This window comes from Pteronotus mesoamericanus, unplaced genomic scaffold, assembly GCF_021234165.1.
Source record: "Pteronotus mesoamericanus isolate MK-2021 breed Mesoamerican mustached bat unplaced genomic scaffold, CSHL_Meso_final contig_317, whole genome shotgun sequence".
NCBI lineage: Eukaryota > Metazoa > Chordata > Mammalia > Chiroptera > Mormoopidae > Pteronotus > Pteronotus mesoamericanus.
This window is the reverse complement of record NW_026555133.1, coordinates 3,555,754-3,835,458: the sequence shown is the minus strand read 5'-3', so window position 1 is coordinate 3,835,458 and position 279,705 is coordinate 3,555,754. Positions and strand designations below refer to the sequence as shown.

Genomic DNA, 279,705 nt, shown 5'->3' with positions numbered 1-279,705 from the left:
CCAGCCAGGGAAGCCCGACATCAAGCGGGTTCAGTCACCATCGATGGCTTTGCCACTTGCTGCCCGTGAGGGTTGCCTGTCCCCTCTGAGCCTGCTTCCTTATCTGTGAAATGGGCCTGATAACGGGATTTCCCCTGGGGGGTGTGTCCTGACAACACTGAGTCCGGGGAACTCGAAGCCACTGTAGAGCTTAGGGTACAGCTCCTCTGCAGCCCCTGCCCTTGACCCCAACCCAGGCCCTGAAGGCAGGTGTCCCCAGGATTGGGATGGGTGGGCATCCCTTAGAGCTGGAGGTCTCCCTCAACCCTTAGCTGTTTGCAGGTAAAGAACGTGGAGCTCAGAGAGGAGACACGAGTGGCTCAAGCTCACCCTGGGCTGTACTGAAGGACGCAGCTCGAGGCAGGAAGCCTCTCTGGCCAGCCAGAGACCCAGGCTGAGTGTCCTCAGGGCTCCCTCTGAAGGTGGGAGGTGTCCTCAGAGTCCCCGCCTCCCCCAAGTCCAAGCTGCCCCACCCTGAAGGCTGATAAGAGTCTTCTTCCTGGCTGGCCTTTAGCCAGGAAATCACTCTGGTCAGGGAGCCAGGCCCGGGGCTGGGAACCCCAGTTTCCTGTCTGAGCAAAGCCACTTTCTGGATGGCGAGGGGCCGCACAGAAGGCGGGCCCATGGCCCCAGCACCTCAGGTCAGTCGGCCCTATCAGATCAGTCTCACTCCCACGGAGTTCCTGCTAATCTCAAGCTCAGTGGTCTGTCCGACGCCACCTTCAAGGAGACCAGTGAGAACCACATCCTGGACTTTTCTAACGAAAACTCCAGAGATGCTGGAAGCCAGCTCTGCAGTGGCCACATCCCCTTGGCCCAGTCCTGACCCCGGACAAAAGGGCCTGCGCTCTTCCCTGCTGACCCTGTTGGCACTTGGAATAGCAGGCCCCAGGGCATGAACTGCTTGTGATGGGGGCAGGGCGGACGCTGACACTGTCTGAGCCATCTCTGTGTCCCACTCCACTCACACATCCCCAGGGGCACACCACACTCGGGGGGCGGGGCAGCAGGTGCTAAGTGAGGGGGAGGGGATCGGGCGGGGAGGGGGAGCGGCTGGAGAGGGAGGGAAGAAGTCAGGCAGTTATTCTCCAATCTGTGTCTGTTTCTTTCATGCCGTTACTGTGACCTCCTCCTTCTCCTCCACCTCCTCCTCCTACTCCTCCAAGGATCCAGGCTTGCTGACGGGCAGATGGACCAAAGGACAGATGGCCTGCCCTGCCTGGCTAAATTTAGCAGCTCTGTGGAGGGTAGAGGGGACCAATGCCCTTCCTGGGGGCCAACCAGGCCCTCAAGGGGGTGGGCACAGGCTCGAGTGGGTCCCCTTCGCCCCTGAGACAGGCTTGCTTGGAGTACACGCATGGACTGCGGTTATCGCCTCGGTCCTGGCCCCGACACTCAGAAAACGGATTGGCAAGGAGGGCTGTCTCGTTTGGGGTTGTTATCGCATCCAAAACGGGCCCAACAGAAAAAGAAATGAAAGCAATTACTTTTCTCTGCCCAAGTGTCTTTTCAGCTGATAAAGTCAATGTCTCTTTTACTGGTTTTTCTTCTTCTTTTTTTTAATAAATGAATAAATTATTTGTTTGTTTGTTTATTTATTACCCTCACCCGAGGACCTTTTGCTCACTGCTTTTAGAAAGAGAAGAAGGGAGAGAGAAACATTGATTGATTTCCTTCATGCACGTGCCCAGACCAGGGATCATACACACCTGGACCTTTGATCAAACCTACAACACGCAAACCCACAAAGGTATGTGTCCCAACCAGAAACTGAATCCGTAAACTTTTGGCTATGGGATGATGCTCCCACCAGCTGAGCCCCACAGGCCAGAGCTCTTTCACTGGTTCTAAGCCATACCTTTCCATCTGAGGCCTATCCTTTCCTGCCCCTGCACCCAACTCCAGCATCCCAGGGACAGACCCCTGTGTGTATTCCTGGTGGTGTCGGGGGCAGAGGTGGCCAGGGCACGGGTGACGGTTTATAGGGACCAGAGTGCCTTCATGCTCAGGAGGTTTTTAAAAAACTGCCCTGTGAGGTATGTTCTAGAATCCTTATTTTACAGATAGGGAAACTGAGGCTCTGCAAGTTGAATGCCTTGCCCAAGGTCACCCGCAAGTAGCTCCATGTCTGCTGGTGGCCAGGAAGGAGGTTCCCCAAAGTCTGAGAGCTTGGCCCAGAGCCTACCCCAAGACTCCAGCACTTGGGACTGTCCAGACCAGCCTTATAAGCCCAAAGGCCGGGTGGCCAGTCTGGGCACTGGCCAGGCCTTGTAGGGAGGCAAGGCTGTGCTGCCAAACACTCGGCCCCAGGGCAGCCTCCCTCCCTGGCTAAATTTAGCGGTTCTGCAGGGGGTGGAGGGGCCTGCGCTGTCCTGGGGGCCAGGCCGGCCCTCAGCGGGGTCGGCACAGGCTCCAGTGGGTCTCCTTAGCCCCAGAGAGTTCCAAGGTCGCAGGGCCACAACTCTGCCCGCAGAGTTCAGCCTGATCCCCCGCACTACCTGGGCCTCCTTTGGTGTCCAAGGGAGTCACGGAATACCGCAGCCCCTCCGATGCTGGTGGGAACAGGCCCTGGGCCGGCCTAACAGGCACTGTCTCGGGGAGGCTGGGGGGAAGGCACCCGTGGTGTGGCTGCAGTGGGGGTCCCCCAGGTTGACTTCTCCCCCTGGCCCAGACTTTGTCCCGCTTCTCCGGTTTCTTTTTCCGCCTCCCAGGAGCCAGGACCTGCCGGAGCCTCCTCCTCCTGAGTGCCCAAGGCGGCACCCCCCCCCCCGCCCCGCTCCTCCCTTTGGGCTACTTCCTCGGAGTCTCCAGCCTGCTCCTACCCCCGGAGTGTGGGGAATTCCTCCTCCCTGCCCCTCCAACACTGCCACTGAGCACCCCTCGGGAGGCTGGTGTCCTCCCCACCTTCTGAGGATGCCGACCCCTCTGCACCCTGGTGGCAGCTGCGTTCCCCCGCCACCAGGAGCCTCCCTGTCACCTTTTTTTTCCCAGACTGTACTGAGGTATACCTTACATACAATTACAATGTGCGCATTTTAGACAGTTTGATGAGCTTTGACAAATGCACATCACCCCCTGCACGCCCCCCGCCATCTGCCACCGCGGAACGTTCCCTCCTGTCTCTCCGCTATCACTCTTCCTTCAGCCCCCAGCCCCTGGCGACCTGCGCTTCGTTGCTGCAGATTTGTTTTGCCTTTTCTAGAAGCTCATGGAGGTGGAATCGCACAGTATTTGCTCTTTGTGTCTGGCTTCTTTTACGCGGCACTGGGGATTTAAGCGCCGTCCGGGCTGCTGCATATATGGGCATGTTTCTTTTTATTGCCCAGAAGTACTGCACTGGGGGGCACACGCTGTTTGTCTGTCTGTCCACTGTTGATGGACATTTGGGCTGTTTCCAGCGTGGGGCTACGATGAACAAAGTTGCTATGGCGCCTGGGTTCAGGTCTTCTACGTCTGGACCAATGTCTTCCTGTTTCTGACCCTCCATGTCTCCCGACGCTTCCCCAGTTGGGTCCCTCCTACCCGTGAGGGGTAGAGCACAGGGGCGCGGGGAGCACAAAGTCCTGGCCCCCGGAGGGGTAGGGGGAGGCCAGGAGCATTTTGGCAGCTGCCGCCCCTGAGCCAGTGGGAAGCGTGCCGGGGCTTGCCCTGGAATTCCCTCCTGCCCCTGGCGCGCGGTGGTGAGGTGGGAAACCTCTGTTTACCTTGGCTGCTCCATCTTGGCCTGTCAGGCTCCATGCTGTGGGCTGGACAAGGCCAGGCTCAGGCAGGCCTGGCCATGGGCCCCAGCGGCGGCCAAGAGGGCTGGAGCCGTGGCTCCTATGAAAGCCCCCCAGGCTCAGCTTCGCTCCACGCCCTGCCTGTCCACCGTGACGCGTCCAGCCAGAGGGTGACTCGCAGGGGCCCTCGGGTCCTTGTCTGTAAGATGAGCTCTAACCCGTGCCTGGCCCACCTCATGGAGCTGGCTGAGGACCTTGGAGATGAGGGTAAAAAGGTTTTTGTGGTCTGGGAGGTCTTCTACATGGACCCTGTAGAAGGGAGAATCCTTCTGCCCCGCCCGGGCTCTGTGCACCAAATCCTGCCCCCGCCCCCCGCCCCAGGAGCACCTAAGGGGTGGGCCTTGTCTCCGGCCGTCACAGCTGGCTTCACAGATGTGTGACCAACGCGGTAGCGCGGGGCCCTGTACTCAGACAGACCTTACGCTCAGTTTAATGCTCTGCTGTCACTTATGAAATACTTCACTTTTGAACAAGGGGCTCCACATTTTCATTTTGCATTGAGCCCCACGCGGTACGTGAGCAGTCCTGCCTCTGGCCCTGTGGGCAGCACCTGCATCCCCTTCCCAGCGCAGCTGTGAAGATACAGAACCTTCACGAGTCTGCCCTCCAGAAGGTAACAAGGGGATGGGGGAACACGGCTGTTCCCTTCCCAGACACCCTCCTCCGGGGGGAGGGCCACCTGGGGGAGTCAGTTCGTCCCGAGCAGCCTGGCAAAGGCCCCCAGACGGTGGGAGCTGAGGGACGCCTTGGGGAGGTACATTTGAGCTGGGCTCAGAAGGGCAAGAAGTGGATGGCACCCCAGGGTTCGAGCAGAGGAACAAAGCGAACGAAAGCCTGGGGAGACGCAGAACCTACAGAACAGCCGAGGCCTGGGGGCCCCTCCACGCAGCACAAGGGGCCCCTGATATTCGGACACTAGGCCCAGCCCTGCCCCGGGCCAACGTCCGAACCCCTCTCGGCCTCAGTTTCCTCAGTGGTGACACATGGATTGTAATTTGTGCAATGGGCTTTCAACACGTGACAAACTGTCAAACGCTGTCCCTGGGAGGAGTAGGTAGTGGCACCTCTTCCATCCAGTGAGCTCAGGAAGTCGGTGCCCCACCTGTGCCTGATTGCAGAGGAAGACAAAGGCCCCTGGCTGGCGACACAGGGCTCCAGACCTCTGCTCAGGTGTCCTGGGTGGGGTGGGTATTGGCAGGGGCCCCGGGTGGACACTGAGCGGGCAGACGGCGGGGTCACTGTCCAGGAGCACAGACGTGGCTGGTCCTCCGGTGCCCCGGGCACTCAACCTTTATTTCTCTACCAGATTGCACGTCAGCAGGTGGGTACAGGGTCCTGCCCCCACCCCCTCCCGCTAAGGTCTCCTTTCCCCCCAGCAGGAAAGCAGAGAATGGCTGCTGGCACCAGGGGGCCCCCCAACCCTGCTTCTCCTGGCCCGTCCAGAGCCTGTGAGCAAGGGGAGGGGGAGGGGGAGGGCAAGGGGGCCACATAACCTGGAGCCCACATCTCTGCAAGGCAGGCCAGTTCTGGGGACAGGGACAGAAATGTGAGTCTTGATTTACATATAAAATAATCACTTTGTAGGAAGGGAGAGGACACACAGTCACTTACTGCTTTCTTCTACAACTAATTTTTGCCAAAGGGGCGAAAGCTGAATTAAAGGAACATTTCTGTCCATTAAAGATTTTTCCTATCATCTGACATGATCTACACGGACGTGTGCTCCTCCAGCCTAAAGGGAGGGAGAGGAGGTGCCCTTGCTTAACTGGCCATCCCGAGTGACATCGTTTCTGCTCACGGGCGTGTGCGGTTGGGGGCAAAAGGTGAGGCCCGGAGCGCAAGGACTCAGTCCCCCAGCGGTGCCGACCATGAGCGGGCCAAGCGCGGGGCTGGGGTGGAAGAGCACAGCTGCCAGGGACCGAGGATGTCTGGGGTTTCAGCTGCCGGGCACACGGAGGGCAAAGCGGGCCCCGGCTGGCAGGCCAGGCAGCACCGAGAGGGCATGCGCCGTTTGCTTACGACAGAGAGCCTGAGTCCAGGAGCGAGCCAAGCAGAGGCAGGCAGGCTGGCTGTCTCCCAGGAGAGGGGGTCCTGGCCTAGCCTCCTTCCCCCACTCCTGTCCCTCTCTCTGACCCTTCCAGTCCCTGCACATATAAACAGAAAGAGGCTTAAGCCCTCATGAGCCGACTTTGTGGAGGCAGAGTGGAGTGGGGGGCGGAGGGGGGGGTGTTGCCTCCCCTTGCTGTGCACAGCTGGGCCCAGATGTTCACCTTTCCACCCCAGCTGACCAGGTCCCAGGCCAGGCACTAAGCAAGAGGTCACAGCTGGAGTAAGTGACCTCCAGGAGTCCTCTTTCAGTACAGAGACGCTTGTCACCAAGGAAATGCCCGGTCTCCAAGCAAAGGGGAGTAGGCTCCGGAATGTGCTGGCGGATTTCGGGGTGCAGGGTTCTTCATCTCCGGATCGGCTCCCAGCTCTGGCTCCTGGGCAGGCCCCTCCCAGGCCAGAGGATCAGGGGCAAACTTCCCAGGAGAGTGTCAGAGACATGAAGTACAGAGACCCCAGGCAGATGGAAGAAGGGACAACGGCCTGGGGACGGGACTGGGGGTGGCTGTTCCAGCCTCGGGAGGGCTCGGCAAGCAAGCAGCCAGCGCGGTGGCAGGGCGGGGGCGGGGCGGATGCTTGGGCACCATCCCTGTGAGGTGCACGCTGGTGAGGACGCTCTGCTCCCAGCACTCACTTCCGGTCCTTTTCTTCTGGAACAAAACCCGGAGAATGTGTTAAGGTGTATGATGAGAGCACACGTCCAGGCTGGTTCCCCTGGCCTCTCCCCCGTCCGCGTCTCCCGTGGCAGCCCCGCCCTCCCGCAGCACCTCTCAGTCGCCTCCCAGCCCCCGCATCTCTGGGGCCACAGCCCTGCATGTCCCTCAAGCAGCCACCCGGGCACACTCCCCGGATGTCCCCCAGCCTCCTGCCCTCCACAAGGCCCACCAACCCCCCAGCCCACCCCCGTGCAGCAGCATCTCTTCTTGTTTTTAGTTCTAAGAAACACAGCCCCGCATCATGAAATCTAGACACCACGACATCCCTGACCCCCCTACCCCGCACACCCAGGCCTGCCGACTCCACTGCCTACATCTCTCCAGCTCATCTCTCTCGGCTGCTCCCAGGCCTCTAGGCCTCCCGGGCCTGCCCTCAGCCTCCTTCTGGCCTCGCCATCGCCCTCCTGGCCTGGGCGTCATGCTCCAGATCCGGCCCATCAAGCCCCTTTGATGGCCCCCCACCGCCCTCAGAATAAAGTGCAAACCTGCCTCGGATCCTGGACCCTCCCACGTCTGTCCCCACTCAGCCTCTCCAGGCCTCCCCGCCACGGCTCTCAGCCCAGTCCCCGGGCCTCTGCCTGACAGCGGCTCAGCCACACCTGGGGAGAGCCAGGGGGCGGGGCAAGAGGATCCCTCCAGCCCCTCGGGGTTGACCCAGGATGCACAATTCTCCCCAGGACACATCCCTCGTAAATCACGGGGAAGCCATGAGCATCAGGCCTCAGCAAAACTTCCCTAAAAGGCCACCAGCCTGGCTTGGGAACGTAACAGGGTCCCCTCTCTCACCCCTGCCCCGCCCTGCTTTAGGAGGCCCCAGGGACTGCAGCCGCACAGGGCAGAGCTGTCTGGGCTTCCAGAGACGGCAGGGCAGCACCTTTTAAAGCCAAACCTCCCTGGGACCGTGGTCAACACCTCAGGTTAATGGTGGACGTGGTGCTGGTGTTGCCTGGGACCAGCTCACCCTGGGCTGAGACTTGGCGTCTCCTCCCCTGGCCTGCTCGACGCGGCTCACCAGCCGCCCTGCCGTTGGTCTCATCCCACCCCATCCGTCCTCCGTGGTCGCCCCGGTCCTCCCACGCTTCCACCCTCTGTGGCTCCTACTGCCCAGAGGATCACATCCAAGGTCCTCACCTTGGTGTCTGAGGCCTTGCCTCACCTCTGGTCTCACCTCTCTACTCGGCACTCCAAGCTCCGGCCCCACGAGAGATGCCAAGCCGTGCTCACCCAGCCCCTCCTCACTAGGCTCCTCTCTCCCTCCTCAAACCCCATTTCTTCTAGAAACCACCCCAACCCCACCCCGGCCCTTCCAACCGGCCCTGTCTTGCTCGGGGCCACGCTCCCTCACTGGGGCCCAGAATCCTTCACTGCCCAACAGTCGGTGCTGGACAGTGCCCAAAACACAGAATGTCCCTATTGGCTGAGAGATTTTCTCACTTTTAAGTTTTTTCAAGAAAATGTGCTGAACCCCTTGGCAGTTGTGGCTGCTCGGGGAAGGCTTTTGAGGAAAAGAGAGAGGCTGCCCAAGCTAGGCTCAGCCCCAGGAGGCCTGGCTTCACAGGTGAGTCACTGTGTGGCCAAGGGGGCCGGGGGACTTCCTGGTAGGCCACCGCTGTGCTCCGCCCAGAGCTGGGGAAGCCCCGGCCTCTCCCATGGACGGGGTCTCAGGCTGCAGATCAGCTTCCCACCTTCACCTCCCCAGGAGTGTCCACAGAGAGTGGGCCAGAAGGAACAACGTAAGGGGCAGAATGCCTTGCCCAGCCGCCCCCCACCCCACCCGTGGGCCCCAAGAGGCCTTGCTCTCTGCTGAGCACCCACCCCCACCCTCTGCGCTCTCCCCCACCCCCCACATGCCAGGTCACCCTCTGGACAGACCTGTGGTGGGCCAGCTTCTCCAGAGGGAGGGAAGGACAACTTGTTTTGGCCTTTTGAATAAAATAAAATATTTGCAGCACCCAGGAGGGCTGGCCAGCGTGGGAGATGGGGGCCGGCTGAGTGCCTCGGCCCCCGCGGAATGACAGGCACAGCGTCTATTTATAGCCCTCCCGACACCCTCCCCTGGGGCCGGGGCACATTCCTGCTGGAGGTGGCTCTCGGGGGCCCAGCGGCCCAATGCGGGCCTCAGCCGTGCTGGGGCTAACCCAGGCTCCGCAGTGGCCTGCTCGAGGGGCTCCTTCCCTGGCTCCAGCTCCCTCTGCGTCCTCCCACTTGGGGCTGCTCTGGCAGCGAGGAGGGCAGCATCGCCCACTTCTGGGGCCCTCTGGCAGGAGCAGGCAGGTGGACGCATGCCCCAGGCTACACGCCGCCCCCACCCAACCCCCACCGTTCTGTTCTCCATTCCTGGGTGAAAGCAGACCTAGAGCTGTGACTTCAAAACCCGAGAACCCCCTTTCCCCACCCACAAGGTGACACCAGAAAGCGTGTTCTGGGGCCTGGGAGGTCAACGGCAGCCCACTCCGTGCCTGGGACGCGGCCCTGAGAATGCCGCGATGAAGACAGGCCAAGTCAGAGAAGGCAGAAGCCAGGTCCCAGGGAGGGCACCGTGAACCTGGCCGCGCAGGGGTGGTGGCAGTGCGGAGGGCGGGGCAGTGTGGCCCCGAGCGAGGGCCAGAGCTCCACCGGCTGCCCAGCAGGCCCTGGGCCCCCACCCTTGCAGACACCTCCAGCCACGGCCACCAGAGCCCCTTCATGTCCTCCACTGATGACTCAAGAGCACCCCCACATACAGATGGGGCGGCTGGCACTGGCACCGGCTCCGGCTCACTGCAGCCTGGCTGCAGAGGAGGGCAGGGCGGGAGGGGCTGGGCCCCCCACTCACCGTCTGCGTGGTTCCGGGACAGGAACTTGAGGGCCTCGTCAAGCAGGATGACAGGCAGCGAGATCTGGAGCACCACCACCCACTGGCGCCCACTCAGTGGGGTCACCTGGAAAATGAGCTGCGGGGGGAGGTTTGGTTAAAGGAAAGACTGTGCAGGGCCCTGCAATCCACCTGTTTCATCCACCCAGGCTGCAGCGGGCTCTCCAGAAGTACGTCCAAGATGCCCTTGGGGTCTTACCTCTAGGTCTTCATTCACCCGTGTTCTCTGCCTGAGACGCCCTCCCCAGCCCTCGCCCACAGGGCCAAGTCCCATCAGTCCTGTGGGGAAGTGGGAGGGACTCCGCACCCAGTGAGAGCGTAGTCTTTCCTCCTGCCCCAGCCTTGGGAGATCCCCCACCTCTTCTGTTCCCCACGCCTGGGGGCTCCTGCAGTGAGGACACGTCTGGACGATGGCGGCTGGCCAGGGTCCGAGCACAGCCCACGCAGTGACCATCTCAGACCTCCCCCTGCCCAGTCCTCCTGGGGTTCCCATTGCGAAGGGGCCCAGAAAGGCCCAGCCCCCAGCCCTGGGCTGCGTGTCAGGGCTCCGGCACCCCCGGAGCTGGAGAAGGGGAGCAGAGCCGGGCCCCGACTCACCGGCAGGGGCGGCACGAGCAGGATGAGGAAGTGCAGGGCCATGGACATGGTCACAGCTGCCAGCAGCCAGGGGTTCAGCCAGGGTGGCATCCGCAGCAGCGACTGGTTCTCGGAGACACTGCCAAGGGCACAGGGCGCTCACCTTGGGCCGGGGTGCAGACAGGCCCTGCTGCGGGCACCCACCCACCCACTGCGTGGGAGCGCCGAACCTCAGCATGTCCCTAGCTGGGCCTAAGGACTGGAGCGCGTCTGAGGGGTCAGTGCAGCGGGGAGGGGCGTGTCACTGCTGCCCGCTCAGCCTCCAGGGGCCTGGACCCCCTTTCTCTGTCCCTCAAACTCAATCCTGGCCCCTCTCTTTCTTCAGACCCAAATCATGGTCTCCTTTGTCCCCTGGATCCCAATTCTGGCCCCCACTGACTCTTAGAATTCTCTTCCAGACACCTCTGGCCCTCCGACCCCAATCCTGGGACCCCTGACCCTCAGACCCCAATCCGGGACCCACTGGCTCTCATACTGAAATTCTGGACACCTCTGACCCCAGTGCTGGGCCCCACCTGACCCCTACGTCCCTACTCTTAAGCCTCAGGCCCGCACAGCCTCACCTCCAGCTCCAGGCACCTCTGCCCACTCACCTGTTGAGGGCGTTGCACATTTCGATGGTCACCAGCACAGACAGGGCCATGGTTGTGGGGAAGCGCGACTCAAAAACCTCGCAGTCAATGCCGGCAAAGAGCGGGTTGTCCTCGGAGCACTTCAGGAAGTTCCTCTGCGGGACGGTGGTGGGGTCAGGTGGGGTCAGGGAGAACAGCGGTCAGGGGAGGCGCCGGCGTGCGGGAAGAAGGAAGCCTCACTCCCCCCCTGGCCCGCAGCTGAGGACTCAATACAACCAGTGAGCAAAGTGCTGCCCCGGGGTGGGTGGAGGGAGGGGTGCCCGCCCCGGATGGGGGCCGATGGCCAGCACTGTGCCGGCGAGGCGGGCAGGCTGTTCAGGGGCGGCAGTACCGTGGGACAGAGAGAGCAGCTGGCACTAGGCTGGGGAGGATGGCAGGGGCCCTAGGATCAGGGGGAGGGTCTGGGCTTTACCCTGAAGGTGCGCAGGGGTCCTGAGTACCCGAGATGCAGGAGTGGGGGTGGGGGCGTGATTCACTGAGAACACTGCATAAGGAAACACTTATGAAGACCAATCAGTAAAATTATGCTTGAATAGACTTCACCTTTGGTGGGTAGTAGATGAGGGCTACATGTGCCCTGCTCGCACTATTAAATTAGATTCCATTCATACCTCCCTCCGCGTATGCCCCGGAAACTGGGCTCTGCCACACCTGCCTTTGCTTCTGACACAAACTCGGGAATCGCCAGGCAGTCTTACTCTACAGCTTCCTCATAATCAGCAAGACGTTCTCAAGGTCGTCAATGAGGAAGTGGCCCTTGCCCTGCAGCCCCAGGGGAGCCTTCTTTCCACCCTGACACCTCGCTCACAGAGTCCACTGTGATAGACGCTGACCCAGGCCCGCGTGGGAACTTGGCCTGTTCTCTGCCGCACCACAGGATGAGTGTGAACATGCATGACTGTTACACAGCTCCACTGTCCCGGAACCTAAATTTGTTCTCTGGAGCCTCACCTGAACTCAAGAGATCTTTCAGGCTAAGGGTTTCGAAACTGGGGCCATGTGCTGTGAAAATAACTCTCAGAGAGAAACCTGTAGCGTGACTGGCTGTCAGCCCTCCGTTTTCCCACACTTGCAGAACCGCGGCTGAGGCGACACTATGAGCCAAAAAGGGCGGCTGGCCCTTTCTTTCCTCTTCTTTTTAGTGCAGGATGAAAAATTAGAAGACTATGGCTTGGCTGAATTTCTTATTTTAACAAAATGGTGGAGTCTTACTTAAATCAACAGTGGGGTTTTCTCCAAAAAGAGTGCTCCAGGATTTGGGACAAGAGTGTTTTTTGTTCGGTGCGGATCATAAACTTTGAACCCACCCAGTCGCCAAGGGGACCAAATGCTCCGGCCAGTTGGGCCCCGCCTCCCAGACTGGAGTGGCCTGTGCACACGCACACACACCTCCCACTTGGGCACGTGCACGCTCAGATCCTTACACATGTGCACAGGGAAGAAATGTGAACTGGATCATATTAAGACGTTTCGCTAGATCTCTTGCTCTTGCCATAAATACCCTGCCTGGTTCAGACCTTCTGGGTTTCATCAGTGAGCACCTGCCACACATGCACTATACCTAGGCCCTGGGTCACAGTGAGGCCTCCCAAACTGTGTATTAGAAGGTGCTCAAGGCTAGAAACCTGTCTTACGGGTTCACTGGGAGCCCCTGGGGAAGTGAGGGACTGCTTCTTTCGGTGAAGCCACTGCTCTGCCTCCTTCTTCCCTTTTTCTCCCTGGCTATTTCCCATTTACCTTCCCCCGCAAGGCCCCTCCGGAGTTCGTGAACATCAACACTTACGTACCGTATTCTACCATGTGTAATGCGCACCCGTGGTTTTGTGTGCATTATACATGGGATTATTATACCCATGGTATGTCATTCTTATACCCACGTATAATGTGCATCTTTATTTTTCCCTCAAAAATTTGGGCAAAAAGTGCACATTATACATGGCAAAATACAGGTAGCCCTTGCTATCTGCTATGTTGGTCTAAACACTTTGCAAGTATTGCCTCAGTTAATCCTCCTGACAGCTCTACTCGATAGGGATTAGTCTCCGTTTTACAGAGAAGGGGACCCACAGAGGGGCTAAATAGCCTGACCAAAGTCACATAACTAGTCTGTGTAGAGCTGTGTGTGAACCTGGGCTGGATCCGGGTTCCCTGCTCCATGCTCCAAACCACTCTGCGCCTTTTGGCAGCTTATTCCAGGAGCCACGGGGCTCTGGGCTCCCTTCCTAAAACTCCAAAGGCTAGAGCTGAAAGTTCTACCTTAGGTCTAACCCTCGACCAGCTCTGGGTCCACAGCCGCCTGCCTTTTCCCTGCTGAAGCACGTCTCCCCTTGCAACGTGACCACCCACTTCCAGGGCTCCCCTAGCCCCCGCCCCCGCCCGGGGGCTGCAGCCCCTCGCAGAGGCTCTGCCGGCTGGGTCATGGCCACAGACCTCGTGATCTGTGCCCAGCACACCACCAGTGCCCGGCAGCCGTTACTTGACCAAGTGGACAAATGAGAGACGGGGTGACCTGAGCACTGTTGGGAGGGCGGCGCCCAGCGGCCTGGGGATGGACGGGTGGGTGGTACGTGCCTGGCATGACACCGAGCTTGGGCGTCTGGCTTGGGTGAGATCAGGCAGTGAAACAGATGGGCACAGAGGAGAAAGACTGTCTCGGGGAAGGGCGAGCGATTGGATTTTGGACTTGGTGAGTGTAATGGATCTGTGGGGCATCCCAGAGGAGAGCGCCGGCCGGAAGTACTGGGCTGGGGTCAGAAGGTGGGGGAGGGGCGGGTCCTCGGAGATTTCGTATCAAGGATGAGCCATGAAGACAGGGCTGGAAGGAGGCAGCGCGAGATGGTCAGCAGAGCCCGATCTCCACGCTGCTGCTCCCACTGGCATGGAGTTGGCAGGGGTGCCTGAGGCGGGCCTGCGTGCTTGCCGGGCGCCAGGGCACTGGCTTCTGGGGCGACAGCTGGGCCCACGCCCTGCACTGCTGCCAGGAGGGAGAGCCTCACGTGCTGGGGGGCCGGAAGGCATCCCCGGACTGCCTCAACCCAGATGTGCGCACTGTCGGGCCGCCCAACTCTCAGGCTCACCGGGGAGGCAGCCAGCGATGGTGACCCGGCCCTCACTCTGCCCTTGGGCGGTCCCCTGACACTCCCAGGAATGGGGCAGGGGGTCAGGGTCCTGCCCTCCAGTTCTGTCTGTGAGAAAGTGGCAAAGGTGGGCACACTCAGAAGAACATCCTGCATCCCTGCAGCTGTCGGCTTTAAATGAGACACCCACGACCGGCTTTGCCGGAACCGCCGGGAAGGCTCTTGTAATGTAAGCCAAGGAGACACACTGCTTGCTCAGGTAGAGGGACAGACTGACAGACAGCAGCTGAGGGGTCTCCTTGCTCACTTCCAGAGCTGTGCCGATCTAAGACAGCCCTGTGGAGGGCACCTGTCAGCCAGGTGACTTCAAGAGGTCAGTGGGTTTGTTCCCTGAGAAACATGTGGGTTGGCAGGAGCCTGGCAGATTCCTGATTTCCTCCATTTGACCCTCTGCCGGAAGTTCAGTGTTTCGGGGTTCAATGTTTCGGGGTTCCTCAGTAAAACTTGTATCCCCTAGCTAAATGGCTGGGAAAGGAGGTAGCCCCCTGCCTGGCTCGGGGGCTGGGCTGTTCTCCAGGTGTCCCGTGGCTTCTGAGCTTGGCTCCTCAGGTGGTGAACATCTGTTTACGTGGATGGGGGTGGGGAGGGAGAGCCGTGGGCCAACCACGGGGCTCTGGGCCCCTTTCCCCTGAAATTCCACGTCGGCTGTGAGTTCTACCTCATAAATAACCCCACAGGGCTCCCTGGCCAGTCCATGCTCACCAGCTGGTAGAAGGTGATACGCGGTCCCTCGGCGTCATACAGGAACCACCAGGTGGCAGCAGCCACCGTGGCCAGGCCCACGTACACTGCAGGGAGGGCAAGAGGAAGCCGGCTACAGTGGACAGCTGTGGTCTCCTGGCATCCACTCCCCCTTCCTAATGAGTCCCTGAATTGCTGTTGGGAACCCCCCCCCCTTCCTCTCTAGGCCCATGTGCTTGTGCCCTGGTGGGGCCCTGACTGGCCATCAGCATGTCACACCTCTGGCCACAGTGACTGGCTAAGAGATAAGCAGGGGACTCAATTTGAGCCAAGGAGAACAGGCCTGAGACTTATCATACAGTGAGGGAGTAGTATGCTAATAGGCTCTTTCTTCTGTTCAATTTGGGGTTGTAATGGAGTAAGCAGGAGGGCTGGGGCTGCAACAGCCATTCTGCCTCCACAAGAGGCACCTGCCTGAGCAGGGAGCTGAGGCAGAGCCAAAATATGCCAGTGCTGCTGTCAGGCTTGGGTCCAGCCATGCCTGAGCCATGCTCTAGTCTTTTCAGTTGATAAGCCCACACTGCGTCTCTTGGCATGAGCCTGCCTGAGTCATACTGTCCGTAGTTTGCAAGACTGATACACGGTTTTAGGAAACTCCTGGAACCCCGCTGACAGCTGCCCTGGCCGCCTTCCCCCCACCACTTACCTCCAATAGCCAGATATCGAAAGAAGAGCCAGCCACTGATGAGGGCCTCACGAGGGTTGCGGGGCAGCTTCTCCATGATGTCCAGGTCTGGGGGGTTGAAGCCCAGGGCCGTGGCAGGCAGGCCATCCGTCACCAGGTTCACCCAGAGCAGCTGCACAGGGATCAGGGCTTCGGGCAGGCCCAGAATTGCCGTGAGGAAGATGCTGGAACCAGAGTCATAGGCTCCAGGCCCCGCCGGTGGAGGGTCCAGCCCCTGCTCTCCCCAGCAGCCCTGCCTCGCTCTGCTGGTTCTGGTGTGGGTGCATGAGCCAGAGGGGTGTGCGCACAGCGCTCCCTCACACTAGCCACCCATGTCCCCCCAGCCCCAGCTCCGGAGCCTGGACTTACCTGCTCTTTAGGCCTCTCCCATTTAGGACACAGTCCTCTCTAGGGCACACACATGTGGGTGGTGCACGCTCAAGCACATCTGTACTTGTCCACAGACATGAGCAAAAACTGTGCACAGGCCACACAATCCCACAAACACAGACAAGCACCTGTATGCTTGCCCAACGTGCAGAGATGCAGAATTTACGTGTCCAAGCAAACACATGCTCACCGTTCCCCACGGCCGCCCCTCACATGCGAGCCTAAGTGTGCATACAATTGGACACCTGCACAAATCCTCTGCTTGCTCTCATGCCCAAAGATGAACAGAACACATCTGCATGCACATGTGCGCACACACTTCTCACTCAGGCACACACACCATATATACATACAACTCTGTGCACACTACACGAACACACACTAACATGTTACTGCCCAAAGGTGGGACTAGTTCTCCCACCTTGTGTGACTCTGAAAGTGGGAAGGTTAGGGCTGGAGGGACAATAAGAGACTTTTTGGGCATTATTGGGGACTGAGGTACACCAGGTCCTCGAGAAAGACAAGGTATTCCTGTCCTGGCCCACCTGAGGTGGGACTCTGTAAGGCTCCAGCCAGGGCAAGTCGCATGTCCCTCCATCCCTGCAGTCATTCCCTGGTCTCAGAGGTGCAGGGCTGGTCCAGAGGGCTGGGGAGGGGGAACGCAGGGCCTCACCAGACGACCTCGCCGACATTTGAGGAGATGAGGTAGCGGATGAATTGCTTCATGTTGCTGTATATGGCCCGGCCTTCCTCCACCGCAGCCACAATGGAGGCGAAGTTGTCATCTGACAGTACCATCTCTGCTGCTGACTTGGCCACAGCTGTGCCAGAGCCCATGGCGATACCGATCTCTGCTTTCTTCAGGGCTGGGGCATCGTTCACCCCATCTCCAGTCTGCAGGCCAGGTTAGGTGGGTTCACACCTAAGAAAGCTCCTTTCTATCTCCCCAACCCGCCTCAACCTAGCCTATCCCCAAGCTTAGGGGATGTCCCGAAGGATGCAGACAGCTGGACAGAACAAACAGTGAGGTCAAGAGCTTAGCAACTGGGCTGGGCATGAGGCTGAAGGGAAGACAAAGGGCGTAGACAAGGACAAAGTTGGGGAGCAGATAAGAGAAGATGGTGAGGTGGGAATGGGTATGAGGTGGGTCAATGATGAGAGCGGGGATGAAATTTACTTTGGATGTAGAACTGAAGATAAAAATTGATATTAAGGACAAAGTTAAGGTCAAATTAGGGATGAGGTCAAGGACTTGGTAACTATTGCAGTGAAGGCAAAATTGGAGCAAAGGTGAAGGTCAGGGTCAAGACTAGGCTCAAGCTCAAGACTAAAAATTAGATTAAGATAGAGGTCAAATCAAAGTCAGAGGCCAAATCAAGGCTATGGTCCATATCAGGAATGGTGTCTTGGGCAAAGTTGGAGTTCAGTCAAAGTCTAGATTGGAATCCAGGTCAAAGGTGAGGTCAACATAAAGTGTTGAGTTAGCGGAATGAAGACCAATGTCAGGGGTCAGGTAATGGTCCAAGTTAAAACAAGAGTCCATATCAGGGTTAGCTAAAAGTAAAGAATCATATTAAAATGATTGAGGTGAAGGTTCAACATAAGATCAAAAACAAAGTTTCAAGTGACCAAGCCAAGGTGGATGCCCAGTTCATTATCCAGGTTCAGGCTGAGCCACAGGTCAGGATGAAAGTGAACGTAAAGGACTGGATTAGGCTGAAGGTCAAAATTAATAACAGAGGCCAGGTCAGGGGTGAGGTCTAGGTCAAAAGTGAGATCAGTGTTGACGAATAGGCCAGCAATTAAGAATGAGACAGAACATAAACTATTTTTTAAAAAAAGAATAAGACAGAACAAAAACAGCCCAAACCAAATGTCCATCCACAGGTGAATGAACAAACTGTGGCATACTCATACAATGGCCTGCTACCCAACAACTAAAAAAGCAATCATCTATTGATACCTGCAACAACACGGATAAATCTCATTAAGAAGCCAGACACAAAAGAGTATATACTGTATGGTTCCAGTCATTTGAAAATCTAGGACAAGCAAAACTATCTTTGGTGTAAAAAACCAGAACAGCGGCTACCTGTTGTGGGAGAGGGGCCAGCGGGGCAGGAGCATGAGGGAGATTCGTGGGTTGATGGTAATGCTCCCTATCTTGATAAAGGTTTGAATGACACAGGTGTGTCATTGGTCAGAACTCATCAAATGAATGGCATGCTTAAAATTTGTGCATTTCATTGCATGCAAGTTTTACCTTAAAAAGGGGGAAAAAAACCAGAACCACACACACTGCTCTGTAGAGCACACATTCTGAAGTGTGTGAGGGGGAGGTGTCCTGACGTCTGCAACTTCGAAATGCATTTGAGAAAAGATGAATTAAGGATGGACAGATGGATAGGTATATGATGAAACAATCACAACAAAATGTTATCTGTAGAATCTAGATGGTGGTTTTATAGGCACTCCCTATAAAATTATTCAATTTCTCTCTGTGTTTGAGATTTTTGGTAACACAATGTTGGAAAAATAAGAATGAAGCGGAGGTAGGGGTTCCCGCGTTGCTCTTTCCACGCCCCGTGGCAAGTGCTCGCCGACACCTCCCCACCCTACCGGCACCCATCTGTGGCCTCACCATGGCAGTGATCTCGTTAAAGGACTGTAGGTTCTCCACGATGCGGGACTTGTGTGCAGGTTCCACACGGGCAAAGCAGCGGGCCGTGCGACAGGCGTGGCGCTGCTGCTCGGGGCTGAGGTCATCGAATTCGCGGCCTGTGTAGGCCTTGCCCGCCACATCCTCCGTGTCCTTGAAGATGCCAAGCCGACGGCAGATGGCCACAGCCGTGCCTTTGTTGTCCCCTGTGATCATGACCACACGGATACCTGCCTTGCGGCAGCGTGTGATGCAGGCTGCCACCTCAGGCCTCGGAGGGTCCAACATGCCCACGCAGCCCACGAAAGTCAGTTCTGTCTGTCGGGAGGAGGCAGATGCAAGTGAGGCCTGGGCGCACTGTCAGCTGGCTGCCTGCCCAGCTGCTGCAGGAGGCACATGCTCCCAGCCCTGGGGCCCCACCCCGGCACCCACCTCGTACTGTACAAACTTGCTGCAGTCATCCAGCTGCATGTCTTCCTTCTTCGGGGGCGCGTCCCGGGTGGCCAGTGCCAGGCAGCGCAGCGTGTCCGAGCCTGAGCCCCAGTCCCGGATCTTGGCTAGGATCTGGTCCCTGGAGGTGGCGTTCAGGGGTACTGTGTGGCTCCCCACTCGGACTGAGCTGCAGCGTTCGATCACACTCTCGGGGGCTCCCTGCAGCATGAGGGCGGGGGGCAATTCTGTCAGTCAGGACTCCTCTCCTACCTCCCGTCCAATTGAGAAAATTGAGGACCAGATACGGGGAAAGGCCACCCAAGGGGACACACAGCAAGGCATGGACCAGATCCACTGTTTGAAAGCTCAGAGTGGTAACCAAGTGGGCCTCACTGAGAAAACCCAAAGGGAATGAGGGGGGCGGGTTGTCGTCACCCGGGGGTGGCACCCTCCCTCCACCAGCCTGTGCTGCGAAGACTGCTGCAGCATTTTAGGGGTGGGGTTGGAGGCGGCAGCCCCCCTGCATGTCCTGCCTGCCTGCCAGCCTGGTGCTACCGGGATCCCAGTTCTGTAGAGGGCTCAGCAGCAGGAAGCAGGAAATAGAGCCATGCTGAGGGGGAGAGGCGTGGCCCTGGGAGGGTGGTCTTGGGGGTTGCAGGCTCCTCAGTGACCTCGAGGTTCCACCTCGGCCCTCACCCCACACCTGGGCACAGCCTCTGCACGTTCCCTCAGTCCCTCCTCTCTTTCCCCAAAAGGCACTGCTGAGTTTTCAAAGCAGCCCCAGCTCCCCGTACAGGAGCCTTTCACTCCACTGCGGGGTGAAGTCCGGGCTGTGATTCCTATTTCAGGTTCCAAAGCAGCAACAGGAGGTGCTGTGGGCGGAGGTCTGGAAGGGCCAGTCCCTTCCCTCTCTGGGAAGGAACACAAAGCACCGAAGACAGCACCAATGGCTCAGCACCCCCCCATTGGAGGCAAAGGGCTTTTGGCACCTTCCAGCCTACCGCTGCTATTCGATGGGGAGACTGAGACTCACAGAGGAGCACAGGTGACCCCGAGATCATGCAGCGAGGCAGTGCCTCTCAGCCCAGAGCTGGGACCACGGCAAGGGGCAGCCTCAGCTCCTGTCCCTGGTTTCATCGCCACCAAGTCTGGATCCTGCTCCCAGTCCCACGGGCAGGCTGGCCACCCTCGTTCAGGATTCACTGCTCTCCCAGCGGGCCTTGGACTCCCACAGCTGCGGTCTCTGGCTCTTCAGAGGACTGGAGGCCAGGGAGCCCAGGGAGCCCAGGTGTGCAGGGGCCCCGGGCCAGACAGCCAGGTCCCACCTTCACAAACATCTTGCTACTGTGGGCCGCCAGGCCAGGGCGGGTCGGCGTGCAGTACACAGACATGGACTTCCGGTCTCGGGAGAACTCCAGGGTGAACTCCTTCCGCATCAGCTGACTGATGACCTGTGGGGCCCAGGCGGGTCAGGGTGGGGGGTGGCAGAGCCAGGGACTCACTGCTTTCTTCCTTGCCTCTCAGCCCCATAAGGAGCCTCTTGCTCCCTGTGGGATGGTGTCTCGCCTCCCCTAACCCTGGCATTTGAGGCCTCCATCTCCTTCTCCAGCCCCAGAAATGCCAAAAAGTTGCTGATTCCTGACCATGCAGTGCACTTCCCAACTCCAAATCTTTTCCTCCTAGCCAAGTATTAATGGGTCCGAGGTCCTTCCTTCTCCCAGAAGCCTCCCAAGATTTCATTCCCCTCTCTCCCTTCTCCAAGTGCCCCCAAGGGCCCAGGCATGTGACCCGGGCCTAAGCCCCCTACCCTGCTCACCTTGTTGCAGGCACCAGCTCGCTCCACCCGGGACAGGGCCTGCAGGTCAGTGTTGAACACGTTCATCTTCTCCACCAGGCAAGTCAGGGCCGTCTCCGTGGCCTCTCCCACCTTCTCATACACGCCCTTGGCCTGGTGGGGCCCAGGGTACAGGGAGTGAGGAGCAGGGTGGCGCCCAGAGGGGTTCCCAGCCTCGCCTCCCACTCACTCCCTGCCCCTGGAGCCCCCTCGGCCAGTTGCCTGCAGTCCCTTCTACACTAGGCCTGTGGGCCCTTCCCAGCTCGGCTAACCTGGGGTCTGGACGGTATCCGGCACTGACACGTGCCATCCGTTCCGACCCCCCTTCTCTGGACGCCAGTGGCCATGCGCCGTCCCTGCCCTCTGGCTCCTTCTCACTCTTTCCTGGCTCCTTCTCAGCCTCCTTCCCCAGACTCCGTCCTCCTCCTACACTCTGCTGTCTGGATCCTGCTCCTTCCCTCCCACCTTCTCTCCCTGGGGCTTCGGGGCCCCCTGCCGCCACCTCCTTTCCCGTGCTCACGACTGCTAGTGCCCAGCTGGCAGAGACCTCTCTGCTGAGCTCCAAGCCCACCCATCCAATTGCTGCCTGTTGGACTTTGTTTTCAGGGACCCTCAGGCCACCTCTCCTCTCCCTGTATTTGCCACTTCGGTGACAGGCCCCGCCAGAGAGCAACCAGGAGCTAGCCTGACCTCCACCCTCTTTTTCAACCAGTTACCAAGCCTCAGGATTTGGGTGCCTTAAATCTCTCTCCACCCTGTGCCTTCTCCCATCTTCCTGAGGCCCCAGCCAGCACCTCTCCGGCCTGGGTGACCACACTGGGCTCTCTGGCTCCAGTCTTGCCCTGCCTGCTCCATCCTGCACACAGGAGCCCGGCTGATACTTGTCAATGTAAATCTGACCACGGCACTCCCTTGTTTAAAGTCTTCAGTGGCTATCTGCTGGCCGCAGCTTGGCCTTGGGCCTGACCTGGCGTGGCCGCGTCCTTCCCCTCAGACAGGAGCATCCCGCTGCCTGCTCCGCTCCGCTGTGCCAGCCCCAGGGAAGAGCGCTCCCTGCTCAAATCCCACCAGGCCAGTATGAGCTGCTGGCCTTCTCTGGGCTGTAAACACTCTCTGCTTTAAACACCCTCCCTAGACCTGCCCCCCAAGGCACCCTGGACCTTCAGCCCCTTAAACTAGTCCCCCACAGTCCAAAAGCCCCAGGGCAGGGCTCCAAATTCAGTGGAGAAAGGGGGAGGGTGGAAATGGGGGAAAGGTGCAATGGGTAGGGGAGGGATGGGGTGGCGTACCCCCAATCCTGGAGGCTTCGAGACCCTGGAAGCAGGGTCTGTCCTGGGATCTTGGGTGCTAGGGAGATCATAAAAGGGAGTAGGGGCCCACCTCGTTGTAGTCCAGTGCGGAGTCGTTGCACAGGGCACAGATGGTCGCCAGCTCCACCAGCCCATCGAACTGCCCGCAGCACACCGGCTGCTCTCCCTGCAGCCTGAGGAGCCAGGCGGTCAGTACTAGGGCCTTGGCCCCGCCCCTGGGATGTGCCCAGACTTTAGGCCCCGCCCCCAGGAGGCCCGGCCAATTGACAACTCTCAGCGCTATCCCACGTAGCCCTACCCACCAAGAAATCCCGCCCTCTCGCGCCCCTTCGCCCAGCACTCACACTTGGCCCTCTGGGGCATAGGTAGTGCCGGTGACGGTGAACTCGTGCAATCGGCAGGCGCCAGCTTCTACCTCAGCTACCACGAACATCTGGGGATGGGGAGCACAGGGGCATGCTGAGGGGAGCCCTCACCTCCCTCTTTCCTGGGCAGCCAGTCTGAGTAAAGCCTGACCCCAGGTGGGCCTCCGGTGCCCCGCATTGGAGCCACCGGCCTTCCCTCCCACAGGGTTACGAAGGTGCAGTGTAAGAGTCCAGAGTCCAGGCTGAGGCGGGACCCCTCTGCTCTGCGCAGGTGTGTCCAGTTCGGACCTGTCTGTTTGCCCTAGACCGCTGAGGGGTTTATAGTAGACTCTTCAATGTTCTGGGGGCAGCTTTGAGCTTGACAGAGCCCTGAGCTGGGATGGCCTTGCCCATCTTGCAGTGTGGACCCTGGCTAAGCACCTGAGCCTGCTTCTCCACTGGTAACCTCGGAAGAAAGTGGGATCAGCATCCAGCTGCCACTCCTTTCCCTCCGAGAGGATGAGTTCCTGGCCTCCAAGGGAGGAAACCACACCCTATTCTGGGACGCAGACCTCTCGTGCTCAAAGGTGTGTGCAACAGTGAGCTCTCATCTGCAGGACCTGCTGTATCAGCCAGCTCCCACCTGTGACAGCACCCCACAGGTGGGGGCTCCTCCCTCCCAGAGCAGCCCATTTCCTGTCTGTCAGCCGGCTCTGCCAGGGAGACAGTTCTTACTTCCTGGAAACTGCCTCACTGCACATTCCCAAACCGATGGCCAGCCCAGCACCCAGCAGGTACTCGATAAATGTCCCTTCCTTCACACTCTCCTCCCTGCTCCCGGGGGCAGCCCTCCCCCCACACACCTGGAGAAGTCAGGCCAGCATGTAAGACCTTTACAGCTTCCATACACTGTGCTTTCAGTTGTTTCAATCAAGAGCCACTCTGTTCAACTGAAGCCCTACTAGGGATTTTAGCAGGTCAGGGGCCGCAAAGCAGCCGAGCTGCTGGTGCCCCTCCCCCGCGGCAGCCTTTGATGGGCTGATACAGAGCCTGGGGTTCCAAGGCCCAGTGGGCAGACTGTGGGAGCAGGGGTGGCACAGGAGCAATGGGCGGAGTCTCAGTGAATGGGAAATAAACAACCACCACCAACATCCCACCCACCTCCCTGCCCTTAGGCCTTCTGGAGTCTCAGCCAGAATCCCTGAAGCACGTGGGCAGCTGGCCCAGGATCTGGGATCGAGTACAGGGAATAAATAATTCCTGCCCTGGCTCTTCCCAGGTCACTGGAGCTGATGTATCTGATGACAGGCATTGGCCACAGAGAGTCATAGCAGAGCAGGGTAAAACCTGGGTCCAGGCCCAGCTTGGCTCAGATGCCAGAACGCTGTAGTCGAACCCTCTCCTGTATCCTTTATGGTTACCTGGCAGGGCTTACACACCCAAACTGCAGATCAGGAAACTGAGGTTCACAGATGGGCAATGACCTGCCAAGACCCTACAGTGACACACGGGTCCTAGTGACACATGGCCAGCCAGGCTTTGCTGCTCTGCCCCATGAAAACCGGAATCTGTTCCCTAACATGGGGCAGCCTACAGGTTCTCCCCGCCACCCTCAGCCAGAAAAGTGTTAGGAAGCAACCCAGAGAAGGTAGCCTGGCCTGCCGGGCATCACGCAGCAACCCCAGTGGAATCCCGCGCTGCCCATGGACACTCACCCGGCAGACAGACATCTGATTGGTGGTGAGCGTGCCCGTCTTGTCAGAGCAGATGACCGAGGTACAGCCCAGGGTCTCCACGGAAGGCAGACTCCGCACGATGGCGTTCTTGCGTGCCATGCGCCGCGTGCCCAGCGCCAGGCATGTAGTGATGACAGCGGGGAGGCCCTCAGGGATGGCGGCCACAGCCAGGGCCACGGCAATCTTGAAGTAGTACACAGCGCCTCGGAGCCAGGAGCCGCCATGTGCCGGGTCGGCAAAGTGGCCGATGTTGATGACCCACACGGCCACACAGATCACAGAGATGGCGCGGGACAGCTGCCGCCCAAACTCATCCAGTTTCTGCTGCAACGGTGTCCGCTCTGGCTCCACGGCCGCCATCTGGCTCCGGATCTTACCCAGCTCCGTGTGCAGGCCTGTGGCCACTGCCACTCCCACTGCCTTGCCCGATGCAATGTTGGTGCCCTGGCCGAGGGGAAGAGCTGTTTACCACCTGGGCAGGGGCCTGGACCTCTGGCTCCTTCTGGCCAGTGTAGGGCTCTTATCCCCCTACGTGGCTCTCTTCTCTCCTTGCCACATAGTGCTCCTGGACTTATGCAGCTATGTAGTATTGAGTTATTGCTGTCATCCCCGTGATAGTATCAGCTCTATGAAGGCAGAGACTTGGTTCAGCGCCATATCCCCAGTGCCTAGCACCGGGCCAATGTTGACAGGATAATCAACCAGCACAGCCTAGCACCAGCCCATCAGAACACAACCTATAAACACAGCGGCCATGCAGGAATGTGACTGACTGTAATCCCAGGTAAACCACCCGTAAATATTTACTAAAGAATCCAGAAAACTTGACCTTAAGTCCATCCATTCCCAAGGTCCCCATAAAGTCCTGGGCAGCCAGGGCTTTAAAGGCCAGTGTAAGGGCCGACTAACTTTGAGCCTCCCTGTCCTGTTCTGAAAAAACAGTCTAACCGGGGCCCAAGACGCAGCTGCCCCGGAGAGGCTAATAGCTCAGCACCCTTTCAGACAGGCGCACGGCGCTGAGGCTGGGGAGAGGGCGGGTGCCGGTGGCAGCCCAGCTCCCCTTCTGCCCCATCAGTGCAGCCCCCACCCCCACCTGCAGGCCCTTCAGCTAAGGATATGGCCCTGCAGTTCGCCAGAGCATCCTCCTTAAGAAGCCCCTTAGTGACAACTGCTGATTCCTGAACATGCCCCTTAGAGGCCCCTCACCACCCCAAGGTCCCTGAGGTCCTGCTGTCCTCAGGAAGAGCTCTGGGTGAATATCGTTTTCTCCATTTCTGTTCACTTCTGGGGAGGCTCTCTAGCCTGGTACAACTTGGTGCCCTGGGCCACTGCCCACTGACCTGAGCCATCCCTGCATGTGGCTTCCGTGCTCAGCTTCAGGCTGTTTCCGGGCAGCCTGTGAGCATTGCTAGTGAAGTCCCACTGAGGCCCCAGGGGCAGATCACTCCCTCTGGGCTGTTCCCATCACTCTCCCTGAAAACAGCCGGGGGAGCCTGGAGAAGTGACTTGACGGCTGGGTTTCCCATGGGAGAAACGGACAGCTCCTGCCATCCTTAACCTCTTTAGCAACCCTCTTCCCTCTAGGAGATTCTCCACTGAGTGACTGCAGACAAAGTGCACCCCACTCCAGATTAACACAGGATAAGCCTAGCAGGTGAGAGGAAAAGCTCTGGAGTCAGAATGTCTGAATTCACATCCCAGCTCTGCCATTCACTGGCTGTGTGACCTTGGGCTACTTACTTAACATCTCTGTGCCTGTTTCCTTGCTGGAAAATGCAGTTAGCAAGAGCACTTATTTAGAAGGTGCTGTGAGGATTAAATAAATTAGTACAGGCACAACCTTCAGTGAACAGAAGCTATTATTTTACTCTAATTTTTTATGTGTTGTTAATAATTAATGAGGTTCTTCTCTGTAGGGCTTTAATTGATTCATCTAAGGGTTATGCTTTTTATTATCATTGTCCAGGCCAAGGCCCAAGGACTTACAGAAAATAGCATGTTCTTCTTGTCCTGGTTCACAGCTCTGGGATCTGGGATGGCGTCTGTGTGCTTGGTCACGGACACTGATTCACCTGGTCATGGAATCAGAAATACGAAGCCCATGTGAAGACACCCCCCTCCCCAGATCAGCCCCCACCTGGCACAGCCCCCGGGCCTCACCTGTCAGGATGGACTGGTCCACTCTCAGTGTGGTGGACTTGATCTCAATGAGGCGGAGGTCAGCGGGCACTTTGTCTCCCACTGTGGAGAGAGGATGGCTTGGCTGAGTGTGGCTTTGGGCGCCACTCCCTGGGAAAGCCAGGAGGGCTCCTAGGAACCAAGGCTGAGGCTGGGAGGCAAGGCCCTAGGCTGTGATCCCTCAGGTGGACCCTGTCCCCTGGTCTATGGTCTCATCTGTCCAACAGGGTTTGGGCCAAAGAGCTTCGGAGAGATCTACATATACAGCCAGAAAGATGAGGGTACAGAGCGGGGTGTGCCTGACAGCGTCACACAATGGAAGAAAGAGGCCCCGTCGTACCCGCCACTTCTACGATGTCTCCAGGGACGATGTCCCGGGCGCGGATCCTCTGCACACCGGCTCGGTCGGAGCGGATCACCTTGCCCATCTCAGGCTCATACTCCTTCAGGGCCTCGATGGCACTCTCGGCGTTGCGTTCCTGTGAAACACGAGGCAGCTGCGGTCTGTCCCTGCTGCCCCGGCAGGCCACCCTCTTGGAGTGACACCCTGGGGCGTGGGATGGAAGCAGAAGGACCTGCAGAATTCTAGCACCAGGGGGAGGGCACACTCCGCAGCCCAGCCCCACCCCTGTGTCTCCCACCTGCCACACGCCCACGATTGCATTGGCCACCAGGATCAGCATGATGACCAAGGGCTCCACAAAGGCTGTCGTGGTCTCCTCGCCCTCCTCGAACCAGGCCAGGACCTGCCGGGATTAAAGCTGGTGAATGCGGGCTGTGCTGTGGGCTAGGGTCTGCTCGCCACGTCCTTCGTACCCCAGTCTCCTGTCTGCTCCCCTGCTTTGGGGAACAGCCCCTGGGCAGCCCTGGGCTGGAAGAGGGCTGCTCTGAGAGGCCCTTGGCTTAGGACAGCCAGCCTCTGCAGCTAGTACCGCCACAGCCCAAGTCCCATCGCCAGCTGTCAGCGATGCGGGCTGGTGGTACAGCTGACAGCTGCAGGCGTCACTGCCTGCCTAGCTGTGGTTTTCCAAGTGTGGTGCCCACGCCACCACCAGCGGCAGCGGCAGCACCTGGGGACTAGTTCAAAATGTAATTCTTAGGGTCCTTCCCAGATCCTCAGCAGTTCCCAAGCCCAGGTGACCCTGCTACACTTGAAGTCCGATGGCCAGAGAAACATGATTCCAGCCTGAGCCCAGGCCTGAAGGCAGGAGACCTGCTTCAAGTCTCGTTCCTGCCTCTTGGCCTAACCGGGTCCTTGTCACGACTGCCTCAGCATGCCCATCTGTACCAGCACCCTTTGGGCTTGGCCGTTTTAGGGCAGATCTGTTTCTCTGTAAGAGTCCTCAGTTTCCACAAGGACAGTGAGTGGCCAGGGGGCCAGGCACAGCTGGCTGGAGGGGAAGAGCCAGACCCACCGCGGGCCCCCGCCGTCCCTCCACTCCAAGTCACCGAGATGAGGCCTGTCCCCCAGGCCCTGCTGGGCACCGGGTGGGACCAGGAATCCTGTCCACCCTCAGCAGGGTCTCTGCTGCTCAGTCACCGATGACAACCACGGTCCCCCGACCACCACTCCACGCTGGCCCCCCAGCCCAGCGGGCCGAGCAGTGGGAATGGGCAAGAGCAGAGGGGCATGGCAGCCCCGAGGAGGCTGCACGAGACTAAGGCCCGAGTCTTCTCAGGGGCCCAGGGAGCCACAGGAGGGGCTCTCCGCCAGGGTGGTCCTGCTTCCTGGGGGCCTCTGCAACCCCTGGAGACTTGCAGTGGCACAACTGGGGGCGCTGTTGCCCTCCGGTGGCTGGAGGCCAGGGGTGCTGTAGTGCACAAGGCAGCCCTTAGACAAAGAGCCGTCTGGTCCAAAGTGTCAGTAGTGCCGAGTCTGAGAAGCTGCGCTAAAACAGGGCGGGGCAGGGTCAGACACACTGACAGCCAGGGTGGACAGATGGGAGTGGGGTCCAGTGCCGGGGAGGAGGGTTGACAAGGGAAGCTGACATCTGAGCAGGGCAGGGGCCCAGGGACGCCAACAGCTGAGAGGACAGCCCTGCGTCCAGGGCCTAGGGCCTGAGCACTGCCCCAGCCTGGCTTCCCCCTCCCACCCAGCTGCCTGATGCCGTGGGACCGGGGCCCTACTTACAAAGGAGACCAGGGCGGCCAGCAGCAGGATGCGCACCAGAAGGTCCTCGAACTGCTCCAACACCAGCTCCCACAGGGACTTGCCTGGAAATGGGAACGCGGGGTGAGGCCTGGGCCCCGGGCCAGCGGACTTGCCTTCATTCAGAGCTGGGGCAGCCTCAGAGACCACAGGCTGCCATTCAAAGAGGGAGAGCCCAAGGCCTTGCGAGGAGGCCCGGGTGGGCGGGCGATGCTTGGGGGCTCAGTGGGGCCTCACTCTGTCAGGGAGGGGGAGTCACAATGTGACAGTGAACGGCCCAAGGATGTCTCCCAGTGGCCTTGCCGCCCGCCCTGGCGCGTGCCTCACCTTCCTCGGTCGGGAGCTCTGCGGGATCCGGCAGCCACGGGCACCAATAGGAGACAAGAGACAATTGAGTTATGCAGTGGAGCCTTGGAGGACTCCCAGCAGCCCCTCCTGCGGTGCCCACCTGGACCCGCGATGGACTGGACATGCCCCACAGCTCTCCGAAGTCAGAGACTGGATGCTTTGCGCCCAGATGCTTCCACTCCCTCCACTGTGCCCCTCTCCCCTTCCCCCCTTCCCTAACCCCACTCTGGTTAGAAAAGTCTGGTGCGGCCTGGCCCACCTGAGGACAAGGCCAGAGCCAGGAGAGCGCTCCCAGACTCCCCAGCCTCGCCCCTCCCCATAGCACTGAGGGGAAACTGAGCAAACTGGATACGGGACCCCGAGGCCATGACACAAGCAGTAGCAGCCCTGCACGGCTCTTTCTCAGGTGGCGGCCCGGTCCTGTTCTGTGCCCCCATCCCCACCCCTTGGGTTTTGAACATCAGCTCGGGCTGTCCTGGATGCTTGGCTCTTTCAGGACCCCCAGGAAGAGGTCTGCAGCACGGCGAGCCCCCGGAGCCCCACCCCGCCCGGGTGCTGGCCAGGACACAGCCACGGCGGCCAGCGTCCCAGGCACGGAGGAGCCTTGCACAGCTCGGCTCCTGGAGGCCCAGCCTAACCAAGCCCGGCCTCCTCTTGTTCCTCCGGGGACGGACTCCAGGCCAGCGGCACTGGCATCCCTCAGGAGCTTGTTCAGACTCTGAGGCCCCACTCCAGGTGGGCTCTCTCCTCCTTCTCCTCCTCCTCCTTCTTGACACAGGTCCTTGCACTGTCCACCTGTTTTTGGCTTGAGTACCCGCCAATCATTTTTTCCCGTGGGGGCCCTCTCCCAGACCACCTGTTGGGAGGGTCTGGGGTCTGCACCTGGCCCCTGACCCATGGAGAGTGTCAAGCAGCCCACTGGACTGCAAGAATCCAAGCGGGAAACATATAACCTAAAAATACACTTTCTAGCATTTTCGCCAAAGTCCTATTTTAGGCAACGGCTGACATTTTCCGTGGAAAAAGTAATCTCCAGTGTCCTGCGTTGAGATTAAAATCAAACAGACTTTTTCCTTCTGATCTATTTAGCTGAAATGAACAGGAAAGGCGGGGGAAGGCCAGGCCTGGTTTCTGGGCCAGTTCTCCAGTGGAGTACGGTCTTCAGAGGCTGTCTCGGCCGTGCCCAGCCGTGGCACCGGGCAGCGCCGACCTCACGGTGCACAGCAGCCTGCTTCTGCCCGGACCTCTGCAGGCACCTGCACGGCTCCTGACCCCAGGGGGCTGATCTGTAAGTCTCACCTGCACCCCTCCTGCTGTCTCCCTCACCGCCCCAACTCTTGCAGGCACTTCGTGCCTAAGCCACCATATTCCTCGGGGCATTTTTTTCTGGGCAGGGGCAAGGCCTGGGGTTGGGGAGCATGTCATGGGGCAACATACCCGCTCTAGTCCCCCTCAAGCTGCCCCCTCCTTGCCTCTCAAGTTCTTCCTCTACCCTTCCATGTGGGTCTCCCCTCTTGCTCTCTGACCCACAAGCTGACCCAGGACCCACACTTTAGTGGTCATTAAGCTGCTCCCCAAATACAGCAGGTTCCCCAATAACATTTCATTCCATGTCCTTTCACTATAACGTTGATGTGATGCCACAGGAACTTGACTCGTTTTCTATCAGTGAGCCTAGGGTAAAATTGGTTTTATATACGTCGTTTGCCAGTGTCAAGAACCTATCGACATTAGGTGAGAACTGACAGTAGTTCTGATTCTCCCACCTTGTGGACACGTAACAGGAAGGCACGTCCCAATCCCCGTGTGCCTTGTGAAAAGAAGGGCCTGTGTTGGCTCCGGGCTGCCGCACAGAACCGCTGGTGTGAGGACGGACGTGCCCCACAGCGGCCACAGGCCACAGTAGCTGTTGAGGACTGGAAATGAGGCTAGTGGGAATGAGCAGCTAAATTTTAAATTGTACTTAATTGTCATTCATGTATATTTAAATAGCCACACGAGGCTAGTGGCTGCTGTGCTGGACAGTGCAGGTCAGGAGCTCTTTGTCTCTCTGCTCCAGAAACGGGCAACCTGTGAGAGGTGTCTGCCCTGTGAACCCGAGTCACATGGTGCGGGGGACGCAGAGCCCCCGACGGCCTGCCATGGACATACATGTACACAGAGGGAATGAAAAATGACTTCTATTGTTTTAAGCCATTGAGACTTGGGGGTTGTTACAGCAGCGTAGCCTAGCTGATCTTGACTGATACTCCTTTCTTCCCAAACCTGGCTTCTACCACAACGCTCCCCTTCCACCCCCCCCCCTCCCCGTCCTGGGGGCAGCTCAGCCAAACATGAGGTCACGCAGATAACCTGCCCATCCTGCAAAGGCACATTCATGTGCTCCTGTCCCACCCGAGCGGCTGGTCCTGTGGGGCTCTGAGCCTCATGTGGAAGATGAGGGGGGCCCACCCCACCCTGAGGGGCCGCTGTGAAGATTATCACTAACCTTAACCAGAGCCCCGCTGACTGAGCACCTCCTATGTACCAAGCAGAGTGCCAGGTGCTTCACCTCCACCATCCCCGAAGAGCATTGGGGGGCACTGTGCGCTAAGCACATGCGAAGGCGCTCCGTGACGAAGCGCAGCAGCCCTATCAGGGCTCCGTGTGCCGGGAGCCATGCTAACTCCCCGTGCATGGTGCTCCCTGGTGGCTCGCGAACAGCCTGAGGAGGAGGGCATTTTACAGGGGAGACGCCTGGAGCCCTGAGAGGCTGGGAGACCAGGTCCCGGTCACACAGCTGAGAAGTTGGACGAGACAAGAAGGGTTTAGCTCCGGCAGCCTAGCCCTCCAACTCCTGCTCAAGGCCTCCTGGACTGCGCTGCCTTCCCGCCCTGGTCCCCCGCCTCCCCCAGGCGAGACGCCCTGAAACACTCAGTGTCCCCTGTCCTGATTCTTGGGCTGGCTGCTCTCATCCCATCAGCTGGCTCACCCCCTCTTGTGGCCCCGGAGCCACCCGCCAGAACTATCCCTGTCCACGGGCCCTGCTGTCCTCACAGGTGGTTGGGGGTTGCTAGGCTCTGCTGGCTCAGCCCTGCTCTGCTTCAAACCCCAGTCCTGCCAGCACCCCAGACGGCCAATTCTCCTCCCACAGGACCGAGTCCAGGGCTATGGAGCGCCCTCCCAGCCCCTCCTCAGGCATCCCTGCAAGATGCTGGCTTCCCCTTGCTATCTGACGAGGCTGTGTGCGGGAGGGTCGAAGGGCCGGGCCAGGTCCCCTTGGAATGGTGGCACTGGGCCCACCTTGTTAAATGGGGAGAATGCCCCACCCTGCCCACCTCTTGGTGCCATCCGCTGGGCTACACAGGCAAAGACAGTGACAGGAGGTGCTGCTCCCTCCCAGGTCCCCGCTGGGCCAGCTCAGGGGCATAGCAGACCTCTGGACCCCTCACTAGGGGCCCCTCCCAGCCGGCCTCTGCTCTGGGTCACTGCTGCCAGACTGAGCCGGCCCATGCCCACAGATGCCTGATGCGGGGCTGGCCTGGGCGGGGCGTCTGGGAGTTAGCCTGTGGGTCCTGGAGCGCGCAAGACAATGTGATCAGAGAAGCTTCATGGCTTAGAGCAAAGAGTCTGGTCCAGAGGGCTTGAGTTCAAATCTTGTTCTATCTCTTGGTAGTTCTGTGACCCACCTCTGTGCAAAATGGGGATGATCAGAGTAACTACCTCATAAGGGCGGAGTGAAGATAGAATGGCATGCTATGCATGCAGCCCTTAGGATGTGCACAGCACACAGCACGTGCTCAATAAGCGTTAGCCATAATAGTAGTTACCGGAACGCAAGCTCCGTCACAGCAGGACTTTGTTAAGTGCGATGTCCCTAGCACCTGGAACCATTCGTAGGCGCTCAGTAAACACCTATAAATGGTCCTGGCTGGGTGGCTCAGTTGGTCAGAGTGTCAACCTTTGCACCAAAAGGTTGCGGGTTTGATTTCTGGTCAGAGCACATACCTAGGTTGTGGGCTTAATCCCCAGTTAGGGCGACTATGGGAGACAGCCTGATGGATCTTCCTCCCTCACATTGATGTCTCTCTCTCTCTCCCTCCCCCTCTTCCTCTCTCTCTAAAATCGATAAACACGTCCTCAGATGAGATGAACGAATGACCCTGTCTCTGCCCGACCTACAGACCTTCGGTGGCTCTCCCTGGCCTGCTGAATAAAGACCAGCCTTCACATGGCCTTCAAGGCCTTCCTGGATCTGCCCTCACCTGCCCTTCCAGAATCACCCCCGTATCTTAAATATGTGTCCTTCCATCTGCCAGCCAAGCAAGAAGCCTCACGACTGCCACCACCTCCCCTGGTTTTCCCCTCCAAGACTTGGCTGGGGCCATTCCTTCCGTGCAGGACACGCTTCCCCATCTCCTCATCTAAACCCCAGCCTCCCAGGAAGGCTTCCAGGGGAAAAGCCCCTCCCCTGATCACGGCCTGCTCTCACCAGTCCTCAGTCTGGAGGCTGCCCCTCCCGCCTGGGGCGCCTCCAGGGCAGCGAGGAGCTGAGTCACCCCTGCATCCACATGGAGCTCTGCAGAATTGTTTACTCGGTCGCCCACAGCCCAGAGCCCGGGAGAGGGTGGGTGGGGGCCGGGGCTGCCCCCAGGTTCCACCACCACCTGCTCCCCTAATTCCCCCTTCCTGACTCCTTCCTTCTCTCAACATTGGAAACTGGTGTTTCAGCTTCTAAATGTCAGTTCCAGCAGGGAGAGGCAAGTGCGCCAAGGTCTTCCTCAAAAGTAAATTTACAAAGCAATTAAATTGTCACTTGCAGACTAAGGAAGAGGCCCTAGCTGGGCAGCCCCGCCCAGCCCACCTGGCCCTGCCCGGGTCTCCAGGGCCCACCTAGAGTGGACAACCTGGCCCCGCGCTGTAGGGGGCCTTGGGAAGTGTGTAGGCTCCACAGGGCCCACAGCCTGCCTGGCTGATCTGGTACTAAAAAACCCCCTGTGAAGGCGTTGCTCAGCATCAGTGTGGCAGTGGCGCTGGGGGCAGACCTGGCCCGGCCTCAGGAAGCACCTGGTGCAAGGGGACTGGGTTCCGAGGACGCAGGCCTGATACTGTCCCTGTGGGAGAGGGTGCTAAGCTTGCCCAACAGGGGCGTGAAAACCAGAGTGAAGCCTGAAACGCCTGGCGCTTCCCAATCCCTGCAGACAAGCCATGCCCCTTCAGGTCCAAGAGTCCTGTCACATCTGCAAGGTCCTGAGGGCGGTCTCAGTGTCTCGCTTCTGCTCTACAAGGGACATGGAGGCCATGGAGGGGCAAGTCCGCCCGAGGCTGGCCACTCAGGTGCCTCTCCCTCCTCCTTCCCGCCTGGCCCCACTCCACTTGGCCTGGTTTCCGTGGGCTTCCCAAGAGTTCCAGTGGCCACGTGGGGCCTGCGCTAGGGGCAGGAGATAAGGCTGCAGCTGACACTGCTGGCAGGTATCTAAATCAGGACCATCCCTCCCACCTGCCAGCCCTGGGGCCGAACACCCATGGAACAAAAGGGCTACATGAGGCCCCAGAAGTTGGCTCCGGCCCTCATCACAGCCCCTCCGCCAGCGCCCCTGAAAAGAGACCACCCCAGCAGACCTCCCGGGAACTCTCCTGACTCCCCCGGTGACGGGGCATTCCAGGGCCTTTGGGTGTTGGCCCGCTCAGCAGGACATGCCCTACCCAGTCCTGTCTCCTGTCTTGGCTCATGTCCAGCAAAGGTGATGGGCCGCCCGTTCACGGACACAAGGAAATCAAATGGCTCCTAAATACATGAAAATATGCCCAGCCCGACTTGGAACCAGAGAAATGTAAAGTAAAACCATGAGAGGGCTCTCTTCCACCAGATTGGCACAGCTTAAAGTGTCCAACAAGGCACTGCCTTGGGGAGGTGGTGAGGAACAGGCAGGTCAGTGGGTGCAACTTTACAGAGAACAATGTAGCAACAGCTGTCAGAAGTGAACATACACATGCCCTTTGACCCAGCAATTCCACTTCTAGGAATTTATCTTTGGTGGTATTCACAAGTGTGTGGAAGGACATGGGGTCGAGGATATGCCTGGTAGCATGGGAGGCAATGGAGGCTGCGAACAGCCCGAGCACCCAGCAGAAGCCGGGGAGAAGGACTGCGGGGCCAGCCACAGGATGAGACCCTGAAAAGCTGCTAGGGAGCCCAAGGAAGCTCCCCATGGCACCGCCTCCAAGAGTGACTGTCACATGGGAAGCCATCACTCCTCTGTGTAGAAAAAGATCGCAGAGCATAGGTCCAGATGTGTGCATCCGCAGAATACCTTGGAAGGAGACATGAGACACAGGGGACACTGGGAGATCGTGGTTGGGGACAGGACTGGGAGACTTTACCGGAGATCTTTGTTCTCCTTGAATGTTGCCCTGTATGCACATTTTTAGTCAAAAAACAAATTTCAAGGGTGTAGAAGGCCCCCCTGCCCTGGGGAAGCTGAGTCCTGGGCACCCCTGTGGCCTACGGAGCTCACGAGAGGTGCTGGGCAAGGCGCCTCTGGCTCACAGCTCTGTCGGGGCCTCAGAGGACACATCTCTAGACCGGGGTTGGGACAGGTGGTGTTTTGTGTGTATGTGGCGGGTGGGGGGGGGGGTGCTCCTGGCTGGCTCACTCACTGGTGGCTCAGCTGAGGCCCCCACCCCCAGCTCTGGGGAGGGAAGGCAGGATCCTCAGCCCCTGCCTCCTTCTGGCAGAATTTGCAAACTTCAGGACTTAAGCAAATGACTTCCTTGTGGTTTCCAGCACCAACGACCTTGCAGGTGCATAGATTCCTGAGGCTGGGGTGGGGGGACACCAGTCCCTGGGGTGTTCCCCTCCACCTGCAGTCCCCGCCCACCGCACAACCCAGCTTCTGGCCGAAAGCCATGCCCAGCCTCTTCACTACAAAGAGGGATGATTTGGTGTACAGTAACACTCACCAACGACACTCTGACACGGGTCCTTATCGTAGCCTCACTTATGATGAAGAAACTGAGGCACAGAGAGGCAAAGTCTTGTCTAGGATCACACAGCTATGAAGACGCAGAGCTAGGCGCCCCCCGCCCCCAACCCCGTCAGCCCCAGCCTGGAGGCTGTGCTGGTGGAGGCTGCGGGACTCCACACCTCCCCCTCAGGCAGAGGGGCAGGGAAAGCATGAGGCTTCAGGAGCAGCTGGCTCCCCTCTCCTCTCCTGACTGTTTCCAGAGCGCTGGAATGCCTCCTGAGGAGAAGCCATCCATGACCCGAGAGAAGAGCCCGCCAGGGCTCCGCAGGGGCCGGGGACAAAGCTGGTGTAGCTCCTGCCTGGCCGACCCCAAGTGCGAGCACAGGTACCAACACCAGGGTCGCAGAGCCCGAAGAAACTGTGGCCCCCTTGTACAAACAGGGAAAGCAAGGCCCAGGGAGGGACAGGTGCCCAGCGACAGCTCTACCACTTGCTCTGTGACTTTGGGCAAGTTGTCTAACTTCTGAGTGCCTCAGTTATCTCCTCTGCAAAATGGGGGTGACAACAGTGGTTTTTCAGGAAGAAATAAGAGATGAAAAGTGCTAAGAACAGTGCCTGGCACATAGTAAGAGCTCAATGAACATTAGCTTTTATTATTACTCCTGTGAAAACACAGGGAGCCCAGGCTGGTGTGTTGCAGTGGACTGAGCGCTGGCCTACAAACCGAAAGGTCGCCAGTTTGATTCCCAGTTAGGGCACATGCCTGGGTTTTGGCCCAGGCTCCCAGTTAGGGGCATGCGAGAAGCAACCAATCAATCAAGATACTTTGATGTCCCCCTCCCTCTCTAAATCTCTCCCTTCCCCTCTTTCTAAAAATAAATTTAATATTTTTTAAAAGAAAAAAACAGAGAAACCAGGGGAGCCATCAATGGCCCCCAAATTTTCCAATGCATATACCCCTCCATACACATCCAGCTCTGCGGACCTACACCGCACCAACATCCTCATCCATCACCCCACGCGGATGCTCAGTGGCCAGGGCACCTCGCCCAGAGAGGAGCACGGGGAGAACTAGGGCCTCCCCCTTCCCCGTCAGCCCCGCTTCTGCTGGACCAACAAGGACATGGGGGCCAGAAGGGAGACGGGTGCTGGCCAGGGTCACATGGTACAGAATCTGTGTGATCCTGGAGGCAGAATCCAGGGCCGGGTCTCTAGTTTCCCTTGGGAATTGGGACGCCCAAGCCAGAGGCCACCGTGGCACAGAAGGGGCTGTGGGCGCCCCCAGACCTGCTGCACGGACCCCCACCTCCAACCCAGGGTTGGGGATAGGCCCTGCTGCCCTGCTGTCCCGCAAAGACGACGCCCTCCCTGCCAAGTCACTAATGGGGGAGATTAAATAATATTTATCTCCCGAGTTCCTCCCACAGCACAACTAAATATAGCAACTAATTTTTTTGAAAAAGGATTTCTGCTCCAGAAAGATAATATTTATGTAAGAGGTGGTTTTTATAAACCAATACAAAACCCAAAGCTCCCTTTCTGACAGCTTTTCCTAATTTTCAGCCAGTCCGGAGCCGTGGGACCTCAGGCCAGCACACCTTCCCCTCGGGCTGCTGGGAGCCCTGGCAGACGGGGGCCCCCAGTCTGCAAGGACGCAAGCACAGCTGCTCCTGGGGAATGGAGGGGACATTTCTATCTGGACTCCTCACACTCTGTAGGTGGCCAAAGGGGGTGAAACGTCCTGCCTGGAAGCCACTTGGGGAGGGGACCTCTGCACCTCCCACCCTCAAAGGCCCTCCAAATGGGCTAGGGACACACCGGGACAGTCCAAGGCACTGGCTGTGCCTTTTGGCAGATGGAGAATCCCACACTCCTTTAGAGATGAGTAGGAAGCGATCCTTCTCCCACCCAGACAGCAACAGCGTGGAGGCGCCCTCCCGCCCAGAGACGTGCAGGCACCGCTCCGGGTCACCCAGGAGTGAAAGGCCTCCCCAGGCAACTCCCTGACCGAGGCCTTGACTCTGCCACCCCCGCCCCCGGGGGTGGGGTCTCTCGCCTCGGCAGTTCAAAGCCCCCACCGGCCCCGACTCCCGCCAGCCACATCCGCCTCAGGCTGCAGAAAGAGGAAGACCTGGGGGTGGGGGTGGGGGCACCAAGGCTGCCAGCTGACAAGCTGCACCTTCTGGGCGTTTTATTGAGCCCTCGGGGGAGACCCTCGGGACAGCTGGGAGGCTGGGCCTCAGAGTCCTTGGCTGGTCCCTCGCCAGCCACCTCAGGGCGTGCACACCTGCACGCTGGGGCTCCGTCGCTGACCGCCGGTGGCGCGGGCTAAGGCTTGCAAGAGTGGATGGCGCCGGGCTGGAGGTGGGAAGCTTGGAAGGGCCGTACAGGTCCCTGGGGCTGGAGGGACGGGAACGGGGAGGGGGAGCCGGGGAGCCGGGCGTCCGGCCTCCGAACCCGGAACCCGCCCACCCCACCACCCGCCGCGAAGGTGGCCGCGCAGCCTCGCCAGGAGCCCCAAGAGCATCTGCCGAGGTTTCCGGAGCCCTTGCTTCCTGCCTGCCCGCGGGTGCCCGCGAACTGGGGGTGGGGGTGCCGCTCCGCGGCCGCGATGCAGGGGGCAGACGGAGACTGCGGTGCGCGCGGCCCCCGACGCCCCGGCCCGGCCCGCGCTCTCACCGTTGGGGCCGTAGCGCTCCCGCGCGCTGGTCACCTGCGCTGGGCTCAGGCCGCCCTCGGCAGTCACCGAGAAGTGGCGCAGCACGTCGGCGGCGGGGAGCAGGTGCGCCGCCTCCATGCCGCCCGCCCGGCCGTCTGCGCCGTCTAAGCCGCCTCTACGCGGGGCTACTGCGCGGGGTGCTGGGGGCTCGGGCCCGGGAGGGCGCCGCGCGAGGCCATGTCCGCGCTGGGACCTTCCCCGACGGCAGTGACAGCAGCGGCCAAGGCCTGCACCAGGATGCTGCGCTCCGGGCTCCCTCCCCGGGGCGGGGCGGCGCGGGGCCCGCCCCCGCACTCACAGCCTTTCCGGCCGCCCTCGGAGCCCGCCGCCCCGCCCCCGCAGCGCCCCGGGGCGCCCAGGCCGGGCCGCCCGCCCATTCTGCGGGAGAAGGGACTGAGGCCGCCAGCAGGGAGTGCGCCGAGCGTGGGGAAGGCAAGGGCTAGGGGCCCGGAACGGCCTTGGCCCCTGTCCACAGAGTTTCCGGCACCTCCAAGGGCCAAGAGCCGGACGGGCTTCGGAGCACGGGGTCTCTGACCGGCCTTTTGAATCCTGCGGGGTCCTGGGAGATTGCGAAGCGGAGTTGTCCGTAGAGGCGTTTGCTACCCCCAGCTCCATTTCTGCAGACCCTAAGTTTAGCGGGAACCCAGGAGGTCTATGAATAAATAAGCCTGTCTCCTCCGAAGGAGATAACTTGATGTTTTTTTTTCTTGATATTTGTGCTTGCTTCCTTTTTTTCGAAATGTCCAGTGATTAGTGCTTATTCCTCATACAAGCAGAACTTATAACAATGAACCAGTATATAAGAAAGTAAACCGTGCTACCTTAGACTCACACCCTCACCCCAGCAGGAAATGTCACTGCCGGGGTGGGGGTGGGGCTCCCTAGAGACTCCTGAGGGGTAGGGTGGAGGCCTCTGGCCAGGGTCCCCAGGGAGAGCCGCCCTGGCTCCCAGAGGGGAGGGCCGGAGGAGCCCTGGCCAGTGCTCCCTGAGCTGGAGCCACTTCAGGGGTGCCAGACACCGGCTGCAGTTCCGGGAAGCAAGCTGTGGGGAGCAGAGCCACTCACCCAGCACCATGGGGAGGGGCAAAGAGAACAGCCGGGTGGCACCCCCTCCAGCCAGTCTCACCCCACCGGCCATCTTACCTCCCACCAAGCTGGCCGCTTCTGTCCAGAGCTTCAGCCTCTGGGAGCCGCTGTGGCTGCACAGGGTCATAGATTCCAGGACTGGCCCCGCAGCCAGGTGTTCAAACCCCTAAGCCCACGGTGCCTCTGCAGCCAGAAAGCTTTCCAGACATGCAACTGCCCCCACACCCCTCTGACACACAGCAACCCCGGCTCCCAGCCTGGCCTCGGGTTGCCAAGCCTTACCCAGACCATGTGTACCCCCAGCGCTGTCCTCTTCCTTCCAGGGCAGGGCCGGGGTGCTCATCCTCTGGGTCCCCTTCGCTATGCCCGCTTGAGCACAGAGGCACTCAGCGGTGATCCTGTGGACCAAAGGATCCAGCCTTTCGCCACCTTGGATGGGTCATCCACCCTGACTCCCCGGGGCCTCAACGGGGTCTCGGCCCCCGCCTGTGGAGGTAGGGGAATGTTGGCTTTTTGACTGTGGCTCCTTCTAGCCTGACATTTTATTTTATTTTATTTTTTCAACATTTTAGCCTGACATTTTAGATCTCAAGTCCAACATCCCTGGCATTTCTCCCCCCCCTCCCCCCACCCTGTCCCTTTCTTCTCACACCACGGTAGTCCATAAAGACAGCCCCGTCTGTGTTCCTACACTGCCAGGGAAAACGTGAGCCAGGGCTAGGCGGGGACAGAGCCCTCATGCTCCCTACTAGAGCCCTGTCTCCCAGGAACATTCCAGCAGCGGGGAACCCCTATGGCCCTCCCCCACATGCACATCCCAGGGGACTGGCTCCCCTTTGCCAGCCTCAGGGACCGTAACCCTAAGCCTCTCCCATTCCACCCTACCCTCAGGTGTCAGGGCGTTTGCTAGAAGGTAGGGCCAGAGGCCTGCCTGTTTGCTCTGGCAGGCTAGCCTGTGTTCCCTTTCTCCAGCCCAGCCAGCCCAGCCCAGCCCACTCTGCCTCCAAACCACCGCAGGCAGGGCTGCCAGCCTCTGTTGCCCCCACCTGGCAGGTTTACACACCCATCAGCATGCCCCCCTGTTCGGCTGCCCCGTGATGACTTCCGGGCGTGCCTCCAGCTCCCACAGGATCACTCAGTCGTTTTACGCTCAAACTGCCTGTCCGGTTGCTGGTGCGCCCTCCGTTATGCCCTCTCTCTGTCCCTGGACAGACAGCTGGAGGCCAGGGGGACACGGTCACAGGCATGCTGTCCAAAAGACAGGTCTATGCTCCCTACCTCCCAGCTGCCATGTATAGAGAGCTCCAGGCTTGGCAATCTAACTCTCAGCGGAGAGTGTGAGCGCTGAGCCAGAGATTATATTGGGAGGGCCGTGGGTGCTGAGAGCAGAGTTAGAGCGCTGAGCTAACATCATCTGAAACACAGCAGTGGGAGAGCAGAGAGGAAAACCAAGTCCACGGGAAACAAGAAATTGAGACAAGATACCCTATGGTGTCAGAGAGAGAGACACACACACACAGGGACAGAGACGCCTAATGGCACCCAAGTTCCTCAAGGACCCCTGCTGTACTTGTGCCCTTGGCTCCCCCGGAGTCCTCAGAGCATGATTCTGTGCCTTTCCCGTGGACCTGCCTTTGCTACAGTTAGAACAGGTGTCCGCCTTTTGCAGCCAAAGGGTTGTGACTAGAGTCAGATAGACCTAGCTTTGACTCTGGGTCCAGCCTCTTACAGGCTGTGTGGCCTTGGCCAAGACATGTCACTCCTCTGAGCCTCCCCTTGCTCACCTGTAATTGTCAGTTAGGGGACGCCACCGACTGCAACAAAGCCACCCAAAAGTGTATAAGGAGCTGAGCATCATAGAGGTTGTCTGTCAGTCACAAAAAGTCCAAAGTGGGCGTTCTGCTTGGTGGGCTGGTGATACTGAGACCCACGCTCCTCCCGTTTTGTGGCTCTGCCCTCTACAGCACGCTTTCTAGGCCACCAGACTGATCCGCGTTGAGCCAGCGGTAGGACAGAGAGTGTGGAGGGTAGCAATAGGTGCATGAAGCGGTCTAGGAGGTTAGGACACCATGTCCTCTCAAATTCCAGGGATTAGAATTTAGTCACATGACCACATATAACTGCAAAGGAAGCTGGGAGATATAGTCTAGCTGTGCTGGAAAAGAAGAGGAACAGGCCTGGTGAACAGGGAGTATTAGGCCGGTGTTGATGGAGTGGATCACACAGTCAGCATCTGTCCTCTGTGCTTGGTTTTCGTTATGAGAATCTTCCCTGCTCCTCCCTCAGTCCTTATTGTTTGCAAAGAACTGGCCTCATCTCCTAGATGCAGGGGTGGGCCTACCCTTTCCTAGCCAATGAGGGGTCTACCGCTCCCAGCCATAGAGATTGATTGGTTCCAGATGAGCATGTGACCAGAAGTCAACCAATCAAAGTCATTGATTTGGATTTTGTTGTTGTTGTTGTTGTTGTTGTTGTTGTTGTTGTTGGACTATTGGAAAAATATTCTTATTCAACCCCTAAAGTGGTGGTGAAGTTTGTGTAATGTAAGCTTGGTGCTGCTGGAAGCCACCTTGCCACCATGCGGACAGAATTTGGCTGCCCATAAAGTTACCATCGAGGGAAGCCGAGGGATGGAGAAAGGCAGGTGTCGGACGGCATCTACCTGAACTAGGTCTCTCCCTGGTGTTTTCAGTTATGAGAGTCAGTAAATTCCCATTTTAGTTGGGCTTCTGCCATTTGAAAGTGAAACAGCTCTTAAAAAGCTGTTGTGGGAACTAACTGACGAATGTTGTTAAAGCAAAGTGTCTAAAAGTAGTATGTGATCAATAAATAATTTGTGGTGTTATTATTAGTATTTTGGGTATTGGGAGAGACCTGCTGTGGAGATTGAGCAGAAGCAGCCAGCAGAGGGGCTGGAGAATTTAGGAGGATGGAAGGAAGGTTTCCCAGGAATCCCCGCTCTGGGCCTTGTCCTCGAGCCCCGCTGGCTGCACTGGGGTCATGCGCCCGCACTTGGGCCTCAGGCTGACAACTGAGTTGAGCATTCACCATGCGCCAGGCCCTGTGCTCATGCGTCACCTCATGGACTCCCTCACAACAACGCTGGGAGAAGCGCTGTTATCCCCAGGCAGGGCTGGCTTCAGGGACGTGCAAACTGCACAGTCACGCAGGGCCCTGGGTTCAGAAGGGCTTGCACTCAGTTTAATATGCTGCTATCAATGTCTTGAAATTCTTTTTTTTTTTTAATCCTCATTCAAGGATCTGGTTATTGATTTTAAAGACAGGAGAAGGGAGAGAGAAAGAGTGGGAGAGAAACATCGATATGAGAGAGAAACATCAATCAGTTGCCTCCCCCATGCGCCCTAACCAGGGGACTGAACCCACAACCTAGATATGTGCCCTGACTGGAAATCGGACCCCTGGCCTTTTGTTTTATAAGACACGGTCCAACCGACTGAGCCGCAGCAACAAGTGCTGTCCTGAAATTCTTAATCATTTTCCCTTTGAACTTGGGCTTTGTAAGCAAAATCGATGGAGCATGTGTGTGAGCAAGGAGGACATGTGTACCACGCTGCCCTGTTCAAACAGGGCATTTGCAGTGCCCCCACGTGCCCAGAATTCTGGCAGACTCGGGCTGCGTGGGAATTCGGGGAGACTCAAACCGGGACTAAGGGACGCCTGTCAGGCCTGCGGCTGAGCGCGTGGCATGTGCCCTGAGGGCCCATGGCTTCCCTTTGAACCAGAACTTGCTTCAAATGCAGCAAGAAGACAGCCGTGTTCTAAGAAACACAGAGGACCGTGGAACCTCACCTCACCTTTCTCCCTCACGTCCCTTCCCCGCATTCACCGACCACTTACTCTAAACACGACGTCCCAAAAGGAAAGGGAAAGAGAGGGCAGCCCCGAGCTCCCTGTCCTCAGCCCTCCCTGACTGGCCAGTGAGCCCGTGGCAAAGGCCAAGGGTAGGGCGTGTGCATATCAAGAAGTGAAATAAAACAGTTGAGTGTTGTGCAGCTTTTCCACGGTTCCGCTCAAAACTAAACATACCTGTGTAACGAGCTATGAAATACGATTTGTGTAATTTTAGTGACTACACATGAGTGAAGTGCTCTTAATTTTGCATTTAAAAATTGCGTTTCACAAAATAAAGATGAGTGGTGAAATTCATGCCAATTTCAATTTTCAATTTTTCTTTACTTAGAAGGTTAAACAGCAAATTCAAAACAAAACAAAACAAATCAGAACACACCAGGACCAGTAAAGGGGAGACTGCACAAGAAAGGAAAAGCTCTGTATTTTAGTATCTTTAATGTCGATATTCCCCCTTTTTTTAGACAGGGGCCCACATTTTCATTTTTGTCCTGGGCCCTGCAAATTAGATAGCCAGCCCTGGTCTCACTTCGTAGAAGAAGAAAGGTTCTGAGAGGCCCCAAGAGCCAAAGCAACTTGTCCAACGGCACTCAGCTGGGATCCAGACCCCACTAGGCTGACTCCAGAGCCCAGGCTCCCAAGTACCCCAGCAGCCTGCCTGTCCGGGAGCCCCTCCCAAAGTGCAAGGGCAGTGGAGATTTGGCTGGGCAGAGAGTTCCACGTGGCCCCTCGCCCCTGCTCCCTGTCACCCTCTCTCTCAAGCTGGACCTTTCCTCCCTGACCTCCCTGCCTCCACTTTCCTCTGTGCATGAAGGTTGCCTGACAGAGCCAGCGCTTCCATTACTTGCCCTTCTGCTCTAGAACGTGCCTAAGCTCCCTATCAGCCGGATAAAGTTCGAGCTCTTCAATCCAGCACTCACAGCCATGGACCCACTGGCTCCTACTCATATGTGCACAAACTAGTCTCAAAATTCCCCAAACTGGCCTGTGCCCTCTGTTCATGTGGCTCCCCTGGCCCAGGCTACACTGCCAGCTCTTCTCCCTAGGATTCCTCCCCACTTGGAAACTCAGTTCCTCGGCTGCCCCAGCCCAGTGTGTTCTCACTCTTCCCTGCGCACTTTTGACTGGCTCTGAACGAAGTCCTATTGGTCAAAGCTACCTCTCCATTGCACACAAGGGGAAACTGACGCCCAGGGAGAGGGTGGGACTCAAACAGGGACAAAGGAGCCAGGGAGGCCGAGGCAGAGCTTCCACTCCAGCCGCGTAGCCCGTCCCAACGGCCAGGGCCAAGGCAGTCTCCTTCCGGCCAGGCCTCATGGCGGCTCCGCCCCCGGCCGGGGAAGGGGCTTACGCAATAGTTTGGGGGACAGGTGCTGGGCCAGAGTCTGGGAGGGCTGGAGGCAGGAGGACTGCGCTCTGACCCTGTTGTCACAGGTTGCTTCCTTGCTTCCTTCCTTCCCAAATATCTGTCAAGGACGCAGCCTGCTCCAGGCAAAGTGCCAGACCCTGGAGAGATGGGCCTTGTTCTCCCTGAGCCCACACCCAAGAAGGGGATCACTAACCCCAAATAACCCCCAGGAGGATCAGCCCACACGGTGGCCCGTGGGGCTCTGAGAGCGCGGCATGGCGGGGGCCGCGCTCACAGCCAGGGAGGTCGGGGGGAGCGCCAGGGGGAAGTACAGCTTTTGCTGAAATCTGAAGGAACAGAGGAGGGGAAGGTGCTGCGGGCCAAGGGAACAGCCTGTGCAAAGTCAGCTTGGCCTTGAGGTCTTGAAGGGGCCTGCTTGTCTCTGGGCCTCAGTTTCTGTCTCTCAGGTCAGTGCGGGCAGTGGGAGTGGCTGAGGCAGCCGCCATTCTTAGAGAAGACAGACAGGCTGGGGTTACCCTTTCTCCACATCACTTTGGTTTGTAAATGGATTTCACTCAAAATGCAAATGGCCCGGGAGACCTGGGAATCTCCCTTCCTCTTCCCCAGGGTCATAGGGGCCCACAGGGCAGGTGTCCCAGGCTCCCTAAGACCCCTCTCTTCATTGTCTTGGTCCCCACACCCACATACTTTGGCAGCTTCCCTCTGGAGGTGGGCAGGGAAGACAGGCTCCCAGCTGTTCAGAGTGGGAGACCCCAACCCCAAGTACTTTTATTTTGACACTTAGGGCTTGGGGAGCCCTGTGCAAGTCCCCAATGCACCCCCGCCAGTCTTCCGGGGCCTGGGGCCTCACCGGGCCCAAAGCCTCCGACAACCCTCTACCTCCAGCCTCTCCCTGTCCTCTAGGATGGGACCCCGCCCCCTCCCCTCCCCTCAGCCCTGCCCCTCAGGGGGCGTCCAGCATCCTGAGCCCACCATCTGTCCCTTCCACTGCCTGCCACCCTGTTGCCCCGGCAGCCACAGGAAGGCCGTAGCTCATGCTGTCTCCTCTGCGTGAGTGGTCCTCTGTCCCTCAGTGCTGTTCCCACGAGTCCTTAAGGCCCAGAAGCCACCCACACCCCTGAAGCCACCAGGGCCCCCGTCGCCCTCGTGACCCCGTCAAGCCCACAAGCCTTGGTGTTCACTGTCTGCAGACGCCTTTGAGGGCTGGCATCTGGCTGGACTCGCCTCGGCTCCCGGCTCCCGGGTGTGTCAGGGAGGGTGTATGAACGGCTGAGTTAAGGTGGGAGAGCTCCCAAGCCTCTCCCCGGGGAAGGAGCACCCTGCCCTCGAGGGCCTGGGGAAGTAGAGGCTGGCCGGTGGCGGGACAGAGCGGGCTGCAGGGCCCCTCCGCTGGCCCAGGACACCTGGACCATCGCATGCTGGCCTCCTTCCCTTGCATCCACCTCTACAGCACCGCCCCGCACAGGCCCGGCCGCTCGCTCCTCCGTTCCTTGAGGCAACTTCCTGTCCTTGCCCCCTTATCTCCCCGGCCAGGCTGAAGAGAGGAAGTTGTCCTCTCCCTCCCAATGGTGGACAGAGACCCCCCCCAGACCTCAGGAAGGGGGAAGCGTATCATGTGAGGGTGTGCCTGCTCCTTCCAGGCCTGCCTCCTCTTGCTCTTGCAACCAGATTCCACTTCCTAAAGCGGACGCGTTTCTCCTCTCCTGCTCAAGTGCCTTCCATGGCTCCCTGTGGTCTTCCCAATGAAGATCCGCTCTCCGCTTGCCAGCCTGAGCCGGTACCCCTCCCCCCCAGCACCTTAGACTCCAGTCGCTTTCACCTGTTTTCTCCATCCCTGCCTTTGCTCATGCTGTTCCCTGTACTTGCTCTTATCTTTCCCTGTCTAAACCCTCTCCACTCTTTAAAGCCAGGTTTAGATGCTGCCTTCTTCAAGAACTCCTTTTTGGCCCTTGTAACAGTGTGAAATGCTTGCTTTCCCTGACTCTGTCTTTGTTCCAGCCGGCACTGCTTCTGCGGCCTCCAGGCAGATGGCTCCCACTATAGGTGTGCCCATTATCAGATGCCTTCTGCTTGAGGCTTGAGCTTTTGGCAAAGATTCACAGGAGCCTCCAGACCCACTCAGATCAGCAAGGGACAACAGACTGGGGAACAAAGCGGTTTAGAGATTTCCGCCCCCTCCTCCCCTCTTCCTTGGGTCCCTGCTGGCGCCCAGCTATCACACACCTCTTGCCCCACCCATTCTCCCTTCCTTTGACATAAAAGAAGCCCAAATTCTGGGCTCTCTTAAAATGGATTTGAGGAAGCTTTAAGGCCCCGTCTTTGCAAGCAGGCACATTATTGATCAATAAAACTTTTTCTACTCCAGACTCTGGTGTTTTGAATATTGGCCTTTTGGAACATTGGGCGCACAAGCCTAGAATCAGTAACACCCTGAAAATGAGAGGCCCAGCAGCTGTGTGCTCCTCCACATTTGCCTGAATTCCTTGAATTCTTACTTGTAGCACCCAGGCCGCATCTCCCTCCAGGAGAGGAGCTGGATTTAAATCATGGGGGCAGGGCAGGCGGGGTGTGTGTGTGGCCAGGACAGGAACGTTACTGTAACATTGCCCTCCAGGTTGGGAATCTCCTGAGGAAGTACCTGTCCGCGGCCCTCATCACTACACCTCGGCGCCTGGCGCCTGGTCTGGCACCTACCAGGCTCTCAAAGATAGTGGTTAAATGAACACGGTTCTAGGCAATGCAGCGAAAGAAAAGGAAATGAGGTACAAATACTGGAAGGTGAGAGAATAGATGAGTGTAACCGCCCCCACGAACTGTGACGTTCCCACCTCGGGATGTCGGAGTCCACACTCACCCCCACCTCGCCCCCGCCCCCCCATCCCCGCACGGACAGGGGCCCAAAGGCCCAGCACAGGCTGGGGTCACACAGCAGGCGAGTCCCCTTCCAGCCCTGTGCTTCCTTGCCACAATGCCTGGCACAAAAGCATAGTCTTGCTGTTGGCCTATCAGCACCTTGGCCAATGAGGCGAGAGCCCACGCCTGGCAGGGAGGGGCTCTGTCCCAGCCCACGCCTGGCCAATCTGCCCGTAGGGCCTCTGCTGGTAGTGGGCTGTAAGGAGATAAAACACAAAATCCCTATTTGCCTTGTAAATTGTTACACTGGACCAGGCCTGTAAACCTCAGGCAGGACTTGAAAAGGAATTCCAGTCTGGGGCTTGCTTCCTGGTATGGGGAAAAGCCTTTGGTCTGGGGGCCCCTGAGGCTAAGGAAAGGATCGTCTTGGTCAGTCCCTCAGCCCGAAGAGCTGTGCCTGCCCCTTGTGTGTGAGAACAGGCGCCCCCAGTTCAGCCTCACCAGAGGGTGGCTGCAGGTCCAGGGCTGGGCTAGGGGGGCTGGTCCAGTCCTCAAGCGAGGCTGGGCTCTTCTGCGCCCGCCCCTAAGGGCCCAGCGTCTCTGGGTAGTGGGGGTGCCAGAGCTGGATCTGGAGCTCACAGGTCCCTGGCTGGAATATGTTCGCACCACCTACACAGGAGCAAAACCAGGATGAGGTGGCAGGAGACCCGGCCTGCCCTCGGCACTGGGGCCGGGAGAAGAGGGCAAATTCGGGTCTATTTGCGGGCCCCTTACTGCCTGTCCTTGTGGCATCCATGACAAACCTGGCTTGTTCCCGACACCCTCAGGGCCCGGCTGTCCTGAGTTTCCCTCCTCAGTGCCCTTTCGGGCCTCTCGTCAGCCGTGCCAGGTCTCCGCCCTGGTGTTCCCTGCGTGGCGGCCAGCCCAGCTCCCTGGGGATATCCTGTCATTGTGGCCCAGAGCCTAGGCGCTGCCTCTTTCCAGGTCAGCCCCAGTACTCTGGGTCCCTTCCTCGTCCCCAGGTGGGGCCGAGAGAGGTTAGGGAAATTGGCAAAGGTACCCAGGTCCCCGCTGTGGCAGAGCTGGGCGCTGTGCCCGAGACACCTGACGCCGGGGACACGGGCAGCCCCTGGGCAGACACACAGGCGGGGCTCTCCTCCCTGGTGCCTGCCCTCGGGGTGACCTTGGCTTGTCCTCTGCTTCTCTGGGCTCCCTTCCTGAAGCCCTGACTTTCGGCACACCGAGCGCAGGCCCCGCAGACCCAGACGTCCGTGTGACCTGCGAGCGAGTGTGGGCCCTCCCAGAGTGGCGGGGTGTGCCGGGCAGGCCCTGGGTGCCAGGGTGAGGCCCGGGGGGGGGGGGGGGCGGTGCTGCTTCAGCTGGTCTGTCTCCTGGCCTCCACCCCTGCTCCCCGCTGCGGGGACGCCCATATTTGCAAGTTGGGCTCCATTTGCCTCTAATCCCCTGGAGTCACGCCCACCTGGTTTGTGTATCCAAATCCTGGGGCTTTTATTCACAGATCCAGCCGCTAGGCTGGGGTGGGGGATGGTATCCTGAACGGGATCTGCCTTGGGTGCCTCACTGCCAGCTGCTCTGCGGGGGTAAAACACTAGCCAGCGAGGTCCCAGTGGCTGCTGGTGCCTGTGCCCGGTGCTCGGCGGAGCACGCCGTCTCGTCTTTACAGCAGCGTTTAGAGCAGACCTTCAGATGTCCTTATCTCCAGGGGCTGCACCGCGGGGAGGGGGGTAAGGGCCACACCCTCGGCACCTGAGAGAGCAGAGTTTTGAACCCAGGCCGCCTGGCCCCAGAGCCCAGGCTTTTGACCACTGTGCTATGGACAGAAAGAAGGGTATTCTATCACTCTTAGGGCCCCAGATCCCTAAGCAGTGCAAGGCTAAGACCCCAACTTGGCTCTGGCTTGAGGCTCCTGCTCGTGTCCACTAAGCTAAAAGGCCCGGTGAGAGCTCTGAGGATGGGCCAGGCCCCCCGGGCCCCCCAGATGCCCTCAGCACCCCCTTCAATATCCCTGAGATAGTAGTCACACTTGGCCGGGGAAAGAACTCCACCTGAGAAGTCCATGGGCTTTTGTTTTTAACCTGAACTGCTGCGTGACCTTGGACAAGTGACTTCACCTCTCCGAACCCCAGTTTTCTCAGCCATAAAATGGGAAACACAGTAGTCCCCATCCCACAGGTCCCCATGAGCGCTCAGCGACCTAGCACATGTGGAGTGGCCAGTGGGGACCTGCTGGGCCGCAGATGCCATTTTTTCTCGCATCCACTCCCAGGGACCCAGCCCAGTCCTGCCCTCTTGCCCCCCAGACACTGATCAGCCCATCTGCGACCTGACCAGGAAGCTGGCCAAGGGCAATACCCTCCCAGATCCTGGAGGCAAGAAGCCAACAGGCGGGAACAAAGGCCTTTCCATGGCTCCACAGTTAAGGAGGAACTGACACTCTCAGGCCCTCAGTCTTTCGCCTTCCTCTCCTTCCTCCAACTTTTCATCATGGTGGTATTTGCATTGGAATGCTTCCCAGGCTTTAGGGACCCAGCATGGGTAGGTGGAAGACAATACAAACAAAGAGAAAGGTGTATTTTTTAAAGGTGGTGTTGGCAAGCTTGCAGTCTTTGTTTCGAAACATATTATAAAGCAGCAAGTACCAAAACTGAATAAATTTGTGTTCAAATCAATGCAGCTGGCGTTCTGTCAACTGGGAGACACTGACGAAATCCGGAGGTGGAGAAGACATGGTCCCTTCCCCGAAGAGGCTCATAGCCTTGTGTGGGGACACCTGCGCGGCAGGTACCTAAGGGCATGTGGCAGTTAAGAGAACATTCTGAGACAGACCTAGGGTTAAACCGCTACTGGTCAACAGTTGTGTGATCTTGGGCAAGTTATTAAGGGGCTCTGAGTCTCAGCAGCATCATTTGTAAAATGGTTATAATAATGAGCCCCACCTCAGTGGACTGTTTTGAATTTAACTGAGAAAATACATGGCATTGTTAGGGGCCTATCCCCCAAAGGGGCCCCCTTTTGGCTAAAGGAGTCCTGACTTCGCTCTAGGTAGCAGAGCGCCCGGCCCCGCACGTGAACTGTGGCTAAGCCAATCACAGCACTGCCTGCCCTGTTTTCCAGTTCCACGGCTGCTGCGGACAGCAACGTGACCCGTGAACAGTTACGATAGTCGGAGCTACAGCAGCCATCTTGCGGCCATGTGGCACCCAGCTTGAGGATGTGAAGCCTGCATGCAGAGGATGGCCAACTGGAAGGAGGCTGGCGAGAGGAGACACTGTGGAGCTCCAGCACAGCCTGCGATTACCTGTATCCAGCCCTCTTGCCCTGAGAGATGATTTTAAAAACTTTCATTCAAAGCCACCCGGAGATGTGCTGACTGCTCCTTTCAGCTGAGTGCGCCCTGTGACACAGGCCCTTAGCACCGTGCTGACTTAGCACTCGGTAAGTGCTCAATAACACTCGGTAAGGCTGCGGCCTTACGGAGAAGTCACGGCACCTTTCACATTCATCCACCTGCATCACATAGACAGGCAGGGGAAGAGGAAGGAAGGGTGTAAGTGGCGTGGCGTCAATAGGTGAATCTGCTGTCCGTGAGCACCTCTCAGGACCTTGGGGTGTAAACATGGCCTTGGGCGTGGGCTCCACTGGTGAGCCCGAGGCTGCCCCGGGCCTGGCAGGAAAGCCAGTGGCCTGGAACCACGGACAGGTGAGGGCCTCTGGTCCCCACCCCTTCCTGGAGGGTTTCCAGGGTAATTTCACGCACCCGCGGGTTTTGCCTTGTGCTCTGACTTTGGGATGACGGCAGAAAAAAACCTGGGCGTGTGTTTGAATCAGACCTGCCAGAGTTACCCCAGCTGCCTGGGACAGCGGGGCCGAGGCCAGCGGACTAAGGGGCTGCCCCGCCCCCCAGTTTTCCAGGGAGAACAAAGAAAGGAAAAGGGAGAAACACAGCTCACTTAGAACCTCGGTGATTAATTACAGCCTTAATTTATGAACGAACTAACTCCGTTCCCTACAACAGGCCCTCCTGTGACTTCACGCAATGTCCCAGCCCAGAGTTGACACGGGCTCTGAGACAAAACAACATCTCCAGGGCTGGCTGAATTTTCCATGAAATGCCAGTGAAGGCAGGGAGAGTCTGGGGCCTTGATAAAGGGCGACGTCCAATCAGGAGGACTCCCTTTTAGGGTCCTGCCCGCCAAGACCTTCTAATTAGCTCTGGGTTGTAAATATTTCAAATTGGGTTCTTGGTTTTTTGTTGTTTTTTTCTTAACAGGAAGTGGTGTGGCGTGGAGGTTGAGTGCACAGGCTGATGAGTTGCTGTCTTGCGAGGCTGTGAGGAAGGAGGCGGTGGCTCTGTCCCTCACCCTGTAAATGACAAACAGTGGAACCTGGGGGTCTGACCTGGAAAAAGCCTCTTAGCTACCTCCCCCCTGAACCCCTGCCACAGAAGGGGCACAAAGCCCCCGGCGCCAGGGAGCTTCCTGGATGACACAGCTGGGCCGCGCCGAGGAGAGGAGTCGGAGTGCGGAGGAAGCGGGGGGGAGCCCGCGGCGGGAGGATAAACGAGGGCAGTGAAAACAGTGCCTGCTTGTGTGATGACATTTTCCGCCATAAATGCCGAGAGAACAGCTACAGAATGGGGACCACACGGGAGGGGAATGCCATTGGCAGCGGCCACACACTTGCTCACGTATGGCAATGTGGGGATCTGGCACCAGCTGGGCCGGTGCCCCAGTGCACACGCAGCAGGTTGTTGCTGGGGAGAGTAGGGTCGCTCCCGGCAACAAAATAAACATAAGTGCCTACAGCCTGAGGGTTTCCTTACAGGCCTCGGAGACTCGCAGAAATGAGATGTGAATAATAAAACACAGACCTGTGCCTTGTGATTCAGGTGCATTGCTAGGCCCTTGGATGTACTCATTGAACATGGTCTTGTCTTTCTAGAAAACAGCTTAGTCCTGTGCAGCGTGGTCTATGCCCTTTGATCTGATTGTTCTAAACTGAGAAAATGTGACCTCCCTTTGCCTCTTTCCCCACCCCCACCCTCAACCCCCCTCCTCCCAACTCTCCTACCCGCCAGCCCTCACCCCATCTGTTTGCTGCCCAGGGAGACATTCGAGCAATTGTATCAGCCCCAGTCCCAGGCTGAGTGTCTGTGTCCTCCTTTGGCCTCCTGGGCAGCATCTGGATCTTTCCCATGGCCCAGACAAATGTCAGCAGTAAATTTGCATCATGGAGCCCTGACGTCAGCTCCAAAGTTGACCAGTAAAGTGCTGGCCTGAGGCTAAGTCTGGACACCAGGGACCTGCCCGCCAGCCCAGCCCAAGGGCACAGCATGAGGAACCGCATGTCCAGTCAACCCCCAGCCAGCCCGACACAGGGGCCCTGGGCTGGGGCAGACCCTTGAAGCCTGGAAGCCAGCAGGTGTTCCTGCTGCCTCTCCAGTAAGATAGTCCATCACAAAAGCCAAAGAAGTCCCTGAGGTAGACATCCATGCCTGGGAACTCCTTGCCCTGCTTCCTCCGCTTTGGGGAGAAGGGCCCAGTCTGCCTCTGGAAGGGGAGACCCTTGCAGCCTGCAGGCTGGAGTGCGGCTTCTCAAGAACATGGCCTGGCTTGGACAGGCAGGTGGGGCGGCGGGTGGGGCGGGAGGGAGGGTGGGGTGGTGGAGGCAAGCTTCTGACAGCTGCTGAAGAAGGTACCTGGCCTCCCAGGGGCCAATTCCAGCTGAGGCCCTCATCGGGGGCAGGGGCACCCTTGCCCCAAGTTGGCAGGTACGCAGTGTGCCACCCAGGAGAGGTTAAACAAAGTCGCCCCCTGGGGACCTGGGGAGGCTGTGCAGGAAGGGAGGGCGCAGGGGAGCGGGGCGGATGGCCCACCGCCCAGCGCCTCGACTGCGTTGCTGGGGCTCCTTCAGCTGCAGCTGCAGGGCCGCCAGCTCAGGGCTCAGCCCAGCGTTCATTGGCTGCATGGGCTGGGGCAAGTCCCACCGATATTTGGCCCGACTTCTTTTTTGAAGCACCTCCTTCTCCAAGGGAACTAGGAGCACTTGTTGCAGAATGTTTGGACCCCGCCCTACCCGGGGACAGATGCACAGACATGTGATCAGACAGCTGGCCTGCACCCTCACATCCCCAGCTGCCTGCCCTTCCCCCTTCAAGCCTGGGCCAGGCGACGCCTGCCCCAATCTGCACCCGGACCGCACCTGCTGTGCAAATCCTGGCAGATCGCGGCCCCTCTCCGGGCCTGAGTTTCCCCTCTTGCACGGGGGCTGGGGGCTGAGGTGTATAGGTGCCATCAGGCAGGCCCGAAGGCTCTCTCTCGCTTCAGCTCCTGGCCTGTGGCATGTTCACACTGTTTTAGGCAGAAACTTTTTCACAAAGGAAACCTTCCACAGAGTCGGCAGCAGGCACGGGCATGGGGATGGGGAGGGAGGGGAAGAAGGCCACAGAGTGGGGGCGGAGCCTCCCTTGTTCCCTACAACCCCTGGGTTGACAGAGCCGCTCCCAGCTCCTGGGTCCTGTGCACTCCCCGCCCCTCCAACCTTGGTCACCCCGTCAGCACAGCAGGATGCCTCGCCCACCCTTTAAGTCTGACTCACTTCAGGGCCTCATGAAACCTCCCCCGCTGCACCTAGGACTCCTCCTGGGCTGGCCCCAGGCGGCTGTCCTGCCCAGGCGCCCGCCTCTCCCCCAGCCCTCACCCACCAGTACCTTTCCTGGTTTGCTGCCACCCCGTTGACCCGGCCTGCGTGGTCCCCTTGCCCTTCGTCTTAGCGAGGAGTGAGTGATGGAGGCCAGCTGGAAGCCGGCCACAGTCCTGGGACCTTCCAGAGAAAAGGAAAGGGGCATCCGGAAGGCCCCCATGGGCCAAGCAGAGTCCGAGCTGGATGTGGTAGACCATTCAGGTCTCTTTCGATTGCAAGGGACCCAAACCAATTTAAACAATGGACTGTAGCACTAAGGGAAAACGGACTCATTTCACTGAAAAGTCCAGGGGAAGCGATGGCTCCAGAAATGGCAATCAAGGCTTCTCAGATGATGTCTTCGGGAACACGTCTCTCTCCACCTCGTGGCGGTGAAACGGCTGCCAGCGCTCCACCTAACATCCCGCTTACACGCCCACCCCAGAGCAAGAAGACTCTCTTTCCCAACCGTTTCACCAAAACCCCCAGATTCGAGTCTTATGTTGGGCTCCCGCAGGACATGGGTCCTGTGCACACCCCTGAACCAATCCTTGCAAAGCTCTAGTTGTGCTATATGGAGTCACGTGCTCCACAGGTGGGGGGCTCAGGCAGGGGGGCGCGGTCAACACGAGGGCTGAGGGTGGGGGTGGTTCCCCCAAGGAGAGGCCACCACTGCAGCTGGAGGAAGGGACGCTGAGCGAGCAGGAACGTGGGCGCCACCCCCGCGGTGGGAGCAGGCCGGGCCAGGGGCCTCCTCTCTGGGGCACTCAGAGCGGCCCAGCTCTGTGTGAGCTGCTACGACCGTCCCGAGAGGAGGGCAGGGGGCTGCAGGCTGGGCTCGGGCTGCAGGGAGCCTCAGCAGAGCTGAGCCCTGGGGAGGAGGGCCCACAGCAAGGCATGGGCGCCAAGTGAGGAGGGCCGGCCGGCCGGGGCCTTGCCCAGCCTGTCTTCCCTGCCGGGAGGCTGGAAGACTCGGAGACTGTTGAGGGAAATGTTTCTGATCCTTATTCTTAGAAACAGGAAGTGGTAGCTTCCTGAGACCAAACCGACCTCATCCCCAAGCCCTGAGAGGACTCAGGGATCCAGCCATTTCCAAAGGCACGCGGCCGCGACTCCCGGGAGGGAGCGCAGTGAGGAAGGCCAGCGCTGCCCCTCTCCACTTCTGCTCTCAGAGCGAATCATCATCCACTTGCATAAAGGCACCCCCAACAGGCCCTTAATGAGGGAGGACAGGTGGTGTGTGACCAGCTTATTCATCCCACTGAACCTTCCTGATTCTAAGCCCTTCCCAATGTGAACGCGTCCCACGTGCTAACACTGCCCCTCCGTGCACGTGTCCTGTGTCTTTCAGGTGCTGACAGCTGCCTGGGGATGGTGAAGGGCTTTAACGGAACAGCACAAAGCAGTACTTGGAATTACACTCATTTCCACCTGGGTGTTCGTGGCTCCTTGCTCTGAGCATCCGTTGAGGTCAGGGTCTGGAAGATGAAGGTTGAGGGCTGTCCTCAAGGCCTCCTCCAAGTGACAGTTCAGAACGAAATTCCTGCTGTTGCTCTACCGGCTTCCCTGGCGGGGAGCGCAGGAGCAGAGCGGCGAGAGGCCTGGGGGCTGCCCTTGGCCCTGGCCCTGGCTCGCTGGGTGACCTTGGGGAACGCCTTGCGTTTCAGACCTCCTCAGGCCACCCCCTAGGCCCTCTGGAGCTGTGTTGGCAGGTTCCTGGCTCCAAGGTGAGTCTAGGCCAAGCCACAGCCTCCATGCTCTGGCCTCCTCCACCACCTCCACCCGGCGGTTCCCATGGCGGCGGCCCCAGTTCTCTGTTTACTCGGCTCCGTGTGTGTGTGATTTTTCCACAACCGGCCGCTGAGAACACAATGCCAGCTTCTCCCCAAGGAGGTGCTGCCAGGCCCACGCCCGTGGCCAGCAGCGGATGTGACTGCAGCCGGGAGGCAGACTCTGACACCTCAGGTGCAGGCATCTCGGGCTCCTGCGGCCCCTGGAGCCAGGCCTCGGCCTCCTCTCAAGGGTGCAGAAAGCCCAGGTCAGAATGGGTTTCCATCCCCAGAAACACAAGGGAAGCCCTCAGCACGTCACCTCCCCTCGGAGATGACTCCCAGGCAGTGAAATAAGTCACAGGCCAGCCTGGTGGCAGCTGAGAGACTCCAAGCACCGATGACTGAGAGGGGTCTGCCTTGGCCCGTCCCAGAGAGGCAGCCCCAGAGTCAAAGGGCCAGGGAGTCCCGGCAGCAAATGCTTCCTGCTGCAGCCGGCTGCGAGCCAAGCACACGGCCTGGCCTCGCTCAGGTCAAAGTGATAGCGTGGCCTTTGCCCTGGCCTCTTGTCCCCAGCCGGGGGCAGGCCCAGGTTAAAACACCAAGACACAAATCCTTCTCTTCATTGGGTTTTGTGCTCATATGTGTACACACCAGCACTGTAAGAAAATCTAAGTATGGAAATAATTAGGAAATGCATCGTTAAACATCTCGGGTACCTGCTCTGTGATTTTCCTGAGACAGAATATGAACTGCTACTTGGCATGTAGAATGTGCAGGGAATATTCTAGGCACTTTGCATGACTTGACTCACTTTATCGCCCCTGAGGTTCTCATCCTTTGACAGTTCATCCGGGGGCTCGGAGGCTCAGAAGCTCAGAGAGGGTAAGTGACTTGCCCAAGACCACATACAAAAATAAAATATTTTTAGAAGAAAATGAGTAAATCTTCATAACCTTGAATTGGACAATGGTTTCTTAGATATGATGGTAAGAGCAGAAACAACAAAAGAAAAAAATACATTGGATTTCACCAAAATTAAGAACATCTGTGCAGCAAAGAAACCTTTCGGAGACTGAAAGGACAGCCCACGGTAGGGAGAAAATATCTGCAAGTCGCATATCCAGTGAAGGCCTGGTGTCCAAAAGCCACAGGCCAAACAGGGTGCATCTCACTTTCACTCAGAACTTTTTGGAGCAAACATTTTTTTGATGCTAAGGCGTAATGGCAGAGGAATGAAAAATTTACACAAAATTTAAGCTACCACAGGAGACATGAAGAACTTGGGACCTGAAGTCAGGCATCTGGGGGAATGTGAGTTCAACTCCTCGCTCTTCTCTGAGGGAATTGTGTGGGAGCGTCTCCAAAACCTGCAGGGCTGCGTGGCTGGAAGGCCCCCGGAAGGCTGGCTAGCTGGGCAGGCTGGAGGGGAGAGCACGGGCGAGGCCGGCCGCAGGACGAAGCCTGGACCTTCCCGGGCTGCGGCTTTGGAGCCGCGCAGGCCGAGCCTCCCGGTCACCACCAGGTCTCGGGCCTAGCTCAGCACCTGGCTCCCAGTGCACTGAATTAGTTAGGTCTCTTTCGGTTGCAAAGTACAAAATCCCATCTCAGCGGGCTCCACTGTTAGGCAGGCTCATGCAGGGGCTGCAGAAAGGCCGCCAGCAGCTCCAGGCTGAGGGTCCCTTCTCCCGGTAACCCCAGTGGAGAGAGGACGTCTCTTTCTTCCTAGTGACCGCTCAAGTCCCGGGACAGAGCTTCCCCGGACTGACTTGCACCACTTGCCCCACCCTGGGCCAATCACTGTAACAAGGAAACAGAAGGCTCGGACTGGCTGGGCCTGGGGTCCAGGTCTACCGCGGGGTGAGCCATGGCGGCAGAAGACCTGTGGACGGCGGAGGGAGGAGGGCAGGCGGCGGGAGGAGGGCAGGCGGCGAGGGCCAAGGCTTGGCTGCAGCGCTCGCTTACACAGGGGCAGCGTTAGGGACACAGGCCTGGGAGCCTGGCTCAGCGGAGAGGGGGCTCGGGGCCTGACCCGGGCAGCAGGGCTGGTGTGCGGGGCTCAGTGGCCAGGGCAGCGTGGGGACACAGGCCCAGGGGGCTGTCCAGGGTTGGGGCTCAGTGAGGAAAGGGCAGCGGCTGTTTGTTCCAAACGCCCTGCGCCTCTCAGGCAACCTGGGAAAACACAATGGCCCGAGCAGGAAACCGGCGCCTCCTCCAGCCTGTGCCCTAGAAAGCCAAGCCCTGTGACAAATTCGAAAACAAAACTTGAAAAAGTGAACTCTCACAATAGAACATTAAAAAAAAACCCTTTATTTTCCTTTTTTATTATATAGTACTACACACTTATTGTAGAAAAAAAAATTTCAAAATACAGATAAGCAAAAAGATAAAATTTCCCATAACCTCATCACCCATGATGACCGATGTTAGTATTTTACTGCAAATTTTGTCCTACCTTTCCCTATAAGTAAAATATTTTTTTTCTTTTATAAATGGGACTGTTGACATTATTTGTAGCTTTTTTCACTTAATACATCATGAACATTTTTACATGTTAATAAATACGCACGTGCAATATTATTTAAAACACTGACATAGAATTTAATCTTATTTAGTAAAGTTTCTAACGTGGATGTTTTCAGGGTCTTCAGTGCCAGAAAGACACGTCTCAGCATGTTGGCCAAGTATTCTGAGGGTGAATTTCTAGAAGGGGCGCATTGGGTGCTCAGGGCTTGCCCCTTGAAAGCTCTAACCTTGTTGCTGAGGCCGCTGGGGACGGTGGCAGGGGAGACTGGGACTGGCTCTCTCCCGACACCACGACCCACCGCCTGCAGCTGTCCCCATTTTTCAAATCCTGGCTGCCAATCTAGTAGGTGAACATTTGCATCTTTTTTTTTTTTTGTATTCTTTGATTATTCCTGCAGGTGAACATCTGTCATTTGCTTATTGGTCATTTCGCATTTTTTCTTTTGGGAATCATCAGTTTCTGACTCTTGATCATTTTTCTATTGCTGTGTTGATCTACATGTTATTGATTTGTAAAGCCTCCTTATAGGTTACGGAAAATAACCCTTTGTTGTGTATGTTGTAGCTATTTTTCCAGTCTATCATTGATCGGCATGTCTACCTTTATATGTGTCACACTGTTTTCAAATTCTGTTGCTTTGTAGTAAGTTTTGAAATTGAGAGTGCGAGCTCTCCAGCATTGTTCTTTTTCAAGATTGTTTTGAAACAATCTTGGGTCCCTTGTAATTCCATATGAATTTTAGAATCAACCTGCCAGTTCTTCAGAGAAGCGAGGCTGGAATCTGATAGAGGTTGTACTAGATCAATTTGTGGAGTATTGACATCTCAACAGCAATGCATCTTACGATCTACAAACATGAGCTTTTTTCTATTGATTTAGATCTTCATTTCAACAATGTTTTGTGGTTTTCACACTATAAATTTTGCACTCCTTTTGTCAAATTTACTTCTAAGCATTTCATTCTCTTTGATGCTGTGGTTATTGGAATTGTTTTCTTAATTTCATTTTCATATTGTTCAATGCAAGTGTATAGAAATACGATCTTTTTTTTTATATATTGACCTTGTTTCCTGCAAACTTTTCTGAATTCATTTATTCCCTCTAAGAGTTATTTTTAGTACCAACCTTGGCTTTCTGTGATAAATTCCACTGGTCATAGTGTATAATTCTTTTGCTAGGATGTGGACTTAGTTTGCTACTGTTTTCTTTAGGATTTCTGCATCCATATTCATGAGTAATTGGCTTGTCATTTTCTTTGCTGGTGACGTCTTCCCTGGCCTTGGGATACCATACTATGTCAGTGTGATACCAGACTCCCAGAGGGTGCTGGGAAGTGTGTGCTCCCTCCTATTTTTGGAAGAGTTTGTGAAGAATTGGTACTAATTCTTCTTTCCACCAATTTTGGTGGAAATCCCCAGTGGAGCCATCTAGTCCTTGGCTTTTCTATGTGAGTAATGTTTTGATTACTACTAATTCAATCTGTTGTTATTAAGATTTTCCATTTCTCCTTGAGTCAGTATTGAAAGTTTGTACCTTTATACATATTTGTTCATTTTATCTAAGTTAGCTCACTTATTCTCATGCAGTTGTTTATAGTATTCCTTTATAATTATTTCTATTTCTGCAAGGTTAATAGTAATATTCCCTCTTTCATTTCTGATTCTAGCAATTTGGATCTTCTTTCTTTTTTATTTTCTTGGTCAATCCAACCAGAAGTTTATCAATTTTCTTGATCAGTGAACCATCAGTTTCAATTATTTACTCTATGTTTTTCTATTCTCTATTTCATTTGTTTCCACCCTAATCTTTATTCTGCTTTCTTTAGGCTTCATTTGCTGTTATCTTCTCATTGTCTTACAGTGGAAGGTTAGGTTATTGATTCGAGATCCTTCTTCTGTTAATGAAGGCATTTCCAGCTATAAAATTCCCTCTAAGTATTGCGTTAGCTGGTCTTTGGTTTTTTGTATCTTCATTTTACTTATTTAATTTCCTAATTTTCTTTGTTTTTGTTTTTTTTATTTGACCCACTGGTTATTTAGATTTAGTTTCCATATATCTGTGAATTTTCCAAATTTCTTTCAACAAAATAACAATTTATTTCTAATTTTATTTAACAATAGTTGGAGAACATGCTTTCTGTTATTTCTGTCCTTTTAAATTGACATTTGTTTTATGGTCTAGTATATGATCTGTGCTGGAGAATGTGCCCTATGCACGTGACAAAATGTACATTCTGCCAGTGTTGAGTGGAATGTTCTACAAATGTCTGATAGGTTAAGCTGATCGACAGTGTTGTTTAAGTCTTCAAATTCCTTGCTGATCTCTTCTGGCATTTTTCTACCCATTACTGAAAATGGAGTCTTAAAAGTCTTCAATTCTTATTGTTGAATTGTCTATTTCTTCCTCATTTCTGTCAGCTTTTGCTTTATGTATTTTGATTTTCTATTATTAAGTGCATATGTTTATACTTGTTATATCTTTCTGATGGATTGACCCTTTTATCATTAAAACATCCCTCTTTTTTTTTTTTTTTTGTTTTAAAGTCCTTTTTGTCTTCTAGTATAGCCACTCCAGTTTTCTTATGGTTGCTGTATGACATCTTTCTCAATCATTTACTTTCAATCTATTCATATTTTTAAATCTAAACTGTTTCTCCTATAACAGCATACAGCTGGACCTTGTTTTTACCCAGTTTGATAATCTCTCTTTTGATTGCATTGTTCGATCCATTTTCATTTAATGTTATTATTGATTTAGTTGGATTTATGTCTGCCAATTTACTTTTTGTTCCCATATGTCTCATGTCTTCTTTGTTCCTCTGTTGTCCTTCATTAATTTCTTTTACATTAAGTGAATATTTCTAATGCAACATTTAAATTTCTTTAATGATTTTTTTCACTATACAATGGGGAACCCAAAACCTAGAATTTATTTATAAAAAATTGTGTATTTATTCTTATATGTTTAAACTTAAGTCATCTTCAAAGTCCTCTCTATTTGATGCAATATACCTATTGAGACTTTTTTCCACTGCTCAAAACAGGTTTTGAATTGACTGATTTTGATGCCTTTTAGTGCTTCTGCTATTTTTTTGTTTCATTTCTTCCTCATCAGGAAAACATTTCCCTTGGAGGAATTTTTTTCATCTGGAGAAACAAACAAAAAAAAGTCGCTTGGGGCAAGATCAGGTAATTAGGGCGGGTGGGATATCGGGTTTTGGGTTTTTGGTCAAAAACTGCTAAACATTCAGTACGGTGTGGGCAGGTGTGCCTGTAAATCACCCAGCATGAAATGGGTAAATGCACTGAAAGAATCTTAAAAAAAAAAAAAAAAAAAAAAAAAAAATCACTGAAGCCAAACACAGCCTCTCACAACACCACCTGCTGGCACACTGATCCAGCTGATTTCCTAGAACACTCACCTAGCGGGGGGAGGCCTGTACTACAAGCCTTCCAGAAGATAATTCTGTTTTATGGGGGGATCCCTCTTGTAAATATTCTGCATTATTCCCTTAGTTGTTGTTCCGGGGCTTACTAGATCTATTTTAACTTAGAATCATTTTCAGATTTATACTAACTTTAATGTCAGTGAAAAATACAGAACTATTACTCCTGTATAACTGTTTTTACTTCCCCTCCTCTTTTGTGGCATTATTGTTATACATATTGCATCATAAATGTTACAAATCCAACAACAGATTGTTATAATTATTACTTTACATAATTTTATGACTTTTAAGGGAGCTGAGAGAAGAGAGCAAGTATATATCTTTAGCTTTTGTTATATTAATCTTTTATTTATAATTTCTTGTTCTATTCATTTGTTCCTGTGGACTTGAGTTACCATCTGGGGTCATTTCATTGACTTATTGATCTGATCTTCCAATAGTGGATATTTTGGTCTTTTTGGTTTTTTGCTCTTACAAACAAGCTGCAATAAACATTGTGATACACATTTGTGCACATATCCTAAAGTTTCTGCAGGATAAATTCTTAAATGTAAAATTGCAGGGTTAAAGGTAAATGCTTTAAGCATTTGGATAGATCCTGCCAAATTGTCCTCCACAATGTGTGAGAGACCAGAGTATGGTAGAATTTTCTAGTTTTTGCCAATCTCCTGGCTAAAACAATTGTTTTGATTTACATTTCAATTACAAGTGAGATTGCACATCTTTCCATGTGTTTATTAGCCAGTTTTATTTTTTTCCTCTGGAATTTAGACTGATGTAAAGTGTGAGGTAGGAATTAAACTTTGTTTTTCAAATTCAATTCAAAATGCTTAGATGCTTCCCCCGCTTTGCAATAGTTCTAACTTTTGTAGAGTCAAAGTTGTCCATTTCTCTTTTATGGCCTCCATCTTTGCTATCATGCTAATTGCCATTGATTGTCCCTGTTGGGCAAAGGTCTGTATGCCGAGCTCTCCAGGGCCCTCCCTTGGCCAGGGCCTCACTCAAGTCCCCATCGAGGCTCCCATTGTTTCAGGAGCAGCTCAGGGCCGGCCCCCTCAGCAGAAGACAGGAGACGAGATGGCCGTTTACAGGAATGATGGGGAACCCGCTGGCATTGTGAAGGTCTGAGACACACATTCATCCACTTTGCTTTTTATTTTTCCTAATTTATTATTTTATTTGTTAACTATTCATTCATTCCTTTTTGTTATCTTGATTATGCTTATTTTGCTTTTTGATTTCTAACTTCTTGACATAACATTTTAGTTTGTTTGCTTATTTATATTTAAAAAATGCCCTTATAGTTGTGATTGTCTTTGAATAAAACTTTGACCACCCCGCTACACACACCCACAAAATTTTTATATTTTTTTCACTGTCATTAATTTCAAAATAGTGTTTGTGGTTTGAACTTTATTTTTTTTTTTAAGATTTATTTATTTATTTATTTTCAGGAGATGGGAGGGAGAAAGAGGGAGAGAAACATCAGTGTACGAGAGGAACACCAGTTGGTTGCCTCATGCACGCCCCCCACTGGGGACCTGGCCACAGCCCAGGCCTGGGCCCTGCTTGGGGATGAACCAGCGACCTTCGGGTTCGCAGGCTGGTGCTCAATCCACTGAGCCACGCCGGTCGGGGCAGGACTTCTTTTGTCACCAAAGAATGACCTAGAATAATTCCCTTCTCTTATTCTAGTGGTTGGATGTCTAAGTCTTTTGTTAATAACATCTGGTTTTATGGTATATAATTTCTGCTTTAAATTGGTTATGAGATGTACTCAAGTAACCTAAATTTTACCATTTAAAAGGGAAACACAATTCAGTAGTTTTTAGTATATTTACCATGCTGTCCCACCATCCCCTACTATCTAGTTTCATAATATTTCCATTATAAAATTTCTGCTTTAAAAATATGTATTGAGCCCTCGCTGGTGTGGCTCCGTAGCCTGAGTGCTGGCCTGAGAACCGGAGCGCCGCTGGTTGAACTCCCATTGAGGGCACGTGCCTGGGTTGCAGGCCGGGTCCCCAGTTGGATGTGTGCAGGAGGCAACCGATTGATATATCAGTGTTTCTCTCCCTCTCCCTCCATTCCCTTCTCTCTAAAAATAAATAAATAAAATCTTTTAAAAATATTTATTGCAAACCCACTCACATTAACTCAGGTAAAAAGGGGGACCATCACAGAAATTAAGTGCAAGAGCAGTAGCTTGACTTTGAGGGCAAAAGAGCAGCAGGAAGCCACCCTGGGGCTGTGAGCCTTTACTGTGGCCCTCTCTTCTCATCTCCAATATCTGCCCTGGAGATGAGCTTCCTTTGCTTGAACATGGCTCAACATGACCAGTAGCTCCAACTTGACACAGTTCCTTAGATCCAGGGTTCAGCACAGTCTTGGTGTCCTAAAACCCAAAATTTCCAAAAGGACCTGATCGTGCCCTTGGGTCACGTGTTCACTCCTGGTTCAATCACCTGTGTGGCCATAAGGTATGGCTACTTTCTCACCCCTCCAGTTGGGCTGGGAATGAGGTCAGAATCCCTTAAAAAGATTAAATGGAAAGTGATGTAATGCCCCCCCCCCCATATCTAATACAATGACCTAAATAGGACCCAGTTTTAGGAATCTTCCACGGGCACTAACGTAGAGGGCCTTCTCCATGGGAACAAAGCATGCATAAACCCACACAAGCACAGATGCACACCCACACTTAGCAGCTCAGCGCTATTAGCTGCTGTAAGGCACTTGCACAGATAGCTGGTGGCTGGCTGTGCTGTGATTTAGCCTGCTGGGGCCCTGAAGTAAAGCTGGCTGGAAGGTGTCCCTGTATAGACTGGACATTCCCACTGCCCATCAGTGTGGGAAGAAGTGCACCTGGAGAGAGTGAGGACTGGGGACAGAGGCGGGTATAAGGTACTTCAGACGTGGGAAGGGCAATTCTTTCCCCTCCTGAATCCTGAAGGGCATACCTGTGCATGCGGGAGGGCACCTCCTCTCAACGGGCAGCCCCCGGGCTGGTGACAAGAGCCAGCCAGTCTGCTGCGGTAGACTCAGCTGCGACTCTTGCCCATTCCACTCTGACCATCTGTCAAGCTCTGACAAGCTGCCCAGCCCAGGCTTGGCTGCGCTTGGAGATTAAGAGAAAGGTCTGTCCACACCCGGCCTGCGGGAAAAGCAAGCCCCGGGCCCCAGGCCAGCATAAAATGGCCTCCAGGGAGGGGGCCCGCAGGGACAGGAGGCAGGCCTCAGAGGGTCAACTGCCCGCTTCTCAGGAAATTCTTCCTCCACAGCCAGTCTCAGAAAAGGGGAGCTTTGTCATTGAAGGCTTCCTTACAGCTCGGCTGTTCGTTTTTTTCAGACAACTTGCTGGTAATTGAGAAAGATGTTACTTCCTATTACTATTGAGTTTGCCCAATTCTCTAGACATTTCTAGCAATTTTTGCCTTATGTAACTTCTTGTGGGATTTGGTGTAGAATAGCGCTATTTTTAAATTGCAAATTACACTCTTTACCCACAGAAAGCATTGATACATAAAACAACTTTTGGTCTGGTTTCATTCTTTTTTGTCTTGAATTACATTGCCTGATACTAAATGACCCTGATTTTCTGCGTGCTTCTGCTCGATACACTTGTGCTCATTCTTTCCTGTTTAAGCTTTCTGTTTTTGAATTGGTAGTTTTGGGATGGTGCTCTCCACTCCTGTGTGGTCAGTTTCTGCACGCACGCACGGGTGAGCTGCCCCCACATTCCGGGGCCCCTTGCCCAGCAGGGTAGTCGAGTGGTTGAGCAGATGTGTTGATGTGACTCATGGCGGTGAGTGGGAATCTCCCAGGCGTACCTTCTGCCCAGTTGGCATGGATGTTGTGTTGCTCAGCAGTTCTGAGATGACAACCTGCGAATTCATGGGTCTCCCAAGTAGCTTTTTAAATGTTAAGTTAAATCATAGCTAGAAAACATCAGCAAACAACTTAGGGAAGCCTCCCATGAAGAGGCAGTGTGACGTTCTCCCCACTGGGGATCAGTGTGCTCCGCGGCCAGGATGGAAAGGGGAAGAGAACCATCATCTGGTTTTTCACTTTCACCTTCGTGAAAGCCCAACAGGGAAGCAGAGCAGGAGAATGGAGGGGCCGGTGGGATAGCGGGGGATGGCGATGGGGTAGGGGGAGAGACAGACTAACCTGGCATCAGGGCCCTCAGAATTGGGGGCCAGATGCAAGTCTTTGGCTTTTCAGTTTTGTGAGCCAATAAATTCTCTTTTAAAATTGTTAGATTTTGAGAGAGAGAAGAAGGGGGAGAGAAATAGAAACCGATTTGTTGTTCCACTCATTTATTCATTTATGCATTCATTTGTTGATTCTTCTATGTGCCCCAACTAGGGAGGGAACCTGCAATCTTGGAGTATCAGGATGACTCTCTAACCAGCTGAGCTACCAGTCATTAAGTTAGTTTGGAGTGGGTTGAACTTGCAACTGAAGAAGACCCAGGGAATCTGGAGCAGTTCCTCCAAAATGGGTGAGGAATCTCACTGAACATGAGCAAAGGTACATATGCAAGAATCCCTAGAAAGGAGAAGAATAAAGTATGTGAAGAAACATCAGTTTCCTCAAGGCCTGTAATCAGACAAGAAGTGTTTAAAGTCCTTTTCCAGATAATTTTTGATTCTGCAACAGAACTTAACATCTGGTTGTTTTGTAAAGTTAAGCTGCTATATGGACTTTGATCAATAAATTATAAATTGGTTTAAAAAAAGAAAGAAAAACTTGGTAATGGCTGCAGCTTAATGCTATCTGTGGCTCAACTGGATACTGTCAGAGGCCTTTTTGATTTATTTCAGGCATTTCTACATATTTACTTTTCCACATACTATTCATATTAATGTGATGAGACAGAACTATGACCTTTTTTTTCAACCTATTGGAGCCAAATTATTGCATAAATTTGGGTCAGAAATGCTTTCAGCTGTAAGAGACCACCCAACAAACATTCTCTCTCTCTCTCTCTCTCTCTCTCTCTCACACGCACGCACGCACGCACGCACAGCCCTCTACAGCCCCTGGAACCTGGCAGTTCTAGGGGTCATTCAGTGCTCAAACGATGTAATTAAGGAGTCAAGACCCCTTTCCTTCTGCTCCCATCATGCTCCCTCACCAGTCTGGGAACAACAGGGCCAGGGCAAACCCCTTCCCCGAAGCCACCCCTTGGGCTTCAGCCAGAAGTGGGACCATGGCAGGCGGCGCTGGGGAAGTGAGCACCCAGCAAGTGGAGATTGTTACGGAGAGGGATTTAAACCAGTCATGACTTTGCTCATGAGCTAGTAGGTCCTACCTTTCTTGAGATCCAAGTATCTCCAGTCACCACATGTAAAAATCTGGACCTGTTAGCAGGGAAGAAGGGGTTATAAAGGGCAGTCAGGGGAGAGACAGGGCCCACCACAGGCACACTGGGCCGTGTTGAGATTTGGCCTCAGTCTGAGAGCCTGGGTGTCTAACCAACCCCGGATGGTTTCTAGAAAGCGCCAACACCTAGCACATTGCTGATGTGCTGAATGAGTGAGCATGTGTGTGTAGTGGTGTCAGGTGTGGGGCTGGGCATCAGAACTGCGCTGGTCTGGCTCCTCCACCACTTCCTGTGCAATTCCAAGCTGACCTCTCAGAGCTTCCAGTTCTTCTCAGATGAGGAAGCTCAGCTAGTTGAAATGTTTCTCTTCTGTTGCTCGAGTTCAAAGTGCCTTTGACCTCTGCAACTTTCCATTGTTTGTTCGTGGGTCAGTCTCAGCAGCTAATCTTCAGCACCTCTGTTCCTGCTTTCTAGCCAAGCAAAGGCAGTCTGTCATACTGGAAGCGCAGGGCTCAGACAGAGCAAACACAGCTTGGTTCTCTAGGCCAACTTTTCAGAGTGGAGGCTGACTGTCGAGGAGGGGGGTGGGGACGCAGGCCGGGAGCTGGAAAGGATGAAAATGTCACCACCAGGTCCTAGAGGGAGACCTGGGGATTGCACAGGCCCGGGGAGCATCCAGCTCTGTTGAGCCTCATGCTCAACCCAGCTTTTTCTCTGGCCTCAGGGCCTCTGCCTGGGATTCCTCAGAGGGTAGTTTGGGGGCTTTAGGAGGGCATCACAGTTGGATGCTATCAGGCCGGAAAAAATGGGCCAGGAAGGTTAGTTAAGTCCAGACTCCATCAAAAAGTCTGTCTTCTTAATTTCTGACGCAGCCCTCAGCATCAGGAACGTGGCTGAGAAGAGGGCAGAGCAGCAAGTGGCCAACCAGAAACGGGAGCCAGGAAGATGTGCGAGGCCCAGGGGAAGGCAGATGCCAGCCCTGTATTTCGTGAGAAGTGAGGTCCAGCAGCAGATAAGGCCCGTCCCTGGAAGAGCAGCAGGCCCAGGGACTGGACCGCAGCCTTCCCCCTCCTGCTGGCTGCACACTGTGTCCTGTGTGCTACAAGAGGCAAAGCAAGGGCAGGGCGCTGTTGTGGGGATTGGCTGGGGAGAGCTGACTTGGGGGCCTCAGCAGCCTTGCAGAAGGGATGGCCGAGGCGAGCTTGCTGAAGGCCCAGGAAGCACGGGCGCGTCTCCTGCAGGGCCGCAGCCCAGGCTTAGTGTGGTGCGGTCCGGGGTGCAGCCCGGGACCTAGGGCCTTTCTGATTCCTTTAAAGCCTGAGGCCTTGAGGTGCTAGAAATTCCACCAGTTTGGGCTTGGCAGGAACTCTAAGTATAATCTTCACAAAAGGCAGGAGAGGAAGGAAAAAAAAAGGCGCACACGATTTTACTTTTTTATATAGAATTTGTACAATATATTTCTCTTCATTTGCATATTTTACCCACAACTTAACATTCTTTTTACAGGCTGAACTCAGCTGATATAATCAAAATTCATTCTTTCAACCAAATAGGAAAAATTCAAAATTGTAAACCCGTAAGAAATCAAATTAAAAACTATGATGAAAATAAGTCACTCCTCATTAGGAACAGTGTCTGTTTGTACATTATACATGATTTGGAACAGAAATTTCTTTATAGATTAGGCACATGTTTCCACAACACCTTTATTCCTGCCGGTTTTATCTAATCCCAGGCAGGCCTGCCTCCTAAGAAGGATCAAAGGGATGTCAGTCTTGACGGAAATCTGTTCTTTCAGATACTGCTGGTACCGGTCGGGGACCAGGAGTTGAGGGAGTCACCAGCCGCAGGAGGGCCAAGGGAGCAGGGGCCTGGCTCAGCAGCGCCACCCAGTGGCTAGCAGCAGAGGCAGGGTGAGAGCAGGGGTGCCAGGCCAGGCGGGCCCTGCCAGGAGAGCATAGCAGTTGCGTGTGAAGGGAAAACTTAGGCTTATTCTATGCAAGCTGAAGTACAGAGAGGCCAGAATAGCAAGGGTGGTATAGAGGGACGCTATGAGGAGTCTAGTGTTTATTTACAATTTGTCTTCCTGGTGGGAGGATGGGAAGCACAGCTGGTGGCAACTGCCACAAGAGATGTGACAGCTGCCTTGCCCCTCTGTCTCCACTCCACTGCGAGTCAGTCCGAGGCATGGAGGGTGTGGGTGGCATGGCGAGGTCAAGCAGTGAGTTGCACCATCTCCACGTCTATCTTCCAGTTTGTCACAGAGTCTGAGCCCGTGGTGGGATCTCTTGTTCTCTGTGATCTCCCTCCTCACTGTGAATCCTGCTTGGGTCTGGGTGGTATGGAATGTGGGGCATCTTCTGGAAGTGCGGACAGAGCAAAAGATGAGAAAGGGGTTTCTACCCAGCCGGCAGCACCTGACCGCTCACATCCTCCCACCACGGGAGACCAGGCCAGGCCCAGCCCAGGCCTCACTGAAGTCAGGGCGATGGGCCTCAGGTCTCCAGGCGTCAGACCTGCCCCGTTTGTTTCTGTCCCCTTTGAATTCTCCCTTCCACGTGCAGCTGGAGCATGGCTGAGGACCTAACTCTAGGGCTGCAGGTCACTCTATGCCTCGGCCTCCTCACCCAGAAGGCAAAGCGCTCCTGCAGCAAATGCCCCTGGGACCTGCAGTCATGGGCCTCTCAGCCCAGACACCTGCAGAGCCTGCAGAGGGGGCCTCAGCGGCCATGGCAGCCCCCACCTCCGGCGCCGGCCCAGCTGTGACGGGCCTTCCTGGTGTTTGGTCCGGTGCAGTGGGACGCGCTCAAGCCCAGACTCTCGCCCTTAAATGGCAGTAGCCTCAGGCATTCTTCACACTCAGGAGTCCCACGGAGGCTTGTAGACAGCCTGCACGCCAACCCCGCTTCACACTCCAGAGCGTGGCTTTGGAAAGAGGATAGTAATCAGCACTTCAGGGCAAGGCTACAACCATAAGAAGAAAAATGGAAGCGGCATCTATCAGAACTAGTGCAGTTATTGCTAGGTAAGCGACAGCCGAATAACCACGCTGAGTCCCGGAGGCGGACGTGATGAGTTACTGACCATGGAGCAGAAATAAAATCATCTTGTGTTTTCCTGTTTGTTTTACTTCTAAAATAAGATCTCCTCAGATTAACACTTCCAAGTCGTTTTAGGTACAGAAGTTAGAGATTCCGTAACTTCTGCTACTTTCACATCAGTCTGTCCCCCTGAATGACTGTTCCACTCGTCATTCCCTGAGGCCCTCTCCGGGGAGTCCGCATAGTTCTGTTCTAAAAACGTGAGGTGGAAACCGAAATATGTGAAAACAACAGGAAAAATCTTGGATGTGCTGGGAGCCAGCGCATGAGTGGACTGCATGAGCAAGTGGTTCCCACGGGCACTGTTCTCACCGAGGATGTCCCCGGGACGGCTGTGGCTAGGGAGCTGCAGCCCGGTCCTGTACTAAAAGCTGGGGGCCAGGTGGTGGTAGGCAGGCTTGCTCTCACTGGTTTCAGGTTGGATTAGCCAGTCCCAGGAAGCAAAAGCAAGAGAGGAGCTCCCGGGCCTTGCGCTGCTGCTGGAGGCCTTGCTGAGAAAGGTGCCTCTGTGCAGACTGGGCTTCACTTGAAGGGCAAGTGCAGGCAGTTCCAGCTCAACTGAGACAGAACCCTTTCCAGGGAGGCTGCTTCCAGGTCTCTGGGCAGCAGCTTCTGCCGGGACAGACCATGGAGAAAGCCAGTCTCTGAACAACCTCCTCAAGGGCCTCCTGCCCACCCTTTTTGAATAATTTTGCACTGCTTTGCTTATTCTCACATGCTACAGTATGTTCAGGTATCTAGCCTGTGACATGGGACGTTCTTGGAGACGTGGCTGCTTGGCATTCGGATAGGAGTGGAAGTGGGAGCTCACGGAGAGCCAGGCATTGACGTCACAGGAATTTTCCTGAAGGAGGTATCGCCTGTAAAAATCCCTGTGGTCAGATTAGCTGGTTCCATGCATGCCATACCAAGAGCTAACACTTGACATTCCAGAGGCAGGTTGCCTTGTTTGGGTAGTTGATGGCCAGGCTGATAGCAGCAATGTTCTGCAGAGCCTGTGGAGAGAGAAAGAGTCATTGCCAGTGTCAAGAACTGTTCCTTCCCTTGCTCGGTCCATGAAGTGCTGGCTGAACAAGACCCTCAGTTAAGTACTTGAGTGGGGCAGTGGCAAGGAAGACATGAATGAGATATTGTTCCCTTCACCTGGAGGACCACAATATGGAGCAAGAAACAAAAGCTACTAAGGCCACATGAGAACGTCAAACATAAGGTAGAACTTGTCACTGCCCTAAGAGAGTGGCAGGTGCAGTGCTGGGGGGCTCAGTGGCCCCAGGGACACTGCCTGTGGGATGTCTGGGAAAGTTCTTTAGGGAAAGGGAACAGCACAGAGATACAGAAGGGGAGAAACGAGCAGCCACTGCGGGGCACCCAGGAAGCAATGTTGGGAGTTTTCAAGTTAAGGGCAGCAGGAGTTGGGGGCTGGCCAGGAGAGGACAAGGTGGCAGGAAGGGGGAAGGCAGCACTGGCCCAGCAAAGCGGATGGGCTATGGGGAGGGTCAGAACGAGGGTGAGGAGACGGGACACAGGCACAGGCAAGAGGGAGGCGCCCACAGGGATACCCAAATGGTCAAATCTCAAAATTTCACTTTCTGTCACACAGCCAAAGGTGGTGGTGGCAGTGCTGGCAGGCATCAGTTGCAGGGGGAGTTTTTACTCTGCCGAGTGGTCTCAGGAGAACTCACACAGACACTTCTGTAATGGATGTGGGGACCCCTGCTTCCAGGTGGGCATCTGGCCCTTTCTGGCAGGAGGAAGGGCCCACTGAGAGAACTTGGCAGGAGCAGTGTGACGCTCCGGCTGCGCGTCTCAGCTGGATGCCCATGCAAGTGTGACCCTGGGCATCTCTCTCCTTTCTCTGACTTCAGGGCCCCCTCAGTCCCCTTTGGGGTTGGACCACATGCTCTGTGAGTCAAGGAGTCTGTGACCCTGAGATTCTCAAAATGGAGTCTGTGGCCTGCAGATTCCTGAATCTCTTTCAGGGGCTCTGCACAGCAAAAACTGTTTTCACAGTGATACTAAGATGTTATTTCGCTTTTTTCACTTTCACACCCTCACAAGTGCACTGTGGAGTTTCCCAGAGGCTAAAGTATGATAATGTACTGAGTGAGTACAGAGGCAGATGTGGGACCCCAGGCACTGAAGAGCTCTGCAAAAGGGGAACACAATGCCACCCTCTGATTTCCACAAAACGTGTGGCTCATGTTAACATGAGATGGGTTTATTACTTTTTAAAACACATTGGTAAACGTTTAAAATTTTTGTCTTCATTTCTAAATTTCAAATTTAATTTAATTTCCAGTGGTATATTTCAATATATACAATATAATGCACATAAACAAAAGCTTTTTGGGGTCCTCCATAATTAAAAGTATAAAGGGGTCCTGGGACCAAACAGCTGTCAGAAGAGGAGCTCTCCTACCAGGGAAGAAAGTTACATCCCAAAGTATCTGAAATCTGACTCTACGGAAATTTCAGGGATCGGCCAAATTGTAAATTTAAGGCATTGGTTGTTTTGGTTTAAAAGACACAAATTCTTGCTAGCGTCTTCTGACCCCACAGTTTAGCATGAATGACGCTGATAAATGGGGCGCGATTGCTCTCTCTGACACCAGAAGGAAGGGGTTGAACTGGAACGGAGCTCAGTGTAAACCCTGCGGGGGACGGGGTCTGTACTCATGCCACAAGCACAGAGGCTCTTTGTCCTGGCTAGGGTGTCGGGGACGGCCCGCCAGAGGCAGGCGGCCACAAATGGCCAGCTCCAAGGTGGGAGAGTACCTGTGCCGCACAGCGGAGGAGGTGGTCATCAGTGGTTAAGGCCAGCAGGTAATCCTGCAACAAGCCGAGCTCCTGTGGAGAGAGAGAGCAGGCAGCAGCTCTGACAGACCCCCACCTGGGAGACGCCCGCCCACAACCACAGAAGCCTCAAGTGGGTAATCAGTGTTCGCTCCATGGCATCGCCTCACTTAAGAGCCATGAAGGAGCTGGGCCAGGAGGAGCCCTTTCATCTCTCACATTCAATAAGTCTATTGTGCTGAGGGGAGGAAAAAGAAGAGGAAGAAGAAAGAACCCATCCGTTTTATTTTTCAAAGGTCCTTGTCGTCAAGGGCTGACCCAAGGCAGTTCTCCCCTTGGCCTCAGGCCTGGTAAAACAAGCAAGCCTGTGCGGCTAGGGCTGGGCGGCTGGGGCCTCAGACCGCAGGCCTCGTCTGCCTCCCTGTGCAGGACAGCCGAGGCCTGGGCCACACGCCCCCCCTCCGCCCCGGAGCTGGGGATGGGGCTGTGATCTGAGTCCTGGGGGGGGGTGGGGGTGTCAGCTGTGCGCTGGCCCAGAAACCCGGGGCAAGAGGCAGGGCAGGGCCCTCACCTGGGCGCGGTTCTCTGTGATGAAGAAGAGCTCGGTGAGGGCACGGTGCAGGGGGAGGAGGACGCCTGGCTGTGTCACATCTTCATACAGGCTGTACTCCATGTGGGCGAAGAGCTGCCACAGGGGCTTTAACAGCGAAAGGTCACAGAGGTCACTGTGGGAGGAGGACCATGTCAGACAGAGGCAGGCAGGCAGGGGAACTGCAGCTCTCACTCTCCCTGCCTCGCATCTAGTCAAGTTGTTACCAGATAGTCCCTCCCCCTCCCCCTAAAAATGAGCCAAAAATGTTCACCACTGGTAAATGAGGCAAGGGGCAGGACCTACACTTCAAAACAGGACTCCAAGGAAACAGGAGACCCTGAAGCACACCCATGTAAAACGCTAAAAATGGTTGTTATAAAGAACTTTCAGTGACAGTGGGAAAAACTCAAGATAAATATTAAGTGGAATTATATATACAAAATAAAATTTAAAAAATTAAAAATACTGCATACACAAAAAATTAAAATAACTGCATATACATTAAAAAACAACAGTAAATATTATTAAATATTAAAACAAAAATATTATCAGTAATTGTCCCTGTCAGTTTTCTAGGTTTTCTACAAAACTCATTGCTTTAATAATCAGAAAAACAAAAACAAAAACAAAAAATGATTTAAAAGACAATGACAACCATTACTATGATCTTAGGCTCATGAAACACAAGAGATATACTTGTAAGACTGCTCAAACCAGAAGCCTTTCCACGCCAAGAGCCCTTTCCAGTAGAGCCCTGCTCAGAGACTGTGGTGATTATTTTCCTTTTACTCAGAGAGAGGTTGTGCTTTAATTCCAGTTCAACATCCTTCAGAGGAGCAAAATTATGAAATATATAATATCCTTGGACTTACATGATTTTATATGATCTTAAATTTTGCTTTTTCTCTTTAATGTACGACTTTAAAAGAATTCTGTACAATTTAAGTGTAATGTTGGAGCTAATCACTTTCCTCCAGAGGAGTAAGTCTTCCCAATGTAAAGCAGTGGGAAAATCTGTCTTGATTTAAAGAGGCAGCTTTGGCTGAGTTTTCAGGAAAGCACTCGCAGCGTGAAGTAAAATGCACCTGCACGGCTCGGCTCTTGCTTGTGGCAGAACTCAGGCACTTCCACCTGCCATTCTTCCCCTGGCGGCTGCCTTCCCTCTCTGCCCCATTCAGTCTCAGGCCCTGGGACTGAGGGGGTATAGGAGCATCCCTAATAGGTGGCCAGCAAACTGCAAAAATGCACCCACAATGCAGCCAGCCAGGAAGGGCCCTCCAGTCTGAAGACAGCAGAGATGTGTATACATCACTCAACCAGATAGTTCTCTCGGGAAGCCACTCTCAGAAGAAGAGCACTAAGCAAACCTGCAGGCTCAGTGGCCCCTGATGTTTGCAAACGAGGACACGGTGGTAATGGCCATCACACCCAGATCTCCCTCCCTCCCTCCCCTCTGCCACCCTGTACACAGACGACTGCAGGTGCTGTCGCTTTCTCTTCCATGATTTGGAGAGTCCTTTATTTTTCAGATAACAGCTCCTATTACATGAGAAGACAATCTGTTACTTCGAACATCACCACTCCACTCTGACTAGCATTCTGTGTGTCTGTGTGCCTTAAAGATGCTAGAAAGGGGGAACCAAACTTCTGACAGGTAGCAGTCTGAACAAGGAGGGTAGGGACAAGATTTATGAACGACATGTGTGGGCACAATCACTAAAACCTTCCCTCTGAGATGAGGAATAAGATAATTGGGCCTTCAATCACCACTTGTAGTCAATGCTCTCTTGAAGGTCTGGCTAGTGCAAAAAGGCAGAAACAGTTTCTAAGGAGTGAGAGGAGGAAATAAAATTCATTATTTGCAGATAACATGATAATGTGCTGAATAACCTTCATCTACACTCACAGAATTAATAGAAAAAGGTCACTTGCTATTGTACAAGGGCAATACATGAAAATTAATTATATATCAGCAGAAATAATTAAAAATAAACTGTTTAAAATACCAACTACAATACTACCAAAAACATTAAATACTTAGGAATAAACGTAGCAAAATGTTGTGTGAGTCCTCTACAAAGAAAACTTTAGAGTTTTTTTGTTTTATTTTTAAACTATGGGGTGGGGTACACCATATTTTTATTACCAGTACTCAGTGGAAAAAAACAAAGCTTCAGATTGCTACTTCTGTTTTTTCTGTTTCTTAGTTCATCCACTTTTCTTCTGGGCAAGAACAGCTTTTTCTCCAATAAATAAACTTCTAGAATGCCCTACATTTTTTAAAGCAAAATTAAGTCCCTTCTTAAGTTTACTGACATTTTTCAAATTGGGATTTGAATTTTGTTTTAATTTTTATTTATTAACAGAACACGACTCTAAGTTTTCTTCCTATCAGTTCAGAATTATTTAGTTTCAGAGCGAGATGAGCAGCACTGTGTTCTCAAAGGGCGTATAGCCAAACCCTCTGCCAACCCCTGTCAGTTGGTCTCTCACGATCCTTACTGCCACAATGTCCCCACGGTCCAAAAAGTGGTCCTCAGCTGCAGACTCTTCCACTTTGTATGGAAGATTCCCCACGAACAATGATCATGTGTTTGGGCTCCATTTCTGTTCAATGCTTTAGTAGCAGATTTTTCATCCTTACATACAATATAAGCATTGATATTTTTCTGATCAGGATGAATTTTATGTTTTACTGCAGCCAACTTTTTGGACATAGTTCCCTCTGCTGGAATCACAGAACAGATTCTTTTGGTCTATACTCTTTAAAAAAAAGACTTGAGCTTCTTTTTATTACATATGACAGGCAAATTCCCCACAAACACAGCTCTCTCATTCTTTAACCTCTCTTCTTGATTGATTTGAATTTTCTTCCTTTGATTGACAGCTGGGTTATCTATATCATCAAGTAATTTTTTATCTGCTATTTTGACACCAGATTGAGAAATTTTCCTTTTCTGCCGTTGTTTCTGGTGAGTTTCTTCTTCTAAATCAGCACTTCCATTTTCTCCTTTGGCCAACTTTTTGTCTGCATCAGAAAGTTTCTTCTTCACTTTCACTTTTTTGCAGGTTCTCGCAAAAGTGGTCTTTGAGCCTGGGATGGACTTTCTTCCTCCTCATCTTGTTTCCTTTTTTTGGTGGTTCCAACAGGCACAGGCATGTAAGTGGGTTGAAGCTGAGGCTCCCTGAAGTGGCAGAGAGCTGCCCGCTGATGAGTGTCGCCTCCGGATTGGTGCCCACCAGAGGCCAAGTGTTGGCCACCTGTTCCACCACGTAGTTGGCTTTCAGAGGCTGCTGTCACTGGCCAGACTCTGCCCAGAGACTGACGCCAGAGGCTCGGCGACATTGCACTCTGCTCTCCTGTCCAAGACCAGGGACATATGCCATGCCGCTCGTGCTCCTTGTCCCTCCCCCCTACCCCACACCACTCTTCTCTTTCTCTCCCTTTGTCCTTCCCCTTTATGGCCATTCTCAGCCTGAGGCCTCTGGGCACTGCAGCATGAGAGTGAAAACTTTATAGTTTTATAATATTAATAACATTTATAAACATTACTAAGATCTAAGCAATAGAGGACTGTGGATTAGAGAATTCAGTGTTCTAAAGGCCTTGTTTCCTCTCTAATTGACCTGAAGTGTCAGTCAAAATTCTATCAAGTGAGAAGGGTGTGTGTGCATGCATGCATGTTGACTAAGAAATAAACTAATTAGAAACAAGGCCAGGATGCCCGCTCTTGCCAGTTCTATTCAACACAATACTGTAAGTCCTAGTCAAAGCAATTAGGTAAGAAAAGGATATAAAGGCAGCAAAATTGGAAGGAAAAAGTAAAATTGTCTCTGTTTGCAGATGGCATATTATATATAGAAAACCCTCAAGATTCCACCAAAAATTGTTAGAACTAATAAATTCAGTACAGTCACAAGATACAAAATCAATATGGAAAAAATCAGTTGTGTTTCAATACACTAACAATGAACTATCAGAAAGAAATTAATAAAACAATCCCATTTACAATATGATAAAAAAGAATAAAATACTTAGGAATAAAATTAACAAAGGAGGTGAAAGAGCTGAACGCTGAAAACTATAAAACACTGGTGAAAGAAATTGAAGACACAAATAAATGGAAAGACAATCTGTGTTCATGAATTAAAAGGATATTGTTTAAATGTTCATATTACTCAAAGCAAAATCTATCGATTCAAAATTTTAATGGCATTTTTCATAGAAATATAAAAAATAATTCTAAAATTCATATAGAACTACAAAAGAACCTGAGTAACCACAGAAATCTTAGGAAAGAACAAGGCTATAAGTATCACACTTCCTGATTTTAAACTATATTACAAAGCTATAGGAATCAAAACAGTATTATATCAGCATAAACATAGACATATATATCAATGGAACAGAACAGAGAACCCAGAAGTAAACCCATGCACATGTGGTCAATTAATTTTCAACAAAGATGCCAAGAATATGCAACAAGGAAAGGAAAGTCTCTTCAATCAATGGTACTGGAAAAACTAGATATCCACATACAAAAGAATGAAACTGGACCTTTATCTTACACCATACATAAAAATCAACTTGAAATGGATAGCAGACCTGAATGTAAGACCTGAAACTGCAAAACTCCTAGAAGAAAACATAGGGGTAAGCTCCTTGACGTTGGTCTTGTCAATGATTTTTGGAATTGATACCAAAAGCAAAAACAAAGTGGGTCTACATTAAACTAGAAAGCTTATTCACAGCAAAGGAAACCACCAACAAAATGAAAAGGCAACTTACTGAATGGGGGAAAATAGCTCCAAACCAAGTATCTGATCAGGAGTTGATATTCAAAACACAGGGTCTGGGACAAATAAAGTCCCTTTTTTATTATAAAATCATAAGCATGTAATTCTGTAACATATCACACTTAAGCACACCATATGACATTTTAGGTGAAATGTTCAAAATAAAACTATAAGTTATTACATCGATATTATTACCCTACCAACCAAATTCAAGCAGGCCTTACTTCTGCCGGACCCTGTATATAAGAAACACATACAACTCGATAACAAAAAAACAAACAAAACAAATTTAAAAATGGGCAACGTTATCCTGGTGGCAGCAGTTCTTTGTTGTAAGAATGTCCTCTTTTGAGACGCCTGCCTAATAGAAGCTGATTCTAAGTTAGTAAGATAAACTTATTCTACTTGTCTGTATCCTTTTTTATGTTTTTACTACGAAGACTCTAAAATAGTGAGTTAAGCACTTTTTATTTTCTGATTTTAGGCTCATTTTCTATTATATTTTAAATGGATCCCACAATAGTTAGCTCATAAAAGCCTTACATGTGAATTAAGGAGTCTGAATGTTCATCATTGGGATGTTTTGTATTAAGAGAACCTATGACCCCTGCTGCCTCTATGCCTGATGATCCTCTGATGATACAATATATAGACCTGGGGATAGCTGTTGGGCCTCAGTTCAGAGGATCTTCTAGAAAAGGGATGAACTGACTGCTCTAGTGACCTGGAAAGGTCAGAGGGAAGAAATATGTGGCTAGCATTTGTTTAACAGTAAAAGCTCTGTGGAGACCAAAAAAAGGGTACAGGATCTGAAAGACACTTTTCCAAAGAAGACATGCAAATGACAAACAGGTATATGAAAAAGTGCTCAACATCACTAATCATCAGGGAGATGTAAATCACAACCACAATGAGATATCACCTCAGGCTATTATGGGAAAAAAAAGAGATAACAAATGCTGGTAAGGATGTGGAGAAAAGAGTGAACTCTTGTACACTGTGAGGTGACAGATGTGTTAACTTGATGGTGGGAATCCTTTCATAATGTATACATGTATCAAATGATCATACTCTATACTTTAAATACATTAAAATTGTATTTGGAGGTTATACCTCAATAAATCTGGAAAAAAACTAATTCTAAAATTTATATGGGAATGTAGGGTTAAGAATAGTCAAGACCACTGAAGAAAGAAATTGAGGAAGATACGAATAAATGGAAGCATATACCCTGGTTCATGAACTGGAAGAATTAACATCATTAAAAAATCCATATGATCCAAAGCAATCTATAGATTCAATGCAATTCCTATTAAAATACCAATGGCCTATTTCGCAGCACTAGAACAAATACTTCAAAAATTTATATGGCACCAAAAAGACCCCAAATAGCCACAGCAATCTTGAGAAAGAAGAACAAAGTGGGAGGGGTCACAATACCTGATATCGAACTATACTACAAGGCCACTGTAATCAAAACAGTCTGGTACTGACATGAAAACAAGACACATAAACCAATGGAACAGAAGAAGAGAGCCCAGAAATAAACTTATGTCTATATGGTCAATTATTATTTGACAAAGGGGGCACGAACATACAAGGGAGTAACAATAGTCTCTTCAATAAATGGTGTTGGGAGAACTGGAATGGTACATGCAAAAAAATGAAACCAGACCACCAACTTACACCATATACCAGAAATAAAGGAAAAAATAAACAAATGGGACTACATCAAATTAAAATGCTTCTGCAGGGCTAAAGACATCATCATTAAAATGAAAAAGGAACCAACCATATGGGAGAATATATTTGCCAATGATACATCAGACAGGGGTTTAATCTCCAAAATATATAAAGAACTTGCATGACTTAACACCAGGAAAACAAACAATCCAATTAAAAAGTAGGCAAAGGACACCTGGGCTGGCGTGGCTCAGTGGATTGAGTGCCGGCCTGTGAACCAAAAGATCGCCAGTTTGATTCCCAGTCAGGGCACGTGCCTGTGTTGTGGGCTGGGTTCCCAGTGGGAGGCCACGTGAGAGGCAACCACACACTGATGTTTCTCCCCCAACTTTCTCCATCCCTTCCCCTCTGTCTAAAAATAAATAAAATCTTAAAAAAAAAAAAAAGGGCAGAGGACCTGAATAGACACTTCTCCAAGGAGGACATACAGATGGCCCCTAGACATATGAAAAAATGCTCAACATCACTAGCCATCAGAGAGATTCAAATTAAAACCACAATGCGATTTCACCTCACACCAGTAAGAACGTCCATCATTAATAAATCAACAAACAAGTGTTGTGAGGATGTGGAAAAAGGGGAACCCTAGTGCACTGCTGGTGGGAATGCAGACTGGTGCAGGCACTGTGGAAAACAGTATGGAATTTCCCCAAAAAGTAAAAATGGAACTGCCTTTTCACCCAGCAATTCCACTGCTGGGAATATGCCCTAAGAATCCTGAAACACCAATTCAAATATACTCATGCACTCACTCTGATGTTCACAGCAGCACTATTTATAATAGCTACGTGTAGGAAACAGCCTAAGTGTCCACCAGTAGATGAATGGATTAAAAAACTGTGGTACATCTACACAATGGAATACTATGTAGCAGAAAGAAAGAAGGAATTTCTATCCTTTGTGACAGCATGGATGGAAGTGGAGACTATTATGCTAAGTGAAATAAGCCAGTTGATGAAAGAAAAATACCATATGATCTCCTCTATAAAAGGAATCTAATGAACAAAATGATCTAATGGGCAAAACAGAATCAGAGACATGGAAACAGGGAACAGACTGACAGCTGCCAGAGGAAAGGGTGGGGAAGGGGAAATGGTGGAAAGAAGGGGAAGGGAGTAGTCAAAGAATGTGTATGAATGACCCATGGACATGGACAGCGGTATGGGGATGGACTGTGGGAGTGGGGGTAGGGAGGGATCGAGGAGGGGTAGGGAGGGATGGAGGAGGGCAAAGGGGGAAAAATTGGGACAACTGTAACAGAATAAACAAATATAAAAAAAAGTTGAAGAACTATGCTGAAGGATGTATACTGCTAGATTGGTTAATTGGTTATAAAGCTACAGGATTTAAGACAGTATGGTACTGGCAATAAGGATATTCAAAAAGGCCAATGGAACAAAAGAGACCAGACATAAACCCATGGCACACATGGATACCTACTTTGTGACAAAAATGGCACAGGAGTGTGATGAGGGAAAAGGTGGTCCTTATGTTCAAGTAGAGGCCCATGTAAGAAACAACTAATCTTGGCCCCTATACTTTGTATCATTTACTGAAATTCATTCCACATTGATTATAGTTCTATATGTGAAAGAAAAAACAATTAATCTTCTAAAAGACAACACAGGAAATATCTTCATGATCTCAATGTCAAGTAAGGCAAAAATGATCAAAAATGTCCTAAACAGGACAAGAGCGCTATCGTAGAGGAAATGATGGATAAACTGGAAGACATTAAAAGGCATCACTAAAAGAGTGAAAGGGCAGGCCACAAAGTTGGAGGAGATACTCGCAATACCAATATACAGCGAAAGACTCACATCCAGAGGCAACTTACCTGTGCGTGCAGCAACGCACAATCCTCAGAAGTAGATGAATGGCTTTTAATCGCTGATGACCGGTCTGGCGACAGGCCACGCCTACCAGCCATTCCCACATTTTGGCCAAGGGGAGGTGCGGCACAACTCTTTCTTCTGACAGCATTTGCTTCAAAATTTCAAATCCTGGGAAATCCCCACAAAACACAGATATTTTAATAAATAGAATATAACAATCGATCAGTTAAATTTTGCCTGAAATGAAAATGCAACATAGGGACATTATCATTTCCCCTTTTTTTTGCAGAAATGCCCTGGCAAATTCTAAGACAACAAGGGTCTTTTTTAGGTAGCTCTACTCTCTGGCCATTCAGATTTACAACTAGCCAACTACATAGCATATTCAAGAGTGACAAGTGTAGGATTTCTGAGACAAACTTGTGGAAGTCTTAGAGAAAAACACCTGCTTTGATCTGAGCAAAGATCAATGGCATGATGGCACTGACACCCACAGAGTGTCCCTGCAGAGAGACGGTGCAGGCAGAAAGAGAAGAGCACACACCTGTCTGGAATCGCCCCAGGTGTCCAGCCGTCACAGTGAACTTGTAGCCCCACTCAGTGTTGCTCATGTCAGAGGTGAAGCGGTAATACAGAGTGTCTCCTGGTCACACAAGAAATCAGAGACAGGTCAGGACACTGCAGTAACAGGGAATGGCAAGTGAGGTGTTTCTGATGAAATATAATAAACCTTGTTTAAGATCCTCCAATAATTTCCCTTTTCAGTTTTAGGTTGAAATACTGAATGTTAAGAATTGATATTAAAAAAAAAAAGAATTGATATAACCAAGCGTTATTTACTACCTGGAAGCTCAAAGTCTTTCCATTTCTGTTGAGACCCACTGAAGTTGTGTCGATCCTGCTGAAAGTCACTGCTGCTGGACATGGCTAATTCATCACAGCCTTCCTCTGTATTGCACTGAGAATCAAATTTGATTGAGAGGTAGATTGCACCAGGAATGTGAACTTTATCCTAGGGAGAGGAAATGAGAACACTTTTGTCAATACTGGTCAATTACTGAGGGCTTACCTCATGCCAAGTCCTGCAATTGAAACTGGGGACATAAGAACAAGTAAGTTACAGCCCTGCCTTCCAGGAGCTCTCAGTCTAGCTAGCTGGGACGGGGGCACACACGAGGCTGCAAACACAGTAGGGGCTGCAAACACAGTAGGAGCGACACTCGTGCAGACTGGTGCACGGCTGGCAGGCTTCACTTGGAGGAGGTGGGGAGGGCAGAAAAGGGTCCCAGTGAAGGAGTGTTTGGGTTGTGAAGAATGAAGAGGACAGGAGGGGCCTAACAGAAAGGAAGGAATAGCAGGACACAAGGCGAAGGGGGGGATGTGACTGTATGGGGGACACATTTCAGGCAAACAGAAGGGCTCTGGGAAGCCTGATGTGTTCAGGGAACAGCAAGGAGCTGGCCATGTCTTGGGTAAAGGGTGCACTTGGTGAGTACGAATGCTTGGGAGAGGGGATGGGGGGACCCCCGAGAGGCTGGCAGGAAGGGAAGTGAAAGCCTCGTGTGTTAAAATAAGGCATTTAGACTTTGGAGGGCAGGAGGAGCTCTGGAAAGGTTGTAAGCAGGAGAAATCCTTAGGTTTGTGCTGTGCGAGGATCTCTGACAGCTGGTGTGAAGCAAGGGCTGGGGCAAGGCCAGCAGTGAACTGTGAGGAAGCCAGAGAAGGGGAAGAGAGTCGGGTGCTGAGGAGAAGGCGGTCCCCTTGGAGGCAGGACTTGGTAGCTCCTTAGATGTGCCTTCAGGGGACTGGACCCAGGAACACAGGGAGAGAAGGGGCTTTGAAGGAAGAGAGTGGGGAGTTTCTGCAAAACAAAAGTTCAGCTGAGCAATAACAAAGTTCTATTGAAATACACGACTTTCTCTGTCATCCACCTCTCCTGCTACAGGGAGCTGGTCCGTTAGAAGGGTATGCCTGGCCAGCTCCAACATTTTGAAAAGGGCGAAAGAAATGCACATGGTATTATTAAGTCAGTGAGAATAACAGGCTATCCCACACCTGCCTCATCCAAACTCCTACCTCTCCCTGTCCAGGTATAAAGTTAAGGATGGAACAGATGAGGCTTTTCAGTTCTGAGTCATTAAACAAAGGGGTGGGAGTCTCCAAGGTGTGGCCAGGTCATCAGGAGGTACATAAAATGAGGGTTGAACGCAGAGCCGCAAGCAGACTCACTGCTAGAAGGCACAAGGATCCCCTCCAAGGAGCTTGCTGCAGGAAGAGTAAACTCTCCTCCAAGGCCAGGTGGCCTCGTGTTATCTATTAAAACAAGGTCAGGAGGACAGAAGACTTGATGGTACAGAATCTCAGGCTTCAGGGAGGCAGGCTGCAGCTCAGACTAAGGAAGCACTTTCTTGGCCAGGGCTGTCGGGAGGGGAAAGAGCTGCTGTGGGAGCTGAGGCGATCCTTGCAGCTCAGCAGTCCTGCAGGTCCTGCCAGCTTCATGCCCGGAGGCTAGGCGGGCCTGCTCAACCCTGGGTCATACCTCAAAGTTGGTGTTGTTGTTGTATGGGTGTTTCGACTCTCTCACTTGCACCTCCATTCCTGGCTCTTCCATGAACTGGCAGGCAGCCAGGGCCATGGTGCCCAGCATGTTCTCTTGGCAGCCCTGGAGTACCTTCTGCAGGATCTGGTAAGACACAAGGCAGGGAATGTCAAGGCCAGCCAGTGGCAGAGCCTTGGAGCTGCCCCATCAGGAAGGAGGGAGAGTCTATTTCAACCCAGGGCTCATCCAAAGGGACTGGCGTCATCCTGGACTCTGACTCCACCCCATCAAGCTGCCCCACCAGCTAACTCTCACTGGAAGGGGCTCGTGCTGTAAATCAGGACACGGCAGTGCTTTCAGAGCAATACCACTTGAAGGAGGTCTGAAAGAACCAACAGAACCAATCAGAGATGGCCCTGGCCCTGAAGAGGCCTGAACCTAGCAGAGGGATGGACATGCAGAGAAACAATTACAGCAAGATGGCACACAGGCGCAGAGTGAGGTGCAGAATTAGCAGCTCGGTGGGGCAAGAATGGGGGAAGGACACGTTCAAGACAGGGACTAGAAGGGGCAAAATTTCTCCCTTTTATGACTTCCACATGAGAAATATGGCTATAGAAAACATGCCAGCAACTCCAAGGCTGTGAGGCTTGGAAAGGATCTAGGGGACTTAGAAATGGGTGGTATTCTGACATAGGCAAATTAGGGATTACAGGATAAATTCACCCCCCTCATGTACTGCATATGTGTGTGAGAGGGAGGCGAGGGTAGCAAGGCCATAGGACAGAGATGAATAAGAAGGTAGCAAGTGTGACTCAAGATGTTTGCACACGGGAACTGAGAAGGTAGTGATAAAACTTCCTAGCTCAGTGTAAGACAGTGCCTGGGGCTCCTGAGTTCTAGGCCACTTTCTGCTTTGTGGATCCTTCAGTTCTACATGGCAGGAGGGTAGGAGATGCTCCTAGGCCTGTGAAGGACTGCTAACACAGCACTACTTTAATAGACCAAGTGAAGATTTGATTTAAAAAGAAAACAAAAAAAATGGCCTCCACCTGTCAAAATGGATCCTTAAAATGAGAGCACTGGACTCAGGAGAATGCACAGGCCCTGGTGAGCCCCACACCTGCCACCCAGAAGCTGGAAGCCTTGGAGAAGCCTCCCATTTTCATGTCTTCACCTCTGGGTCATAAGGTAACACAGGGGTAAGTGCTGGCAGAGTGTCTGACCTGGGGTAGACCATTCTAGAAATGATGGTTGAAAAGAGAAGACACAAATTGTCCTGGAAGGCATCCTGTAGTATGGGAACAGGCTATCAGTGTGGTAATGAACCCTGTCCCCTGGGCTTCACACTAAGTGAGATGTTAGGGGACACAGTAAGAGACAGGTTAACAAAGAGGTCAGACTTGTAGCCTTGACTGGTGTGGCTCAGTAGATTGGGGTGTTGTTCTGCAAGCCAAAAGGTCGCTGGTTTGATTCCTGGTTAGGGCATACACCTGGGTTGCGGACCAGGTTCCCAGTTCGGGGCATGCAAGAGGCAGCCTATTGAGGTTTCTCTCACACATTGATGTTTCCCTCTTTCTCTCTCCCTTCCCCTCTCTAAAAATAAATAAATAAAAATCTTTAAAAAAAAAAAAAGAAAGTTAGACTTGTAAGTGTGAAAACAAAAAGGGAAACTGCAAAAACACGTTTCATGGGCATTACTCCAAACACTGAACACCAAGTCTGTTCTAGGCTATGAGCTTAGCTCTAGACCAGTACTTGGGAGAGTCCAACAGTGACCTCCCCGGCCTGAGTTGCATTCACACCTGTCAGGGAGTTCTACGGCCACAAAGGGAAGCTCACTCCAGGAAATCACTTGCTAGGGGAGGCCTGTTCAAACACTTGGGGTCAGGGGTGGGGAGAGCATAGAGGAGTGAGTAGGGTTAGCGCCCAGCTTGGCCTACTTACGTACCTTTTCCCACCGATGTTTTTCTTCCAGCTGCATGAACATATCAAAAATGTAGGTCATATGGGCAGGGCCACTTAGCTCCAGGATGTCCTCACTCACTGGCACGTGCCCAGGCCATTCAGCGAGCAAAGATGCGAGCACGTGGCGAGCATACAGGATGGCTGTGGCCTCATTGACCCGGAAAAGGTAGTCCCGAACTGCCCTCTTGCTCTTGCAGTTCAGCTCCTTGTGCAGGAGGGCGGCGCTCTTGCTACGCCGCTGCTTGGCATAGCTCTGCTGCAGTTCACTCTCTGTACTGGAGATCAGCTTCTGGGTCACGGGGTTTGATTCAGGAGTGGCCTTGTCGCAGTGTGTGGGCCGGGACTGCAAACCCAAAGACCACCATTACAGAGCCTGCCTTCTCACAACTGGGGGTGGGAGTCAGGGACAGGCATGGTATTTCCAAGGCGGAGGCAACATACCAAGCACGGTAAGATAATCATGTCCGTATCCACGGCTTTGGCACTCTGCTCATCCAGTCTCAGACTCCTACTGGGCTGCCACTTCTGAGCCAGGTTCCGAATCCTTTCGTCCGTGGTGAGCTCATCGCCATCAAACCTGAAGAGAAGGAGCGCAAAGTTGGGTATGTATGTTATAGCAAGGCAAGAGTTTAGCCTGCAGTGAAACTTGTTAGAAATGTTGATCAGAATTATTTTCCTGTTACTTTGCAATTACATTATTACTTTCCATTATTTTGCGAATTAGATTCACAGTGTTCATTTATCCATGCATGCAGATGTGCACGTATGCCTTGTGGCAGAGAAGGCCAATTGTCCCTCAGGACCCATCCTGCCTTTCTTCTTGAACAAAGCTCCCTGAAATTTTAGCAAGATACAGAATCATCGAGCTAGAGACATGGACCCCAGCCCCCTTGAGGCTAGATGTAGCAATGCAGCTGGGTTCCTACCAGCAGGAGGCCAGTGAAGTAATGTGTGCCACCTCCCAAGCCCACCCTCGGTCAACTGCACCAAGGATGCGCTCCTTTTTCTACCTTCCCTGCTTCCTCTGGGCTGCAGCAGAGAGGTGGTGTGGCTCAGCCAACTTTGACTCCACAGATGAAAACAAAGGGTCAGAATGTGGAGCAAAGCTGCCCACTCACCCTGGACTGCTGCCAACCTCCGAACTGTCTGTGAGAGGAAAAACAAATCCTATCCTCCTTGACCCATGATACTTCAGTGTTTCTTAGTGACAGCAGCTAAGGTTATGCCCTAACTGATGTAACCCTGCTTCATCTCACAAAAGATTTGAGGCAAGGATTAGAAAGACATACAGAAAAACAAAAATATGAAATAAAAAATAAAAAATATTAAATTGGATATAAATTAGAATACGAAGTCGAACTAGGATATGGGGACAGAGGAGAAGATTAGTTGCAGATAGGTAAAGTTCTATACAAATTTAAGTGCTGGGCCTAAGAACTAACTCTGAACTTCCTGTCCAAGAGGAAGGAAATATTATTAATTTTATAATGATTCTTGAAGAAAACACATGAACATAATATGTAGTGGTGAAAAAATAAACAAACAAGGAAACACTTCTGACCAGAAAGTCCCGCTCTGCACTGTTTGCTCCCTGGACGACACACGAGAGAGACCTTGGGGTCTGTCTCCATTTCTGCACCCGTAATGAGTTTACTGTAAGAGGCAGGCTGCAAATGTAAAGTTTTTCTGAAGGAACATACAACACGATTCAAGATGATGCATGCGATGTAGCACAGTCAGCTTTCACATCACATTGTGAAGAACCAAAAACGAGCTCCACAACCTGCTTCTTGGCCTATCAGGAGTTTTTCTCCAGATTTTATTGGCAGGAGGTCAGTGTAGTCCTACCCTCGTGTCCTCACACTCACTGCACTTCAGCTGCATCTCAACTCCCTTACCTCTTCTGAACCTCCAGGAAGAACGAATCAGTCCTCTTCATCTGCAGTTCGTATATGGCCCGGAGAATGTGCAGAGGGGCATTGAGGGCATCGTGAGCCATCTGAAGGCCATGGGGAGGAAGTAGGAGAATGACAATTTAATGTGTTTTAACACGTTATTGATAATCTCAACTCAAAAGCAATAAAACAATTATTTTCTAAAGTTTCTACAGGTTATAATTTAGGAACATCATATGGGTACTTAAAGCATTAAAACTACAGGCCCTAAAATATGGGTTATAAAATCAGCATTACTATTATAAATTCAAAGGAAAATATAAAACACAGAAACATCAAAAGAAATATTTTATCAATAGAATGCAATGCTAATAGTCAATAATTATACACCACACTGTATTCATTGCTAGCTTCTCTATAGCTGCCTCACAGTCAAGTTTGACAACTGGCACATACATCTAAGCATACTGTATTTTCTTTTGATTTTTAAAAAGCTGTACTTGGATTTCTGACATCCATCCCACACTCTGTTTACTCTTCATCTAGTTAGACCCTTGAGCTCAAGCTCTCTCCCATTTTCACATCATTCTGAGAAAGAGTGGATTACCCAGGGAAAATAAGACAGCATGTCTGAGAAACGAGGAGGATGAACTATCATTTGGGGGTTTATGGATGGGCCTGGAAATTACGTACACAAATTTACATGTATATTTGAATATGTATTTTATAGGAAAAACGATGTAAAGCTTTTGGGTCCATGAACCAAAAAAGTTAAGAACTACTGTTGTGAGGGCCTTCCCATTCTTCTGGGCCCTTGCAGTACAATACAGATAGGGTCTTCACGGGGTGAATTCTCAGGACTGCAAGACCGAAGCATTTTCATGTGGAGGCTAAGACACAATACAAGCCAAAGAGAATCCATTCCTTAAAGTCCTTTCTCCATCCACATGATGACCTAAGGACATACCAAGAAACATATTCTGGTGGGCTCATCCAGGCTTTCGAGAGGGTCTAGCTTTTTCTGCTCTGTCTCACTTGGGCTGCTGGCTGCCTGTTCCACCTCCTCCTCTTGGTCCCCTCGCTCATCTGGCTCCAGGTCTCCGTGCTCGGCCAAAGTGTTGATCTCTTTTTTTGAAGAGTACAGCATGATGGACAAAATCTACACAGAAAGAAAATTAGGCAGGGCAGGAAAGTGAGGGCTTAAGTGAGTGAGAAGACTATACAGATTCTTAACCCTCAACGGGGAGGAAATATTTGACCTAACTTTTAAAAATATGTCAGATTCACATAAAAAAAGTAAAATTAGTGAAGTAACATGAAAACATGTTCAAATGCATATGATATGTGAAGGTGGATTATTATTTACAAAAAGAGCTATAAAAACATTCATAGTTCCTGACCCAGTAAAATATGTAAAAAGTTATATTTATGATATGGTCAATGCAGCATTACTAATGGCAAAAAACTAAAGACCACCCTTACATATCATGAGCAGCCATTAAAAACAGCAGTTATGAACACTAGCAACCTAGGAAAATGGCCAACATATAATCTCAATTTATTTGAATACCATGCTCATTATATAATCTCAATCAATCAATCAATCTATCACAGATACAGAGAAAAAAAAGAATAAGGAAATACACAAAATACTAATGGTAGCTGTTTTGGGGGTAAAGTTTAGTGTTTTTCTTTCTTTTCTATCTTTCAAATCTTCTGCAATGGGATTCTACTATTTGAATAATAAACAAGATTTAATTTAAAATATTTCCTGAGAACAAGAGCTCAAATGCTCCCCAGGTTATCCATTAATATGTTACAGCGCATTTTCCTAAAACCTAGCTAAAGCCTCTGTGGCAACCGCAAGCTGTTTCTCTAAGTTCAGGCCCCTGTGGCACTAAGAAAGGCCGGCCAACCACCCTCCACACAGTAGCAGCCCTTCCCGGACCTGAAGCTGGTACTTGGTGCAGAAACTCCACAGGGAACCAAAGTAATTCTATTAAGAACAATCTAAAGCCTACAGGGAATAGTAATAAAATGGGAATTATCAACTAACATCCTACAAAAATATACAAAAGTGAGGACAAATTTAGAAACTGATCTTAGCTCAAAGGAACTTTAAAGGGAAATAATTACTCAAGGGAACACTTTATTATCATGATACAATGTTTCCATATAAAATACTTCTCTTCCAATGTTCTTGGAACAAACATCAAATTCATTTTCCCTGACAGGAGAGGACAGGTGTCATATCCCTATTTCCAAAAGGGAAGACAAATACAAAACGCAGTTTTAACAACTGCGCAGAATGGGAGTGCACCGGGAAGCAGCAGCTGTAACTAACTGATGGTTCTAACTGCTATGCCAGTAAATCTGCACCAGTCAGCAGCAGGAGGAGCTCCCTTCATCCCTTACTTCCAGGTCCCGGAGGAGCCAAGTTTTACTGAAGCCTGTCCCTTTGCTGCACTTTTTCACCAGCAGCTTCAGCAGATCAGTCTGAAAGAAGGTAGCGTGCGTCTCTTCAAAATCATGAGCCTGCCAAACAGAAAAAGAATGATTTGCAACTGCCTCAGAACGAGGAAGAGAAGGGTCACTAGGGGGATGCAAGACTCCTTTAGAGCCTAGTCTCAACTGGTGGCCAAAGTTCACCCTTAAGCGAAGAGTCAGCAGGAAGGATACAACTCTGAATCTTAGCCATAACCTATGTCTGTTCACTCACTCCCCAATTCATTCACTCAACAAATATTTCTGAAGCCTAGTACATTCTATATGCTAAGTCCTACGCTAAGAACAGAGGTTTTATGTCCCTCTCCTGCTTGCTATCTTCTGAAAAACTTCCCACTTCTCTTTAAACTAAAATCCAAGTTCCTAGTCACGGCTGCCAAGTCCTACAGGTTCCCAGCTGGCTTCTGTGTTCTCATCTGCCTCTTTGGCACTACCCTGAATCCCTAGAGGTGCTCTCTCTTCTCTGACAACTGGGTCTGTTCCTGGAGTTTGCTAATCTCCCAGCATGCAACGCTCTGCCCAGACTCCTTATCTATCACCTCAAATTTCACCTTCTCAGAAAGGCTTTTTCTGACTCATGACAGTTTTCCTTGCAGGCTCTTTCTTGTCTCTCTTATCATTTAGACTGTAAGCTCTGTGAGGTCTGGGACCTTCTCTCTGGCTTAAAACTACATACGCAGTTCCAGCTGGCACGTAGTACTCAACAATATTTACAGATTGCAGGATTCAAGGACAGAAATAGTCTCTGCCCTCAGGGAGTTTATTCTCTCTTACCTAATAGTGCAAACAATTAAAACCATACCAAATTGGGAAAAATGCCATGGTATCAACAAAGAGTGGATATATAGTGTCAATCCTAAAACTACAAATTCTCAGGGCTGGGCCAGAGCTGGTATGTTATCCCCCAGTCTCCTGTGATGCTTGAGTCTTTCTGTGGCTTCCTTGGAAGTGCTGCCAAAGTCGAGGAACTCACCAACGTTTCAAATCAAATCCTTCTTTTATGGCTAGTTCTGTTGGGAAGACCACCCTAAAGCGATCCCTTTCTTCCCACCCATGCCCCTCAGAGAGCAGAAGAACCATGTTTCCCGGAAGTCAAGGCTTCTCAGCTCCACACCAATTACTGCCCAGCTCTTTAACGTATCTGCTTCTTCCCACCCAACTGACAAACCTATTGCCCAAAGATCCCACAGGATGCTAGCTCCTTTATTCTTCCCTTCATCTTATCCTATGATTAACCAGAAGGAGCTGTGGTTCAAAGGAAAGGAAGTGAGAAAACATTCAGTCCATTTTTCTTCTCATCTTCCAAGCTTATGTGCCATGAGGCAATAGTACCTGGTTCCATAAAAATAGTATTGAAAAACCACAGAAAACCAACTATCAGGAAAATTCTATTCCTTCTTTAAAGTTACCCTTGTGCAAGGCCCCAATCATTTCTAAAAATAATCAAAACCCTATGGTTAACTTCAAAATCAGATAGCATTTCCTCCTAGTTAATGCCCAGCAGATGTTAAAGCACAGCTAGATTTAGCAGCTGATAGAAGCAGCTCACCATTACCTTTAGTGTTTTATATAATCCTTTGAGGGCCAGGGACAGTACCCAAGTTGCTTCCACTGCCTCAGGACAATGGCTGTCCATGCTGGTTTGCAGAAGGTGACTAGCAATGAAGGCGAAGTGCTGGGAATATTGGCTCAGCTGGGCCTGAGAGTCACTGCATTCCTGTCCTCCTTTCTGGGCCAGCTGGTAGTCCTTCACTGAAGGGTGATGTCAGGCAGCAAAAGAAGGCACCAAAAGTAGAGTTAATGCCTCCTGCAGCTAAGTTTCTTTCCCAGTAATGTGTCTTACTAAAACAAGAACTGCAGCCCCCAAAACACAAATCTCCTGGCTTCAAACTTAGCTGTTATGTTTAAGGCCAGCTCTTCACCAAGCAACTGAAAAAGGAAACTCATATTTCTACTACAGTACATAAACAAGTTTTCTCCAAAAGAAGAAAAAGGTTCTTAAAGGAAGTTCTTAAATATAGTACACATGAGAGACTTCCACTTTGAAGCAAGGCTGAGTAAGAGGAATCGAATTTACTCTCCTTAAACAACCAGAACACTGAAAATACATGAAACAATCATTTGCAGCTGTTGGGCAACAGGTAGTATAGTACTATGGTCCCTGAGAGAAGGGACATAAACCAGGTGAGCCCTCAGATGGCTCTGGCTATGTGGAGATTATTTCCAGGCTGCAGAGCAGCAGAGACCAGAAGTCGCAATGAACTCAGGAGACAGAGGTCAGTATTCAAGGATATCAAGGCAGCTAGAATTTATGAGGCAGAATATCACAGAGAAGGGAGATGGGGTCAGGGGGAGAGAAAGGAAAGGAGGGAGAGAGAGGGGAAAAGAAAAAGAGAGAATATGAATGGGACATCTCTCCAGATATCTACAGAGGGTTCCTCATGAGTATTTGGCTGAGAACTGATCTGCACAACTGTGAGAGGAAACTAGATAGATTGGAAACAACCTAATTCTAAAAAAGAACTACCAAAAAGGAATAAACAGAACAATTCTTGGAACTTATGCAGAACTGGAATATTTTGCCTTCCCAACAGTGAGAGTGGAAGTAACCTATTAGGGGGCAAAAAACGTATTTGGTGACATAATGGTCGAAATTTTTCCAAATTGATGAAAACTATAAATCCACAGAGCCAGGAGCTCAATAAATCCCCGAGCTGAAGAAACATGAAGAAAATCATGCCAAGGCACACTATAATCAAAATGCTAACAACCAGTGATTAAGAGAAAAATCTTAAAAGCAATCAGAGGAAAAAAAATAAACATTATGAAGAGTAACAGAATGACAGCATACTTTGTGGCAGAAACTATGTGAGTCGTAAGAAAATAGATCAATATCTTTAAAGTTTTCAAAGAAAAACTGAGCATAGCATGTTTTACTTACTAAAATCATCTTTCAAAGGCGAAGTCAAAATAAATATTTCTTTGATTTGGTAGGACAAACCAAAACAAAGAATTTTTAACAGCAGACTTTCACTACAAGAAATGTTAAGGGAAATTTATCACGACAAAGTAAAATAATACCAGATGGAAATCTGAACCTACACAAAGAAATGAGAGCACCAGGAATAGTCAACATGTGGCTAAACATGAAACACTGTTTTCTAATTTTTAAATCTTTTAAAAAATGTTTGATTTTTTAAAACAAAAATAATTAATGTATTGGTAGGTTTATGTCATCTAGAAGTAAAGTTCATGACAATAACACAAAAGGTGGGGGGACAGAAACATAAAATCTGTTTCTTCACTATGTGAAGTGGTATAATATTATTTGAAGACAGACTATGATGCGTTAACAGTGTATATTATAAACCTTAATGCAACCACTAAGAAATTATTTGAAAGTAAACTATTGTAAATCCTAGAGCAACCACTAAAAAATAAAGAGTTGTAGTTCACAAGCCAACAGTAGGGATAAAATGAAATTTAAAATCCAAAAGATGGCAGAAGATGAGGAAAAAAGGCACAGAGAACAGATGAGACAAATAATTTAAAAAGCAAGAAGGTAGTAGAGTTCAACTCAACCATCTTGATAACTTTGAATGTAAACAGTCTAAACACCTCAATTAAAAGGTGGGGATTCTCAGACTGAATTAAAAATGAAGACCACAGTATGTGCTGTCTACAAGAAACCCACTTTAACTGCAGGCACAAGCAAGTTAAAGTGAAAGGATGGAAAAGATATACCATGCAAATGTTAGTATTAAAAAAAAGCCAGAAAGGCTACATAAATATTAAAATAGGTTTCAAAACAAGACATACTATCAGAGACAAAAAGGGACATTTCATAATGAAATGAGAAACAGACATACACATAATTAGTTGGAAACCTCTACACATTCCTCTTTCAATAATTGTTAGAATAGACAGAAAATCAGTAAGAACACAGAAGACTGGAACAACACTATTAATGGACTTGATCTAAAGGTAATCTAAAAGACACCCTACCCACAACACAGTATATGCATTCTCTTCAAGTGCACATGGAATCTTATTCAAAACAGACCACATCTGGACTATAAAACAAATAATAATCTTAATAGGACTGAAATCATGTTCAATGTATATTTTCTGATCAAAAGGGAATTATACTTAAAGTCAGTAACAGAAAGATACTTGGAATATAACCCAAATACTTGAAAATTAACAACAAACTTTTAAATAATCCACAGAACAAAGAAAAAGATCATACAATAAACAGAAAATATTCTGACCTGAATGAAAAAGATAATATAACATATCAAAAATTATGGATATGGCTAAAGCTAGAGGGAATTCATAGCATTAAAGTGTTTCAATTAACAAAAAAGAAAGGGCTCAAATCAGTGATTTAGACTTTCAACTTAAGAAACTAGATGCCCTTGCTGGTGTGGCTCAGCGGATTGAGTGTCAGCCTGCAAACCCAAGGGGTTGCCAGTTCGATTCCGAGTCAGGGCATACGCCTGCGTTGCGGGCCAGGTCCCCAGTGGAGGGCGTTCAAGAGACAACTACATACTGATGTTTCTCTCCCTCTCTTTCTCTTTCCATTTCCCTCTCTCTAATAAATAAAATCTTTAAAAAACAAAACAAAACAAAAAGAAACTAGAAAAAGAGCAAATGAAACTCAAAGCAAGAAGAAATAAGGAATTAATGATAAAGATAGAAATCACTGAAATAGAAAACAAATAAATAATAGAGAAAAATCAATAGAACCAAAAGCTGGTTCTTTGACAAGATCAAACAAGTTGGTAAATCTCTGCCTAGACAGTTTAGGAAACAAAAAAAGAGGAGACACAAATTATCAAAATCAGGAATGAGGGAAAACAGGTTGAGAGGAATTAAAAACCTACATTTTATAACCTAAATTTATTCCCTAAATATATGAAGAGATATACCATGCTCAAGAGTCAAAGACTTAATATTGTTAAGATGTCAGTTCTGCCCAAATGGATCAACAGCGTCAATGCAATGTCAATTAAAACCCCAGCATATTCTTTAACAGAAACTGACATCTGATTCTAAAACTTACACAGAAAGGTGAAGGAACTGGAGTAGCTAAAGCAATTCTGAAAAAGCGTGCAAAGTTGGAAAACCTGACTTCAAGACTACAATAATCAAGATAATGTGGTTTTCAAGTAAGGACAGATGTATAGATTAATGGAACATAAAATTCATAAATAGACACACACATATACAGGTCAATTAATTTTCAACAAAGGTGCCAAGATAATTTAATGGAGAAAGAATAGTCTGTTTAACAAATGAATAACCGGATATTCATATACAGAGGAGGAGGCGAGGGAAGGGGGGAGGAATAGGAGGAGGGGGGCTGGAGAAGGGGGAGCACCAGCTCTGGCTGGTTAGCTCAGTTGGTTAGAGCGTCGTCCAAATATACCAAGGTTGTGGGTTCAATCCCCAGGCAGGGCACATACAAGAATCAACCAATGAATGCATAAATAAGTGGAAAAACAAATCAATGTTTCTTTCTCTCTCCCCCTTCCTCTCTCTCTAAAACAAACAAACACAAAAACCCTTCACGTTTACCTCATACCATACACAAAAATAGCACTGACAGTGCCTAATGCTGAAGCTGGGTAAGAAAGCAGATTATTATTTCAGCAGAACTGAGCATATAATGGTTAGAAACTCCAGGCTGTTTGGGATTTGGCAAATTAAGTCAAAGGCATTTATGATGTACTTTCACTGTTCTATTGATGAAACAAAATGGAAAGTGACATGAGTATCAATACAATTATTCAGTTATTTTATACTCATGTAGCCACCTGACTCTATAATGTTTAAATTACCCATTAGAAAACAAATGACACTGACAAATGGAAAAAGTAAATGTTCAGAATGTTAACATCTGACCAACCCCAAAACAGAGAGGATATATACAAAATAACATAATGCAAAGGGCCTTCAAATTTATCCCAATTATCATTATTTCTGAGATGAGAAAAAAGCAGCTCAGGGGGCTGTAACCTGCTTTTTAATGAAATCACATGCAGAGGCAAGAATCCGGTATTGTCATTGATTTTAGAGTATGCAGAGATTAGACAACTTTCTTCCACTTTTAGAAGAAATAATTATGCTTCGGACCTGTTTTCCTTTTCCGGGTTTTAACATCAACGATCACAGCCCTGTTTTTCTCAGTAAAGTGCTTCAAGATGATTACATTATGTGGCTCATTGGCATTATCCATATAAACACAGCGGGTCCCCACACACAGAACCTAGAACATGAAAGAGAAAACAACTCAATGCCACACAGAAACAGGAAAGAGAACTAAATTAGACCCAAGCCCAGACCCTTTGGCTTGTGTTCCCGACTTCAGCAAGCACTCAAAGACTGGATTCCTCTCTTCTCTAAGTCCAAAGCCTGACAGGCCTGGCACAGGATTGGTTTAAGAGCTTGCTGGATGAAGAAGCCTTGATTTCTTCCCCTTTGTCCCAACCAGCTGAGAGACATGAACATTAGAAGTGAGATCAGGATGAATGTCAAAGTGAAAAACAACTGTACTTTGAAGTTACTCTTCAACTGTACTACAGTTACTGTTAATATATTACAGTTACTATTATTCAAAGCCAACTACTGGCTACCAAAATGAATCAAATGACTAAATTGTTGAAAATGCAAATTAAACAAACCATCCCATAATCCTGAAAATATATCAATGTTATACAAGCAACGGATATAACTGAGGGGAAAAAAGTTCCAAAGATGCATGCTATAGACTTCGGTGCGCGTGATGAAGCGGAAGAGGCAGCTAGGCCTTCAGGGTGATGTACCTGGGGGAAGCCGACCAGCACGAGCAGGGTAAAGATGTTGGTGTGTTTCAGCTGGAAAGGCAACTGTTTGATGCAGTGGTCTGTGAAGGCGGCAATGACATCACGCCACAACGGGGCACTGTTGAGTGACCTCAGGATCTCTGCCATGGAGCATGCCCAGTCCAAACCTACCCGGCTGGAAGGCAAGAGCTCCATTAGGTGGTGGTGTGCAGGCTCCAAAGGCAACTCAGCAAAGCTCATGACACTCCAAGACAGATTCAGAAGCACACCAAAGAGCCATTCATTAATTAGTTTAAAAACTACCAGAATGATGCTTTTCAAATAATGGCAAATAGAAAAAAAATCAAGACCTTATATATTCAGTCTACAGCTACATTTTTAAAAAGCTCTAGAAAAAGTTACACATGTGTGTGAGACTACATTTGCGATTGAAAAGAAGCTTGTTAAAAAATATATTTTTTGTTCTGTTGTTATTTTTATTTCATTTTTTGTTGTTGGAAGGAAATATATTAAAAAAGCATCAGATGCATAAATATGGGATAGGCCAGGGTGATTTTAATTTTTCATTTCTGTTTTACAAATTTGGTACTGTGACTGTTGTTTTTATAATGAAAACAAATCTATTTTCTTCAACTCCAAAGCCTATACTTACTGCTCTCAAGAAAAAACAAACCAGCGAGCTGAAACAACAGTGCCTAGACTAGACAGCTGTTTGAAGTGGGTTTGAAGCTCAGTTTAATGTCTGTTGACAGCATTGTTAATAAAACTAATTCTATTCTCACATAAGATTCTCAGACAACAGAACTGAAGCACGCTGAAATTAATCACCAGACCACTGACTTAAAGAAAAGAACACCAAGGCGGAGCAGAGTTGGGGTAGCTACCTGTCCAAACACACAGCTCCCAGGCTAAACAGCAGGTGGGTGGTCTTCCAGCCATCTGGCACAGCAGAATTGTCCCCTGAAGCAAATAGGTTGTGTTTGGCTGAGAGGACCTTGATGACTGCGGCATCTACCTCTGATGGTAAGAGGCGGATGATTAACTGGCCAAGAAGACCCAGGGTGAGGTGGTAGGTTTCATTCAGGTGGCCTGCGTTTGAGATGACAACCTGAAACATGAGTGGGAGGACGTGCTCCAGGTCTATCAGGGGAACTGTGGGATCCTGCTGAGAGGAAGAAAAACACTGTTTAATACAAAATCCACGTAAAATCACCAATTAAAGATTGCATACCCTTCATGTACAATTTACAACTGTCCTAGTGCCAAAGGAATTATGCAATGTCTTTCATAACTGGCTGGTATAAAATCAATTGTAAAAAAATTCTAATTTCTAATTTCTAACTCTACCCTCAGGGATACACAGATGACTGCTATTAACAGCTGGTTTCAGTATATGATTTATGAAAATGTTTTTTCTCTGCATCACACCACCCCTCTTTTAAAAAGAAAATGTCATTTGTCTCTTACCGACTTCAAAGGAGGTAACATGGCTGCTAATAATCCCAAAATCCTCTTCTGGGAACATTCAGCAAACACTTGCTCAGGGCTTGGAGAAACTGCCTTTTCCTTGATGGGCTTCTGAGATGATGCTCCTGAATTTTCAGCATCTGAGTTGTAAAATACCAAACTTTCAGATTTTGCCAGCTTCTACATATGTACAGAGGCAAGTAAACCACTGCACTGTCCCTGTGCTGCTACAGAGCCAAGTAGAGACTTTAAAAGCCTGTTGCTGAACACATCCTGCTGAAGGAGGCCTAACCTAATCACCATATTAAAGTAGGGCCTGCACACCCATCTCTCTCCCATCCCCTCTGGAACTCCTTTTAACACACCCTGCCATTGCTATTTATAGTGTATTGCCCATCTTTCCGTCTTCTTTTTTTTAGTGATGTATCGCAAGCACCTAGGAACATTTTTGGAGCATGACAGGTATGCAATCAATACTCGATGAATGAATACAGTTGTATCTGAACCAGGATGCTGATCCTCAGTGGAATCAGGCCAGAGTGGACTTTTGTGCCTCTGTCACAGAGCGGCACTCGGGGAAGATCGGGCCTCCCCAGGCTGTCCTGAGGAGGAGGCTGAGTGAGGCCCTCAGCCCACAGCACCCCCATCTCCCAGCTCACCAACCTGCCTACAAGACAACTCTGACCTGGCCGCTGCTAACCCCAGGCAGGCACCTGAGGCCTTCCACAGCAGAGCACCTCTCCACTTTCACCTTCTAGTGCTCCACTCCAGCCCTACACACCTTCTAAGGAGCTTCTCCCCTGTATTTGTTGGGGGATTTTTTACTCTGGGGCCTTTGCTCATGTTGTTCTTTTTGCCCTGAATGCCCTTCCCCACAGCAGATCTGAGCACTTTCAGGGTCCCCTGCAGCCCTTCCTTTAAAGACGATGTGAATACAACCTGTTCTAGTTAGATACCAGTCACTGTTAACACCAGTCACACCTCTCTTCTGAACAGAATCTCATTCCACCTCAAATCAGTTACCTGCACCTTTGCCTTAAACCCTCCCGAACTAAGCTTCACGAGGATAGGAGCTATGTGTCTGCCTGTCAGACTTGGTCCCTGTTTCATCTCCAAGGTCTAACAAAGCTCATGGCACATAGAAAGCACTCAGTAAATTAGGGAGGAAAGCAGTTAAAGTGAAAAGATGACTTCCAAAGCATTATCAGTACCATCTGATACAGAACTAAGAATCCATGCACCCTTGGTTTGCCAGCCAATTTAAAATTATGCAACCAATAGTTTGGATGAATATGTGTGCATTTTAATATGAAGGAGGTCAAGGGAATGATCAGGGAGGCTTTACCTGAAAGTCCTGTAGGTGTGCTAGCATGTGCAGGTGATTCTAAAATTTGAATCTGACATGAAGGATCCTTCATTGATGACACACTTTCATCTGCTTTATTTCTCTGCTTACTATCCAAAGGTATGACTTCCTTATGAACATCACTCTTTCCCTAAAAACAAAACGGTAAGTGTAAAAGAACTGTTTCATTCATTCATTCATTCATTCATTCATTTATTTTTATTTTTAAAAGATTTTATTTATTCATTTCTAGGAAGAAGGGAAGGGAGCAAGAAAGAGAAGGAGAGAACTTTCAATTAGTTGTCTCTTGCATGGCCCCCACCAGGGACCTGGCCCACAACCCAGGCATGTGCCCTGAACCAGTGACCCTTTGGTTCACAAGCCAGCACTCAACCCACTGAGCCACACCAGCCAGAACAAGAACTGTTTCTTATTACAAAAGTTTACTCATTACTATTAATATGACTCTTAAAATCATTAACCAATCAGTCTTCACAGACTAAAATACTTCTGACTTGCATTAGAAAATGTCTTTCATTTCTACTAATAAACCTATAAGACATTAATCACCACATGACATCCCAAAAAACATCTTCCACATGTCCCTCAGTCAGAACCTGCAGTCACATTATCAGGGGCTCTAGAAAAATCTCTAAGACGGTCTATTCAGCTTTCAGAAGCCAAGTAAAATAAGTTCTTCTCTTGGGAAAAAGAAAAAAAACAAAGGTGTGAATTTCCTTCTAGCACACTAAACAGACTTACACTTTTGAGAATTCCATTTTGGCAAAGAGGCTTTATTAAAGGGGCCCTCACAGGAGGTGCAAGGGTATTCTGGCTGAGGAGTCTGGCGGTGAGCTGCTTCGATTGGCAGGGACACAGACCTCAGCCTAAATTTCTTCAGGAGTCACTCAGCCTCACCCCAAAACCACCTGTACTGTCTGGGCCCTAGGGTTGCTTTTCCCTGCTGGAAAGCCGGTTACCCAGGTGGTCTTCTGTGCGTGGTGAACACGCCCCAGCTCCAGTAAGCCTGGGAAGGCCAGGATGCCCTGAGTCCAAAGCTGTAGTTTTGTATAGGACCAGAGCCTCACAAGAAGATCCCTGACATCTCCCAGTGGCGGCTGCTTATCATCTCCTCTCTGGATTCTGTATCCCTAAACATCAATCAACCTTACTCTCAATCCTTTCCTAAGAAAAAAGTGGTTATATGATTGTCCTAAGAGGGGACCAAGACTAGGAGTGCCACCTGCCTTGTTAAAAATGTCCCCTCTGAAAAGACCTCTGTAGCAGGGATGGCCGCGTGGTTAAGGCGCTGGACTTGAAAAGACCGCCAACATCATACCCTCTGTACCATGAGACCCTTTGTGAAAACAATATACTGGCTAATCATTTTACTCTTGAACTTCTTCCCTGTTGTCACAGGACTCCCCAGGGCTACTGCAATTGCATATAAGTGACACCCAAGAGAGTCTCATTACTGGCCTCAGGCCCTCATAGATAAAAATCCCCTGAGCGATGTGTCTGGTATTGGTTGGTTTCTTGGTTGTTTAAAACAAAAAATATTTCTAGTCACGGGAGGGAGAGTGGGAGGGCGGAAAGAAAAGAGGGAAGATACCCTGAACAGGGCCTGGAATTGGCTAGAAACACGTGGGAGTTTCAAAACCAGTGATTTGTACTCAGGGCCCTAATGGAATGCAGTCCTCAGGGCCACCGTAGTGGGGATATTCAGGGTCTATTGTGGGGAAAGTACTGGAAACTGTAGCTTTCCTAATTTTTTAAGATTTTATTTATTTATTCATTTATTCATTCATTCATTCATTCATTTATTTATTTATTTATTAGAGAGATGGGAAGCGGGGCAGAAAGAAGGAGAGAAACATTGATGGGTTGCCTTTCATATATGCCCCAACTGGGGACCAAACCTGTAACCTAGGCTGAACCAGTGACCTTTTGCTTTGCAGAATGATGCCCAACCAACTGAGTCACATGAGTCAGGGCTGGATACCCTGGATGGACCCAGATGCTGATGGGAAGGGGTTCCAAAGGGTGGGCATACCTCAGGAAGAAAACAATGCCCTGGGAACTCCTTAGAAAAAGGCTGATTCCAGTCTCTAGGCAGGGAAAGGTTAAGAGAAGCCTGTAACATCTTTTTGTATCAAAAATTAAGGAAGTGCTCAATAATGGAGACATCAAAAGGACACAAAAACCAGCTGGAGGGAGATTCCATTGGCCACATATGGGAAAATTTGAACATCAGAATAAATAATGAAAAATAATAGATTTTAATCCATTGAGTAAAAAGAATTCACCAAATCCACTCTGATAGAAATAATGAATAAGCACATAAATGGGGAGCACAGTGCTCACAGGTAGCATGTATGATGCTGGGAGCTTACAAGAAGATACAATTATTCCTAGGCTCAAAGGTGAAAACTGCTGATTCGTCCAATCTCTGCTGATACTGTACTCCCTGCCCCGCCATAATTTGTAGGTAGCTGAAATGCTGCCTGGAGAAGGAGTTTTATGGTCAAAAATGTTGACACCTAAGAGACAGGCCTGAAGATGATGTTACCTGTCTCATGCTGGCTCTGGGGCTGAATGACGTTAATAGAATTTTCAAGGTTTTGCCAGCCCTCTTTGCATTTGTCTTCCTCTAAATGACAATGGGTTCCAGGGAGCTATAACCACCAAGTGGGGGATCCTGAACTAGTTAACATGGCAGAGACAGAGGAATGAAATACGAGCAGCTCCTGGGGCAAAAGCAGGGGCACTGACAGCATCAACGTCAGCTTTGGAGGTAGCACCACAGGCTATATACTGTCCTCTCTCACAAAACAATCTTTAATGTCACTATCACAGGTGATGCCTGGATCCAAAAGGCCTCTCTTCCACTAATATTAATATATGGAACTACTGTGTCTACTTGGTAAATAGTAAGTGCTTAGTGTGAATTAGTTGTTAAAGTAGCTTCAGATAACAAAATTACAACTAAACTATACAAGTGCCATCATTCAGTACTGTCAGAAATTGAGCTGAATGAAAGTCCTACAACTGCAGAATTAAAGAAAAAACCACATCGAGACTGGTAGGAAGAAGAAGAGGCAGAACGGGCTGGTCCCACACCCACATGAGACAGATAAAAATCACGAGGAATCTCTCAGGAGCAAGGGGTCCCAGCCCCACATCAGCCCCCCAGCCCAGGGTTCCAGTGACAGGAAGGTAAGTCTCCATAACTTTTGGCTATAAAAACCAGCTGGGCTGAGGCTATGGAAAACAGAAACTTCTAGAGTCCAAGGCAGTTCCTCTTAAAAGGCCTGCACAAAGACTTACTCAGACTCATTCACTCTGAGCTCCAGCACAGGGGCAGCAGACTGAAAGGCATCAGAGACATATGAGGAGGAGTTAGGGGACAGCCAGGCCTCCCCCTACAGAACCACAGAGCCAGCAGAAGGGCACCATGTCTGAGACTTCATCAACTTGGCTCACATTGTTTGTCCCGCCCTGGTGATTCCCTGAAGCCCTGCTGTACCCAACTTTTGGGCACAGCCAAGCTGTTTCCAGAGTCTTTTCCACATGAATGGCTTATCTTGGCCTATCCTTCAGATTTTCCTAAATTCTCTCAAATATGCAGTACCTGGCTTCTGTGAGCCCTGTATCTCTTGCTAAGTTGCCCTAGGCCAGGCATTAGCAGAAGCTGGCCATGGTTCACAGCTTGGCCTTGTCTCAGCACCTCCAAGCCCAGCAGAAATAGGAGCCATCTGCAGACCACTTTGTAGTTTACGCCATGTGACCCTGGACAGAACATAGGCAGTGGCTGACCTTGCAGGTACCAATAGCAATCAAGGCTCAACTATCACAGGAGGATGTAGACAGCACACACAGTGGGCGTACCTTGAATATCCAGCTTGGGTGATAGTGGCCACAGGACCCTACAGGACACCTACTACATTAGACCACTTTACCAATACCAGGAGATGTAGCAGCGCTACCCAATACATAGAAACAAACACGGAGGGGGGGCCGCCAAAATTAGAATACAAAGAAACATGGCCCAAATGAAAGAACAGAACAAAACTCCAGAAAAAGAACTAAACAAAAAGGAGATGAGCAATCTACTAGATGCAGAGCTCAAAAAACTGGTTATAAGGACTCAGTGAACTTAGTGAAAACCTCAACAGCATAAAAAAGATCCAATCAGAAATGAAGTATATACTAATTGAAATAAAGAACAATTTACAGGGAATCAACAGTAGAGTGGATGAGAATCAAATCAGTAATTTGGAAAAGAAGGAAGGAAAAAACAACCAATCAGCTTCCGGCCAAGATGGAGGCATAGGTAAATACGTTTTGCTTCCTTGCACAACCAAAAGAAGGGAAACACCCAATTTAAAAACAAAAAAACCCCGAGAACTACCAGAAAGTTGAACTGTATGGAAGCCTGTCAACCAAGGAGTTAAAAAACATTCATCCAGACTAGAAGGGGGAGCAGAGACGGGCAGCAGGGGTGGAAAGGACATGCAGCAAGGTGGCAGCTGGTGGACCGGGTGGGCAAAGCAGCAGCTGGTGGACTGGGTGGTCCCACATTTGTGTGTGGATAAACCAGGAAGAACAACTGGGAGTGAGACAGACCACACAACCCAGGGTTCCAGAGCCAGGAAAAGAAAGTTTCAAAACCTCTGGCTGTAAAAACCTGGGGGATGTGGTGGCAGGAGAAACTGACAGTCTCACAGGAGAGTCTGCTGGAGGGGCCCAAGGGGTCCTAGAATGTACACAAGCCCACTCACCTGGTAATCAGCACCATAAGGGTGCAATTCACTTGTGGGAAGGAGAGGAAGTGACTGAAAGTGGGGTGAGAGCCAAGCAAGAGGCACTGTTCTCTCTCTGACCCCCTCCCCACATACGGTGCCACAGCACAGCAAAGTGGGTTGCCCTGCCCTGGCCTGGTGAATGCCTAAGGCTCCACCCCTCACTTACAATGTAACAGGTGCACCAAGACAAAGAAATATGGCCCAAATGAAAGAATAGATCAAAATTCCAGAGAAAGAACTAAGCAAGAGACAGTCAGCCTATCAGATGCAGAGTTCAAAACACATAATCAGGATGCTCACAGAAATGACTGAATTTGGATGCAAAATAAAGGAGGAAGTGAAGGCTATACAAAGTGAGATAAAGAAAAATATACAGGGAACCAACAGCAAAGGGAAGAAAATTGGGACTCAGATCAACAATTTAGAACAAAAGGAATAAAAACATTCAATCAGAACAGAATTAAGAAACAAGAATTCAAAAAAAAGAGGAGAGGTTTAGGAACTTCCAGAACAACTTTAAACGTTCCAACACCCGAATCATGAGGGTGCCAGAAGGAGAAAAGGGAGAGCAAGACATTAAAAACTTACTTGAAAAAATAATAAAGGAAAACTTCTTCAGTCTGGTGAAGGAAATAGACATACATGTCCAGGAAGTTCACAGAGTCCCAAAGAAGTTGGACCCAAAGAGGAACACACCAAGACACATCATAATTAAAATTACCCAAGATTAAAGATAAGGAGAGAATCTTAAAAGCTGCAAGAGAAAAAGAAGTTATGTACAAAGGAGTTCCTATAAGACTATCAGCGATTTCTCAAAACAAAATCTTACAGGCAAGAAGGGGCTGGAAAGAAGTATTCAAAGTCATGAAAAGCAAGGACCTACATCCAAGATTACTCTATCCAGCAAAACTATCATTTAGAATGGAAGGGCAGATAAAGTGCTTCCCAGATAAGGTGAAGTTAAAGGAGTTCATCATCACCAAGTCCACATTATATGAAATGTTAGAGGGACTTATCTAAGAAAAAGAAGATCAAAATTCTGACCAGTAAAAGGCAACAAACTCACAGCTATCAACAACTTGACTTAAAACAAAAACAAAAACAAACTAAGCAAACAACTACAACAGGAAAAGAATCATAGAAACGGAGATCATATGGAGGGTTATCAATGGGGAGTGGGAGTGGGGGAGAATGGGGGCAAAGGTACAGGGAATAAGAGGCATAATTGGTAGGTACAAAATAGACAGGGGGATGTTAAGAATAGTATAGCAAATGGAGAAGCAAAAGAACTTTATATGTATGACCCGTGGGTGTGAACTGAGGGGTTGGGGGGAATGCTGGAGGGAGGGGGTTGCAGGACAGAGGGGGATAAAGAGGAGAAAAAAATGGGACAACTGTAATAGTATAATCAATAAAATATACTTAAGAAACACCAACCAATCAGAACAGCAAAAAGAAAAAAGAATCCAAAAAAATGAAGATAGCGTAAGGAGCGTCTGGGACCATTTCAAGCACACTAACATTTGTATCCATGGGGTGCCAGAAGGAAAAGAGAGAGAGCAAGAAATTGGAAACCTATTTGAAAAAATGGCGACAAAAAAACTTCCCTAACTTGGCAAAATACATAGACATACAAGTCCAGGAAGCTCAGTGAGTCCCAAACAAGTTGAACCGAATGAGCAGAGCATTCGGTTCAACTTGCCCACAGCAAGACACATCATAATTAAAATGCCAAAGGTTAAATACAAAGAGAGACTCTTAAAAGTAGCAAGAGAAAAGCAGTTAGTTACCTACAAGGGTGCTCCCATAAGACTGATAGCTGATTTCACAAAAGAAACGTCGCAGGCTAGAAGGGATTGGCAAGAAATATTCAGAGTGATTAAAAGCAAGGACCTTCAACCAAGGTTAGTCGACCCAGAAAAGCTATTACTTAGAATCAAAGGACAGAAAAACAGCTTCCCAGGCAAGAAAAAGCTAAAAGAGTTCATCACCACCAAACCAGTATTATGCGAATGTGAAAGGGTCTTCTTTAAGAAGAAAAACAAGATCAGAATTTTGAACAATAAAATGACAATACACATCTATCAACAATTGAATCTACAAAAACAAAATAAACAAATAGGGGGGAAAATAGAGACAAATGTACTTGAACAACAACAATAAAAAAAAATTTAAAAATACAAGCAGAACAGAAAGAGAAGCATATATACAGATAACAGTTTTATGCTTGCCAGATGGGAGGGGGTTCAGGGGACGTGGATAAAACAGGTGAAGGGATTAAGAAGTACAAATTAGTAGTTATGGAATAGGCATGGGGGTGAAAAGTACAGCATAGGGAATAGAGTAGCCAAAGGACATATATGCATAACCCATGGACATGCACAATGGTGTGGGACTGTCTGAGGGAGTTGGAGGGGTTGCTGGGTGGAGGGGGTCAAAAGGGAAAAAATTGGGACAACTGTAATAGCATAAATAATAAACTATCACTAAAAAAAATAGGTTCATAAATGTAGTGTTCACCATGGGCCAGGAACTAATTTCTCTAGTACATAATCTTGTTCAATCCTTATAAAAAATCACCAGGAGGCAAGTAACAGGAATAGTTAGCACTGATAATGGAACTACTTGAACACTGTTTTAAGCATTTTGCATACATTAATTCAACGTGTGTAATGTAATATAAGTCCTCACAACAACCCTATGGAATAGTATTATCACCCTGTTTTACAGATAAGAAAAATGAAGCAAAGACACTGTGGTAATGTGCCCAAGGTCTGACAGAGCAGAGAGCTGAACTCAGGCTACCTGGGTCAAGTCTGTGCCCTTAACCTCTCTGCTCTGCTCCCCCATGTGAATGGCTCTGTCTGAGTAGTAAAGAATTATCACTTACATTGCAGTGCACAAAAGCACCCACATCTGACAGCTCCTCAGCACCCTGGGGAGCTTTCTTCTCTAGCTGCTCCTCTGACATCCGGGTGGGCAGAGTGATTGGTGGGGCCTGGTTTTCTGGAGTAGAGTTAGCATCTGGCAATACACCAAGAAGAGCTAGAGCTTTAAGACCTGCATGGGAAACAAACGAAAGAAGGTTAAAAGTTTTATAAAAAGGGTGATTTCCTGCAAATGTCATATATCACTTTGCTACTTTATGGAAAAAATGACTGGATTCTCTACAAATCAAGCCAAAGAGTACTCAATACAAAATCTCCCTGGCTATCAAATCTATTCGGCTCCTGATTTCAGACACCAAAAGTTTGGATAACAAAGGACACTTACACTTTATTAAGAACAGAAGGTAAAAGATACAATAGGACTGTCTATTTAGAAAATCATAAACATTAACATTTTATAGTAGCCCCACACAACCAGATTTCTAAATTCCCACTGGCAAATAGATACCAAAATAGCTCTGAAACACTGATACTGCCCATCTGCTACCTATTACAGGTCTGATTTCCTCAATGTTTACTAGCATGGGGAGTCCATTATTCTGAAAGGAATTTATTTATTTCGTAATTTTTTTATTGTTCAAATATATTTGTCTCCATTTTCCCGCCACCACTCTCAGAAGTTAAACATTCATGTTATTTTTCCCTTAGCACCCCTCACTAAAGACAAAATCATTTAGATATTCTATTAGTCAAACTATTTTAGTTATAAATAGCTCTCATCTAGAATATAGTTTAAAATACAGTTGTGTGGAAGTAGATTTGTACTCCAGGTTAAAAAAAAAAGGCTGAATTCCTTTGGCAAAGTTAAGTCTGATAGATTCAAATACTAAGTACATTATCCACAGACACCAAGACTCTTAATTATTAATTTATTTTACATCTTCATGTAAATATTTTAGAGAAACTAAATGCTACTTTGATGTCAACATTTCTCTCAAATGCATTTGGGAATTAAAGTTCCGTGCTAGGCTGAGCATCTCTTGTGGAGAACAGGATCTTGGAGCCTCTAAACTGAGCATAGCGTTTCACCTCGGCTGGGACTTTTCCTTCCCAAGCGGCTGAGGGTTGGTCTGGCTTGTGTACATGTGGAACGATTACCTTTTCCCTGGTGAGCCTTCATGAGGCAGTCCCCGACAAGCTGCAGGCACTGGCTCCGCAGGGTGATGGCGCTGCTGCGGGCCTGCGGATCTAGCTTTTCACCATCCACTTCCTCTGCACTGGCCAGGTGGGCACTATAGAGAGCCAGGGCGGCGAAGAGCAGCCAGGCATAGTTGTGGATGTAGGGCTGGATGAGCCTCTGTCGGTCGCTGATCCGGATAGTCACCATCGGGTGGGCCGTGATACTGTGGGTAGGCAAATGGCTGCAAAGACATTTTTAAGGCCTTACACACCTTTGTGAGCCTCCAAAAGGGAGAACAGGGCCCCAGCAGAGCACATGCATGGTCACAACTGAACAGTCATTACCTCAAAGGCTACAGTTATTGAAAATTGAAAGATAGGTAGGGGTCCTCACCCAGAAAAATTAACAAACACAAACACTGTACATATCATTTCAGGATTTCACAAGCCCTAGAGCCTGTCTATGAAAACTGGAAAAGGTAAGAATTCCTTATTCAGAAATTTTCAGGGTGTGATTGTAACATTTCGGTAATATGAGAAAATGCCCCTAGTTTTTAAAGATAGATATAAAGCATGTAGAAAAGAAATTATTTAAGGTCTGTAATTTGCTTGAAAATACTTTAACAAAGAAAAAAAAGGGAGGATTAGGTTAAGTACACATTTCAAAATCTTCCTAATTGTTCCAACTGGGTAATGTGTATTATGGGGATTCACTGTACTAGTTTCTTTACTTTTGGGTATGTTTGAAATTTTTTATAATGAAAGGTTTTTTTAATTACAAAAACTAGCAAAGGACTACATGAAGAAACAGTGACAGGGTTAGAGGCCATATGAGACATACCCATAGGAATATTTCTTTGCTGCATAGCATCCATAGCAAAGATCAAAGTCCTCGCACACATTGCAATTCATCCTCCGGCCTATGATCAAACCCTGACAGTGGTCACAGGTGAACTCCATGTTGACCATTTCATGGTCATCTCCGTGGCCCTCAGGCTTCACACCACCTGGGGGGAAAAGATCAGTGTGAGGTGGACTGGGCAAAGGGCTGCTTACAAACCTAAGCCAACCCCCAGAGCATGGCTGTTCCCAATTCATTGCTCAGGATATCAGGGGCCACAGGCATCTTCTGGAGACCAGGGCATTCTGCCCAGTGGCTCTGAGCGTATATATGAACAATATTCTCATTACAGAGCTTCCTGTCTCTGGGACCGTGGACTGACCTACTTTTCCAGCGCAACAGAGGTTGATCAAATAGATTACGAATTTCCATTATGACCACCATTAGGCAGAAACAAGTCTATGTGCCAATTTGTGAGCTATCTCCCATGCCCCCTCTTCTGATGAATATTAAGCACCTATTGTATACTTTTGGTAATAAGCATTGAGAAGTGGTCAAGTTTTTGCTCGTATGTTTTCATTCCAGAATTAAAGATGGAAACAGACTTCATAACCCCAGACCCAGTGAGTGAGAAAGTTTCTTAATCACAAAAGAAACTGACTGCTCTGGTCTCCTTCTTAATCTGAAAGTCCAGTGGTTCTCCAAACACTGTCACAGACTGCTTACCGCTCCTCCTGTCTGACCCACTTCTGTTCTTGCTGCCACAAACCTAGTCCAGGCCCTAACCCCCTTGTCACCACTGAGATTGACTTTCTAAGGGAAACTCAAACAAACAGAGCCACCAATAATCTGCTTAAAAAACCCTCCCTGCTGTCTACAGACTCATTCAAATTCTTTAGCCTAGTATCTCAGGGTCCCAGAGTCTGGGCCCCACCTGTCTCAATCCATCACTCAGCTGGACACTGGAGCGTGTCTATCTAAACACCCTACAGATGCTCACACCTCTGGCCCTGGACTTGCTCTGCTTTGGATGAAGATGCACTCTCTCCCATGTTTCCTTCACATCACCCAGTTCTAACTTTCTTCAAAGATCAGGTCACATCCAACCTCTTCCACAAGCCTTCCCTTAGTTGTAGCAGTGACTGCTACAACTTCTGAACTTTCCAGAATAATCTGTATTGCTCATCTATAACTCAGCATGCACATTATTGTACTAGAATAGTCACGTGTGGTCTCCTGCTATGACTATAAATGCCTCCAGGTCAGGGGCTGTATCTTTTACAACCGGACCACGTACACAAAGATCCCTCAACTGGTCACGACTATTGGTTTGCTTCACCTCAGCACCTAAAAGTCAAGAGTATTCAAGAATTTTTGAAGTTTACTTTGTGTGTGTGTTGTGTGTATTTTACTACTGCTAAATGTTACCTGATTCAGAGGAAAAAATAATTTCCTGGAAACAACTGAAAGTATATTCATTGGTCCTGAGTATTTATCAAGTACCTACATCCTACATGATGGAAGATGAAAACGTGTCAGGTAACAGAGCTCTGGAACTTATGATTCAGATGGGGAGATAAGGCTCATATTAGCCAGCAAGTCAGAGAATACTGCTGGGCAGTATTTTCATTTAGTATAATGAGAGTCTAAAAATTGACAAGATTGGAGAGAACAGAAATGGTTGTTACTTTTGCTATGGTATACTCAGACCGCAAAATTTACCCAGGAAGCAAGTTTTGCAGAGATCCATGTCACTGCACTGCAGGCACCTGTAGCGATGCCAGGGAGCAATCTCATCACAGCCATCACAAGAAATGTCCACGTTTAACAGGTCACAGTAGCGAGCAATAAACATGTGCATCTGTAAGGTGAAATAAACACAATTACCCAACAGACTTTATGATACGGCCACTGTTCATTAATCAACCCATCTTTTAATAGGCACTTAAAATACAGTGCTAGGTTCTCGGATTAGGAAATGAAAGAGCATAGTGTCTAGTCAGGAATTCCCTCAAGCAAACAGATGACACCATACAGTATAGTAAGGGCTTTGACAGGCAAATTTAGGAGGCTTAGAGAACACAGAAAAGGGACATCAATGGGTGCTGGGTTTTTCAAAGGAGAAAATTCCTCATTTGTGAACTAAGGGACAAACAGGCATTAGTTGTGTGGAGTTAAGGGTGAGGGTATGCCAGATAAAAGTAATACCAAGTTCTACAGGAGGCTAAAGGGAGCTGGACGGTGGCTCATGTAAGTGACACTCAGTATGCAGAATATAGTGGAAAGGGAGGATGACCAGATAAAGTCAGAAAGGTTAAACCACAAGGTCCCTCCAACGCTAGTCTAAGAAGTCACTGACAGTTTTTCAATGGAAGACTAATGTGCTCAGATTTGAGCATTCTAAAAGTTCGTCTGGTTATTAAGTGAAGATTGGATTGAAGGGGACAAGACTAGAGTCGGGGAAACTGACCATGACAGACACTGTTAAAGCAACGTCATGACAGGTGACAAGGGCTGGACTGAGCAGTAAGCTAGACTGCAGAAGATGGGCAGATTTGAGAGATATTAAAGAGGCAGAAGTAGGGTCCTTGGGGACTGACTGGATATGGGGGACAGTAAAAGGGAAAGGTCAAGAACAACATCCAGATTTCTGCCGTGGGTACTTGGTTGGACAAGGGTAGTGTTCATAGTTACAGGAAACACTGCAAAAGAAGCATTGTTTACTGGCACTTAAAAAGAAAAACTTTCCAGGGAGATAGTAAGGGCACTGTTTCATGAACAGTCTGTTCTACTAGAAAATACCTGGAGGCCACAACACAGTTTATCTTTATAGCTTGAAAAGGAAGTAAGAGAAATAAATCACTAAGTCACCCGACAGTAGTAAATCAAAGCGAATATGCCAAGTCACTCTAAAACTACTGAATAGCTCCCAGTAACATATTATCATACACAAGAGAAAAACTGTAAAGGCCAAGTTGGTGTGTTCCATCCAAGCACCACAGCAGTGCTATCTGAGCAAAGTAACTGGCACATAGTAGGCATGCAATACTAAGAAAATTAATGAATCTGAGGCTGCAGATGCCTAGCACAATGTGGTGGTGACAGATAAACACCTAATGGGGAGAGATGGACATGCCAGGCTACCTGAGCCTGGTGCTTTCACCCATCTGAATCATGTAACTCTGGTTCCATATACGTATGGCTGCTTTCACGATTGCCAGGCAGCCTTCTGACTGAAATGTGGCTTCCCATGTTTTGTCTACAGGAAACCAGGGCCTTCAGCAATTCTATTTCTCACTGCAAATTAATAAACTGGCGCCTAATATTACACTGCAGTCTCATGAACCAATTTTCTGTGAGCCTAGTTCTATGGCAGGGGGTCACTCTCTGTGTGTGATCAAGTCAGTATTCAGGGCCCCTCAGGTTAAAGACCATGATTGGTGACAGTGGACTCACTAAGGTACTGCCTGCCACCTGGGCCCCTCAGGAGAAAGCCTGCAGGCACTTCCCCAGGCAGACTCTCCTCTCCAGACTCCTAGCAAATCACTTTTGATTACTCTAGTTGAAATGTCTTACTTTCCTCTGCTTCTCTGGATCTTCCTGGGCTATTTTTTCATACCAGGCCTCAAACATGCCATCCTGACACTCATCCATCCATTCTGAATTCTGCTTGGCATCAGCAAGCTCATCTTCTTCACTCCATTGGCTGAAAGAAGGACATAAAGAGAGAAAAGCATGCCTCTCCCAACAATCCAGGAAAGTGCTGGTTAGTAGACTCTGTGTCCTATGGGTCTAAATTATGGGGTATTTTTAAACTTCTAGGGAGAAGAGATCAATTTCCTTTTTAAAAATCCCAGGATTTTCCAGATGTTTGATAAATATACAGTGGTACCTTGGTACTTGTTGTTAACCTGTTCCAGAACTTGTGATGAGGGCCAAAACTGACAAGTACTGAATGATGAAGCATTTTCTCTGACGGGGTGGCGTTGAGACTTGTACAAGTTCTAGCAAATGCAACAAGTCCCCTAGCAGGTACCAAGAGCTGAAACAATTTTTTTCTCATCAAAATATGATGATACAGGGTTTGACGAGTTCTGAAGCTGATGAGTACCGAGGTAAGACTGTATACCAATAAAAAGGGAGATGACATTTCCAGCGCAGACTACGATGGGTGAGGAACTAGAATTAAAAGGCTGTACCTACACGGCATAATAGTACTTGACAACCATTTGTGGTGAACCTACTATGTGCCAGGCACTGGAGCCAAATAAAGTGATTTTTTAAAAAAGTCTGATTTGGTCATGCTCAGCATACCCTGGTGGTATCAGCATGAGAAGGAAATCAGGAGACCCTGGGCCTTCAACTCTCCCACTAGCTGTTGCAAGACCTTGACACAGCACTCAGCCCTGGTCCTCAGTCTCCTCATTTCAGACAGAGTTTCATATAGACAACCCATGGGCTCCTCAGATGCAAAATTTTAAGTCTCCATTATTTCAGTTTACGGTTTGTTTTAGCAGCCAGAATTTTAAATATAAAATGATTTGCTTGACAGCAAGTGCAAAATAAATTACCAGTCAACAAATACACATTTGTTTATTCATGTGTTTCAACAAATTGACTTTAGGCTCGCTCACACTTGGCTCTGGGCCAGGTGCTACCAGGGACTGGGAGGCAAGGATATGGTCCCACCGCAAGGACTGTATCCCTAGGTGCAGATGAAACCTGAAGCAGCCAGCAGACTGACAGGTACACAACCCGCGTGCTCGTGCCTGTGTTCTGTGACCCCTCTCTCAGGTCACCGCCCTCTGACAGCAGAGCCATGGCAGAGGTTTGGTAAACAAAGAAACAGCTTTAATTCTCTTTTTCCCAGAATATCTCTTCTGAATGAAAACTGTTCTGGTGTTAACTCACTCATTTATTTCCTCCTAATTCTCTCCTCTTGTTTTTCTTTTCCTGTTCTCCTCTCACCTCTTTTCTATCCACATCAGTGGTTAATGGGTAACTTGACCCATTAAAAGCGGAAAGGAAAAAAAACCCTTCGCACACTATTTTTTTCTCATATTTTAAGTCCTTTAACATGCAAGAGGTTAAAGTGGCTAAAACCACATACAGATGTAACAAAAAATTATAGAAAAGGATTCTCCAATCTAAAGAGCTATACTAGGGTCTCCAAAAGTGCTAGAGGGATCGTCATCCTCCAAGTGTACAATACAATTGCCACCAACTAACTTATATACACTACCATGCACCAGACACTGGTTCAGACATTGGGAAATAGAACCCATTTATTCTTCCCAACAATCCTGTGAGGTAGGCACCATTAAAATTTCCTTCTCTAAAGATGAGAAAACTGAGGCAGAGTGAGGGTAAATAACTTGCCCAAGGTCATCCAGCGAGTATGTTGCAAAGCCCAGGATATTCCAGGGTCTAGCTCCAGAGTCCATGCTCTGAACCCCTTGGCTACGATCCCTGTATTTCATACTCTGCTCTCGGAACTGCAGAGTGCAGCACTGTGTTCTTACCTGATCACACTATCATGCACGCTTATATTTTCTTGTGACATTTTCATGAGGAGATCTGGTAACTGAATGTCAACAAAGAAGGTGAGATCACTGGATTCCCAGCCCATATCCAAAAGGTGAAGCAGGGCTGTCTGAATACAGGACAAGGCAGGCAGCAGGGACCTAAAGAGGCCATCAGGGCGAAATTATCAGAGCTGTACATCACCAACAGAGAAAACAGACACCAGGCAAGTCAGAGAGCTAGTTTAATTGGAAATGGAAAGCACAAGGGAACTCTAGATTGCTGGTTTGTGTTCTTTATAATCTCCTTTCAAGTTTCTCATACTCTATACAAACCCTCTTCAAAGAGCAGCTTAAAAAAAAAGAGTTGTGAAAGCATAGAGTAAGGTTTCTACCTTACCAGGACTACCACAGGGGACATCTGAAGGTAAAGGACTGAATAGTAAAAATTATCTCTCAATAAACAGCAAGAGTAGGGCCAGCCCCAACTTAGGTTATGCAACTGAGGTTATGCAACTTAGATGTAGAGGAGACCCATTTGATTTAAGGTTTATGTCTAAACCAGTTACTATGGAGAAGACTGGGGAGTGGCTTTATTATATGTTTTAAAACTGTACATAATATTTACATTAAAAACTAAAAATAACAAGTTACAAATTCTTAGATAAACCAAGACCCATGCCCTTTAAAAAACTGTACATGCCATATAGAAAAAAGAGCTTGGAGAAAATATACTAAGAAGTCAACATTAGCAATTAGTTCTAGATGGTAAGAGTGGGTTTTTTTCATTTTACTCTTTGTATTTTTCTACATTTTCAACACTTCTTTAAAAATAAAAAAAGTATAATTTTTTCTCTAGAAATTATAAAGTTATCCAGTACCTGTCATTTATGTTACTAAATCCTTTGATTGCTTTGACCAAAAAGAGAACAAATTGGTAGTAAGTATCTCGAATTTCTTTGTGTAGATCCGCACCACAGCCTTCCAAGTGTCCAAAATAACTAGAAATAGAAGAAATCACGGGTCACTTAATTGTCAGAACATCATTTACTTAATAATCATTATTTCTTACAGGAAAGAGAGCCAGGAAGAAGCAAGCTGAATGAAATGGCACAGAAACTTAAGCAAATACAAATACAATGACTTCAGAAAGTAACAGACAAAACAGCCTGGGTCGAGGGCTGCCCATAGGAGTATGGAAATACTATTAATCTTCTTTAGCTAATGTAAAACCCACCCTCCCCCCACTACCAGAGTGCCAGATACAGTGTTAAGTATTTTCCACAAATTACCTCCATGGAGTCGTGCCCATCCTTTCTGCCTCCCTTCGTTGATGACTTTTAGCACCAAGCTCACTGTCTTCACTACCTTGATCTTTGTCACCTTGGAGACTTTAATAGCCACGATGCCCCAGTCCCTGGATTCTCTGCGACCTTCTCCTCCAGTGATATTCTCCACCCGCTTGGCCACCCCAGCCTGATGGTCACTTCCTTGACCTTGTCACCACAGGAATGGCATTACCTCTGAAATCCTCACTTCAGAGCGTTCTACTCTGACCACAACCTCGTACCCTGCTCTCCTCCTACTGCTCCCACGGAGGCGATTTCAGTCCTGGGAGCCCCACCCCATAGCAACACTCCCTCTTGCTCGCTATCTGCTATTCCCAGCAAGCTTTCTCTCTGCTCTCAGCTTGGAGGCCATGGCCACCCACACCTCTGCAGTCACCGATGCCCTCGCTTTCTGCTCTGTCCACATAACTTGCCTAAGGAATCTTATACCAAGTCAAAACAGCTAAGTGTTGCTGGAAGAAACACCACACAGCCAAGCTGACCAGGATCACTTTAAATTCACAACCATAACTTTCAAATAAGCACTCAAATCATCAGGCAATCAGAATGGCTTTCTCCACTGTTATTACTACTTAAACCTTCCTACTTCTCCTTAAACTGCCACTACCTTCTCCTAAACCATTTTTAGCTGATGATTATTCTCATAGTTTGTTTGTTTGTTTTTTAAATAGAAGTCACCATACAGGAATTCCCCCATCTTTGTACCACCAAAGGTCCCAGCTAACTTCTTTCATGTCTGGCCACGCTGAGTTTCCTCCTGCTACCACAGATGGAGCCTCCCTGGCTCTGTCAAAGGCCGACTTCTGTACTTATGCAACTGCCACTACATTGATCCCTCTCTTCCTGCATCGCGTTTTCCTCATTACTGACTCATTCCCTCACGCACATTTCTTGAAAACCCTCAGTTGATCCCACATCCCTTCCAACTGCTGTCCTATTCCTCTGCTCCCCTTTAAGGCCAAATTTCTTGAAATAATGTCTATAATCTTTCTCTGCTTTTTATCACTCCCCCCCCATTCTCTTTAACCCAGTCCAAGTGGGTTTTCAGCCCCATGGCTTCACTAAGACTGTTACCAAATCCAGAGAGGAGAAAGGGAGGAAGAAAGAGAGGGAGAGAAACATTGAGGTGCAAGAGAAACAACTATCAGATGCTTCTTGCACACCCTCAACTGGGGACCTGGCCCCAACCCAGGCATGTGCTCTGACCAGGAATTGAATCAGTGACCTTTGGGTTCGCAGGCCAGCACTCAATCCACTGAGCCACACCAGCCAGGACTCAGAAAGTATTTATTGAGTGCATATTAGAACAACTTTGTGAGGTATTACTTAGATTAATATCATTCTGTAAATGAGCATTACATTTCTCTCACAGCTTCCAGAAGCCAAAGGATAAGTATAGGTATATGGGGTATATAATCCTCACTGTCTGGTAAAATAAAGCTGATAAACTCATCAGGACTTAATAATACCATATTCCTGGTATTTACTTACTAAAAGGATAAATAGAACACATTTTTTCTTAGGATGAGAGAATGAATTGAACAAAAACATAAATCTGCTTCTTACATGGAAATGACAGAATTATTAATTAGAGAAGACAAGGATTTCTTTAAAACAACCCCTGCTTGTTTTCCTTGCAGACTTGTAATTTGTACTTACTTGGTGAACTCTTTCTGGCATGTCAGAAGTTCCAACAGAAAAAGCATGTAAGGCGGATGGAAGCAATGAGGCTGCCCAAGGGATTCTGCACAATACTGAATTATCTTTAGGACTTCGAGGATGCTCTGGGCTTGGGCTTTTCTCAGGGAAAGAACCTTTACAACACTGGAAACAGAACTCAAGTCAGAAACACCCAGAAAACTCTTGAGCTGGGGCAGAAAGAAAACATACCCCCAACCCAAGTTCTGATACCATATTAATACAATGGAAACACTATTGTGAAATGTCAGAAATATCACTCAGGCAGGGTGTCACTATGAGCTTGCTACTTGTAGTTCTCACTCAGCACCATTACAAATCAGTTTGCACCAACTGTCCGTACATGCAAAAACCCATATAAAAACAATTAAAAAAGAACCTTGATATCTTTACTTCTCTGTAAAGACAACGCCTAAATTCTTAGGATAAGAAATTAAAACATGAAAAACTTCCAGAAATGTAGGCCCATTGACAAATAACACCAAATCCTACATTTCTCCTAGGGTTAAAATAAACTGTAAGTGGCAGCTACCAAAACAAATGTTCCTTTTTTTTTTTATTCTAGCAGTACCTTACTGAGATATAATTTATATACTGTATCGTGTACAAACCTTAAGTGAAAAAATACTTCTTGAAAAGAAGAAAAAAAATCACTATTTTTTTCTTAAACATTCTAAAACAAATCTTGACCTATCCTTCAAGTATTATTTGCTCATTTTTAACATGAGCTTTCAAGCCTTTGAGTAGACTAGGTACCTATGGCTTGAAAAAAGAAAGTGCTGGAAAGGTCACACCTGGCTCACCTCTCGTGGGAGAGTGACTGATCTTTAATAAAGTCCATGACGTCCTTTAGCACCGGGTATTTCTCTTTTACTGTGGGCACCGGTCTGGCCTCCTCCATTGATCGGAAGGAGAGTAGCCGGAGTCGCCCTCGGGTGAAGGGAGGCCGCCGAGTGGGAGTGGAAGGTGACGAGGGTTCTTCAGCTGTGGCAGAGGACACTTCTGTGGCAGGAGGGCCACTGCTGGGTGGCAACTTTGGCTGGACATCCAAGCCAGGACTCCCGTCTCCTGCAGCAGGGGGAGCTGCTTCTGTGGGAGATGCAGAGGCTTGGAAATGTTCCTCTACCACAGAGCTTGTCCTCTGGCGCCTGTCAAGTGGCTGCAGATGATCAGTTTCACCTGTAGTCACCGAATTGTCACAGCTTTCTTTTGAACTTATACCCATGGGCAAAAACTTTAGTAACAGAAGACTCTTCTGAATACATTCTTTCGCTAAATACAAAAAGCAAAAAAGATAATGGGAAAAAAGTCAAAATTAAACTGATGGCCTAGTTTTAGAGACAAAGTTATCTATATAAACTTATCTATTTAAACTCTATAGTTTAGGACAAGAAATGCCTCCATTCATACAGTGATATACATACCTACTGACAGAACAGAATTGAATTTTATCTCATTATATAAACCAAAATCTTCCCAGCACTATCTGCACACTTTAAGTTTTATTGTGGATATTTTCAAATATACACGTAGGGAGAATAGTAAAAAGATGCCTCCAGGTACTCCTCACCCAGCTTCACTAGCTATCGACGCAAGGCCAGCCCAGTTTTACCCACTCCCCACCGCTACGCAGGTTCCAGACATCCTATTACTTCAACCATAAAAACTTCAGTATATTCTCTAAAAAAATAAGTTTTAAAAGTAACATAACCATAATATCATTAAAAATTTAACAATAATTCCTTAATTTCACTGGATATTTAATGTTAGCACACTTTCAAAACGACAAGATGTCATTCCAAAAGCACCTGATGCCTCCTAAAAGAAGTAATTAGAAAGAAGAAAGAGAAATTCTCCACATTCTTGGAAGCTATCTTTAGTGCCTTGTCCCTCTCCCGAGGCCAACAGCCCCAGCTGAGCTAAGCTAGAGCGCGGCCTCTGGCTCTGCCCGTGACGGGATGGGAGGCCCAGCATGGCGGCTGGGCTCGCGCACTCACCCAGGCTCTCAGGGCTCGCCTCCGCTGCTTCCGGCCCGCGCTTTTCCTCAGTCTCGTTCCCCAGGCTCACCAGGGACTTCTGCTTCATCTCTAACTGGGGGAGGATTTGAGCCACATAATTAGGCTGTCCAGGCATGGCAGCAAGGGCTACATCAAAAGCACACAGTGCTGCAGTCACAGAGAACTTTGCGTTACTGCTCAGCTGATGAGGACAGAGGACTGACTTGCTTTTGTTACTCCTTGAGTAATCCAGGCTGTGATGCTGTCTAAAGCTGTGTCTGCAAAACTACTTTCTTCTCAAATACGCATTGTTTGGGAGGCGTTTATACCCATGACCCTATTATTTAAAAAATTCTAGAACACCGGCACTGGAAGGGCCCTTATCCAAGGCTAACCTGGGACAGATAAACAAGCAGAGGTCCAGGGAAGCGAAGGGTCTGGCAAGGTCCATACACCCAGCTTGCTGCAGAGGTTGGACCAAAATTGGACCTCTAGTCTACCCTGTATGAGGGCACCTCTAAGATATGCCTAGGCTGCCAGGCAGAGAACGGTGCCTCTAGTGCCAACACAGGCCATGGTCACAATGTGGACCGTAGTGCGGACAGTCCAGGCAGAAGGCCATGTGAGACTGATGAGAGGCTGAAGTCCTGGAGAGAAAGCTGGCATCTTGTCCGACTGTCAGCAGTCTGTCCTATGCTAAAACCAGAAGCATGATCTACAATGTGCCTTGGCAACTGCCAAATCTTTTTCACTTGAACTGTAATATGGTAACTGGCTTTATCAGGCACTCTTTTTCTTAAACTGCTACTACTACCTTGGTTTCTCGGTCAACACACTGTTCTGATTCTCCTACCATTCTGATGACAATACATTTTAGTTTCTTTTGAATGATCCTATTCATTTTGGCTCCCCTCTATCTATTCAGTATTTTAGGGCACCAAGTATGTTCCAATTATTGTGGATCCTGTCCAAGGCTATGTGTTCCTGGATAAACTCATACATTTAAAAAAAACTATTATCAATGATTTAAAGTTCTCCTTTCTCAACCTTGACATGTCTGTGAGATATCAGCCCATCAGGTTCTTTCACATTTACTTAATTCTCCAGCCATCTGTCTCAGAATATCTAGACGTCCTCATACTCAGTGTGTCCCGAAGTGAGCTTACTTGCCCAATCTCAGATCCAGGACCACCTTTCCTATTCTGGTCAGTGTTGCTACGATCCACCCAGTCACCCAACCCAGGGACATGGGAGCGGTCCTGAATTCCATCCTCCTGTTCACCACTCCTATCAATCACAAAGTCTAATTATTCTATCTTCTAAGTAGTAGAAGCCATCCTCATCTAATTATCACAATTACACAATTAGTCTCCTACTTTCAATCTCACTATCCATCCTCTACTAAGTTAAAGACTTTTCCTCCAGTTACTGTGCAATATTTAGAATGATTGTGAATATATAAAAAATAATACTGATATATAACTATTCATCTCTATGCCCAAGAAATAAAAACAATTCTCCTGGTTTTTGTGTTCATCATTTTCATGCTTTGTATAACTTTACTATATATTTATGTACATAACGTAGACTTGCTTTGTCCTTAAATTTTATCTAAGGAATACCATACCTCTGCAGCCATCCACAGCCTGCCATTTTCTGCTCATCGTCATGTTTGTGAGCACCATCCATGCTGATACATGCAGCTCTACTTCCTTTTCATTGTAGTAATTTATCATTATCACTTTACATTGTGATATGCTATTATATAGCAATATAATAGAAAATCTTTTTGTCCACGCTCCTACTTTGTTTCTCCAGTTTATTGCTGTCACAAACAATGCTAGAGAACCACTTTTCTAACATGCAGAAAGGCCTCTCCCCTGACTAGAACCGTCAGTGGTTGCCCAGTATCTGACGTAATGCTTTACCTCCTGGCCTTTGGGGTTACTAAGGATGTCAGGGGGGCTCAGCTGAACCCTGCTTACTCTGAACTTTCTCAATACTCACCAAATTATGGTTTCAAGGGTTCTAAATTACTTTATATCCATTCACATCACTAAACTTTAAGAAACGTTCCAAAAGTTATATTCTTGAGAGATGTACACCTTAATTCCATGACATCATGGTGGGGAAATTAAAAAAATATAAAAACTGCATGCAAAGGAAAATCTTACCATCCATATTCGAATCCCATCTGCCAAGGAATACACCTGTGCAAATTCCTCACTCATGGCTGTCTTGCCCCCACTGTTTACTGGGGAAAGGAGAGACAAAGAGATTACATTCAGTTAACACAATTCATTACTGTAACATTAAGCACACAGTAGCTTCTAAATCTAACCCACAGGAAAAGTCCCTTCCCTGACACTAGCACATTGGGGGTAGGTAAGAGAGGCTTGGGAGAAAAATTACCAATTAAGCCACAAATAGCGATAATAGGTTCTCTGTGTTACTCCAAACTAATTTTTCTCAAATGAACAACATCTGAAATAAACATACTATTAAAGAGAGTAAAATATTAAAAGAATATAAAGGATATAAAAATAGTAAAAGTAAAATAAAAAATACTAAAAGTGACAAAAAAATAATTGACATAAAAAGTTCATGGTATATATCAAGTAAAAACGTCTGGTTATATAACAGTATAAAAATTGTCATATTTAAAAAGAATATACATATTAAAAACATATATTAGGTGGGACAAAAGTAGGTTTATAGTTGTATGGAAAATAATACAATAAGAAATAAATAATAATACAAGAATAAACTGTTTTCATGTGCTCGCAACTGCAAACTTACTTTTGCCTCTACCCTGTATGCTTATATGTGTATGTGGATGTGTGTGTGCATATACACATATAAATATACCTAGATAAAAGGCTAGGTAGATATATAGAAACATATTAATAGAGGTATCCTCAAAGCGGTGAGATTATAGTTGATAATTATTTTAAGCCTTTCTGTATTTTGTAAGTTTCTACACGAATGGGTATTTTTATGATTAGAAAAATAACAAAAAAAGTTGTAGTTTGGTTTTTAGATGAAGAGGCGGAATGTGTGCACTAGAACAGTGTGAAGCTCTTGCTGAACCAATGTATAAAGCAATGAATATTGTCTGAATGTCTAGAATATGCTGGGCTCAATATCAGGCACTAGATATATAATGCTGAGAAAAACAGACATGGTCCCTGCCCTCAAGTAGCTTCTGGTCAAGTTGAAAATCTCCTCTTGTTCATTACTAATAAAAAAGGGTAACCAATTTTTAGACAAATAAGAGCTACACAAGGACCACTCTTTTAGTAGGTCAGTCTGAAAGAACACACTGACAGCCCTTAAAGGCAGGGATGAAAATAACTGAGACCACGTATGTCTTCTTCAAAGCAATGGTGGTAGGTATTCTTAGAACAACTTGTATTCAGCAAAATATTTCGAAATTATTTCTCATATTTAACTGTGATAGCTGAGCATGATTTGAAAAGGAGCTGTAGAACTCTCCCCCAGCTAGAAACTTTCTGTTTCTCAGCTTCTAACTCACAAATCTCTTATCCTCTACTGAAAGTTCCCACAGGTAACAAAGATTGTCCAGCTCCCTGATTAAATTATGAAACATACACTGAATTTTTTTTCAAAATCATAAAGGTCATGTTGTCCCAATTCCCCAGTTGTTTCCATAAATCACTCATGTCTCAATGTAATTTTATTTATTTGAGCAACTTCTTAAAGGAGACATTAACATATGAGGGAGTAATCAAGTTTGTTTTAGAAATCAGGAAATAAATTCTGCAATATGAGACCCAAAGAACTCAGCAATAAAGGTAGGAGTGATAATAAATTCCATATTAATTTCAATAATAATAATAATAATAAGAGCAACAGTCAATAACCTACTCTAATGGAAGGAGGCACTTGTTCCTGCTGATTTCATCTGCACGGTGGAAAGAACACATACCCTGCCAAAATGCTCGGGAAAACCCACGCCTCATCTTTAGGTAGGGTTTGAAATGTGTGGCCCCTGAACCGTTATGAATGGAGAGAGAGACTCTCCCTCCTGTGGGTCCTGTTAGGCTGCAGGCTACACACACAGTAAATGCAGAAACGGTATCACTGGTGGAAAGAAAACGGTGGGGCAGGCTATCAACAAAGGATGATGCCGAGCAGGGGTGATGCTAGAAAGAAGCTGCAAGTCTAAAGATAAGAACTAATACCAACATTTTCCTCCTTAGTTATGGGCACATTCCAATTACCTAAACAATTTTTTTAATTCAAATTTCTGAGAATGTTACAGCTAATCAAATCTAAACTTCTACCGATAAAGATACTAAGGAGCAGAAAGGTTGTCCAATTAACCTGAAGCTGCACAAGTTCTAGCTTTTGAGCTGTTATTACGGCCCAAGTTAAGCTTTCCTTCCATTAAGCTTCTTGGTAGTTTTCCATTAGAATTTTGGATAAGACAAATTGTCTGCTAATCAGGAAACTCAAGGCTACTTGCCATATACTCCAGGCTGCTAACTGTAAATGGGTCATGAATCTTTTGACTGGCAAAGTAGACCTAACAAGAGCTATAATTGTAGAAATATATTTATATTTCAAAATATTTTATTCACTTAAGATAGGCTTTCTTAAAACTTAGCATTTGGACTTCAGATGAAAAATATTCCCTGTAATATAAGTTACCATATTTTTGCAGCTTCTCATATAAATCTGGAGTGCGATACACCAGAGCGGCAAAGGTGGCGTTCACAGCTTGATCAATAGTGGAACCAGCAACTATATCTGTCTTTGGGGCCTGTTTTCTACATGCCTGTATGAATCCTTTGAAAAGTTCTGAATATGGCCCACAGAAGCTCTGAGCAGGATCTGACTGTGCAAAATCAAGAAGAAAATGGTGGCAGGGATCATCAGGGATGTTCTTAACCTGGGAACAACAACAACAAACCATTATGTTTAAGACATTCTTTCAAAAAATAAAGTTTACTGAACACCTAATAGGCCAAGAGTAAGTATAAAACACAGTGCATACTCTCAAAATTTAAATCTATTTTAGGGAGACCAGACAGTTATATGGGTTAAAAAAAGGTAAACATAAACAAAACATTAAAAGCATTAAAACTAGTACTACCATAAAGCAAAATATTATGAAGTGCCAAATGCCTAGAAGGGGATACCCAGTGCTGAGAATTTTTTTTTAAAGATTTTATTTATTTATTTTTAGAGAGAGTGAAGGGAGGGAGAAAGAGAGGGAGAGAAACATCAATGTGCGAGAGATACATCGATTGGTTGCCTCTCGCACGCCCCCAGTTGGGGACCTGGCCTGCAACCCAGGCACGTGCCCTGACTGGGAATCTAACCGGCAATCTTTTGGTTCACAGGCCAGCACTCAATCCACTGAGCCACACCAGCCAGGGCAGTGCCAAGAATTCACAGGCGTGAGTTCCTGGTGAGTTAAAGTCATTCAGAAAAGCCTTGTGGAGGATGTGGGCCTTGGACTGGACATGAAGACTGGGCAGGCTTGGCCCTGAGGAGCATAAACATGAGCAGAAGTTAAGAGTCAGCGGGGAGACTGACCTGGCCTGAAGTCTCAGCTGGGGGTGGTGGGAACTAGAGTCAGATAGGTAAGGTGAAAGGAGACTGCAGAGAGCCTTGACTGTCACACTGAGGAGTTTAGACTTCACCCTGTGGGCAATGGGAGCCATTAATGGTGCTTGGCAATGGAATGACAAGATAATGCAGTATTTAAAAAAAAACTTGGTAGGTACCAATGTAACAATGCAAGTGCAAGATGAGGGTCTGGATAAAGATGGAGACAGAGGGAATGAAAAGAGAAGAACATCACAAGGAAAAATCCATAGGGCTTGCAGCTGACTGGATAGAAAGGTGAGAACAAGGTGGAATAAAGGTGATGCTAGGGAGCAGTGGCTCAGTGCCTAGGAGGACAATAATGACAATAAAAGAAGCGAGCTGTTTGAGGTGGGGGGCATCCTGGTTTTACACTTCTGAGTTAAAAGGGAGTCAGAACACTAAAATGAAATACCTAAAAGAGATGAAGGTACATGACGAGTCTGGGAAAAGAACCAGAGTTGTATACTGACATTTAGGAACTACTCACACAGATGTGACAGCGGAAAAGAGAAGAGAGGATGAAGTCTTGTGGGTTGTGAGGAAAGAGAGAAAGCCTGAATTAAGCCTACTCTTTAGAGAAGGAGAAATAAGAAAGGTCAATAAATGAGGCTGATGCAGCAGTTAGATGTAAGAGAAGAGAGTTGACTAAAAAAAGAAGAGATGGTCCAAAGGAACCAAATTTAACAGAAAGGTAAAGGAGAGGAAGGGTCCCTGGATTCAGCAACTAAACTGAATAACTTGGGAGTGCAGGGAGGAGGGAAGGAGGAAGGAAAAGTAGTAAAGCAGAGACAGAGGGAAGGAAAGATGTAAAAGAAAACAGCAGACAAACTTGTTTAGTGTTTTAAATATTATAAGCCTAAATAACGTGCTACCATTCCATGAAGAACAAAAAGTACAGCATAAATCATTTACTCTAAAGCTTGATTGAGGACTAAAAATAGACTTAACTCATTTGTTTAATAACTCCATCAAGAGAGATTTACTGAGCAACTATTATATTTCACTGAAGAGTCATTCCTTCAATATTTTTGAACACCCATTATGCAACGGACCCTGTGGTACACAGTGGGGACACTAAATGAATGAGAGACAGTTTCTGCCCTCAAGGAACTAACAGATTAGGGGGGTGATTAGATATAAACACAAACATTTATAACTTTAAATGATAAATATTAGTAAACATTTTCTATTCCAAATAGAAAGACAACAGAAGAGTAAATACCTCCTTACTATCCTGTTCTGGATCAGTGGGCCAGCTTGCTTCTAATCCCAACTCTGGACATATCTGATGCCTGAAGACAGGTTTCCACAAGGGGGAGTTTAGGACTAACGCCATTTTTGCCTGAGGTACTGCCATGTTGCTTCCTAACTCTGGAAAGAGAAGAAGGCTTATGAGAGGTTTTTTTTTTTTTTCCTTAATATATTAAGAACCTTAGAATTGAAGAAGAAAAGATTTTAAAAAATTGGGCATTATTAAGACTTGGAGGGATTCCCCTACATCTACCAGAATGTAATTGTGAACTTTATGAACACATACCCCAGATGAACCCAAACCATAAGGAAGTCCTGAAATGCTGCCATCCTGTGGAACAGCTTCAGTTACAAGGTGCCTCTGAAATGACTAATCTGTATAGTAAGCTGAAAAATACAATGCAAGCCACCTCTAGGGTATAACAGAAGACTATTTAGGAATGTTAAATGATGAAGAAATATTCATAGTTTGTAAATTTAAATTTGTAAAAAATAATCAAATACCCATCATTTGTGTGTTTATGACTAGACATAGAAAAAAGACTAGGTGAAAATAAATTAAAATGTTGATAATAGTTATCTCTGGTTGTTAGGATCAAGAATGGCTTTTCCCCATCATGCAATTTTTCTATGATATTTTACTTTTATAATCAGAAAAACTCAAGAAATGATATATACATAAAATACTCTAGAAAGTTTTATTCTATATAATGCTTGTTTCTTGGATGAATTTCATAACTAACTTAAAGAAATCACCTTAAGACAAAATCCACATTCACATATTTATAAACTATCCACATAAAGGAAATAAAATTAACTTAGTCTATATTTCTACCTTCTTGTTGGAGTATACCAATATTCACTTACAAAAAGAAGGATGAAATTTTGCTAAAAACCAGCTCCCTCCCCAACTTGTCCTGCCCACAGTGGACATGGACACTTTATTCTGGTCACATGGACATTTTATTCTGGTTTGGTTTAAAGGAAACTGAAAGGGAATTTTATCAATACCTTTGCTTCTCCATTATGTAGAGACAACTTAACAAGAGAGAGTACCATGTTGGTCTTCAATGAGGCTGTAGCAAGAAGGGAAGGGACAGTATGTGGACTTACGATGCACTGACTTGAGTGCCATGCACTGGGAAGCGAGGCGTCCCATCAGTCGGGAAACAAGAAGTTGTAAATCCAACCCCCAAGACACGGCAACATCAGGCAGGCCATAAGCAGTAACAGTGAATTTGTAGCCCCACTCATTGTTACTGCTGTCAGAATGAAAGAGAAATTGTAGCCGAGGACCAGCCTTAAAGGTCACTTTCTAAAAACAAACAAAAAAAATCATGCGGTCAAACAGATTTGAAAAAGCAGCATTTCAGTAAAAAATAAGCATGTTCTTCATGACTCAAGAAATCTAAATTTAAATTCAGGTTATAGTCTCACCATTGTATCTTATCACCCTCACCAAAGTTACTAAAGGAGAAATGGACAACGCGGGTGGCTGAGACAGAAATTCACAATCACACCTCATGAAGAAGCAAAGTTGGCAGAAAACTGCTGGTCAGTTTTCTAAACCTCGATGCCCATCTGTCCACTACCTGCTTAGCCAGAGCTCACACTCACCTTTGCTCCCACCCAACACCACTGAGAGCAGAGGGAAGGTCAACAGTCTGAAGCAGCCCTGACCTCCCAGCGCCAGAGATCATGCAGACCTCACTGCAAGGTGGGCTCCTGGCTTTTACTACCATGGTCTGGGCCTCCTGCACCCTCTGGCCCTTTTTTGTTGCTCTAAGCAATGTGATATAAACTGGGGTCAGCAAACTTCCTATGAAGAACCAGGTAGTAAATGATTAGACTTTCTGGGCCATACATCTCTGTTGAGACTACTCAAGTCTGCAACTGTAGTACCAAAACAGCTGTAGATGATACATACAAACACTGGGTCTGGCTGTGTTTAAAAAACAAAAAGCCCAAAAAACTGTATTTACAAAACAGGTGACAGCTTGTAGTTTGCTGAACTCTGATATAAACCCTTTCTTTTACAAGTGCATAATATAAATGCTTCTCTTCAAAGACCATACATCTATTACCCTATGAGGGATGCCAAAAGGATGCAGCAGTAGGCATTTTATCTCTTTCTGAAAACATCACTCACCTTGGGCCATTTATCAGTGCCAACTTTTGTGTCATACCGTGTTTTCCCACCTCTAGCATCGGTAAATTCCAGATAATCATACCTGTGAAAGCATAATCTCTATCACTTTCCTTCTCTCATTTTTGGTCTGATATTGCTTAGGAAAGAAGAACATATGAGTCTTACCTTTTTTCAGTTTCACATCTCTCATCAAATTCCACCTCAAAATAGGTTGCCCCTGGGCTAACAAAGACAGAGACCTCATGGCAATTATTTTCGTAGTTGTGGGCAGACTCCTTAGTCCATGTATGTAACACCACTGGCTGTTCCTGTTGCCAAGTCTCGACATCCAGCTATAAAAACAAGAGTCAAGAAAGAAAGATTTACATCACTTTATAACCAGCCACATGCGGCAGACTGTATTTCTGTACCAGTGATCTAGACGGATAGCCCTAGATATCCTTACACAGATCATCATCGTACAGACTAAAAATATACCTGACATTCCCATCTATGTATATACATCATAATACACTTATCATTCAGCAGAGTAGACATGTGGTTTTTACTGCACTATAGTGACTCTGTGATTAGTTTTTATTTTCTAATTATTACAAATCACTACTAGCATGAATTTGCAGTGGAAAAAACACTGAGTTAGGAATTTAAAGACTTTAAAGTCCTATTTGGGACTTTGGCAAATCTCAGTCCATCAACTCTCTTTCCTCCCTTTTTTGAATTTTTAAGTCTGCCTTTTTACCTTTAAAATAGGCTTTTTAATATATGCCCTTTCTACTCCCACAGAGTTATTGCGAGACTTAAACAAGATAGTGAAAAACCTTTGTATTCTGTAAATTTAAGTGAGAGAGAACATCTTTTAAATACCAACCCTTCTAGCCCTGGCTGGTGTGGCTCAGTGGATTGAGCGCCATACTGCAAACCAAAAGGTTGCCAGTTCAATTCCTGGTCAGGGAACATGCCCGGGTTGTGGGCCAGGTCCCCAGATGGTTGGGGTTACTTAGGGCCATGTGAGAGACAACCAAGAAATGTATCTCTCACACATCAATGTTTCCTTCTCTTTCTCCCTCCCTTCCCAACTCTCTCTCTCAAAAAAAAAAAAAAAAAAAGCCAACCCAACTCTTCCAATTTGCCTTATAACATAACATTTTTCACTTCTGGATTTCAAACTGGTTATTCACTTACATGGTTTTTATATAGCTTTATGTGCTATAAAATGATGAAATCAATCCATGCATAGGCTCCTCCGTGTTCCCTTTCTAACAATGACCATGCCAAATCAACTCAGGCTGCCATTTATCCTTGTTGGCAAAACCATTGATAAAATAGAGGGGGTCTTCCAGATGCAATTTATCTGTGTAAATCTGTCCTCGTGGTATGGTTCATTAAATACAGTCACACTGTTCCTAAGAGCGGATACACAGTAGGTTCAAGTGCCAACTCAAGTTACCTTATTCGGTCCTCCCTCAGGGTCACTGCAGAGTCTCTTCAACAACTCTGTTAGTGTACTGAACTCTCTCAGGAGTGTGCAGTGGGAAATGTCTAAAGTGCAGAAGTCCAGCAGAAAGATTACCTAGAGGAAGATGAAAAAGCACTTAGCGTCCACCTCAGACTCTGCCTGGGGGTGCAGGTCACCTACCCCCTCCTGCCCTTTACAAATGGCTGCCACTTTGTCTTACCAGTTGACGAGCTGCCATTGAAAACACCGAATTACATAGTTTTTCTACTATGGTTTTTCCACTATACTGTGACAAAAGGGATTCCAAAATCACTCTCATGCTTGCCAGAAACTGTTCCACATCTACCAAAACATAGAAAAATAATATTTTACATGGTAGAGAGACCTGGTCATCATCAAGGGCAAGTATCATAGAAGCTGTGAAAGAAATTCCACATCAGAAAGACCATGAGGCCATGAGGTGTTGTATAAATGCTTTCCTCTGGGTGGGAAAAACAGTGCATATCTCAGGAAAAGATTACTTTTAAAGCAATTTATTCTGTTTTATTTTTTGTTTTTGCTTCTCTTCAAAGGGGTGAAGATAACACGTTCGTAAGTGAAGTTCCATGGCTGATCGAATCGTTGCTAGTGTCCCTCGGTTTCTAATGGGCCCAGCATTAGGTGTACCATGTGATGAGACAGCTTTAGGTGGCGGGCTCAACAGTGTAAGCATTTTTGTCACAGCTGCTGAGACCAAGTTTGATGGAACTAAATCTTCCACATACGATTCTCAGACCCTGCTGAGTTATGTATAGTTAATTTTCTGTAGATTTATGGGAAATGAATCTGAGTATTTTCAGAAATCAGCAAAGATCACAGCAGGGCTCATACACCTTAGATGTTAAAAGTTTAAGACTTTCCTTTCTGGATGACTTGCTTAAAACCAGGATGACAGACTACTAAATAGCATGACATTCATCTAGAAGTGCTGTGTGATTGCAAAGGCAAAATTTAGGCTATGAAATGACCCAACCCTACAATAAAAATGAACAAACAAACAAAACTTAGGCATACTACCACACTCAAGAAACTTTGGGCAAAAAATATGCTACAGAATTCTACTTTAAGAACAAAAAACAACCCAAAGACAAATCTGATTTGTATCAAGAAAATGAGTAGTACTAAAAAGTGAGAACATACAGAGTCAAAACCCAAACACCTATCTGTTTTCATGGATTTTGTAATGAAACTCACACTTTTCAAGAAGGTCAATGGCAAGAGCTTTGGCTCCAGGGTCCGTGCTCTTCAGCTGCAGGTAGCACCAGGAGAGAAGGCTGCCTTGCACAGACCAGAACAGGGAGAAGAGCACAGAGCCAACTTCGGCCTGCGCCCTGCTGAGCATCAACAGTTCACACTACAAGGGGGGAGACAAAGAGAAAGTGTTTACAACAAGGCCATTCACAGAACACAGCCAAGGGCATTTTTTTAAATATTGCAGCTGTCACTGACAAAAAAAATTCTAGGGAAATGGGGAATGGTCACAAAAGTGCTTTTAACCCAGAAGTGACCAAGAAAGAAGTATTATGAAACCTCCTCTTTTGCCCTCAGCTTTTCAGAGCCTTTACAAATGGTTTTTGCTCCATAAGGTTTCTTCTGCCTCTCAGGAGCCTTACCCGACCAATTATCTTTATTCCCTTTCACATCTTTAGATTTCTTTTCTCTCTGACTCCTTCCGTTGAGTCTTCAGTCAAATCTCTCCCACCTTATAAAGCAATTCTTATTTCCTTTCGGCTTTCTAATCATCTTCTTTATTCTCCAGAGTTTCTCTGAAGAATCATCTGACCTCCAGGAATAAACTCTTGCACATAAGAACTACAGGAGATATTCATATTGTAACTGCTATATAATTGCCCCAAAATGGAAACAACCTAACTATCCCTCCAAAGTACAAGAGATAAATTAATTGTGGCATAGTCATAAAGGAAACATTGTGTATATGCATCCACCTGGATGCATCTCAAAAACGCTGCTGAGTGAAGAAAACATGTCACAGAAGTGTCCTCTCACTTATTTACAAAAGTTGGCTGATTAAGAGCCAAGGCAGGCTGAGAAACCTTTGTGTCCACATGTAATGGCCACAGGAACACTTATACTGTAAATGAAGGCTAACGGGGAAGGCACAGTGACTGCTCCTAAAAGCAAAAGGCCAAGAAAACAGGGAGCGGCCACCAGTTACCTCTCGAGCAGCAACAGACAGGAGAGTCCTCATGACTGCCAGTACCTCGCTGATGCTCATGTCAGCCAGGTCGCCTTTCTCTGGTAAAAGGAGGAGGCCGCCTGGATCCTTATCACTGAAAGAACACAAATTAGTCATGACACCTTGTTTCAGAAAGTGGATTTACATGCTACTTTATCTTAAAAGATTGCAAAAAAGAACCTAGCAAGACTTCAGTGTCAGTTCAAAGGCATATGGGGAATTTGGGTCAGGAAAAAAGCCATGGTCCCAGCTGGGTGTGGGCCACTGCCTGTCCACATGTCCTTATGTTAGCCCATAAATCCTCAAGGCCTTCGAAGAGATTCCAAGGAATAAATCTGATGAATAAATCGCTTTGATTACTGATAAGAAATATACCTAACCTCATGACTGCCTACTTGACAATCTGGGCTAATCATTCCCTATGTCTTCAAATGTTCTTCACATGATAGCCCCAGCCTCTTTCATCACCCTTGACACTCGATCAGAACACATTTTATATAGAGCCCTCTAAGTACAGCATCCATACCAAGCAGTGTGGCTTGCAGACAGTAAGTAGCTCAAGCTGTTCATGCTCTCCCTCCTTCAAGAATCTATAGCTTCAATGATGCATGTCACTTGCAAGCCAATGAGCAGTGAGAGCATGCAAAGCTCCCCAAGTCATCCCTTCCTGGCACACTTCTTTTGCTAAGCTAGTGTCCTGCAGTTGGGTTTTAATGCATTTGGGTTTTTAGACTTCTGTACAGGGCTTCAGTTTTTGTCTTCAAAGATTACTTAGAAACTGAAGTATTCAAGAGATCCTCAATGGGTTCAACTCTAAATTGTCTTACAATGACCAGGACTTGGATTAAGCTCTGGGCAAGACTGTTCTTTTACTACTTTAGTCACTCTTATGACAAGTGGTATCTCACTCCAGAAACTTGGCTGAGATAGCAGAGTGTCTGGTTACTCCAAAAGCACATGAAAGGAAGGGATAGCTAAAGAAAACAACTTTGCGAAGATTTGAAATATTGGACAACTGAAAAGAATTACAAACTTACCTAAAATACGTGCACAGTGAGCGGAAAGTGAGCTGTAGGGACTGCTTGTGTTCCTGCTCAGTGACATTTTTCTAGAAAACAAGAAACTGCGTGTTCAGAAAATCTACTCCATGACATTCCAATGACCTACAACAACATGAGATGCCACTGCCCACTGTTCCCAAGCATGAGGAAAGCTGGGGCTCTGCAGACCACCTCGCGGTGCCCTACTAAGGCCTGGCCTAGTGTTAGAGAGAGCAGAACCACCTGTCTAAACAGAAGAGGCAGGTTTACTTTGGTTTACTGCTAAAGTTAACACCAAGTTTTCCTGCAGGAAAGCTGGATGTAAATGTTTACAAAGATGAGATCCAAAAGATGTATAGTACTTTTCATCACTGGGCATGCCATTGCAAGAGGAAAGAATGGGGACAGGGTGCATTTCTTGTGAACTTTGTTTGTTTTTAGACAGGATCTAAGTTTTCTTTATATAAGCCAGAATGGCGTATGGTGACAGTTATAGAAATCATACCTCCTGATGGGGCTACTGGGCTACAGTAGGAGCATTTTTTCTTAATTCAATTATTGCACTGAACTCCTACTGCTATGTGAGAAATGGAGGGACATTTAAGACCCAGGACCCCAACTGGCACAAGAAGGTGGGAGAGATAAGCTATGGTCACAAATGACAGCAGTGCTGTTTAATTTATCAGAAAGAGGAGGGAAATACAACCCTTAACACTGCTGTTGGAGGGACAGGCAAAGGGAAAGTGCCAGGGCTGTTCTGCTAATAGACAGCAAAGTCAGTCACTCAGGAGGTCCTATGGACTGTAACTTTCTCTGTAGGACACATGTCAGCAAAAACATTATTTGCTTAGTTACCTGGTAAATGCTTCCAGCAAGGACAGCTCTGCCCACCATCCAGTGAGTCAGGTCAGGGATGCTGTCAAAGGTTATAACTTAAAATTGAAAGCCGGTCTCTCAAGCTGATATGCAAATTTTGCAGACAGCCGAATAAAACTAAAGATCCTTCCTCCTTTCTGAAGCCGGTCTCAATCACTTAGCCTCAACATAATTCTCATCTAAGTGCCTACTGCATACAGGATTAGTTTTTCCTTGTGGCAGGTGTTCCTAGATTGGAGACCTTTGGCATTGGAAACCACATTTTATGCTTCTTTTGTTACGCCCTATATTTCTACAGGCTTTTATGTATCCCACAGAGCATTTTTATTACATCTGTTAATTAGCTGTTGCATATAGAAATGCCTTTTCAAAATGCTGTATCTAATTTTCTTCATCAAACTCTTAGTAGTAATTTTATTAGGTGCTTGTCTACACAAGCAATAAAAAAATAATCTATAACCATATCATTTAATAAATAATTATTATTTGTTTTATTTTTTTCCATTGTTATTTTGAAAATTTCTTTTCCCGGCTCTACAGCTCGAGTTAGGCATTCTGATACATCGTTTTTATCAGGGACAGGACCCACACTTGTAAGGTAAGTAAGTACCATCATGGTGAAGAGATGGTTCCGCTGGGTCTGTCGGTCAGGAAAGAAGATGGCAGCCCCGCTGAGAAGGGTGTTCCTGACTTCTTGTTTCAGCATTTCCCTGGGCACAGAGTCTTCATCCACCCTATCCACCACTGAAAAAAATGAACACTCGGATACTCCATCTATTCACTTTGTGTGTGGATATATACAAATATGTATGTAATATATATAATTGGCCTATAAATTCATTATAGGCGATGCATATATATATCTGTATATAAACTATAGACTACAGATATCTATAGATATATCTATATATAAATCTGTGTTAACTAGCCTATAAACTCATTATTCTCCATTTTGTAGTTAATACCAGAGAACAGAAATATTTCTGTATAGGCTAGGCAGTGTAAGAAAATAATTTCTTGTCTATTTGTTTTCATTTAACTAAAATGAAGACCGTAAATACCAGTTTTCATTTAATTACTTCCCTGTTCTTTTGAGACACAACTTGGCAAAGACTTAAAAACAACTTCAGATGGTCACGTGTCTTATTTTCAATTTATCATTATAATAACTCCCCTTCACTCTATCAAACTCATCCCAGTGTCTTAGTTGAAGTAAAGACTGAATTGTGTGATAATAATTTCTCGCAATGTAACACAACTGTATATCAGAAACCAGGAGGAAGTTACTGATGAAGGAATAAATAATGAACTCAAAATAATGATTCAAAAGGGGATCAAAGGAAACATCATTTCCCCAAGAAGCGAGCCCTTTTCTGGGCTCTAATGATCACAGGACCCCTGTTCTCCACAACATGAGGCCCTGCAGGTGACGAGCACAGGAGCAGATGAAAGAGAAGCCCCAATCCCTACCGTCACATAAGTGTGTATAGAGCTCCTTGGCAGCCTCCACCCCTCTAGGGCTCTGGCGTGGAGCCTTTGCATCCTCCGAGGCAGCCAGGGAGTCTCTCTGCAGCACCGAGAAGCAGCTCTGGAGGAGCTGCAAGAGTAGGGTTTGGGCAGAGATGCATTCTTCTCTAGGGCTACAGAAAGACAAAGAACATCAGAGAGCAAAGAGACAAGCTCCTCTTACCCTCCAAAGCCAAACAATCTACAAAGGACTCTCTTCTTTAGGCATCAAACTCGGTGAGAAGAATGCCAACCCAGAGGAATAAAGGTGGAATGGAAAAGACACTGTGCTAGGTAGAGTCTGCAAACACAGACCCCATCTGACTCTGCCCATGGTGAGGCAAGGAAATGCATTTCTGATTCTATTTCTTCGTCTGTACAATGAGGGTACTGCTATAACACTTGACCTGCTTAGCCCACAAGGTTGTAATGATAATCAAATGAGAAAATGTTTGTTAAAAAACACTGCCCAAATAAATTGTTTTTCAGAAATGTGAAATTTCTATAAAATATTAGTTTTTTGTTATTTCTACATCATGTGTTATTTTCCATAATAACCAAATCTTTCAAATCAGAATAACAAACTAGTGGGAAGTAAGAAAAAACTTAGAAGATGCCCTGCTGGTGTGGCTCAGTGGATTGGGTGCCGGCCTGTGAACCAAAGGGTCGCCAGTTCGATTCCCAGTCCAGGGCACATGCCTGTGTTGCAGGTTAGGTCCCCAGCAGGGGGTGCGCAAGACACCACCACACATTGATGTTTTTCTCTTTCTCCCTCCCCTTCTCTAAAATTAAATATATAAAATCTTAAAAAAAAAAAAACTTAGAAGAAAAAAAATTGTCCATTAAGAATAGCAAAATTCAGTGTCTTCAGTTTGTGTTTACATGATTATCACCTTATAACAAATTCTGACTTACTTTTGCTTTAATTTACTGTAAAAATTCCAGAAGATCTGCAAATCAAGACCTGCGAAGTCCAGAAAAGATCTGTATTTTAAGCCACTCTCCTTCTGCTGCACCTAAAAAATTATAAACCAGAAAAAATAAAATTAAAATTGGACTTAGAGAAATACTATAATGGCTCATTTACTTCTCAGTGTGAAAGAATGAAGTAGCTATGTGGATAAAAATCCCATATAGTGGATGCTTACTCTTAACTACTAAAAAGCCTGTGAACAATTATTTTTGGTGTGAAACTTTCTAAAATATGTACATGTGTATGTAGTATGTGTGTGTACATATGTATGTGGGCATACATATACACATCACACACACACACACCCCCACACCCCCGTGGAGGCTCCCTGACTTCACAGACACCACACCTAAGACATGAGTCTCTGCTCAATGATGATTAGTGTCCAGGACTACCTTACAGTATGTTGACCCTTCCCTGAGTGTAAGCTAAAAGACCAATTCTGCTGTAAATGCTCCTGCTATTTCTAAGCATCTCCCTTTCATTTACTATTTTCTGCTGTGGTAAGAGAGCTTGAAAAGCCAAGACCAAACAAACCATACAGAGTTCAGTTAGCAGCCTCCGAATGTGCCCTGAAGCAGAATAAAGGTCAAGAGCAGACGCTGCTGAACGCCACACGAGAGGCCATCACTGATTCCTGAGATAAACCAGGTTCTCTGTGGTGACGGCTGCAAGAATCTCCCCTAGAGTGAGTTGTCACTGTGTTTTTATTAATGACTGTAGAAGTCAGCATCAAAAACACAAATGATTTCTAATTCTGACTTTTAGTAAACAAATATTTTGGTACTTTTAGTAAACAAATAGAATTTACCTACACTTCAAGAATAATAGTTCTTAAAGACGACACAAATCCCATAAACTTGCTTCAACTCCCTACTCTACCACTGGCAAGCATAACTGAGGATCTTTAAGGTCTGTCTTTGGGTCTATTCCAGGAACCCTCACAGTGATGGCCATGTGCCACTGAGTCTTTTGTGACTGATGCCCTCAATGCCCAACATGTCACTCCCTCTGGCCTTCCAATATCATCATGGCATGATGCCTGCCCTACTCATTTATACTGCATAGATCCAGCAGGGCCAGGTTTCACTGGCTGGTGTTCATTTCCCTGAACACTGTCATTTACTCTCCCAGAGGAGTGAGGTCTCACAACTGATGACACACTACCAGGTCGTGGGCAAGCTGCTGGATGAACTGAAGGGTCCTAAGGAGCAGTGTGGCCCCACAGACACTCTCCTCCACGTCCTTTCTGCAGTGAGCACAGGTGACACTCAGTTCTGCTTCTGTTCTCGCAGGCCGAAGGTACCCACTGATGTTCAAGCCTTGGACTCCCAAACGCTCTGCGGACTCCTGACGGGTGCAGAGGAACTTCACCATCAAATACTAGAAAGTAGAAGAGAGATTTAAGACGAAGGACTCAAAAGCCCTGGATACCGATGGAAGGGAGATAAAGGCCTTCCTGGGAAGGTCTCCTATGACTGGAACAATTTATGAGGGACCAGTATGCTAGCACTGGGGACACAAATATAAGCCCAGCATTTATAACAAACAAAAAAGACAATATGAATGACGAATGAAGTCTCGTTTGGGGGAAGATCACAGCAAGAGAAATGACACTCTCTCTGCAAGGCAAAAACAGGATTAAGACAGAACGAATAAGACAGGAAGATATTTGCTCTGTGGCACAGTCATTTTGACAGAAATCAGATATATGACAAAAACAGTCACGAATGTCCTAAGGAATCATCTCCAAGTCTCCACCTGATATATGCAATCCATGTGCAGGGAGCCCAGGACACAGCTTTGTCTGCTCAAAGCTAAAGTTATTTTCAAAACCCAACCTCCATGCGATCTGCTTCTTACAGTGAATCCACTACTCAACTGCATAAATATTTACTGAGCATCTACTATGTAAAAAAACCCAAAGATAGATCTTGTTTCTCTATTTAAGCTTCTAAGATTTACATCTGTGGGTAAATTAAGTAGCCCGGTTACTTCATAGCTATGAAAACATACCTCTCTTGGATTCATGCCTGTGTACTTGTCGTTCTCTCAGTCTGAGATGCCTTCTCTACACATCTTAGCCTGGCTAAAGATGATGGCTTAATCAATTTTCAATACTTGGCATCATACCACCTTTCCTGGGAAACCTTCCTTAGTGAACTCCAGACTAGGTTAGATACTTTTCTTTTGGGCTGCAAGAGCCCCCTACATATCCCTTTACCACAGCCTATATCACAGTGTCATACACATTTGTGTCTCCCACGAGACTATGAACTCCAGGGTCAAAATCACATCTGATTTGCCTCAAGGGTTCCAGTGCTGGCACACAATAACCACCCGATAAATATTTACAGCATAAAAAGACAGGACTGGGCCAGTACAGGACGGCTGCAACTCAATAATGCTTACTTTGGCAACTCTGCACTGCTGCAGCTTGACCTCTGTTTCATCCCACTCTTCTTCCAGCTCAAACCAGCCAACAGGATCATCCTCTCCAAGGTCATCAGATGAGCAACTGATCCTGTAAACACAAAGGTAATCACAAACATTTTCCTATTCCTAAATGTCTCCTAAACATTTCCTGTTCCTAAGAGTCCAACAAATAAGGTACCATCTAAGTGGCATTTAACTTTTGTATATATATGGCCTGTTAATTAACATATGAGGTAGTTTATGGTAATTTCCTCCCCATTTCTTAGCTGCCTTATCTGTGAAACTGGATCAGCTCCAAACATAATCTGAGAACTAAAGAGAAAGGTTGCTTCTCTAGATAACTGGTTTATCTGAAGAATGAGACATGAAGTCAAGGGATCTTAGATGAGTTACTCAGGGGTAGGGTACAATGCAACAGCTGGTGTGTGTTTCTGGAATGACCCAAAGAAGAGGCAGGTTCAGTATTGTTTCCCTGGCTAATGTATGTGTGACCAGCCTGAGGTTTGGGCTATTTGCAACAACTGAAGAGTAAAAGCTGGGGAGCTTTCAGATCCGGGAGCTCCAAAATCGAAAAATTTCAGCCTTTAGAAGCCTGAGTATTTTTTCCTCCTCCTTAAGAAGTCCTTCCAGCCCTGGCTGGTGCGGCTCAGTGCCAGCCTGTGAACTGAAAGGTCATCAGTTCAATTCCCAGTCAGGGCACACGCCTGGATTGTGGGCCAGGTCCCCAGCTGGGGGTATGTGAGAGGCAACAGATATCCCTCGCACACTGATGTTTCTTCCCCTCTCTTTCTCCCTCCCTTCCCTCTCTCTAAAAATAAATAAAATCTTAAAAAAAAGAAAAAAAGAGTCCTCTTTAAAAAAAATAAAAATTGAATACTTAAATGGTATCCAATTTTCAGCAATTAAATAACTCAGAGAAGAGGTAGTCTTTTCAGAAATTAAATAACTCAGAGAAAAGGCAGTCTTTTCAAGTAAGAGTCCTAAAACGATATTATTTACTCTGTGACACAGCTAACAAGCTAGCATCATGTGAGTATTCTGTATGAATAAGAAAAGCAAACTCTTGGATTTATAGAAAGAAGAGGAAAAGGACAAAGGACTCAGAGTAGGTTCTGCAACAGAGAGAGAAAAATGTTCTCTTCTTAACATAAGTCTTTCTGAGCATAAACTTTAGCACAAAATAGTCAACCCTAAAACCAATGGGACAGCTGGTATTCTGTTTTAGTCCTAAATCCTGCCAATGAGTTTCATCAGTATTATGTGTCTGAGGATTTTTTAATTTACTCTGGGACACATCAAGGAAATTTCTGAGGTACAGAAAGCTGGCAGGGTGTCAAAGAGGAGAGAGAAGCAACCTTGATCGCTACACCACATAGAAGGCAACATGGAGAAAAGAAAGCTGGGTATTAGTACTGTTAAGTGTGCACAGCAACCAAGCAGCTAGTCCTGGGGTATGCTGACTGACCACCGTCTGAAGAGAGGGACAGAAAAAAAGACAGAAAGACAGAGGCATGTACACTAACATTTTGATTTTCAAACTGGAAAGGCACTGATAATATGTAGGCCAGCCAAATCAGGATTCCAGAGTAGTTCAGGCTGAAACCAGAGGTAGAATCAGCAAGGGAATGGCAAACAGGCCTACATTAAGGTTAAAAAAATCATCCTATATAAAATGTGAAAGATCTTGTTTGACAGCAGGTTAAGGAAAAAGACCTATTTTAATATGTCCCACAAGAAGGACATAGCTGCTTAAAAGCAACTGTAATCTCTAGTTATTATTTTTAAAGCATCTTTAAAAAAAAAAAAAAGAGACATATATGTGTGATTGGAAGGCGATTTGATCAGAGGGCTGAATAAGGACCCCTGAGCTGATACTGAACTGCAGTGAATCCCCCGTCATTAAGAGTGTTGCTGAGGGGTTGAATGGCCACTTGTCAGGGATGCCACCAAAGGAAATACAGCACAGAGAGGGAGTTTTTCCAGATCCTCGCTATTCAAAGTATGGTCTGTAGATGTGGAGCATCTCAGTCACCAGGGAGCTTGTCAGAAATGAAAGTCTCAGGCCCCACCCAGAACTACTGAATCAGAAGCCACATTTTAACACAATCCTTGGTGATTCATCAGTACATCAAAGCTTAGTAGCGCAGTACTGGATGGCAGTTAAAGGCTTCTGTTAACTCCAGCACCTTATTACCTATGTTATATAGTAGCAAAAACAGCAAGTCTGGGGTTTAGCTCTATGAATTTTAACTTGCTAAAAGTAACAAGGGGGGAACACTGCCCAATATCCTCTGCAACCAAATCCGACAAGTCCCCTCCTGGACTTTATCTTACTGATTCCTGCGTAACATTCCGCACCATTGCCCACTCCCTGCTTCTTTCAACTTGGCTTCTTGATGACACATTCCTGGCTTTCCTGCTGCTCCTCTGGCTGTTTTTCTGTCTCCTTCTCTCTGTTGCCCCTTAAATGCTGATGCCTCTCAGCATGTTGACCTACAGTTGCTCCTCTTCCTAGCCCACACACTCTTCCAGAATGATCTCTTCTAATTCACTTTAAATGATCATTTAAATGTCTCATATCTGTACTTTCAGTGCAAATATCTCTTCCAGGCTCCTAACCTGTTTATCCAAGTAGCTATCTCAAAGGCTTCCTAGAATCTCAAATTCAACAGGACCAAAACTCAGCTCACCATCTTCCCCAGGGTGTCTTCTGTCTCACAGAAAAACACTGCCAATGTTCCCATCTTCCCAAGCCAGGGCCCCAGCACCCACTGACACCTAAGCTTTCTTCCCTCACCTGCTCTACGGTCAGTAACATAACAGGCCCTGCTGACTCTACTTCTAGTTGTTTCTTAAATCAGTCCACATCTCTCCATCTCTCCATAACTGCTCCTGCTGCTCTAGTTGAGATCACCCATCCCTCTGGCCTCCAAGGTGACAGTGGCAGCCTCCTCCATTTCATCCTGCCTCCACGCTTGCAGTCCCCCAATCCATGCTACACACAGCGTGATCCAGAGCAGTGCTTCTGAAACACACATCTGATCTAGTTCTTACAACTCCTCAACAACACACTCCATCCACTCCCTGGCCCCACCTCTCCCACTGCTTTAGGGATAAAAGCTCAAACCCTGAAAGAGAGACTAAATGACCTTTAATGACCTGGCCTCTTCCTAGCTCTCCAGCTTCATCTCTCACCACTCTCCACCTCACAGTATATACCTCAGCAATATGGGACCCATTGGTCCTTGAATGTGCCATATTTCACATTTGCGTTCTCACATCTACAGTCTTGACTCTTCTCTTTGCTCAGGACATTCTCCTTCCACTTCTTCAAGTGGCTAATTAATTCTATCTTATCCTTTAGTTTTTGCCATAAATACCACTTACTTCAGGAAGCATTCCCTAATCAGGTCAGGTGCTCAGCTATGTGCTCCCAGAACACCCTACCTTCTCCTAACTAGTATTCCTAACACTGTGATACTACTAGTTTTATCCTCTCTTTCTGTGCTAAACAGGAAGCTCCACAGAGCAGCGACTGTGCCAATTTGCTCATTACAGTATCTTCAGTGCCTAGCAACAGGCCTAGCACATAGTAAGTACGTAACAACTATTTTCAGTAAAAGCATGAATAGAAAGAGGGAAGTTGGGGTATGGGTAAATTTGGCTAGGTAAGAATGAAGACCTCAGGCTGCTCACAATTCAGGCGTGTATCATTTATTACCCAGACATCTTAAAAATGCATGTGCCCTCCCTCACAGGAGGGATCGAATGAACAAATTAAAATACACCTCTTCACATGTGCTCATGTGCACATGTTCACAGAAGCAATGAATGCTCATGGCCATTGAGGGTGGGTTAGTGGCACTTTTTCTATAAACACAGGAAAGCATATTTCACCAATAAGAGAACGTATACAATCTTATTAACTACAAAGATTTTTCTGTTCCTTACCTGCTTTTTACAAATTGCCTGAATTCCTGAAACTTCCATTTGTCGTATTTTTCAAACCTTTTGAAGTGTTCTTCTGCATGAAATTTATCAGAAGATGAATTATAGGCAAATACCAACCCACACTGGGCACCAATGCCTCCACGTCGAACCTGGAAACAGAGACCCAGATAAAGTACCGCAGAAGTGCAAAGTTCTGTGGCTGTTTTGTTTTGAAATAATGTGGTTAAATTCAAATAGCTTAAAGCAAAATCAAACCAATGAAATGATCTTTCAAATATATTAAGTCCTGGGAGATCCAAGATGGCAGCAAAGTAGGTGGAAGTTACCTCCTCCCAGAAACAAATTGGAATTATAAATAAATTCTAGAAAAATCAACCTAAATAACCACCTGAAGACTGGCTGAAGAGAAGTCTTATAACCAAAGATTCACAGAAGAAGCCACATTGAGACCAGCAGGCAGGGCTGAGACTCAAAAAGGTTTGGCCCCACACCTACACATGGCGACTGAGAATCCAGAGGGATATCTCAGGTGCAAAGATCCCCGCCTTGAGGGCCAAGGGCTCTCAGCCCCACACTGGGCACTCCAGCCCAGAGCACCGGAGCCAGGGAGAGGTGCCCACATGATAATTGGCTGTGAAAATCAGGAGGGATTCTGTCCATCAGGGAGAGACAGGAGTCTGCCTAGAAACCCAGGGGCCCTGTTACAGGGCCAATGCACAAAAATCTCATTCTCGGGCACTCACCTTGGGCTCCAGCGAAGGGACAATAGCTCAGAGAAAACTGGAGTCATTCAGGGAGAGGGGCTTGTGTGGCTTTGGGGAGAGGGCTAGAGGGACAGCCACGACTGTTCCTGTGCTGAGTCCTTCTCCCACACTACCCACAGACACCATCTTTCCTGGGTCAAGCACTCCCCTCCACAGGGTATTGGCCTGGGGAGATCCACCGGCCTGGCCCTGCAAGGAATCAGCTAGCTTTGAGCAGGTCCAGGAAGACTCAGGGCATGTCGGGGATGCACAGGGAAAGACTGAGACGCATGGCTCTGGGGAGAGGTCTATTCCCCATCCATGTCCACACCCACCATGGGAGATCTACTAGCTCCCACCTTCCAACTCCCTACAGCCCCTACCCTGCCAAGCTCCCCACCCTGCTGAGGAATTAGCTAGCTGCAGGCAGTCTGGGCCACTGCAGTCTTTCAGAGGGCGTCAGACACAAAGAGGGAGAGGCTGGGTGGTGTGGCTCTCAGGCAAGGGCCATTTTTTCCTCCACGTACCCTGACCTGGGGCCACTGTTCTTGTGCGGTCCTCCCTCCACAAGGCCAAATCTTAATCTGTTTAGCCTGATAAACTCTACTGGTCTTGCCCTGACGGCTCCCTGAGACCCTGCCTTACCACAAAGGCCCCCAGCCCCCAGGCAGGTAGCGGCTGGCCTTGAGGCACTCTGAGACTTTTGCTGGGTGGCTACAGAATCAGCGCCGGTGCCAAGTTTGAATCTGTATCAACCTGGACATCACTTCCCTCTTCCTGGAGTCTTGAACCTGCCTTATAGCACTCGCTTATACGGAGGCTCTTTCAGTGGCTGAGCCTAACAGGCAGTCAGCAGATGGAAGCCAAATCTGGGAGTGCCTTGGGCCTTGTGCTGACCTGCCCCAGGCTCAGTACTGGTGGAAGCTGGCCTCCATATGTGGCTTGCCCCCTCCCATATGCACTCAGGCCGAGTAGAGGTAGCTACAAACCACAGTTGGCTTTATAGCTCCTAACAGGTAGCTCAGGGCCAGTCACAGATAGCATCTGACATTGACCTACAATGGAATCCCTCTCGAGAGGCCCCGGAACCAACACACCCAGTGGCTGGCTTCAGACTACAACAGAGCATTACCCAATTAGCTCCATAAGCGGCATGCCCAGAGGGAGATCTCAGCAGACACCACACCTCGCTGGGATGAATTCCACTGCACAGAAGCTTGTACACTATGGTTGAGGTCAATCTTCACAGTCAACCAGCCTGAGGGTCAACCCCATCCACAGATGGGCCAACAGCAATCAAGACTCAACTACAACAGGGGGGCTCACATAAACCACAGAGGGGACATTCGGAGAGCACCGAGCTTAGGTGATCAACCAGACTGCCAATGAAAACCCAGTGAAACGAACCTCTAAACTGTAACCCTATTTTTAAAAACAGGAGTAACATTGCTTAAAGAAGGCAGCATGAGAGTTACCATAATTCTGATCTGTGTAACTTGGAAGGCAGATTCAGTTGCTGTAGAAAAAATAGTACTTGCTCTGGTTTTTCCAGTCTCTGTAAGAAAACCTGCAAAAAGGAAAAACTAAGTTAGAATGACTGACTCATTTGTTTTAATTCTAAGAACTAAGATTAACAAAAACAAACCATATCCTTTGGGACAGGTGATAACTAGTTGAACTGGTAATTTCATGGAAATTAGAAAAGGATTTCTCCTCTGGACAGATCCAACCCCACTGACGAACCCCTAGGTAACAGACCACTGGCCAGGTACAACTTCCTCAGGGCACAATCATCTCAGCCGTGTAGGCAGTGCTGCTCTGAGGTAACAATATAGAAACAAAAACATTTACAAAAATTGTGCCTTTAATTCAGAGACAAAAGACTGTACATTCAATCATCTTTCAGAGCCATTCCTAAAACCATGACTGATGTTTAGACTTGGCTGACAACGGCAAGCAGGTTTAGCAGCTGAAAGAGGGATTAGGCAGCTTTTAGAAAACTCTGTCAGGAAGATGGTGAAAGACTTTGAAATGAAAAGAAAGGACTGCTGGGTGTTCTGTGTAGCACACTCTTGGGTTATCGCCACCTTTCACTGTCTCTGGGCTATTTTACAACTCTATAAACTGTAGACTAATGACAGTAATGCAAATGATTCTTGTCTAGAAAAATAAAACTTGTGTTCTATGGAAATGCAGCTGATTATTCTTTATGAGCACTGACCAATTTTGTATGTATATGTAGATTCTTGTCAGTATTCTTATTGGTCTATGTGTATTTTATGAATTCTCCTTTGAATTGTTTGTAACATCTTACTGGTTCCCTCACCAATTAATGACATAAACAAAAAGTTTGACGTGTTAATTTTACATGTGTCACAGTTTACCCTTTTTGTTGCTAATTATCCTTTAATAATTCATAAAATGTCTGTTGCTGGACCCAAAGCTGCTTTTCTCTTTCAAATGTCCATAAATGATACAACTTACACATTTGCTAAGGTCAACACTAACCAACCATTCTTCTAGGACCATGAATTGCTCTCAACCATTCTCTTTTATCAAGATGAAAAGACTAAAACCAGTTTCATGCTTCTTATTTCATTACACTGAGCTCAATAAAGAAAAATTTGTAAAGTTGAATCTCCATAAAATAATAAACAAAATTTGTTATCAACACCAAGAAAATTAAGTCCAAAGAAACCTTACTAATTCACAGAGAGAAGCTATTATATGATCTAGTTCTATCAAAGAGTAATTCTGCAGACACTTTTAAGAAACCACAGAGCCAGAAAAATCACACTAATTCCAATAAACAATAACACTAAAAACTACATCACTTATTAAACTCTCCCTTTCCCAGGAGTCTAGATGCCTGTATCTAACCAGATCTATTGTAAAGGCTGAGATACTGCCTAGGATTTAACTAATCAGCACTTTCAAATAGTCTCAAAATAGCCAAAACAACATAAACTTTAAGACAAAAGAATCCAACTCTTTTTAAATAACATTGTCACCAAATACACTTTTAAGCACTTTTAAGGCAAAATAAATAAATAAAGCTTAAGAAGTAAACAAATAAAACCTTTGTCCTCCCTTTTTTTTGGTAAAAAACCAACTCATATGTCTAATTGTGATATTGTAAAGCTACATTTGTTTTGACACCATGCCTGCAGGTGCCCAAATGATTCTCTTAAAATGCCAGGGGAAAATAAAATCATAGATTTAAAGAATTTAATAAATCTACACCTTCAGTTATATTGGCAGCACCCTGTATCCCTTTAAAGCACCAGGCCAGTGGCCGTGGCCCACAAGAGAATTAACCTTCTGAGTATCGATGCTCGGTTCCCTGGCACTCTGGGCAGCAAGTGGCACTTGTCTGGGACTGATACTTCCCACACTTGGAGAATTTATCAGTGAAAACACTCCCTCCCCTGCTTCCTCAAGGGGGAGAAATAAGTCACTCCTCAAAATCCAACAGTTCTGTCTGTGAGGACCGTCCCCTGCCCCTCCTGTGTCCTCAGGCTCAGTTTTTGTAGTAGAGCAAGAAAGACCAAAATCTACTCTGAGTTACAAGACACAGAGAGTGATGGCTGTGGAGAGAGTGGCCGGGAGAAACGGAATCTCCTCCCCAACACCCATACACAAAACAAAAATAAAAGCTCCGCCCTACCTGGTGCGGTTCAGTGGATTGAATGCTGGCCTGCCAACTAAAGGGTCACTGTTTCGATTTCCAGTGTAGGGCACATGCTTGGGTTGTAGGCCAGGTCCCCAGTAGGGGGCGCACGAGATGCAACCACACATTGATGTTTCTCTCCCTCTCTTTCTCCCTCCCTTTCCTTCTCTAAAAATAAATAAATAAAAGCTCCACAAACTACTACTAGTTCATAAATTCTACACATCCCTGGAGGAGAGGTACACAGATAAGACATAGGGAGAATAACACAATATTCAAATCAGACCAGGAATAGTCCTTTAAGACTCAGAATAATGTTAAAAATCCATACAGTGATTTTTAAGACAATGAAAATACTCTGTATAGTCTACGGCCATACCACCCTGAACACGCCTGATCTCGTCTGAAAATACTCTGTATGATGTTATAATGATGACTACCTGTCATTATAAATTCGTTCAAACCCACAGAATGTATAACACCAAGAGTGAACCCTAAGGACTTTGGGTGATTTTGACATGTCAAAAGATGTTCATCCTTGGGAAAAAAAAGAAGTACCATTCTGGTTAGTGATATGGATAACTGGGGAGACTATGCATGTGTGGGGGCCGATGGTCATGGGAAATCTCTATCTTCCTCCAATTTTGTTGTAGACCTGAAACTGCTGTAAAAAAAATAAAATCCTTACCAAAAAAAAAAGACAGATGGAGACAAGAAGATTCAAAATGATTATAAAAGTAAAAAGTATGTATATAAAATAAAACAAAAGAGAGGCTTTTTAGTGGCTAATGATGACGACAGTATAAAAAATTTCATATACTGGTTTCAGGAAGATTCTGCCTTACATGCTCCCAAGACAAAAATCCCCAAAGCTTCTGAGAGGATAGGAAAAATGCAGAGAGTCTTTGGCAGAGTGGTCTTGCCTTTCCTGGATGGAGGAGGGGGAAAGGGCAGAGTTGGCACTGCCTCTTCCCAGCCCTACTCTGGGTACAGGTAGCTGAGTGGCCTGTGCTGACCTTCAGTATGGCAGGAAATGGATGCAGTAAAGATAATGTATTTGCAGAGGCTGAGCTGCTCAGAAAGGACTTTGAGAAGACAGTCTATTGCAAGAGTCTATTGCCTAAGACGACAACCAAGTAGAGGAGGTGAAATGTGGAAAAGCACGTTTTCTTAGAGGTCTTCATTGGTTCTAAGAATGGATACAAGAAAAAGGACAGAGAAGAGGGACCTCTGAGAATGCAAGGGGTCTGTATAGCTGTGAGGAGGGCTAAGGGGAAACCAAATTCAAAGCAGTAAAGTCAGTTCCTGTCAGTGTTTCATAATTGCAGGGACAGTCCACTTCCTTTCCTGAATTGGCAACATTCAAAGCAGAACATGGAATAGAATGGGGACATATGTAGCCGACTAACTGCCTGGCCAATGAGATGGACAAGGAAGAGACTCACAAACATCCCCCTGAATGAGAAAAAGAACCTACCACAAAGTTGAAAAGTATATCAATGATTATCACGTTGACATTAGGGAAGGAATGAGGCTTCTTTCTACATATTTCAAATGCCAGATTGGCCATATTGAAAAATACTCTTTTTAAATTATATTTTCAGCTCTAGAGTGCGCTGATCCACTTATTTAAGAAACTTAACATTTCTTAATACCTTAAGACAACAAAATAGAAAGACAATCTGAACTTTAAAGAGGTGACTTCTTATATTCCAAGAGGAAAAGTCCTTGCTTTTCAAAACTCAAGGCTCTCAAGTATTTCTGTTACAGGTGATGGGTTACAATGCTGTAATAAAGAAACCATACAAATGGTTCAGGGACCACCGCCAACTCTAGGAAAACCTGAAGTGACGACTGCACATCCTGAAAATTTCAGACCAATGTGTGATTTCACACAGTCGTCTAGAGGGCTCACGGTGGCCCTTTTCATTCACTGGAAACAGAGAGATCCACCACTCACCATCTCTTGTCCACGGTTCAGCAAGGAGGTTTTCGGGTCCTGACTTCTCTTCTTTTCCTTTGACATCACAAGCCTGCAGAGTCAACTGGAGAGGTTTACCTGATCAAAGAAAAGAGAGAGAGCACGTTAAGCTAGCGCTACAAAAGAAATGAAAGCCAGCGTGCACATCAGAGGAAATGGCGTGCCAGTGGCCATCCGGATTGCTGACTAAAAATTTACCCATTTACAGGTTAAAACAGAAAAGTAATATTCGACAAAAGCTGACAGCATCTCTTGTGCTTTCCTGAAAGACAAAGTACATCTTATTTCCCTAAGTGATTTAAAAAAGTCTCTAGAACAACCGCTAATCAGAAACAAAGTACAATGTGAGAAAGAGATTAATACCACAGATTCAACACATTTGGAGGTGGGAAACATTCCCAACATACTGTTTTGGAGCCAATAATTTTTACTGTAATTACATTTAAATATATAAATAATGTTTAGGGGTTTGGGCCTTGTTTCTTTAAAACACCTCCAGGTAAATTTTGAAATTTTAAGAATTGAAAAATCAACTTTTGCTATAATGATTAGAAAACTTTTCTTTTTTCCTTTGTTTTAATAATATAATGAATACCTACTAACCTCTAACCCAACCCAGAACTAGTTACCAATAACCAACATATCCCAATTACTCCTCCCTATCCCATGCTCCCTGCCCAAATAAATTCTTATCCAAACTGAAAACTTTTCTGGAGAGTATTTTCCAGGCACTATACATCGCTCCCATCCAACCATACATGCAAGGGGTCTCCCACCTCTTCAAAAAATGACCTTTCCAAATTTAGGGGGGAAACCGAATTTATAAGACAACAGTTGTCTAACTTTAAAATTTGAATAAAATAAATTAATTGATATTAAGGCAAAGGTACAAATATCATGGCAGAAATATCACAGCAGTACCTCTACTACTGAAGAGGATAGGATCCAATACTGTACTTTGTGACTGAAACTTTAGCCCTAGAGGCTGAATGGCAAATAAGGTGTTTCTCACATGCCGACTGTAGTCATGTGGGAGCACCTGTACAGGCTCCCATGTTGAGAAGGATTAGAAGGCCCATCCTGGGCAAACAGGAAGTGCTAGGATGGACTGCCCAGGATGGGGGAGCAGTGGCAGACATGCATGTACATCCATACATGTCCTCCAATCAGCTGTCACAGGGATGCTCCCTAAGACAAGGATCCTGTGCACTGTGTCAGAGCTTGTTCCCTCCCTCTGCCACATGAGAGGTATTCCAATTTCCCAGCCTTCTTGGTCTATACAACGAGACACTCCTGTACTTCACCAAAGATGGCTGTGACCAAAAGGCCACCAAGCCAAAATGATTAGGCCTGTAAATCCTGGAAGTACATCCTAGAGGACACTCAGGTCCTCTTCCCCTGATGTTGCCATAAATGAACCAACATCCATCCCCCTGCTCCCTGCCAACCACAGTGAAAGAGGATATGTGTATCCAATTATTACGGTATAACTCTAACAACCCAGTCCACAGTCTAGCCAAAAAGATAAGAAGATGCCATAAAGTCCCACATGGACAATGGTTTGATAATCTGTCCATCATGCCTAGGTCACTTACCATATTTAAGGAGTAGATTCTGCCTGACCGATGCCATGGATGAGAGGAGGGATGAGGCATCATAGTGTGTGTCCAGGTGGTCTGTGACAGTACACAGGGAGCTCAGCACTTTAGCAACACTTCCTCTTGCTAGTGCAAAAGCCAGAAGAGTCAGCTCCACATCTGGAGTAGAACAGCAGCTATAACCAAAGAGCAAAACTTCACTTCTTAACAACATGAGAAAATACAGGTAGCTCAAATCCCATGTAATTGATCACCCTAAGTAAAACTGACCTGCCATGTGCTTTTGATGTTTACCAGAAACACTTTTTCAAAATCCTTAAGATAAACTAAGAAAAACTAAATCAACCCAGAGTATCAGGTAATTAAATCCTCATTTCTGTAACCTTAATCTGTAAGTATTAAATAACAATAATAATATCAATTTTAACAAGTCAAACTTTACAAACCAAAAATAAATAAGCAGCTGAAATAAGCTTCTGCTATTAAGAAGGCTTCGGTAATGATTTGGCTTGGCCAGAGAGTTAAGGATTTATTCCTTCAAGCACCAAAAACATATTTTAGCCTTGATCAGTGTGGCTTGGTTGGTTGGATGTAGTCCCACAAAGCGAAAGGTTATTGATTCAATTCCTGGTCAGGGCACATGCGTGGTTTGTGCGTTTGGTCTGCAGTAGGGCACATGAGTAGCAACTGACCAACGTATCTCTCTCATATCAATGTCTCTCACCTTCTCTTTCTCCCTCCCTTCCCTTCTCTCTAAAAATAAATAAATAAAATCTTTTTTTAAAAAACGTATTTTAGGTCTGCTCCATATAACACTTCTCTGCCTTTTAAAAACACATTACAATGGAACTTTTAAAACTATCTAGGTGGCCCAGGGCCTGGTTTTTACTCTAATATAGTAATAAGCTCAGGGTTCACTGAGACAGAGCTAAGTGTCCCTGTACTAAGTGACTGCTGCTATCAAGGTGCCCTTTCCCAATTTTATAGACAATCAGGCTTGTCAGATCTGTGCACAGAGGTAAGCATGTTCTGAGTAATGCCATGGGCTGGGGATATACATGAACTGAGATGTTTTGTATTTTGGACTTTGAGACATTGGTTCTGAGTCAGAGGACTACTCCCTGCTCACCCCCAATTCTTAAGGTCAAGTGATACTGCTAGATAATGAAGTTTACAGGAGTGACCTATTATTTCACTTTCTCCTCAGTAACCAAAAATGAACCATTTTTACTGGTGCTTTTTAAAAGATTACACATATACCCATTTAAAAAAAGAATTACCAAGCATATATGGCCTCTATCCCCCACATACCCCATCTCATGAACCTTGATTTTACCTAGTTATCCTTATGAGGAAGCTGTCTACTTCTTCCAGAACGTTGGGAGACAGGAAAGTTGAACCATCCGTGGATCCGGGTGAGAGGGAGAGTGGAGGCATGTGCTGTAGTGCCTTTCTAGAAGTGTAAAATGTAAGATCAGGGCAAACCCAGGCAAAACATAAATTTAATAATATATTAGACAAAAAATAAACCATTGGAGGTTTGTCTTGATCAATCCCTTATACGCAAACAGAACATGATACACAACATAAACCACCCCTTTTTCCCCAGCAGTCATGGTGCTAGGTCATTAATAAGGTTTCTTTCTACACATACAATACCAATACTTCACTGCTACTGAAGCTGGCTGTTTTGTCTTATATGTTACTACTGGGTCTTTTTGCCCTAACAGTTTTTTAAAAGTAAATTTTCAAGGGTGCTCTACATTTAAAAATAAATTAGTTTAGTAGCCTTGAAAAGATTTCACTCATTAGTGAAAAAGAGCCCTCTTTGGACCCTGGAGTCCAAAGACCTAGATTCAGAATGATCTATCACTGCCTGGTCATGTACTCAGGGAAAGTCACAATATCCTCATCTATAAACAGGGATCATTTTTACAGGCACATTTCACAGTATAAGTCAGTACATAATATACAGTATCTGGAAGTGCTTTATCCAATACAGAATGCTATATAAATGTGAGCGACTGTCTCCCAAAGGATAAGAAACAGGAACGGAATATGCGATTGCCTCACAAAAGAGTTGAAGCAATAAACAGGAAACCACAGGGCACCTGGGGCTGAGCAGTTTACTAAGTCTCCACAATCAAAGGTCAAAGGCTGCCCAGTGATACCCCTAATGGGTCAGAGGAGAATGAGTGCACCTGGATGTAACTGGAGAGCAGAGAGAGTGACTTACTGAGTATTGCGCAGCACTGTCTGGACAAAGGCAGGGTTAGTCTCCATGGAAGCCGTCACCAGTGATGTCAGCAGAGACCAATACCATATAGCAGAGGCATCTGAGACTGAGACCCCAGACTTCTTGACTTTCTGAAAGCCAACAGCCCTCAGACCGTGGATCCTAGTGTCACATCCGTCACTAAGACAACGCTTTATGTTAATCTGGACATCTGTCAAGCACAAACAACAAATTCAGTACTGGATTAACTCCTTCAGTTGAGCAAAGCTAGGCTCCCAACTAAAAAAAAAAAAAAAAAAAAATAGAGCAAAATAGTAATTCACATTTTAAAAAGAAAATTCTGAAGATATACCTTAACACCAGAAATAAATGATGTGTGCAATGGAGCTAGTATATAATACATTTGTAAAAAAAAGCATGGACCAATCTATCATAAGAATAATGTATAAATACATGTATTTATGTAATACATGTAATGTAATGTAATAATGTAAATTTTTACATCACAAAGCTTCTTAGGAATTTATGAATCTTAAATTTAACCAAAGAGCATTTGAAAAATTCTTATTAAATACATAGTAAAAAATATTATAGAATTTTCCCTAGGGTTCTGAAATTTGGATTTAGTTATAAAACAGTAGCTAGGTAAGAGGAAGTGTAAGAATTTCTTTTTAATAATCAAGTCCCAATAGATGACATAAATGTGGCTCATTTTTAACAGCTATCATAATTTCTTATTTGGGTTGGAGAGGAGAATGTGAGCCATTAAAAAGGACACAACTTAGAGAAAAGACCATCACAGCGTAAGACAGGAAGTTTCTACTCCACAAGCTTAACTGTTTCTTTGCCTAGGGGTGAGACACAAAGACTCTACCTCCCTAGGCCTCAGTTCCTTGAGCAAAGTAAGAACACTTCTTTTGGCCCAGGAAAGCATTAGAAGAAATGAGACAAAACATGAAGCATTCCGGTTCCCTGAATGAAATAAGCCTGGAAAGAAATCACAGAATTGTGATTATTTCCAAAATGCTATGTGTGAAGCAAGGTTATAATAGTATAAAAATGGAAACAACCTAAATGTCCAAGAATAAAAGGGCTGGTTAAAATTAAGGCATATTCTTACAACACTAAATAAAGGTGTGCATGAATATATATGACAACATGTTAAGAAATTACAAAAGAGCATGTACAGAATATCACTGTTTTTGTTAAAAGATATGTAGAGAGAGACATAAATATAGATACACAACCCTATTTTTTATTTTTAAAAAATGTGCGTAGGTGTGTGTAAGCATACATACACCTATGCACACATAAATACACAAATACAAGAAAAGGTCTGGAAGGAGCCACACCAATGAATTCACAGTGACAACAGTGAGATTTTGAGTATTTTTGTTTATATTTTTCTAATTTTTGAGTAAGAAAACAAGAATAACATTTTTTATTTTAAAAGGCTATACTGCTTTTCTGTAACTTTTAAGAACACTGAACACATGAAATAATTTCATGTGCATCATTGGAAGCAAATCAAATCTCCAAAGAAAAACAAACAGCTTCTCCACCTCAGAGGTCTTCCTGCTAAAAGATTCTTTCCTTCCTCCCTCCCAGTCCCCTTAGTTAGAAGGGCATGATGCTTCTTGGTTGACTCACAGAGCTGAGTGATGTTAGCATTTTCCAGCAGTGTCACGTAGCCGGTGACATTGCTGGGAATGTGCACATCACGGACTTCCTGAAGATCGCTGGCATTCCTCCCCACTGCTACTGTCACCTGCTGCGGCATGTAGCTCTGGTCAGCGGCAGCCACTGCAATGGACAGGTGCCTAAGCACAACATCTGGCTTCATTTTTAAACTGGAAAAAATGGAGAACAGAAACTACAAATGTTTATATAAGTCGAGAACTTGCAGCTTCCCCAAGACTCATCTTTAAGACCTTATATTTGACATTCCCAAAGACTGATTTTCATAAAACCAATTAACTTAAAACGCTACTAGTTTCATGGTCCTTACGACTTTCCCAAGTCTCTAAAATTCATTTCTATTCAAGATTAATCTTATATTTCCTTTTAAGCAATTAGTACAGACAGAAAAGTACAATATGAACATTCTAACAAAATTATTTCACCTGGTAAGAATCCAATTCTCAACTGCATCCAAAGAACTAAGTATATTTCCTCATCTATAAATTAGATGGCTGAAGGTTATCTCCTCTATGAGAAGACATGACAATGATTTCTATTTTCATCAACTAAAATTAGCCCATTCTCTGACGGGATAGATGAAAATTTAGATAGCAGCTTCAGAACTTCTAGAAATGTCACGGTTTACTGTTATCAATTCCATTCCAGGATTCCGGTCCACCCCATTCCCTCTTCTTCTAAATTAGCCAACATAGTTGATACAGATTTTTTTAAATGTACAGAAAGGATCTTAAGAAGTGAAATCACATCTGTTACAAGAAAAGTATTTGCCCCTTGTGATACTAATTTGCCTGAGCAACTAGTGAAAAAGGCCTGAAATCAGTATCATAAAATATTAGTCAAAAGCTATTTTCTCCCTTAAAATACCAAGAAATTGTCCATGTTTGTGACTACATGAACCAAGTTACATGATAATTTGATTCCTTTTACTTGGTTCTTAAAACACCTTCACAGGGAGTCACAATAAGAAAAACACAAGGCAGTTAAGTAGAAAATATTAATATTTTAAAAATTTTTTTAAATAATTTTTTAGCACATTGATGGGATAACAGAAAGGAGGTGATTTTCCTCAACTTTCACTCAAAAACTGGTATCATACCACCCACCGAATCCAGTGTGAGCGGGCACTGCCATCTGACTGCCAGTAGGATGATGTTTCTCCATTTGTCATCTTGTCAATGTCTGCAGGGTTGGAGGACGTTTCTATATGAGCATAGCACTTTGCTACCGACTTGAGTTTATCCATCTCTGGGCTTCTAGTTAGATCTCCAGGGCTTTCTGCAAGGAAAATCAGATTTTATCCTATGACATCTCTTTCATAAAGGGAAAAAAGGGGGGTCATTTAAAACATCCATCCTCTTTCCCCAGCTGCCAGTGAGGTGCTTGGCCCTTCCAAGGAAGCTAACACTGAGTTGCGGGGAGACCTTCTCACTTCATCCAGTGCTCACCCGGCACTCACTCGCCCAGCACTGGCTGACACCATGGCCTCCCTCTCAGGGCCTGCCTGCATCTACTCAGCCCTCATCCTGCATCATGATTAGGTGATAGTGACGGGGATAAGACCAACGCCTTCAGGAAGCACCCGCTGTAAATGGTGAGCCTTTCCAGCCAGGCTTGTTTGCAAAGGCTCTGGCCACGGTCAACATCGGGAGCCTGTCTGCAGGTGGGACCTGCCCCAGCAGCTGGTGCTCTCCAGCAGGAGGCCCAGCCCCTGCAGCGCTGCCAGAGAAAGTGGAGGCGATGGAAGAAGAACCTGAGGAGTCTGGTGATGACATAAGCTGTGGTCTTTTTGATTAAACCTCTTTTGTAACACATTCAATAAAATGCTGAACTCTTAAAAAAAATGTACCTACCAAAAGTATGCTTGGTACTTGGCCCTAGAGGAAAATAAGTTTTTTAAACTCTTCTTCCAAAGAACCCACATAAAGCAGAAATTGGCCAAGGACTGCTCCATGAGCTCATTATAGGACAGTACTTAAATCACTGATATATTTGCAAAACCATGCCAAGAAAATGGTGTTTTATACCTTAATTTACATTTCTTTAATTACGAGTGAAACTTGAGAAGCCACTTCATTTTTGGAGTATGAACTGGTCCTACCCTTATGTTTTCTACTGGGTCATAAGTCTTATTTTATATATTTTACATACATTATATAACATATATACACACACACACATAATAGGTAATATTTACTGAGTGTTAACTGTAAACTAGGCATTTTCCCATACACGTTCTAGGTATTAATTCATTTTGGAGATGAGGAAAGTAAAGCACAGAAAGTTAGGTAATTGCCCAAGGTCAGTGTTAGTAAAAAAATGAGTCTGTCATAGTATGTCACAAATTATATGAGGTCTGTCTGGAAAAAGTCCAGCCATTGTTAATATAACGAGAATGGTTTGCATGACATTGATGCAATCTGGCAGCCAAGGAGAGTGGACTGGAATACTGGAATGCGGGTGCATGAACAATAACAACTTCACTGTACTAGTCAGTGGGGGCGGTAGACACCACTGAGTGAGCAAGTATACTGTGTAGCCATTATATTCAAAATAAGCAAGTAGAACAACAGATTTTGCGTTAAGCTTGAACATTCCTTTGTGGAAACTATTCAGATGATTCAGAAGGCCGCAGCTATGGGCAACTGGTGATTAGCAGCTTCATCACAACAATGTGCCTGCTTATGCATCACGTCTCGTGCAGGGTTTTTTTGTGAAACATCAAATCGCCCTGGTGATTCAGGCCCCGCTACAGCCCAGATTTGGCGCCCTGCGACTTCTGCTTTTTCCCAAAACTAAAATCATCTTTGAAAGAGAAGAGATTTCAGACTGTCAATAAGATTCATGAAAATACGATGGGGCAACTGATGGCGACTGGGAGAACTGTGTGAGGTCCTAAGGTGTCTACTTTGAAGGGGACTGAGGCATAATTGTCCTACATACAATGTTCCTTAAATCTTGTATCTTCTTCAATGAATGTCTCTATTTTTTATAGTATATGGCTAGATACCTTCTGGACAAGCCATGTATTTTTGTTCCCTAGAATGTCATTTGTTTTCATTCTGCTTATGGTATTTTTTGCTATACAGAACTTTAAATAGTCTAATTTATTAATCTTTTCTTTTGTAGTTTCTGAGTTTCCTGTATTGCTTAGAAACATTTTTCCATGTCAGGGTTTTTATAAAGTGGAACTGTTTCTTTCTAATACTCTTAAAGTTTTCTTTTTGGTTGAATTTTTTGATTATCTGAAATTTATTTTAATGAATAAAATGGGTTAAGAATCTAGTTTTGTTTTGTTTTTTTTCCTCCAGTGGCTAACCAGTTGTCCAAACCCCAAGCATTACCAATTCATCTTGCCATTTGATCTGTAATACTAACTACATCTGGTACTACATTCCTACATGCACTGGACTCTACTAAGTTCTACAGACCTGTTGATTCACATCATCAACTTTTGTTGCCATAACTAAGTGAATCTGTAGTGGCTTCCCTCAATTTATTCAACTACTCACAGAATACCAATTATGTGGCAGGCACAGTTCCAGGTGCTAAGGTTAACGAAATGAACCAGACAGACAAAAATGCAAGTAAACAATAATGCTACAACTTCAGATAGTAAGTGCCATTTAAATCATTATACCTGCAAAGGTGATAGTGACCAGAGATGGGAAATGGGGGCATTAGTTAATTAAAGAGAATAATGAGGAAAGGCCTCCCTGAAGTCACATCTGAGCAGAACCCTGAATGAGAGAAACAAGTATGTTAAAAAGGAAGAAAAAAGGGAAGGAGGGAAGGAAGGAAGGGAGGGAGGAAGGGAGGGGAAAGGGGAGGAGAGGGGAGAGAAGGGGAGGGAATAAGTAGGGAAGAGAGAAGGAAGAAAGAATGAGGGAGCAGGTCACATTCTTATGTGACAAACAGTCACTATTACATTTTAAGAAAAGAAGGCAGTGAGGAGTGGTTCATCCCATTACTAAATACTACTTTCAAAAGAAATGCTGATGGAGCATTTTCAGGACATCCCCTCACACACGTACCCTTTTCTTTTTGTACCAGCTCTTCCAGAGACTCCTTCAGAACAGCAGCCCTCATGGCGCACATGTTGTTGCAGTGGTCCAGCGTGGGGTAGGGGATAGCCGTGCTGGAGAGCCGATTACGGTGCAGGAAGCGCAGAATCATTGACGCGTGAGCACCTCGGCCCTCCTTGGACTCCGAAAATATGTCTATGAAACCTAAGCAGACAAAATCCATTTTTGGTATTTTCGGGAACCCACCACAATAGTTTCCACATCCTCTTCCTGGTGGCCTAGCTGAACTGGCTGAATGAAAAGCAGCCATTAAGAATCTTCATTGGTATTTGCAGCTTTAATCATTTCAAAATCTAAACAAGTTTTTAAGAAATGAGCTAGGAATAACTCAATTTTAAAATTAATTTCATTTGAATTTAATAGAATTTTAGAAGACTTAGAACAATAATTGTTTCAATCCAAACTTCAAAAACTTATAAGCACTTAAATACTAACTAGAAGTTTTTAAAGATTTTTGCTTATAGAATATGGGCTAGCAGTAGTTAATCGCATTTGAGAGCAAAAGCATAGCTTTTATACTAAAGAAGACAATGATAATAATACAACCACCACCCTGGCCACAATTTCCAATGGCATTTTCTAGTTTAACAGGTACTTCCACACACTGGGTCCTTGCAGTGAGGGGGGGGGGGGCGGGGAGGGAAGGCACTGAAGGGACTGGTAGCCTTGTTGTGCAACAGAGGAAAATGAGGATCTGGTGACACACTAAGACAACAAAAGTGGGGCAGGACTGAGAACACCCCTCTGCAGTGCCTCCAAGTGCTCCTTCCGCCATTCCAGTTCTTTGTTTCCACTGTGACCCCCCTAAACTCTGTGCCATCTGTCCTTCCCTCTGGCCACTGTCCAGGCTCTGACCCCAACACCTCCTGTCCATACACCTACCCAGATTTTCTAAGTGGCTCCCCTTGCCACCCTTTTTCTGACATTAATCCAAGTAATCTTACAAAAACACAAAATAGACAATATCCGCGTGTTTTAAATCTGTTTATGGTTCCCCATAACCTACAATAACATGCCTTGAGCTGAGGTGCCCAGAAGAGTGTTAGGGTGAACTGAAGAGAAGATTAACATGGCAGCTTTTCCTGGAGCTCAGATGCCATTGTAGATCTGGAGGAATTTTTCTTTCTTTCTTTCTTTCTTTTTTTTTTACTTTCTAATGAAATGTAATATACATAACAAAAAGTACATATATTAGAATTATATCACTTGATGAACTTTTACCAACTGAACACACCCATGTACACAGCACACAAGAGCAAAATCCAGAAATCTGTAGGAGAAATTGCTTTTAAGTGTAAATAAAGATATATTAGAGCTGATAAAACTTTACATTCATTTTTAAGACAGAACATGGGGCTGAGGAGAAATCTTGCCCTTGAAGCAGCCCAGCTTGGTTATGCCCCCTAGACAAACCTGGAAGACACTGGTCTGACCTCCCAAGACCCAGCGGCCTCTGCCATCCCTAACCCTCCTTTTAGTGTTTCTTTCCTTAGCAGACTCCCACAGCAGTGCCCAAACCTCACACGGCTGATGCTGCACCGACCTGCTCAGAACCTGTGGGAGGGCACACACTGATTCTGGCAATGGGAAAAACTTTTTCATATGTTGAAACAAGCAATGAATTCGGTAAAGGTGCTGTCTTTCTTTTAAACACTAAGCACTGATACAATGAGATACAAAAGGAACAAGTTTCAGTCTGGGTTAGAAAGAGGGACCAGGAAATTGAAATCTCATCTAGGAAAGGTGAGTTCAGCTTACTAAAGTCTGTCCTAAGACTGTGATGAAACAATAACTTTCACTTGGGTGTTGACAGAACATTGTGAGTAGAAAGTCCTAAATCATGACCCTGCTATGAAAGCGCTTTGGGATCTGGACCCGAAATTTTTCTAACCTCGTCTCCCCCTTCCCCCACAGTCACCCAGAGCAACAGTGCACTACGTATTATCTGTTGGCGGATTCCCTGGTCTCCCTGCTTTCCTCTCCTCCCAAAACATCTCTTTGAAGTGTCCAAATAAAGTTCCTGATGCTGCCACAAGCTAGCAATGCAAAAGTGGGAATATCATGTAAATGCCAAAATATAAGGTAGCTAAACATAACTCAAAGCATAATTTTAACTGTCATGAGAGTAGGAAAAAGTTGCATGTACAAACTACCTAGATAATGCTTTAGAAACATGATAAAATACAACCTCCAAATACACCAGAGAGGTCAAAGGCAATCAGATTTACAATTAGGGATCTATCGCACCTGCCTCTTCTGCTGCCCTAGCTTGGCTCTACACTAGGTATCATCACAACAAGTACACAAACAGGAAAAATTTTTAAACAAGATAGAGATTAAAAGGATGGTGTGCAACGTTTTTTTTTATTCCTTTCAAATTTGTTTTCTCACTGGAAAAAAGGAGATAATTTTATTACAATGATTTTGTCTTCTGAGCACCCAAAAGAACCATATAAAAACACAGGCATGCCCTGGCTGGTGTGGCTCAGTGGACTGAGTGCCGGCCTGTCAACCAAAAACACAGGCCAAGTTTTTCCATATGTACAATATAGAAAAAGTATCACTTAATTTCAAGCTATTTTTATTCTTACTTAAAGTTCAGAGTGAAAGCTTTCTTTAAAAAAACCCCAGAACACTGAATGCCTACCATGTGCCAAAAAATATGCTAGATGTGAGGACACGGCAGAAGTAAAAGGTCCCTGCCCTCATGGGGCTCACAGTATAAAAGTAAAGACAGACATTTAACAAATAAGTAAGTAGCTCATTATAATGCTAATACATTGCAAAAAAGAAATGCAGGATGCTAAGAGAACACACAGTAGAGGCCACGAAAGGATTCTTGCGAGAGTGAAATAAAGAGATCCATTAAGAAAGGTAATCTCGTGACAAATTTCATAAAAATGGTAGAACAGCTCAACCGTCAATGTAGTGGGGGACAAAAGAGATGGCTACACTGAACACTAATTCAGATCATGTGTCTTATGAAGCACCTTTATTTCATGGTGCCCCACAAGCTTGCCTAATTACAACGGTAGTATAGCGAAGTTCATTTTGGCTCAAAGAGAGGGCCCTCTAGCTTGTGCACTCAGATGAGGGCCTTACCTGGAACGAGAGAACAGGCTTGCAGTTGTCTGATGATGTGGCTCAGCTCCCCCTGAAGATTAGCCCCGCTGGAATTCTTGAGGGCCTCCAACATGCTCTCTGCATCAACGGTACCATCGCCTTCGGCATCAAACTGGGCAAAGGCCTACAAAAAAAGAGATGCAAAAACACAAAGTATATTCCAAATTTTGAAAAAAAAAAATATATATATATATTTTTAACAATTTTAAGACCAGTAACTGCTGTTGTGGTGGGAAGATTCCATATATATCATTCAAAGAACAAATAAATTCAGAATAGTAACTCCCTGTGCTTTGTGAAATGTATGTATATAAGTATTACTATATGTATATACAATTTTATCATCTCATCTCTCTTTCAAGAGAGTAGTCTCCCTTCCCCCAAATAATTTCAGAAGAAAGCAACCAATGCAAAATTTTTCAATTGGTTACTAAGTGCCAAATACAAAGGTAGAATTAGAAATAACTGGCTTAGAGTGACACCTCAGCTTTAGATGGGCTTTTCCTTTTAAACACTCTTCTCACATGAGAGCTAATGATTTGCCTACTTCACAACCCTGTTTTCACTGACCTTTAACCATAATCTAACTTGCTCCCTACATATGTTAGGGTCACCTGGGGAACTGGGTACAGCACGGGATTCAGTTTGAATTCTGCTCTGTCACTTACTGGCTATGTGACTTTATACATATTTCTTTACCTCTTTAAGCCTCAGCTTCTTGATCTGAAAGATGGAGCAAACCCTATCCAACTCGCAGGCTGCGGCCCGGATTAAGGAGCAGGTGAACAGAGCCGCTGAGGGGAGCCCAGCAGCTGTGCAGGCACTGCCCGCCTCCTTCCCGACCTGCAGCGCCACCCCCTCCATTGCACCAGCCCATTCCCTCTCACGTCAGGGAAGGCTTCCCTCACTCAGCAACTTCCCCTCTCCCCAGATCTCAAATCCTCCCTCATCAGTGGTTTCTTTCCTTCTGCTGATACACTCACTCACCAACATCCCTCACTAGGAAACACTTTAGGAGTCTTCTACCCTCTTTTCTAAGTAATCCTCTCTCTTCCTTAAAACCCCCGCTCCTTTTTCTTATTTTCCTCCTTCAAGAAACATAGAAATGTCCCACTGAGGTTTCATGACTGATACAAATAGCCCTATTTCTATCATAGACCTCTGAACAATGCACTGTTTAACAGGAACATAGACAACCCCTTGTGTTTGAGTCCCAAAACTAAGGACATAAATGCAGGATGGGGTGGACAAAGGTTGGAAGCAACATGTGAACAATGATCTCAGTATTTTTTGCCTCTACTCAAGGTGACAAGATAATCCAAAAAGTTAATAGGGTCAAAGGCTATACTAATCAGGTGTAACGTTCTTAAGGAGAGAAGATAATCTTCTCTGATTATACCCAGTCAAAGAGGCTGAGTTTAGTTCGGAAGTGACACACCAAAAGGAAATGAAATAGAGCAGAGGAAAAAGACCACCATGGGGAGGCTAGGAACTGGCCTGTGAGGAGCAGCTGAAGGACCACGGAATCTTCAGAGTGGAGGAAACACGGCTGGGAGTAACAGAGTCCTTCTCTTCAACTATCTGCTGAGCTGCCATAGGAAGGAGCAGTTAAAATTAAGGTCACTAGCTAGAGGTCAGAGGGAAAGCTCATCATAAAGATGAACTTGTATGCTGTCAGTAGGGTAAAAGATGGTTAGGAGGCTCTAGGAAGGAATGTCTACTCCATCCCTTAAGGCTTCAGAACAACAGCTGAACAACCAGCCATCAGGAGTGTTTGAAGAAGTCAAATTGAACAAATTCATTTACATCTACTCTCTCCTGAAGTCCCACTAAGACAATATCATAAAGCAATTATTAAAGAACACGCACAAAGAATAGAGGATGATGCACTAGCAACAAAATTTTGGAAGCTGGGGAGCAGATGGATGAGTAGTACTGAGTTGGCTGACTCAAAAAAATGGAATCCTAAACCGGACTGGCCAAAGTTAGGAAACAAGCTGATTTACCCTGCAGGACTCCAAAAGCCTTAGGAGTTGGTAGCAATAAGGACTGCTGAAAGTTCGGGTATTAGCATAAAGTCTATTTTAAAAAGCAGTTAGAACTGACTGGACAAATGATGATCTTAAGGAACTGACAGGGTTTTCTTTTTGAAGGGAAATGGGTGATAGTGATATTGTGTGTATTTTCTTTAAAACGTTCTTTTTTAAAAAAGATATATAATTAAATATTTATGAATGAAATGAGGTATTTGTGAATGAAAAGATTTGTTTCAAAATAACTTGTAGGAGAAAGTAGGTAGTGTTTAGATTAAACTGGCCTTTTTATTGGTAACTTTAGAAACTGGCTAATAGGCATGTGGGAATTCATTCTACTCATTTCTATTTTCTTATGTTTAAAAATTTCCACTAAAGAAAAAAAAAAAAACAGGATTCCCAAATCTTCTTCCCAATCTTGGCAGAAGCTGGGAGGAGGGGCACTGGGGCGCTGGGGCAGGGCTTGTTTCTGGAGGGAGTCGCACGGAGGGTCTCCGGATTAGGAAATACTGGGCACAGCTGAAGCTGTGAATACTACATGGAAAATAGGGGCATTGATGTTTACATGCTAAATATTTAGAATCAACCTTCCCCTAGGGCTCCCCGAATGCTGGCAGCCCGTCTCCTATCCGCCAGGCAAGAGAATCGGAAGAGTCTTCTCTGGCACCTGAGAAGCCCAAGGAACAGACCTACAGATGCTGGCCCTGGGGAGCTTCCAGTGAAGGGGCCCAGCCAATTCATCTCACAGTGATGTTCACTGGTCACAAGCCAGACGTGTAGAGCATTCACCTTTTTAGTTCCCCATTCTTTTTTCCAGTTGTCAAGTAGATTTTCCACACTGTCTCCCATGACCTTGACATACCTGAAGAGTTAGAGCCCAGTGGTTTTGTAGAGCATTTCTCAGCTTGGTTTGTGTGATGCTTCCTCATGGTTACATTCAGGTTATGCACTCCTAGCAGGTATACCACATAGGTGACACTGAGATCTTCTCAGTACACAGTATCAGGAGGTGATTAGTTCCATTACTATTGTAGTTACCTTTAATGACTTGGCTAAGATAGTTGTTTGCCAGGTTTCTGCACTTTAAAATGACTATTTTGGGGTGGGGAGGACAGGAGGCAGAGCTCCAGTGAGCTTCCCTCAAGGCCCTGTTCCTAACAGGCCACTGACCACACCAGTTCGCAGTCTGGGGTTGGGGACCCGTTTTAGTATATTCAGAGTTGTGTAGCCACCACTACCACCAAAAAAAATTAAAAAAGAATGTGCCCTGGCTGGTGTGGTTCAGTGGACTGAGTGATGCCCTGCGAACTGTAAGGTCCTGGTTTGATTCCCATTCAGGGCATATGCTTGGGTTGGGGGCCAGGTCCCCAGCGGGGGGTGTGCGAGAGGCAACCAATCCATGTATCTCTCCCACAGTGATGTCTCTCTCTCTTTCTCCCTCCCTTCGCCTCTCTCTAAAAAGGAAATAAATAAAATCTTTTTAAAAAAAGATATTGCAACTGAAAGAACAGAATACTATTATTAAAAACAGACTACTCAGAAAATTTTTATAAGCTCTTGAATATTAAAAATATCACGGCAAAGTGAAAATATCAATAGATTTTGGAGGATAATTCTTATTAGGCTGGAAGATAAAGTTTACTAAAGTGTCCTCTAAAAGTAGAGCAAAAAGACAAAATATTGAAAAACGGGAAACCCTGAAACAAGATCAATCAGGAGACCAGTCCAGGAGGCCCAACACCCAAATGTGAGTTCCAGAGAAAGGGAACACAGACAACAGAGGGAAGAACATCACAATCATGATTCAAGATAATCCCCCACACCGAGGGACACGAGTTCTAAGACTGAAGAGGCTGAATACACTACAATATGGATAAAAGCACATCATAATGAAATTTCATAGTACTGAGCAGAAAGAGAAGTTCCTACTTTGAGGGAGAAGACAGTTTCCATGTAAGAGGCTAAGAATCTGAATGGGACTGACCCAGCAGTCCCACTGGCAGCCAGAAGGCAATGGGATCAGTGCCTTCGACTTTCTGGGGGACTCTCCCAACCCAGAAGTCATACTCAGCCGATACCATTACTGTGAAAGAGGAGAATAAAGATGTTCCTATACATGCAACGTTCTTTAAAAAAAAAAAATGAACGACTTAACACTCCCTTACTCAGAAAGCGACTAAGGAGATAGCCACCAGAGTGAAGAACTATGCCAAGAAAGAGTAACAACGGGCTCCGACCAAGAGAAAATAAACCCCCAGATGATGGAGCCTCCACCACGACGCCTGCACTGCAGATCTAGAGACTACGAGGCTTAGAATGAAGCGGGTCAGAAGGCTCCGGGAAGCAAACTTCGAGAAGATGAGCTGAGAGAATACCCATGTAATTGGACATGTTACATGTTCGAGTAAGAAGAGATTTAGACAACTGGCAGAAAATCTGGGATTAAGTTAATGATAAAAGACCAAAAAATTGAGCAAAAGTACTTATTCAATAGTCAACTCCAGAGAAAATAAAAAGATGTATAATAAAGGAAAAGTAATCATGGAATACTATACTGCCCAGCCATGAATAAAACTGACATAATCACTATAAGGTAAATATCAAGAATGATCTAAAATAATTGAAACAAGTTTACTGGGAGGACAGGAGATGTGCAGGTCCACGGACAAGGACAGGAAGGTGAAAGACAACTGAAGTCTTATATTCTACAGTGGGAATAAAATGGAGAAAGCCTAAAACTGAAAATTCATAAAGAAGTAATATAAACACAGTTAAACTTAGAGGAAATCTGGTCAGATTTACTGCTTACTCTGAGACCTGGCACAAGATTCTTGGCCTCTCTAAATTTCAACTCCTCTTCTTCCCAACCTTTCTTCATAGCTTATTGTGAGGATCCAAAGGTTTCACAAAGAAGATCATGCCTCATAAACTGCAAAGGATTCTTATTACAATCCAGACAGAAAGCCATCACTGATCCACCCTGCAGAGAAGAGAGAAAAGTGGGCTGGCTTCATTGCAGATTTCCACCCATTTGCCTTGGTCTGAGAGCAGAATGAGACAGGACACGGGTTATTCCTTCAGAACTTTAACCACTACTGGGATCAAGAGTACAGTACATAGATGAGAATGTGCCAAAATCATCACAAACCAGAACTGTGCACTCAGGCCAGGGGAATGCAAGGCACCAGGCTTATATGTAAAGGCCGCATGCTGGTTCAACTTTGGAGAAACATGCTCCATCAGAAGTCCAAAGATCTGGATCTAGTCCCAGTTCTGCCACTTACTGACTGAGAGAATCACTATTTACGGCCTCAGTTTACTCATCTGTAACAGTCTCACCTTCCATGTATTAGTGAAGTAGTGCAAGGGTTCTCACATAGAAGATGGAGTAAACAATCCCAGGGTAAGACAAAAGTGGGGAAAAATAACACTACTAACAACAACATTTATTGAGCACTAAACACGTGTCAGACACTGTTCTAGGTGCTTCATGTGAACCAATTTATAATCTTCACACCAACTATGTAAGGTAGATACTATGCTCACTTAATAGGTGAGATAACTGAAACACAGAATGGTCTTGGCTTGAGGATGGAACTAGAATTTGCCCACAATCAGGCTGAGTCCAGGATCCAATTCTCAAGCTCATTCTAAAGGACAGTGGAATAGGTAGACTTACAAAACAGCAAACTTGCTGATACAATTAACAGATTAATTACACATGTGTCCAGGATGTTATAGAAGGGAATCCCTTTATGGGGGAAGAGAGGGGGACAGCTTACATGCAACCATTACTAAGGTCTTGGCCAACTCAGACTCTAGACTAGGTGCCAAAGGAGTTATCATTCCCCTAACTTGCCCTGCTCTCGCTCACCTCAATATATGTGCACATGCTGTACCTTTCAAATGGAATAACCCTTTCTTCCTTTGCCTGGCAAATTCTTCCAGCCTCTCAAGCCTTGGTTTGGTGAAGCCTTGCCCAAACTCCATGCTACTATTAAATGCTTCTCTGTGGTCCTTGAAAGTGGAAAGGGCTTAGCATAGATGGAGCAAAGGACTGAAGGGAAGAGAAAGAGAACACAAGACAAACTCCCCAATATATGGGAAACTGTGAATGGAGCTGGCTGCCTAAAGAACATTAGGAAGTAAGAGTGGAAAGACCTAAATATTAGACTAACATTTGACACTGGAGTTTCTAAAGCCAGACAGGACATGATGAAGTGGCATTTTAGAAATCAGGAAAAGGCAAAATAGAGATATGACTTTTCCTCCATACCTTTCTTGGATCATGAATTTCTCTAAAAAGAAGCCAATACCATCATTCCCCGTGCTTCTCCTCTGCCCTGACAGCAAAGCACTCCAGAACAAAATAACCTCCAGTTCACCTGGGACCTTTCTCTTCTAAACTGCCTCATCACCGTTAATGGCCATCATCACTTTTTGAAAACTTCCAGTGTGCTGGAGTAATACAGGCTGGCTGGTGGCTATGGGGCCTCACAGCCTAGTTGCAAAATAAGACCAGACAGTGTGGTCTAAGTGCTAAGTGACCTGTACAGAACAGGAAACAAAACCTCAAGGAGGGTGGCTGGAAACACCACTATACAGAAGCCATCTGAACCAAGCCACAGGAAAGGCTTGGTCCTGGCCAGGTGATAGTATCAAGACAGGGAATCTTGAAGAACTGAGAAAAGCAAGGTCCACGCATAGGACAAGGAAGGCATCCCACAAGCTAAGGCTCAGGGCTCATGCAGGGGGACAGAGGTAGAGGAGGTCAGACAGGGAGACAGGCCAGCTTGTGGCTCCTGCTTATCCAGAGGATCCCTCAGGCAGTTGGGGGCCCCTGCGGGGTCTGAGCAGAGGGTAAGCAATACTGGCAGCCTGCTTCATCTTAATGGTGCAAACACACGTCTCTCACACTCTGTGTCTCCAAGGGGTAGAGAATTAGAACGGTATAATTCCATTTGCATGATTCTTAGGCTCAGAGCCACTTTAAATTAGTTGATTAATACTTCCAACATGCTATTTCTCTCCAAATTTCCTCTAAACCCAGTAGTGACTAAGAGCCTTTTAAAGTTTTCACTAAAATTATATTTAACTGTTCCTGCCAACATCAAGAAATATCTTATTACTGAAAGGTTACAGATTGACACTAAAATACAATGATGGAGAATGAAGACTTCACCCCAGTGAACCTGTTAAATCAAACTGCAGGCACTGTAGGGGTACACACTTACTAAGTGTTGGCTATAGGCCAGGACTGTGCTAAGACAATAAATAAATGAATATAAACAGTCCTTCCCTCAGGATTTACAAGCCAATGAATTTCACAAAGTAGGCACCAAATCTAATTTTGCAAATTAATAAGACCTATTCATATTAAATTTCCACCTTAAAATCATCTGCTATCAGCCCGTGTTCAGCACTTTTTCTGCCCTAGACTCTACGTGATTTTCTGGAAACATATCATATTAAGAGCACAAATACCTAATCTCTTATCTCTGATGTCAAATAAGAATTTAATTTTAACTATTTCTCTTCTACATATGAGTCAATTAAATATTGCTTCCTGAGAGCAAACCAGAGTCCTCCATGGACCACACCCACCATAAGAAAAGGTGTGTTGTACTATAAAATGATAACATTTCAGACTTTGGTCCATGAACAACTCCAAGAACTTCTTTAGGACACCACCTCAAGCAATTATGGTCACAAAAACGTGAAAGTAAGACAGCTGGGTGGACACAGAGAGCAACACAAATTAGGAGGTCAAAGAACCAACATGCAAAACTTGGAAATGCTTAGCATTATAATAATAAAGGATGTACACCGATTATAACCTGCTCTATGGTGCTAGCTTTCATAAAGTGAATGAAGGGAAGCTTACATGTGGGATTAACTAAGACAGAGAAATGTGTCCTCAATCAAGTGAAAGGACAGATTTACGTTATTTTTCTACACTCACCAGAGGACCTGCTTATTGATTTTAGAAGAGAAGAAAAGATAGATGGAGAGAAATATCAACATGAGAGGGAAACTTCAATTGGTTGCCTTTCCGTACATGCCCTGACCTGGGACCAACCTGCAACCTAGGCATGTGCTCTGACTGGGAATCAAACCCGCTTCCTTTCAGTTTACAGGACAATGCTCCAACCAAGCCACACTGGTCAGAGTATGAACAGATTTATTTTTAAAACACAGAATCAAATGCACGGCTAATATTTATTTTTTATATTACTAACATAATTATCCCTTACTTATACACAGGACGACCACTGTACGATGATCCCAATCATTAGGTTTTTAAACCTTGGCTAAGTCTTCACTTTATGAGAACCACTCTCTTCAAACAACTAGTGATAACCAGTGAGAGGCACCAAATTAGGTAACAACTCAAGCCCCAACTCTCCCCACCCTAAATCTTTCATAATAGTCTCCTAACTGATCTGCTAACTACTCTGACCCTTCTCTCCACCTGGTTTTCCCACAAGGCAACCACAACCATCATGGCACTTTATTTAAAACTTCACTGTTCCAAACTCCTATTTAATACCAGATGCAAAGAACTCCCACAATCTGGTCCCTGCCTAGTTCTCTAACCTTGTTCTCCTACAGCAGCATTCCATGATCTAGCCATATGAGTAAAAGACTGCTAATTATAACCCAATATCTGTTTTCTCCCTCAGTATTTAAACCCTGATTTTTAGCTGAATGTGGGCATGGAATAGGATTTTCCCCAGCCTCCCTTGCAGCTATGTAACTGGATTTGGGCCAAGGGGATATGAGCCATGCCCTTAAGAGAGGAGGCATGCAGAGCCTTTTCCTTCCCTCTCCCTTTTCCTGCTCGTTGGAATGTGGGAAGTAACAGCTGAAGGAGTCACTTGGATTGAAAGTGCCCATGGAGGATGACAGCACAACAAGGTGAATAGAGCCAGGCCCCTGATATCTGTGAAATCTGCCATACCAACCCTGGACTGCCTACCTAGGCTTTTACATAGGAAGCTCCTTTATTGTTTAAACCACTGTTGCATTTTCTGTCCCTTGGAACAGTTTTGTCTCACCCTAATATATCATACCATTCTTCCAGTTCTCCATTTTCTGGACTTTGGACTCACGCTTGTCTCTGAAACACTGCTAACAACTTCTGCTCCTTGTCTGCTTTCATCCTTCAAATCTGAGCTGAAATGTTACTCTCACAGGTAAGTCTTCCTTGACTCCCTAGATGAGGTTAAGTACTCTTCCCGTTTTCTGTCTTCTTATACTTTCTCTTAGATGATAATCAGTAATTGGTGGGTTGCTGTCAGTCTCTTAAAATACCACATACTCTTTAAGAGGAAGTATCTGCTTTGTCCACTGTCAAGTGTTTGGCACTCAGTATATGCCAATAAATATTTGCTCAATGAACAAATGAATAATGTCATAGCCCTGGCATGATTTCTGGACCATACCTTGAGAACTTCTTGGCCTTACATTACATGACCCCTGTAAACTTCACCTCTAGCTCCATTCCTGTCAGACACTCCCACAATGTAAACACCGTTTCTCTACATTCTCTTTTGGATAGTTCTGAAAAGTGCCAACTCCTTCAACAGATCCACACAGTTTTCTTGCATTGCTTCATTTTCTCATAATATACCTAGGAGCAGAATGGAAGTATTATGGGTATTCCTGGAATTTAAAAAAGCATGGAACAGCAAACTTGAGAAGGAAGAACAAAGTTATAGGTGTCATGCTACCTGATGTCAAACTACATACACAAGGCTACAGTAATCAAAACAGCATGGTACTGGCACAAAAACAGACACATAGATCAATGGAACAGAGTAAAGAGCACAGAAATAAACCTACACCTATATGGTCAATTAACTTTTGACAAAGGAGGCAAGAGCTTACAATGGGATAAAGACAGTCTACTCAATAAATGGTATTGGGAAAATTGGGCAGATACATGCAAAAAATGAAACTAGACCACCTTCTTACACAATATACAAGAATAAACTCAAAATGGATTAAAGACTTAAATATAAGGCTCAAAACTTTAAAATAAAACTCCTAGATGAAAACATAGGGAATAAAATCTCTGACATTCCTCTTAGCAATTTTTCTAATGTATCTCCTTGGACAAGGGAAACAAAAGGAAAAAAATAAACAAACAGGGCTATATAAAATTAAGCAAAGGAAAGGAAACCACAGCAAAGGAAACCAACAACAAAATGAAAAGCCAACCTACTAAGTGGGAGAAGATACATCCATAGGGGTTAATATCCAAAAGTTATAGTGCTCATACAACTCAACACCAAAAAATAAATAATAATAAAGAATCCAATTAAAAAACAGGCAGAGGACCTGAATAGACACTTCTCCAAAGAGGACATACAGATGGCCAATAGATATATGAAAAGATGCTCAACGTTACTAATCAGAGAAATGTAAGTTAAAACCACAATGAAATATCACCTCACAGCTGTCAGAAGAGCTATTATAAATAAATCATCAAATAACAAGTGTTGGTGAGGGTGTGGAGAAAATGGAACCCTCATGCACTGTTGGTGGGAATGCAGACTGGTGCAGCCACTATAGAAAACAGTATGGAGTTTCCTCAAAAAATTAAAAATGGAACTGCCTTATGACTCAGCAATTGCACTTCTGGGTATACATCTGAAGAAACCCCAAACAGTAATTCTAAAGAATATATGCACTCCTACATTCATTGCAGCATTACTGATAATAGCCCAGATCTGGAAACAGCTCAAGTGCCCATCCACAGACTACGGATAAAAAAAGCTGTAGTCCATATATACAATGGAATATTACTTTGTCATAAAAAAGAGTGAAATCTTATCATTTGCGATACCATGGATGGACCTGAAGGGTATTAAGCTAAGTGAAATAAGTCAGACAAAGAAAGACAAATACCACATCATTTTACTTATATGTGAAATCTAAAGAACAAAATAAATGATCAAACGAAACTGAAACAGACTCATAGACGGAACAAGCTGATGGCTGTCAGCAGGGAGGGGGTTTGGGAGACTGTTGAAAAAGATGAAGGGGCCCTGGCTGGTGGTGCTCAGTGGACTGAGTGCCAGCCTGCGAACAAAAATGTCACCAGTTCTATTCCCAGTCAGGGCAATGGGTTGCAGGTAAGACGCCCAGCTGGGGGTGAGCAAGAGGTAACTGACTGATGTATCTCTCACACCTTGATGTTTCTCTCCCTCTCCTTCTCCCTCCCTTCTCCTCTAAAAGTAAATAAATAAAATGTTAAAAAAAAAAAAAAAGACAAAGGGATTAAGAAGTACAAATTGGTAGTAGCCTAGGGAATATAGTCAGTAAGATTGTAGTAACTACATATGGTGTCAGGTGAGTACCTGAAATGTCAGAGAGAACATTTGTAAAGTATATGACTGTCTAACCACTATGCTGTACACCTGAAACTAATACAAAATATTATTGAATATAAACTGTAATTGAAAAATTTTAAAAATGGAGGCCCTTCACTAATATGACCAACATTTTCAAGAGTTGAGACGCCTTACAGGTCTTTTTTAAAGGAAAATGTAAGAAACATATAAAGTACATTATCTGAATTATGGATATGTACAGGAAAACATTCTTAAAATATTTTACAACCCTCTGGTTTTAAAGTCTACAAGTAGTTTACTGTAATGCCATGAAAAAGTTTACTGCTTTCTGTATTAATCTTTCATTGACACTGAAGTGTCTTCATGGCTTACTTATTTTTAAAAATTAAGCACCTTTTTGTTGTAATACTGGAGAGTTAAATAAATAGGATCATAAGAAAGAGGCAGTGGAGATAAGACAAGCAAAAACTCAAGAGATCTGAGTTTTGCCAATGATTTACTGGGTGACCTTGGATTAGTTCTCTTTTAACTCTAAAATGAAGTGTTCAGGACAGATAATTCCTTAGATCCCTTTCAAGGAAAATATTTTGTTGCCATATCGACAGGCTGTTAATGATTTAATAGAGATGATGTTGGTAATTATGCCAAAAACTGTATAATACCAAGTATTCATAGGAAACCTGGTATTCGCCTCTAAGTTTTAGATTCTGTGGAGGTTTAAATTAGTCTAAAATGTGGTTCTTCAAAGATCTCAACACAAATGTATATTGGGAAATGCTAGTTTTCGCCTGAGGAGAGTGGCTTTTAGAATGTGTTTTTTCAGTAGATGTTATTCTCCTCCCACGTTTGTTAGGTGCTCACACTGGATTCAGTAGGTGCTCCGTAAAACGCCACTGGCCAATAAAGCAGAATGGTTTTCACTGCCGCTCCCTTGATCACTACATCTCCTTTCCCTTAAACTGTTCTGGAACCTGATAAGAAAGCTCCAGAGAGCAGTTGACCCGGCGTCTGGCAGCTGCACAATTTTCTGAACTACAACAAAATGCAAAGACATCTGGTCTTGTTCAGTTCTTCAGAGCAAGGACGGCCTAGTCTAGGCTTTCCACATTTCCAATAAAGGCTAAAGAAATTTGTAGCCGTCTCCAGTCATGAACAGGCTGGAAGCACCCCATATGAGTTCCGGCACCCCCGGCTTCCCTTCTCGCACCCTGCAGAATTCTCTAGGCCACTCCAAAGTCACCGCCCACCACTCGCGCCCTTGGGGGCGACCGCCCTGCCCCCGTCCCGCAATCGCCAACCAGCCCTAACCTCCTCGAACTGCTCGCCGGAGCAGCCGGCGCCGCGAGCCTCCAGCAGTTCCCGGAACTGCTCCAGGGTGACGGACTCTTCGCCGCGGCCCAGCCGCTCTTCCAGCCAGCGTAACAGCGCGCCGTGATGCCTGGACACCAGAGACTCGCAGGGCGGCGAGGGCCGCAGCGCGGCCGCCGCCTCTCGCAGCCGAGCCGGCTCCAGCAACGCCGGGGCCGGCGGCAGCGCCGGCGCGGCAGGGCCCGGGCCGGGGGTCAGGCGGGAGTCCGCGGCCCAGTCCTGGTGCGGACCCCAGCTCTCGCCCCCGGCGGCTGCCGCTTCGTCTTCACTGCTGTGACTCGGAGCGTTCCCCATGGGGTCTCCGTCTCGGGCGCCCCGGCTTTGCCACTGCCGCCGCCGCCGCCTCCCCGCCTCGACCTGTCAACCTCAGACAGTACCCGGCGGGCGGGGACGGGGAGGGTACGGCGGCGGCGGCTTCCGACTTCCTCGCCGTCAAGCGAGGACTGCTGTCGTTAAGGCGCCGTCAAGCGGACTCTATCCGCTGTCGTGAGATAGTGAGCTGAGGACAGCCTCTGCACAGGGTGGAACTCCGAGTTAGGAGAAGGGGCTGCTGTCATGTCATCTGCGTCCTCCCGCTGCCTCCTCCGCCACCATCTTTGTTCGGGGCGGACAACCTGCAAGCCAAGGAGGCATTTCGCTGCTCAGTTCTTGAGTATCCTTCCACGTTCACTAGCTGTACTGAAAAAGTACGAGAAAGAGTCGGAGCCCGGGAGTGAGCTTTACCCAGGCTTTTTCCTTCTAGTCTTTTCAGTGACAAGCGGACAAGGTAGAGCGTAGCGACAGCGACGTCGCTGCCAGCGTCTCAGCCATCTTAGTTGTGGGCGGAGAGGCGGCAACCTCGGCAGCGCGGAGGGCGTGCGGCAGTCTAAATGCTGCGGCTCGGTGGGCGCGGGCTCCTACTGGGCCTGGCCACAGCGGCGGCCGCGGTGGTGGCAGCGCGGCTGATGGGCTGGTGGAGCCCCCGCACTGGCTTTCGCCTTTTCATACCCGAGGAGCTGGCCCGCTACCGCGGCGGCCCTGGGGACCCAGGCCTCTACTTGGCATTGCTGGGCCGCGTCTACGATGTGTCCTCTGGACGGAGGCATTACGAGCCTGGGGCTCACTATAGCGGCTTCGCAGGTATTAGCGAGGCGGCTCACGCCCTTTCCTGCTCCGACGCGGGCGCGTAGCCGCCACCGCGGCGTTTTTCCATTTATTCATCTGCTTTTTTTTTTCTCACATTCATCAGAGCAGCATGGGGGCCGGGCGCAGCTGCATGATCCTTCTAGTCTCTGAGTCGGCGTGACTATAGCCAACAGTTACTGGCCTCTTTTCTCCCTGTCGTTTCCCATCAGTCTTCCCGATTTACCGTGGAGAAACGCGTGACCTGCCTCTTGTTAGTTACCCACTACCCAGCGGCTGAAGACCCCGGAGGGATACCTGCTTTGTGCCACACAGAGTGGCTCTCAGGGCACAGAGACGATTGAGCTCCAACCCATTATGCCCGGATCCAAATTTTCTCCCCACCGAATTTCCCCCTAAAGATAGTACTTTTGGTTTGAGTAGTTCTTGCTTCCAGTACAGCTGCACATATCTGCCTTTCTTTAAAAAGATTATGAGGTTAGAGCGCAAGGAAGGAGTCTGGCCACCTTTACAATCCTTCATTAGGTTAGGCCTCAAAGAGCACTTGTCAGATTAAGCTTATTCTGCTGACCCTGTTTTACAGCTGAGGGGATTAAAAGATGTAATTTGCCTAAAGCCCTCACAACTAATTACTAACAGGACTTGGGCTAAAACCACCATCTTATTACCTTTAGAGATGTTTTCTTACCAGTCCAGAGGAATGACCATCTCCCAGATTAAAAGAAAAAAATAGCAGAGTAAATTAAGGCCAGGGACTAGGTCGATATTAAATAAGCATTTCCCAGTTGTCATTCATTATCTTAGGGAAATTGGGAAGCCACCTCTGGTACTTAAATACAAGTCACTACCCTGCCTTTAGGGAGAACTTGGTAAATAGAAGCATAGACAGAAAGAAAGCGATTAAGTTTAGTTGGTGTTGTCAACTGAAAACAATTTACCAGAGAAGGGATTTACCTAGGGCTACACAGTGAGTTAGAAGTGGAGCTGGGACTGGAATGAAGGATTTTATTTTACCTGCCGGAAGAGGGCACTTTTTGGTGCACTATCCTGCCCTGTCCTGATGCAGCTGTCATGGTCAGATCCACAGTGTGAGCATAAAACCCTCCATTCCTGGGGTGACATTTCTTTTGCAATGGGCTCTACTGTCTACTGAGTTCCTTTGTGCCCGTTATTCATTCAACATCCACTTCATTCAATGTGGACATTTTGGATTTGTGATGTCTGAGAGACATGTAAATGATGCTAAGCAGACAATTGGATATAGAGGTCTGGAGCTCAAGAAAAGTCTTAGGAAGGATACACATTTGGCAGTTTTTGGTGTAGAAGTGGTATTTGAAACCCTGGGAGTGGATGAGATTGTGGCGTGGAGGGTGTGGCTGGGTTAGAGGAGGTGGACAATAAATGAACTCTGAGAATGGTGGAAAACGAGCTGGAGAGGTAGGAAAACCAAGAGTGTAGTGGCACAGAAGGCAAGCTAAATGGTCAGCTGTGTTAAATGTTGCTGAAAGTAAATGAAAGAATGTGATAAATGCCAAAATGTGTGTCCAAGATCCACAAGCATCCATGGCAGAGGAGGTGGGATTATATTTGCTTGGGGTGAAGAGTGGGGTTTTCAGCTGTTTCTCAGAAAATAGATTCTCGAGTTGGTACAGTGTCAGTGATTTATAAGTTGACCTACTGGCAACACCTCTCCTGCAGGCCGAGACGCATCCAGAGCGTTTGTGACTGGGGACTACTCTGCAGCAGGCCTTGTGGATGATGTATCTGACTTGTCATTTTCTGAGATGCTGACACTTCAAAATTGGCTGTCGTTCTATGAGAAGAATTATGAATTTGTTGGTAGGTATTCCACAAGTCATTTCCAAAGATTTCACTTAGTTTTCTTGCAAGTTTTTAAGGGGCTAAAATTCTTTGGGACTCTGGACTCAAGGTTAAAATCTGAAATATACCCAATGGATTTTTCACCTTAACCTCTGGCTGTTAGTGTGACAGTGAGTCCCAGAAGGAAGTGGCTGGGGCACCTGTTTCCCTCTCTCTCAAACTTGGGAGGGTTGCCTGCCCATTTGCTTTGACCCCTCCTGCCCCAAAGCTGGGGTCTGGCGGCCCCACCGTGCGCCAGCAGCTCCAGGAGGGCAGCTTCCTTGTCTCCAGTGTTCCAGGCCTCTGGCTTCAGCACAGAGGCAGGAAGGCTTGAAGCCTCAGTTTGTGTACAGTTTTGGCAAATATCCTTTTTATTTTGTCCTCTAAGGAGACAAACATTAGCTTGTGTCCATCCTGAATGAATTGTGTCCCAGGGGGAAGGTATGCTAAACAGCAGTTGTTAAAGCCAGTTGTGTAGAGCAGGGATCTCCAACCTCCAGGCCTGACCGCTGTCAGGCCTGGCCTGCTGGGGACCAGGCTGCACAGCAGGGGGTGAGCCTGAATGTAATGTGCTCGAATCATCCCCAAACCGTTCCCACTCCCCTTGCCCCTCCCCCCATCCATGGAAAAACTGTCTTCCATGAAACCAGTCCCTGTTGCCATAAAGCTTGGGGACTGCTGGTGTGGGGCACTGCACTTGCTACTTAATGGTGAGATATGCGGGGACTGACCTTTTAAATGGGAAGGCAACTAAGTGTCCCGAAGGAATGTCAGAAGAACTGGGATGGCTGGAGCCCTTCTTGCCCGCCTCCTGCAGGCCCCACTGGAGCCCCACTGGGACGCAGCCGGCCTCCTGGGGAACACCCGTGCCCTTTCCCCTTTGGAACGGGCCTGCACTGGAAGGGTTCTTTCCCTGCCCCTGATGTCTCTGAGTGACTGCTTCTGTCATTACTACGTGGGCCGCCTTTTCTGAGAGCCTTGCCATTTTCACTGTCGCCTCTGCTCTCTCCACGGCTACCTGGCCACGGCTGTTTTCATAACATCTCAAGTTCTGTTTTCATCCCCCACCTCCTCCCACCCACCGCCGTCGGCCTTTGTCAACCCAGCCTGTAGCGCCCCCTGCTTTGTCTTCCCCAAGTCTGCCCGGTTCATTCCCGAGACCACAATCAGGTCTGCCATTGAAGGGACCGCCCTCTACCCATCTGCCTTTCAGAAGGTTTGGTTCTCCCTTTTCCCCATGAGGTTGGCAAACCAAGGCTGAAGCATTACTGGGTTAATAAGGAAAAGAAACCCCAACACAAAAGAGGAAGAATGGAGTCCTTTGAGTGGGCAAAGCTGCCAGACCAAACACGCCATACTGGTGTTTGGGGAACAAACTGATGTGTTTGATGAGATAAGTGAACTAGTCTTGAACTGTTGTTTGAACAATGTAATGAGTGTGGGGGAAGGAAGGATCACATTGTTGGAAATGCTTCAGAAGGATTTTAGTTAAAGTAGGGATATACCTGAATATCTACTATGGATAAGCTATGGTTCTGGTCCTTGGAGGGACCAGGGAGGAGCTGAGTGCAGTTCCTGCCCTCTCTTGGCTCACTCTATAGGAGGGGGGCTGTGTCGGGCGCTTTCATGGCACCAGGAACCCCCAGGACACGTCAGAGGATGAAGGTGTGTTTTCTTGGTGCACAGTGCAGACCACCAAAAATCCATCCAGGCAGCCACATGGCCAGGCCTCAAGGGAAAGTGAGGAGATGTCTTTTGTTGTTTTCCGGGTGTAGCATTGGCTTGGAGACCCAGCCAGTGGTGACCGCCCTTCTCATGACACAGGCGCTACAACTCGGTGGCCTCTACTACTGCTGCCCTCTCTTTGGGTCTCATGTCTGAAAGCCACCGCAACAGCCTCGTCGCCATGCATACAGAGACCCTCTGTAAGAGAAATTCTTGTGCCAGGCCAACCTAGACTGCGGGCCTTGATCCCTTCCTTTATTACAACCATTTAAAACGTGAATGCTTTACACTGAGCTTTTTTGAGTGCTTGGGCCTCATGGTAGGGAAAGATGAAAATAAGTAAACAGATCAGACAAAATCAAATAGGGCTGTGAATAAAATAAAACTAATAGAGTGCATGTTTTAGGGGGATGGCGCCTTTAGAGAAGTTGGTCAGAGCAGTAGGTCCCTTGGAGGAGGTGACGGTTAAGCTGAGACCTGGAAGGTGAGCAGGAGCCAGCCATCCTGAGATCTAGAGAAGAGTATTTCAGCTGAGGGGACAGTAGTACCTGAGGTGGGGAGCGCGGAGGTGACATGATTTTCTTGTTTTCAAATGATACCCAGCTGCTTTGTGGAGAAAGAACTGTGGGAAGGGATGAGCCGAAGGCAACACCCGTTGGGAGGCCGTTGTAATCCACAGTTTGGATTAGGGTAGTAGCAGTAGAAAGGGAAAAGGATCGGTGTTTTTTAAAGGTTGGACTCACAAGGCTTGCTAATGGATTAGACACAAATAAATGGAAGCATACATTTGGATGTGGCGGAGGAGGAGGCATCAGAGAGATCCAAGGCTCCTAATCCAAATAACGAAAGCCAGAAGTGACATAAATACAAATGGAAAAGTCTGGAGAGGGAGATGACCTTCAGAGGACAAAGTGGATCTTGGGTGCATTGAATGTCAGTGCTGCTGGAATCTAAGTGAGTTCTCGGGGATTGAAAAGGTTGGACAGGCGCAGCTGGGGCAGGTATACACTGCCAGCTCCTCCTACCTTGTCAGAGCTTCTAGAAGTGCTTCTGCTGCTTCTCCTGCCCTGTGACAGGTGCTGTATGTGAAGGCCACTTACCCTCAGAACTTAGAGACAGAAGTTGCTGCACTTAAGGAGAACTGAGCCCTTCCTGGCTTTGGCCTGAAGGCTCTCTGACCGCTTGCTGGCTGTTGCCACAGCTTAGTCCTTTACAAATTCCAGCAGGGATTTTATCTCAATCCAGTTTCCACTTAATGCCTCCACTGAAAGGCTGAGCAAGAAGAGAATGGTGGAGGGGAGAACATGCGCTGGGGGCCAGGCCCACTTAGTAGGTCCATGGACTCCTCCCTTTCTCCCTCCCGTGAACGTGGGAACAATGACCACTGTCTCACAGGGTTGTTTTGAGGATTAACAAGATATTCGTGAAGTTCTAGCATAGCACCTGACACTGAGTAAATGCTCAATAAGTGATTTATTTATAGTTAGCAAAGACAAAATAATTTAGTGTTGGGAAGAATTGAGCCACAAAAATGTTAAACAGTAAGCTGTTATTTGTCAAACATCTATGGGGGCACCGTGTGCCTCCAGCACTGTGGAGCGCTGAAAAATGAATCGCACACGGCTCCACTCTCAGGGAACGGATGTCTGGAAGTGAGAGTTTATAATTTCCTCACCAGAAGACTGCAACTACAAAAGGGATGCTTCTGTGTGCAGTCTTGTCAGATGTTGAGAGATACCGGGACAGAAGGTGCCTCAGTCTCTCCAATGTGAGTTCTGAGAAGCACGCACCCAGCAGGCTACTTAGAGCCCTGAAAGCAGAAACCCTGGAACTTGAGCTTTACCACAACCGCTTGAGAAGCTAAGCCTCTCCTTGGTGCCTCCCTCCCACTGTTGCTGACAGTCAGCTTTCCTGTCACCACAGGAAGGGTGATAGGAAGGTTCTACAGAGAGGATGGGCTGCCCACCCCGGAACTGACCCGGGTAGAAGCCATGATCACCGAAGGCTTGGAAGCAAACAAGCAGGGACTGAAAGAGAAGCAGAAGTTTCCACCCTGCAACGCGGAGTGGAGCTCAGCAAGGGGCAGCCCTCTCTGGTGTTCCCAGAACAGGTAAGTGGGCCTCCTGCCGCTGCTCTCCACCTCGCCACCCAACTGCTAGGTCACCCTGTTCTCAGGGGAGCCCTAAGTTGATTGTTAACACAGGGGAGCTTTTTCAAACATGTGCTTTGGGGCAGTGATTCTCAACTTTGGCTACGTGTTAGAATCGTGTGGGCAATTTAAAAATATCACTGATAGTGGGACCTCACTCCAGGCAACTGCATGAGAATATTAGGGGTGAGATCTGGGTGCCTTTTTTTTCCCTTCCCCAAAGACCCTCCTGAAGAAGCCCTGGCTGGGGAAGGTGAAGGCACAAGTACTGTTTTCTTGCTTGCTGTGGGGGGTCCATTCAGGTTCATTCACTCGAGGGCCTCAGTTTCCTGTGTGTCAGTGCAGATCATCCCTGCATGTTGGAGGCACGGAGGTGGCCATGGCCACTTGTGGTGATGCCCTGAGGTGCCGTCTTAAAAACCCTGCAAATTCTGAGTAATTGCGGGAAGTACAGGCTAGTTGGAGAAGCCCTCCCCTGTAAGAAGGAATTGAGGTGAGCCAGATTAGAATAGATGCCACAGCAATCATTCCAGGTTCGTTTGGGGAAGCTGGAGAAAAAACGTTCTGCTTTAGTCATCAGGCCAGCCTGGGTTCAAATACAGTTCAGATCCCTCCGATCTCCTTTAGCTCTGGCAGGGTAAGCAGGAAGGTAGAAACTGGACAGACCCCTCAGCCTCAAGGGCCTCAATTGATGCTCCCATGTGGTGCATCAATTCCAAGAATTCCCTTTTCCTTTTGCAAGGCTTTTGAGTCCATGGGAGACTGAACTCAGGTCCCTGCGCCCAGGACAGGAAGTCACTCAGGCTGTTGTTGGACCAGGTGATGTCAGGAACTGCACCTGTGCGCGGGGCAGGAAAGGCCCTCTCACAGAAGCCTGGCCGTCAGGCCTTGTGTTGTGCCTGAATTGTCCGCCCCTGCCCCGCTGCCGAAGACCCTGAGACCAAGACAGAGCCCAGTGCTAGGACGGAGCGGGGAAGGGAGGAGAGAGTCGGAGCCCTACGCTGCTTTCGAGAAGCTCACAGGCCAGTGGGGGAAAGCGTTTTGCTGGTGTTACCACCGTGCAGAGCGCACTGCCTCCCAGGCAGGCACAGGGCAGGGGCCGGGAGCAGGGGAGGCGGGAGGAAGTTAGGAGACAGCACTGAGGTTCAGGGGCTGAGCACAGCAGACTGCCACCTCTGGAAGACATCAAGATGGCAAGTGGAATGACCTCTACTTTCCACCAGGCTCTGCTCCCTGCTTCCTCCTCTCCCCTTCCCAGACCGACTCACAAGTTCATGCTTCTAAGAAGTCCCCCCCGTCCCGCCCTTTTCTTTCATCTTCAGTGGAGGTGTGAGCAGAGACTGGAGTGGCGTCCCCAGGAAGCTGTATAAGCCAGGTGCCAAGGAGCCCCACTGTGTGTGTGTGAGAACAACTGGCCCCCCTAGTGACCAGGCGCCAGACAGTCCTGCACACAGGAATCGTGGGGACTTGGATCACCCCAACTTGGAGGAATACACAGGCTGCCCACCTCTGTCCATGACATGCTCCTTCCCACTCTAAGCTGGTGCCCTTGACTCGTGGGCCCTAGGATGGCTGCTGACATCAAACAAGAGGGTCTGGAGGGACTCTGGCCTCTGCAGATGTGACCCATGACTCCTCACCATGGGCTTGCCCTTCTGGTGAGCAAGGCGAGTTTGGCAGCCTGCCTAGTGCTGGTCAGCCCGTTTTTGCCCCTGTTCCCCTAGACCTACTTGCCATCCTCCTTCAGAGCCCTCAGATATGAATGGGCACAGGTGTGACCAACCCTAAACTAACTGGACAGACAAGCAAAGGGTTCTGAGCTCCAGGAGCGTCCTTCCCACGGACTCCCTGGCTGCCCACATCAGCCACTGGCCCCGTGAGTGGCACTGGCAAAAGGGACCGCATCATCCCCCTACAGCTCAGAAGCAAGACGATACAGCCAGAAGACGAGGGAAACAAAGAAAGAAAAACAGCAACAACATAACTGTCTTCCAGGTTGCTCACTGGCTATACTTGTTACCCCTGACTTTTATAACCTTTCTTATATGTGAGACTCTTCCCTTAGGCAAACTTGAATTATAACCAAAAGCTGCATTGAGTTGATGTGAGCTGGGCCAGTACAGTGAGAGGTGACAATGAAAGAGAATGGACTGTTTCTGGGAATTGGAAGTTTTTGCTGATACGGATGCAGCAAATCCAGATGCCTCTTCAATTTAAAGCAAGGAGATTGTTTCTTTTTTAAACACTTAAAATGAGGTGTGGTGTGTTTTCAAAGGGAAAATTTTGCATTTTTGGCAAAAGGTCATTTTAGAGCTCTTACAACGTAACTGGTCCGTGCACCAGCAGGGTTGGGGGCAAGGCTGCAGACGCCGATGCGGACAGCCTCCACTTCGCTGGCCGGGCTGCAGCTTCTCCAGCGGGTGGTGTCCAAGGGCACCTGCCGTCTCATAGCCACTGCCTTGTAGATTCTTAACTGGTTAAGCAGACGGGGCAGGGAGCGTTTCTGCTTCACAGATGAGGAAACGAAGCCAGGGCTTGACAGGCTCCTGGTCTCTCCTCATCTGCGCCTCACCTCAACTTCTTTCCCAGTCCCTCAACCCTTATTTTATACAGTTTCTATTCTTTCCCCCCCACCCCCCGCCTTTATCATTAATCTCAGTAAATAACTTTCCACGTCCCCCGAGCAGAAAATGGAGGCCACCTCCCCTCCATGGCCGTCTCATGGGTCACCGCCCTCGTAGCCACAGCTGCCCCTGGTACCGGACTCGGCCCTCGGCCCCTTGGGCCACCCCAGATCCTCCTCACCTGCCCTTCCTGTACCTTTAGCCTCTCCCTGGCCCCTGGCTCACCCCCCCCCCTTCATAAATAAAACACTCCCTCAGTAACACCACATTCTTCTGTGGCACCTATCTATCCCTGTCACAGATGAGCTTTTTGAAAAAGTGGGATGTACTCCCTACCCTTGCTCCCCAGCCCCCCTCGCCTGGCTCCTGCCTTGCCCTGCTCAGCAGCACACATTCTGCATTGGTGAACCCCGGGGCCATATTTCCTTGAAAGCCTTCTCCACAAACCCCCCTGCCACTGGACTTCTCAGTCCTACCTCAGCTACGATGTGTCCAGGGGAGGCGCTCCATAGGCACCTCAGCTCCACAGTTCTGGCACTCGGTCTCTGTCTTCTCCCTCAGGATTCTGAGGCCCCCCTAATGATGGCTCCACGTGCGCCATCTGCCACACCAGCATCCTGGTGACAGACCACCCCTCCTTGCTCTCCTGCTCCCTCCTCCCGCCCCACCTGCAAGTCCCGGCCCCTGCCGCCTCAGCTCTCCCGAACCAACCGCACTCCCTGCCCCCAGTCCACCCTCCGTGCTGTGAGCCATCCTTCTGGATGACCAGGGCAGTTCCTCACCTAAGCCCTTTCTGTGGCTCCCCGTAGCTGTAAGGATCAAGTGCTGACTCCCCAGCAGCGTGGCACACAAGGCTCATGGGCGGTCTGTCCCCTCTTGGCCTCTCTCCCTCCCCCCGCCTGCACCTCACTGCGTTATGCCTCCGTCCAGGCTGTCCCTCCTACCTGCCATGATAGCTCTTCCTCTGCCCAATTTGTCCACCTCTTACCTCTTGAAAACTCGGCCCCATCCACACCACTTGGGAGCCTTCATTAACCACTGGCCCACCAGTTGGATTTATTTTTTAAAGATTTTATTTTTAGAGAGAGGGAAAGGGAGGAAGAAAGAAACATCGATGTGAGAGAAACATCAATTGGTTGCCTCCCGTACGCGTCCTGACCAGGAACCTAACCTGCAACCCAGGCATGTGCTCTGACTAGGAATCAAATGGCAACCTTTCGCTTTGCAGGGTGACACCCAACCAACCCAGCCCTACTGGTCAGGGCCCACCAGTTGGATTTGGATGCACCCTCCCCTAGGTTCCCATAACAGTGTCCATGTGTTCACTCCTCAAATAACATCAGTGTTCTGTAACCCAGGGCTTCCTATCAGCTCTCACACTGGACTGCAGACTGAGAACAGAGGTCAAGGGCGTCTCGGTTTTGCACCGCTCTAGCCGCAAGTACCTAGAGTGCACAGTACGTGTGCAGTTAGCTCTTGTTCTGGAGATGAGGCAGCCAATCTCCAAGAACACAGTAAGGGCCCACAGCAGTGGAGCTGAGCCTGGAACTCAAGGTTCCTGTCCTGATTCACTGCCATTTTCACTCCTCCATAGCTCGGTATGTCTCTGCCCTCCCTAGAGTAGGGGTAAACAGAAAGGAGGGCTCAGATGAGGGCCTTGTTCTTCGTTCCACACAGCCCTTGAGCTGTCATTGCCTGAGGCGACCCCGGTCATTGGAAGCAGCAGCGCCCAACTCCAGGCTAAGTGGGAGCTAGTCACTGCCACTGCTCTCGTCCTTAGTCACTCAACAAATATTTACCAAGCCCCTATGTGCCGTGGGGTGAGGGATGGCAGGAAGGTGAGGCCCCTGACCTCAAGGAGCTCACAGTGTGGTAGAAACAGGGAGAGTGTGGGGGCCAGGTCCAGAGATGGTTGAGCCCTTCCAAAAGCCACCTGCAAAAGGAGCAAGAACAAGGCACCCTTCGAGTCCTCCCAGTCAATTGTGGACTTGGGAGGCACCAGAAGTTGCCTCACCTCTGCCAGATGCAGGCCCCTGAACCACCCTGTGGGGCACTCAGCCAGCCTCAGCAGGCTGCTCGCCTCCTCGCTCAGTGAGAATTTTTGATACCAACCTCTCACATTACAGTAAAGAGCAGTGGGGGAATTGTCAAGGGACGCAGCAAGAGCAGGTTGTCATTTCGGCGGCAAGGAGGGCTCAGCCGTGCGGAGTGGCTGCTGGAGAAATGCCTCTCCTCTCCCCAGTAGAGGCAGCCCTCTGATGAACGCCACAGTCCAGCTCAGGCAATGAAGACTTGCTGGCAGAGGGAAACGGAGAGAATACATGTTGGGCACCTGTGCTGGGTAGGGGGCTTTAACATCCATGCCGTCTGGGAGAGGGTCTCATTTTATGGCCCAGAAGAGGGGCAGAGCTCCCCCACCACCCCCGACCTTTGAGTGGTTACAGCAGCCATCGCAGGGCAGAGCTGTTTCTTACCCAAGCCTGCCCCCTCTGCCTCAGCACCGAGCAGTTAGAGCAAAGGTGGGGCAGCTGCCCTCCAACGTGGAGGAAACTGACATCTGCCCTTGAATTCTGAGACCCCAGTTTTCTATAAGCACAAAATTCAGAGTGAAGAGCCCGGGGTTTTGGGGTCACAGCTCAGCCACGGCATGACGGCACAGCGAAGGGAGCAGTATCCGTCTGTCGCCCCTAGCCCTTGCTTGCTTAGCTCTGGGACAAGGAATGATCGGACAGGCCCCCCTGGACAGGCGGGGACCCATCTCTTCAGAAATCTGCAGTGCCCCTCAGAGGATTATTCTGGGCTGATCCCCCACCCTCCAGAGCACTTCCTTCTGCCAGAGTCCAGTCCCTAAGTTCCTGCAAGTAGGCAGCAGACATCGCTCCCATCAGCCCTCACTGGAGGGGGCTCTCGGTGTGCACACTGGATTCTGTGTGCTCGCAGGAGAGGAAGGACATGTTACTGATCACCTTCCTCAAGGCCACCCTGTGAGCCGAAAAGGACAATGGACATTTCCACTGTACAGACCCACAGACTAAAACAGAATCAATGACAAAGCAGAACGAAGACCCAGTGCTCTTCCTTGGCTGGGCAAAGTGTGTGAAAGTTGAAATGTGTGAAAACAGGCTGGTTCCTGTTTGTATTCCCATATTATGACATAACATGACCAGTGTCCACCTCAAGGACGGCTATTAGGATTACTTGGGAGCACCTAACGGTTCCTGTTCACTATGAGGAAGGCCAGCAGAGAATGAGACGTATCACCACAGTTGAACTAGGGGTAAGCAAAAGTGGGAGGTTGAGAAAGGGAAGACATTATTAGTTCAAAAAAATGTGAGGGCCAGGTGAGCGAGGTTTGTACAATTCGCATAGGGGCTTTATGGGTTTTAATTTGCAAACCCCTTAATTTACTGCTCTATGAAACCCACAGTGCCAGTCCTCCCTTCAGATCGAGACCAGCAAAAGCCTCGCCCTGCCTGGTTCCTCTTGAGCTGTTCCTCAGTAATGGCGTTTTGAAGCGGGAATTTGCGGGGTCCCTTGGCGAGCATCAGTGGGGTCCGCACTGCCACGGCTGAGGCCTGGGCTGAGGGGACAGTAAATCCAGGCAGCTGGCTATGTGGCCTAAAACTGCTACTTTTTGATGGCCGTCAACAATGTTTCTGAAAAGTGCTAGAAATTCCAACTTTCCTGGTGGGTAGCTGGTAAAGAAGTTAATCACATGTCAGGAGTTTTAAAATTTGTTTGTTTTTAATGCTTATTGGTACTTCTGCATGAAAAGTTAACTACAAATGTCTCATTAAAGTTCTCACTTTGAATGCACAATTTTACCTCATTTTATTATAAGGAATTGTTAAAGAAAATGCAAATATGAATATTTGAAAAATACATTCCATTACACGGACTCCAGAGAAACAATGCTGATAAGCGCCATGGTCCTATACGATGCCACTGTCCCACTGAGCACCACCCCACGTGGCTTGAAAGCCAAGGTGATCAACCCAAATGTGTTCCTGCACTTTCCGCCCAGTCACTGACTGCCCTTTGTCTTGGAAACTGCCAACTCTATTCATCTGCCAAAAAGAACAAGTCATGAAGTCAAGCAGTCTGCCAACTTGAGACTTCCTAGCTACAGAAGACCAATGTTGTCAGTTATAACATGTTAATATATTATTTACGCCATACAGAAAGGAACCGTACAGGCAATGATCTAAAAAGTCTTTAAGGCATTTATGATAACGTCTGGGAATTTAATAGGTGTTTAGTTAATATCTTGTCAAACCATCAGCTCTTCAGTGAATTATTTCTTCACAAAATGAGAAGGTGGCCTCTAAACCTCTTTAGAAAGTTGTTTCCCCTCTGCTTCGTCCTCTGCCCAGCAGGGCGTGGCGAGCGTTGGCGCTGCAGGTTAGGAGGGGCTGGGCTTGCAGTGCCCAGCTCTTCTGGGGCTTGTCCTGAGGGAAGCAGTCCCCGGTCCTGGAAGGAAGCTTCTTTCAGGAGCTCCTTCTCAGCCTCAACCTGTGAATCCAAGGGGGGTCTGTTGGTGGAAGCGTACGTCTCCTTGCTCAGGCTGTCGCCCGGGGAGTTGCTCTGCCTTTCACGTCTAAGCATCACATAGTTCGACAGTTCTTTTTCCTCAGATTAAAGAACCCGGGACGGAGATCAAGGCTGTCCCCCTGCCAAGACTTCCCATCCACGCCTACAGACAAGATCAGCGCACTACCGTTCAACACAGCAGGCAGGGGGCATGAAGTGGGAGCAGTGCCGGTCCCATAAACACGCTGAGCTCCACGCAGGGACCCCATTCAGGGAGAAGAGTGAGGAAGCTGAACAGGGCGGACAGAAATGACTCAGGGCTCTGAGGTAGAGGACTATCAGTCACAGGGACCCCGCTCTTGGAGAGAATGTGGCAGGCAAACGGAGCAATCTAATCCGGCCTCAACTAAATTGGTAACTGGGGTTGACAGTGCACAGGCAACCAACTCCAAATGGAACACATGTTCTGACACATCAGTGAGACACCACTACACAGGTAACTGAAAAGTTAAAAAGTCCTACGTGGAGGCACTTAAGTTTGTGGGAAATTTCTGTGTTAGAGGATCATAGCAATTTAGCCATTGGATTTATGTATAGCACTCGGTTTGTACCTTTGTCTTAAAAAAAACAACACAAAACTGTTAGGAACACACATGAGGCATTTAAAAAGCTAATTCAGCTTAACAATGTTGATTGATGCAGAAAATTATATTTCAGTCAAGTTTATTCTTCTTGTTCTATTCACAATTGGCAACTTTCTGAATGAATAAAATTGAGTTTTCGCTACTAGTATTTAAGCTATGAATTAAAATTTAACAAGAACAGCTAGAGAGTTCTGTAGTCAAGTCTTGTCATCTTGGAGAGCACAACGGGGACTGAGAGTGTGTGAAGTCCCAGTTGGGGCAGTGCACGGGGGGCCGGCGGCAGTCCCACTCAGGGAACCTGGGGGGCGAGGCCCGGGAGCGTCAGCAGGGTCAGGGACGCTTCCTAAGGCTGTGCGAAGGTGCTCGCTCTGGGCCTACAAGCGCGCCAACCGAGAGCTCACAAAATGCTCCCCTGCTCCACGGCCGCTCGGTACCACAGCTATCCCAGCTCTGTGAAGAACTAGAAGCATGACTCCACATAGTTAAAACATGATTTTAAGTGCAATTAGAGGCAAGACTGCTGCTGAGATTGGTACGGAGGGCAGGGGCAGGACAATCGGCCTCATCCCTGATTGAATTCCTAGTCTCTCTCCACCACGAACGTTAAAAGAACAAGTATAAATGTACCAACCACCTCACTTGGTATCTGAAGCACAGCCATCTTACTTCACAACTGAAAAATCAAGCCACCTAAGCCCCGCTTCCGTGTGGCCCTCTTCAGGCAACAGAAAATGGAAACTGACCACATGCCTCACATGGTCAAGTGTTTGCCAAGACTAGTTGTTTTTCTATAAAAATTCTGTAAGAAATGTCACAGACTTTTAGTTCCCCAACTCTTCTAATTTTTCTTTTAAACATTGTGCACAAGCTCGTATTAACATAGAAAGCATATATATCTTATAAATCACAGAAATATTAAAAAAAATTAGCACTCAGGTTTATCAGCTCATTTTACACACATATTTGGGCAATAGAATGTATAAATGTACAGCAATATAGAGGACATACCACTTTCCAAAAACAAACAAAAAAGCAGGCTGTTGCAAAAAAATATTTAGTCCCTTTTACACATATATCCATACTTCATTAATACAAAAAACAAAACAAAACATGTAGTGGTTATTAAATGTCTTAAAAATCAGTATGTATGATTGAGACTGTTAATCTCTGAGTATAACTATAACATACATTGTTCATCTCAGAATTATTTGTTTGTTTTTGAAAGCAGTGGTAAAAGTTTCTTTTTAAATGTGAAGTTTAACACCTCAGGGTTATTAACACATGTACTAGCAGCACGACAGCCGAGAAGCCCCAGGGGCGTCCTTCAGCACCCACGCCAGAGCCCTCCCGAACCAGGTCCCACACGTTTGGCCAGGGCCTTCAGCTGTTGGCTCTTAGGGGGCAGGGCAAGCTACACAGAACTGGGACCTGGCACACACAGCGCTCACAGCATGGCTAGGGAAGGGGTCAGCAACAAGCATTCATGTCAAGGAGGTGGGCCTTCCCAGCCTGAGGCTGGAGATCCCCCTTCTCATCCCTTGGCCTGTGTGACTCTCTTGCTCCAAGTGACACTCTGCAGGGGTTTCTCATCCTTTAAGACTTAGTGTGAGCTGAGTTCCAGGCAAAGCTGATCATTAGAATCACTAATGCATGGATGTATTTTTTGATCATGGATTTTTAAATTGGAATCACCAATAATGAAGTTATATAAAAAAGTGCAGCACAATAAAAGTGCATTTCCTCCACCACTCCCAGGTGGCAGAGTGACTGAGGCTCCACAGACAGGACACAGCAAGATGAGAGGAGGAGACAACTGCTAGGCGGTGTCAAGCTGCCCAACTGCACTAATGACACCCGAGTAGCATGAATACTAGTAAAGCTTTCAGTTGTTAAGGCCACAATTTTTCAGCTCTCATCTTTGAACCCTGTTTAGAAAGATTTCACCTTTTTTTAAAGGGGTAGCTCACTATAAATACAGCTTAGCTTTTCCAAAAAAAAAAAAAAAAAAAAATTTCAGGGCAAGAGGATCCTATAATTTTTATGAAAACACTGTGCAGAAAAGTCCAAAGCCAATAACCCCAGGGTAAAGCCGGCTCTCACGGAGCAGCCAGAACTGCTTCCTCTGGCCACATCTGCCTAGGAAGTCCGCCCGGGCGGGAAGGCTTCACGAACGCTCTGAGATGGACACTAGGCTACCGGGAGGGAAAAGGGTTTTCGAAGTGTTCTTGTATGTTGCTAGCAGAATGGGGTCTAAGTCCTATCACATTTACCACTTAGGCTAATGGCCTGGTCCAATTAGTGAGACATCTATTGAGCTCAATCACAGTCTGACAAACTGACAGTCATACAGAGTCATCGGAACGGAATCTATCACGCCATGGTCCTGAACTGTCTGCTCCACTCCGCTGCCGAAGGAAGCCGCCTGCCAGCTCCGGCTCTGGGTGGGGTCAGGCTGGTGAGCAGAGCAGCTGCTGGGGAGGTGACTGGGAGGTGGCCTGGACTCTCCTAGGGGCTCACTAAGAGACCCCGCCCAAAGTTAGTACATCAAAGCAAATGTTGCAGACTCGCACGGGCTTGTTCAGATCGAACTTTATAATGGGAATCTCCTTGGTCGAACATTTATGGCAAAGAAGACGTCCGCAGTGACGGCTGTGGAAGCAAAGAAATGAACCGTGAGAGGGGTCCTGAAGAGGAGACTGCTCCCCAGCACCGGGACAGCCACACTGCCAGCCAAATGACCCCAATGTATGTATTACTTTTCGTCCATGAAAACAAAACTCTAGCCAGTTATTAAGTTAAAGTGATTCTGGAGAAGGAGCTTTCTTTAAAGATCAAGAGAGACTTAGCAATAGCCAGAGAACCGTCTTGTGCTCTTGGGAACAGCTCCTCAGTCTTTTTTTTTTTTTTAATACTCACCCAAGGAAATGTCCACTGATTTTAGAGAGAGGCGAAGGGAGGGAGGAGAAAGGACGACGTGAGAAACATCAACTGCCTCTCACAGGTGCCCCAACTGGGACCAAACCCGACCGGGGACTGAACCTGCACCCCAGACAGGTACCCTGACCATGAATCAAACCCACAACCTTTCACTTTAGGGCAGGACGTCCACACAGGCCAGGGCAGCTCCTCAGGCCTTGGCGGAGCAGCCTGTGCTCCATCTAGGAGACACAAGTTCTAGGGCGGCACTAACTCAGCTCAGCTCCGCAGCAGGCAGAAAGCCTGGGAGAGATGACATGGGCCTGACAGGCCACCTGGGACCTGTGAACGCCAGCATTCAGCAGGAAGGCCACCAGTCAGTGTGTCCCCTGCCCTCCCGATATCGCCACAGGTGTGTACAGCCCTATCATTTCATCACTCCCTGTGGTCCAGTTTTGCCCAGGAGAGTGCGGGGCCCTGGCAGGTTAATGGCTTATCATGGAAAAAAGGAGAAGCAGTGACATCATCAGAAGTGCCCTTGCTCCTCTGGCAAGTGATGCTGGGGGTTCTCACCAGTGATGCTTGCGAGTTGTGACTCCAAACTTGGCAGTGCACTCGTAGCAGTTGGAGCCGTCACACCACGGAGGCTCCTTGGACAGCATGTCTGTAACACAGCGGGAGAAGACTAGCTCCTGTCAGACAGTGGCTGTGCCAGGCTCGACTCAGAGCTCTAGACGGAGCAGGGAGCAGACCAGTAAATAAAGCCACACACTGCAGAGTGACGCGATGGATGAGGGGGCAATGCACTAACTGGGTCAGGGAAGCCTCACAGAGAGAATATGGAGAACCAGCATTTGCCAGGCAGCCCGGGGAGAGGGGAACAGCAGCCAAGTGTCTGGGGGGAGGAACACAAGGCTATGTGTGAGGCTCATGGGGAGAAAGCAGAGACCGGCACCTAGAGAGACTGGCAGGGACCCAAGACAACCTGTGAGATCTGGTGAGTGATTAAGTGTGTGTGGGGCGGGGTGGGGGGTGCTGAGAGGGAGGCAGGGAGCAGGAAGGAGCCAAAGGTGATTCCTAGGTTTCTAGACGGAGTGGCTGAGCCTGGTGGGATGACCAGCAGAGAAGAGGCATAAAAGAAAGAACCAGGGTAGATGAGCAGTTCAGTCTGGAGTCTGTGGAAGCTGTGGAGCATTGAGGTTGGGAGTTACCAGTGTAGATAATAGCAACTATCACTAGTTATTTATTTACTGGACGCTAACTCTGTGCCAGGCACTGTTCTGAGTGCTCTCTACACAGACACAGACACGGACTGAGCTCACAGGGATCTGCGCTCACAGGGAGGAGGCAGCACGTGAATCACCCACTGCCGAGCACCTTCTACACACCAGCACTGTATTGGGCTCCTATTCTGAGCACTTAAAAGGCCGACCGAGTGCATGCAAACAGAGCAGATACCAGAGAAGCCCTGGGCTTTAGTGCTGGCTCTGCTACCAGTCAGCTTCGTGACTTTCGGCAAGTCGCCTACATCAAAATCACACCGCTATCAGGTATTTCTGAGCTCATTTCCCGGCCTGTACCATGGGGTTAATAGCCTCTGTTCTGTGTCCATCATGGGAGATGACAGCACAGTGACATGGAGGCACGGGAGGCATCCTCAGTCTTTCTGTCACCTCAGTGGGGATGAGGAACAATTTGCAAATACAAAATTAAGAGTGAAGCATTCCTCTTCACAAAGGAAACAGAGAAAAGAATCGGTAGGGGCTAAAACACAAGGCTACTCTGAGGGAGGCAGGGAATCTGAATCAGCTGGAGGAGAAGGGTGCACAGAGAAGCAGCCAGGACCGAAGGTAAGGGTCCCCTGCCTGGAGCTTAAGGATTCCTGGGAGCATCAAGGGAACTGGGAAACCGAAAGGGGCCCTCTGCGAGGAGACTGCTCACGGCGACCCTCCCACCGTTGCTCAAAGGCCTTTCATGGCATGCACAGAAAAAGTCCTATGTGGTGCCTGGAAAACTACTGGTTCAGTAGCTGGAGCAAGTCATTGTCAGACTTAAAGATCACCAACACATCTAGACAATCAACATGGAACTGTGCTTGCAGCGAAAGAGCAGAAGGTAGGCCACGCACCTAACAGTCTAAACAGAAGTTGCTTGGTGGCAACCTGGTAGTTGAAAATGTTGACTCCTTGGTTATTGTTCACCCCGAGGCGAGCCCCAGCTCGGACGATGGCACGGCACAAGTTGGCATTCCCCTTCATGTACGCTAAGAGCAGCACTGGAAAACAGAACCAAAGACAGGGCTACTTGCCGCCTGAGTCGGGCCTGGCACTGCCAAAGGGCTTGCGGATGACGTGTGAAGACAGGACAGCTTCCTGGGAGGACATCTGTTAGGACAGTCCCCACTGATACACAGGAGCCCTGTGGCTCTAGTGAGACCTCCCCAGGAGATGTGCAGCACCTTCCAGTCAAGGGCCTGGCCACGAGCCAGGGGACTCCAGAGCAGCTCCAGAGACACAATCCTGCCCATTCTGACCTGGGCTCTGGGAGAACGAGAGGGGTTCAGACACAGAAGGAAAAACACCACTGTCTCAGCTGCCCTCCTCTGGCAGGAAACGCCAGGAGGACAAAGCTCTGCTTACACAATGTAACTAAATCTGAAGACCTGTGAGGTGTGTACACAGGCAGAAAAAAGTCAGTGTGGGAACAAGTTCCACAAAGTCCGTCCCATCCACGGGGCCTTTCTTCTCAGCAGCTGCAGGCCCAGTGGGAATACAGGCTCCAGCCCGGCCATCCTGGTGGCCCTTTTGACTAATAATTATAGCTAATAGCTCCCCTTTGCTTACCTTTACCATACACTTTATTTAAATTCTTTCATTTAATTCTCTAAATAATCCAGTAAGATAAAGGTTATTATTTCAAATGAAGAAATGGGCATAAAAAAGTTGAAAAATTTACCCAGAATCACCTACAATATGGCAGAGCCAGGTGTTTATAACTAGGCCTTCTGCGTAAGCCAGCGCCTGCCTGCCTGCCTGTGTACCTGCGCCTGGCAAATGGTGCTGGAGTTACGTGCTGGGTCCAGCAGCTGCCTCCCGGGGCTGACTTCTCTGAAACTCAGGCTCAGCACTGCTGGCTTAAAAACACATTTGTGTATCAAGACCAAGAACTCTTCCTAAAGCCAAGAATTGATGACAAAATATTCAGTCTTGTGCTAAGGTTCAGGACACCCCCTTGGTGACTGCATTTCTGCCAAAGGCCATGAGGGCAAATGAATGGGAATACCGTGCAGCAAAGTGCTCAGAGAGCCCAGGACTGGGAAGAAAGACATTTGCGTTTCATTTTTGTTCCCCTACTTAAAAAATGGGAACACAGTGAGTATTCAACAAGAAAATGAATGTAAAAGTATATTTAATAAACTATGAAAGCTACACAAATTAACATAGTGACTGTTGCTAGCTGGAGGAATACCAGGAGAGAGGCCTCTCCATAAGACATCAGCCCTTATCCATATATAACTTGCCACTTTTTCAAAGCACATCAACACACACTGTAGTCCACTTCCTCCTTCTGAAGCCCCTGTGAAGTGCTTATATTTTATTTCTCTCCTGGGATCTGGGAGCATGGGCAGGGCCCTCAAGGCCTGCCTGGATAGGAGGTAGATGACAGTAACAAAAACAGGCGGCAGGCCCATCTGGACATGGGTATGGCTTTGGAGCACTAGATTCACATCCTACATGCTTGTGCCTAAAATCAGACACTGCCAAATTCCATGGCAGAGATCTGTGACAGATGCTCACAGCCCTGCTGACATGCACTGGGCTGAAGGCACTTCAATGAACGACATGTGTGCCTGGGCTCGTTTTTCCAGGAAGCAAGGAATACAAGTGAGACAGGACACACAAACAGCTTATTACATACCCGTGTTTCCTTCTGCATCTGGTTTATCTAGAGGATACTCAGGCATGCACTCTAAGAAGAGATCAAAGATGGCTGCTGCATTCTCTTTGCCATATTGTCCCAAAATGTGCAGTGGCGACTGGCCTCTGATAAAACAAGTTGAAAAGTTAGGTGTGTATCTGCCACAGCCATCATCCACAAAAGAAATGGAATACTCTGAACTCTGTGGTGCTGGATAAATCAAAAGACACGTAAGAGGTCATAAAAGATTTTCTTAAAAGAATTTTTTTAAAAGAAAAATTCCAGGCTTCCAAAAGCTGGTCATGTGCCCTAGTGGCCAGTTCTACAGTGCGCACCTGGGGCTAATGTGAGGCTCCGGTGACTGCCAGCTCGGAGGGGCAGGGCCAGCGACGTGCAGCACTGACCCCTGCTCCAGACCACACACACTCACCTTAGATTAAAGGCTTCGGCGTCTACGGTGCACTCTGTCAGGAGGACCCGAATGTTGTTGAGCCGACCGTGCATGACAGCGAGATGAAGAGCTAGGGAATAAATTCTCTTAGTGTGAGAACTCAGAAGCACATGCAGAAAATCTTGGCTGCTCCTCACCCTCACAAGCCTTGCTCTCAAAGGGATTCGGCCGAAGCAGCCACTGTCCACCCTCCAAGAATGAGTCATAAATGAAACCTTATAAGGCTGCTTTCTGCTTCCACAGGTATCCAAAGAGGAGTTTCATGGTTTCACAAGAAGCCACCTTTGGCTTCTAGGGTTACCATTCAGACTGGGAGGCTGCCCAGGGCCCAGCCAGCAGCATGTTGGATGCCTGGCTCAGAGCCTCCCTGTCACTGCTCTGCCCCTCGGAAAGCCAGCCTCCCTGAAGGTGAGCACACCCAAGCGTGCAGTGCGCCTCCACCCCTAGCATGGAGGGACTGCTTAGGGCCCCCAGCACCGGACAAAGGGGAAGGGCTAGGAATTACCGTTATTTCCATTCTCATCCACGGCAGCAAAGTCCACTCCATTCTCCAAGAGGACCGAGCAGATGGTGGGCAGGTCCTGCTGGGCAGCGAGGTGCAGGGCGGTCTGGCGGTGTTTGGTTAGTTCGTTCACTTTGGCTCCTGCAAGAAGCTGTTGAAGTTGATTCCATGAGCAGCCTCTTTACCACAGCCAACCAAGGCCCTACCCAAGGGGCCAAGCCCGCCTGCCTGCTGACACCCTCAGAGTCCGTCCTGCTGGCACAGCTGGGAGCAGGAGGGCCTCACACACACTCCTGGCAAGGCCAGCGACACTTGTCCCAAGGGCAGACCAACAATTACCAAAATCTTAAAAAGCCATTCCTTAGGACACAAACTCTACTTCTAAGACTTCAGTGTAGAAACTTACACAAGCCCGCAGTACTGCTCACTGCACTGCTACGGGCGTCCACTGCTCATAAAAGTGAAACTGGATTGCAAACAAAAATTAGTTATGAAAATTAAAACACATAGAAACAGAAGAACAGGTAGCTATTAAAATAATAAAAATTTATGGTTTAACATGGAAAGATGTCTATGATGTAGTGAGTTAAAAAAAGACAAATTAAGAGACAGTGTGATAGTACGATTCATGTGGAGAGAGAGAGAGAAATGCCTATACATTCACACACAAACACAGAAACTTTGAAGGTGTTTGAAAGCATATATACCAATCTCAGAGGAGAGTTGAGGGTGAAAGGAGAATACTTTCTGCTTTATAGCCTATGTACTTTAAGTTTTTCACAATAAGCATGTACTATTTTTATTTTTTTTTATAAGAAACACAAAATATAGAATCAAAGGCAGGAAGGACCTTTAAATATTATCTCTTCATTTAGTGTTTGAAATTCATTCATCACTTTCTGACAAAGCTTCAGACCGTTGCTGTTAACAGAAAAGAATCTGTAGTTTGCTTCCCACGAGGGCTGAGGCCACCTCTGGCCCTGTCTGCGAGCAGGCACTCTGCCTCGGGGACACTCCAGGCACTGGCTCGCTGCTCTGCTTCTGACCCTGACTTCCAAGTCCCTGCGTCCCCTGACCTCTGGGCACCCAGTCAAGTCACTCAGAGGTCCAGATAGGACATGGGATAGAGGGGTATCCATGGTCACAGGTGCCAGGGATCACAGCTAACCCCAAGGTTGCTTAGCTGGGGGACGGGAAGAGGTTTGGGTAAAGGCGTTAGTTCAGTGCGAGCAGCCTCTAACATTAAGCTACACCAGCTCACACAGGAGGGGCTGGGTGGCCACTGTCGGAAGGGCCCTCACACCCCCCAGGCTCTCAGGGCTGCAGGCGACTGCGGCACGTGGGCCCCGACCCCTCTGCCTCCTCCGCTGTTTGCCCCACACGCAGTTTTTCCTGGCACCCACCCGGTCCACCTCCTCAGTCACTCCCCGGTCCGCCTCTCAGTGCCACTGCCTCCCCTCGGCCTCTTCACTGGTGGCCCTGCCCCCATGCCCTTGCATCCCACCCCCAAGATAAATGCTCTCTCAGTACTACCGCACTGCAAGTCATTAAGGTTTTCTAGAAAGCATTCTTCACCAACAAAGATGACAGGGCACCGAATGCTGGTCAAGTGCCTCAGTGGTCAGTTTTGCGCATGCACCTGGGGCTGATGGGGAAGCACCAGCAGCTGCCAGCTCTTAGGCGCCAGCCAGGTGACGCGGTCTTGGCTCTGGGCCATGCTCGCAGCCCAAACACTGCCGTGGCTTCTCCACTGCCGAAGGATAAAGGCTGCTCACAGTTCTTGGGCTGAAATGCGACACTCTGGTCTCTATCTGCTTCTCCAACCACATCGCCTGCTCTCTGCCCAAATTTCAATGAAACTTTTCTACTTAAAACACACCCCTGCACGCTTCAGTCTATATGTCTTTGCTCAGACCCTTCTCCTGCCTGGGAGGCATTATGTTGTACTGGAAAAGGTAAACTTTGGAGTCACACAAGAAATGGCTAAAATCCCAACCCACTACTGACTAGCTGTTCATCTTGGGGAGAAAAATTCTTTCTGAGCTTAAATTTTTTCCTTTGTAAAATGTAAAAAATTTCTTATACATCTCAGGGTAGTTTTGCAAATTAAAAGGCAGTAAATTTCTTGACATCAATCTGAGCTATGATTTTTTTGGATTTGACTCCAAAAGGAAAGGCAACAAAGGTAAAAATAAACAAGGACAATTAAAAAGCTTCTACACAGCAAAGAAAATGATCAACAAAATGAAAAGACAACCTACGGAATAGGAGAAAACATTTGCAAATCATATATCTGATAAGGGTTAATATCCAAAATATGTAAAGAACTCATACAATAGTGCAGCAAAATAAAAATCGGATTAAAAAACAGGCAGAGGATCTGAACAGACATTTTCCCACAGAGGGACACACAGATGCTCAGCAGACACATGAAAGAAGCTCAACATCATCACCGGGGAATTTCGGATCACAACCACAGTAAGATACCACCTCACACCTATTAGGATGGCTCTTTTCCAAAAGATAAGAAACAACAGCATTAGTGAGCTCGTGAAGACAAAAGGGAACCTTTGTAGACTGTTGGTGGGAATGTAAACTGGTGCAGCCACCATGAAAAATAATATGGTGGTTCCTCAAAAAATAAAAAGAACTACCATATGATCCAGCAATTCCACTTTTGGGTATTTATCTAAAGAAAACAAAAACACTAATTCAAAAAAAACAAAACAAAACACTAATTCAAAAAAAACAAATGCACCCCTCTGTTCACTGCACCATTATTTACAATAGCCAAGGTACGGAAACAACCTAAGTGTCCATTAATGGATGAATTCATGAAGAAGATAGGGTGTGTATATATACACAGTGTGCATGTATATAGTGTGTATGTATACACAGTGTGTGTATGTATACACAGCATATAGATACACACAGTGTATACATATATACAATGGGATTCTATTCAGCCATTAAAACAGAATGAAATCTTGCCACTTGCAACAACATGCATGAACATTGAGGGCTGTTGCTGTGTGAAGTCAGTCAGACAGAGAAAGACAAACACCACTATGCTCTCACTTACACGTGGAATTTAAAACACAAACAAAAAAGCCCCAAGGTGATAGATACAGAGAACAGACTGGTAGTTGCCAGGGGCAGAGGACGGAATAGGCAAAATGGGTGAAGGGGATCAAAAGGTACAAACTGCAGTCATAAGATAAGCCGTGGGGATGTAATGTACAGCACGATGGTTATAGGTAATAATATTATTATATATTTGAAAGTTGCTAAGGGAGTAAATCTTAGAAGACCTCATCACAAGAAAAATATTTTATGACTAGGTATGGTGTCAGATGTTAGACTTACCGTGGTGGTCATTTTGTAATATATATAGAAATATTGAATCAATATGTTGTATACCTAAAATTAATGTTATATGTTTACTATACCTCCATGAGGAAAAAAAAACACAAGCGAGCACGTGTGCACACACACGAGAGAGGAAGAGGGAGGAAGAAGGAGGGGAAGGAGGGGGAGGAGGGGGAGGAGGGGGGGAGCAGGTGTGTGCACTGGAAAGCACCAGCTGAGTGCCCAGCAGGCAAACAACATGAGCGGCTCTCCTCTCCCTAGATGCTCCCACCCTGCCCCACCACCCACACCCTGCCTTCCCTCTCTGCTGCTCCAGCAGCCCACGGGGCACTTAGGCTACCTGTCGGCCCACTAAGACACCTGCTTTCCTGAGCATGGTGGCCTACTCCCCAAACTCGCACTGGCCTTTCACACTAACTAGAAAAACACCTATGATGAGAGGTCCTGCACCCAATCTGCCACATGGCTTTGTTTGCATGTCACACGCAATAGTGTTTCAGTGACACTTACCAAATTGCGGACGGTAATCTCTGAGCCTGCTTGGACAGCAAGGTGCAAAGGGGTTAACTTGGAAGCATCCTGGACTCTGGAATTCACATTAGCTTGGACACTGATCAGGAACAGGACACTTTCAATATCAGAGTTCTGAACAGCCACGTGAAGAAAATTCCGGCCCTTGTTATCCACCTGAGGCAAGAAGTAGGAACCAAAATATAAGTGGCTCCCCCGTGCAAGAGCCTCTCCTTGAGTGAGCTGCGCTGACTACTGGGGAGGTCATGGTGTCGTCTCTCCCTCAGTTCCAAGGCGCCATCCGGTCCCTATGACACATCCTATGTATCTGTGCACATGACCATGTGTGCACGGTCACATCCTTGTGGTCAGGGGAAGGGAGCCTCTGCCCAACCTGAAGTACAGAGAAAGGAAGGCACCAAAATATTGGGACACTCGGGAAAGGCAAAGGTGGAGACCAGCCTTGCAGTCTCCTGCTTTGGCTAAAACAGGTGGCACCCAGCGCCTTGACTGGGATGGCTCAGTGCGCTGGGCATTGTCCTACGAACCAAAAGGTTGCTGGTTCAATTCCCAGTCAAGGTCACATGAGTGGGTTGTGAGAGGCAACTGATCAATGTTTGTCTCTCACATTGATGTTTCTCTTCCTCTTTCCCTTCTTGCCCCTCTCCCTAAAAATAAGTAAATAAAATCTTAAAAAAAAAAAAAGGAAAAAGCACCCAGCATCCTAACACCATAGCTGCAATGCCAGCCTGACCCCAAGCAGTCAAACAAATCTTCAGATATTCTCAAAAAGTTTCCTCTTTTATGGGGGTACAAGATAAAGCACATATTGGGGGAGGAGGCCAACAGTACATGTCAGACTTCACTTCACTAATATAAAGCAGACAAAAGCTCATTCAAATCGAACTAGAGAGAATATTGTGGTTATAAGAGCTGTCACATTAACATGAATGCTCAGTGAGAAGTGAGGGAGACACCAACATGCTACCCAACACCACATTCGCTAACACACACATTTCTCCAGCACCTGCTGGTCTCATAGCAATGGCTTTTGCAGAGGACTTTGATCATCAGGACGAGTTTCACACTAGACTGTAAGGAAATGTGAGATAACTGTCCATTCATGCACATTTCACACATCTAAACAATGGTGAGGTTAACACCTACTTACACAATTCAGTCACATGCAAATGCTGAAGAAAAGTGATGTACAGAAGTCTGAAATACTAAGCAACAGTCTTCAACTATGTTAGATTTCATTTTGTTCAGGTCCCAAGTTCCCATTTACCTTCACAAATGGCTATTCAAACTTTTGGCAGTATTTGAAGTGCTAAATGGAGATTCAAGGGTCTGTAGGACTGACTTAACAAACCCATCCCAGCTCCTGCCTCAGGTCAGCTGCTACATAGGGTCATTTCCCACCCAATCTGTTGTTTCAGGTCAACAGTTCACCATCCAGAAAGGACAAGTGAGGCTGCTAAGCTGAATGATAACAACTTAACTCCTTTAAAATACTTAGAAAGTTGCCACCTATTACACCAAAAGCTCAAATTCAATTTTAATCTTTTAAAGACATTTATTACTAGGGCAATTAAACAACCAAGCAAAAAGCAAAGAATGTCCTCAGTTGTAACGTGTGACAGAGTTCCTAGTACAACATCCAGCCACCTCCAGTTTCTTCTGTATGTGACATTAGGTGGCTGACACACAAGGCAGAACAGTCCAACCTCATCCAGCACCAAAAGGATATCTCAATATCCAAATCTTAAGAAAGAGAAGTATAATCTCAAATCACAAATGTCTTTACATAAAAGAGATCTATGTAAGATTATATATATATAAGATTAAACATATATAAGATCGGAGACATATGTTTAGTCTCCATGTAACAGGTCCTGCCATGCTCGGGACTCCACGGAGAAGGTTGGGTGTTGATCACTTACCTGCTCTGCAGCCCCGGACTCTCGTTTTAGGATGGCCTCGGCTGCCTTGTTGTTCTTGTAAGTCATTGCACAGGCAAAAGGGGTCAGCCCTTGTCTGTCTCGTACATTCAAGTGTATGTCAGGGTGAGAAATCAACAACTGAATGATGACACTATGTTGGTTGCTGATGGCCACGTGGACAGGCGTTCTTCCTTCTGCATCCTGTATGGACAGGGCACAGACTTCAATGTCCAAATAAAAGATAAAACTCAGAAAAATATAAATGGGGATAACTTTTAAATAAAATTTGGTTCTGAGAATCAGTACTACCATCCTGTGTTTGAAATCAGCTTTTAAAGAGGCCAGAGATGACTAAAAGCCACTCCCCATTACCCCACGCCCCAGTGACCTAGGGGCTCGAACACATTTGTTTAAAAGATCTGCGATCAGCCCTGGCTGGTGTGGCTCAATGGACAGACTGCGGTGCCAGCCTATGAACCTGTGGCTCGCTGGTTCAATTCCCATTCAGGGCCCACACCTGGGTTGTGAGCCAGGTCCCCAGCAGGGGGCGCACGAGAGGCAACCAGTTGATATATCTCTGGCAAATCAATGTTTCTTTCCCTCTCTCTCTCCCTTCCTTCCCCTCACTCTAAAAATAAATAAATAATGAGGAGATCACGCCTTATCTGGCCATAGGGTAGCATACATAAATCTTCATAGGCAAGAATGTTGCAAAGCATTAAGGAACAAAACTCAAGGACGCTTAACTGAGCTACTGGAACATTTCCTAAACACTGTACAGGTGTTCCTCACCTTACAATGGAGCTACATTCCAACAAACCTATTGTTAAGTGGAAAAATCTTAAGTTGAAAGTGCATTTAACACACCCAACCGACAGAGCACCACAGCTTAGCCTAGCTTACCTTAAATGTGCTAAGAACACTCACATTAGCTTCCAACTGGACAAAATAATCTAACACTATCTCATGTAATTTATTACATTATGCATATTACTTTCGTACCATTATAAAGTTGAAAAATCATTAAGTCAAACCATTCTAAGTTGTGGACTATCTGTATACTAGCTTGGGACTAGAACAAACTCTTAATGGAAATCTAGAACTAATTGGGATGGGAGGCAAAGAAAAGTGGATTCAACAAATGTTCCAAAAAACAAAACAAACTAAAGAAAATAAAGAACGCCCCCCACCTCCCGCCCCCGACAAATGTTTCTCACGCTGTAGAAGGACTGAGGCACAGAGAAGAAAAGGCTTCACACAAAATCACTAAAATTACTAGGCAGGCTGTATGACACAGAGAAAGTCACTTCATCTGTCTGTAGCTCAGCCTCATTTGTGGTAAAGCAAAGACCCAGGACTGTTGAATCTGCAAGGTCTCTTTGCCATAAGAGGAGATTCTCCCTAATTCTAGAATTATCCTCTCTCCCTGGAAAAAAGAAACTCTCCATACCTGCGCATTTACATTGGCACCAAACTCCAGAAGACACTGTACCGTCTCTTCCAGTCCCCAGGAAGCTGCCAAATGCAAGGGAGTCTGCCCATCTCTGGCCTCTTCCTCTCCTTCTCCATTAGCACCGGGTCGTCTGGGACTATTCACATCGCAGCCACTGAAGGGAAGTGGGAAATGAAAAGAAGGCTTCAAGTGCCAAGCTTCCACCTAGTCTAAAAGTGTGCAGACAAATACACAGCAGCAGCCTTATCCAATCCAGTAAGAGCCACTGCCACCAGGGATTGTTGTCCTTGGTCCTCGGCCTTAAATGCTAGTGTCTGGTCCCACTCCCACAGGTTTCTCTGCAACTGGTCTTGGGGACAATCTGGGCATCAGAACTCCCCCTGGGAGATGAGCACGCATTCATTTCAAGTCTGAGAACCACTGCTCTCACTGTTTCCTGAGTGACCTTGCCTCCCACACATCCTGTGCTCTGAGAGGCAATGGAGCCTGTCATGGCTGATGCGTCTTGGCGGGGTCCTGCAAAGGCCATCTGGTCTCCTCCCCTACGGCCCCCCAGTTTCACTGTGCATGGACTGGTCTGATTTGAGTACCGGAGCCTCTACGGCTCCCAAAGCAGAAAGCTGACCTAGCTTTTAGGTTCTCTGATTAGGCGCACAATCTCCTCTCTTCGCAAGTGAGTCAAGTATCTTCATTGACTTCACAGAACACTGACCCTCTGGTGGCCTTAATTATGAAAGTCAAGCCAACAGTTTCAAACTGTAGTGCTAGAGTTTGCAATAAGCTGAATAAAAAAAGATTTGCAGAGATACTTGGGCTTCTCGGACCTGCGAATAAGAAAGCAGGCGATGGACTCATTGTTTTCATCAATGGCTCTGTGCAGGAGTGTCTGAAGACATCCGCTAGGTCCTGGACCCCAGCTGGTGGCATCACAGCCATGTCTGACCTGCAGAAAAACATGTTACTCACAAACACTGCCTAGCAAAGGTGGAAATTTTTATTACCATCTCTGAGCTCTATGCACATCAGTAGATTCATTTTTCAGGCAAGATACAGTTAATAATTAACTGGTAATTATGCTAATCTGTACCATTCATTAATTTTACAAACACTGGTTAAACTCTGCTCTGTGCAAGTGTGCATTAGCCCTTGAAATGATGTTGTTTGGGAAATATAAGACAGATATGTTTAATTAGTGCCCTCTAGAGTTGTGTTTTAGAAGGAACAGAAAACACACACAGACACTCATAAGCCCCCAGTAGCACATTACCTGTAATTAACAGGTAAAACCAATAAAAACTGGGTAAATCCCCAGGTGCAAAAGGCCTTAGTGTCACATTTTAGGCCCTTCAAAAGCTAAATCAGCTCTGCTTCTGAGGCCTGGGAACGTGTCACTCAGGTGACAGCCAGAGTAGCCCACACCAAACCAACCACCTCAGAAGAAGACTCCTGAGGAAATGCCTCAGCCTTCTTGCTTTTTGGTAGGTTTTTTTTTCCTTTCTTTCTTTTTATTTATTGACTTTAGAGAGAGAGAGAGAGAGAGAGAGGAAGGGAGAGAGGGAGAGAAATATCGATTTGTTGTTCCACTTATTCATGCATTCACTGGTTGACCTTTGCATGTGCCCTGACCGGGGATCAAACCCGCAACCTTGGCACACCTGCATGACATTCTAGCCAACTGAGTTACCCAGCCAGGGGTTCTTGGTAGTTTTCTTGATAAAAAGAGCCTTTAAAAAAGAATTGGCCAAGACTGTTTTGAACTGCAAGTTTCTTTAACATGAATTTCTATTGCTCATCCTTGACTCAGTTTGTTCCTTGGCAGATCTCTTGCTCCTTATGATTGTCACATAGGTATCAAATCTATGTCTGACACAAAACATGCCCATGTGTGAACAGAGGCTAAAGTTGAGTTTTTCTCACCAGAGTGGATGCGATATCCTCCAGGTTATTTGCCAGCGCAAGCCACAGTGGGGGGTTCCCCTTCTCATCAGGCACGGACATGTCAGCTCCTCGGGTGCATATGGCATCCACCACGAGCGGAAGCTGGTTTCTGATGGCCAGCTGAAGGGCTGTCTCCCCGTCCTGAGTCCTGCGAGGAAGTGCACACCGAAACCAACATTTATAACTAAAGCCAATTGATAAATGGGCACTCCAGAGGCCTGAATCCACTGTTCCTCTTAAATATAATTCACTGTCATTCATTAATATTCTTTCAGAAAAAATATAACCTGTCAACAGCATCTGTCCCAGACCCTTTAAAAAATATAGCCATACTAGCCTAAGTGACGGAAAAGGTAACTGACCAGCATCCTAGGGTGTTGAAATCTTAAAGGCATACAGTTGCTTTCAATAGCATCTTAATAAAATGCTACCCCAACTATCCACTTGACAACACTTCATTCACCCACTCAGTCATTCAAGATCACTTGACGTTGAAGATAAGGAGAAATCCCTTTGAAAACACAAAACAAGAGAAGTTTAACTCTGTGTCAATTTTTCCCCCTCAAGACTTTTTGATAGCTCATTTGTTGAAATGTTCTTCATTATAACTGGAATTCTTATTCAATTGATTTTAGATTGTCCTTTTTAATGAGACTGTGCAATGTCATGCATTGGTTTTGACAAGTTTAACAAGAGAAAAGTACAGTTATTCTTCATCCCACGAGTGCATGACTACATTCAATTATAGCACTGCATTTCTACTTTTCAGTCATTATTCCCCTTCCTTTCTTTAACAGGGAGAAAAATATGTTCTACAAGCAAGGCTATGTTTCCGTACCATCTCACATACACGTGACCCAGTGCTGCGGACATTCGAGCCTACCTGACATTGATATCCGCCTGGTGCTCCAGGAGAAACAGAGCGCTCTTGCTGTCCTGCCGCTGCATGGCCATGTGCAGCAACGTCTGCCCATCTGACATGGTGTCGTTGATGCACGCCCCGGAGCCCAGCAGCTGGGCTGCGATCGTGTGCATGCCTGGGAAATAGGCATGCCCTGATTAATGCATGCCCAGCTTTTCCCACTTCTTCAGCATCTTACTACAACAAACACTCCCTCTCCCCTTCTCAAAGCCAGCAGCTTTCCACTGGATAGTACAGGATTCACACGAACAGAAAGGTTATTTTACAATCAACTGATTAGTTCCAAGCCCTCCACACCTCCCTCTTTCCCTCTCTCTCCCCCTCACCCCCTTCTGAGTACGTCTGCAGATATCAACAGCCTCTGGCACCACCTTACCTGTCCATAATGCCAGGCCCAGCACAGTCTGGTCTCGGGAATCCTTGAGGCTGAAGTCCGGAATAATTTGCAAGTTGTTGGTGGCATGAAGAGCATTAGCTAAATTTATTTTAAGAAAAAGAAAACTTGATCTCACCACCCCATAGATCATGTTTAAAGTATCCAAGAGAGCCCTGTCCGGGTAGCTCAGTCGGTTGGGGTGTCATCCCATACGCCCGGGTTGCACGACTGATCCCCAGGCAGGGCACATATGGGAGTCATCCAGTAAATGCATAAATAAGTGGAGCAACAAATCAACGTTTCCCTTTCCCTTCCCCTCTGTCTAAAATCAATCAGCAAATAAAAATTTAAAGTATCCAACAGAATAAGAGCTCAGTTTCACACTGACTAGCTAAAATACACACTGATAAATTTTCTTGTGGAGAGTGGAAGCCCAGAAATCTAGTATTTTGGAGCAAAGCTTATGGGGAAAATGAATTTTTTAAAGAATAAAACATTGAATCTTCATAAAAGGAAACCAGATTCCACTATAGAAACCCATTTTAATTATTTTATTGTGGAAAATAGGATCAAAACAATGCCCTGATGTTTTCCTAATACATAATCCCTACCACCTTACAATTTCCGCGGGGACCTAGAAAAAGGCGCCCTCTGCCTGAAACCCCACTTCCTCCCACAGCAGCGCTAACAAGTGCCGGCCTTACCAGGAGGCAGGGGAGAGCGCAACAGATTTCAGGGCAGGAGAGACCAACCAACCCGAGGCTGACTTTGTGAGGGAAACGGGCCTCCGCCACTGCAGGGGCTTCCCTGGGCCCCTCTTTTTGGCTCCTGTCTCCTGGTTCACCTGCCAGGGTGGCTCGGCTGAGAGGACCGATGGCTCATGGAGGACCTGCCACAGCAGAGTTCTCAAAAGACAGAGCTCATGCCAAAGCAAGGCTTTGCCTGGCCCACACTGACATGCTTGAGAAAACACCCCCAAATAAGGGAGAAGCAGTCAAAGGTTCTAACACCTTGCCCCAGTGGGTGGAATGTGCAGGCCCCGCCCTGAATATGTACGCTGCGGTCGGGAACCAGAGTATATCTTATCTAGTTTGACCTGGAAAACTCACCAATGAAAGAAACATCAACTCTAATTAACTACTCAAAAATGTCAAAGTAGTAGGCAGTAATTCCCAACTACCTACCTTTCTGCTCCAGGATGACAGACACCACATCTGGATGATTGTAGGCGATTGCCATGTGCAGCGGCGTCTGCAGATAGACGCTGCCCACGGAGCTGGTCAGCGAGGCCGCCTCCTTTGGCAAAGGCAGGGCTTCCTCCGTCTGCAGGTTGGGGTTGGCGCCTTGCTGCAGCAGCTCCGCGGTGAGGCTGGCCAGGCCATGCCGGCAGGCGGTGTGCAAGGGAGTTTCTCCCTGAACAGGAACAAACGGCCCACATCAGGGCACTCTCGGCCTGGGAGTTCTCTTCAGAGCCTAAGTAATCAAACTCAGGTCCCCAGTGCCAGATACAGCCCTGGGCTCATCCTGTCACCAGGTGACCTCTATGACTTCCGTGCCACTCCCCCCGGTCTCCTCCCTCATTTCTTCAGTGTCTTCCCAAGCGCGCTCTAAATGTCCTGGCTCCTCATCTTCTGCATTTCCAATGACTTTCTTAACCACCTTTCACTTCGTTTTTATAATTATAAAAATAATATTATTAAACAACAACAGAGGACTTTCAAGTGTCACTAAAATAAACACCGGGAAAATGGAAGCGCCCCGCGACCTTGGCCCCCGAGACAGGCAGTGCCTTCCGCGCAGCCTTCGCTTCTCTCTGACCCCCACGGGCACACCCACACCCTGCTTCTCTGACCTACTCCCCCAACCTCGTTTTGAACTCTGGCCAAGACCACCTCCCCGCACCGTTCTAAAATTAAAAACATTTTAAGTTGGTGTTATAGGCACTTGATTCAATATTCAAAAGCTGTAAGAATCTTCAGTGCAGTTCCCTTTCACCCCTCCCCCGCCACCCAGTGAGCCTCCCTACAGAAACCACTCACCGCTGCTAGTGTCATGTTTCTCTCCAGTGACAGAATATTCACAGAAATGTACATATGTGTGTATATAGGTACGTGTAGTTTAGGACATGATATACCACAAATACTTAGGAAGCAGTTGCGGAATGAATCAATCAACCAGTATTTGAGGATAAAACATCTGTTTCACTTTGGTTTTTAAATAATATATGCATAGTACTTTGACAAAAACTGGAAAAAAGAACCCGCTCCGTTGTTCCCTACACGTCTGCCGCTGCCGCTCCCCCCAGCTGCCCTGTCACACTCACCCACTTGTTTCTGTGGTTGACCTGGGCACCGCTGGTTGCCAGGAAGAGAGCTGCTGCCTCATTTCCTGCTTCAGCTGCCCGCTGTAGTAAGCAATTTCCTAGGAGAAAATGGGCATATTCATTCTTCAATTTGCATAAAAATGAGGTCCAGTTCCACACTGCCCACCTCACCCTGACCTTCCCCATCACCTTTCCCAACCGACAAGCCCACAGCTGAAGGCCCGATGTAAGCTGACACGGGCACTCTCTGCGTGCAGAGAGGCCAGGATGAGCCTGCGTGGAGCAGAGGCTCACTCTGTCCCTGGGTTTGCACCGGCCCCCATCTAGGACCAGAAGTAAGTTAAGTCTCCTTGCTGGGCTCGACTGGAACTTGGTTTCCCAGTAGCAGTGCTAGTGACATTTTGGGCCAGATAATTCTTTGCTGTGAGGAGTCTATCCTATACACCACACAATACTTAGCAGTATCCCTGGTGTATGCCCCTAGATGACAGCAGCACCTCCAACCTTGCTGTCACAATCAAAAATGATCACAGGTGATGCCAAAGGTCCCTGGCGGTGGGGGATTGGAAGAGTTGTCCGTGTCTGAGAAACTCTGGGTTAGATGTCCATTTGAAGACATTGTGAGCTCAAGTTCTACCAGGAAAGGTCCTTAAACACTTTAGTTTTATTCCTAGGGCCTTAAATGCTTGTTCTGGGCTTATAAATATTTTGTTTTGCACTATCGCTCTTTCCTAAACACAAAAAAATTTTTTTCCTTTTTTGCTTTGTCTTGAAATGGTTTAGCCCAGAGCAGTGTTTCTCTTTCTATTAAAATCCATTTCCTTTTTTGATAAACACACACTTTATTAAAATCCATTTCCTTTTCAGATAAACACAAACTCTCATGTTCTACATCTATGCTATCTGAAAATGTAAAACACCAGGACTGAAGAACAAGGTAGAGAAATGGGACAAAGCACTGCGTTTTCCCTTTTCCCTCAGAGAAAGTGATTCCACCTCTATTGGATCATTCTAATTTAGAGATTCCTAATAAGAGTCCCATTTTCACTTCCGTAGTTATTGTGGTATACACAAGACCAACATCATACATACATGTTTCCTCCACTATCCAAAAGTAGAGGTTTCCTATAAAATTTTTTGTAAGCTGGAATGGCATAAAGTCAAAAAGCAATCACATTGATTTATAAGGGAAAATGTTTAAGCATTCCTGGACCCCCAAGGTAACTTACCAAACTATATCAAAACCTAAAGGAAACTAAAACACTAACATTCAGTAAAAGCAATGCCACTCTTGCTGCCTGGAGTGCATGTTGCCTTGCTACAAAACAGATAATGCAATTTTTGCTTTTTGCCCTTTTTGTCAAAGTGAAAATCCTCTTTACGTTTCTTTCAGTTAACAAAAACAGGCACTAATGCAGGTCTTTTGTAAACGCAAAGTGGCATAAGACAAATTTTTGAAAAGCAGGGATACCTGTACCTCCCTATAAAACAAAGATCAACTGTGACAACTGAAACATCATTGCAGTGTTGAAAACCAGTGGTCTGAGGAGGCTATTACATGTATAATAAAAAACGGGACAAGAGAAAAATTACCCTGAATGTGTATTAAAACAAAGTATATATAGCCCTGGCCAGGTGGCTCAGTTAGTTGGAGCACCGTTCCATACCCCCAAAGGTTGTGGTTTGATTCTCGGGCAGAGAGCGTACAGGAGGCGACTGATGGGTGTTCCCATGTCACACAGAGGTTTCTGCCTCTCTCTCCCCCAGCTCTAACTTCTTCTCTCTCTCAAATCAATTTTTTAAAAAATCCTTCATATTAAAAAAATAAATAAAAGCATATAAAGTAAAATTGACAGAACTAGCAACAAAAATGAACAAATCCATACTCATAGTTAAAATTTTTAATGTCCCCCAGAAATTGACAGATCAAGCAGTCGAAAAGTTAGTAAGCTAATGAGTAGAATTTGAACAGCATGAGCAAGGCTGATTTAATGGACATAAACAGGGAATGCTGCATTCTACCATTAAAGAATGTACATTCTTTTCTAGTGCATGTCAAACATTTATAAAAAAGTCTTTAAGAGTTGAAGAGTCAATCTTAAATATAAAACAACCAATCTTACATGCTATATGCTTATAAATATGATTAAATTAGAAATCAGTAAAATCATGACAACAACCAACATACATTTATAAATTAAAAACAATTTAGTGACAATCTCATTTTCAGAGGGTCTTTAGGTGAAATTATTTGCTGCAGTATCAAAGAAATATTTCCACAATTATCTGAAAAGGTTTTTAAAATACTCCTGTCTTTTCCAGCTACATAATTGTGTGAGGGAGTATTTTCTATATATACTGTACTTTAACCAAAACAACATTATCTCAAAAGTTGAATACAACGCAGATATAAGAAGCTGTTACTCTACCAACAAAATTTTATTTTGAAAGTTATTCTTCATAAAAAAATGTTAACATATAATGGTTTGCTATTATTATTTTTAAAAGACACATGTATTCAGTGTCCTCATCAGGTGGCCTCATCAGGTTATTACATTTAGCAATCAACAGCATGGTACAAACAAACAAAAAAAATCTCCATTAAAACCCTTTGTTGGAATTGTTTACACTTTCCACAGAGCAGAAACTAAAGTAATCTGTTTATACCAGCCATTTTCAACATTTTTCATCTCATTGCACACATAAACCAATTACTAAAATCCTCTGGCACACCAAAAAATATATTTTTTGATCTAACAACAATAAAAAAAGTATAATTTTGACTCATTCACAACGAACTGCTGTTGTTGTATTGGCTGTTGTCATTTTTAAAAATTTGACAATCTAAGGGAAAAGAAGTCAGTGCCCCTGACTAAATAGTCAGGTACCGCCTATTTTAAAAATTCTCGTGGCACACCACTTACAAAAATCACTGTTATATATATGGCTAGTCACAAATACAGTCCTCCAGCTTTCTGCCCATTCACCATGACTATTGTCTAAAACAGGTCTTCTCTGTAGCAGCTCGGCCCTGCCACCATGAGCCTGGCTGAGTCGCAGATCTGGTGTAACCCGCAGCCTCCCTGCCCTTCTCTGGCTCGTCTCTCCGCTCAAGCTGTTCCTGCAGTAATGGAAGCCTCTGCACTGCCGCAGCCACCTGGGTTTCATGCTTTGGCAAAGCGTTGGCTTCCACCGCCACAGGAGCCAGAGCTTCTGCCTCCAAAGTTTCCTCCTTTCATGGGTCCAAAATTTGATGATTGACTGTTGCAACTGCCAAAATCACTGTAGCTTCCTCTGCCTCCAAAACTGCTCCCATCATTACCCAATCTGTGCGAGCCGTCCCCACTGCCACCGTATCCACCGCCACCACAGCCACCTTGACCACTGACGCCTCCTCCAGGACTAAAGCTGTCGTTCCCCCAAAACCACCTCCATGACCAAGCCCAAAGTTTCTAGAATCACTTGGACCTCTTTGGCTGGATAAAGCATTAGCCACCTCTTGCTTAGAAAAGGCTTTCCTTACTTCACAACTGTGGCTATTCACGGTAGGGAATTTCTGAATGACAATCCTGTCGACAGAGTCATGGTCATCAAAGGTTACAAAAGCAAGGCCTCTCTTTTTGCACTTCCTTGGTCACTCATGATTTCAACCACTTCAATTTTCCCACACTGTTCATCTCTTATGTGATGTTCTTCAGAGCCCTCTTTCACGCCGCAACTCTTCCACCCACCTCGTGAGGCCTTGCTTTCCTGGCTGCATCCACCTCCTCCACAGTGGTCTAAGGACAAACCCAAAGTCTTTGAAGCGCTGGGCGCTTGGACCTCTCAGCGCCACAGCCTGTGAGCGTTCCCCACTGCTCAAAGTGGCTCCTTGGGCTCTCCTGGTTGTTTCAAAGCTCAAAGCTCTGATAGAGAACTTTTGCAGCTGTTCTGGCTCTTTGAGAGACTCCAACTTAGACATGACGACTGCTGGGGGCGGGTCGTTGGGGGGGACGACTTAACACTTACTTGGCATTGTCCACCAGCAGAAAGGTGGCTTGTTATTATTAATACATCTGTAAAAATTTTTTCAGTTTTAATTTCTAATACAGTAAACACTGAAAATATAGCCCACAGAAACAAAAGCTCGTTACAATATAGTTAGTTTTTTTTTTTTAAATCCTCACCAAAGGACATTTTTCCATTGCTTTCCAAGAGAGAGGAAGGGAGAGAGAGAAACATCTATGTGGGAGAGAAGGGAAGGGTTGCCTCCCATGTGTGCCTGGACCAGGGATCAAACCCACAAATGAGGTATGTGCCTTGACTGGGAATTGAACCTGCAACCTTTCAGTTACAGGACAATGCTCCAACCAAATGAGCCCCACTGCCAGGGTGGGGTATAATTTTTAAGAGGATAAAGGAGTTCTGAGTCCAAAAAGTCGGAAACTCACAGCATTAAATAATTGAAAGTGTTTCAGCTTAATAGATATAACTCACAAAGTCTGGCTAAATATTTTGAAACACAAGATTAAAATAAAAATAACTTGGACTTTCACTGTAGTTAAAATTAAGTACAAAATAGTTCTCACAATAGCATGTCATTCGGTTTCTGCATTTTGGGTAAGACACTGACACACCGTTTCACGGAGGCTCCAGACCGGAGCATCAGCTCTACGGACTCATGCTTTACCTGTGACCGTATCAGGGGCATTGGTGTTGCTGCCACGCTGAATGAGTCTGGCTGCAAAGCTGTTTTCATCAAATGAAGTCCCATTTACCACAGGGAGGTCTTCGAAGGGGTTTACAGACTGGTCGGATGACACCGTGATGTACTGCACCGCCAGCCACAGAGCTGTGCTGCCCTCGTGGTCTTTCAGTTCTAAATCTAACCTGAAATAAGGAAGCAATGTGAAAAGCAAACAACTTCTTAGACCCTCCGCTGACAACAGCCTCATTTGTTCTCTTTATACTTTTTAAGTGATCATCTTAAACATTTACTTTTACTTATTACAATTTATAACACTGAAAGACATTTAAAAATTATTTTTCACTCACAATCCCACCCTCACAACTGCTTTTTCATTTCGCCAGGTCTCCCTACGTACTGTTTACACTGCAGCAACTGATTGAACACGTATTCATTCCTGGCCATGATGGACAAGTGCAAGGGAGTCCTGCAGGATGAAGGAGAGGTGTCAGTCAGAATGGGCCTGATCACTCGTAACAGGGGACCACTAGACTCCTAGGCAGAATCAACATCCACAAGAAATTTCACATTTCTGCAACAGTGTCTTTTTCTACCCTGGCGAACAGTTTTCCAAAAACAATGACCAAGTATCAAAGAATAAAAATGGGTTTGCTTATGTTACCATTTATTCAGTAGCCAAAAGGATAAGTATCAATAGGAGGCCGAGATATAAATATTCTAAGTAAGGGTCAGTATTTAATTGGATGGTTTTAAAACAGCAGTTTCTACCATACGTATGTGTATTTCCCCCACCTGTCCTCCACAATTCTGAAAGAAATTTTTTTCTTCCTGTAACTCTCTGTTACACTCAAACACATTCAGACTGGCAACAGGTAGGAACTGATCAAAGTGGCAGCTGACTACTCTTCGCTGTTTTACGCAGCCCTCACGTGCCCTGAAGGAGACTGCCGTGCGGAGCACAGGGACCCCAGGCTGGCGCCAACCTCAGCGGCACAGAATGCCAGAGTTTACTGCAGTTGCGGGGGAAACATGAAGAATCAATAGAAGGGAAAAAGAAAAGGATGCAATTATTTTGGGGTGATAAAATAACCACCACATGATATTGACAGTTCATGGAGATCCACCTTATTTATTTTGTCCATCACACAAATCTATGTTCCTATTCTGACTTCAGCAACTCTTTCCTTATTTTTGAGAGGGTTTTCAAAGGCATAAAATAGTGAGCTGCTACGATGAAAAGTGAGGCCAACCTGTGGGTGACCCATGCGGCCTCACCCCCCTTCACCGCCTCCCACACCGCTGTCCCAGAGGCAAGCGGCCCTTCCTTAGGCTCTAAACCCCAAGGAATCCTCACCTAAACATTTCGGGGAAAGGGCAAAAGAACACAACCGCCCCTGTCAAATATGCAAAGGGCGGTGCCGCGGGAGAAGTGGCAAGCTGTGCAGGTGGAGCTGTGTAAAGTGGGAGTATGTACTTAAGGTAGGACTGGGTTTAATATGGAGAATTTCCCAATAATGAGGCCTCACAGAAATACAACAAACTGCCTCAAGACGGTGTGCCCCCCGTCTTCAATTCACCCAAGCGACTCTAAGAAGGTTCTGTTGGGGGGAGCTGAACTAGATGACCACTCTGAAGATGACAGAAATGGCTTAAAAATCCCAGGACCTCAGTTACTCAGGATGGAAATAGTTTCCCCAAATGCCTCTCTCTGGTCTCAGTCATGTCTCTCATCTGCGTAACAAATCAATGTTTGTGAGTTCAATAAAAATCAGATTGAATAATGCCAAACTAAAAAACAGGAAATCCCTGTCTGCCCCTTACATGTCACCATAAAATAACACTCTGGGAATGGTGGTAAGAACAGTCTATTTGCTTCCCAACTTACCTGCCCTTGCTGTCCTGCATGTTAGGGTTGGCACCAGCCTGCAGGAGGGCTTCTGCAATCTGTGCCATCGCAGACATCACATCTGCTGAGTGTTTCCTGGGACTGTACAATGACACCAGGTGCAACGGTGTCTCCTGGGCACCCAAGGTAGCAGCATTGACACGGGCCCCATTCTTAATAAGGAAAGTGGAAGCGAAGACATCTCCTGGGAAAGAAATAACAGAAGAAATGGCCACATATGACAACACCCAGGGCAAGCTATTCTGGCTAATATTGCCTCAAAAAGGCACCAGTCACCAACTGCAGACAAAGAGAACAACTGGGTGTGTTTGGAGAGGAACCTCATGGGACACCTGCAGGTGGGAACTCAGCACTGAGGTCACAGAATTACATACTTGAATTCAAAAGGCTTCGTTCAATTTCTGACTACCTGTTATCTGTCCTGCCCTCACCCCAGTATCACTTTACTATTTAAGTAAACCAGGCTCCTGTCCTTCAAAAGCCTCTCCTGATCATCATCTCTCAAAAAGTGTTCCAAGGTTTCCCCCAACAGAATTTACCTCCCTCTCATTCCTGCCCACAGGCTACACCCAAGCTACCCGTCTCCAACCTGCTGCATTTGCCTGCAAGTTCCTCTTCATAGGAGGACCACAACTGACTTATTCATTACGATTACAGAGATCCTTTTTATTTTCTCAATCTCATTACAAGCAAACATAACAGTCTTAACAAAAAGTTTACAATGGAATATTTGAAAAAGAATCTGTGCACATTACCGGTTACCAAAAAATTCACATGGTAAATTTAAATTAACTGGATGTGAAAAACAAAACTTCTTTCTAATTTTTAGAGCAGGTAGAAGAGGCTAACCAGGATCATCAAATATCAAATTGAAACTGAATAACTTCCATTAAATCTAATGATTTCAACAGCTCAGAATACCACTTTTGCCTCTTCAGTGTTCTGTCTCAGGGAAAAGAACTTGACATCTTGCTTGACAAAAGGCCAAGAATTAAGTTTACATAAAGATATTAAAGGTATACAATTCTGAGAATACCTTATCATAGACCAGCAAAGAAAAGCTGATCCTGGATTGGTTCTGTGAGTACATGGTTAAATGCAGAACCAAGCTACCTGACAAGCGGCAATTTAATGTTATAAATTCTTGTAGAAAAATCAGTTAAAGTATCTTGTCAAGTTAACTTGGAGGATGATAGGGATTAAGTTTGTTGTAAGATTAAAGTTTGACCTTCCTTAGATTTAGTTCCATTTATAATTTAAAATATGCATAAATCAGTATACATAAAATGAACATTTAAGAAAATAAGGCAAGAATAACAATGCGCCATAAGATAATAACTATTAACAGAGAAACCATCCAGTTATAAATGCACAATGCACACTTTGAGACATTCTAGCCGAGGGGAAGCAACTGTTTCCTCCAGGGGCCTCTGGGGAGCCCGACAGGCTGACAGCTGGAAAGTCTTTCAAATCAGACTCGTCCTCCTCTCAACAGTCCGCACGTCTGGCACGTCTGGCTTCGGTGGGTGTGCCAGAGGGCGTATCTAAGTCATCCCTGGAGCTCCTCTGGGCCTGAGAGGTACTTTCTGTAGATTCCGCCCCATTTCGCCAAGGTATATACAGGATTAACTCCTTGCATATCACACCCTTCCTTAGCTGGAAGATCCCCCAAACACAGAGCGACCTCCCAGGTTGACTTGTTGGTCCCATGATCACTGACTACTTCCTATATTTGCTGGAGGTCTTCGGGTGAATGCCAGGTTGTTAAAGGTGCTTTGGAACTTATTCATATACCAATTATAAGCGATGGAGCTCTTCCCATAGTTGGCCTGTTCTGTCCTTGCATCAGGACACTTTCGTTTTTAATGCTGTTCATGCTGTTGACACACTCCTTTGAGTCACAATTTCCAAATAATGATTTTCTCTTAAAGCCACTGGTGAGAGGTTTTCTTTTATATCTTGCAATCATTTCATCTTCTTCAACTATACTTATGCAGTCTAGCCATCCTGAACGAGGCTTACAATTTCAGGTGTGGCAAAGCTCCCAAATCTGTTACCTATATTCCTATGCTCTTTTTCATTGAATATATGAGTTTCACCTGGTCTTCAGTGAACATGGAATTTCAAAATCATATGGTTTTCAACACTTCCATGTGTTGTGTACTCTCTTCCAAGGGACGGCCTTGCTGAAGAATGTGAGCTCTGGTGCTGAGGTGGCTAGGCCGCCACAGGCCCCTCAGGAGCTGATTAGCCACGTCTGACTTATTTCTGTATTCACCACTCTCTTACACAAAACAGGCACCAGGGCACTGTTTGGGAAGAAAATTAACTGACTGGTGAAGGCTATTAAGTTCCACTTTAATAGACTGGCTCTAATCCCAATCAATTATGACTTTAGGTAACTTAAGATTTCTTTAATTAACCCATTCTGAAATATTTCCGCCCTTCTGCCCCCAATTTTTTTCTTAGGGAGTGGGGGAAGATGCAGTCTTTACCAATATCAAGTGCAAGGGACCAAAGCTTAGATTTCTCTACACCAGGGGGTCGGTAGAGCTCTGAAAGCAACAGGTAAGACGCGCATCGAGGGTCATGCTGAGTGGGGCCTTTGCTATCCATTCGTGGATATCCATACATACAGTGGGGTTCTCAGCAGGGCTCTGCTGCAGTATGAACAAACCCCCAAAGAGATTCAGACTAGACAGTATACATAAAAACAACACATTAGCAACAGAATAAAATATCCTAGAGAAAGCCACTTACATTCTCAAAGTGGAAAGAAAATTTAGAGTTATTGGGACAAAGAGCTTTAAAATAAATAATACATAAGATGCTGGGAAAGAAGCGGAATGTGGTTCCGTTACCTTTAAGGTTGGCATATATTCCATATTAAGAAATAAACAGTAAGGACAAATACAGATGAATGAAAAACTTATCGGACAGTACACACACAGAAGATAAACTGGGCAGCCCTACACACAGAAATAAGGGCACAGGAAAGCCTTTCAGTACTTGGATTCAGGTGGGAGGTACAATAAAAATTTTGTATATTTTAACCCTCTTAAAGGAATTATAACTTTTAGATTAGGTTTAATAAGAACCAAAGTTTTGGGGTTTTCTTGTTTTTGTTTTTTTTACTAAACATATATACATGCACATACACCTATGGACCCCACAGAAAAAGTTACTGAGGAAATACTGGAAATTGAAAGCTAATGATGTTTTACACTAAAGGACAGTCAGCCCATAGGTACAAAACCTAGAGAAACAAAGACAACCGACAAAAGAGCAGGACAAAGGGAGGGAACAGGAAACCCCAAAAGCACCATTTATGAGGTTCCTGTCAATACGATAACTCCTAATACATTTTAGAAAGATTTCCCTCAAAACCAGTTAGAATTAAAACTGCTGCTTAAAAGTTTCAGTTACTTTATCATCTCATTCACAACACTGTCACGTAAATGAGATTTTATTATAATGACTTGTCCACAAAAAAATACTCCTAACAACATAGTTAATATTAAAAGGATCCATACAATTTTTTCTTTCAACACAGCTTCCTGAGAGAAGTGTTGGGACAGCCAGAAACTTTCAGTACTTAATTAGCACACCATCTCCTGCTGCTACCGTAAGTGGCACAATTTGCAAATCTACAAACAATCAGACAGGAGCATCCTATTTAAGACACATTGATTGATGTTGGCTGTTAAGAAAAATCAGCAGAAGAACAACTAGATTATTTTAAAAGCGAGGATTCATCTTCTTGCCCAGACCAGCTAATCAGGAGAGATGGCTTCCCTCTGGCCGTGCAAATACCTCCTGTGGACTCACCCACAGACACTGGCCACCTATTGAATTCTCCACACAAAATGATTGGTACACTTGGTTATTAGAGTGATCACTGGCCATTCTGTTTACAGATTCTAATATGTGTCCAGAAACATTCTTAAATCTCATATATGAAAGATCTTCACTCTTATTATAATGAACTGAAAAGTGAAAAAAATTCCTACAGGAATCAGAGCTGGGGCAACGCTCCAACACAGGGTTACAGTAAGAACCACGGGCTGACCCTACCATGTCGTCACTGCGTGAGGTGCGCTGCTAACGCGTAGTCTCTCATCCTCCCACCAACTAGTACAGAGAAATGATTCCCACTTTACAGACAAGGAAAGGGAGACCCAAGTGGTTAAGTGACTTGTCCAAAGGCAGAATACGTGGATGAGCCAGGATTCTAACCTTGGTATATCCAAGCTCCAGTGCCAGCGCTGTGTCTACTATACTGTGACATACTCCCCAAAGTTAGCAACAATCAAGTCTACAATACCAACACTGTAATCCACAGGCTTGCAGGCAGCTGATAAATTCAGAGTGGAAAATTAAATCGTCTGAAAATAAGCATCAAGAATGCATCACCAATTCTTGGCAATTCTCGTAACTAAGCAATCACCAAAATATTTAATAACTCATCAAAGATGTTTTTTCATCACACACAAGAATTTAACTCCCTAAGAGGAAAGAAACATAATTCTGAGGGTTTTTTTTTTTAGTAACACGTCTATTTGTTTCCAAAATAAACATCTCAGACACTAACCAGTATGGGAAAGAATAATTCCCTGTGTGGTGGTAACTTTCCCCCCTGAACACACACCCAATGCTAAGCACCCAATGGCTCTGCAAGACGCAGAGTGGCGCTTGGGAAAAATGCATCTGCTCTTGACACTGATGTACTCTAAGGACCTCCTGCCCAATGATGAACACATTTTTCCTTTCCATCAGCCAGCAAGCTTAACACTCTAGCACATGGTTTAGAGGGATATTTATATTACTAAAAACCTTTTCCCAAAAAGGGCAAAGCCACAGCTGCAATAGACTCATATTTGAAGTAACTTCATCCTACCCACTAGAAGCAACCTGTGAATGGCAGAAGTGTGGCAGAGACAACGACAGTGCAATAATGCATAATTGAAAGGGTAACGATACATGATTAAGATGTGGGAGAGCCAGTATATTGTCTTTAATGTCCACATGGAAAAAAAAAGTAGCCAAGTACTTAAATCAAGTCGTCTATCCCTCTACAAAATTAAGGCTTTGGCATTTTTGAAAGTTTTCATTCCATACTGGAATGCTACCTCTATATAGCTTCCTACTCCATCAAAAATGACAACTGCAAAGTAGAGTCAGGCAGGATCCATTTGGGACTTAAGAATTAATAAGCTCATGGGAAAAACAAAACAAAGTCAGACAAGACATACTCTTTCCCCTTGTAAAGTAAATCCATTAAGATTAAAATGCTTTGATCTTAATTCTATCATTTCCATATTCTTCCCGCTACTAATGACTAGGTACTCAAAGTATAGCTACAATTTGTAATTTTTGCTTATAGCTACAAAATATAGGTTCTCTGAAACAGAATGAAACTTGATCACTTTGCCATGACAAAAGAGAAGTCTAGTCTGTAAAAGTTACAACTCTGAATCCAAGAATATGTTTAAACATTTGTGGCTTAGAAACTCTCCCTCTTTATGGTAACTGTTAGGAGTAAGGCCTTCCTAGCACAGTTCCTGGAGAAAGATACCGAAAAGCAAACAAACCCATTGCTGGCAAGTAAAAGGTACTTCTGAAAGAGCCTCTTTCCAGCCTTTCCCCCGGGGGCCCTGCTGACACTATGAAGAGCCTGACCAACAAGGCACAGGCAACAGCTCCTCCGTTCTCCCTCCTTGACCCATTGATCACAGATTCTAAATCATGTAGCCTCTGAGAGTATGGACTCGAGAAGCCTTTAAGAACTGGGAACAGGGTCAGAGAGTCTTCAAAAATTACTTGGATATACGTAAAACTGCCTACAGAGAAAAACATAAAACACACTTCTTCCTACCTCTTTGGATTCCTTTATGTAACAAGCTCCAGCCGTTCTTGTCTACCATGTCCACATCAGCTCTGTGACTAACCAGCGTGGTGGCAATACTCTCCAGCCGTCGTGAAAGAGCTAGGTCTAAAGCAAGATCTCCATTATGATCCAGTTCATTCAGCTTTCCAGGGAGCTGCACAGATGAATTTGTAAATTAGCACCCCGCCAGTAGAGAATACAACTGACTTTAACCTCTCCCACCCTGATTCTTAAATGTCATCTCTTACACAAATGTCAAAATATAGCTTACTCCCCAAATTCAACCGAATGCGCAGACTTCTCTCAGGGCTCCTCAGGGCACATGCCTTTCAGGGAGCCTGGGATTAATGGGGACTCACAGATCAGGTGCAAATACCTTGGAAGACAATACACAGCCCGTCGAGGGGCGACAGGGGAGCGGGGGAGTGCACACAGTGCCGCAGGAACACAAGTGCCAGGGCAGGGATTCCGAGCGCCCGATGAGACACAGCTGATCTTTTCATGAAAGACCGTGGCACCGTGGTGGCTTAACTATTGAATCCCCTCTAGCAGGTCAATGTCTCCCCCCAACACTGGACACCCAGGATAAAACATAAGTACACCCTCATCTGTCAAAAGCAACTGTATTTCTTCTAAAGCAGTGTGGTAGGCAGAACAGCCCCAAAGATGTCAGTGCCCTAATCCCCAGAACCTGTGAATATGTCACCCTAGATGGATAAAAGACATTTAGATGTGATTAAAGTTAAGGGCCTCGTACCCTGCATTATCCAGCAGGGCCCAGTCTATCAAATCACATGAGCCCTTAAAAGTGAGAAAGGGAAGCGGGAGAGCAGGTCAGAGAGATGGGACATGAGAAGAACCTGACCCACCACTGCTGGCTGTTTACAGGGGGAAGGGGCCCGTGAGCTAAGGCTTGTGATAGCGTCTAGAGGCTGAGACCAACCCTCAGCTTGTAGCCGGCAAGAAAATTGGGACATTGGCCCTATAGCCACAGGAACTGAACTCTGCCAGGAGCCCAAATGAGCAGGAAACAGATTCTCCCCTAGAGCCTCCAGAAAGGAACACAGCCCACCGACACCTTGTACTGGACTCCCAACCTACAAAACTGTATAGGATAATAAATGCGTTGTTTTAAGCCATTAGTTTTATGGTAATTTCTTATAGCAGCAAAAGAAAACTAGAACAATTCTGGTATCTAGAAATTGGGTTCTGCTGCTGCTGGAGCAACTACCTAAAAATGTGGAAGCGGCTCTGGAGTTGGGCAATGGGCAGAGGCTGGAAGAATTCTGAAGAGCATGACAGGAAAGGCTCCGACTGCCTTGAACAAATGACTAGTGGAAATACTGCACTAAAAACCATGCCAGTAATGGCTCAGAGAAGTGAAGTGCATTATAGAGAAAAACAAGCCAAGTACATTTTGGGGAAAAGACATGAAAAATAAAAAAACAAATACAGTACCTGTGAATCCATTTCAATTAGATAAAGAAAGACCACATCTTCTCTCTCCACTTTGATAGCTTTATGTAATGGGTACTCGGTCTTGGATTTGATCATTTTGTATAACAGCTGAGCACTCATGCTGCTGAAGTCCTCTTTTCGTAAGTCATCCTAAGGATTAAAAAATTGGTGAAAAGCAGAACAGATTGAACATAAAGCAACTGACAGTCACTAAGAAGCCCTTAGAACTATCTGGCACTACTTTAAAGGGTAAGCCCAACTCATTTAATCCTCACAAAAACCCTACAAGTTAGGTACTGTTTTCATTTCCACTACATAGCTGAAGCAGAGATAAAGAGGCTAAATAACTTGCCCAAGTTCACACAGTGGTAAATGGCTGAGCTGGCATCTAGAACCAAGAGGCCCACCTCCCAGGCCCGTACTCTTGGCCACAGCACTGCTGTGCCCCCTGGGGAGGCCGTAAAGCACAGGGAACGCTGACACGCCGCAAGGACGTGGCCCCAAGGAGCCCTCCACGAGGGAACAGTCCCCCCTCCCCAAAGATGGCAATCCCAGACTTGACTGGAACCTCACAACAATTCACTCCGTTGAGTAACACTTGATCTGCTATTGCAGATCTCTAAATTTACACCTATTTCAGGAGAAAGGTTACCATCCCTGTTTCAACTCTTTAAAACCCAATTCTTTTAGACACTTTTGTTCACAATGTTGTTGAATACCAAATAATTTCCAGAAACTAGGTTATAAAATATAGCACCAGCTGTGACTTTTTAAAAATGCAAAACAGACAACAAAACAAAGAAATACAAAAACTATTCTTTATGGTGAAAGCTACCTAAGAAGGGAAAATCTAAATTTAACAGCGCTGCCTGCAGGATGGAGAAAGCACAGGGAAAGACAGAACACCTTTCTCACACCTACAAGAGCAGGAAATGCCAAGTGCTGCAGGCCCGGGGGCCCGCCAGTGGCCAGTTGCTTAGGCTCCCAGCCGCCCCTTCTGTAGATGGCAGGTGATGGCTGATGCACCTTGTTCCAAGCCTCTTCTTTTGACCTAAGCAACTTACCCTCTACTCTGAAATCAGAATGAGACTTTTTGAGCCAAATAAAGAATCTCACAGACTACATAATGCAACCACTTAGCCTTCCATTTTGTAACAAGAGGAAACAGGCCCCAGGGAGGTAACCTGCCATAGAACTGGGTCCCACACTCAGCTCTTCCGACTCCCACCGCGGGCGCTTTGTCTGCACTCTCACTTCCCACTCACCCAATGACTGGCGATAATTTCTGCACAGTAGTTCATCAGGGTGCTGGCATTTAGCTCCTCTGCAGTCTGATAGAAGCGAATACAGTTCCTGACATTCACCAGAGACATAACACCTTTCTCACACCTACAAGAGAGTATGAATGATGAACAATATTATTAGGATAAATATATTTGTAAATTAACAAACCAAAGCAATAATCTGTGTATGGTGGCTACGTCCAATAACGCTAAAGTGTAAGATTAGGCAAAGTAGTTATGAATAAATTATAGCTGAGCTACCATATTGTGAAAGTACTGAAATTTCATTATGAAATTATATTGCTCATCCTGGTCAGAACCCAAACAACACGTAAATACATGTTCCGCATAATCCCCCAACTGCCTTAAAAGTAATCACATGAAATCTGCAGACCATATACACAAACAACTATCAAATCAAACACACGACCGACCGGACACAGACCTCTGATGCGGAGACATACGGGGCGCAGCTGCAGCTTGCACCAGCACCACTCTATTGTGGATTCGGTATGGCTCAGCAATGGCTTCAAGGACGAGGCTCTACGCTTCCATGCACTGACAAACTCTTAAAAAATAGACCCTTAACATAGTCCACCCTTTGGGAGGACTATTTGTTATGTGAATTAGAACTCAATAAAGCTGTTTTTTTTAAAGCCCACTTAAAAAAAAACCTATCAGGTATAGAAACAACTGAGTTAGTATAAACCATAGTACATGAAGACAATGAAAAGCTGGCTACGATGGATGTCCCATAAAACCTGGTAACAACAATAATCACTAATAAGAGGAAAAGTATGTCAGAGAAGAGAGAGCCACACACAGGCAAGCAGGCCTCTGGCAGCACAAAGCAGGCACAAACCCCAGCTTAGACGATGCAGCGCTGGGAAGACTCAGGCCTCCACGACCCAGAGGTCCTGGAAGCCTTAGTGAGCCTGCAGAGGACGGAGCCTGGAGACAAGGAGGAAGGAGGCTGGTGGCAAGATCCATCCTCCTTGCGTGTGCACTTCCCTCCAAATCAGGTGCACTTCCCAAGATGGCAGAGAGACCTAACACAGGGTTAGCGGTATTCCCTGACACCTCACCACTGCTCCCTCTGTCCTGCAGCCCCCACTAAAACCCTTTTCTGACCACAAGGGCAGAATGTAGTAACGAGAGCAAAACGAACTGTGAGATAAGAAAAGCCTGAGTTGAGAGCCACTAAATTTTAGAGGTCAAATTACGTAAGTCCTCTGTGCCACCATCTTTTCCTCTGTGAAGTAAGAATGATACCCTGTATCAGAGGTTTAGAGGATCTGTGTTTCTCAAGCTAGAACCATATAAACTTTGTACAGTATAAGGTACAAAACAGGCATGCTCATAAATCTGAGGCCCTTCTCAAGGAAGTTGCTTAATTTAGTAACTAATATGAATGGGTTTCAGTAGTATTATAAATAAGAATAACTGACTGGCTAGCAGATGGGTTGCAGGACTATTATAAATAACTAACTGGCTAACAGATAATTCCCTATTTTATCAGGCGAGGTTTCTTTAACAGAAGTGGAGAAAGACCATGGGAGTGGGAGGTGGGGGCAGAAAGGAGGAGAGTCATGAGAAAGACCTGAGAATAATGAGGAACAAATTTTCAAAACCTCACAAATGAGACCTTAGGCTAGGAGCAACAATAATTTTGGAGTCATTTCTCCATCTAGCAGTAAATGCAAGCACCTAATTTATCCCAAGACCTATGCTTAAATGTTAAAAAAAAATTTTTTTTTAGTCCTTACCCGGTATGTTTTTTCTTAATTGATTTTAGAGAGAGGAAAGTGGGGAGGGAGGTGGGGAGAAAGAGAGAGAAAAACATTTGATCGGCTGCCCCCTATATGCACCCAGACTGGGGATCAAAGCTGTAACCTAGGTATGTGCCCTGACCAGCAATCGAATCCGCAGCCTTTTGGTGTACAGGACAGCACTCCAACCAACTGAGCCACCCAGCCAGTGCTAAATGCTTTTTTAAGTAACATAGATGCCTTCATGTAAAGAAGCATCTCTCCCAGGATACTTTTATATCAAATTGTTATAATATTGAAAAGTTACTATAATAATGAGTAACAGTTGCATCTTTGAGCCTCCTGTCTGCCTGTCTGAACCACTAGTTTCCACAAACTCCTACCACATAACACTGTTTAAGGAAGTCATTCTGACCTCGACTATGAAATCAGGGCATCTCAGGAGAAAAGTCCTCTTTTTAGATATATATGAATCTTTTACCACTTTTACAATACCAAATGTCCATGGTCTTGCCTTCCTAGTGTCCTAACACATGGTATAATGTCAAGGAGTACTGACTCACCTTTGTAGACAGACCACTTCCAAAACACATTTACAGACAATGCTTAATAAGTCTGAAAATTCCATTCTCTTCCTTTCCACTGCCAAGAGACATTGGACCAAGATAGTGAACCATGTTTCATGAGGACAGATGTTCAGTTACAACTGGCAGACACTTCATTCTCACTAAACTCTGGGATCCCCAGAGTGCCATTCACTATTCGGATAGGCTATAAATACTCTCAGACAACATTTACACAACTGAAGAACATGTAATCTTATTTTCAAGTTCAAATTCTCAGTTCTTATCTTCTCTTTGAAAAGTAGCAAGACATACTGTTTCAAAGGGATTTTGTTGTTAATACATTCTTAATTTTAGAGTACAAAAAATATACAGATGAATAAAGAGAATAAATCTGATTTTTTAAATACAAAATCAAGTGTATATTTGTGTCGCACAAATTCCTGTCTAGTTTTGGTATTAATGCCATGTATATAAATGAGACAAAAAATTACTGTAAAGATAAACAACAAATGGCTAACATTGGTTGAATTACATATGACTTGGGTTTTCTTCTTTATATCATTGTATATTTCCCAAATGCCATACACTGAACAGGTACTTTATAAACAGGAAAAAACTATTGTTTTAATGATAAATTTTTAGCATACGCTATTAATTCTTGTTTTTACAGAGTATTTTCCTGGTAACACAAAAACAACTTCCTTTTCATCAACTTGGTGATAGCATTCCCAAACCACCAAGATCCCTACATTACAAAATGAGCAACATCTGCTTCATATTTAACTGCACACATTTGTGTCAGAGCCCTTTCACTTACTATCTCAAACATGTGATTTCTCCTGCAAGACAGCAGGGGGCACTCTGAGATCTTGAAAAGCCAACATTTGAATCCACTCCTGGGTCTCCTCCATTCCAGCTCTTAACAACACCCTGACAAAACAACTTAATGACCATATCCAACAATACAAAATTGAGCCTGGTAACGTTGATACTTATGAAGCCTAATCAATCAATAAACAACAAGCATTTTAGTTAAAGAATCCATTACACAGATTACAATTATCTATACAACTCCATCCCCACGGCATTTTTATCAAAGCAATTTATAAGTAATTTTGACAAGGTCAATGGAAGAAAGCCCAGGAAATCTAAAAAAAAAAAAAGAGGATATAAATCACATTCAATCTAATTAAAATCATTCTCATTTCACTCTCAGATGGTTCAAAAACTCAGATGGAAGAGTTAACTGTAAGATCCTGACAGTAAAGTTATTAGCTTTACTAACCTAATGCTACATGTGCTTACAAATCTTAGACCTGTTTAGGTTTTTCTTAATCACTGGATTTAGGTATTTAAATGCACATCAGTCATCAACATTCTGGAGTAACCTGTGTACTGACTCAAGTGGGTCGCAAAGAGCAGTCCCCGGGGAGACATCAACGCCACAGGGGAAATGCAGCAGGGAGCAAGGGCTCTCTCGGCTCTCTAAGCGCAACACTGCAAAGGACGGAATGCCTCTTGATGGCTGAAACCATCCCTTCACCCACTCAGGGCAAAGCCACTTCTTCACACACCCAGGAGAATACAAAGATCACAAAATGCTGTAAAAAGGCACTTCATCAGCCAAGCTGACTGCCAAAGGCCACATCTCCAACAGAAACTAAAGGTGCTCTTTAGTTTCTGTTATTTGGCGAATGTTTTGTTTTCTGTTGTTCTAAAAGGCCAACTTAAGAGAGCAACGGAAAAAATGCAATATAAAGAATGTGGCAGGCTATCTCTTTGGGAACCTAAACAGCAGTAACAAATGAAGTAAGATCTCAGAAATTTATTGAGCCATATTCTCATGCGTTAATTAATGCATTAATGTGTTTCCAACAAGCCGACTATGACCAAGGACTTCATTCAAGTAGATAGATCAGAAAGTAAAATAGAATGTCAAAGGAAAAGGTAAAGGAGGGAAAGTTGAGGGTCTGGACACTGAATTATATTATTTCATATTCAGTGTATCAATTCACAAAATTATGTAATCTCATGTAATAAACTACTTGCGGGAAGGGGAAGAATACCTAAAAGCTTTAGCAAAATTTTAACTTACAGGATAACACAAAACAAGGGAGATAAAATTCTCTCCCCCCTATAGCCTTTAAAAGAACACCTTGCAAAAGTTATTTACATGAGCAGGAGAAGCTGTTTTCCCAGAGCTTGGCATAATTAAAGCTCAGCCACCACCATCTGAGGTGCTTGAACATATCTGCTGTGACTTGCCTCTCCCTAAGGAGCTGTAGCTGAAACCGATTAGCTAGTTTCATCAACTCAGTCAGGAACACATCGTCTTCTCTGAACTCCAACTCATCCGTATAGATCCAGCGAAGCATTGTCATTGTCACCTCAGGATTAGCATCTGGTTAAAGAAAGAGAGTAGAGAAACTGAAAACAAAGCACTGATGACAATGAAGCCTTTTTGAGGACCCTTAAAATTCGAGGCTAATAAAGTATATTTTGATACATCTAACTCAAAGAAATATCACACAGCAATTAAAAATGGTGATTAAGCACTCTGGACAGCATCTGATGCCAGAAAAGTGTTAAAGTTTTGCAAAAGGTGGTAGGTGGGGGAAATGAACCTATTAAAGAAGTTAAAAAAAAAAAAAACTTGCGGGAAAATATTTTAAACATATGACAAAGAGTTTACATTCTAATAAAAAGATCTTACAAAAAAATAAAAGGATGAACATGCAGTGGAAAAACAGGAAGTAGATATAAATAGGTAATTTACAAAGATAAATAAAAATGGCCAATAAATCTTACCAATAATTAAATATAAATTTAAACTAGAATACATTTTTTTGTCTCTCAGACTAACAAAGGGTCTTAAAAGTTTACAACCTTTTACACAGCAACTATATATGTAGATTATTATCCTAAGAAAACAGCTGAGCAAATATAAAGAAATACATGTACCAAGACAGTCAATACAGTATTGTTTTTAATAGTTAAAAAGATGGAATGAAAATATTAAAGAGTCCAACAACAGAGAACAAGTTAAATAAATTACAATATATTCACACACTGGAAATATTGCATCAATTAAAATTTAGATCTATATTCAGCATGTGAAGATATTTAGTACATAGGAAGTTTAAAAAGTAAGTTAAAAATACATTATCTAATATTTTTGTTAGCTCTATTTGTGTGTGTGTATGCGTGTATGAGTGTGTATGTATATATACCCCCCCCTCCCCACACACACACACATATATACAGTTTGTGTTTGTCTCCCAAACAACTACTGACCAGGTCTAACCCTGTTTCGAATTCCAGAATCAAGGACATTCAGCGTGGTATGGCAGACGGACTGTTTATCTGTATGTCTGTCTGTCTATTGAGGGATTAGATGAATATACACTAAAATATCAACCCTGGTGGAATTCATAATTAAATTTTCTTTTAGTTTACCTTCCCCAGATTTTTATTTAATGAATACATATTACTTATATACTCTTTAAGTTATAGACTTTTTGGCAACTTGGGGAAATGCTCAGGATGAAAACTGTAGTATAAAATATCAAAAGTGACTTCAACTCGGGTTAACTCTTACTAGTGATGGTTAGAGGGTCACCTAAACCCATGTTCGACATCAGTAGTTCTGTCCCAGGTGAGCAGAATCAGCATCATCTGAGAGCTTGTTAGAAATTCTTATTCCTAGGCCCACTCCAGATCTCTGGCGACGGGGCCCCGCACTGGCGTTTTAGCAAGTACTCCAGGTGATGCTGATGACTTGCTATGTTTTAAGAAACTACACTCAAACCTTGATTATCTAGGAAAGGTGCAACATGGACCAGTAACATCTTACTTAGTAATTAGGCAACAACTGATTAGCTCTTATTAACCCCTTTTCTTCCAGCTGCAGTAGTAGATAAGACAGCCAGATATTTTAAAAAAACAAGGCATTAACACACACACACACACACACACACACACACACACACAAAACAGTGAAAGAAAATACACCAAAATGCTAATAATGATTATGTTAAAGGCTTATTATATTCTTTTCTCTCTTACCTGGTAATGAAGTAATATCACTTTTAAGATGTTTTGAGAGACACATTTTAAAATCAGACAACATTCTAATCAGACTTATTTAAACAATGAGGTTGAACAAACACTTCAACTAATCTAAGGTATATAGAGTAAATCTTGGAACTAGGATAAATTTCGAAGCTAGCTTTGTAAATTAGGTTTAATACTCCAGTGGCCTCTTAATGAAAAAAACAAGTATGTGAGTCACGTGATTTTTCCAGTTACCCAAATGCCAAAGCTCTGTGTACTATCCCTCTCATACAACCTTATCTTGGAAAGGTAGCTTATTCCTAATGATTACAGAATCCCCAACATCACAAAATTCAAACATCTTCTCTGTGGGTAGATTCTTTAATTCTCTTTTAAAATCTGTCTGGTTTCCTTTAATAACCCTCTCTCAAATTGTCCAAACCAATAACCTTGATTTGTACAAATGATAAACCAAAACCTAAATCATTTTTTTCAAAACTACCAGCAGTGGGGATTTCCTGGAAGCCCCCCAAAATTTCAAATAAAGTAAGATTCAAATGACCTCCAAGCTTTCCCACTCCTGCCTTGACTCTTCCCTTAATCTCCAAAATATACTGAGAATAAATCTATCCTGAGACTCACACTAATCAGCCAGTGGTCTAGGGCGGGCAGAGAACACTGAACCAGAGGGAAGGTGTCTGCTTCCAGCTGTGAACTTTTAGGCAACATACAGTCTACTTCCAATACATACTTCAGCAATGAATACTTAAGCAAATGGCTGTAAAAGTCAGATGACCCCATAAACCAGGAGTTACCTTTTAAAGGAGCCAGCTGACCCCCATGACCAGCGTGTATATCTGCTGCGAGTAGCAGCACCCCCTCAGAAGGCCCAGCACACATGGTGGCTAGAAACTATGACTGCAAGGATGAGAAGAAACGTAACACCCAAACATCTGACTCCACTGTAGTCCAAGATGCACACATACTTACATTTTGGAGAAACTGAGACGTTTATGTAGCCAAGGGTTTTGTTGCTACTGTTTTAATCTGATTTTAAACAAATGTTTTACAAGACATTTGAAAAGATAGGGAATAAACTTATCTGTATTTAATTAACCATTAAATGAAGCAGACTGAGGAAATTAGATTCGTTAATTATATCCTGTTTAATCTGTCAAAAGCTGAGAAAGGTGTTTGGAATCTCCCACTATGACTCTGATTTAATTAAATTGTCTTTGAGTTTCCAACTATTTTTTCTTCATCTACTTTACAGAAAAGTTTTTGATTCATAAAATTAAAAAACCATGACAGATTGCATCTTTTATCAGTAAACATCCTCTTTAGTCAGCTGAAGGATGCACCCTTAAATGTAACTTCCTGAAAATAAAAATAACCCCCAAACCATACTTCTAACTAATCCATGACAAAAAGAAATAAAAGGACAGAGGTTCTAGTTCTGTTCCCGCAGTGTAACAACCCATCCTATTTTAACTATTCATAGCTAAAAACTCTAGACAGGGTACAAAAAACACCTACCTGGGGATTAGAAAAAGTAAACAAAAGCAGCTCAATTGTATAAGCAGGCAAAACTTAAAGAAGCTAACAGAATGGGTGAGCTTCCTCTCCATGGCTGTGACCATGGGGATGCCTAAAACTCCGTCTTGCTGGCCAGATGAAACGGAAGGAGGAGCCGGAGAAGGAGGGCTCCTCATTCCATTCATGAGCCTATAGAGGACTCAGGTGCACTTCTAGTTAGCCCTGCATGGAATAGTCCCAAGCGCATCTTTAAGAACTGAAGTCATATTTGAACCACTACCCACAGAAGGCGAAATCAGAATTTGCAGTCTGAACCTGAAGAGGGTCAATATTTTCCAGAGGAGTATCCAGGACCCAGAGTCTACCCAACATAATCACAATGTCCAGGATATAAACTAAAATGAAATGATATAAAAAATAATTTGAAAATAATCAGAAAAACACAACCACTTCTCAAAGGAAAAGACAACTGACATAGTCTAACCCCAAGACTACCCGATGGCCCAGATACAGAATTTCCCACAGACTTGAAAGTATTAGTGTAATGGTGCCCCAGAAGGTAAGGAAAACACACTTGAAATTAAGAGACAGGAATATATGGTATATAAACTATAAAAAAAAACAAACAGAAATTATAGAAATGAAAATTACAACATATCTAATAAAAACACACACAATGGGCTCAAAAGCAGAATGAAACTGGCAGTGGAAAAAGTCTCATCTTGAGAATAAATCAATAGAAATTATCCTACCTACAGAACAGACAGAAAAAAGATTGGGAGGAAAAAAGAGCTGCAAGGAGATTTGTGGGATAGTAACAAGTTAGAGTATGTGTCACTGGAGTCTCAGAAGGAGAAAAGGAAGAGATCAAGGAAAAAAAAATATCTTTAGAAATTATGGTCAAGAATTTTCCAAATTTGGTAATGGATATGTGTTTTTAGATTCAAGATCTGAGAACTCCAAACAAGGACAAAATTGTATCTAGACACATCATAATAAAATTGCTGTAAACTAAACATAAAGAGCAAGTCTAGCCTCACATCCACTAGAATGACCATTGTTTAAAAAAAAAAAAAAAGCCAAGAAAATAAGTGTTGGTGACAATGAGGAGAAACTCAAACCCTGCCCACTGTTGATGGAAACGTGAAATGGTACAGTCCCTAGGAAAAACAGTATGGCAGTTCCTCAAAAAATTTAAAATAAAATAATTACATAATCCAGCAATTCCACTTCTGGATATTTATCCAAAAAAAATTTGAAAGCAGGACCTTGAAGAGATACCTGTATACCCATATTCACAGCAGCATTATTCACAATAGCCAAGATGTGGAAGCAATGCAGTGGTTGAATGGATAAACAAAATGTGATATATACATGCAATGGAATATTATTCAACCTTAAAAAGGAGATTCTGACACATACTGCAACATGAATGAACCTTGAGGACATTATATTAAGTAAAATAAACCAGTCACAAAAAGATAAATACTATATGATTCCATTTATATGAGGTAATTAAAGTTCACAAGTTCATAGAAACAGAAAGTAGAGTATTAGCTGCCAACGGCTAGGAATAGGGAGAAAATGGGGAGCTGCTGTTTACTGGGTATGTAGCTTCAATTCTGTAAAATGAAAAAGTTCTGGAGATCGGTTGCACAACAATGTGCATATAGTTAACGTTACTGAACTGAACATTTAAAAATTTTCAAAATGGTTAAGTTCTGTGGTATACATATTTTACCAATATTAAAACTTTAAAAAAATTTTGAAAGCAAATGGAGAAAAATGACCATTATATACAGGTGACAGATTCCAATGACTGCAGATTTCTTATCAGAAACTACAGAGGCCAAAACACAATAGAACATATTTAAAGTGCTAAAAAAAAAACACAAACCCTGTCAACTCAGGTTTATATCCAGAGAAAATATCCTTTAGAAATGAAGGCAAAATACAGACATCCTCAGATGAAGGAAGACAATTTGCCATTAGCAGATTGGGTCAGTAAGAAATGCTAAATGAAGTTCTTCAGGTTTGGAGGAAAATGATACCAGAAAGAAATCTGGAGCTTGAAGAATGAAGGAAAAACAACCGAAATGGAAATATCTGAGTAAATATAAACGACTTACAATTCCCTTAGGTTTGCTACAGTACACATGACTGGTAAGAGCAAAATGAAAATATCAGTGAGATTTTCAATATACATACATGTAATACATCTGACAACTATGACATAAGGGTCAGTGGTAAAGGTGTTAAAGGGACCTATATGGTTGCCAAGTTTTTACATGTTTCATGATGGAGTACAAATAAACTAGACTATACATACATTAGATATATAAATGATTGGTTCTCAACCAGGGCTGATTTTGCCTCCTAAGGGGCAACTGTCAATGTCTGGAAATATTTTTGGTTGTCAAAACTAGGGGAGTGCTATTGGCATCAAGTGCCAGGGATATTGCTAAATACCCTACAATGCACAAGACATCTCTCACAACAAAGAATTATCTAGCCCAAAATAGCAACAGTGCTGAGGTTGAGGAACTTTGCCCTAGATTACCCACTAAACAATAATACAAAGAGATATAGAGTAAAAAAGTCAATAGATAAATCCAAATGGAGTACTAAATATTCAAATTATCCAAAAGAAGGCAATAAAGAACATGAAAAAAAAAGGACAAACAAAAAAACAAATAAAATGATAGACTTATCATAAAAATAATCATTACTAATGGTCTATAAGACTCCAATTAAAAAGAAAAGATAAAAAAGCAAGACCTCACTAAATGCTGCCTGCAAGGGAATGTACTTCAAATATAAAGTAACAGATAAGTTGAAAGTAAACAAATGGAAAAAGATATGCCATGCAAATAGTACACATAAGAAGGACAGAATGACTGTTTAATATCAGAAAAGGTAGACTTTAAGTTAGAGTATTATCAAATATAAAAATTATCATTTCAAAATAATAAAAGTCATAATTCACCAGAAGTTGTAGTAATTATAAATGTGTATGTACATAAGGACATAGGTCCAAAATAAATGATTCAAAAATTGACAGAATTAAAGGGAGAAATTGAGAATTCTAAAATTATAGGAGATGTTAACACCCACCTTTAAGAAAATGACAGAACTAGACATAAAAAGAAAACATATACAAGGTCTGAACAATATTTTCAAACATTTTGATCTAAATGATATTTAAAGAACACTACATCTGCCACAGCTGGTGTGGCTCAGTGGGTTGAGTGCTGGCCTGCAAACCAGAAGGTTGCTAGTTCAAGTCCCAGTAAGGGCATATGACTGGGTTGTGGGCCAGGTCCCCAGTTGGGGGCATGCAAGAGGCAACAGATCAATGCTTCTCAAGCTCTCCCTCTCCTCCCCTCTAAAGATAAATAAATAAAATCTTAAAAAGATAAAACTACATCCAATAACTTCAAAATACATGTATGTACATGGATGTATTCACCAAGATAAATCAAATGCTGAGCTGTAAAATAAGTCTAAATAAATTTGAAAGGATTAAAATCATATAAAATGTGTTCTCTGACGATAACAATTAAATTAGAAATCAGTAACAATAAAATATCTAGAAAAATCCCAAATATATGGAAATTAAGCAACATACTTCTAAATAATTTATGGGCCAAAGAAAAAACCACAAGGAAAATTTAAATATATCCTGTTGCCTGTGGCCCTGGCCGGTGTGGCTCAGTGGATTGCGCACCAGCCTGAGAACCAAAGGGTCACTGTTTCGATTCCCAATGAGGGCACATACCTGGGTTGTGAGCTTGGTCCCAGGGTGGGGGGCGGGGGGAGCGTGTGAGAGGCAAACCACACATTGAAGTTTCTCTCCCTCTCCCCTCTCTAAAAATAAATAAAATATTTTTTTCAAAAGAAAATTGAAATATACCCTGTGAACTAAATGACAATGAAAACACAACATACCAAAATTTGCAGGATGCAGCTAGAGCAGTGCTTGGTGGAAAAGACTACTTAATTATCTAAGGTTTCACTTTAAGAAGCCAGAAAAAAATTAAAGTAAATCCAAAGTAAGTAAAATAGAAGCAGAAATAAATAATATAGAAAACAGAAGAGAGACCATTAACAAAGTCAAAAGATGATTCTTTGAAAAGATCAGTAAAATTGACAAACTTCTTACCACACTGGTCAGGATAAAGAGAGAGCATGAATCATCAATACCAGGAATAAAAAAGAACCTACTGCTATAGACATTAAAAAGATAAGAAAACTACAAACTTTATACAGGCAAATTCAGTAACTTAGATGAAGTGGACACAAGAAAAAACTTTGAACACCTCTATACCTACTAAAAAAATTTATCATAAACCTTCCCCAAATGAAAACTCCAGACTCAGATGATTTCAGCAATGAATTCTATTAAGCATTCAAGAAGGAAACAAATACACCAATCTTACAAAGCTTTTTCAGGAAACAGAACAAGGGATCATTGTTAAACTCATTATATGAGGCCTATATAACCCTAACAGCAAAACTTGACAGACATTAGAAAAAAGAATATTACATACCACTATCCCTCATGGCTATGGATGTAAAAATCTTTAACAAGGTACTAGCAAATAGGATTCGATGATATATATAAAAAGGGTAATATAATGACTATGTAGAGTTTTCCCCAGGAATACAAGGTTAATTTAATATTTGAAAAATTAATGAAATTCACTATATTAACAGCATAAAGGAAAAAAACCATCATTTCCATATATACAAAACAAAGTGCTTGACAAAATTCAAAACCAATTCATATGTTTCAAAAAGCTAGGAATACTCAAACTGATAAAGCACTTCTTTGAAAAACCTACAACTAATATTTATATATGATTAAAGATCTCATTGTTTCCCTGAGACCAGGAACAAAGCAAGAATGCTCATTTCCAGACAAACCACTTCTATCTAGGTCATATACAGAACTCAAAAATTCAAAATTAAGACAATAACCCAATTTTAAAATGGCAAAAGATGTGAACAGACACTTCACACAAGATATACAAATAGTCAATAACACATTAAACAATGTTCAACAGTACTTATCATCAAAGGAATCTAAATTAAAACCACAATACACTCCATATCCATTAGAATGGCTAATGCCTATTCTAGACATTAGACATATTCCTAGGCAAAGACATACGCACAATCAAGGACAGTAATTTTATTAAGAGCCAAAAACGGAAAAGACTATAAATGTCCACCAACAGGTAAGTAAAGAAACATACGGTGGTATATTAATACGTGGAATACTACTCAGCAATAATAGTGAACAAACTATTGAAAACCACAACAACATACTGACATTTTTGATAAATCTCAAAATCTTTATGCTGTGTAAATGAAGCAGACAAAAGACACTATGTGCTCTATGATTCCATTTTTATAAAGGTCTAGAAAGTACAAACTAATCTACAATGAGTGAAAGCAGATCAGTGGTTAGCTGTGGATATGGAGAGTAAAAGGGACGGATTATAAAGAGCCATGAGGAAATTTTTAGGGAGATAAACTGTACACTTTTAACGTAGGCAGTTTATTTCACTTCCTTTATATCTTAATAAAGTTGGGGGGAAAAGAAACCAGAAGTGAGAGGCAGCACAGCATTGTTAACAGCATGAACACTGCAACCAGACAGACAGGGTTTGAAGCGCAGCTGGGACATTCACCACTGTGGCCTCGGGTGAGTTATTCAATACGCTGTGCTTCACAGTTTCCTCAACTATAAAATGGGAGTAAACAATAGTACTTACCTCAAAGTGTTGCTCTAAAGGTCAACGAATTAATGCACATAGAGCAGGGCACTACTAGTACACAATAAGTGCTATGCAAAAAAATTGCTGTTATTAAAACAGACCACTTTTGCTTTTCAATAGTTCATGTTATGCCAGTTTGCTTTTAGAAAGCCCTACGCTAACCGAAAACAAAAAAAGGCTTAAGGTGAAAACAGCATTTGCTTTGTAGCAAGCTGTTACAGAGGAAGCACACACCCCTCACAGCTTTTACTTTTTTTATTAGTGTTAATAGGTTTTATGTGTTAACTGGTATAATTTAGTAGGTTATTTTTTGGGTCTAGGAATGCTAAAAAAATTTTCCATACAAACTAACAGTAATTGCTTCTTCATTTTACGCCATTTCAACTTACTAAAGGTTTCATAGGGAATGTCTACTTTCGGATAGCAGGATAAAGCTGTATTTTAAACCAAATTTCAGACAAACTTAGCACAATCAAAGATTAGGGAGAAAAACACAAAAGCAACATTAGGGTTGAGTAAGGGGATACAGCCTGAGATAAAATAGATTTTGGAAGCTCTGAGACAATCTCCAGAGGGGGACTCAGCCACTAGCCACAGGCCACAGGCCACAAGACTGTGTTGAGTGTCCTCATGACTCAACTGCTAACTTTTCCCAAAGCGAGGAATTCAAGACAGAGCAAGGAAGAAGTCACAAAATGTCTTCTGTGAAAAATTATCTGACAGTATCCAACAGATGTTGACTAATTGCTGTTTTCCTTGAAAACTTAAAATATCATGCAGATCCCCTGTGAGTTTGCTGTAGCACCTTAATGTGCCTCAGCACAGAGCCGGGAGCCTACACTGCTGCCGCTACACCATGCAACCTCTCCGGTGGTGCTTGAGTGTACAGCTTTCCCACCCAGGCTGAGAAGGAGAGAAGGAGAACGCTTTCTGTTACTGGGCATGAACACAGGACACATTCCTGGAAACTGGAAACTGCATGACTCACCATAAGCTCTTATGCCAGGGAACCAAAAGGTCTTTGCTGGAGAAAGCATGCAAGAAACTCTAGCTTCAAAACAGCCATTCCAACACACTGGAACCTCTCATAGTGTTAGCTGCTATTGCTTAAGTGCCATAGAGAGGCTATAAACAAATCATTTTGCCCGATGCAAGCTGTTTTACTTTTATAAAGAAGTAAATATAGGGCTCTCCTGGCCTTAACATTTGTTACACAGTTTTGAGCTGATGGCTATATTATTCTTTCTCTTCCCAGATGAGCAATCATTATCTTTACAAACTTGCATCTTCATACTTAATCAATAAGAAATAAATGTTTTTCTTTATACTCTGAAATAATTTCAGACTTACAAAAAAGGTGGAGAGTTCCCATACACCCATTACTCACCTTCCCCTAATACTAATATCTTATAACCATAGTAAAATTATCAAAATCATGTAGTTAGGACCCATATAATACTATTAACAAATTATAAACCTTTATAAATTTTGCCAGTTTCCCCAACAATGTCCTTTTTTATGGTACAGAATCCAAGTGAGGATTCCACTTTGCATTTAGTTGTCATGGCTCCCTAGTCTCCTCCAATCTGTAACAGTCCCTAAATCTTATCTTTCATGACCTTAAAATTAAAGTATTTGAGTAACACTAGCCAGTTATTTTGAGGAATGTTCCTTAATTTGAGTTTATCTGATACTTTCTCTTAATTAATTGAGGTTATGCATTTCTGGCAAGAATCCTACGGAAGTGTTTGTTCCTTTGTCAGTACATTGTATCAGGCATAAAACATTTCACATTTTTCGACAAGGTAGGATTTAGAAAACTTTCATATATTCAAACATGTTTTAAACAATGCCTATTGTATCTTCATCAACATGTGCTAAATTTCTTTAATAATTAATATAATTAAAATTGTGCTTGTTTTGAATTTTAAGAAGTATCAATGTGGAGCTTAGAAAGTCAATCTCTCCAAGAATTTAAGTGCCATCAAATAGGAATATAATTTTGTTTACTGCTGTATCCCTAGCATCTTGAAAAGTGCCTGCCACTCAACATTTGTGATATGAATGGAATAATTTTGGGAAACAAAACACCAACAAATTCATTAAATGATTAAATCAACTCCATTCATGTTGAAAAGTCCAAGCATTTAAAACATAGCTTTTATACTATTTATACACTTGTTTAAAGGAACCTATTTCCAATCTCCCTCAAACTGCTGGCCAGCCCTGCAGTTAGTGCTTCCAGGTATCACATAACATCCAGGCCTCTAGGCAGTTTCACCTGCTGCAACCCCCGTTTTAGGCGGCCACACCTACATCTACCCATGCAATTCAGCAGGACTCCTGGGCAAAACCCCATTACAGATGAATAGGATCACATATGCCACACCTCCTTGGAACCTCCCTCATGATATACTTCAAAGATAAATTTTATAAAGAAAAGTAAAGATGCCATAGCTCTACTATTAGCTATCTTAGTTGGTGCCTGATCTACCAAAGCCACAAAAAGCTTTGCTCTACAGGGAATCACTCCTGAAAGCAAACCTTATGGCAGGGGTCAAACCATGCTTATTATTTACAACAGGGGAAGAATTCAGGCACATTGAAAGGCATTAACATTATACTTTCCCAAACTCTAGGAAATCTTCTGATTCAACCTTGTGGTCAGATAGTCACTGAGTTAAAGTTGCTCTTAAATGTTATGCTGTACTGCCCTGGCTGGTGTGGCTTAGTGGATTGAGTGACGGCCTGTGAACTGACAAGTCGCTGGTTCAATTCCCAATCAGGGCACATGCCTGGGTTATGGACCAGGTCCCGGTTGGGGGCATGCGAGAGGCAACTGATCGATGTCTCTCTCAGACATCCATATTTCTCTTCCTCTCCTTCTCCCTTCCTTCCCTTCTCTCTAAAAAAATAAATAAAATCTTTTTAAAAACATGTTATGCTGTACTAAAAAAGTAAAAATGAAATTTAATGTTTAAATTAGACCTTTTATACGTTCATGTATTTGTGTGTGTGTGTGTGTTCTTATGCAATTTTATTTGTTCCAGGGATCAGTCAGTATTTCATTTTTCCCACTCTTGGTCATTTTGGTTGCACTCTGTATTTAACAATTACACGTAAAACCATGCTGTCTGAATTACCTTTTGATAGAATCCATCTGACAGAGGTCAAATGATGAGGTTAAAAAAAATAAGGTTATTTTATACCCTGCTTTCTAAAACTGTCAGACCCATTTATAATGTGACTGGCAACGTATAAGAGTACCAATTTCATCAGCCCCTCAACTACTTGGATCACCAATTTTTGATAATGTAGATAAAAGATACTAACTTATTCTAAACTTTTTTCTAACAAAGCTGGGTATTTTCTTATTTATCTTTTCTAATCTTTGTAAACTATCTGTTCATGTAATCAAGACCCTACCATGCATTCTGTGAAGAACACCGTATGATCAAATGGGTTTTAATATTATCCACAGTTGTAACATGGAGTCAAAGGTATATGGCTTCAAAACTTTTAAAACTGATATGCTCTGCTCAGAGATTTCAGTCATGCAGACTGGTGCTATTTCAGTAAAGACTGCTTCCCAAGCAGATGTTTGGGTATGGACATGAATCCATATGCATATGTACATGTATGTATGTATATTGGTGTGTTTACAACTCTGAATCAGGGACCTCAGGTAATACCTCAGAAATGATTATACAGTGAGTCCACTCACAGCGGAGAAGCATTAGGCGCCTGTTCCCCTAAATCCTTGAGATAAGCGCCTACTTAACCTTTGCAACACTGCTCAGGTGTTAGTTACCTCTGACACCTTCCTTGTCAGCCCAGGTTTGTGTCTTCTGTACATTTGACATAAAGCAATTATATTATCATATACATAGCCCTGGCCTGAAATGATTTATTATTAGCCAATTTCCTCTAACAGAATATGAGCTCTGTATGGTGAAGACTGTATCATAATTGTCTGAGTTCCTAGTACCACACTTGGAAAACAGTACCTTCTGAACTGTGAACTCAGACAATTCCGCAGAACTTCCACAGAGCCAATCACTCCTGCAAATTACTCATAACTTAAGGCCTAGGTATTCTCCTTACCATATGTTATAAATCTCATGACTAGTAATAGCAGAATATAACTTAAAATTTGCTTTTTAAATTTTTATTTTATTTTACTTTACTTAATCCTCACCTGAGGACATGTTTATTTATTTCAGAGAAAGGAAGGGAAGAAAAAAAAGAGAAAGAAAAGAAGACAGATATTGATGTGAGAGAAACATTGACTGGTTGCCTTCTTGTATGTATCCTGACCAGGAACTGAACCCACAACCCAGGTATGTGCCCTGACTGGGAACTGAACTCGTACCCAATTTGATGTATGGGACGACACTCCAACCAACTCAGCGATACCGGCCAGGGCTATACTTCGCTTTTTTAAAAAAACTGCAGTTAGGCAAGTACTATCTAAAAATGCATTTTTAAAGTCAGCTTTTGAAAATGATGTTTTTAAGTCTACTTACCACCATATTTACCCAAATTCTACACAACAAAATGTGGAATAAAACAATTAAATGATAATTTTAAACATCTCAGTGACCCTATTCAAAGTATGAAGAATGAAGCTCATCCTTTGATTTTAAATAAAGAATATTGTTATTCTTGGAATAACTATTACTTCTGAATTCAGTTCTTATAGACCAGAAAAAGTACTTTGGTAGCTATGATTACATTTTAAGCAACTGAACAGAAGGACTTTTTCTTGAAGTGAAAGCTTTTTTCCTACACATGCTTCCATATTTATAGCATAATATTGTACAAAAAGTTTCTGAGCAGACTTAAATTTTATAAATTATAAAACCACTGTAGCACTGGCTGGGTGGCTCAGATGGCTGGAGCATTGTCCCATGCACCAAAAGGTTGTGGGTTCGATCCCCAGTCAGGGCACGTACAGGACGCAACCGATCAGTGTTTCTCTTTCTCCAAAAATCAATAAACATATCCTCAGGTGAGGATTAAAAGAAAAAATACTGTATATGCTCAAATATTTACTATTTATTAGCGAGGTAGTAAACCTAATGATTCACTAATTATTTACTAGTTCATGGTCACCATTGATTGATAAGAAAAATATTCTACTTTCATTAAACCACACATATTTCAAAATGACACACCTTAACCTTCTGCCAAGACTTCTTGTGCTGGCAGGTTTGAGTCCCCAACTGGTCAGAGGCTCACCTGACAGGTCCAGCTCCTTGGTGGAAGACAAATTGGCCAGACTCCAGCTGTCACTGCGGGCTGCCAGGACAAACTTGTGAGCATTGATGTGCCTATCTCCAACCTTTATCTTCAGATCACTGATAAAGAAACACACACACAAATATAAAAAGAAAAATGTCATCATAACTAGGTACAGCTACGGTTCACAGTAGATAAATATATTGATTGATCAACATGCATCTGCAAAAGAAAAAAAGATCATGGCAAATGTACTTTTCTATGCTAGCACTGTTAAATAAGATGATTAACATTCATATAAAAAGCAGAAAAGGTTTTACGTAGAGTAAGTCAAGATACATCATCAGGGAAGAAAGCAAGCAGACTGTGATGACAGCTCTGAGACTACAGAGCTGCTCTGCCCCCCGCCTTATTAATGCTCAAGCAGGTAAAACAGAAAAACTATGAACAAATTAGCTTCAATAAAGCAGTCAAGTATATGAAACCCAGTATCTAGACTCCTGTTCTCACAAGCAACATTCAGACCTATTATTGGCCATCTTTTACTCAACCGTTTACAAAGATAATTGAGGTGAGAGAAATCTTTTTTTCAAACATGTTTCCATATTTATGTCATACCATTATATAAAAAGAGCTTTCCAAATAGTTATTTATGTTTAAGGTCTGAAGTGTCAAATGCTAAGGGAGAAAAGCACCTAGGCAGTTAACAAAAACCTAAGAATGGCCTACAAAGCAGACACAGTATGCGCCATATGGCTGTGCTGGCGGCAATCCAGAGTCAGTAATTACCATCATCCTACTTACGCTTATGTTTTTGGGTTTTTTTAAATTTTCAAAACCCCCTTTAAAATAAGCATTACGTTGGAAAGCCTTTAGAAACTAAATACACAGTAACTATCACACAAAAAAAGAAACTATATGAATCAACTCATCCACTTAAAAAACCCAACCAGAATATTGTTGCTATATGATGCTTGATGCAGACACATTTTACCCCACAAAAGCACAGTCTAGAACATACTTTGTAATTATGTAAGCCTATCAACAATTCTAGTTCTATTAAAGACCAAGCTACAACTAATTACGTTAGATTAGAAAAGTAATACAATACTTATTACTTGAAATAATTACAAACTAAGTTAACACAGAACATTATTAATCAATAAAAATGAAATGGAATTAATATTCTACTTCAAACATAACATAAAATTCTGTCTCCTATGGTAAAGTTTTTAAAATTTAATGAAAACAGAAAGCTATTTACAATGCACAAATAATTTTTAAGTTCTAAATTTATTTATAAAGTATTGAATTCTAATAACTTAAATGAATATTCACTGTTATTTCATCCACAAGTCTGGCTTTTAGCCACAAGTTGTAAAAATAAATGTTTCTATAAAATTCCTACTATTATTCATGAATGATAGGTCACATTTTTTTTTCTCTTTTGTAGATTAAAATGCCAAAGGGAAATAAAGGATTTCACTAACAATTTTTAATAATAATTTAAATATTCAAAAATTGAAAATTGAACAACTCTATGAGTACTCCATGTAGAAACAATTAAGAGGCTAGTAATTATTTTCATTTCATTCTAAGCAATTAAAGAGCACTTCCTTTTAAAATATGGATACTAGGATGTTGTTACTAGAGAGCAAGAATAAGTAAGGAGATTCTTGTTAGAGTTTCTTAATCAAATACTTTAATAGGAAAAATTATACGTTTGGTTGCTAAAAGAATGAATGTAGTAAATAACTACATAAACCATCATCTTTATCTTATGGGACAAAAACCTTCTCCTGAGCTTACGTAAAAATACATTAATTTCTTTACACATTTCTAAACTAAAAACATTTTAACACAGATGCACATAAAAATACTATTTCAATTCTTCAATAAAATGCATGTTTATGGGAAAAAGCATTTTTTTCTACATTGGTAAAAGAGCACCTGCTTCAAAAACCGATTTCCAATTTCAGTTACTCCATCCCAGTCCTCTCTGAAGGCTCCATTCCCCACCTAATATTCAACTGTAGATAACGTAGGTCATTCAACCTTCTTTAGTTAAAGGACAGGTGAAGAGAGACCCACCAGAACCATGGGATCACACCATAGCTGGGTAGGTGAAAAGAGGCCAGATGGGGAAACTGCCCAATCTCATACCCATTATATCCTACAAACAGTACAATGAAGACAATTGATTGAAAAGTAGTTGAAAAAGTAAGGGGAATTCTAATGGTGAAAACCTTGTGAGTGGGAAAAATGTCCTTGAAATAGAAGTATGTCAGGATTCCCAGTGCGCCACCCACCCTACCCCAGGTGAACAGAAACAAAGTTTCTACTTGTCCCTGGGGGAAAAAAGAGAAAATTTTAAAAAGGCAATGAATATCTTTTACAAGTGGCTATATCTATTCATTTTAAAGGGCTGACCTCTGTTCAGTGTATAATATTTCCTACCGTTTGGTACTAAATGTTTTCTTTCTTTTAGAAATGATTAAGTTAGTACATTAGCGGTTCTGGATTTTGATTTTTTTTTAATTATATTTGATTGCTTATGCTATTACAGCTGTCCCAATTTTCTCCCCTTTGCCCCCCTCCACCTAGTACCCCCCCATTCCCTCCAGTAATCCTCCCCTTAGTTCATGTCCATGGGTCGTGCATGTAAGTTCTTTGGCTACTCCATTTCCCATACTGTTCTTAACATCCCCCTGTCTATTCTGTACCTACTTATTTGTACTTCTTAATCCCTGCACCTTTTCCCCCATGCTCCCCATTCTCCCTCCCAACTGATAATCCTCCAAATGACCTCCATTTCTATGATTCTGTTTCTGTTCTGCTTGTTGGCTTAGTTTGTTTTTTAGGTTTAATTGTTGATAGTTGTGAATGTTGCCATTTTAATGTTCATAGTTTTGATCTTTTTATTAAATAAGTCCCTTTTAACATTTCATATAATAATGGCTTAGCGATGATGAACTCCTTTAGCTTTCCCTTGTCTAGGAAGCACTTTATCTGCCCTTTGATTCTAAACGATAGCTTTGCTGGATAAGGTAATCTTGGCTATAGGTCCCTACTCTTCATGACTTTGAATATTTCTTGCCAATCCCTACTAGCCTGCGAAGTTTCTTTTGAGAAATCGGTTGACAGTCTTATGCGAACTCCTTTGTAGGTAACTATTTGCTTTTCTTGCTGCTTTTAAGATTCTTTCTTTATCTTTAACCTTTAGCATTTTAATTATGATGTATCTTGGTGTGGTCCTCTTTGTGTCCACCAAATTAGGGAAGTTTTCTTTAATTATTTTTTTCAAATAACTTTTAAATATCTTGCTCTTTCTCTGCTCCTTCGGGCACTCCTATGATTTGAATGTTGCTGTGTTTGAAGTTGTCCCAGTAGCTCCTTAGCCTATCCTTGTTTTTTTGTATTCTTTTTTCTCCTTCCTATGCTAATTGAATGTTTTTTCCTTCCTTATGTTCCAAAATCATTGATTTGATTCTCGGTTTCATCACCGCCACTGTTGGCTCCCTATGAATTTTTCTTTATTTCACGTAGTATAATACGCTTCATTTCTTTTTGGGTCTTTTTTATGCAGCTAAAATATCCAATGAATTCCTTGAGCATCCTTATAACCAGTGTTTTGAACTCTGCGTCTGATAGATTGCTTATCTCCATTTTGCTTAGTTCTTCTTCTGGAATTTTATTCTGTTTTTTCTTTTGGGCCATATTTCTTTGTCTCCTTGTTTTGGCAGGCTCCCTGTGTTTGTTTCTATGTATTAGGTAGAGCTGCTTTGACTCCCTGTCTTAGTAGCATAGCTTAGTGTAGAAAAGTGCATCGGACCCTGGCTGGTGTGGCTCAGTGGACTGAGTGTGGGCCTGCAAACCAAAAGGTTGCTGGTTCAATTCCAGTCAGGGCACATGCTCAGGCTGAAGGCCAGGTACTCAGTTTGGGGGCATGTAAGAAGCAACCAATCTATGTATCTCTCACATATCAATGTTTCTCTCCCTCTCTGCCTCCCTCCCTTCCCCTTCTCTAAAAAATAAATGTTTGAAAAGTGCATTGCTAAGTTGGATGAGGCAGAGCCTCAGGTAACTGCCAGGGTGGGGCAATCTGTGTGAACCAGGTTGATGGCATCTCCCAAATGATGTCACTGCTTGTGGCTCTGTCTTGGGGGAGGGCTCAGAAATGGGACAAGGCTGCTGTCTGGTCTCTAGAGTTTTGTCTGGGAGGAAGCTATCCCCCAGCACTCACCCAGATGCCAGACACTTTGATTTCTCCCCATATGCCACTGGTGCCCTTCCAGCTGCCGCCCCAGGGCCACAGCCCAGAGGGAGTGAGTCTGCATAAGTCCTAAGTCTGTTGGGGGCCCTTTAAGAGAAGATACCTGAGAAACCCGCTGTTTCTTTGGCTGCCCCAACCCCCACTGGTTTTTACAGCCAGGAGTTATGGGGACTTACTTATCTTCCTGGCACTGGAACCCTGGGCTGGGTAGTCAGGTGTGAGGCTGGGTAGTCTCTAGTGTTGCTCCCGAGATATCCTTCCCGATTTTTATCCACCACACATGGGTGAGGGATCGCACATTCTGCGTCTTAGTGTCCATGCCTCATCTACCCATCTGGATGAATGTGACTTCTTAATTCCCTGGTGTGGGACTTCCATACTGCTCGATTTTCTGACAATGCTGGGTGATAATTGTTTTGCAGTTCAGTTATAATTTTTGCTTTGGTTGTGCGAGAAGACAAGCTGTGTTTACCTACGCCTCCATCTTGACCAGAATTTGATTTTGATCTATTTTAAATGTCATAATTTATTTTGAAACTTTACCAAGTCTTATCTAGCCCACTCATTCATTTCACTAGCAGCCAAATCCTTCCTTCCACGCATATGCACATCCACATTTCTTTTCCACACCAAAGTCATCTTCCCAATTCAGTCCTTCATCACTTCTAAACTAGTTACAACATCACAGCTGCTTCCCAGCTCTCTTCTCTTTATAATTTCATCTATATATTGTTACCAGGTTAATCCTCCTAGAACACTTTGATTGTGACAGTCCTACAACTCAAAAATACTGTTCCAATGCTTGCTAGAGGATCAAGTCCAAACTCCTCGTCTTGGCGTCTCAATGCAATCCACCCTACCTTTCCCCATCTCCCAGTGTTTCCCAACATGGACATGTACTCTGAAAAGACCCCTTCCTATATTCTAAATCCTCTGTATATTCCCTTGTTTGAGCTTATTCTTAGCCATTCCCTCTACTAATAATATCCCTGTCTTTTCTATTAAATCCTACCCAGGCTTTAACATTTACCTCAAAATTCACTTAATTATAGCACCTAACAACTGAGTACTTACTATGTGCCAGACATTGTTCTAAGTGCTTAAAACATGTATTCACTAATCCTCACAACACCCCTAAAGTAGGGAGTAGTATTATATCCCCATTTGCAGATTAGGAACCAGAGGCATGTCATGCAACTCCAGGTCACATAGAAGGTAAATGGCCAGCTGAGCTTCTAACAAAGGCTGTGTGGTTCCGGAGTTCACTTTCCAACCATCACACTATAATGCCCACTAGTTCCCAGACTCCTTTTTTCACCACCCTAAGAGAAAGTGACCTCTCTTCTCCGAATCCCTAGACATGTAAGCTAGTTCTCATTTGCATCAGACATGCTCTCACCATGATCTCCTTGCTCTGTGCCCATGATAAGCAGGAAACAAGACAAAATCTTGTCTCAAGGAACTTATATTTTAGAAATTAAAGGTTTGCTAAGATCCCAATTAGAGAGAAATAAATTTGGGAAGAAAGTCAGTAAGAGAAGTTGCAGCGTGGCCTGGAAATAAAGGTAAAGGGCTGGCTTCCCCAAACTGGCCGTGCCGGGAGCTCACCTATACTGCTCCTGTTCATAGAGGTCAGCCACGATCGTCAGCAGGCGGCTGATAAAGGACTCATTGCTGTTATCCTTGTTGGCTTGCGCTGCCAAAAGAGTGCATCTCTTCTCTGTCTCTGCCAATTTCTTCTGCAGCTTGACATATTCTTGTCGGAGAAGCATCAAGTGCTTCTCCAACTTGGCCACCTCCTCTGTAAGGGAAACAAAGAATCACGTTTACCATGGAAGGTATAAAGCAGACAGTATTCACTAATCTCTCATTCCACCCATAGTATGGCTACCAAGATGACTAGTCACATGTTTCTACTACTTCTTATACTCCTACAGAACCAAAATGGTTTTGTTTCAGTGCGTCACTGGGTCACGGGGCCAAAAAGACTATCGTGGTTCAGGGATTTCTCAGTTTCCCTTGAAGATCAATATTCAGTGTGACAATGAACAGACACATTTACCACCCTGCAAATCCTTTACCATGAAGCTAGGAGTTTCAAGGAAAGAGGATTATCAAAATCAGCTTTTTCTTTTCATCCTCACCCAAGGACAAGCTCACTGATTTCAGAGAGAAGGGAAGGGAGGAAGGGAGAGAGAGGGAGAGAAACATCGATTGGTTGCCTTTCATAAGCAACCCACAGAATCGAACCCATGATCTTTTGGTTCATGGGACGATACTCCAACCCACTGCGCCATACTGGCCAGGGTGCCTAAGTGGCTTTTTCAAACCACTAGCAGATGTAACTAACTTTCACATGTCACATGCTGTTCTAACAGCTTTCTGGGAATTCTCTCATGCAAGCTTCGTGACAACCACATGAGGTAGGTCCTATTACTGGCCACATTTTAAAGATGAGGACACTGAGATTAAGTATTCGCTTAAGATCATAAAGGTGGTGAGACATGGGGCTGGGAGGAACCCAGGTATTCTCACTCTGGGGCCTGTGATTTTTAACTACTACCCCACGCTATCCAACACCTGCCCTCCTTCAGGAGAGGACCAGGGCAGTCAACGAGGGTTCAGATCAAAGCAAGTCATATTCCACAGGTGTACTGGGGCAGATTATAAAAGTTGAGAACCACTATAGTTGATACATGAAATTCAACAAATGTTTATGTACCGAAAGTGCCTACTAGGCAGGTGCCAGACACTGCACAATGGTAAGCAAAATCAGACCTATCTTTTCTAAAAACTTTTAGTTCTGGGGAAAGTAAACTTTTATATAATAACAATTACAACAGCCAAATGCAAAACTACAACTCCAGTGAGTACTAGAAGGAAAGATCAAAGCTGTAAGAACCTTTAATAAAGAAATTTAACTTTAGGACATCAGGGAAGGCTTCCTCAAAGGAAGCAAGAGTCAAGAAACTTCCCCTTTACCTGGGCTCTAGAGTCTTGGTGGGGAATGGAGCAACCATGCAGATTAGTACTTTCATAAGTCAAGGTCTAACTATAGGACCACAGTGCTGCTATGGTCATTGCCTGGGCCTCAGCTCAGTCCCCATACTCCTCTACTTTCACCACAGGTATTCCAAATCTTACCACCATCCGCAAGCCCATCTCCCACCCATTCTGAGCCACGCCTTGAGAAAATGGCCCTACTGCCAACAACTTCCACCACACCAGCAACTGCTCCCACGTGCTCCATGCCTACTCAGAGAAAGTATCTCCCTCCAGTCCACGTTTAGTCCCTCTACTAAGTGTGGATGCTCCCAACCCATCACTCTCCTCTGGTCCTCTGCTTTATCATCAACCATCCCTTCTCTGGCAACGTCAATCTCTTTCAACTGGTCCTTCTCATCAGCACATGAACTTGTTCAAGTCTAAACAAAACCCTCCTTCCACACCATATCTGACAACATCTGCCTTCCATCTCTGGACACCACACACCATTTCCTCACCCACTATTCCCATCAATCCCTCCTTCTGTTCCCACCACCCCCTTAAAACTTCCCTCCCCAACGATCCTCTAATTGCCAAACCCAAGAAAGACACTTGCCAGTGGTTCTCCTCCTGGACTGCTACAACACAGCATATGACACTGTTTTCCATCCTTTTCTTCTATTCTTTCAGCAACTACGTGCCACACCCTCTTTCCCATTCTGGTTGTCTCTGTCCCTACAACCCTCCCAATCCCTGACCACTGACGTTCCCTGGGGTTCTATCCTTGGCCTTCTTCCGTCCGCCCCACCCCAGGAAGCGAGCAAAGTTTAATGTTAGGAAAGTTATTGATGTAATACAGTAGTACATCAAGCCATCTAAAATATATATTCGCTAATACATAAATATTGAAATTTAATTTTTTTAAAAACCAATTTAAAAAAAAATAAGATCAGCTCAAAATTCTATGCTGTGTATACTGCAGCCTTATCCTTATACACTGATTCCTTGATGTGTAAAGAGAGATTTTTAAAAATCCAGACAGTGATGGAAAGCAAGAAGGTGTGCCTTCAGCGAACCAAAACTCATATGGAACCCCTTAAATATGGAAGATAGCTGGATCAGAATAAACGAGGAGCCACAGTCCAAAATGGTCAGAGAAAATGACTGCTGGAAAACGTGCCAGAGCCTCGGGGGTGCTCCAAGCTTCTTATTGAATACAGTGGAAATAACTAAAGAACTAAATGTTAAAAACAAAACCCACAAGATACCTAAAATGAGTTACAAATATTTAAATTGTCAAAGTAGAAATGACATCTTAAGCAAAAACGCAATCTAAAAAATAGATTTAACATTAAAAATATCATAAAAATTAAAAACCAAATGGCAAACCAGAAATATCTGCAACATCTACAAAAAGATCATCCTTCAAATATAAACGGCTCTTACGCGTTAATTTTAATTATGATCAATATTGAGATACAAAGGAAAGATTATTTGAGTATTCACTTTTAATGGTACTTATCTCTACATGGTAAAATTAAGAATTTTATCTTTTAACACTTTTTAAATTGAGCCCAAATTGAGCATAGTATTCCTGTGATCAGAAATAAGTTATTTATAAATCAGTAATGAAGATGATCACAAAAGACAAGTCACAAAAGAAGAAATATAAGACCAATCAATGTGAAGCTGGACATCGCTAATCAAAAATAAAAACCAAAATGGGATGCTATTTTTGTTTCTTAAATTGTCAAAGTTTAAAAAAAAAATTTAATGATACTATCCAAAGTTGGCAAGAATGCAATGAAACAGATATTCATACATACTTTGTGTAGGAACATACATTTGTATAATCTTTCTGAAGAAAGTAGTAGTATGTGCCATAAATATTAAAAATACATAAACTTTTAATTTCCACATACAAGAAACTGTCCTGAGAAAATAATCCAATCATCAAATAAGTATTTTCATCATACTCTTAATAATAGTCAAAAGCTAGAAACAACTCAAATATCAAAATCTAGAGAAATCACTAAATCAATTGTGATAGACAGTTACACCAAAAGTCACCAAAAGTCGTAATTTTGAAAATGACTAACAGTCTGGCAACTGCTCCCAACATAAGTGAAAAATAGAAAGATATAAATTCTATCTACAGTAAGAATCTAAAATTGTATTGCTGCTCTGGAAAACAGTATAGTGGTCTTTCAAAAAGTTCAAAATAGAATTAGCATGTGACCCAGCAATTCCACTTCTGGACAGTTACACAAAAGAGCAGAAACCAAGGTCTCAAAAAGATATTTATACACCCACGCTCACTGCAGTATTATTCACAATAACCAAAAGGTGGAAGTGACCAAGTATCATTGAATGATGAATGGATAAGCAAGATGTGGTGTATCTATATAATGGAATACCAGTCAACCTTGAAAAGGAAGGAAATTCTGGCACATATACGAACCTTGAAAACATTATGCAAACTGGGAAAAAGACAGAAACGATGTATAATCTCCACTTATATAAGGTACCTAGAGGGGTCTAATTCATAGAAACAGAAAATAGGGGTTGAGGGGAGAAAAGACTAAAGAGTTGTTGTTTCATAGGTACAGAGTTTCTGTTTTGCAAGACAAAAAGAGTCCTGGAGATTGGATGCACAACAATGTGAATGTACTTAACACTGATGAACTGTACTTGAAAATGGTTAAGATTGTGAACGTTATGTTATGTATATTTCACCAAAATTTTTTAAATGGAAAGAAAAAACTAAGCATAAACCACTTTTGAAAGACATGTATATATAACAGAAAAAAAAATGATCATCTTCCTCTACTACTACCTCCATTACCTCTATCTTCTAAAGAGAACAATGATATGAGCTCAAAGGTATAAAGGTACTCTGAATAATAAAGAATAAAAGCCCTAAGATAGCAGAAGTCTAGGAAAGAACTAGGAGGAAAGAGACAAGCTAGCAAGATGAGAGTCCACCAAAGGAACGGGAAGATTAAAAGAGAAGCCCCCAAAACCCACTGCCAAATAAAATTTATATTTTGTAAATTGCTTATGAATACTTTTCTGTAAGTAGATTCTTCTGGGAAAGCTCAGAGAGGAGGATGGGTGGCAGCTGAGATCTAGGTTATATAAGAAATGTCTAAGAAAAAAGTCTAGAAGGATATTTCAATGTTGGTTATTTCTAGATAGTGGGACTCTTGGTGATCTTTTTTCTCTTTTTTATGTGTATTCACTTATGTATTTTCTAATTTTTTTTTTTTTTACCACTAGCATGTGGTGATTTATTTATCAGTGGTGGTTTTGTAGTGCAGTGATGAAACAGAGAATTGGTGATAGGAATGAAAAGAAAGGTAATCAAGAGGCACTACCTTGTCAAAGACAAATCTGCAGAATTTAGAAGCAGGACCACTGAGGGACTTATTCTTTTGCAGTTCATTCATTCTCTGATTCATTGATGTAACACACATGTACTGAGACTCAAAGGATACCAGAATGGAGAAGACGCAGTCCTTGCCCTCAAAAAGCCATCAGTCTAACAGACTCATTAACAGCTCACCATAAAACCATGTGAGAAGTACTTTAAGAAGCCTACATACTACAGATACACTATAAGAAGAACTAGAAATCTTGTCAAAGTACTAACTGGAAACTGGAATGGAAAAATGCTTTGAATTAGTATGAAGCAAAAGATAGATGCAAGATACTGTCACAATTATCACAATCATTCTATTGAGGAATGATAATCATAAAATAATAAATATATCAGGGAAGATGTACCACTAAGTAAATTTTCCAGACAGTGCATTTTGATAAGCATTTCTGAATGAAATCTTTCAAAAGTAATTAATATGCTTTTTGCATTCTGAAACAAAATTTAATGTTTTCCTGATGACTCAATGTCATTATCAAAAGCATTAAGCATTGCACTGCTTATGCCTACTGAATTCTTTAGGATATTTCCCCAACACTGGGTCCAGATTTGTAGGTTTTTATTCTTACGTGTTTTTCTGGAGCTTTTTATAGGTTTTATCTTAAATGCATTGAATTTTAGAGCTGGGAGGGTCCACAGAGATTAACCAGTTCAATGCACTCATCTCACAGAGGAGAAAACTATTTCCTCCCTCCGCCGTGACGCTCTGGCTCCAACATTTTGCCATTTTAATGTGCCTACCGTGAGCGACTCTACTCCCTCTTCTAATTTTCTGCTTCTAATCTGACAACTGGGAAACCGGGTAAGCAATCTCATTGGAATTATACCAAAAATAACCATAATCTAAATGAAAAACTATTCTGAGAATACAAAGTAGGAATTTTAATGTGGTTCCCTTGGGCCATACATTATGGTAACTTGGCAGTCTCTTTTCTATTCTTCAAGTTTTGCAGAATGTGTGTACAGTATAATTCTAAAGGTTTCCAGGACTGTCACATAAAGAACATTAATCCTCTCAGAAGAAGGAATCCCTCCCATTATGAACTGCATGATCTTGTGTAGACTGTGAAGGGGTTCAGAACAGGCCTGCCCAAGATGTGCAACTTTGACATGTAAAGTATTTTGAACTGAAGGCAATGGAGACCGTGTAGGCTCACAAGGAACTCTCTCTTCTTGGCCTTCTTCTCAAATGCATGTTCTCTCAAGGCAGTTTCCCCAGGTCTTGGGTCTGTGGTTGAGACCACAATCTAGGGGCCAATGATGCACAGATCTACCTCTCTAGTTCAGAGCTCTCTTCTTAAATTCATCTATCCATCTGCCCAACAGACATTTCTCCCTAGCAGCCTACAGACCTCAAATTCACTATGCCCAAACAAAACTTCAAGCAAATTTGCTCTCCCCTTGTGTGGTCTCTATTTATACAAAGAAATGAAACCACCATCTAGCCAAGTTACCTAGAGATGAAATATGGGAATACTCGTAGATGTTTCCCACTAACTCATGTGGCCCCATCCCTCCAAATTCAAAAACTAACTTTCCCACTTAAACATCTCTGGGAATCCTTCCTGTCTTCTGTATCCCCACCTCCACTACGACTTTAATTCAGACCTTCATTCATATCTGTTCTCAATGAGAAAGGATTTACATCTGCATCTCAGAGTCTATCACAGGGTCTGACACAGAGGTTCGTTAAATATTTGATCAGTTCAGTTGAACAGATAAAATCCAGTTTTATATAAAAGGATTCCTTTCTTCTCCTAAACTGTATTCCTCCCCCATCTGCTGCCCAAACTAATTCTTTGTAAACAAAGAAACAATCAAAAACTGGTTCAAAAACATAGGAATGGTTAAACTAAGTGGTACATAAGTTTGAAGTTATTATGCAACTATTAATGTTTTCAAAGAAATGTGTAATACTAAATACGCATCTTCAGAAAATATTAACAGAAAAAAGCTGGCTATAAAACTATATTTTATAATTCAATTTTATTATAAATATTCCCATATTTATAATAAAGTCCAGCCATTGTTTTGGTTCACAGGCCAGAACTCAGTCCACTGAACCACACCAGCCAGAGCTAAAGTCCAGCCATTGTTAATATGAGAATGGTTTGTGCGACATCAATATAACCTGGCAGCCAAGGAGAGTGGACTGGAATGCACATATGTGAGCAATGACGACTTCACTGTACTAGTCAGGGGGGCAGCAGACACCATTAAGTGAGCATGTGTACTGTGTGGCCATTACATTCAAAATGACTGAGCAAGCTGAGCAACAAATCTGCATCAAATTTTGCATTAAGCTTGAGCATTCCTCCATGGAAACTATTTGGATGATTCAGGAGGCCACAGCTATGTACAACTGGTGATTAGCAGCTTCATCATGACAACGTACCTGCTCATCCATCATGTCCCGTGCAGAGTTTTTGGGCGAAACATCAAATCACACAGGTGACTCAGCCCCCCTAGCCCAGATTTGGTGCCCTGCAACTTCTGGCATTCCCCAAAACTAAAATCACCTTTGTAGGGGAAGAGACTTCAGACCATCAGTGAGATTCAGGAATATACTACAGGGCAGCTGATGGCAACTGGGAGAACTGTGCCTACTTTGAAGGTGACTAAGGAGTCAATGTCCCACATACAATGTTTCTTGTTTCTTGTATCTTCTTCAAGAGATGTTACTATTTTTCATAGCATGTGGCTGGATACTTTCTGGACAGACTTCATGTACAAGGAAAAAAGTTAAATACAATAAATACCCCAAAATATCAGCAGGTCACAGTGAGGGGGGATAATGGGAGATTTTTTCTTCTTTGTACAATACTACCTATAAGGAACTCACAAACAGGAGGGACAAAATTAAAATGCATAGTCACAAAGAATGTGGGGAATTATGAGAACATTTGCCTTCGAGAGTAAAAAGTTGCTGGTTGCGTTATCTCACCCTTAAAATTAGATCATAAAAGTTCTGTTTCAATATCTTCTCAGGCAGTCCCTGTAAATTTCTTTGGACGTCAGATATACACATATAATTCCAAAAATACAGCAATAGCGCTAAGTCTTGCTACAGAATTCCTGACGTAAATTTCCAGCTGCAGCCTGGACACTCACAAAAGACATAAACTACAAAGATTATGACCAGAGATGAGGTGAGATAAAAGAAGGACTTTAGGATAACTTAGGGCCCTTATTCATGGAATCAAGAGATGCCTGCTAGCCAGGGCCTTTTGTAGAGGAAACACAGATCACAGGTGCTCCTATCATTGCTATTGTGATTGCCACAACACTTCATAGTCTAACAAAGAATGTTCCATGGCTGAGATGTTATCCTGTGGGGAACACTGTTTCCTTGCATGCAGCAATCAGTTGTCCTTTAAGTGTCACCACACTGTGGAGTTCTTACAAGAAAAAGAGTAAAGTTACCATTCTGAGCAATAATTAAGTAAAAAGCTACAACTCACTGCAGTAGTGAAGGGTGCAGGCTCTGGAGCTACACTACCTAGGATCGGTGGCCCCACCACTTTCTAATTGTAACACCGTAGGCAAGTGCATTGCAAACATTAAATGCGCTAATACATACAATGACTTTAGAAGAGTATCTGCCCTCCAGTAAGTGGTCATTAAGTATAACTGGTGGTCATTCTGAGAAAGGCAACACAATATAGGCTTTAAAAGCACGTACCCTGGAGCCTCACTTGACTGGGTTGGAATCCCAGGTTGTCCATTTACTAGCTGTGTGTCCTTTGGCAAATTACTTACTCCTCTCTGGGCTTCGGTATTTTCATGTGGAAAATGGGAATAGTATTTCAGAGCAGTTGTTGAGTAATTGAGTAAAGATAGGTTAAATCACTTAGAACAGTGTCTGGTTTAAAGATTTACTACTACTACTACTACTATTACTACTACTACTACTTCTTCTTTACAAAGTGGCTAGTTTTCAGCTGTGGTTTCTTCTTCCTCTCACTCCAACTTTGCTTTTGAAAAATAAGCCTAAAAATTCAAGTAATAGACAAAACCTTTCATTTCACCAAAAACGCTATGCTAAGTATCAGTGAAGAATGTCAGCAGCTTGTATTATAATTTCCAAAATAATACCCATCTGCCCTTCACCCATGCAGGCTGTGGTGAAGGGCAGATGGGTATTCTGCCCTTCTGCCCTTTTGGACCAATGGAGAAATGAACCCCGACTACATACTTATATACAAAAGTTAACTCAAAATGGATCATAGATCTAAGTATTATGGGTGAAAACTATAATACCTTTAGACTAAACCACAAAAAAAACATTAGCGACCTCAGATGAGGCAAAACTATATAGACTGGACAAAAAAGAATGAATCAGAGAATAATAACGGTAATTTGGACATTATCAAATTTTAAAAATTATTCTTCAGCACACACACAGTAAATGGGCCAGCCACAGAACAGGAGAAAATATTTGCTAAACATATATCCAAAAAGGACTTGTATCCACACTATATTATGAACTCTTATGATAACCCAATCAAAAAGGGGGAAAAATGTGAACACTTCACCAAAGAAAAAAAAAGCATGGCAAATAAGCACATAAAAACATGCATACCATTAGCTATTAAGGAAATGCAAATTAAAACCACAGTGAGATACCACTACACACAGTCTACAATGGCTAAAATTAAAAAGTGCTGGCAAAGATGTGGAGAACTGGAACTCTGATACATTGCTAATGAGAATACAAAGTCGCACAGCCACTTTGCAAAAGTTTGACAGTTTCTCATAAGATAAACATACACTTGCCTATGACCCAACAATTCCACTCCCATGTGTTTACCGAAGAGAAATGAAAACATGTCCACAAAAACTGGGAACTCAAATGTCCAGTTGGTAACAGACCCAAGTTGTAGTATATACATATACAGTCATGTGCCACTTAAATACATTTCAGTAAATGATAGACCATATATACAATGCTGGTCCATTATATACATAAACATATATACATATGTAAGTTTGTGATGTTGAAAGAAAAGGCTGGACCTGACTACGAGGCTGAATTTACTGCTAACTCTGGATGGTTTAAACAGATGAGGAGGCTGCTCTTGCATTTTGACCAACATGCCATCCTGAGAGAGGGCGACCCGGAAACTTCGGGGCCGCATGAGCCATGGTCACAGCCAAGTCTGTGAATGCAGGAAGCGCCTGGGAGGCTGAGGTAATGTTTGCACACCACAGGATCAACTTCGACAATTATCACCCAGGCAACTTTGGGAAAATTGGTATGAGGCATCACCACTTAAAGAGGAACCAGAGCTTCTGCCCAGCTGTCAACCTTGATAAACCGTGGACCTCGGTCAGTGAGCAGACACGGGTAATGCTGCCAAAAACAAGACTGCAGCTGCTCCTATCATTGATGTGGTGCCATCGGGCTACTACAAAGTTGTGGGGAAGGGGAAGCTCCCAAAGCAGGCTGTGGTTGTGAAGGCCGGATTCTCCAGCAGAAGAGGTGAGGAGAAGATTAAGGGTGTTGGTGGGGGTCTATGTCCTGGTAGCTTGAAGCGACAAGGAGATAAATTAATTAAATATTCTCTTCTTAAGTGCTTTGGAAAAAAAAATTGATGAGGAGGCTAAGCATGTTCCACCTGCTGTGCCCACCTATGGCGGGGGCCAGGAGTTGGCAAGAGGAGAGTGGGCAGGGGAAGGAGTGGAACCTGGGAACCCACCCCCTGCCGATTCCCACACACATACACATGTACAGCCCACAGGCATGTGGGCACACACACATTCATGCACACGAGCTTACTTCCTTTTCCTCCAGGTCCTGTTCTTCCGTTCCCCTCTGCCTCCGCTCTCTTCTCCCCCTCTCCCTTTTATTCTCTCTCCTGTGCAGCTTTATCTCTATGGGTCTCTTTCGACAGCTGCTCTTCCTTTCCTCTTCTCTTCATTTCTTCTCTCAGTTCTTCCATCCCTCCTCCTAACATGTACTCTTCCTCCAACGGTACCTCCCTCAATAGCCCTCCACCTGCCTCCCTGATGCTTGCTCCTGAACACACACACACTTTACAGGAGGGGACCCCCTCAAAAAAATAGAATTTATTTACAAAAAATTGTGTATTTATTGTTACATGTTTAAACTTCAGTCACCCTCAAAGTACTCTCCACTTGATGCGATACACCTATCGAGATGTTTTTTCCACTGCTCAAAAGTTTTTGAACTTGTCGATTTTGATGCCTTTTAGTGCTCCTGCTGTTTATCATTTTACCTATTCCACAGCAGCAAAATGTCTTCCTTTGAGGACATTTTTCATTTGGGGAAACAAACAAACAAAAAAAGTCGCTTGAGGCGAGACTGGGTGAACACGGACAATGGGGCACCCATTTTATATAAAGGGGGTCATGCCGTTTTTGGTCAAAAACTGCTGAATACTCAGCACAGTGTGAGCAGGTGCCCTCATAAATCACCCATTATTAAACGAGTAAACATGCTGAAAGAGTCTTCAAAAGAAATTTCACTGAAGTTGAACACAGCCTCTCACAACAATGCCAGCTGGTGCACTGATACAGGTGGGTTCCAGGAACACTCACCTAGCAAGGAAAGCCTGTACGACAAGGGGCCCGCCCTCCAGAAGACAAATTCTGGGGTTTTTTGGGTCCCCGCCTTGTATCTTTTATATTATATTTTTACAGTACCTTTTCTATGTTTAGATATGATTAAATATACAAATACCATTGTGTGACAGGACAATTATCTACAGTATACAGTACAGTAACATGCTGTAGAGATTTGTAGTCTAAGAGCAATAGGCTAGACCATGTAGCCTACCTGTGCAGTAGGCTAAAGCACCTAGGTTTGTGTGAGTGCACTCTATGGTAGTCACACAATGACGAACTCACCTAATAATACATTTCTCAGAACATATCCTCCAAGCAGCACAAGACTCTAATGGAGTATTACTCAGCCATAAAAAGACTACATGTTACATACTACATCAAAATCAACATGCTAGCTGAAAGAAGCTAGACACAAAAGACTACATAATGTATAATCCCATATGAAACTGTAGAGAAGGCAAACTATAGTGACAGAAAGCAAATCGGTGGTTGCCCAAGGCCACGGGAATGGAATCGACTACAAAGAAGTTGAAGGAAATTTTTTAACATTATAGAAATATTCCATATCATGATTGTGGTGGTGGTTACACTACTGTAAATATCCATCAACTGACAAGCTAAAGTAGGAGATTTATATTGGTTGTCAGTTATGCCTCAATAGCTAAGAACAGACTCTCCCTGGGCTGCACCTTGACATCTTTCTCTTTCTGAACACCACCACCACCACCACCACATCTCCTTGAAGCCTTAGCGTCGTTCACATACATGTAACCAGTTACCCACCTCATCTTTCCCCTCTCCATTCTATTCTTCATATATTAAGATTAATCATCCTAAAACACAGCTCAACCAAACAGCTTCAACTGGTTCCCCAATGTCTACAAAAGTACCAGTTTGCTACTGTGGCATTCAGGTTCCCCTAAGAACTTTTCTTTCTTTTTTTTTTTTATCCTTACCCAAGGATATATTTATTGATGTTAGAGAGGAAGAGAAAGAGAAACACCAATGTGAGAGAGAAACATCCACTGTTTGCCTCTTGTATGTGACCCAACTGGGGATCAAACCCCCAACCTAGGTGTGCACTGACAGAGGATCGAGCCTGCAACATTTCGGTGTATGGGACAATGCTCAAACTAACTAGCCACCTGGCCAAGGCTCTAAGAACTTTCTTGATAATGGGAAGTGTCTTAATTATCTTCACATTTCATCAGCAGTGCTTCGAACTGTGTTGTATGGTCTTTGAGCATACAGAAACTGCACACAAATAGAAGAATTTCAGAAGTGGGTTAAATTACATATTGCCTACTGTGATAGGCTGAAAAATGCCTCACCCATTATATCCATAATCCCCGAAACGTTGAATGTTACCTTATATGGTAAAAAAAAAAAAAAATGGAGGTGGGGTATCTACAGGCATGATTATATTAAGGATTTTGAAATAGGAAATTATGCTGGATTATATGGCTAAGTCCTAAATGCAATTACATGTAAGAGAAGGCAGAGGGAAATTTGACAGAGAAGAAAAGGCCATACAAAGACAAAACAGAGAAATTTCAAGATGCTGGCCTTGAAGACTTAAGTGATATGGCCACAAGCCAAGGAACACCAACAGCTATAAAAAGCTAGAAGAAGCAGGAAACCGATTCTCTGCTAGAGGGAGAGTACGGCTCTAGTGATACCGTGATTTCAGCCCAGTAACAATGATTTTAGACTTCTGGCCTCCGGAATCATGAGAGTGTACTTTTCTGTTGTTTTAAACCACCCAGTTTCTGGAAATTTGTTACAGCAGCCACAGGAAGTTACTATATCTACCCTTACAAACAAAAAAATTCTGTATAGCAAAATACTTTAAAGCTCTTACAGCGTCCTGCTGGATTAGTGTCAACAACAAAGTTTTGTAGAGTAAACAAAATATAGTTTCTTGTAATATTTTACAATAAATAGAAAAAGGAATTATACCCTAGCTGCTATGGCTCAGTGAACTGAGTGCTGGTCTGTAACCAAAAAGTCATCACTTCTATTCCCAGTCAGGGTACATGTCTGGGGTTTAGGACAGGTCCCCAGTTGAGGGTGTGCGAGAGGCAACCAATCAATGTATCTTTCACACATTGATGTTTCTCTCTCTCATTCTCTCTTCCTTTCCCTCTCTCTAAAAAAATAAATAAAATCTTTTATGAAAATACCTAAAAAGCGAAATTAATACTTAATGTCTCTTATAGCAGTTAATTCTTCATTATCTCAAGTTCTAACCAACATATTCAAAGTAGCACAGTACTAAACAAACAGAATTCACTTAGGTTAAGTGGATGGCTTAAAATTACACAATTATCAGGAGTCTGACTTAAGATTTAAGACCTTAAGCCAAAGTCCATGTTCATCCCGCTGTACTATGCCTAATATCTGCTCCGATGTCAGAACATCAAATACTTCTGCTCCCACTCATCTACTCCAATTCTAATCCGCACTGTATCAAGTCTTTTTAGATTAACAAAACCCTGTTATCTTCTTTCTCTAGATTTCTATAGTTCTTACATTCTAGCCTTGATTTTTGCAGTGAATGTGTTGTTCATACAATTCTTTAATGACTAAATGACTTTACTCCTACTCTGCCCTAACTATGTCCATCAAATAAAAGAAAAATCATTGTAAAAGCTGTGATAAGAGTCCTATTTTGAGAACTACAAGAATAATTTTTGTTTCAGGCATATATTAGGGTCTTCCAACATAACAATATTTCCTTAAAGTACTGCCTTCCCAGAATATAGTATCTTCTTTGTTGGCCTAAGAATAGATAAGCTCCACACTGGTGATGAATTACTACCAATACTACTTTTCTAAACCTATCATAATGCAGATGGAATTTTTCTTTCACTGGGGTTCCTGAATATACATTAACCAAGAGGGCTAAACAGAGGAAAACTGTTTAATGGAGAATAAGAAATAAGAGATTAACAGCTGAAGGAGACAGCCACAGACAGTAGATTACTGTAAGTCTCGAAAAGACTGCTTAAGGGTCAACACCTGACATCATCAGAGGCATATAGAGAAAGTAAAAACAGCGGTCTCCTACCATAGAAGTTCACACCACAAAGTCAGGAAATCAAGACAGATCAACTTAAGAAGCAGAGCAAAAACGAAGAGTCTCACAAATAATGGGAAGACAAGGAAGTATGCCCCACTTGAAGGGAAAGGAGGAATCCCCAGAAAGAGAAATAAATGAAATAGAGGAAAGTAAACTATCGTATATTGAGTTCAAAACAACGGTTCTAAGGAAGCTCGATGAGCTTAGTGAGCTCAGAGAGAATTACAAAAAACTACAGGGAAACTACGAAGAACTTACTGCAAACTATATCAACATGAAAAAGGACACAGAAACTATCAATAAGAGACAAGAGGAAATCAAAGGCAGTAGAAGGAAACAAAAGCAGGCTAGATGAAGCTGACGACTGAATCAGCGAGCTGGAGGACAAGGTAGGAAAAAAGCTCCCAGAAAGAGCAAAAAAAATTAAAAAAGACTCTAAAAGAATGAAGAAGTGTTGAGGGAAATGCAGGACAATCTGAACAAACAGAATTCACTATTTGTTCTAGTATCCCTATTATATGTAATAATATCTGCATAATAGGGATACTAGAAGGAGAAAAGGATGAGGAAGGCACAGAGAACCTGTTTGAAAAAGTAGTGATGGAAAACTTCCCTAATTGGAGGAGAGAAAAAGCCACATAAGTCCAGGAAGCACAGAGTGTCCCGTTCAAGAGGAACCTAATGAGGCCCACTCCAAGACACATCATCATTAAAATGGCAAATATCAAAGACAAACAGAGAATCCTAAAGGCAGCAAGGGAGAAAGAGGTAGGAACATATAATGGAGCCCCAATAAAGCTAGCAGCTGCCTTCTCAACAGAAACACTGCAAGCCAGATCGGACTGGCAAGAAATATTCCAAGTCATGAAAAGCAAAGGCCTACAACCAAGACTGCGCTACCCAGCAAGGCTCTCAATTCAAATGGAAGGCAAAATAAGGAGTTTCCCAGACAAAAGAAGCCTAAAAGAATACACTTCCACCAAACCAGCAATGCAAAATATACTAAAGGGACTGCTTAAAGATGAAGAAAAAGAGTCTATGAATACCCAGTCCCTTTCACATATGCCAATACTTGATATTACCAGTATTTTTTAATACATATTAATCTGTTTGTGACAATGATGTGTTATTTTAATTGTTCCTTTATTATTTGCTAAAACTAAACCTGTTTTTCTATATTTCTTGCCTATTTCTATTATTTTTAAAAAGCTTTAAATGAATTTTTGGTATTCTTTATCCATTTTTTGATTAAATGTTTGTAGAATTTGTTCCCTAAAAAAGAAAAAAAAGGAGAATAAGAAATAAATAAATATACTTACTGTTGAGAACTTAGGTTCACATACCCTAATGAAAAAAAGACAGCAATACCATCTGGAGAAGAGTGCAAAGGCATAGTCAGGGTCAGCGATACACCTACCAGTCTGCAACCTCCCACTTCTCCCTCCCCCCCCCCTCTCTCTCTCACACACACACACACACACACACACACACACGCGCGCAGTTTGGATATTATTAAAAATAAGATGATGCCAAGAGGTATTTCATACCTGGACTTTGCACCATTTAAAAATCTAGTAATTCATAACTTGAATGCTCTGACACAATCCAAAAAGCCATTATTTAAACAAACAAACGAGCAAGCAAAAACACCCTTTTGAGTTTCTGGTCAAGATGTTAGCATAGATAAATGTGGTACTTGGAACCTCCCACAACCACATCAAAATTACAAATAAACTACAGAACCACCATCATTCAGAACCACCTGAAATCTAGATAAACGGAAGTCCTACAAATAAGGATATAAAGAAGAAGCCACATGTAGACTGGAAAGAGCGGCAGAGACACAGAATGGGCTGGTCCCACACCCACACATGACTGTTAAGAATTGGCAGGGATAGCTGGGCTGCAGAGGTGCCCCCTCAGGAGCAAGGAGTCCCAGCCCCACACCAGGCCCCCAGCCAAGGGTTTCAGGGCCAGGAGAAGTTCCCTTTACCTCTGGTTATAAAAACCAGCAGGGATTGTGGCTCAGTGAGACAGAGGGCATCTGGAGTCCCAGGCAGTTCCTCTTAAGTGGCCCAACCACAGACTTACTCAGACTCACTATCTCTGAGTTCCAGCACCAGGGTAGCAGTTCAAAAGGGACCAGGAACACACAGGGAAAAACTGAATTGTCTGGCATCCAAAGGAAAGCTGGAGAAGCAGCTTTCTCCCAAACAGAAGTGCTGGCAGAGGCCACTGTTCCCTTTCTGAGCCCTTCCTCCAGAGTTGGAAGGTGGGCACCATATTTGAGTCTCCATCAACCTGGCTAAGACTGTTAGCCCCACCTTGGTGATTCCCTGAGACCCTTCCTCACCTAAATTGTGGACTCATCCAAGCTGTTTCCAGTAGCTTTTCCATAAGAATAGCCTGGCTCATGCTTCAGACTTTCCTAAAATTTCTCAAACAAGCGGCACCTGGCCTCAGTGTGCCTTGTACCTCTTGCTAAGGGGCCCCAGGTCCGACACTAGTGGCAGCAGGCTTTGGTTCGCAGCTTGGCCTCTCCTGGGCACCTCCAAACCCAGCACAAATAGCAGCCATCTGCAGAGAGCATTATAGCTCATGCCAGAAGGCAGGAAGAACAGAGAGGGCAGCTAACCTGGGCCTGCATCTCCAGGGAGGCCTCGGAGCCAGCATGCCTGGTAGACAGCATCAGCCCAGGCCAAAGCACCACCCAACCACATCCACCAGCAACATACTCAAGAGGTAGATTCAGCAGGCACCAGAGTCCTGCTGAAGTAAGTCCTGTTCCACGGGGTGAGCCCCTGCACCGCTGATCCTCCACAATGGTCCAAGCTAGTCCTCACACCTATCGACCTGGACATAAATCCCTTCCCGTGACATGCCAACAGCAATCAAAGCTCAGCTACAACAGGAGGGTGTACCTAGCCCACACTAGATCGGGGGCCCACCTGGAATGCCCAGCTCAGGTGAATGAGAAGGTTGTGCCATTGGACCCTATAGGACACCTACTACATTAGGGCACTCTACCAAGCCTGGAAATGAAGCAGCTCTACCTAATACATAAAAACACACACAGGGAAACAGCCAAATGAGGAGACAAAGAAACAGGTCCCAAGTGAAAGAAGAAGAAAAAGAACTACTGTATTTTGTTGTGTATAATGTGTTCCTGTGCATAATGCACACCCATGTTTTTGGCTCAAAATTTCAGGAATAAACTTTTCATTTTAATTTTTTAATTCAATTATTTATTTATATATAAAACTATCGTATTCCAGGGTATTATTTTGTATACAGGTATAATTATTGTTTTTGTAGAGTTACATTTTTAACACAAAAGGATAAATAAGAGAGTTAAAAACATTTACATAGATGTGGAATTAGTACCACCAATATATAATGCACATCCTTATTTTTCCCTCAAAAATTTGGCCAAAAATGTATGCACTATACACAGCAAAATACGGTAAATGAAATGGAAGCAAGCAAACTAACAGATACCGAGTTCAAAATAATGGTTATAAGGATGCTCAAGGAACTTTGTGAGAATCTGAACAGCAAAAAAAAAAACAACAAAAAACATGGAAACCATAAAAAAAGAACCAATCAGAAATAAAGGATACACTAACTGAAATGAAGAATAATTTACAGCCCTAGCTGGTGTGGCTCAGTGGATTGAGTGCCAGCCTGCAAATCAAAGGGTCGCTGGTTCAATCCCAGTCAGGGCACATGCCTGGGTTGTGGGGCCAGTCCCCAGTTCGGGGTGCACGAGAGGCAACCACACATTGATGTTTCTCTCCCTCTCTTTCTCCTTCCCGTCCCCTCTCTCTAAAAATAAATAATTTTTTTTAAAAAGAATAATTTACAGGGAATCAACAGTAGAGACGATGTAGCTGAGAATCAAATCAGTGATTTGGGATATAAGGAAGCATAAAAACAGCCAATCAGATCAGAACAGCAAAAAGAAATAGGATCCAGCCCTGGCCAGGTGGCTCAGTTGGTTGGAGCATCGCCTGTGTACCAAAAGGTTGCAGGTTCGATCCCTGGTTGAGGCGCATACAGTTGGCAACTGATCAATGTTTCTCTCCACGCCACCCCACCCCCCACCAAAATCAGTAAATGTTATCCTCAAGTGAGGACACAAAAAAAAAAGGATCCAAAAAAAAAAAAAAATGAGAATAGTGTAAAGAGCCTCTGGAACAACTTCAAGTACACCTACATTCACATCATGGGAATGCCAGAAGGAGAGAGAAAGCAAAAAATTGAAAACCTATCTAAGAAAATAATGACAGTCCTGGATGGTATGGCTCCATGGGATAAGTGCCAATCTGCAAACCAAAAGTTAACTGGTTTGATTACCAGTAAGGGCATATGCCTGGGTTGCCAGCCAGGTCGCCAACTGGGGGTATGCGAGAGGCAATAGATCAATGTTTCTCTTGCATGTTGATGTTTCTCTCCTTCTCTTTCCCACTTCCTCCCTCTCTCAAAAAAACAAATAAAATCTTTCTAAAAAAATTAAAAAAAAAGAAGAAGGACAAAAAATTTCCCTACCTTGGTGAAGGAAATAGACATATGAGTCCAGGAAGCAGAGAGTCCCAAACAAGATGAACCCAAAGAGGTCCACACCAAAACACATCATAATTAGAATGCCAAGGGCTAAAGACAAAGAGAGAATCTTAAAAGCAGTGAGAGAAAAGCAATTAGTTACCTACAGGGGAACTCCCACAAGACTCACAGTTGATTTTTCAACAGAAACTTTGCCAGAAGGGGCTGGCAAGAAATATCCAAAGTGATGAAAAGCAAGGATCTACAACCAAGATTACTTTATCCAGCAAAGCTATCATTTAGAACTGAAGGACAGATAAAGAGCTTCCCAGACAAGAAAAAGCTAAAGAAGTTCATCACAACCAAACTAGTATTACATGAAACAAAAGGTCTTAAAGAAGTTTAAGGGAAAAAAATAAAGATAACAATATGATAAAAATGGCAATAAATACATATCTATCAACAATTGAATCTACAAATAAAAATAAACAGACTCAGAACAGAAACAGATTCATAGATACAGAGAACATTTTGAAGGTTGGGAGGGTGTTGGGAGAATGGGTGAAAAAGGCAAAGGGATTAAGAAGTACAAATTGGTATTTAGAGAACAGTCACGGGGATGTAAAGTACAGTGTACAGAATATAGTCAATAATATTCTAATAACTATATATGGTATCAGATGGGTGCAAGATTTCTGAAATGATCACTTAGTAAGTTATATAATGTCTGATCACTGGGGTGTAAATCTAAAACTAATGTAAAATTATGTTGACTGTAATTGGAAAATAAAGTATTATTTTTAAAAATATTTAAAAGAAAATTTCCTACATTAAAGTAAATAAAATAAAATAAAATTAAGCCCTGGCCAGGTGGCTTAGCTGACTGGAGCATCATCCCATAAACCAAAAGGTTGAGGGTTCAAACCCCATTCAGAGCATATACTTGGGTTGCAGGTTTGATCCCCAACTGGGGCGTATATGGAAAGCAACCGATCGATCTTTCTCTCTTTCTCTCCCTCTCCCTCTCTCCCCCCCCTTCCTCTGTCTCTAAAATCAATTTTTAAAAAAAATCCTCAGGTGACAAAGAATAATAAAAAATTGTTTAAAAAACCTTTTACCCCAGTTACAGATAAAACTTACTACCCAGGACTTCTTAGGTAATAAAGATGATATAGATAGATACAGATATAGATACAGATATAGCTATAGAATTCAGTATTGACTCAGTTTGAAAAAAATTGTTTTATGGGATATGTTCATTTTTGTTGGAGCTGAGTGATAAATAAACCTGGGTTTTTAAAAGCTCCCAAGGTGATTCTAACATACAGGGTTCTCCGCACTGAGAACTACCAACCTGAACTAATGTGAATGACTGTAGAGAGGAAAGAACAAGTGTGAGAGCTTTAAAGGATCAACAGGACTTATGTCCTGAATGCAGAGTTAAGGGGAGTCAGGGATGACTTCTCGGTTATTGACCTGAGAGTGCAGCGAGGCAGTGGTGCCACTAATTATCAATGCAAAAGAGAAAACTCAGCAAACTATAAAACACAATGTGCATGTTTGTTTGTTTTTTTTGGAGAAACGTTGCCTTCCCCAATCTGTTCCACAAGTTCCATTAAGGCTGAGACTGTGTCCTTCTCACTTTGTCATCCCCAGCATAGTCGTTTGTACCTAATAGAAATGAAACACATCTTTCCTGGATGTAATTCAACTCTGTTAAGTCTTATCTGCAAGACTTATCTGTCAGTAGTGTAACATTTTTCAAAACTTCACTCTATATAGCACTGATCACAGGGCTGGCTTTATAGAAGATACTCAACAAATATAAGCTAACCAAGTAATTTTTACCCAAATGCCAGTCAGACTGCAAATATTTCCAATGGCCTGCTAAGACAATAACCACCTGAAGGTATATCAGGCATGGCAAAGTATATCCAAAATTGAGGCCAGGATACTTACTCTCAAATCCATTCCTCCTCTTCCTGTTTACAGTCCAGCCATATCTGAGTCATACTGACCTAGGACCCTTCATTCCCACTGGATCTCTCTTGTCAATGTGCAAACAGGTTTTAAAAGTCTTGTCTTTTTGACTTTCTATAGTCTCTCTCACATCAGTCCTCACTAGTCTTAATGCCCCTTCCCAAAGGACCCATCATCAATTGCCACTGCCTCCTTGCCAGCCTGCCTTCCTCCCAAATTCACCCTCTACATGGTAGCCATTTCAGCATGCCTCGGACAATTCTAGTCAAGTCACTACCTTGGCTGATACCTTCCAGTGGCCTCACCCCATGGCCCAGAGTATAATCGAAACGTTTAACCAATTCCTTCATCATCAGCCCTTAACATACTTTTCTAGCCTCATATCCTTCCACCAAGAACAGTGACCTCTTCCCACTAACATCTCTTCCCATGTCAAAAAGAGGCCTATTCTCCAAAGCCCAGTTCCAGCACTTGAAGTATAAGACCTTCCCTGATCACCCAAAACATACTCCCCACCACTTCCCTCAAACAATCCCTTCCCATTCTGAATTTTCAAAGTAATCCTATGCAGTATTCCCTGTCCACAATACAATACAGTTTCTTATGCACATACTTTTCATCTCCCCTCCTAAACTGCAGAGTTCCCTGGGAACACGTTCTAGGTCTGACTATTGCTTGTTAGCCACCCACTACTTCTCCCTCCACCCCAACAGTGCCTTACTAGGTGGAGTTCAATAAAAACCTAGTTCCTAGCCTACTCAAGATTCAACAAGAGATACTGAGGACATAGCAATTTCTCACTTTGTTGGGCCTAACTGTAAGTCATGATAATATCTCACCTACAGCAACTCACCTTGCCAGTGACTGAACCCTGCATATCTCAGCAAGATTATGTAGCTCTACTCTGGTACATCAACAATCAGTGCAGTGAACAGATAAACTTACTTTGGGAAAAAATTCCTCAAGAAGAAGGCTAACAGCTACTGCTTATGGCAGAAGTGAAAGAAAGGGAAGGTAGAGAAAAAGAGTCTTATAGAAAGAGATAGTGCCTGAGAGGTCTCCAGACTGTATACAATGGCCTGGAACATTTGCTGAATGAATAAAATAATATATTAAGAGATATACTTCAAAACTGGAAAGAACAAAGTTTCTCCTTTCCCTATTCTATTTAGCTTTACTGATTAGGCATTTTCTGGAACGGTGTGGTCCAACAGCACTTTCTGGAATGCTGAAAGTGCTCCATTCATCTATGCGGTCTACTAGCATGCGAAGCCACATGGTTACTGAGCACTTGAATGGAGCTAGTGACTAAGAACAGGATTCTTAGTTTTATTTATTTTTAATTAAATTTGTGACCAGCGGCTATTGTATTAGCCTGTGATTATCCACAGTATGGGAAGTCTTCACTCATCTTATTACTCAAATTGTTGTCAAAAATGTTTTCTTAACCAAATTCAATGAAGTTAATAAAAATCCATGGTCATTTTCTGTTAAATAAATGATTTACATTTTTCCAATTTTCACTTTAACTCTACAGAAGAAGGAAATGGGGAGTGTGGTTTAGGAGAAAGACTACATGCTATGGTCAAAATGACTAAAAGCTGTGCAAAAAAAGCTTCTTCATGTACTATTTCCCTTGATCCTCATAGTTACCTTTGAGATAGAGATTATCCCTCCTTTAAAGTCAAAAAAACTGAGACTAAGAACAACTAATTGACTTGCCTCTGATTACAGTTCAGTAAAACTAGGATTCAAATCCATGTCCAATTGCACAGACTGAGCTCCTAAGCTTTACACTTTAACTGCTAAAACTAAAATGGGCTGGATGGAAAGTAGGTTAGGTAGCTCCCAGCAGACTGATGTTATTCAGAGCACATTAAAAGCTGATTATTTGACAGGACACTAAGGATGTATCCAGGCAACATTTCCTGATGTCTGGTAAATGATGCTCAATAAATTCATTCATTCCTTCAACAACAGGCAGGATCCTAAGTTGGAAGATACAGCAGTGAACAAAACAGAAAAAGTTTCTGCTCTCATAGGGTTTATATTCCAGGAAGGGATTTTTTTTTTTTTTTTTTTTTAATTAGGAAAGATTTCTAAAGAGGTAAGAACTGAACAGACACCTGAGTAAAAGTTAGCTCTGTGGAGAAACTGAGAAAGACTGTTCCAGGTCAAAGGGAACTGCAAGGACAAAGAAGCAGAGGTAGAAGTATGTTGGAATGCACAAAGAACAGCACGGAAGACGCTGTGGTGAGAGCACCAGGAATGAGAAGAGAAGTTGGAAATAAGGCAACAGTGTTAACCAGGGGCCAGGCCTCATTGGGACTTGAAGGCCATTATAAGGCTTTCTAATATATTTTAAGATCATGAAGAGCCATGGGAGTGGGGAGTGGAAGTAAAGGGGAAGGTATATTGAGAAGCGTGGGAGAGACACAATCTGATTTATGTTTCAAGGAGAACAGGCTGCAGGGAAGCAAAACTAAGGAGAAAAAGTAAAAGTAGAAAGACCACGTAGGAGGAACTTTTTGAGTGATGAAGAAAGTTTGGATTATAGGACATCTGCAGAGATGTAGAGGGGTATTGGAAACCCTTAAGACAGACTTTAGGTAATCATATGCAATCAAATCAATACCCCTAGATGGAAGGAAAGTAGGTTGGTTTCCAAGCCAGTCACAGTAAGAAACTACTGAATACTGAGGTTCTGCAGGTTCTATTTACTATTCCTGAGAGCTACAGCTACTTGCACATGCTCACGGGCTCAAGCCACCAAACAAAAAACTATTACCAGGGAAGTTCCCACAGAGTATGCTTGTAGATGACACAGATTGTTGCTGTGTTTTTATATTTAAATAAGCGAGTACCTCAGAACAAGTGGGGAAAAAAACCCCTACAAAAGCAAGTGTAGCCAGCTCCGATCAATTGTGAGTAAAGTACAGTAGCATTAAACAAGTAACACCCCTGCAAAGCATTTTCTAGCTAATCTTGCCTTCCTTTGCATAATAGGCACCTTCAGTTGAAGGCACTAAATTGACTAAAATGCCAACTCAATCCTTCCTAGTCAGTTTGCAACATTGTTTCCAAAGAACTTAAATCAGAAGCCGGGAAATTAGGATACAAAAAAGGTAAAAGAAAACTGTGAAGTCACAACATCATGACTCTCTTTACCCATCTATCCTCCCTTGCCAATTTAACCCCGAAAGAATGTTTGTTTAAGCTGCATACTTCACTAGCTAGATGTTGCCCTGACACATACGGGTAATTTGCAGGCACCTGCACGATAACCATCCGCATACTCACCCTGTATGAGCTCTTCATGGCTGGAACCTGACTGCAAAGCACAGCACATGCTCGGCACAACTGCTGAATGAAAAACCAGCTGACCTCCATAATTTCATCCTTTGTAATGTGGTCCCACAACATTCATCAACTTCTCTTCCCAGCATACTAGTGCGGGATTACCCATTACCTCACATAAGGCCTTCCTGAAACCTTTCTACGCCACTTCACTGCTCTGAGCAACAAGCTCCATTTCGCTGGTCCATTAATGTTGTGTTAATGTTACACAACATTATGTGATTTACCAGAAAACTAGCTTCTCAGAATACTACTGCTTTCTTTCTGCTTTTATTCCTCCTCTGCTTTCAGGCAATATTCATCTGATGTTTCGCCCTCCCACGGAAGGGCGGGGCGGGCGAAAAGGGGTCTAACAAGGTAAAAAGAGCAAAGACAAAAAACGGGGTGCCCGTTCCAGCTATCTCTATTCCTTTATCTAAAGAGTGCAAATAACACACATGCCAAGTCTCCTTCAACAATGTTCTTAAGTCTTATCCAAATGAGAAAAGCCTGCAAACTGTCACGTGCCGCCCAAAGATCCCAGTAAAGATGGGTTCAAAGCTTAGCTCAAAACCAACATGACCAAAACAAACAAAAAAAACAACATAACAGGTCGTGACCAACACCCTGCAGTCACCCAATAAACAAGTCAAATAAAACGTATTTTCCTCCAATAATGAAATGAATAGAAGCAGCATAGAGACCAGGTCCCACGGTGTCCCTGGCAGGTAACTCCCCGTCTCCGTACACTACGGCTTTGACAATGAAGGATTCTAATAGTGTTACGTTGAGGGACGTGGAACCTGCGAGGCCAAACTGCCATTACCTGCAGTGTCGTAAAGACGGCACCAGAAAAGAGGCTCAGGACTAGACTGAGAGGCAAAGGGGCAGCGGTCTGGGTCACAGAACACCAGCTACAAGCAGAGCGACCTTGGCCAACTCCCATCCCAAGCAAACCACCCCCTCCCGTCCACATCTGTGGAGAAGGAATCCCAGCCGGCCCGGATCCCCGGGGTTGCTGGGAGTCCAGCGCGTGCCCGTTTGGCGCGTTGGCCACTTAAAGCCCTGACTCTTTTGCACCTCTCAATCCCAGAAGAGTCCCAAGCTCTTCCGCACGCGAGGGATGTACCCCTTCCGGATGCAGGACGTGCCAGGACAGCAGTTTCGATTTCCTAAGAAGGGTTAGTTCCCCCACCGTCCCAGCACCGCGGGCAATCAAAGAAGCCTACCCGGACGCCCTCGGGATCCCCGCGGCTGCACCCAGTTCCGGCATGGGATCTCCCCAGCGGGCTCCGCAGCCGGCCAGGGTCCCGTGGGGCCCCACAACGCCGGAGGGGCGTTGCCATAGGAATAGCGTTTAAGACCCCCGGCCGAGGCGCCCGGTAGAAGACAGAGACGAAGGCTTGCGACACCCGCTATGTCCCATGCGACCACGTCCGGCCGTTCCCTCTCAAGGCTGCTTTGCCCAGCTAGCAGCGCCCCCACAGATCCGCGCCTTCCCGCGCGGATCCACAAAAACCCTACCTTCCGCCATGTCGGGCCCGGCCCTGCCTGCAACCTCGCGAGAAATGCGAGGCTCAATTGGGGCGGTGCGTAATAGAGGCCTCAGCTCTCGCGAGAGGAATAGGAGACCAGGCAAAGGGAGGAGCCGAGACAATGAAAAAACGGTGAATGGAAGGAGAGAATGGTAGTCGGACGCTGGAAAAACCGAGAGTTTGTCTGTCTTCACCTAGTGCCTTCGAAACGCGAGACTGATCAGGCACTGACCAGGCGCTATCGTATTGCTCTCCCTAGAGAGGGCACTGAAAAGGACAGATACAACGAGCGTAGACTACTCGGGAAAAACTTGGCTGTCAGAGGGTCTAGCGAGGGGATTTTTTTCATTATTATTATTATTAGGCTTTAGGTTTATTTGTAATGATGTGAGAGGCTGAGAGAAAAAAGCCAAAGGAGAGGAAAAGGCTAAAGGGGATTCTATAGACACCTGAGGAAGCGGGATGCCCTGCAAGCGAAAGCAGAAAGAATTCTGGAGAAGGGATTCACTTTAGACTAGAGACAGGTCACTGTTGTTCTATTAAAACATTAGGAAACAAGAACGTGTATGGAGATTGATGTGAGGTGGGAAAAGAGATATTGGGGAGAACACTTGATGACATTAATTTTATGGTTGAGGTTCATAGGCAAGGACCAGAAGAGAGTGAAGAAAATTTGGGAGAGGACTTAGGTTGGAAGGCCTGCTTTCAAGGGTCTCTCTTGTATGTATTTTTTCTAGCAAAACTCAGCCACCTCGCTGCAGAAGTGGAGAATACAGATTATAGCATTTGCCCAGGGTTTACAAGTTATTCCCAAAAAGAATTGAGAGTGCTGAGAGAATACAGCTCAGGTGTAGGCTGTGTGAAGGCTGATGGAGGGAGTCATGAAATACTGCAGGTTTCTGTGAGATCAAGACCAGTGCAGTGTGAACAAGGTAGTGAGAGCCCTGTGGTCAGGGTGGCAAACTAAAGTTTGTAAGTTAAATAGCACTCGGAAATGATAAAGTCCAGGACAGGGCCATGTAATACAGTAGATGAAGTAGAAGTGAGAAGCTAGGGAAATTAGATATTGGAATTTACAGGTAGGAAGGAAGGAGATCATAAACCATGTACCAAAATCTTTAGTGAATGTGTAATGGCTAATAGCAAAAAAAAAAAAAATCCACCCCAAAGAGTAATATAACTAAATAGCATGAGACCTTTCAAAAAAGATTTTTACTCAAAGGAGAATCAAAAGAATGCTGCATGGCTCTGACAGGTGTGGCTCAGCTGGTTAGGCATGGTCAGAGCAGAAGCCTGGGTTGCAGGCCCCCTTCCCCTGTTGGGGTGCATGTGAGAGGCAACCAATAGATGCTTCTCTTACGTATCGATGGTCCTCTCCCTGACTTTCTCCCTCCCTTCCCCTCTCTCTAAAAATAATAAAATCTTTCAAAAGAACGCTCCATGTACCCACTCCTAGCAGAATCAACAGTTAAGGACTGCAGGGAAAGTGGTGGCCTTGGAGAAAGAAAAGCTAAGAGTAAGAGATGATACAGTTTGAAGGAAGGATCTGAGAACAAGATGAGGGTGTCAGAATACAAAAGGGGGAGGATTTGAAGTTTTTAGGGGCTGCCAGGATTAAGTATTAGTGGGTAGTGAGGTGGAGTGGAGAAGGAATTTGGAGTTCAGAACATGGAAACACAGGGTCAGTGAAGGTTAAAAGTTTGAGGAAAAAGAAATTCTGGCTGAGGGACACCTGGGAGATGGAAGAGGCAAGGGCATTGAAATATGTTAGGAACAATGGTGTATGCTCAGGGAAATGATCTTTAGTCACCCAATTGTGATGGGTGACTAAAGACATCCAGGTCGTCTGGGCAGGGAGGTACGTAGAGGAGCTGCACTGAGCAAGCAGCACTTAGACGAAGGAGGGAAGGGGAATACTGTACTTGCCAGATGCAATGGAGGTGCCATAGCTCAAATCTTCCATCTGTCAAGCTTGGGTTATGAGTGTGCCAAATGGTATGCCCTTGGGGCCATACAGGTGGTCAGGGAAGCCAGTCTCCTTTGGCCGCAAGCAGCCTCCTCTGTTTTATCTTAACAGTACCCTACAAATATTTTCTGGGTTGCAACATAAAAATGCCAAAATGGT

General features: G+C 45.8%; 4 protein-coding genes and 2 pseudogenes across 9 annotated transcripts; 2 read left to right on the top strand and 4 right to left on the bottom strand.

Annotated features, from left to right (window-relative positions):
- Positions 1 to 5,103: 5,103 nt before the first annotated feature.
- On the bottom strand, positions 5,104 to 38,552 carry ATP2A3 (ATPase sarcoplasmic/endoplasmic reticulum Ca2+ transporting 3). 2 transcript variants are annotated; one of them, XM_054575867.1, is made up of 21 exons: positions 38,311 to 38,552; positions 28,664 to 28,681; positions 28,319 to 28,401; positions 26,829 to 26,933; positions 26,528 to 26,666; positions 26,170 to 26,250; positions 25,996 to 26,081; positions 23,989 to 24,453; positions 22,274 to 22,362; positions 22,000 to 22,102; positions 20,602 to 20,733; positions 20,111 to 20,236; positions 18,786 to 19,004; positions 18,336 to 18,671; positions 16,368 to 16,588; positions 15,287 to 15,489; positions 14,602 to 14,687; positions 10,724 to 10,857; positions 10,092 to 10,209; positions 9,456 to 9,573; positions 5,104 to 6,574 (listed from the first exon to the last, which is right to left on the bottom strand). In XM_054575867.1, the coding sequence occupies exons 1-21, from the start codon at positions 38,426 to 38,428 to the stop codon at positions 6,555 to 6,557; spliced, it is 3,000 nt and encodes a 999-aa protein (XP_054431842.1). In that variant the 5' UTR covers positions 38,429 to 38,552; the 3' UTR covers positions 5,104 to 6,554. The 2 variants fall into 2 exon arrangements, with proteins under 2 accessions (XP_054431842.1, XP_054431843.1); XM_054575868.1 differs by having other exon boundaries at positions 5,104 to 6,571.
- Positions 38,553 to 68,727: 30,175 nt separating this feature from the next.
- On the bottom strand, positions 68,728 to 176,818 carry ZZEF1 (zinc finger ZZ-type and EF-hand domain containing 1). Of its 3 annotated transcripts, XR_008529345.1 has the most exons (56): positions 176,317 to 176,818; positions 163,596 to 163,740; positions 160,443 to 160,637; positions 157,515 to 157,686; positions 156,361 to 156,560; positions 154,711 to 154,921; positions 153,811 to 153,927; positions 152,472 to 152,650; positions 150,856 to 150,954; positions 146,701 to 146,792; positions 144,483 to 144,631; positions 140,508 to 140,619; positions 139,263 to 139,478; positions 138,038 to 138,138; positions 137,087 to 137,256; positions 136,227 to 136,360; positions 134,738 to 134,808; positions 133,680 to 133,794; positions 132,698 to 132,857; positions 131,685 to 131,806; positions 131,456 to 131,578; positions 130,174 to 130,340; positions 130,009 to 130,090; positions 128,973 to 129,174; positions 127,831 to 127,979; positions 125,664 to 125,904; positions 123,164 to 123,243; positions 120,990 to 121,083; positions 119,796 to 120,264; positions 118,954 to 119,118; positions 116,827 to 116,946; positions 115,946 to 116,107; positions 114,000 to 114,129; positions 112,146 to 112,284; positions 110,424 to 110,589; positions 109,562 to 109,824; positions 108,406 to 108,575; positions 100,711 to 100,861; positions 99,366 to 99,505; positions 98,783 to 99,063; positions 97,899 to 98,073; positions 97,210 to 97,342; positions 92,627 to 92,823; positions 90,982 to 91,101; positions 89,534 to 89,725; positions 88,570 to 88,670; positions 87,113 to 87,248; positions 86,655 to 87,014; positions 84,704 to 84,847; positions 83,008 to 83,176; positions 82,709 to 82,807; positions 82,167 to 82,332; positions 73,769 to 73,922; positions 73,180 to 73,251; positions 69,931 to 71,399; positions 68,728 to 69,663 (listed from the first exon to the last, which is right to left on the bottom strand). XR_008529345.1 is itself a non-coding variant. In XM_054575862.1 (55 exons), the coding sequence occupies exons 1-55, from the start codon at positions 176,668 to 176,670 to the stop codon at positions 71,319 to 71,321; spliced, it is 8,907 nt and encodes a 2,968-aa protein (XP_054431837.1). In that variant the 5' UTR covers positions 176,671 to 176,818; the 3' UTR covers positions 68,728 to 71,318. The 3 variants fall into 3 exon arrangements, 2 of the variants coding, with proteins under 2 accessions (XP_054431837.1, XP_054431838.1); XM_054575862.1 differs by having other exon boundaries at positions 68,728 to 71,399; XM_054575863.1 differs by having other exon boundaries at positions 68,728 to 71,399; positions 98,783 to 99,060.
- On the bottom strand, positions 75,971 to 77,183 carry LOC129072377 (RNA-binding protein 34-like; annotated as a pseudogene).
- LOC129072380 (60S acidic ribosomal protein P1-like) lies at positions 157,834 to 158,205 on the top strand (annotated as a pseudogene).
- A 112-nt stretch (positions 176,819 to 176,930) lies between the features above and the next one.
- LOC129072379 (neuferricin) lies at positions 176,931 to 189,671 on the top strand. Of its 2 annotated transcripts, none has more exons than XM_054575870.1 (4): positions 176,931 to 177,062; positions 179,197 to 179,337; positions 183,007 to 183,193; positions 184,555 to 189,671. In XM_054575870.1, exons 2-4 carry the CDS (start codon positions 179,283 to 179,285, stop codon positions 184,769 to 184,771), a joined length of 459 nt encoding a protein of 152 aa, XP_054431845.1. In that variant the 5' UTR covers positions 176,931 to 177,062; positions 179,197 to 179,282; the 3' UTR covers positions 184,772 to 189,671. The 2 variants fall into 2 exon arrangements, with proteins under 2 accessions (XP_054431845.1, XP_054431846.1); XM_054575871.1 differs by lacking the exon at positions 176,931 to 177,062 and adding an exon at positions 177,231 to 177,495.
- A 113-nt stretch (positions 189,672 to 189,784) lies between these two features.
- On the bottom strand, positions 189,785 to 277,612 carry ANKFY1 (ankyrin repeat and FYVE domain containing 1). Of its 2 annotated transcripts, XM_054575865.1 has the most exons (25): positions 277,570 to 277,612; positions 251,702 to 251,894; positions 245,821 to 245,939; positions 231,473 to 231,608; positions 226,855 to 226,978; positions 225,590 to 225,739; positions 224,120 to 224,285; positions 218,224 to 218,428; positions 216,736 to 216,804; positions 216,321 to 216,520; positions 211,652 to 211,749; positions 210,513 to 210,741; positions 209,329 to 209,427; positions 208,914 to 209,067; positions 208,010 to 208,178; positions 206,917 to 207,035; positions 206,090 to 206,246; positions 204,640 to 204,840; positions 202,697 to 202,873; positions 198,821 to 198,968; positions 198,295 to 198,385; positions 197,865 to 197,989; positions 196,075 to 196,221; positions 194,520 to 194,610; positions 189,785 to 193,679 (listed from the first exon to the last, which is right to left on the bottom strand). In XM_054575865.1, the coding sequence occupies exons 1-25, from the start codon at positions 277,577 to 277,579 to the stop codon at positions 193,547 to 193,549; spliced, it is 3,510 nt and encodes a 1,169-aa protein (XP_054431840.1). In that variant the 5' UTR covers positions 277,580 to 277,612; the 3' UTR covers positions 189,785 to 193,546. The 2 variants fall into 2 exon arrangements, with proteins under 2 accessions (XP_054431840.1, XP_054431841.1); XM_054575866.1 differs by lacking the exons at positions 231,473 to 231,608; positions 245,821 to 245,939; positions 251,702 to 251,894; positions 277,570 to 277,612 and adding an exon at positions 231,381 to 231,453.
- Positions 277,613 to 279,705: the final 2,093 nt, after the last annotated feature.

Excerpts from the sequence above, each read along its gene's own strand:
- ATP2A3 (XM_054575867.1), bottom strand. The coding sequence starts at position 38,428 with ATGGAGGCGGCGCACCTGCTCCCCGCCGCCGACGTGCTGCGCCACTTC. Across the intron at positions 26,934-28,318 it reads TGGCCGCCCTGGTCTCCTTT|GTCCTGGCCTGGTTCGAGGA; the intron begins GTAAGTAGGGCC and ends TAATCCCGGCAG. Across the intron at positions 26,082-26,169 it reads GGACCAGTCCATCCTGACAG|GTGAATCAGTGTCCGTGACC; the intron begins GTGAGGCCCGGG and ends TTCCATGACCAG.
- ZZEF1 (XM_054575862.1), bottom strand. The coding sequence starts at position 176,670 with ATGGGGAACGCTCCGAGTCACAGCAGTGAAGACGAAGCGGCAGCCGCC. Across the intron at positions 163,741-176,316 it reads CCGGCGAGCAGTTCGAGGAG|GCCTTTGCCCAGTTTGATGC; the intron begins GTTAGGGCTGGT and ends CTTTTTTTGTAG. Across the intron at positions 73,252-73,768 it reads TCACAGAGAACCGCGCCCAG|GAGCTCGGCTTGTTGCAGGA; the intron begins GTGAGGGCCCTG and ends CTCTCTCCACAG.
- LOC129072379 (XM_054575871.1), top strand. The coding sequence starts at position 177,246 with ATGCTGCGGCTCGGTGGGCGCGGGCTCCTACTGGGCCTGGCCACAGCG. Across the intron at positions 177,496-179,196 it reads TCACTATAGCGGCTTCGCAG|GCCGAGACGCATCCAGAGCG; the intron begins GTATTAGCGAGG and ends CCTCTCCTGCAG. Across the intron at positions 179,338-183,006 it reads GAAGAATTATGAATTTGTTG|GAAGGGTGATAGGAAGGTTC; the intron begins GTAGGTATTCCA and ends CTGTCACCACAG.
- ANKFY1 (XM_054575865.1), bottom strand. Across the intron at positions 225,740-226,854 it reads AAATTATCGCCAGTCATTGG|GATGACTTACGAAAAGAGGA; the intron begins GTGAGTGGGAAG and ends TTTAATCCTTAG. Across the intron at positions 210,742-211,651 it reads TCAACCACAGAAACAAGTGG|GGAGAAACTCCCTTGCACAC; the intron begins GTGAGTGTGACA and ends GTTCCTGTTCAG.